Below are 284,386 nucleotides of genomic sequence, written 5' to 3' on the forward strand. Positions count from 1 at the left end.
ACAGAGAGGAGGAGAGAAAGATAGACACCTGCAGACCTGCTCCACCACCTGTGAAGCGACTCCCCTGCAGGTGGGGAGCTGGGGTTCGAATACGTCTCAATCTTAACAACATCCTCTAACCCCAGGTCTCCATCTTCATGCAAGTGGGAAAGTGATGACTGAGCGGTGGAACTGAGGCTGGACTTTCTGGACCTTGTTCGTGGCCAGAGAGTGGGAAGTGGAGGTGTTTGAATTGAGTTACACTAACAGAACCCAGGGAGAGAGCTGGCTGCCTGGTGATAGAGACTTCTGTCACAGTAAGGACAGTGCCTGGCCATGTTCAGCCATTTCAACTAGAAGCTGGGGGCGCCAGGTCAGTGCTGGTTGTCCAAGGGCATCTGAGTGTTTAGAAGCCCATCTGAGGCTGCAAAACAAGCCTGTTAAACTCTGCCAAAGGAGGGATCCAAGAACCTCATTAACAGTCATAGCCAGTGCCAGCCAACGGACCAGCATCTTCTAGGAAGGTGAGCTGATTGGGGTGAGGGTGGGGGTTTGCCGAAGAGGTGGGAATAGACCCAGAATGCAAGTGGCTTGGAGGGCTCACTGTCAGCAGAGGCTAGAACCCTGAGAAGCATCTGCTGGGGGGTTCCTTCCAGGAAGCCCCCCCTGCTGCGGCTGCCAAGAGCAGGCTGAGCTCATTGCTGAGGTAGCCCCCCAGGGACGAAGGCCCACCTGGAAAATTGAACAGGAAGCTGCAGTCCTCAAGGTTCCCTCCAGACTCTTTCAGGACTGGACAAATTGTGCTTGAGCTTGGCTCTCTGTCAAAGCTATAATTTTACATCAACTGGTCTTCATTTTTCCACAAGCATTTCCTGGAAAGTTCTGGGAGCAAAAGACTCCACTTCCTCAGTATGGATGCCTCCCAACCCCACCCCGTGTCTACATGTGTGAGAGCATTAATTAGTAAGGGCCGGAACAACCAGCCACCACCAACCCTTCCATTCCTACCACACACCCCTCCTTCTCAGCCCTGACACCTTCCTCTCACCCACCCGCCACCACCCCCAGTGCCACACCACCAGCACACAGTTGCTTGGTGCCCTCTCTGTACCAGGCACACGCAGTTCTCATCCACCCAAGGTTCCAGCCTATAACTTCCATTGCCAGAAATGCTGGAGAGAAAGAGGGATCATTACAAAACCCCTGGCCTTTCTTCTTGAAGAAGTTGGCCTGCCTCTCCTCTTTGTTCTCAGACAACTGCCAACAACTGCCAACTCACCCCAGAAGACAGACAAGCACCACAAAGGACTGCCTAAGCCCAGGACTCTAAGCTCCAGAGCCCTGGAGTCCACTGGGGGCTGGGGGTCGTGCACCTTGTAAGGTTTGTGTCTTTGCTGGGCTGTGGCTTGGGTTCAAGTCCCAGCACCTCACCAGAGATCCGTGGCTGTGGTTCTGCTTCCTCTTTGAGTCTCTCTTCCCATCTCTCTGAAATTGAAAGAATGAAAAAGGTTACCCAAGAGCAGTAAAATGTGCATGTTTGGGAGCCCCTACGCCACCAAGAACTCTGACTCCCCAGGTCCCTCAGGGGCTACTAGTGAGAGCTTCTGGCAGGAAAGCCAAGGCCCTGTTGAGAAGTCACTGCGGGTGTTACAGGAACTTGCCCCAGAGCCTGTATCTCCCATTCGCAGGCCTGGGAGTCTCCAAAGGACTGTTCAGGATGTGGTCTGAAAGAGCAGTCAGAGAAGGCCATCACAAAACCCCTGACCTTTCTTCTCAGTGGTGTTGCTTCCAAGGATTGGGTGGGATGGAACATGGAAAAAGCAGCAGGTCCGAACGGCATCATTCTGTTTGATGTCATTTTACAAAGAAGCTGAAGAGAAAATGAAATTGATTCCTAACTCAGGTCCCTGCCTGTGTTGAGTTGGTCTCTTCTCCCCAAGTCTGGTGGATTTTCTCTGGACAGTCAGTTTCCTCCCACATCCCAGACATGTGCAAGAGAGGCTCCTTTGAGTGTTCCAGTTTTCCTGTGAGTGTGTGTGCAAGTGTATGCATGTGTGTGTGTTGTGTCCTGTAATGGATGGGGGTCCTGTGTGGGGCTGGTTCCTACTTTGACCTGAGTAACTGGAAGAGGCTTCAACCACCCTTGACCCTGAACTAAATGACACATGTTGGTTGCAAGACAAGTGAGTGAGTGAATGTATGAATGAATGAATAAATGCAAATGACTGATTGCTAGAAGTATTTGTAATCTTTATTTAGATATTTTGATGATTTTTTTTTATAACCAGAAATCTTCTCTAAGGACTTCACTCATATTCTTGTCAATTGCCCATGATCAAATTGGTTTCATTAGACATGGTTTCACTTAAAGTCAAAGTTTCCAAGAACTTACAACACTAGCAGCAGACAGGCTGCCTTTGACTCTCGACACGTGGATGCTTCAGAGCATCTCCCGGGAGATTGCACCAAGTTTTGTTTTTAAACTTTCATCCTCCAGCTCCTCCTTCAGCCCACATAGCTTCTCTTTCTCTGTTCCCTGGTGTGGACATGTTTCTTTTGCACAGGCATGTTGATTGCAGGAGCTGTGTCACAGCATGTCCCTACAGTATCCCAGACATGATTGTCACATCCCAGCAACTAGCACAGAGGAGTACTGAGCAGAGTAATGATGGCACAAATACCTGTGCATTCTCCAGCTTACACCAGCAAGACACCTAGGCAGCTCCTCACTACCTGTACCCCCTCGCTGTGCAGACAAGTGACACCTCTCCTTATGCTGGTCCACGTGCGCTTAACCCGCTGTACTACCACCCGACTCCCATGGCACCTCTCCTATGGGGACTGTGCCATCCTCCCACTGGCTCCTGCAGCTCCCTCCCCCCACCCCCCAAGACCTGCCAAGACTTCATTCTAATCTCCAAACTGAATCCATGACACAATTTAGTCTTAACCTGCCTGAAGATGAGCACACCCAGTCACTTACTAATCATTGCATTTCCCCCAAATTACTTGCTCTTTAGAATAATACAAAGTTGGAGTCCAGGCTATAATTGCTCTGGTACAGACATCCTCCTTGGAGCATTTCCTATCCACCTTGCATTTCTAGGGAGCCAAGAAAGGCACATCTCCAAAGCAGTGTGGTTGTTGAAATGGCAACTTGTCCCACACCGTGTGTGTGTGTGTGTGTGTGTGTGTGTGTGTGTGTGTGTGTGTGTGTGTGTTGCCTCATCTCATTCAACATTATTTTTCTAGAGGATAAGATAGTAATGTCATTCTAGTCAGAATTATCAGACTGTGATTATAGCTATCTGAGCTTGACATCACCACAGAAGAAAAACCTCCCTAGACTTGTGAAATCAATCTGATTTGGGGGAAATTGAAACATAGAATATATATATATTAAAAAGAAGATAAGAAAATTAGCAGCAGAACTAAGGAGTAAAATAGTATCCTAATTAAGTAACGGGGGAAATTAAAGTATGAAAAATTTTAAAAATTGCTTGGGTTTTCATTCCTCTCTCTCTCCCTCACTCTTTCTTTGAAAATAGTGCTCCTGTTTATGTTTCATGATGACTGGGGTGATATACTCTTTGATTTCAGAGCAACCGAAGTCGCCAGGGTTTCATTTGTTATGTTACATTCCTGCCAATGGAAATAAATTCTGGCATCTGGGAAGAGGCCGCCTCCTCCCTGGGTGCCGCCTGGGGAATCTCGCTAGTCACATATCTCACGGGCAGGTGTGCAGAACAAATTCAGGGTAAGACACACTTTGCCCTTATCGATCACACGGCTCCTTCATTACTTCTGTGGGGCTGCAGATCAATAGGCAGGACTGCGGAAACATGATTTTTCTTTTAGGAAATCAATGCAACAGATTTTTTTTTAACAGAAGTGAGTTTACACAGTGTCATCTTTGGTGTGCTGTTTAACCTTTTCATGCAACTTCCTTCCAAGGTCTGCCTTGTGGAGACCAAATGGCCACGTCTGGTCAGTTCTGAAAGAAGAGGGCAGTCTCTGAGAACCGCAGAGCCCTGCCAGTTCAGCCCCCAAACCCTGGTGTGATGTTGCTGCCTTACTAGAAAGCCGGGACGTTGTGCATCATCCTGTGGACAAAGGGCCTGCCTCTTCTCAGGCTGAGACATGGAACTGAAACTTCTTGGAAAGCTCAGAGTGCTGTCTGCACTTCCCCATTGTGAAAGCAAAAGAAAATTCAGCAGGTTTGCCAGTGAAGTCGGACCAGGATGTGGTTATCTTGACCTGCCTATGTACACACTGTCTCTCTCCCCTAAGGAGAATGCAGAATCACAGGAGCCTCAGGGATCCTGGGATCAGGCTACATGACCGTCACAGAGGCGGCTGGAGCCTGGAGCATTGGCCCACTGGTCAACACATCTCAGTTTTTCACGTTACAGCAAGTGCCCACTGAACCAGGATCTAATGGGGGTTTGGACAGTGGGGTCACTTGCTTGTACATATCATTGGCCCCCAAACCCTGCTTCTCAGCAGCCAGAAATTGACACATACCTGCTCCCTTTGAACCAATTTCTTTCCATCTTGGCTGGATTCTGGGAGACAGCCATTAAAAATAAATTAACCTTCTACTCCTGGCAGCACTAAGAAGGACAACTGGAATTGACAAGACGACTTGGGGTGGAACCCAGCAGGACAGCCAAGCTGAAAGCACTCCAGCACCGCAGAACACAAGGCTTCCTGTGTTCCTGAGGCGACATGATAAATAACAAAGCTGTAATTCCAAAGAGGAGCCTGGTGATGACATTTAAAAAATCTCCCTTAGCTTTGTTCTTGCCGTTCATGTCATCAGTACACCAGGATGGAATCTCAGCCTGAATTTATGTCTGATTGAAAGCAGGGGGCAGGATTTAACATCACTTATACTCATCTGTCCTTGTCTTGGACATGTCATGTGGGAGTTCAGGTGCTCATAAGACCTCTCTGTCTTTACCCTTCACCCTGGGGTAGCCAGAGCTCTACCTAGAGTACCTAGACTCTTCACACCACTAATGCGCATAGTGCTTGGCTTTGAGTTGCTTGAGACTCTTCTTGTTGAGTTCTCCTCCTTAGAAAATCTGTTTGGTTTGGGGGGGGGCACTCCTCTGCGTTTGAAAGACTTCGAACTGCATCAGGAAAACAGAGTGAAACATTAGCCCCGATTCCTTCTCTAGGCCAAACAAAAGTGGGTCCGAAAGACCCCAGTGTAGTCTAGAGCAGCAGGCTAGTCTTGCCTGGGAGCAAGCCTGTGCCCAGGAATCAAGACACTGTCCCCTTTGACAGTGGGAGTCCATCTTGACTTATCCCTTTGTCTTCCAGTCACCAAAGTGAGCAGGGCTGCATGGGAACCCAAGGTTATGGGGACAATGAGCCCTGATCAGGGAAAGGAGAGCATTCAAAGGAAGTACAATGTCTGAGGGCCAGATAGAGGTTTTTCAGATCCAGTGATCAAGGTTAATTCTTGGTCTCATTCAATTTCATGGTACTTAAATTTGTCTCAGAAAATTCATCAGAGAAGCAGCGAGCTCTAAACCTTCCACATTCAGTTGTTCAGAAACTCAAGCCGGATGTCCAATAGACACTGAGTTCCATCACTGTGAGGAAGTTAAAGGAAAAACAGTATGACCCCGACAAACAATGTGGAAACAACAAGACCCCTATGTGTCATCTGTTGGGCGCTTTATTTCCTGGAGGACTGTAGCTCCAATTCTTACCTCTCAGAGGCAGACCCTAGGGGACAGTGACTTACTCAGCTCACAGAGACCTGCCATGCTCCTGGTATTCAGGCAGTGCTTAATCAATGGAAGTGTCTGCCCCTGGGGGAGAACGTGCTGTAGGTACAACAGACACTAACCCAATGCAGACAGATATGATGTGTGCCCTGTGAGAGCAGGGATTATCTGTGTTCACTCCTGAATCGCCAGCATCCAGGAAAGTGTCTGCACGAGGTTGGCCTTCTCAATAAGTGATGTTTAAGGATGGATATGCCTGGTGGTAACTAGTGATGCCCGCCCATGCACTGAAGATTACTGCCAAATAACAAAGCAGGAAGGGCCTACAGGGGCTAAATTGAAATAGCCTTGACTTTGCACAGGATCAGATGCTACAGCCCCCATGCTGCTCTTCTAGATATGACGTACAGACCACACACGCATGAATACATACAGACATACTCCTCTCCTCTGTTGCAAGACCTGGTCTCCATGAGCATTTTATATCCAAGGTGATTTTCTTCATTCCCTACCCTAGGTAACAAAATAATATATTTTGTATTATTTACAACTATTTTTTTTTGTCTCCAGGATTATTAGTGGGGCTCAGTGCCTGCACTACAAATCCACTGCTCCTGGAGTCTGTCTTTTTCCCTTTTGTTGTCTTTGTTGTTTATTGTTGTTGTTATTGTCATCATCGTTGTTGGATAGGACAGAGAGAAATCGAGAGAGGACGGGAAGACAGAAAGGGGGAGAGAAAGATGCAGACCTGCTTCACTGCCTGTGAAGCAACCCCCCTGCAGGTGGGGAGTCGGGGGCTCAAACCAGAATCCTTACACCAGTCCTTGTGCTTTGCGCCATGTGCGCTTAACCCACTGTGCTACTGCCCAGCCCCCTATAACTAGTTTTATTAGTGATTTAATACTGTTTTACAAAAACATAGATAACAAGGGTACAATTCCACCACTTTCACCACCAGTTCTGTGTCCCCATTTCTTCCATTGGAAACTGCAGTGATTCTTTCAAGGTCACAAGTAGGGGTTAACTTTTTTTTTTAATTTTTTATTTATAAAAAGGAAACATTGACAAAACCATAGGATAAGAGGAGTACAACTTCACACAGTTCCCACTACCAGACCTCCATATACCATCCCCTCCACTGATAGCTTTCCTATTCTTTAACCCTCTGGGAGTATGGACCCAATATCATTGTGGGATGCAGAAGGTTGAAGGTCTGGCTTCTGTAATTGCTTCCCCGCTGAACATGGGCTTTGACAGGTTGATCCATACTCCCAGCCTGTCTCTCTCTTTCCCTAGTGGGGAAGGGATCTGGGGAAGCAGAGCTCCAAGGCACATTGGTGGGGTTGTCTGTCCAGGGAAGTCTGGTTGCATCATGCTAACATCTGGAACCTGGTGGCTGAAAAGAGAGTTAACATACAAAGCCAAACAAATTGTTGACCAATCATGAACCTAAAGGCTGGAATAGTGCAGATGAAGTGTTGGGGGGGGGGGAGTCCTCCATTTTGTAGATAGCTAGTAGGCATATTTTAGTTATATTTCAAAGGGCCTGTAGCTATACTAGTGTTTGTTTGTTTGTTTGTTGTTTTTGCCTGAACCTAAAATCTGATATGCAGGTGGATCCAAGTTATTGTCTGGGGAGATAATGTCATGGCTGGAAAAAGGACCAGAAAGCTGGATCAGGGAAGAGAATAGCTCCCAAATATGGGAAAGGGGCATAAATATTACTGTAAACCCCATCGAATTTATATGATCTGGGGCCCATAATTAGCTTAGGAGCCTGTGTGACCCCTACATCCCTCTAGATCTGAGCTCACATTCTGTGGTCATGAGTAGGAACATTCCAAGCTGCCCCAATATCGACCCCTCTTCCTCAGGTGTAGCATAGAGTATATTGTCCAGCCTCCCTTTGGAGGATGGAACATTCTCTACCATTGTTGATTCAAGTTGAGGGCAAGGTCCTATGGAGGCCCACAAAGGGGTCTATTTTGTTGTTCTGACAGAAATGACCAGTAACAATGGAGAGAGGGATTTATTTGAGTTCTAGGCCCATCAAGTCTGTTTGGGAATCTCAGGACTCCCCAGTTAGGGCCCCAGCTGGTGGAATGGCCTGAGAGTAACTATTATTTCTATAACTATCTGTCTATCCGTATATATTCCTCTGTTTTTCTGTGGTCCTGCCTTCTCTTCAAATTTAAATCACAGATACACCTATTATTACTTTTGAATGTCTTCCCTTTTTTTCCTCTTCTCTCTCAGGGTCCTGATGAAATTGGGGGTCAGAGCTCTCTGGTTATCTTTCCCTAACATTTCTCCCCCTCTGAGAATATGGAACAAGATTCTTTTTTTTTTTTTTTGTCTCCAGGGTTATTGCTGGGGCTCAGTGCCTGCACTACAAATCCACTGCTCCTGGAGGCTATTTTTTCCCTTTTGTTGTCCTTGTTGTTTATCTTTGTTGTTACTATTGTTGTTGTTGTTGCTGCTGTCATTGTTGTTGGTTAGGACAGAGAGAAATCGAGAGAGAATGGAAATTCAGAGAGGGGGAGAGAAAGATAGACACCTGCCTGCAGACCTGCTTCACCACTTGTGAAGCAACCCTCCTGCAGGTGGGGAGCCAGGGGCTCAAACTGGGATCTTTGATACAGTCCTTGCACTTTGCACCAAGTGTGTTTAAACCGCTGCACTACAACTCGGCCCCCAGGAACAAGATTCTTTTTGGGGTGCAGAAGGTAGTAGTTCTGGCTCCTGTAATTCTCCCCTAGACATGGACATTGGCAGGTTGATCCATACCCCCAGCCTGTTACTCTCTTTCCCTAACTGGGTAGGGCTCTGCAGAGGTGAGAGGTTCCAGGACACATTGATGAGGTCATCTGCCCAGGGAGTTCAGGATGGAATTATAGTAGAATTTGCAACTTGTGGGCTGAGAGGCAGTAAGATGTAAACCAGGACAAAATGTTTAATGAACAGAAACCAAAAAGAAGAATAGAATAAATAAGAATAGGTGTTTTAGGATGTAAAGAAGCTATGGAGTCAATTTTAAGTCTGTTCCTAGGGGCCCATAACGTCACTAATTTTTTCTTGAGTTTGATACCTAAGCTGGAGGTGGACTAGAAATATTCTCTGGGGGAGTTGGGCAGTAGCACAGTGGGTTAAGCGCACATGGCACAAAGCGCAAGAACCAGCCTAAGGATCCTGGTTCGAGCCCCGACTCCCCACCTGCAGGGGGGTCTCTTCACAGGTGGTGAAGCAGGTCTGCAGGTGTCTATCTTTCTCTCCCCCGTCTGTCTTTCCCTCCTCTCTCGATTTCTCTCTGTCCTATCCAACAACGACGACATCAATAATAACTACAACAATAAAACAACAAGGGCAACAAAAGGGAATAAATAAATAAATTTTTTAAAAAAGAAATATTCTCTGGAAAGATGGCATCAGAGTTGAGAATATAACTAGAAAGCTTGATTATGGCAAAGAGTAGCTCCCAAACTTGAAGAAAATATATAAATGCTATTATTAACTGTTTACCACATCAATCTGACTCAGGGACCATGTCTATTCATATTAGCACAGGCTCTTGTGTAACCTCCGAGTCCCTACCAGTCTGAGTTTTCAGTCCATGGTCATAGCTGGGAGCATTCTAGGCTGCATTCATTTCAGGACCCGTCTTCCTCAAGTGGCAGGGTATCCTCACCCAGCTCCCTTTCGGAAAGTGAGGCAGTGCTATTTTACAGTGAGCGCAAGATCCTGGAGAGAGAGGCCCACAAAAGGGCTTCTCATGACATTCCTGATAGAAGTGACCAGTGATGGTGGACAAAGGGATCTGTTAGAAGTCTAGGCCCACCTTATCTATGGGGGATTCCTTGACTAGAGCCCCAGGTGATGGGGTGACCTGTTCATGACCAAAAAGGCCATCATTATGTGAGCCAGTCCTGCCCTTTTCCAGCTTTTGTAGCCCCTTCTTTATCTGATAAACTTAGACTTTCTCCCAACTGTTAAAGACTCGAGTGTCATTTGTATCCAAACCTCTATTAGGTTTATGGGGTCTGGCCTCATGTGAGGGAGGAAATACATGTAGGGTTTTAGTGGCATCTAAGTTAACCTCAAGTTTTACTGCATTTACTTGTTACATGATTCTAATGAAAGTTGCCACTGAGACAACAATTGGCCTTTAGTTGAAATATAAACAAAATAATGTTTTCTACCTGAGCACTGCTCAGCTCTGGCTCATGGTGGTACCAGGGATTGAACCTGGGGGATCTGAGTCTCAGGCAAGCAAATCTGTTGCATAAACCACTGTAATATCTCCCTGGCCATAACAAATTATTTTTTAATAATTGTGCTAAGCTAAATAATGTCCCTTCAATGCCCTAATCTTCAGAATCTGTGACTGTCTGTTACTTCATGTGGCAAAATGAGATCTGTAAATATGATTAAGCTAAGAATTTTGAGATGGGGGAGATTGTCCTAGACTATCCAGGTGTACCCTAAAAGTAATCACATGGGACCTTGTCAAAGGGAAGTAAGGTAGGGATCTGAGAGTAGAGGATAAACTTAGGTAAGTGTTGGAGTAATAGCAAGGGGGCATCATCACCTAGCTTGGTGGAAACCATACATCAGCAAAGACACAAGTTAGGATGGTTGGCACCTGGCTGACATAATAGCACAAAATCACCTGAAAGTCATGACCCAGCATATGTCATCAAAGATGTCTCACCCACCTCTGCCTACAGAGGGACCGGTGAATCACAAGGACTGAGCCAACCCTTGCAGATATGATTTGACCAATCACAATCAACAGGACAGAAAGGGCTAAGAAAATCATTATAAGCCCAGAATCCCCTGATCTCTATGCAGACACACTTCCTGTCCACTTGCCCTCTCTGGATACCCCTAGCTTTTTCTAATACACTTTCTCTTAATATGCTGATGGTGTTTATGCTCAGTGTGCAAGGACCCCGGTTCAAGCCCCCAATACCCACTTGCAGAAGGAAAGCTTTGTGAGTGTACGAGTATGCTTTATGCTATGTGAGGCCTTGAGTTCAACCACATGGGAGCATAAAGGATAACACCAGGAAAACTCCAGGGATGTTGGGGTGATGTGCTGGCCTCTTGTTCTCTCTCTCTCTCTCTCTCTCCCTCCCTCTCTCTATCTCTCTCTCATCCCCCTTCTCTCTCATCCTCCTCTCTCACTCTTAAAAACATAGAATTAAAACAGAATAAATTTGTTTCTTAAGAAGATTATTTAAATTTCGTATGCATTCTATGCATAAACTAAGATTTGTTCTCTCCAAACAGAAACACTTCTTGTCACAGTTCATACTATTTCACTATTTTACATTTTAAACATAAATTTAAATTATGCTTGAAATTTGAAACACAAACATGGAGTCATACAGTCAATTCTGTCTCTTTCCTGCTGCCATTGGGGCTCTCGTGGTTTCTTTCTAACCCACTGTCTAAATGTAGGAAACACAATGCCTTGGGTTTGAACACCCAAACTATACCTAAAGCCACCTGAACCAATTCCAAACCATTGAGAACTTGCTCCCCAAAGGAATGCCAAGCCCCCCCCCCCCCCCCCCCGTGCTGGGAGCCAACTGCACAAACTGAATTTTTTTTCTCCCCCTTCCCCACCCCTGCCACATATCACTGCTTGGCTCTGGCTTATGGAGAGGCTAGAGATTGAACTTGGGACCTTGGATCCTCAGCCATGAAAGTCATTTGCATAACCATTATGTTGTCTCCTCCGGCTGTTGATGTCGCAAAGTATGCAATGTCTATCCAAGCTTAAGGAATACAAACGTGCTAATTGGCAGCTTACATATTTACTACTGAAACTCAACAGTAACGGCAACTGCATAGGACTGAGACAAGCCAAAACACTGTTCAGGGACCTTGCTGGAAATCATGGGTACATTATGTTAATATAAAGCAGACCAAGCAGTGATGATGGTGTTGTTTTCAGATTTCCTTCAGATATTACCCATCCTCCTTTCTCATACAAGGAGCAGGCAGCTACCACCACCACCCTTGGCCTGTCTTCTTCACCCTCTGCCATCCCCCAAACTCCTCATGCTAGGGAACCCAGGACAGCACTCAGTCTCACAGTGGGAGCCTACAGGTAGATTCAGCAGTAAGGAATTCCCCCAAAGGATCCCAAGCCCTGGCCAAGTGTCCCACAGAAGAAGTCCCCTTCCGTGTAAGTTGGCAGCTTTCCTTAGATTCACAGCAAGGCCCAGCCTAGACAGAACTGGTGCAGACTCTAAGAGGACTAAGTGGTCCTCCCATGTCTCTGATTTTAGAAACTTTCCCCCTGGGACATCCCAGTCCCACTGAGCCTGTTTCTCCAGAGAGCCCTCCCTAGCTCTGGGAACTCTCTTGAAATGGCCTTTCTCCAGAAAGACACCCTAGACCAGGAACTCATCACAAGCTTGGCCACCAGCATAACTGCTTCCACAGCCAGGTGCCACCCTGAAAGTGATTGGTCCTATGAACAGGGGGCAGGAGGAGAGGGGGATCTGGAAGTCTTGGTGCCAGGTATGTGGAGGGATGAGATTATCAGGAAGCAGAGAAGCAACAGGAAAGGGAACCTAAACCAGTACCCCCAGTCTTTAGTACCTCCAGACCCCTCCACTTGGTCACAGCCTCCAAGATCAAGTTTGTGGTCATCACAATGCATCCCCTCTTCCACCCTGATGCCTGGTGACCTCCTCTTAGCCTGTGGATCATAGAGGCCATAAACCTGAATATAGGGGGCCAGGCAGTAGCACAGCAGGTTAAGTACACATGGCGCAAATCATAAGGACCAGCATAAAGATCCCTGTTCGAGCCCCCGGCTCCCCACCTGCAGGGGTGTTGCTTCACAAGTGGTGAAGCAGGTCTGCAGGTGTCTATCTTTCTCTTCCCCTCTGTCTTCCCCTCCTCTCTCGATTTCTCTCTGTCCTCTCCAACAACAATACTAAACAACAAGGGCAACAAAGAGAATAAGTGACCTCCAGGAGCAACGGATTCATAGTGTAGGCACCGAACCCCAGCAGTAAACCTAGACACAAAAAAAAAAAAAAAAAGAAGAAGAAGAAGAAAGAAAAAAAGCAAAAACCTGAATATAGACCCAGGTTCTCCCCGGGCTCTTTGTCCCAATGCACTCTTCCAGCTGCCAGAAGCTCAGGCAAGGTAGACTGACATGGTATGAGCAGGGTACCTGGCACATGGAGGGAGAAGGAGGCATCACCTCCCCCCTAGCCCCCACCTCCCACTCTGTGCCTGTCAAACCCTCATCAGAACACTCAGTGGTAAGGCATAAGTACAAGGCCAGGTTTCCCTTCACACCAACCTCACCCAGGCCTTCCTGGGTGCCCGGAGAGGCAGCTTTGACTGTTTTCACGGTGGTTTCTTAGGAACACCGTGATCCTTCACTACAGTGCCCAGGCTGGAGGTGCGAAAGGGCTTTGATAGCACTGGGCAGGCAGCCCCCTTCTGAGTGGGCTGGAGTGGGAAGGTGAGTGTGGAGAGAGCAGAAACAATCTGGGGAGGCAAGTTCCCACCCAGCCAGTATGCAAATCACTCTGCACAGAGATGAATGATGGCAGGGAGGCAGCCCTGTTCCCAGCGGGAGCCATTTGTCATTTCTGCTATAGTCAGCTCTGTAGGCTGGGAGCTTCCCCTTCCCGCCCTCCCAACCAGGTAGTTCAACCTGAACACAGAAGCCTTTCTCCTAAACCCATTGCCCACCCCATTTTGCACAGGAACTTGCAACCATGTTCCCTGGTGGCCAGAGGAGAGGGCACTTTGTCTCCTGGAAGGACAAAGTGAAACCACAAACCTCTTTCTCTTGGCAGTCTGCTCTCCAGCTAATTGACAAGTGCATGTCCTATGCCTGAGTTGTTATGATTTTCCATGACGTCAACGGAGCCCAACAATATCTGGGGTTCACCCAGCAGGCCTGGCACAGGGTGGTAGAGGAAGTGTGGAGCCAGGTTGCGTTCCAGTAAGGATTTGCGTAACATTTGGGCCCCTTAGGCTGGTTCATATATGAATGATGAAGGAGCAGAGCAAACTGTGGATCCTGGCATTGTCAGAATCCAATTCAAGTCTTTCACCCTTTCCATTTGGGGGGGGGGGGCACGCTCCTTGTCTTGAGAGCAAAGGCCTGAGAACATCACACTGGGCAAGATTTTGTCCTGTCTGGAAATGCATGCTTGGCAGACAGTAAGATGGTGAGGATTTGCAGCACCAGAAAAAGGCTGTTGGGCAAGAGGCTACTCTGCCAGTGCTGACAGGCTTCCGTGGCAGAATCTAGATGGTTGAGTGGACAGAGACCTGCTGTCCCCGAGCTCTGCACCTGGCCCATGGTGGAAGGTTGATCCACATGTGCTGGATGAGCTAATAAGCAACCATAGAATGAGAGAATTCCCAGGCTTCTTCTGGAAAAGAATAAAGGCCTTTGACACACTGATCCCACTCCAGTCTTTTATTCACCTGTTCCTTCACTCACGAATGCATTCACTTAGGCCATGTGTCCTGAGTACCTACTGTGTGCTCCACAGTGGGTGAGGCTAATTCTGATAAGGCCACCAAGAGCAGGATCCCCAGCAGTGGCAGGTGTGTACCCTTTGGCCCATGGCTGGTCACAGTAGGAGTTCACATGAACAGAAATCTCCAGCCCTCTGTGAGCCCAGGATATTGCTGGGCTCTGCCGACATCATGGAAAATCTTAGCTGCTCACACACAGAACACACATGTCAGTAAGTGAGCCATGATCTCACATGCCATCACACGCCAAGAGAAAATCTTGTGGTTTCAGCTTGCCCTCGCCAGAAACAACTCATCTTGGCCATTAACCAGCATCACCCTTCACAACCCTCCTACCCTAAGAGTTGGTGGTTGGGTGGGTTTCTATGCTTTCATCAGAGCTCTCCCCCCCAAGCTCTACTCACAGCTTCCAACAGCCAAAATGTGGGAAATTGAAAGTGCAGAGTTTACTCCATTCAACTAAGTGGCACATATTACAGGCCTACTATGCACGGGCCTATATTAAAAGTTACTGAAGATACATGGGTGGGGAAGATCTGGTCCCTTTTCTTCAGGTCCTGGTGATCCTGAGAAAAGCTAAAGCTCAGGCTGGTGGATGAGTGCAGGAAGAGGCTGTTCCTGCCTCGCTTCTCCAGAGCTCTACCTCACCAGGGAAAGATAGAAACAGGCTGGGGATATGGATGGACCTACTAACATCTAAGTCCAGTGGAGATGGGGAAGCAATTACAGAAGCCGGAACTCCTACCTTCTGCACCCTAAAAAACCATCTTGATCCATACTCCCAGTGGGGGAGGAGTGATAGGAGGAAGAGGATAAGAGGGCTCCATCAGGACCCACAGAGACAGGAGGAAAAAGGGAGGAATATTTGGATGTGGTAACAGCGTCATGAGTGGCTTGGGGAGGGAAGAGAGGACTGGACCTGGAAGGGGAAAAAAGGGTCAATTATGTACAAATGTAGGCAGATAGTTGTAGAGATGACAGTTAACCCATGTCTGCAGCCTTGGGAGAACTGCCGTGGTTTACAGTGGAGAGATTGAGGATTCAGAACTCTGGTGGTGGGAATGGTATGGAATTATACCCCTGTTGACATGTAATTTTGTAAATCAATATTAAATCACTAATAAAAAAAAACAGTATTAAAAAAAAAGAGGCTGTTCCTATCGGCATCTGAGCATTTTGGTCCTCAGTGTTGGGCCAACAGGGACCAATCAACAGGCTGCATTCCCTTAGCAACCCCATGGGCAGTTTGCTCATTACTGCCCTCCCCCAACACCACTTGCCCCGCCTTCACAGAAGAGGAAGTTGAGACTCAGTGGATCAAGTCATTTGCTCAAGATCATACGGCTGACTGGTGCCATAGATTTAAGATGAACTTAGCCTGGTCCATGACCCCATGTCATGGATGCAAGCAGATCAGCAGGGCAGGTGAGCCACTATGTGATGCACAAGGATGCTCTCTGACTGACAACGTGCCTGAAGCCTGCAGGAAAGGCCCAGCAAAGCCCCCTAGTGGCTGGTGGGCTAGGGGGTCACTGAGAAATCAAAGGAAGGAGAAAGAAGGGTGGAGAGCTGCTCTCAAGAACAGTGAGTTCAAGTCATGCTTTTCCCAGCAAAGGGAATGGGAGGAGGTGGTCTGGGAGGTGGTTCAGTGGATAAAGCATTGGACTCTCAAGCATGAGGTCCCAAGTACAGTCACTGGCAGCACATGTACCAGAGTGATGTCTGGTTCTTTCTCTCTCCTCCTATCTTTTTCATAAATAAATAAATAAATAAAATGTTTAAAAAGGAGAGAGAATGGGAGGAGCAGGGAGCCAGGTGGTGCACCTGGTTAAGCACCCACATTACAGTGCTTCAGGACCCAATTTAACCCCCCAGTCCCCACCTGCAGGGGGAAAGCTTCATGAGTGGTGAAGCAGGGCTGCAGGTGTCTCTCTGTTTCTCTCCCTCTCTATCTCCCCCTTCCTTCCCAATTTCTCTCTGTCTCTAATAAACTAATAAAAAATATTTTTAAAAAGAGAGTGGAGGGAGCAATGGGACAGTGGCTCAGGGAAGCTGACAAAGCAGTCACACAGGTATGGGGGTCACAGAGCATGAAGATGATGGAGAATGGGATGGAAAGAGAAATGGGCAGGGTGTTTACTCTTTCTTGGATGCAGGATCAGTAGATGGTGGAGAGCTCAGAGTGACTTACTCCAGGGCTGGGGAGCCACCAGAACACAGTGTCAGCCTGGGAATGTCCATGGGGAGACACTGCCAGGTGTCTCCTCTTCCCACTGAGGGTGGCACGAGGAAGAGCGTGGCTGGGGGGTTGGGGGAAGGAGTCTTCCCTAAGGGAGATATGGTGCATAACACCTCCAGGAGATCCAGTTTCCTTGAACTTGAGGAGCAGGATGGTTTCTTGTGCTAGGAGAAATGGAAGGATGTGGCAGGAACCATGCACTTGGGATGAAAGTGGCTAGGAAGCGGCTGGCAGAAACCTGGCTGGGGTGGGCAGTGGAGGAAGGCCAGAGTAGAGGGGACAAAGGAAGCTCAGAGTCAAAATGCCGTGACCACATCAGCTCCCTCCATGTCACCCACAGCCTGTGCAAAACTTGCAGAGCAGCACCAGGCCCTGAGCTCCACATGTACCCCAGTGGTGCACTTGTACAAGGCCACTGGTGCATCTGCAGCTGGTCCACTGCGCACCTGCTACACATCCATTATCCTCTGCAGTGTGTCCCATTGTCACCTGCCAGCATCTTGATGGTGCATGCATCCTGTGTCACATTCTGTCTGGTACTGTTCTCACCACCTGGATACAATACTGAATAACCACTGGCCTCTTGCAGTAGTCGAATGTGGTATTTTGGCAACTACAATGAAGAGAAATGAGCAGGGCTAGGGGCAGGTGATGAGCAGGGCAACGGGGATCAGGTGAGATAGAAATACATTCGGGAGGGGCTGCGTTAAGCGTACATGGCGTAAAGCCCAAGGATTGGCATAAGGATCCCAGTTCGAGTCCTTGGCACCCCACCTGCAGGGAAGACTCTTCACAGGTGGTGAAGTAGGTCTGCAGGTGTCTATCTTTCTCTCTCCCTCTCTGTCTTACCCTCTTCTCTTGATTTCTCTCTGTCCTATCTAACAACAATAGCAATAACAACAATAATAATAACAACCACAATGATAAACAACAAGAGCAACGAAAAGTGGAAAAAGTAGCCTCCAGAGCAATGGATTTGTAGTGCAGGCACAGACCCCCCCCGAGATAACCCTGGAAGGAAAAAAGAAATACATCCAGAAGGGGGCCGGGTGGTGGAACACCTGGTTGAAGGCAAATGCTTATAATACAGAAGGACTCAAGTTCAAGCCCCTGACTCCACCTGAAGGGAGACAAACTTCACAAGTGGTGCTGCAGGTTTCTCTCTCTCTCTCTTTCCCTGTCTTCTCATTCTCTCTTTTCCTCTCTCCTCTCTCCATTTCTCTCAGTCTCTATCCAATAAATAAATAAATAAGACTTTTTAAAATAATTACATTCAAGGGGGCATGCAGTGGTGCACCCAATTAAATGCACATATCACCATGCCAAGGAGCCAGGTTCAAGCCCGCACTCCTCAACTTTAGGGTATAAGCTTTACAAGCAGGGAAGCAGGTCTGCAGGTATCTGTATGTCTCTTTCCCTCTTTATCTCCCCTCCCCTCTCAATTTCTCTCTGTCCTGTGACATAAAATAGAAAGGAAAAATTGGCCACTGGGAACAGTGGGTTTGTAGTGCCAGCACCAAGCCCCAACAACAACCCTGGTGGCAGTATACATACATACATACATACATACATACATACATACATACATACATTCCAAGAGCTACAAAAAGGTTGTTCTTCCCCTAGAGGGAGGCAGCCTCAGGACAGTGCCTTTCTTGGATCTCCTGGCATGCACAGGTCAGCAAGTACACCCCTACCCTGGATAAGAGGGGAAGCAGCTCCTGGGTGTGCTCCTGCTAACTGGAGCAGACACTCAGAAAGGCCTTGGGGGAGCGAGCTTCTCATGCCTCCCTGCCCACAGCCAAGCAGCCTGTTCCCCCTGGGATTTAACAGAGCCTGGTCCTAGCAGGTGGGAGTGGACACAGCAGGTCCACCAGCATCCCACTGAGAACTCTTCTGGGATCCTGCCTCTCTGAGCCCATCTTCCACCATGGCTTTGTAAAAAAATAATAATAATAACCCCAGAAAGCCAACTTGATTTTCAGCTACTAGTTTAAAGACAGGTCATTATCCATATTATCCATATCCAATATGGAAAGTGGGGCCAGCAGGGCAGGGCCTGAAGACAGGGAACCCTCCAGTAAGACATCACCACCAGCCACCAGATGGACTGGTGCAGGCCTCAGAGAGGTCAGATAACCTGCACAGGGTCACACAACTCCAGAGCACACACCCCATGGACAGCTCACAAAGGCCACCTTTACTCCCAATAGGAGACTCAGACATCATTCTTAAACAACACAACATGCATCCAACAGGCTTCTCCTGCTATGACTAGAGCCCAGTATGGTCTGTCCTCCAGTATCAAGAGTCTCTCATCCACAGGACTGGGCTCTGAGGTGGTGGGCGTAGACAACAGAAAATGGGAGACGGCTGGGCCTTTGTTGAAAGAATATTTTCCTTTTCTTTTTTTGTTTCCTCCAGGGTTATCACTGGAACTCAGTGCCAGCACTACCAATCCACTGCTCCTGGTAGCCATTTTTTCCATTGTATTGGATAGGACAGAGAGTAATTGAGAGAGGGGGAGCTAGAAAGGGAGAGAGAGAAACAGACACCTGCAAACCTGCTTCACTGCTTGTGAAGTATCCCCCCCTGGAGGTTGGGAGCTATGGGGTCGAACCCAGATCCTTGTGCAGGTCCTTGAGCTTAGTGTTATGTGTGTTTAACTGAGTGCACCACCACCTAGCCCCAAAATGTCTTCTTATCTAAAGTCTGGAAACCAGGAGTGGGTGACTGACCCTTGGGGAATCCTAAGTACCTCCTCCCCTCCCTCCCGACCACTAGAAGAAACCTGTCCCTTCTCCACTCCCCCATTCCCCCCAGGCCTGCTTTCACCCCTGCTGTGTTGAGAGTCCTCTTCAACCCGAGATCCCCTTAGGCCTGACCTGTTGCAGGAACCAGGTGTCTGGTCTTCACCTCCACTGGAACCAAGCCATCTACCTAGGACAATCCTTGCAGCCACCATGTAGTGAGGGCCTGGCTCAGGGGAGAAGCCCAGGCTGACTGACGACAGTGCAGCAGGAGCCCTTCCCCAGCGTCTGAGTGGAGCATCTCTCTGCTAACTGGCAGGTCTCCCTCCACCTGGGACCAGACAGCCACCTAAGGCTGAGGAAGTCAGCAGCCGCGAGATGCCTTGACTCACCGAGAAGTCACTAGGCCTGGTGGCAGGCATGACCTGAAACAGGAGCTACAAAACACCACTGGGGCTCATGGGACCTGCTGTCGTTTTTTAAGATGGGGATAGAGAGGCAGAGAGAGAATGAAAGACCACAGTGTTGACGCTTCTTTCAGTGAGGTGGGGGTCAGTTTCCAATCTAGGTCATACACACGGCAGAGCCGCGCACGACCCCAGTCAGCAAATTCCCTAGCCTCTGGCATCCCATTTTACCAAAAGAAGGTTTCATGGGAGTCGGGCGGTAGCGCAGCAAGTTAAGCATACGTAGCGCAAAGTGCAGGGATTGGTGTAAGGATCCCAGTTCGAGCCCCCAGCTTCCCACCTGCAGGGGAGGTCGCTTCACAGGTGGTGAAGCAGGTCTGCAGGTGTCTGTCTTTCTCTCCCCCTCTCTGTCTTCCCCTCCTCTCTCCATTTCTCTCTGTCCTATCCAACAATGATGACATCAATAACAACAACTATGATAAGTACAATAAAACAACAAGGGCAACAAAAGGGAATAAAATAAATAAATAAAAAATAGAAAAAAAAATTTTAAAAAGAAGGTTTCATACCCAGGGCTGGAGGCCAGTATGGAGGATTCTGTGTCTCCTGTGCTCCTTGCCCTCCCCGCCTCTTTCTGAAGCAAAGGGAGAGCTTTGTAAAGACTCAAGTTCCTGCCCTGCCTCAGTTTCCCCTTTTGTTGAATAAAAAGTCTTAAGGTCCAGAATGAAAGAAGAGTTTAGAACAGATACATTCCCTTGCTCTGGGATTTGAACTTTCCCAGCCTAAACTGCCTCTGGCAGAGACATCTACCCCACCTCCCCGTTAACGGGCTCCCTCCTCCCCAGTGCCCTTTCCACCTCTTCCTTCCTCGCCTACCACCCTCCTGCCCTGGCAGCACCTGCCGGGCCCCATCCTTCACCCTGTTCAGGCGGCTTTGTTGCACATGAGCTGGCTGTGGCCCAGCTGGGTGGAGATGATAATTACTGAGTTAGCCCAGTGGCCCGAAGAAGGATTGGGGTGGGGTGGAGAGTGGACTGAGAACAAGGGGAGAGGAAGAGTCTTTATTAAATGCAGATGTTTTTAAATCACTGTAATTAGCTGGAATGGATACCGCGAATCACAGGCATAAAAACTAAATGGGTTTTTGTTTTAACTGTTTGTCATATATTTAAAAGGGTCATTGGAGAATATAGCACAGAGAGATGATGTTCTCATATTTTTCCGCTTTGCTTTGCTTTACTTTGCTTTTTGCCTGGGAAATGCAAAGCTTCCTCTGGCGTATGTTCCCTCTCTCTCTCTTTCTCTCTTTCTCTCTCTCTCTCTCTCTCTCCAAGATCAGCCTAAGCCATCTTGGTGGGGAGGAGAACCAGGTTCCCCTAGGAAGCTTTCGCAGAGGCCATGACAGAGGCCTCAGGCAGGGGACTTCTTAGCAAACTCACACACCAGCTGTATGACTTGGATCAAGTGTAGGAATCTTGCTGCCCCAATCCCTTTCTTGTCTCATAATAAAATGTAGGAGGGACACGGACACCCCCCTTTACTGTGAGACCCTCCCTTCTCCCCTCTTTTCCACCTGGATACATTATTTCCTGGAGTAGCAAGAACAAGGCCGAAGTATTTACACAGATTCCCAAACTTCCCTCTGGCCAAACACATTTCTGATCCTCCCCCACCCCCCATCCCAAATATGAACCCCAAACATCTGAGGGGTGGCAGGCCCATATCTGCCCCGGGTTCACAGAAGAGAGGGTTAACGAGACCAATGAGACAGACAGGCACTTGTCAGCAGCCAAGATAAGGGGCCCAGGGCATCTCAGGCTATCTGGACCACCCTCCCCTGCCTGAAATTGCCCCTACAGAGCTGAACCATGGTTCATCCCAATCCTTTACAGGAGAACCATCCCCATATGTCCACACAGCCAAGGCCCCACCAAGCCTCCCCATAACCACCCCTTGGCCCCACCTACTGGCACAGCTGACTCTCTGCTCTTCCACTCTCCTCCCCTTCCTACTCCAAGTCCCTCACCAAGCTGAACCAGCAGAAAGTAAAAGAAGGGTCCTGCAGGAAGGCTTGATGATGGAGACATTTCTGAAAGGTTCTGTCAGGACAAGAAGCCCGCTTCCCACTGAGTCATGTTAGGACACTGGGTTCTAAATTTGCACTAAATATTGCAATTTAGCTGCACCTGGAGTCCAGTCAGGACCCTAATCCCCTGTGAGAAAAAGAAAAAAAAGCCCAGAGGCACTTCCAGGTCCTGTGTCCTCTCCCAAAATGGACTTTAGTGTGGTCAGTGGAGAAATGCCCAGCCACATTCCAGGCAATCCCCCCATGGCACTACCCTGCCCCCTCTATCCCTCTCTGCTGCAGCATCTATCTGTCCCTCAAACAGAGCTCTCCAGGCCTCCTGGCCAAGCCTCAAATAAGAGTAGTGACAGCAGGTCAGCCCAGAAGCACACCTGCACACAGGTGTGCAAACCACTGGAACAGACTCATCATACCCAGTCTCAGCTTTGGGTGTGACTGCACACTGGTGTTTTCTTTTTGTTTTTTTAATTTTATTTTTTTAAGATTTTATTTATTTATGAGAAAGACAGGAGGAGAAAGAAAGAACCAGACATCACTCTGGTACATGTGCTGCCGGAGATCAAACTCGGGACCTCATGCTTGAGAATCCAAAGCTTTATCACTGTGCCCACACTGGTGTTTTCTGTGCTAGTTTTTTATTTCTTTAACATTTTAACTAGTCTACTGTTCACAGATCATGCCTAAATTTTATCTGATAAGTAGAACTTGCGGGTTAAAAGCTGCTGCTCTGGGACCAGGCAGTGGCGTACCTGGTTAAGCACACACACTACAATGTGCAAGGACCCAGGTTCAAGTCCCTGGTCCCCATCTGCAGGGGGAAAGCTTCATAAGTGGTGAAGTAGGGTTGCGGGTGTCTCTCTGTCTCTTTCCCTTTCTTTTTTTTAAATATTTATTTATTTATTTTGCCCTTTTTTTTTGCCCTTGTTGTTTTATTGTTGTTGTTATTGTTATTGATGTCATCGTTGTTTGATAGGACAGAGAGAAATAGAGAGAAAAGGGAAAGACAGAAAGGGGGAGAGAAAGATAGACACCTGAAGACCTGCTTCACCACCTGTGAAGCGACTCCCCTGCAGGTGGGAAGCTGGGGGCTCGAACCCCCAGGATCCTTACGCTGGTCCTTGAGCTTTGCGCCACCTGCACTTAACCTGCTGCACTACCACCTGACTCCCCTCTTCCCCTTTCTATCTCTCCCTCTCGTCTCAAAATTTTCTGTCTCTATCTAAATAAAATTAAAATTAAAAGGAATAAGCTGCTGCTCTGAATCAAGTTTTCTTAGTGAATCAAATTTTGTAAGCCCCAGCACTTCTGCAATACTGGTAAGATTGCTGTTTGGAAAACTCTTCCTCCTCTTTACACTCCCATCTCAAAGTCCAGAACACCAGGAATAGCATTCTTATCCATTCTTACCTGAGCCTTGAAATGTCATGCCATCCTTTCTTCTGGCCTCCTCTCTTGGTCACCTCCTTTTCTGGAATCACTGAGTTCTCTCCATCCATCCTCTTCCTCATGGCTTCCTACCAGTTCCCCAAACTCTTAGGCATTTGGAAAATACCACTTGGGTATCTATAATCTTGAGAGATGCTGCCCAATAAATGCAACTTATTTCCATGCAAAAGTCCATCTACACATCTAGTCAGCAAGACAAGTCAATGATCTCAGTTCTTGCAAAGAGTTTTGTAGGAAGTACAGAAGTTAGAGTTTCACTGAGTGACTACAATATGTCCAGAACTCTCCTAGAACGTATAAAGGTGTCATCTCATTCTCTACTCTCAAGAACCTTAAGAAACAAGACTTATTAACATTGTGCTCCTAGGAGACTCAGAGAGGTGAAGTCAGCTCCCCAAGGACAGGCATGGAGACCAAGGGGCGGTGCATCTTGTTCAGCACGCATACTATCATGCCCAAGGACCCAGATTCAAGCCCCCAGTCCCCACTCTCAGAAGGGAAGCTTCATGAATGGTGAAACAGTGTTGCCAGTGTCTTTCTCCCACTTTCTATTCCCCCCTCTCCTCTCAATTTCTCTCTGTTCTATCAAATAAAAGGGAGAAAATAAATGGCTACCAAGAGCAGTGGATTCATTGTGTAGACACTGGGTCTTAGCTCTGACCCCTGTGATAATTAGGGGGTGGGAGACAGGGGCTGGGCAGTGGTACACCTGGTTTTAGCACCACATTACCAAGGACAGGTGAGGTGTGTTTGGGGCTGGGGGGAGACAGAGGATAGAAAGAGTGAGGGCTGGGGGACTGACTAACTCAGGTAGGCTGGAGAGGGATGTGGATGGCAAAGCCACAGCACAGAGCCTCAAGGACAGCAAAGCCACGTATCTGCAGAGAAGCAGGCAAAGAGAAATTGATAGTGGCAAAGCAGGTATCTAGGCAAATAGAGATTGTTATACAGAATGTACACAGGCTGGTGTTTCCTCTACGGCTCTCACACACCTCCCTTCTTCCCCCGTCCCCCCCCCCCCCCACCTACCTCGCATAAATTTCCAAGTCAACTCCCTTAAAGAACTATCCAACCGGGGGTTGGGCGGTGGCGCAGTGGGTTAAGCGCATGTGGCGCAACCGGGGGTTGGGCGGTGGCGCAGCGGGTTAAGCGAATGTGGCGCAAAGCACAGGGACCGGCGTAAGGATCCCGGTTCGAGCCCCCGGCTCCCCACCTGCAGGGGAGTCGCTTCACAGGCGGTGAAGCAGATCTGCAGGTGTCTGTCTTTCTCTCCCCCCCTCTGTCTTCCCCTCCTCTGTCCATTTCTCTCTGTCCTATCCAACAACGAACATCAACAATGGCAATAATAATAACCACAACGAGGCTACAACAAAAGGGGGAAAAATGGCCTCCAGGAGCGGTGGATTCATGGTGCAGGCACCGAGCCCAGCAATAACCCTGGAGGAGGAAAAAAAAAGAACTATCCAACCAAAATTGGGAAGGAGGGAGAGAACAAAATCATACTTTTTTCTTTTTTAGATAGAGACCGAGAGGTAGAATGGGAGAGATGGAAGAGACCACAACACCGAAGTTTCCTTCAGTGTGGTGGGGGCTGGGTTTGAGCCTGTGTCACACACACTGCAAATGGCGTGCCCTCCAAGTGAGTTATTTCGCCAGCTCAAATCTTACCTTTTAATACCTTTCCCCCCTCCATGTGAAAATAAACACTTCCTTTTTTTCCCCCACATGTAGTGTTCTCAAAAGTGAAGTACTTCTTACAGCCAGTGTCCACAAAAACCTTGTCAGATAGTGGCACATCCTATAATCATGGTGAACTAGAGTAGAGGCAAGAAAGAAAGAGTTCAAGGTCATCTCTGAAGCTCACAAGGTAAGCATCTACACCCAGAGCAACTCAGCAAATAAATTCAACTTTTCTGGTTTTGTTATCAAAAGGGTTTAACATAATCTGATTATCAGACTTTTAACTACATTATGAGGAAGGAGGTTCAGGGGTTCGCCATTATATTTTTATGTGCGTTGTCTTCTGTATCTATTTTCAGATGTACGTTTCCAACAGTTTGGGGTTTTGTTTTATTAGGTCTGGTTTTCATTTCTGTTTTGTTCTGTTTTCACAGTAGCAATTAACCTAATAAACCACCTTTTCATTGCTCCAGTGGATTACCCACTTCAGAGAATCTCAGATAAACACAGTGTTTTGCATTCTTCTTGCACCTTCTGAGAGAAAGCTGCTGTTTGAGAAGCCGAGTGGAACAATGGGGGTTGTTTTAACTGTGCAATCCTAGTAATTAGAGAGAAGAGGCCCCTCAGGTAACTACTGAGAAAGGTCCTTTAATTTGACCCTGTTTCTCATCGGCCAATTTTCAATAAAATGAGGCACTTGAGCGCTGTCCCTTAGGAAATCACAGAGGAGCCCATAATCCCTGGCTCTTCCTGAGGGTTAGGCAGTGGAAAGTCCTCCCTTCTGATCTGCTAGCAGCCAGCCGGCAGCCCCGCCCCGTGCCTGGCATTTGCGGAGCCCTTGACCCGCCTCCGTGCCCTGTGGCAATGTCAGTCAAATACTGGGTTTCTTCCCCCTTCCTTCACCCCTCCTTTTTATTATTGTTGATGATTTGCTTGAACTTCTCTTTCCCCACCACTGTCACTGGAAAGCCAAAGCAGTGTTTGATGGTTTACTCATTATTTGCTTACTTATTTATTGACACAGCATTTCTACTGCAAATATATTTTTTACCAGAAGCAAAAAGAACCAATTCCAGTCCCTCATCCCTACATCTCCCCCACCCCCCAACTCTGAGAGGCAGTGTATGTTCTTGGAAACCCAAAACAGCCCAAATCCACTACACAGTGTTTTCCGGGGGGGAGGGGGGAGTTAGTGATGGGTTTGGCTGTTGTCCTCAAATTTCTCTTCTTATGGGGCCGGGCAGTAGCACACCTGGTTAAGCGCACATGGTGCAAAGCGCAAGGACCGGTGCAAGGATCCCACCCAGCTGGAGCCTCCGGCTCCTCACCTGCAAGGGGTCACTTCATAAGCAGTGAAACAGGTCTGCAGGTGTCTGTCTTTCTCCCCCCTTCTCTGTCTTCCTCTCCTCTCTCAATTTCTCTCTGTCCTATCCAACAACAATGGCAGCAATAACTACAATAACAATAACAACAACAGGGACAACAAAATGGGGAAAACAGCCTCCAGGAGCACTGGATTTGAAGTGCAGGCACTGAGCCCCAGCAATAACCCTCTAAACAGCAAGTCACAATGCCCTCCCAGGATCCACAAGGGGACGCAGTTGCTTTTTCTCCTCAACGTTAAATTGCAACTACATTGAATGCAACGAAAGCATATTAGCTGAGGACCTGCCCCCCCTTTTATAATCATATCTGTGCCCCACCCTCTGTTTTTCAAGGACACATCCAGGAACCTTGACAGATTCGAAAGAGCAAAGAAAACTGTCCAAAGGAATCTGCTTTGCTTTGCAGAACAGGCAACCCCGCATAGTAATGATGTGGTGACTTGGGTAATCTTGTGCTAATCGAACTGGTATTGTCATTGGGGTGATGATCATGACTAGGAGGAGCACACTTGGTGCTCCATACATGCGTTTTTAAAGATTTATTGATTTATTTATGGGCATGAGAGAGAAGGGGGAATATCAGAGCATTGCTCCAGCACAAGCAATGTTAAGAATGAAAGTCGGGATCTCATATATCAGAATTCAAGACTCCATTACTATGTCACCTCTCAGACTATTCCATGCATATTTATTGAAATTAACATTAAGCTGAACAGAAAAAAATAACATTCAGGGAGGCTGGGTGGTGGCGTACTTGGTTGAGTGAACATGTTACAGTGCACAAGGACCCATGTCCAAGTCCCCAGTCCCCACATGCAGGCAGAAAGCTTCAGAAGCAGTGAAGCGGTACTGCAGGTATCTCTCTCCCTCTCTATCTTCTCTTTCCCTCTCAATTTTTCTCTATGTCTATCCTAAAATAAATAAAGTGTTTTTTTTGCCTCCAGGGTTATTGCTGGGGCTCAGTGTCTGGATTTTTTTCCCTTTTTGTTGCCCTCCCCTTTTTTGTGGTTATTATTGTTGTTGTTATTGATGTTGTTGTTGGATAGGACAGAGAGAAACGGAGAGAGGAGGGGAGACAGAGAGGGAGAGAAAGATAGACACCTGCAGACCTGCTTCACAGTTTGTGAAGCGACCCCCCCTGCAGGTGGGGAGCTGGGGGCTCAAGCCAGGATCCTTATCCATTCCGTGCGCTTTACACCATGTGCGCTTAACCCACTGTGCTACCGCCCGTCCCCCAAATAAAGTACTTTAAAGAAAGTAACAATCTGGGAGTCTGGCGGTAGCACAGTGGGTTAAGTACGTGTGACCCAAAGCACAAGGACCGGTGTAAGGATCCCGGTTCGAGCCCCCAGCTCCCCACCTGCAAGGCAGTCACTTCACAGGTGGTGAAGCAGGTCTACAGGTGTCTACCTTTCTCTCCCCCTCTCTGTCTTCCCCTACTCTGTCCATTTCTCTCTGTCCTATCCAACAATGATGACATCAATAATAACTACAACAATAAAACAAGGACAACAAAAGGGAATAAATAAATAAATAAATATTTTTTAAAAAATTTTAAAGTAACAATTAGCCACTGAAGGGTCTTCCTGAGAACCTATGAATGCTAACAGGGGCTTCTATGCCCTGTCATAACCTCATGAGACCCTTTTTCAGATGTATCTAATAAAAGGTTTGCTGAGGGGCTGGGTGGTGGTGCACCTGATGGAGTACACATTTTACAGTATGCAAGGACCCAGGCTCAAGGCCCCACAAGAGGGCTTATGCTGATGTTCCTGTTGGAAGTGACCAGTGATGGTGGAGGGAGGAAACTGTTAGAGGCCTAGGCCCATCGTATCTATGAGAGAATCCAAAAATTCCCTAACTAGGGCCCCAGATGAAGGGGTGATCTGGTATTGACCAAAAAAGTCATTATTAAGTGAGCCAGTCTCTTGCCTTTATCCAGCTCTTGTAGTCCTTTCTTTATCTGGCAAGCTGAGAATTTTTTCTAGTTGTTAAAGCGTTGAGTGTCATGTGTTGTATTCAACTAGAATTAGGTTTATGGAGCATCAAGAGGCTTTTTTTTCTTTCTGTGTCAGGGTCTTATACAAATGTGAGTCCACCATTCCCAGTCCAACTTTTTTCACAATGTCTAATTGACAATGTGGCTGGGATGGTAACTCTTCTTTTTTTTTTTCTGATAATTAATGATGTTCCCACATGGCCACGCCTTCACTGTATTCTTAAATTTTTTAGATTATATTTATTTACTTATTGAATAGGGACAGCCAGAAATTGAGAGGGAAGAGGGTGATAAGGAGAAAGACAGAGAGACATTTGCAATACTGCTTCACCCTGCAGTTGGAGACCAGGAGCTCGAACCTGGGTCCTTATGCATTGTAACGTGCACTCAACCAGGTACACCACCACGCCTACAGAATTTGTTTGTCTGTTTATTTTTTAACCAGAGCTCTGCTCAGCTCTGGTTTATGTTGGTGTGGGGGAGTGAACCTGGGACCTTAGAGCCTCAGGGATTAGAGTCTCTTTGCATAACCATTATGCTGTCTACCCCTGCCCAGGCCTTCACTGTATTCTCACATTCATTCTTTTCATCTCCATCTCCCTCTCTCTGAGTGATTGTCTAATGGATCCACACAGCTGTAAAACTACGTGATTAGTGGGTGGGTGTCTACAAATCCCTCGCAGTCACCGGAGGTCCTGCCACTTGAGTAAAGCAGGTCAGAGAGGGCTGGGTAGGTGCTGCCCCACTCTAGGACACAGGAGGGCAGGGATAGCTACTAGTGAGCACTGAAACTGAGGCCCGGCACCCCCAGACGGCTCTAAGCTGCAAAGTCTGTTTACTCTTTGTGAGAAGGGATAAGAAGCAAAGGTTGAAATGGCCATTCGGAGCCTGCCAAGCACACAAAGGCTTGTGAGGAATTCATAATTAAGGTGTCAGTGGGATCACTGGATCATTCAATCACCTAGCATGTTAGTGCCCTCCCTGGCCTGTGCTGGGCACTGTGCCAGATGCCAGGAAACTGAGAGGGAGCTGGAGTGACCCCAGTTCTCCCGTGTCTCACTGCCTCTGCATAGGAGGAAAAATCCACATTCCGGAGATGGCCACATGGAGTAAGGTGCTGCTAACATGACAGAGGAGTGGGTCGGCTTCATGGGTGAGACTGTGCCATCTCGCAGAATTCCATAGACATAGTCCCTTTCCTCTGGGTTTCCACCACAGAGAGCCTTTGGAGCTGTCTCTCCCTGTGCCAGTGGCCGAGCCACAGGCCTTGCTCATCACACTCTCTGAGGGGCCAGACGGTGGCATACCTGGTTAAGCACTCACACTCTGCACACTGCAGCCCAGCACAGTACCTCTGCAGAGGCAGGACACTCACAGGGAGAGAGACTGTCTTTCTCTTCAACTGCTTCTGTATTTGATTTGCCTTGGGCCTGGGTTAGGGGCACTTTGTGGCAGCTAAGGCCCATAGATCAAGCCCTGTGAAACCTTTCAAGCTGCTAATCACTGCAGCACTTGGCACTCAAGCCCAGCCGCCTCTTTAGCACACACATACCCACACCCGTGCTGTGCCAGCCCAGGGCTGGAAGACTGTGGCCGCAGTCACTGAACAATGTGTAACAAGGTCTTCTAGCGCTAAGTACAGGATTCTCCAAAGAGATTTTGCCGGAATGTCAGACTTGACTTTTTTTTTCTTTTTTTGACATTGAAAAGCGTGTCATTGCTCCAGAATACTGTTGTCTCCTGGAAACAAACACAGAGGCCCATTGTTTACATTGCCAATTAGGAGCCATGCTTGACCCTTGCATACAAAGGGCCGGTTGTGCCCAGAAGGCTGAAGGAAGTGTCTTGGATCTTCTGACATGGGTTTTTGGACAGAGGAGCCTGAGTAGGTCATTTGTGGGGTTCTGGGGAGCTGAGCTGGCAGTGCAGCCAGGAGCTGGGGGCAGAATTTAATGCTGGTTCCCAGGGCCTCAGTCCATTGCCAACTTCATAATCCAGTTGGTCTTTGGCAAGGCCATTCCAGGGCAGCAACTTTCCTTGAGGTCATACAGCACATTCACCCTGCAGAACTGGAGAAGGAAGGCAGGTTCTGGATGGCCAGTAGGTAAACTAAGGTCACCGTGGCCTCACAACTACAGAGGAAGTTGTCTGCCTGCTTCTGACACACAGGACTCTACTGCCACTCTACAAGGGTCTTCACAGGAAATGCACTGGATGTCCGTGAACTTGAAGAAGACCCTCTTCTGGGTGGCAAAGGTTTCAAAGGCAAAGGCAAACTGCTTCAGTTTGACTTCTTAAGTAGCCAACCTGTCTCTAAGACCTTGGGAGGATTATAGTGGTTATCATTGGAAGGTTAGAGGCACAGAGCTTTGTGGTGGGAGTGGTGAGGAACTATGCCCCTAATAGTTTATAATCTGGCAAATCACCATTAAATCACTAATCATGTCTTTTTAAACAAATAGTTTGACTTCTTTTAAGAAAACCAACACAGGGCCAGAGAGATGATTCACCAGATGAAACATCTGCCTTACAACACTTGAAAGCACAGACTCAAGACCTGGCAGCATCTGGGAGTACCATGGCACCAGAGGAAGCTCCCATGAGGAGCTCTCTTTTCCTCTCTCTCCCCCCACCATTCCCTTCCTCTGACCTGGAAACAGCGAAATCAAATATCTATAAGGCCCTGACTCTTCAAAAAGAGAGAGGGAAAGAGGGAGAAGAAAACCAACCTGTTTATTTCTCCCACTTTAAAAATGAGTATTAGGGGAGGTCGGGTGGTAGCACGGTGAGTTAAGTGCACATGGCACGAAGCGCAAAGACAGTAAGGATCCTGATTCGAGCCCCTGGCTCCACACCTGCGGGGGGGGGGGGGGGCCTTCACAAACAGTGAAGCAAATCTGCAGGTGTCTATCCTTTTCTCCCTCCCCTTCTCTGTCTTCCCTTCTTCTCTTGATTTCTTTCTGTCCTATCCAACAACAATGACATCAATAACAACAATAATAATAACCACAACAACAAGAGCAACCAAAGGGGGGGAAATAGCCTCCCGGAGCAGTGGATTCATGGTGCAGGCACTGAGCCCCAGTGATAACCCTGGAAGAAAAAAAAATGAATACTAAGGTCAGGGAGGTGACTCAGCAGGTTGACTGTGTGTCTTGCCTGAGGTTCTGGGTTCAGTCTTCAACACTGCACATGAGAGGGGTGCTCTGATGCCTTCATTTGAGAGTTAATTAAAATGAAGACTAAAGGAAGTGAAGTTTTGGGGCCAGTCGGTGGTGCACTTGGTTACGCATCCATATTACAGTGTGCCAGGACCAGGGCTCCCCCGGTCCCCATCTGCAGAAGGAAAGCTTTACAAGCAGTGAAACAGATCTGCAGGTGTCTCTCTGTCTCTCTCCCTGTATATCTCTCCCTTTCTCTTGATTTCTGGCTGTCTTTATCTAGTAAAGAAAGGTAAAATTATTTTTTAACAAAGAAGTAAGAGGGGCTGGGTGGTGGCACACCTATTTGAGTGCACATGCTACAAGGCACAAGGACTCAGGTTCTAATCCCCAGTCCCCACCAGCAGGGGGAAAGCTTGACAATGCTGCAGGTGTCTCTGTCTCCCTCTCTATCAACCCCTTCTCTCTTGATTTCTGACTGTCTCTATCCAATAAATAAATAAAGATAAATTTTTTCTTTTTTTAAAATATTTATTTTATTTATTTATTCTCTTTTGTTGCCCTTGTTGTTTTATTGTTGTAGTTATTATTGTTGTCGTTGTTGGATAGGACAGAGAGAAATGGAGAGAGGAGGGGAAGACAGAGAGGGGGAGAGAAAGATAGACACCTGCAGACCTGCTTCACCACCTGTGAAGTGACTCCCCTGCAGGTGGGGAGCCGGGGTTCGAACCGGGATCCTTATGCCGATCCTTGTGCTTTGCGCCACCTGCGCTTAACCCGCTGCGCTACAGCCCGACTCCCAAGATAGTTTTTTAAAGGAATAAGGTTTTCCCAAATAAATACAGCACTTACTAAAAATGTATTTTTCTGAGGTAAATGCCAATCACTATGCAGGTGACAGAAAGCATATTTTGTAGCCCAGCAGCATGCAACCTGCAAGTACATCTTCCCTTCTGCATCGCTAGGTGCTAGGAGCGCTCCCAGGGCCAATCAGAGAAGAGGACTAGGAGCCAAGTTCCTTCCACATCTACTTGGAGATTCATTACATAAATTGTGGTAAATTCATTTGATAAAATAGGGTGCCTGCTATTAAGATGGCTTTTATGGAATGTACTGTAATAGCATGAAAAAATTATAATGTAACAAAAAGTTTTTCACTTCTAGACTAAACATGTTTTTGCTTTCCCTAGAGAGTAATTCTGAAACAATTGGTAGAGCATGAACAAGTCTGTGGATTTTTAAATGACTGTAAGATACCAGCCTGGTAGGAAACATTTAAAAAGTACACATCAGCTTCTTTGAGGCTTAGGGCGATGTGACATTTCTATCCATCTCTTTATACTTCCTATCCCCCCCCTTTTTTTTTCATAAGGAGCATGCATTGTGTTATAGTTGGAAAAAATAAAATAAGCAAAGATAAACAAGCAAATGGTTGCGATGATGAGAAAATAGGGTGGGAATTTCATTATCTTGTTCTTCCTTGTTCTAATGTCATATTATACCCATGGGCTGACAACTGGCAGCTGGGAACCCTGCCTGTTGCAAGATAAACACCCAGTACACCCTTGGCCAACTCCAGATTATGACAAATACCATATTTAGAGATTTTTACAACCTCTGGATTTCTCCAGATCTGAGCTGTCCAGTTTGAGTTGTTCTGTTATTTTTTTTTTCTTTTCACCTACTTCTGTACACACACACACACACACACACACACACACGTTTTGGTCTGTAGCTAAGGTCTCTTGCAGGGGTGGCAGTCCTACAAAAGGCAGGTATAAAGGGTACTTGGCACAGTGTCTTGGCAGGAAAATGAACTCTCTTTGGTAAATAGAATCTCAATCCTCTTCTACCTCAAGAGATATAGAGCTTGAAAGCCTCCCAATGATGAGACAGAGCCCTTCCCTAGGTCTGAAGGAAGGACAATTCCTTGGGAGGAGGGAAGCAGTTATGTTCCAGAACACAGGACATATACTACAGGCTCCAGGTAAACCAGCCATTCTGATGCCCACTGCATCCACATTTCACTGAGTGAAACCCACAGTTTGGGCAGCTAAAGTGAGCTTCTGAGTTTCTTTTGCTTCTTTGATTACTGTCCTTGTTGGTTTTAAGAAGAAGCATGGTCAAGTGCCTGAGATCATATTCCATTACCCAAACTGCCCAGAGGAATCTGCTCTGTTCTCCCACACAATGTGCAAAGACCTGTATTCAAGCCCCCACTCCTGCAGGGGGAAAAACTTCACAAGTTCTGAAGCAATGCTGCAGGTGTCTCTCTCCCTCTCTACTGCTTTCCTATTGATTTATCTGTCTCTATCAAATAAAATACTTTTTAAATTTTTATTTTAAAAAAAAGAACAGACATCACAATCATTTAAGATGAACCACTATGCCAGTAAATTAGCTCACCTACATAGTACACTAGTTTGTCATGCATGGAACCCAACTTCAAGCCCAACCCTCAAACACACTGCATTGGAGAAAGCTTCAGGGCCACTATCTCTGGAAATAAAAAGACAGCCTAGATCTAAAAAGACAGAGAGAGAGAGACAGAGAGAGAGAGAGTTTTGGCGGTAGTGCAGCGGGTTAAGCACACGTGGCAGGAAGAGCAAGGACCAGCTCAAGGATCCCGCCTGGCTCCCCACCTGTAGGGGAGTCACTTCACAGCCTGTGAAGCAGGTCTGCAGGAGTCTATCTTTCTCTCCCCCTCTCTGTCTTCCCCTCCTGTCTCCATTTCTCTCTGTCCTATCTAACAATGACGACATTGATAACAACAATAAAAGAAAAAAAACAGCAAAAGGGAAAATAAATATAAAAAAAAATAAAAGAAAGAAAGAAAGGAAGGAAGATAGAAAGAAAGAAAGAGTGGTCCGGGAGGCGGTGCAGTGGATAAAGCATTGGACTCTCAAGCATGAGGTACTGAGTTCAATCCCCGGCAGCACATGTACCAGAGTGATGTCTGGTTCTTTCTCTCTCTCCGCCTATCTTTCTCATTAATAAATAAATAAAATCTTTTTTAAAAAAAAGGAAGGAAGAAAGAAAGAAAGAAAGAAAGAAGAAAGAAAGAGAGAAAGAAAGAAAGAAAGAATGAAAGGAAGAAAGAAGCCTTCCTACTCCTGTCCCTGGTCCCTTTATTCTCTCATCACCCAGGCTCCCTATCTCTCTCTCTCTTTTTATTCCTCCAGCTTCCTGCTCTTCAATTAGCAGTCTTATTCCTATATCTTTCTCAGAAATATCTTCCTTTGTCTTCTCCTGGTCAGCATCCTACTCATCTCCACATTGCCAATGTCTCTCTTCCCTTCCTACAGCCGATGGTAACACACACATCTACAGTGTGCAAGGCTGGGACAGAGCAGCAAGGACAGGAACAAGTACTCTTGGCAGCTGCGGGAAAGAGATTACCATGGGAGAGGTGAGCATTCATGAGGACTCATATATAAATGAAAATGAGAGAGGTGATTAAACAAATGCATGGATAAACGAATGAATGAATGGCCAGCCAATAGCTGAGTCATATGATTCTTGCCCTGAGCACTCTGAGAGTGCTGCCTGCATCGGACTCGTGTCACTCCCTTGCCAAAGACTTCTAGCATAAGCCAGAGATACACGTAGCTCAGTGACAGAGCACATGCTTTGCATTAGGAGACTCTACAGTTAACTCATGTCACCAGAAAAAAAAAATACTAGTGTGTATACCACAATAGTTATGTTCTATAACTATAACTAATAGTTATAGTTCCCTACCTGGTGGCTCTCCATTCTCCAGTTTCAACCTAGCTCTCTGATTTTATTTCCTTATAATTCTCTAGGGTAGTCTTCACAACATTGGGACTACTCTTATTCTTTGCTTGGGTTGCCCATCTACAAAACTCACCTCCAGTTCTAGAGTTGAAAAGTTATTCATCTGAAAATGGAGAAATAAGTGGGATGGTGAGATTTGGTGTTGAAAAGCCAAATGTGGATCCAGCTTTCTAGCCCTTCTTCCAGCCAAAGAAAGCATCACCTCCTCAGACAACAACTTGGGTCCACCTGCATATTAGATGCCAGGCTCAGGAAAAAACCAATATAGTCATGGGTCCTTTGGAATAAAACTAAAGTAGGCCTACTAGCTATCTTCAAAAGGGAGACCCCAAATCCTCCTCTGCAATCTTCCAGCCTTTAGTTTTATGTTTAGTCAACAATTTGTTTGCCTTTGTATGTTAACTATTTTTCAGCCACCAGGTCTCAGATGCTACCACCATGCCAGTCAGACTTCCTTGGGCAGACAACCCCACCAATTTGTCCTGGAGCCCTGCTTCCCCAGAGCTCCGCCCCACTAGGGAAAGAGAGAGACAGGCTGGGAGTATGGATTGACCTGTCAACACCCAAGTTCAGCAGGGAAGCAATTACAGAAGCCAGACCTTCCACCTTCTGCATCTCATAATGACCCTGGGCCCATACTCCGAGAGGGTTAAAGACTAGGAAAGCTTTCAAGGGAGGAGATGGGATAGGGAGTTCTGGTGGTGGGAACTGTGTGGAGTTGTACCTCTCTTATCCTATGGTTTTGTCAGTGTTTCCCTTTTTTAAATAACTAAAAAAGAAAACATTTAATCTTAAAAAAAAAAAAGCCAAATCTGGAGGTGGGGTAGATAGCATGGAGTTACAATAAAAATGAAGAAGTGGGTTGTATTGCTATATGGAAAACTGAGAAATGTTATGCATGTACAGACTATTGTATTTACTATTGAATGTTAAACATTAATGCCCCAATAAAGAAATTTTTAAAAAATCAAGAAGTGGGCTGGCTGGTAAAGTGTGGGAAAGTGCATGCCTCCTATAGTGAGACTCTGGGTTCATGCTGGTTAAAAAAAAAAGAGTCAAGATGGGAGAATACAAGCATATACTCTAGAATCACCGGGGCAGCATCTAGAATACTTCAGAGCAACGGCATCTGGAAGAAGAGCTGGAGAATGAGAGTCAGGATATGAGATGGGAGGTGGGGGGTTCATTTTGCTTTAAGACTAACAATATGCAATTGACTGTTTAAACTACATACATGGGTTCAGGTTTTTCTTCTTGTTTGTCATGCCTGCAATGTTACCAGATAAAAACTAAAATAAGAACTAAAAATATTCAATGAGACAGTGTGTATAACGTGCATAGCGTAATGTCTGGACAAAAATAAGCAAAGGAGAAAGGTGATCATTACTTTCGTCTTCTCTGTGAATCCTGCCATGAGGCAGATATGGGGGAGGTAGGGGGCGTGTTTATTACCATGATATCAGGGACAGCTTCTACAACAGCTTCCTACCCAGTTCTTTCTCCCATCTTGGCCCACATTATATCCATAGAGAATCAATCCTTCTCTCTCCTTTTCTATTGTGTCAGGTCCTCATACATACAAATTGTGTTCTCTACTTCCACTTAGCTACATTTATGGCCTCTAATCTTTGTGTGTATGCTGGGGAGGTTAGTATACAAGGAAACATAATAGGAATTTTCAAATCCAAATTCTGTTTGAAGACTTTCTCAACCCTAAAGTCACAGCACCACCTGAGCCACTGAAGCTGGGTTTCTGAGTCACAGAATCTGGGAGTGCACTGGGACCTTAACAGCAGTGCCTTTGGGATAGGATAAGGGAGATGAGACTAAGGAAGGCTATGGGAATCCCCTAAACATGGCACTCACAGATTCGTTTGCCCTCTGTGCCAACACGGCAGGAAATTCAAAGGTAAAGTAGGACCTGATCTGAATTTTGCTGACCCAGGAGTTTGTTGGGAAGGAGCCTAGAGGACTTCCAGCATCTGTGTATCCTTATGGATTATTTGTCATGGAAACCAGCCTCTGGTCCCATGAGCTCCACCTCCTAGTAACCATGCCCTATCTGGTCTCCTCCCACACTGGGTCGAGGTTGGCCTGTGAGACAGTGGCAAAATACAGAAGTGAGAAGGTGCTGCTTCTGAGAGCAGATTACAGTCAAAATCTCTAAACAGATGGGATAGGCTGTAAGGCCCCCAGTGGGTACTTGAGACCACACACAGTACCAAACCCAACAGATAGTATGGTTTTTGTCATATAAATAGCTTTGACAAAGTGACTTTATAAATTAGACACAGAGGTGTATTGGTGGTGGGGGTGGCGGGGTGGGGGTGCGGGAGTGGGGGTGGGAAATGGGGTGTGGGTGGGGGGTTGGGGGGTGGTGTTAGGGGGGTGGTTGGGGGTTGTGGGTGTGTGGGAGGGGGTGTGGTTGGGGGGCTGCGGTTCTGTGGGGAAGCATGGCTGGGGAAGGGTCCTCCGAGGGTCAGGCCTACCAGCCCTGGGCCATGGGCCTCCCTCAGGCCAGGGCCGCGCCTTGCTGCACCTGCTCAGGGCTCACTGGGACAGGAGGGGATGGGGGTCGCCGCCAGGCGCAGGGCCGGGGTCAGCGCAGGAGCACGCCGCCTAGGGTGGCATGGACAGGAAGAGGCAGAGCAGGAAGCCCACCACCAGCCAGCCTACCGTGCACTCCGCAGCGGCCGCCAGGGCAGTGGCTACAGTCAGCAGTCCGCTGCTGCCTCCGCTGCCGCCACTGCCTCCTCCTCCGCAGCCGCCGCCCACCACCCGCATGCGCCGGAAGTGGAGCACATAGGCCATCGCCAGTTTCCGGTGGACAAGCAGGAAGAAGAGGCGCGACGACAGCAGGTCTGAGCTGGCTGTGCACCAACTCTGGATGCTGGAGCAGGAGGAACAGCCTCCAGCTAATCGCTCCATGGCCCCTGTGCCCGCTGCGGCCCCCTACCGGAGCTGGGACTGGGAAGGCGCACCAGGGCTGCTCCAGGTGAGGTGCCTGAATCCCTGGCGCCCAGAAAAGATGGTCTCTCGGTCCACGCGCTGCTCCAGGCCCAGCTGTGTCACCAACAAAATACAGCTTCCCTGCCCAGCCGTGTGTCCGCGAGTCTCTGTTCACCACTGCGAAGCTAACCCGCCCGGCTAGAGCTTAATAATTTTAACAACAAATGGCGCCCACGTGGACCTGACCTGCGCATCTCTCAGATAAGTAAAGACAATTTGGCTACCTATGCACTATGGCCTTCTTTTCTGCTTGTGAAGAGATCTCCAAAGGCCTCTGCTCTTTCTTCATGAGACTGTTTTGCTGTTTCTGGAACGTTTATCTCTGGACCACTCTGTGGTTTCCACTCGCTCGGGCGAACTCAGAACAGCCAGCGGGAAGAGCCAGTGGGCGGGAGGCTAGGCACTGAGCTGCTGTTTCCACCTGGTTAAACAGCCAGCCAGCTGTGCCCAGACAACCCTGCGCACTGCGCCCGCAGCCCCGCAGCCCCGCAGCCCGCAGGAGGCCTACGCCAGCACACAAAAGCCCCAGGAGCCCAATGCCAACATGCTGGAGCCCTATGCCAACACGCAAGAGCCCGAGGCCAACATGCAAGAGCCCGAGGCCATCCCACAGGAGCCGGCTCTCCACCGCGTGGCGCAGGGCACTGGACGCGTGATCCCTCCACGCTGCTCGGCCACTGCGAACAGGGCAGCAGACATGACAGGGCCATGGGGCAGGGCCGCGGCGGCCTATCATGGCCGCCACCCCTGGGCACCTAGGCCCACGCCTTCTACAAAGATGGCCTGCCTGCCCTCTTTCTATGAATTCTGGAACCATCCCGGGCCTCCCGGACCCCCGGGCTCCCTGCTGAAACTGGGCACACGAGATCTCCAGCCGCCGGTCCGGTCTGAAGGCAGACAAGCTGGAGTATGCAGAGACTTGTGCAGAGATCGCAACCTGCAATTCCTAGAAGTGGAGCTGCTCGGGAAGCCACCTCCAGATGGTGAACCCCCCCCCCCCCCCAACAACTAAGACAGTACAGATTTAAATTCGTGTTTAAAATGACATGTCTTCATAACAAAGGTTTCTCTCCTTGTGTATTAATGACCATGTTTATGTGTATGTTTAAAGTTTGGTAAACAGTAACTTTAAGGCTAAATTCTTACTAGTCAAAGTTAAATGAAAAAGGTTTTCAACGTAATTCTCATAAAGATAAAATTAACTTACATTTAAAGTCTGAGGTAAAAATTAGTTAACAATCAATATATTTTAACTAAGTTGGTCTAAACAAAAGGCTAAATAGACTTGTTGATATGTAAAACACTACCTTCTCTATTAGAAATGGTAGATTGCACTATGGCTATGCTAATTATTCTCATGCCTGAGGTTTCCTCTCAGGCCCACACCTATGGTGTGTCTCCATCTGGAATGGGTGTAACAAAAGGTTAAAAGACGTTGTTGATATGTAAAAGTCTCAAATTCCATCTCTATTAGAAACGTTAGATCGTGCAGTAGATATGCTAATAACAAGTTTTGTTTCATAGTAAGTAAGTTGCAGTCAGCTGCCTTTGGGACCATAGGCTGTTCCCCGCCCCCATGCAATTGCCCATGGAGGCAAGTAGCCCCCCAGAGGCAAGAAATGTTTTTTTTTCAGATATGGCCACCTCAGGCCTTCCCTTGGCAACATGCTGGTTTTTGTTATATATGTTTCTGTTCACCCCACACCCTTGATACTATAGTCATTTAGTTAAAAAGAAAAGGGGGAATTGTCGTATGCTTTACATTGGCTTGTTCTAGCCCTCCCCCGGCCAAGAGAATTGGATCAGGCCTGCTAATTTCGCGGGCCCGCTTGGCCCCGCCCCAAAGGAACCCCGGGAGAGGGTTCCTGAGTTCCAGAGTGCCAGAGTTCCTGAGTTAGAGAGTTTCAGGGTTACAGAGTAAGAGAGAGTGCCAGAGAGACAGAGTTCCTAAGTTCCTGAGTTCGAGAGAAAAGAGAGTTCCTGAGTTCGAGAGTTTCAGGGTTACAGAGTAAGAGAGAGTGCCAGAGAGACAGAGTTCCTGAGTTCCTGAGTTCGAGAGAAAAGAGAGTTCCTGAGTTCGAGAGTTTCAGGGTTACAGAGTAAGAGAGAGTGCCAGAGAGACAGAGTTCCTGAGTTCCTGAGTTCGAGAGTTTCAGGGTTACAGAGTAAGAGAGAGTTCCAGTGTGCCAGAGTTTCAGAGGGCTCTCAAGTATGAGAGTTCCAGAGTGACAGAGTTCCAGAGTAAGAGGGAGTGCTTCTGCCGCCGCAAAGAGACAGCAGAGTTCTGTTTGGTGATTAGTTTGTCTTAGTTTATGAATCGTTGTTCCTGAATAAAGAAATACAGCTTCCCTGCCCAAAAAAAAAATAAATAAATAAATAAATAAATAAATAAATTAGACACAGAGATTAATAACAGCAACGAATAGTTGGACAATTCTTCTAGCGTTTGCACTTCTTCCATAGCCAGTCAACAGCGTCAGGTTGAAAGCTGTCAGGAGCTGCTTGTTGCTGGCTTTGAAAGTGACTGGGATCCATGTGGATTCAGTCGGCTAGGAAGGATCCTCAGTTTCCCCAATGAATGGGTACTCACGGGATGCACCACGGGAAGGTCGATCCAATGCATCCCAGTTGGACAATATAAGAAGGACAATATAAGAAGTTAAGTGCACATGGTCTCTCCCTTTCTCTCAGAATTTCTTATTGTCCTTCATAATTTTGGATGATAGTTGACCCTGAGTAACAGAAACCATGGGAAGTGAAACCAAGGATAGCTCAGGACTGCTGTACAAAGGACTCTAGCTTCTGTCTGGTTCTCTCTCTCTCTCTGATTACTCACTTTGGGGAAGGCCATGTTGTTAAGAGTTCTTAATAACATGGATTCTTGGGCTCTCATGCAATAGAAATTGACAAGAGGCCGATGTCTCCCCAGACAAGGTTAATTGGGGCTTGTGTTGGAGCGTGTATGGGAGACGGCATAGGCAGTGAGTTCTCCCAGGTGAGTCAGCGCTTTGGTTTTACAGGGGGGAAGAACACACAGGTGGTGCCTGATTGCTCAGGAACAAGTGGCGGCTGCACAAGTTCTTGGTCTGTGCAGCCCCTCTGCAGATGCTCTTTACCTAGCACCCCCAAAATGGCAGTGTCACCCACTGTTGTCACCCTAGGAAGGTCATAGGGCAGTGAACTTGGGCTTTTATGTGCATGTGTGACTGGGAAAGAGTCTGGTGAAGTCATTAATGTCATCCTTATCTTATTTTTATCACTTTATTGGGGGTGACATGATGGTTTACAGTACAGTTGTAAAGTAATGCCGTCTTTATCTTAATCCACAGGTGTTAATGGTGGGAAGTAGGCAGCCGAGCCCCATCCCTATTCTGTTTCAACATGAGAGCAGACATATGCAGAGGACCACATGGTGAACCACTGAAGCTTCCTACTACCAGCCATGAAGTTAAGATTGGAGCAGACCCTCCAGTCTCCACTAGCTCTTGGGGATCACAGGTCATATCAGCTGACCATGACCTCATAAAAAAGAATCCTGAGGGGCTGGACGGTGGCACATCTGGTTGAGCACGCATTACAATGTTTAAGGATGTATGTTCAACCTGCTGGTCCCCACCAGAAGGGGGGAAGCTTCACACGTGGTGATGCAGGTGTGCAGGTGTCTCTTTCTCTCTCCCTATCTACCCCTTCCCTCTCAGTTTCTCTGTCACTATCAAATAAATAAATAAATAAATAAATAAATAATCCTTAGCCAGAGCCACCCAGCTAGGCTGCTCTCTGATTCCTGACTCCAGCAATTCTAAAGTATTACACATTTATGATTGTAAGCTACCAAAATTTGGAATAATTAATGATTCAGCAGCAGATAATAGTAACTTTTGTTGACTGTTCATAATCAATCATACATTTGGATTGACTTTGGAGGGGGAGAAAATTGGAAATTATAATATGTTAAAGTTCTTGCATTCTCATTTTTTCATTTGTGCTCCACAAAGGCCTGAGGAAATGACTATTGTGAATGTCAGATGTCCCAGTATTTCTGCTGTGTGTTGCCCTAAACCTACAAATAGCTCATATATATCACTAAGTAAAAGAGGAGGGGGCAGGGGTTGGTAGTATAATGGTTATGCAAAGCGACTCTTAGGCCTGAGGTTCCTAAGTCCCAGGTTCAGTCCCCCGCACCACCATGAGCAGTGCTCTAGTAAAAAAGAAAAAAAAGAAACACCTGTATAGTCACAGAGTTAAAGAAAAAAGAAAAAGAGGAGGAAGTGGGAAGGGGGGATGGAAGAAAGTAGGAATGGAGAGATAGAGGGGGAAAGGAATCTTATCCACTACACTGAACCTCAGGAAGGGGAGGAGAAAGAAGACAGTGGGGGGGGGAGAGGAAGAAAGGAGGGAAGATGAGAGGTGGCAGGGAAAGATGAAGGAGGGGAGGAGAGAGGCCTGTCTGAAAGCCATGGGCCTCTCCTTGACTAACCTTCACATACACATGTAATGTCCAGAGATGGGTTATTCCATAGTACTCTGACAACAGCTTCCTCAGAACATTTACCCTAGCCTGTCATCATTCACATATTAACCCAACAAAGAAATATTGATCGAGTACCCAGACCCAGCTCTTCAGCGGACAAGACACCAAGGTGTCCTAGCAGAGGCACTTACTTCTGCAGAAACAATAAAAAATAATACAGTAAAAATCAAGTGAGGTATCATGGAAGTGACTAATTCTTTTTTAAAATTTCTTATTAGTGATTTAATAACAATGAACAAGATTCTAAGATAACAGGGGTACAATTCCACACAGTCCCCACCACCAGAGTTCCATATCCCATCCCCTCCATTGGAAGCCTCAGTATTCTTTATCCCTCTTGGAGTATGGACCAAAATTCTTTGTGGAATGCAGAAGATGGAAGGGCTGGCTTCCATAATTGCTTCTCTGCTGGACATGCATGTTGATAGGTTGATCCATATCCCCAGCCTGTTTCTATCTTTCCCTAGTAGGGCAGGGCTCTGGAGAGATGAGGTTCTGGGACATATTGGTGGGATTGTCTGCCCAGGAAGGTCAGGATGGCATCATGGTACCGCCTGCAATTTTGTGGCTGAAAGGCAGTAAGATATAAAGCAAATTTTTCAGTAAACAGGAACTCAAAGGTAGAAATAGAACAAATGAAACTAGAGAGCAGCCCTATGCAGAGATCTTCATGTGGAAAGAAGCGAGGAAGTTGATTTTAGGTATGTTCCAAGGAGCCCAAGACTTTATAATAATTTTTGCCTGAGCTCGCTAGCTAACATGCAGGTGGACTAAAGGTATTGTCTGGGAAGATGGTGTCAGAGTTGAGAATAGGTATAGAAAGCTACACTAGGACAAAGAGTAGTTCCCAAATATGAGGAAAGTATGTAAACATCATTAACTGTTAACCCCATCAATCTGACTTAGGGCTCATATCTATTCATATTTAGCACAGGAGCCTGTGTGACCTCTGAGTCCCTGTGAGTCTAAGTTTGCAGTCCATGGTCACAGCTAGGAACATTCTAGGCTGCACTCATTTCAGGACCAGTGGAAGTGATGAATTCTATAGAAGAAAGAAAAGACCAAACAGGGAGGCAAAGTTGTCTGTATCTTTATGGTGTCTTCTTTAGGTGATCCTGGCTCAGGACAGGTGACGAGAGAGTTGGGCTATTTGCAATGCTTTGCATATGCCCAAGCTTCCAAATATTTGCTTAAATAATGCAAGGGGGAAAAGAGCTAGCCCTGGAATGAGTTCACTCAGACAGCAGATCCAGCAGTCAATCACCAGTTGCTGACACACAGCCCTGCCCCAAGATTCGCCCCAGATCTATCAGCAAATTTGAACCACAGAGAAGCCCAGCTGGGAAGTCAGCCTGGAGAGAAGCCTTAGTCCTTTCCCTACTGACACTCTTGCTATCTGACCCAGCTTCTCTCTCCCCCTAGTTCACAGGATTTTCATTTAGCAAGATCTGGATCAAAGAAACCCCAGCATACCCAAAGCTCACTGCCAGTACCCCAGGGCCCAACTAAAGCAGGTTGCTTAAGGCCCCTGACCACCTGGCCAGGACTTCATTGGTCTTCTGTGTTCTTAGATGACCCCATATGGAGTTTTCACCCTTTATCTGAAAGAAACAGACACACTAGAGAGAGAGATTGGGAAACGCCTGTCTGCTCATACAGACTTGCCTCCAAGATATCAAACATGTCACCTTAGGGTTCAGATGACATTAAAAAACCAAGGGAGAGGAAATCTGGCTCTTCTGGTGTAGATATGTGACCCCCTGCAGTGGGGGGGGGCAGTTTTGTGCTAACAGACAAAGATGCAAGAAATATACTTTCTTATTAGGCTTAATATACCACAGACAATAAATTTAAGTGCAATACAATTAACATAGACTAAAACAATAATTTGTATTCAAATAGCTATTGAATTCCAAAAAGACCAAGAAACAGAATGTTACATCTAGAAGGACCTGAGACTATTTTTTCAATTTTACCCCCACAAGGTAGGAGGGGCATGTTGTAATGTACTCCAGCTTTTGCAAACCTCCCATAATACACATGAGTAGGTACACACACACACACACACACACACACACACACACAGAGAGACATGGAATGGCTTCTGCTATTGTCTCCATTGCCTCCTGTGGTCTTAGCAGCAGAGGGGACCCCTTCTAGCCCTGCATAGAGCCTCCCCACTTCCCCAAAAGCTTTTCCCACTTGACAGTCCCTTGGAAACAGACAGACGTTTTCTTCTTTTAATATCCAACATTTTCTCTACCATTTTGGGGGGCAAGGGCACATGATCACCCACAAGTTTCTCCCTTTAAAAAGCAAAACAAAACAAACCAATGTAAACCATTTACTTGGCCTCCCACTGCCCTGGAGGCATGTTTGCCATCTCATGGTTGTGCTGATTTCCTGTGGTCTCTGTAGCAGAGCAAACACACACACACACACACACGCCTTAAGCAGCATTTTTTATTTATATTTTTATTTAATTTTATTTAATTTATTCATTGGATAGAGACAGAGAGAAATTGTGAAGGAAGGCGGAGTTAGAAAGAGAGAAGGGGGGGTCGGGCGGTAGTGCAGCAGGTGAGGCACACGTGCCACAAAGCGCAAGGATCGGCATAAGGATCCCAGTTCAAGCCCCCGGCTCCCCACCTGTAAGGGAGTTGCTTCGCAGGTGGTGAAGCAAGTCTTCAAGTGTCTATCTTTCTCTCCCCCTCTCTGTCTTCCCCTCCTCTCTCCATTTCTCTCTGTCCTATCCAACAATGAATGACATCAACAACAACAATAATAACCACAACAAGGGTATAACAAGGGCAACAAAAGAGGGGGGAGAAAGAAAGGCAGAGAGACACCTGCAGCACTACTTTACCTCTTGTGAAGCTTCCCCCCTGCAAGTGGGGGCCAGGGGTTTGAACCCAGGCCCTTGTGAATTGCAGCATGTGCACCCAATCAAGTGTACCACCACCATATCCCAAGCAGCAGGCATTTAGAATTTCCTAGTTTAGATTTTGTATTTTTTCCAGAAGGAAGGAGTCTGCAGTCCACAGCGCAACACTAAGGTGCATGATGGGGACAGGAAGGTGTTCACTAATTTGGACAGCCATGAGATGGTGCAGTCCTTGGCAAAAGCAGTGTTGAGAGCAATGAGGGGACAGGAGGGGCACAGGCTGCAGAGTTTTACCCCCAGGACTTCAGAATTTCACCTTCCTTGGAACCAGTAGTTGCAGGTATGTTCAAGTTAAGGCGAGGCCTTTGGGGTAGGCCCTGATTGATACGACTGGTGTCTTTGTAAAAATGGGGCATTTGGACACAGGCATACACACGTGGGAGATGCCATGTGAAGACAAACACAAAGATCAGGCTGATACTCCTACCAGACAAGGATCGCCACAGATCACCAGCAAGTTGCCAGGGGGAGAGGCTTGGGACCAGCCCTGCTGACACCTTGATCCCAGATTGTGGCTTCTACCATCCCTGGTAGATTTCTCTGGCCCAAGCATCTCTTCTGACTTCCAGATCTGGCCATCACCACTTCCTGCTCCCCAGTTGTCCCTAACTCCAAAGTCACCCAGATACCCAACCAGATCCACCCTTCCCTCCTCCAAAGGTCACCTAGGTCTTCTTGCCCCCACTCTGCCTCCCAAAACCTTGCCTCATCATTCAACCACCTCTCACTTAGTAAAGAAATTGATCAATATCCTTTACTATGTCCCTTCTTCACTGTATACCAATCCCCGAAGTCCATCTGGGTCTCCTGGAGTCAGAACGATCTTTAAAGGGGGTCAGGCGGTAGCGCAGCAGGTTAAGCGCAGGTGGCACAAAGCGCAAGGACCAGCGTAAGGATCCCAGTTCAAGCCCCCGGCTCCCCACATTCAGGGGAGTCGCTTCACAGGTGATGAAGCAGGTCTGCAGGTGTCTATCTTTCTCTTCCCCTCTCTGTCTTCCCCTCCTCTCTCCATTTCTCTCTGTCCTATCCAACAACAATGACATCGACATCAATAACAACAACAATAAAAAAAAAACAAGGGCAACAAAAGGGAATAAATAAATATTAAAAAAAGAACGATCTTTAAAGTTAATTCTCTCCCTTAGACCTCTATAGTCACTCTACTTACTTCCTTAAGTTCTAGTTTCCTGGTGGCCTTCTACACTGAATTCTTCTCACTACCCTCCTCCTCCTTCTCCTTCTCCTCATTCTTCTTCTTTTCCTCCACATCATGCTTCCTGGTGTGTGTCCAGTGTGAGCTTTCTCAGACACCCAACTGTAATGTTGAGAATTGTCCATTGTCTTCAGGATCAAGCCCAAACTCCTTGATGTAAGATGTGATACTCCTTATAACCTGTTTGTATCTCCTGCTTCCTCTCCTTCCCTGCTTCTATGACATAAGCTGTTCTAACCTTACTGACACATCAGATCTCTGAACGGGCCATTTACTCTTTGCACTGGCTGTTCCCTCTGTCTTCAGCACTCTTCCATCAACTTCAGACTGTTGCATCTTTCTGACTATAATTTCTCTCACAGATCTGACATTGGGGAGGCGGCTGGCTGGGAGATGCAAGGCTCCAGGTATGCTCCCCAACACAGTGCTCTCTGGTGTGCTTTCTCATTCTCTATCTCTCTCATAAAATAGCTAATTTTTTTCTTACCTCCAGGGTTATCACTGGGGCTCAGTGCCTGCACTATGAATCCACTGCTCCTGGAGGCCATTTGTTCCCTTTTTGTTGCCCTTGTTTGTTGTCATTGTTGTTATTATTGTTGTTGTTATTGCTGTCACTGTTGTTGGATAGGACAAAGAGAAATTGAGAGAGGAGGGAAAGTCAGAGAGGGGGAGAGAAAGATAGAAGACACCTGCTTCACTGCTTGTGAAGTGACCCCCTGCCGGTGGGGAGCCAGGGGCTCGAACTGGGATCTTTGTGCCAGTCTTTGCACTTCGCGCCATGTGCACTTAACCCACTGCACTGCACCACTGCCCGGCCCCCAACCAGATCTTTTTTATAAAATGCTCTAATTAGAAGTCCTCCTGAGGGGGTGGGGAAGTGTTGGGCGGTGCACACGGGGTAAAGTGCACACAGTACGAAGTACAAGTATCCCAGTTCCAGCCCTCAGCTCCCTACCTGCATAGGATCAATTCACAAGCGATAAAGCAGGTCTGCAGGTGTCTCTATGTCTCTCTCCCTATCTCCCCACCCTCTCTCCATTTCTCTCTGTACTATCCAATTAGAAAGAAAAAAATGGCCTCCAGGAGCAGTGTATTCATAGTGCAGACTCTGAGCCCCAGTGATAACCCTAGAGGCAAAAAAAAGAAGGAAAGAAAGACATCCTTCTGGGAGATCTTTTTGAGTCCTCCAGAGTGGCCTAGGTCTTTAGCCTTCCCATCTTCTATAGTAGCTTGTATGTTCCGGACTCATAAATCAGCCATGATGTTCAGCTTAAAATGCCTAGTGCCATCTCTACTGACACATTCACCGCTTCGATAAATGTTTGAAAATCCAGTGGGTTTTCTAAAGAAGTTCAAGGTGCAGAAAATTGCCTAATGCCCAACAATGAGGAATGGGTGGAACTGAGATTCAGTCTTGCTGTTGTTTCATATATTTATTTATTTATCTAGTGGGGACCAAGGGCAGTGTCTTATACATGGAGTCCACATCCTCCATCACTATCTACATCCATGGCTACATTTAAGGTGCTTCTCTCCAAACCAGTAGGCAGCCTCAGTGCAGTGCAAGAACAGTCAGGATCACTTGGGGGGGGGGGGGAAGACTGCTTAAGTCTGGAGCTTCACATGTCTCTCTAAACCTGAATGAATCTGGATTTCAATGTTTCCTTGGTGATTCTCATGAGCAAAGTTTGAGAATCTGTGTCCTGGGCCCTTCTCCAAGGTCAAGTCTGTTGCTATCTATTGGTGACAATGGAGGAGAACTGAGCTCCAGTTTCCTTTGAAAAGCAAACACTCCTGAAGCTTTTCCCTTTAAGGATCCCTCACTAGGATGCAAATTACATCTGCAGAATAGACAGAGTTAGCAGGAAGGAAGCAAGGGATTTAGGAGGAAGCAAAGCTGCCCTGTGTGGTAGGAAGTGGCAGGGAGAGGATGCTGTCAGTCAACACACACAAATAGAACTCTAAGAGAAGATGCCTTTCAACAGGCGAGATGGCACAATGGTTATGCAAAAAGACTCATGCCTGAGGCTCCCAAGTCCCAGGTTCAATCCCTAGCACCATCATAAGCCAGAGCTGAGAAGTGCTCTGGTTAAAAAACAAACAAAAATTACAGGTATTTACACCTTAAAAAAGAAGGCAAAATCATAGAAAAGGTACCTATCTTATTTGTTTTATTCACAGACTTTGACACACATCAGGATCACCTGGAGAGTTTAAGATGCAGCTACCGGGGCCCCATCCCCAGGGTTTCTGATTGTGCAGGTCTGGCAGTGGCACTCAAGAAGTGGCATCCCTAACAAGCTCCCAGATGCTGCTGCTACTGCTGGTCCAGGGACCATGCTTTGAGAGCCACCTGAGCTCTTACCACTTCTGTATTCATAGCAGTTATCTATTCTGCAATGTCATGAAGACAGAGACTATCATCCTGCATTTCTTCTTACGTTGTCTATAGCTCTTGTTACATTTCAGATTGGAACATGAATAACACTCCCATTTCTACCTTGAATAGAACCCAGTTGACTTCCAAACTTTCCACACCAGGTTCTCACAGAGCATCCCTGTGCCTGTGTATTTGTGCACAGGGGCTCTCTGACTATCTGAAGACAGTCATCCTTTCCTATCTGTCTTCTTACCTACAGCCACCTCTACTGCCATTGTTCAATCACTGTCTCCATGAGTCATTTTTAAGCTTATTAAGCTCTTTGTTCCTATAGTGTCTCAAGCTGGTTACAATAAACCATGGAGGGTCTGAATCGCTCAGAATACAACCTCTTGAATTGGATATACTTTCAATGTAGATTATACTTAAAAAAAAAAGAGAGAGAAAATATTTCACACCTTTAGTCATGCGGGCTAACACCAGAATTTTTCTTTCTTTCCTTCTGATATGAACTTGTATTCACTCAGGTCTTTTCCAGCTGTACTTCACTAGTTGAATTTTTTTTTTTTTTTTAATGAGAAAGATAGGAGGAGAGAGAGAAAGAACCAGACATCACATGTGCTGCCAGGGATTGAACTCAGGACCTCATGCTTGACAGTCTGGTCCCTTAACCACCTCCCAGACCACACTAGTTGACTTTTTAACTTAAAGGCTACTTTTAACATTTAATCCTCTTAAATGTAATTCTGCTGGGTTTTGCCCATTATTATAGATTAACTCATACCTCACTTATGAGGTATGATAAGAGAATGACAGTTCTCCAATATGCACTTACCATTTTACAACCTTGCCTGGGGTCTTTACTCATATTTTATTCAATCTGTGTAGTCACTAGTAAGTAACACTGTGTTCTGCACCCTCCACATTCCTGGCCATCCTATATCTCAACATTTCTGAGGCAACCCTAATCTCAATAATCTTTTTAAAAATATTTATTCATTGGATACAGACAGAGAGATATCAAGAGGGAAAAAGAAGATAGAGAAACACCTGCAGCACTGCTTCACTGCTCAGGAAGCTTTCCCCCTGCAGGTGGGGACTGGGGCTTAAACCTGGGTCCTCGCACATGGTAGTAGGTGCTCTCAACCAAGTACACCACTGACTGACCCCGGTTTCAAATAGTCTGTCTATGGTTATAGGTCCATTGCCAAATCATGAGTCTCATATGAGGTTCAGAAAATCTTAATATAGAAAACGAGTCTTTTATCCAGGTACTTGCTCTCTAAGATAACAGGAGACAATTATTTTGTGGGCTTAAACCAAGGAAGGGAGCTAGAAAAAGAAGCACAGGGGACCAGGTGGTGGTTTGACCTATAGAATGAAATTTAACTGGAGAGGACCCGGGTTTGAGCTCCTGGGCACAGAGGAGTACCTGCAGTGGGGGCAGTTTCATGAATGGCTGAATGGTAGAGCTGTGCTGCAGTGTCTCTAAGTCTTTCTCACTTTCTGTCTAAAAGTAGGGCGGGGGGAACAGACTGCCAGAAGCAATGGAGTTGTACAGGCACAGAGACTCAGTGATAAACCTAGTGGCAAATTAAAAAAGAAATTTAAAGGAACCAGAATAAGTTGAAAGATTATAGTCATTAATTCAAATCAAGGACAAAAGATAATGCAATTGTGATTCAATTTTCCCCAAAGTGAAGTTTGCTTATTACAATGATTGGTCCACCCGAGTACCAGGATTCCTCACGGATTTAGCAATCTACTTAGTGGCTCTGCATATTTTGAAGATGCTTTTATTTGTACTCCCTCCTGGAGCATGCCACAATACTGCTGTCTTTGAGAAATACAAATAAGACAGGTTTCTCTGGGGTCAAGAATTAATGTAAATAAAATGTTGACTAGAAAAGGCAAAACCTGACAGCTGGGAAGGCTTTAGAGGGGCTGGGGGCTTCAAATAATGGCAGGAAGAAGAAAGGGGTCCACCAGCTCAGGGGACCCTGAAGGGAAAGAAGAGCAGGGGAGTTGCTGTGTCTCTTCCATCCAGACGTTTCACAACGTGACACTCGGGGTAAGAAAATTGCGTTGCGAGAGCTGTGTGTCGTTATCTGCTTCTTCAAGAGGGACACACGTAGACAGGAATGACCTCTTCCCACGCTAACTTTCAAGCAGCACAGCTAAATTCCTACAGCATGGGGAGGAGAGCGAGCCTGCTCCCACTGCGCTTAGTGAAAATGGAGAAAATCCCTGATTGCAAGACCTTCTCGTGGCTTAAACCGAAAGTAAAAAGGGACTTCTAAAATCGCACATCGCTCTTGACCTTACCTATGATTAATGACTAATGTACATCGAAGAGAAGCGGAGGAATGAAGGACCGCCACGCGGTACCGGAGAGGAACCTGGGGAGTGAGGGCCCGAGCAGCCGGCACAGCTGCTTGCGCGGTGGGGGCGGGTGCCCACGCTCGGGCCAGGGTGGGAGGGGGAGGTTTGTTTCCCCGGGGAGCCAGCCGTCTGCAAGCGAGGCTTGTTTGGTGGCTCGTAGCAGGGCGTTCTCCGGGGACCGGCAGTGCAAAGGGGTGGGGGGCTAGCAGGGATTCTGCTATCGGGAGGCTCCGGGGCCTGGATCAGCGCGTGCACGCGTGTGTGCACGGTGGCGAGAAGCAGAGCGTGTGCACGACACGGGCAGGACGTGCGCCAGTGCGGGTGCCGCTGCGTAAAGGGCCAGCGCCGCCGGATAAAAATACCGCAGAAGACTGGGAGCCAGGCGCCGACGAGCACCAGCTGGGGGAACCTGGCGGACTTGCAGGGCCAGGTTCACGCCCCTTTGCCCAGCGTGCTAACGCTGAGCCACAGCATACTCAAGACACGAAGGAAGCCGCGCAGGTCTCCACGCAGCCGGGGAGAAGAGTGAGCCCCTGGGACCAGCACACGCCAAGGAAAGCAGGTACACAGACAAACAAGCAGAACGAGCACTGGCAAACTCTCACCCTGGCGCGCTCCCCGCGCAGTATAGAGAACTACCGCGCGGGGTGGGTATTAAGGGGTATGGAGAGGGCGTGGCCAGTTACCGACGAGCCAATGGGCCCGGGAGGGGCGTGCGGGGGCGGTACCAGATGCCGAGCGCCTATTGGTCAGCCAGCCCTCCAGTATGCAGATGTATGAGGTCACGTGTCAGGGGCCGGGACCACTTCCTGTTGGAGGCCTGCGCGGGGCGGGGAAGGGGGCGCAAGCGCCCCGTCTGGCTGGAGCGGGGGGAGGGGGGTTCTTGTCAGTTAGAGCAACAAGATGGCCGCGGTGGCAGCTCCGCACCTCAGCGCGACGGCCCGGGGAGTCGCAGCCACCCCTGCCGACCCTGCCGTCCCACAGTCCTGAGCGCCGCCCCGGCCAAACCGCCGCCCCTGACCGGGCCGTCCCAACGGCCGCCGCGCTCCTGCCGTCGCCGTCGCGGGCCCGCCCGAGTCGGAGGCGGAGGGAGCGGAGCCGGCCGAACGCCCAGCGCAGCCGCCGCAGCCGTCACCGCTCGGGAGTCCGGGCCGCGCCGCAGCAGCCGTCCCGCCCGCGGGCGCTAGAAGGAGGGCGCGTCGCGGCGTCGCCGGGGCCGGACCTGGACCTGCCGGGACGCGCCGCCGCCCACCCGCCTGCGCCGCCGCCGCCGCCGCCGCCGCCTGCTCCGGGACCTGAGCCCGCGGCGCCGGCGCTGAGCGGGCCCCCGCCGTCCGAGCGCCCCGCAGGCCCCGGGTCAGCCGTTCGAGCTGTCGTGGTCGTCGCCGCCGCCGCTAGGCCAGCGCCGCGGGAGCCCCGCCGAGGAGCCGCCGCCGCGGCCGCCGGGGACGGAGCCCAGGTGAGCGCGGGCCGCGCCGGGCCTCCGATCCGCGCCGCTCGGCCGAGCGTCCGCGGCCCCTTTGTTCGGCCGGGCCGGGAGCGCGAGGGTCCCCGGCGACCCCCCCCTCGGGCGGGGAGGGATGATGCTGCGGCGCGGGGAGCCGTGCTGGCTGCGCCGGGGAGCGCCGGCGGCCGCTGTCGGCTGTGCGGGAGCGGCGACGAGCGGGAAGCGGGGGGCTCGGGGCCGTGCCGGTCGTGCGTGCGTGCGCGTGTTTTTGTTCCACTGTCTGCGGGTCTCGGCTCCGACTTCTTCCGGGGGAGCTTGCATCCCTCCCCGAGCCTCGGCTGGCGTGTCTCGCGGCAGGCACGCACGAGCCCCGAAGGGTCTGGCCGCGGCCGAGCTGAGCCCCGAGCGTGCTCCGAGGTCGCGGGCTGCGGGCTGGGCCAGGTGCGCGGCCGCGGGGCCACGCGTGGGAGGCGCGCGACCGCACATCTGCCGGTCACCCGGCGCCTCGCTGCCACCCCTGCTCGGCGCGAGGCACCTCATGGATGAGACTTAATCGATTGAGTCCTGGCCGGCAAAAAAAAAAAAAAAGAAAAGAAAAGAAAAGAAAGGAAAAAAGTGCGCACAGACGGAAGCCCCGGGCGGCCTTTGCGCGCCGAGCCGGCGGAGGATGGTTGCTGGAGCTCCGGGATCCCGGGCGAAGACGGAGGGTCGCCGCCTGGCCGCGGCGGGGGGCGGGCGAGCAGGGGCCCCCGGGCTTGGGCACCTCTTGCTTTTTCAGGCTCTCGCCGGCCTTGGTGGTTTCCGCACCAAACGAGTGGGATTGTCTCAGACATTGGCCTCGGCCAGAACACACCTCCATTTGAGCGGTCGGCTGGGTTCTCCCCACGGCATCGGCGGCAGGTTCTGAACTCAAAATGGTGCTCTGTGTAGCTAGACATCCAACTTCAGCCGCTTTAACTGAGTCGCGAGCTGGAAGCGCCGGGCCGGTTTCATCCTGTGTGTTGCCGGAGGTTCGGGGTTTTCTCCTGCATCCCCTGGTCGTCCGATGGATGCGCCGCTGCCAGTGTTGTGGTCAGTTGGTGATGGTCACGGCTGTGGGGTCTGCCAGGGTTCCGAACGTCATTGGCCTCCGCGAATGCAAGTTATTTCCGACCTTTAGAATCGAGCAGCTTTGTGGTTGAGCAGAAACACTGGACGGATTGAACGACGAGTGTTTGAAGAGGACCGTGGTGGCCAGTTTGAAACGTGCAGGAGATGTGCTGAGAATTACCTGCCTGGTTCTCAGACTTCCTGCATCCTGCGTGAAAGAATAAAGGATGAACTTGGTTGGCAGAGGGCGCCTTGGAGAAATGCACATCATTTCAGAGCCTCAGAGGTAGTGAAGGACTTTGGACACTTTGACTGTGGCTCCCCTACGAAGCTTTGTTGGAGAACATGCTGCTAAATAAGATGTAGAATCATTACCTGAGTTAGTGCTGTTGCTGGTGTTTACAGAAAATAATGGCTGAGTACTTGTCACCTATTGCTGAAAAGGTTCCTTCTTAGAGAAAGTTTTTAATATTTGCACTTTTTTAAAAAAATATTTATTTGCTTCCTTTTTGTTGCCCTTGTTTTTATTGTCGTAGTTATTATTGTTGTTATTGATGTCGTCGTTGTTGGATAGGACAGAGAGAAATGGAGAGAGGAGGGGCAGACAGAGAGGGGGAGAGAAAGACAGACACCTGCAGACCTGCTTCACCGCCTGTGAAGCGACTCCCCTACTGGTGGGGAGCCGGGGCCTCGAACCAGGATCTTCATGCTGGTCCTTGCGCTTTGCACCACGTCGCATAACCCACTGTGCTACCGCCCGACTTCCTGATATTTGTTCTTTTAAGAGAAGTTCCTAGTATTTTTTTTTTTTTTTTGCTAACATGGAGAAATTGACAGGTCAGAAAATAGTAATAGCAAAATTAGTGGTTAAAATAAAATATGCTTAGGTGACATAGAATGATTTATTTCTCCAGCTAGCGTTTCCATGAGCAGCAGAATATATCTGCAGCATCCCAGCATAAATATTTTTATATGTTCAGTCTAGATTTCAAAGCCAGATCCGGTGTCTTTCATGCTTCTTGTCCAAACCAGAGACTTTATTGACTGGATTCTTCTGTTTTAAGGCATGAAGTTAAAAAAGGTTGACACACTGTCATAAGGCTTAATCTTAACTATTCAGATATTTCCGTAATAAAAAATTTCCTTACATTTTTCTATTATTCTCTCTTTTTTTGTAAGTGGCTGGTATTTACACCTATTTGGCTCAGAAATTTTGAAATAGTTGCATTGGAGTGCTGATTATAAAGGAAGGTAGAGTGAACTGTTTCATTTGACTTAAAAAAAATAAACCTTCGGGTGTGAAAGAAGGTAGGGGAAACTTTTAAGTTATAGTACTTCTCACCACCAACAGCTTCTTGTTCAACACCCAGTTTAACCAAGATCTGTGCTGTTCTGTACCCCATCATCTGGAGCACTTCCAAAATCAAGCTGGAGCCGGAGGTAGGGATAGAGTGGGACAGTCCTTTTCCTTAATGAAAAAACTTTCAGTTGAAAAGAAATGAAGAGAAAACTCTTGACAGTACAGAGTAGAGGTGATTGCATTACTTTCCCTGCTCCAGGTGAGAGCCATGGGATCCTTAATGTAAACTTAATCTTGCTGAATTTACGAGAGATGCTAATTTAAAAAAAGTTTCTAGGGAAAATTAGTCGATTAACCCTTTATTTGATTTGCGTATACAGCTTGCCTTTAGTCTGACTTTGCTAGCAACATTTTATGGCAAAAGAGTCACTTAAAGGCTTTAAGTCTTTTTGACCCTCCCCAGCAGGAATTAAATACTAGATTTCATGTTTATGTTTTAGATAACTGCTCACCACTCACTTAGAGATTATTGTGCATAAGTGATAGCTCCTAAAATTTTATAAGAAAATAGATTGGACAGAGAAGTCTGAGACTTTCCACATAATGGAATAGCTTATGAGATTATTAAGATTTGGGGTGGAAAAAACAAAGGTTGCTTAGAGCTACTGAAGCCTACGGGCAAAGAAAGCATGAGAAATGAAAGGTGACTTGGATGGGTTTGTAGAAGATGCTGTAAGCAAGAGGACAGGTTGGAAGCAGGAGGTGGAAACAGTACATGGAAGGTCCTAAGTGAATGAGAAAACAAAATAAAAGGGGGTAAATGTTTTTACTTTGCTCTTTTATATTGAAGTTGCATTTGCTTCTTACTCATAATTTTGAGAGTCAAATATGTCCTTTGCCTTTCATTCCAGCTTAATTTCAGAGGGTCTTCTGATGTATAGATGTTCTATACAGATTTTCTTTTTGAAAGAGTATTGGTGGTATGATTTGTACAGTAACTGGTTTTTATAGTGAGAGTGACTGTATTTTAGTTGTATAGTTAAGGAACTTAAGAACTAATTGTTTTGTTTGAAGGTGTCATAAATTTAAGATAGAGAGGGAGTCGGGCTGTAGCGCAGAGGGTTAAGCGCAGGTGGCGCAAAGCACAAGGACCGGCATAAGGATCCCGGTTCGAACCCCGGCTCCCCACCTGCAGGGGAGTCGCTTCACAGGCGGTGAAGCAGGTCTGCAGGTGTCTGTCTTTCTCTCCCCCTCTCTGTCTTCCCCATCTCTCTCCATTTCTCTCTGTCCTATCCAACAATGACAACAACAATAATAACTACAACAATAAAACAACAAGGGCAACAAAAGGGAATAAAATAAAATAAATATTAAGAAAAAAATTTTAAGATAGAGAGCAGAATATCAAATGAGAGCCACCATTTTTCGCAGGTAGACTTTGTAGATATTCTTGTCTTAGGCCAATCTAGTCAGACTACCTAAACTTAACCTTTAAAAAATGGCATTCATTTAAGCGCAGGTGGCGCAAAACACAAGAACAGCATAAGGATCCTGGTTCAAGCCCCCGGCTCCCCACCTGCAGGAGAGTCGCTTCACAGGCGGTGAAGCAGGTCTGCAGGTGTCTGTCTTTCTCTCCCCCTCTGTCTTCCCCTCCTCTCTCCTTTTCTGTCCTATCCAACAACAACATCAATAATAACAATAATAACTACAATAATAAAACAACAAGGGCAACAAATGGAAAAATTAAATTTATTTTAAAAAATGGCATTCGTGAGGAGAACATTCCTTATTTTGCAAAATGATTCTTTTAAGTAGAGTTTAGTGCAATAAATATTAGATATACAGCTAATATTAGTTTTTCAGGAGTACAATTACTTAAAAAAATACAAAGGTTACTGTGTGGAAATTGTATGTGTGACGTTAAAACCAAGATATAGATCATCCCCCAGTGAACTCATTTTGTGTAGCTTGACTATAATACTCTATACTGACACATGATAATAGCTATTGACAAATCATATATTTGAACTCGAATATTTAATGAAAGTTAAAAGATACATTTAAAAATTCTGCATCTGGGTGGGGTATGACATGGTTTAAACATGTTAAGTACCGAAAATGTATACCTTCTGTGCCCTCTTTGGAGTTTTACGAAACATGAATTCTTTTTTGGCCACAGATGCTTTCAGAGCCTGAAGAAGCCATTGCAAGGATGGAGAGCTATTTGTTAAAAATCCGTTCTTTCTCCTTAGTTCTCAAAAGACTATAGAGCTGTGTGCAGAGCTAGACAATCTGGGCACCCAGCCATAGAACATCTCGGCTGCAGCAGATAGTTGTTCGCACCCTCCTGAGCCCTTGACGGCTGTAAACCGTAACAGAAGGAGTGGTCTCGAGAAAGCAGCAGTCACTGCTAGTTTGAACTCTTGAATATTCTGCACCATTCTCTGAGTTTCAGTTATTTGGGGCATGGGTTTTCTATATAATAATGGCTAAGGATGGACAAATATGTAGGCTCTGAAATATTCCAGAGTTTGCTCTAGGAGATGATTAGCCATACTCTGTCCCATGAACCCCAGCCCCACCCATTACTTCTTTGCCACTCTGCCCAAAGACACAGGGTCACTGAGCCCAAAGAGCCCTCTCGGATCTCCCTTCCAGAGTCTGTGGGAAGATGGGTCTGTCATGACTGGAGTCCCGCCTTCCTTCCTCATAAACTTGCTTAACATTTTTGCATAAAAATATGAAAACAGAAAAGTGCACAATTACGTTCACCATTATTGTAAAATAAACTTGCAGCATTTTCTGACCTACATCAATTAGTATAAATCTAAGTGATTCCCTGGTAATTCTCTAGAAAACAAATACTGAAACAGCTCCTGTTTGTTTCTTTAGAGTCCCTGTTTTCCTTCCTTGGAGCATGTTAGAAGTTAATACCCTATTGTATTTCACAATGTCCTTTCATTAAAGGAGTAAACTGCAGGCCTCCAACACATGCTGTCGAGTCTGATTGTTCTCAGCACTTGGATAGCCCTTCTCCATGGACGGGCCTTTATGAACATGAAGGCTGGCCGGTGCCAATCACAAATTAACACCAAGGTGCTTATTGGAATTTGTGCTCTGTTGGATTTATTTTGTGTGTCCAATCTAGCTTATTAAGAATAAGGTCTCTTGCAGCTCAGATCAGTTGCTTGGGTTGATTCTGGCAAAGGTATTGTTTACTTTTTATTCCCAAAGATAATTTCTTTTTAATTACTCTTTTAATAAGCAAGGAAAACCTAAGTTAAAATAGCAACTGGGAATTAAAATCAGATCTGAAATTGGGAAATGGCTGTATAGGCACATCTTATCACCTCTTCAACCATTCGTGCTGTGAAAAGATATTAACAACAGAGTTGTGCAGAAATTACAAGGAGAGTTGCGTGTGCAGAATTACTCCTTTGATTGCATTCTGCTTCTTCACATTATATATGAAACGTGAAATGCCTAAGGGGAGGGAAAAGAGTGAATAGGAAGGGAAGTTCATAGGCTTTGTTCTTCAGGAGTCTAATGTTTTAAAGAAAGCTTCTTGGCCAGGGAGATGAGGAAAGAAGGTGATGGCCATGTGGAAATAAATATGTAAGTGTCTGGGGACACTGGAGGATTTTGTGAGGGTGGGGGTAGGAGTAGTTAGAAAGTTTTCTCTTGGGAGCGTAGCAGGTTAAACGCAGGTGGCGCAAAGCGCAAGGACCGGCTCAAGGATCCTGGTTCAAGCCTCTGGCTCCCCACCTGCAGGGAAGTAGCTTCACAAGCGGTGAAGCTGGTCTGCGCGGTGAAGCTGGTCTGCAGGTATCTTTCTCTCTCACAAGCGGTGCAGCTGGTCTGCAGGTGTCTTTCTCTCTCACAAGCGGTGAAGCTGGTCTGCGCGGTGCAGCTGGTCTGCAGGTGTCTTTCTCTCTCACAAGCGGTGCAGCTGGTCTGCAGGTGTCTTTCTCTCCCTCTCTCCATTTCTCTCTGTCCTATCCAACAGTGATGGCATCAACAATAATAACTACAGTAATAAAACAACAAGGGCAACAAAAGAGAATAAATAAATTTAAAAAAAAAAATCTTTCTCGGGAGTCAGGCGGTAGCGCAGCGGGTTAAGCACAGGTGGCACAAAGCACAAGGACCAGCGGAAGGATCCCGGTTCGAGCCCCCGGCTCCCCACCTGCAGGGGAGTCCCTTTACAGGCGGTGAAGCAGGTCTGCAGGTGTCTGTCTTTCTCTCCCCCTCTCTGTCTTGCCCTCCTCTCTCCATTTCTCTCTGTCCTATCCAACAACGATGACATCAATAATAACTACAACAACAAAACAACAAGGGCAACAAAAGGAATAAATAAATAAATAAATAAATTTTAAAAATCTTTCTCTTGGGCAACCTGCTCACCATTAAAAAAAAATTCACATATGTGCAACAAATATTTGAGCATTTCCTCTGACAGTGTGCCAAAGACATGGAATCACCTTAGTTAATTCTCACATTCTCATCATGATTGGTTTTTTTTTTAATTTTTTATTTATAAAAAGGAAACATTAACAAAACCATAGGATAAGAGAAGTAAAACTCCACACAATTCCCACCACCAGATCTCCGTATCCCATCCCCTCCCCTGATAGCTTTCCTATTCTTTAACCCTCTGGGAGTATGAACCCAAGATCATTGTAGGATGCAGAAGGTTGAAGGTCTGGCTTCTGTAATTGCTTCCCCACTGAACATGGGCGTTGACAGGTTGATCCATACTCCCAGCCTGTCTCTCTCTTTCCCTAGTAGGGTGGGGCTCTGGGGAAGTGGAGCTCCAGGACACATTGGTGGGGTTGTCTGTCCTGGGAAGTGTGGTTGGTCATCCTAGCATCAGAGAATCCTAGGTCACAAGCTGCTCAGCTTGTTGGAGCTCACGCCAGCCACTGTCTCCAAATTGCCATCCAGTGATTGGTTTTTGATTCCCATTTTACAGATGATAAAAGAGAGGTCAGAAAAAAGTAGTGTCTCTAAGATTCTGTAGTTTATTGCAGGAAGTGCCCGAATTTATACTCAGCCCTCACACCTGGATAAATAGTTTGGAATATGTATATAACATCAGGAAATGAACCTAGGGCCTCACACCTGTGTGTTATCTCTGAGTAGCCTCCTCACCCAATTGTTAATATTTTTGAGAGAGAGAGGAAAGACACGACAGTACCACTTCATCCATGGAGTTGCCCTATAATTTCCTTGCATTCTCCTGTGGTGCTAGGGCTTAAAACCAGGGTCTTGTGCAAAATGTGTGCTCGGTCAAGTGAGTTATCTCCTGAATAGCTTTTTAATTAGTCTCTTTTTCTCTTGTCTGTGTCCCACTGATCTGTCTGCTAATATTCACCAAGTGCTTTCTGGTCATTTTTTATGTATTATCGTTTCCTCAAGGCAGTTTGTCAGGTAGGTACTATGATTATGTTCATTTTCTATATGGCAAAGCTGAAGTTAAACATTCAGTAATTTGCCCAAAGTGTGTTGGAGTCTGAGCTCATTATTACCTGATTGTGCTGCCTTTGAAAACCTAAGTAAAATCACATCCTTCCTTTATTCCACAAACCCTGAATGCATCTGTATGCTGAGATGGCAAAAAAAATACATCTGTGTGCTCTGGTCACACACAGCTCAATGTCTCCCTTTCGTCTGAAGTTGTCCTGCTAGTGAGAGAAAGATACCAGGCAAGTAAATAAACTCCCCAAACCAACATAGTTGAAATAGCAATTAAATGTTGTGAGGCTCCTAAGTTAACAGTAATGGTTACTTACTATGATAAGTAGCATGGTTATATGTAATTATATGGTCCTATAACCATATCTTCCTCCCTCTTTTGAGATGCATTTTCACATACCACATTCTTGGGGAAACCTAGCAGCAAAAGAATTCCTTTATTAGATCTGTCTTTCCCCAACTTATGTGACCACCAAACTCTGTTTTCTCTTAATAGCATTCCTGGCAGTCAGTGAGATGGTCTTTAGCTCAGAGTGTGTGGAAGCAGAATGCACAGTCATCTAGAAAAGGGAGAGGGCACTGGGTTGAAGTGGTCGGGCAGGGCATCATTTGAAGCGGTCCTGGAAGGTTGATGTTTGGCTAGATGGAAGGGCTGTTCCTACTAGGAGATAAATTAGCGAACCATGTTTGGGGAACATTTTGGAACATGCCTAACATAACATCTGTGAGTCAATATTTTTGTTGAATAAATGAGCACGAAGGCCTAGTTATAAATGCAGGTTTTATGTTGGCACTAAGGCTTAGAAGGGAGTTAGATAGATAGACCCTCCATTCTTTGGCTGATTGGCTTGTTGACGGGCGTGGCATGAGCCAAGAGAGTGAAAACAACCCTTGAATCAGGATACAGTAGATCGTTGGAGAGAGAATCAAGTGTGAAAATCATGACTCTTTTTCTTTGTGTGTGTAAGGTGTTGAGAGCTTGGGCATGCATGAGGAGGGTAGGGTTAAGCTGAAAGGTCTTAGGAACAATCTGCAGAGCTCAACAATGCAGTATGATTGGTGTAGGCTGCTGGGAGCAGTCAGTCCTAAGAGGGCAGACATAGTACTCTACTCCTCCTGGAATGTGCCATAGAAACTTCAAAGTAGGGAGTCGGGTGGTAGCGCAACAGGTTAAGTGCAAAGCTCAAGGACTGGCGTTAAAGATCCTGGTTCGAGCACCCGGCTCCCCACCTGCAGGGGAGTCGCTTCACAGCTTCTCTCCCCCTCTCTGTCTTCCCTACCTCTCTCCATTTTCTGTGTCCTATCCAACAATGACAACATCAATAACAACAACAATAATAAAAAAGGGCAACAAAATGGAATAAATAATAATAATAATAATAAAGAGATTATTTTTTAAAAAAAACTTCGAAGTAGGTAAGTTTTAAAAAAGTTAAATTGTTTGACTAAATGCATAGTGAGACATCTTTAATTGCTGATGGAGAATGATGACATATAAGACAACAGTTTTAGGAGCATTTATTGTATGAGGTTCTTGGGTAGCCGTTGGATTCACAGCATAAACTCCAGTTTGTAATGAGCCATGTAATAATAGGGCTATACTGTTAATTACCGTTAATACTCTCAATGAAATAGAATTTTTTTAGTACCATACCCATTAAGAAATCCTAACTCTGAGTTTATGTAACAGTCTCTGATATTTAGTAAACATTTTGGATATGGAACATTGACAGAAGTGAAGGGGTAAAGTAAGTAAATGGGAGATTAAATTAGAGCATAAATATGAGTGCTGTTAGTACTAGGCTGTAGAAGACACTAGGACTTTGTGAAGATTAGATAAATTCAGTGCCTCAAACTTAGTAATAGTAGATTCTTTATTTAACAAAGGAACACAAAACAGAATTAATTTACAGGAAAAAAAAAACTATGGAGTGGGATATGGCAGCTTCAAGATGAACAGAAGAATGTATTTATCACATTGCACCTTTGTGTATAGATGCTATGCCCCTGTGTTTACTGATGACCATCACTTATTCTCCCTGCTTGTTTTATATTCTAAGTCTTGCATAAGCCCTTGCAGGGCTTGTTATGCAACCCCTTCATGATAACGTGTGTCTATGCTCCTGACTGCTCTGTTCCATCTTACTCAGATGTAAATAACGTTCATTTTCCTCAACCATGTGAAAGACCTTTGGGTTTCTATTTTTGATCTGTAACATCTGACCTTTTATCAACAACTAAAAAAAAAAAATTTTTTAATTGTTAATAACCTGTATCAACTTAGGTTCAGAGATCCAACTATTGGGTTGTTAGAAATGATGTATTTTTCTATGCTTTTATATGCAAAACTGCATGATGACTTTCAACAACCCCATAGCATCATTGTCAGCTCTAAGGATACATTAAGAGAAAACTGTTTTTGTTGTTATGTTTATAAGAGATGTTATATATGTTCATTTGTATTTGAAACACCCAATGACAAATTCATCCCCCCTGCCCCCACTGATTTCTGCATCTCAAATGCAGTGGGACCATGTCTGAGACAAACAGATCAGATAGATTTTTTTCCCCCTGTCATTGCAGCAGACTTCTTTTTTTTTTTTTTTTTTTTTTTTTTTTTTTGTTTAAAAGTTAGCATACTGAGGAATTTAAGCCTATTTAGAGGGATTATAGTTTTGATCAAAATTGTTGGATCAAAAGTGGGAGACTTCTGAAAATCTGTGTCACCTTGAAACCAGAATACTTTGCTTAATGAGGCAAGCTATGAGTAATCTGTGTTTCATATATGAGAGCTGCATATGAAGGGTTGGTAACTGTCTTTTATCTAATTCAAGACTTCCTGTTCAATCTCAGATCTCAGTTGGAAAGCAATTTCTCTTACTTGGCCCATTTTCCTTCTGCATTGTATTTTTCTACTAGTTCTTCAACTCAACAAGTTTGAAGGAATGGAATATTGTAAACCCATACAGACTTAAAATGAAAAGAGTCAGATACCTATTTTGAAATAAGCCTGCAATTTTCCATTTCATTATTTTTCTATCTTCTTCTAATTATACCTTCAGTCAGAAATTTTGGAGTTTCCCTTGATCTTTCCCTCCCACTCTTCTTAAACCATTCATAAAATAAGATAAGATTATTCTTTTTTTTTAATTTCTTTATTGGGGGATTAATGTTATATTCGACAGTAAGTACAATAGTTTGTACATAACATTTCTCAGTTTTCCACATAACAATACAACCCCCACATGGTCCTCTGTCATCCTTTTTGGACCTGTACTTCCCCATCCCCTCCCCTCATAGTCTTTTTTGTTTCATTTTTTTTTTTCTTTGTTGGAGAATTAATGTTTTACATTCAACAGTAAATACAATAGTTTGTACATGCATCACATTTCCCAGTTTTCCATATAACAATACAACCCCCACTAGGTCCTCTGTCACCCTTTTTGGACATGTACTCTCCACCCCACCCACCCCATAGTTTTTTACTTTGGTGCAACAATTCCACTTCAGGTTCTACTTGTGTTTTCTCTTTTGATCTTGTTTTTCAACTTCTGCCTGAGAGTGAGATCATCCCATATACGTCCTTCTGTTTCTGACTTATTTCACTTAAAATGATTTCTTCAAGCTCCATCCAAGATCGGCTGAAAACGGTGAAGTCACCATTTTTTACAGCTGAGTAGTATTCCATTGTGTATCTAGACCACAACTTGCTCAGCCACTCATCTGTTGTTGGACACCTGGGTTGCTTCCAGGTTTTGGCTATTACAAATTGTGCTGCCAAGAACATATGTGTACACAGATCTTTTTGGATGGGTGTGTTGGGTTCCTTAGGATCTATCCCCAGGAGAGGAATTGCAGGATCATAGGGTAGGTCCATTTCTAGCCTTCTGAGAGTTCTCCAGACTGTTCTCCAGAGAGGTTGGACCAATTGACATTCCCACCAGCAGTGCAGGAGGGTTCCTTTGACCCCACAACCTCTCCAGCATTTGTTGCTGCTACTTTTTCTGATGTATGACATTCTCACAGGAGTGAAGTGGTATCTTATTGTTGTCTTTATTTGCATTTCTCTGACAATCAAAGATTGGAGCATTTTTTCATGATTTTTTCATGAGCATTTTTTGGATCTCTTCTGTGGTGAATATTCTGTCCATGTCCTCCCCCCATTTTTGGATGGGGTTATTTGTTTTCTTCTTACTGAGTTTGACAAGCTGTTTATGTATTTTGGTTATTAGCCTCTTGTCTGATGTATGGCATGTAAACATCTCCCATTCTGTGAGGGGTCTCTTGGTTTGGGTAGTGGTTTCTCTTGCTGTGCAAAAGCTTTTTAATTTGGTGTAGTTCCATAGATTTGTACTTGCCTTAGTTTTCTTTGTAATTGGATTCGTTTCATTGAAGATGTCTTTAAAATTTATGCAAAAAAGACTTCTGCCAGTATTTTCCTCTAAGAATCTGATAGTTTCTGGTCTAACATCCAAGTCCTTGATCCACTTCCTCTGGCAAGCCAATAATGCGTATATTATTTCTTTTGAAGTCATCCCATAGGTTTCTGTTGTTGTTTCCAGTATCTCTTAACTCTTTGAGATATCTTACTTGTTTTTCTTTACATTTTTAAATATTTATTTATTTATTCTCCCTTTTGTTTCCCTTGTTGCTTTATTATTGTTGTTATTGACTTCATTGTTGTTGGATAGGACAGAGAAATGGAGAGAGGAGGGGAAGACAGAGAGGGAAGAGAAAGACAGACACCTGCAGACCTGCTTCACCAAGTGTGAAGCAACCCCCGTGCAGGTGGGGAGCCAGGGGCTTGAACTGGGATCCTTATGCCCCTCCTAGCACTTTACGCCACGTGCGCTTAACTCACTGTGCTACTGCCCAACTCCCCTCTTTTTTAGTTGTCTCTAATTTGTCCTCTATCTTACTAATTCTGTGTTTAGCCTCATTTATTCTAGACTCCCCTCTATTGTATTCCGTAATTCGTCTGTTTTGTTACCCTGTTCTGATACTGTTTAGCTTGTTCAGTTAGTTGTGTTCTTAGCTCAGCTATTTCAGCTTACAGCTCTCTAATAACCTTGAGATAATTAGTGAGACTTCCAGAGTCTCATTTGTTGTTTCTGCATTTCTGATGACAATTCTTTCAAACTCTTTACTTCTGTGACTATTTCCTTAGCTAGCATTTGGATGTTAACCTCACTATTTTGTGCTTCAACCTTTGGGGGGCATTTAGCTGGACGCTTGTCCTGGTTCATTTCTCCAATATTTCTTCTTGTTGGTAACCATTTTATATAGTATGTTATGAGGTCCCTCTCTCAGTACTTTTCAAATTACTGATCACTCTTACCTGGATTGAGTTGTGTCTAAGTAAGGTACTTAAACAGTTCACAGTTTAGGAAATTAACAGTTGTTTCAATATTATTTCAGTCCCTGAGTTGGAGCACAGAGGCTGCTAAAAGCCTCTTTCGTTCTTTTTCTTCCCTGTAGGCTATGGGAGCCTGAGGGCTTTCAAACTATAAGTAGGCTTCTTAGCTTAATCACTCCCTCCTGACCCAGAGATAAAGCAGGGTGGGGGAGAGATAGCACAGTGGTTATGCAAAGAGACTCTCACGCCCCAAGGATCCAAAGCTCCAGGCTCAATTTGGCTTCTCTGCCAAGCTGGGCAGCACTGCTGGGCCCTGTGAGTTTCTAAACAAGTCCTGATTATAGTCTGTAGGTTCTGAGGCAATTATTCACCATTTCTCATCAGGAGAACAATGTGGAAAGGCTACCACTATACAGCCCTACTGCTAGGCCCCCAAGGTATCAGTTCTCTGTTCCCAGATGTCCCCGCTGCTTCTCCAGCCTCTGAGAGCAGTAGCAATGGAGACTCACAGTTGCATTTAGTTGAGTCTTAGGGGAGTCCTCTCCTCCCTTCAGCCGTCTTTTTGTTGGTAAAACAGACTGGAGGTGGTGCCTCAACTGGTAAACTGCTGGACTGTTACCAGCCAGTTAATCTCTCCTTAGGCTCCTCTCTGGCCATGAGTCACACGTGTTTGCACTCAGCAGTGATTTGGTGGGTTCCTGAAGCCGTCCGTTCTAGTCCTGCCTCGTTGCTGTCCCTGGTGGTCTCCTTTGGTGTTCCTAATTTGACCCAGGAGAGGAGAGAAACACAGTTGCTGCTGCCTTGTAGCCCGCCTCCCTAAACTCCTATTCTTTTTCTTTTAAATAATAGTAATTGTTTATTTGTTTTTGAGGTAACCTTGACTAGAAAAACCTCAAGTGTTTTGGATATACATTTCCCCACCTCTTCAAATGTGTTGCCACATCTAGCCTCCCACCAAAGTCCTTGGATACCCTACTTTCTTGTAAACCACTGTCTTCATTTCAGTCCCTCTTGATATCCTCATTTGCGAATTTGAAAACCAGAGGCTTAGGGTATGGGGGTAGATAGCATAATGGTTATGCAAAGAGACTGTCATGCTTGAGGCTCCAAAGTCCCAGGTTCAAAACCCTCCATCACCACCACCACCACCATAAACCAGAGCTGAGTAGTGCTCTGGTAAAAAAAAAAAAAAAAAACAGACTTGTCCTCATTTGACTTTCCTTGTTGCCTTATTTTGTTTCTTTACATCGTCTGTAAGCCAGAGGGGAGAGCACATTATCAGTATTTGCCCTCTTCCCCCAGTGATCCATTTACTATCATTGATGAACCTACATTGATACATAAGAATCACTGAGAGACTATAGATCACATGAGGGTTCATTTGGAGTCATTGAACAGATGGATAATAGTATGAATCCATCATTACAGTATCATACAGTGTATTTTCATTGCCCTGAAAGTTCTCTTGGTACTGTTGATTCACCCTCCCAAACCATTGATCTATCACTAAAAGGTACTTCTAAATTACCCATGGATCAAAGGGGAGATCACAAATAGTTAGAAGGTATTTTCAATGAACTGAAAAAGAACATACAGGGTGCCAGGAAGTCACTCATATCTTGCACTTTACCATAAGCAGGGGCCTGAATTAGCACCACTGACCACCGCATAGGAGCAAGCATCTGTACAGAGGAAGCTTCATGTATGTAGGGTGGTTATGTGGTATCTCTTTTTTCACTGCTTCTGTCTTCCTCTAAGTGGTAAAGTTGTGTAGACATGGGACCCTAGCAGTAACCCTGGCAGCAAAAAAAAGTATAACACATCAAAATTTATGTGGTACAACTAAACTTACTGAGAGGAAATTGTATATCTATATTACGAAAGGAGAAAGTCTTAAATAAATGACATAAGCGTTTGTTCTCTGAATCCAGAAAGTGAAGAAGAACTAGAGGAACTGGGCAGTGGTCTACCCAGTTGAGAGTGCACATTACCATGTTCAACGACCTGAGTTCAAGTCCCCACGCCCCATCTGCAAGGGGGAAAACTGTACAAGTGTCGAAACAAGTCTCTCTTCCTTTCTGTCTCTCTCTGCCCTCTCAATTTCTCTCTGTCCTACCAAATAAAATAGAAAAATAAAAGGTGTGGTGGTGGCGGGGAGGAATAGCCTCTCAGAGCATTGAATTTATAGTGTGGGCACTGAACCCCAGTAATAACCCTGGTGACAATTAAAAAATAATAATAATAAACTCATAGCAAGCAAAAGGAAGGCATAAAGACTGGAATGGGAGGCCAGGGCAGTGATGCACCCAGTTGAGCACATACATTACTGTGCACAGTGAGCAGGTTCAAGTCTTGACCTACAGGGGGAAAGCTTCACAAGCAGTGAAGCAGTACTGCAGGTGTCTCTCTTGCTCTCTCCTTGCATAGGTCTCCTTCCCTCTCAATTTCTATCAAACTAAAATACTAAATAAATAACAGTTTCTGAAAGAGAGAGAAAGACAAAAGAAACACACGTGAATGGAAGTCAGTGAGATCAAAACCAAAAAACTGTACAAGAGCAATGAAATATGTGAAAAGACCAACAAAATGGATAAGCCTCTAACAGGGATTACCAAGAGAAAAACAGAAGACACAAACTAACAAAATCAAGATGAAAGTGGAGACATATGAGTATTGTTTTTTCTTAAATTAGTTAAGCACTATGGATAACTGTCAACAAATTAGACAGCGTATATGAAATGAACAAAATCCTTGAAGTAGATAAACTATCCAGATTGACTCAAGAAGAATGAAACTATGACTCAAGAATGAATGCACATTTATGAAGGAAAGAAATTGAATTCACAAATATCTTGTCACAAGGAAAAAGATCCTTGCCATCTTGACTTCACTGGTATAAAGTGTTTCAAATATACAAAGAATTAATGCTGGACTTTCACAAACATTTCCAGAAAATAAAAGAGGGAACACTTCTCAGTTACAAGACTAGTATTACCATGATATGAAAGCCAAATACAGAACACAAAAAATAATGATGAAACTACATATAAATGAGTAGAGCCTAATATCTTTCATGAATGTGAGTGCAGAAATCTTAAATCACATGTTAGGAAGCCAGGTACCATATAGAAAGGGTTATAAATGAGTTGTATCTTGGGGCTGCAAATTGGGATTAATGTCCTAAAACCCCATTTTATTGATAGAACAAAGGACAAGACTACATGATCACCTCAGTAGAGACAGAACAAAACAAAAATACCATTTGATAAAACCTAGTGTCCAATCATGATAAAAACTCAAGTTAGATATAAAAAGGAAATTCTTTTTATATTATTATTGCCTCCAGGGTTATTGCTGGGGCTCTGTTGCTTTCACTACGAATCCACTATTCCTGGAGGCCATTTTCCCCCTTTTGTTGCCCTTGTTTATTGTTGTTGTTATTGGATAAAATAGAAGTCGAGAGAGAAGGGGAAGACAGAGAAGGGGGAGAGAAAGATAGACACCTGCAGACCTGTTTCACCACTTGTGAAGCAACTCACCTGCAGGTGGGGAGCTGGGGGCTCGAACCCTGAGATCCTTACGCAGGTCCTTGTGCTTTATGCCATGTGCGTTTAACCCGCTCCGCTACCGCTGGGCCCCCCCAAAGGGAAATTCTTTAACTTAATAAAAGGTATATAGGGGGCTGGATGGTGCACCTGGTTGAGCACACATGTTTCAGTGCACAAGGACCCAGGGTCAAGTCCTCACCTGGTCCTCACCTGCAGGGGGAACACTTGGCGAGTGGTGAAGCAGGGCTGCAGGTGTCTCTCCCTCTCTACCACCCCCTTCCTCTCAATTTCTGGCTGTCTCTATCCAGTAAATAAAGATAATAAAATAAATAGAGGGTATATAGGTAAAACACAAAAATCACCAAATCAAAGCTGTAATGTTATATATAATCCTCTCTCTCTCTCTCTCTCATACACACACACACACACACACACACACACACACAATTTTTTCACCAACTCATAGGTGCATAACTGAACTTCTCCTTAGAACTGGGAGCAAGATTATTCATGTTCCGGCCTGGGAGGTGTTCGGCTCTCAAGAACAAAGTCCCAAGTTTGACTTGTGCCAGAGTGATGTTCTGGTTTTCTTTCTTACATTCTCTCTCTCAATGAGTAAATAAATATTAAAATATAATAATAATGTTCTTCACTTCAGTTCAGTATTCTACTTGAGATTCTACTCTTGCAATCTGGTTTAGAAAGAAAATAAAGGCAAGTAGATGGGAAGGAGTGTAAATGGTCCTTATCCACAGGTGATATGATTCTATGTGTAGAAAACTCAAAGATTACACAGAAGGAAAAGCTACTAGAACCAGTAAACAAGTTTACAATATACACAAATAATTTGTATTTCTACTAACAGCAAACAGTGTGAAGATGAACTTAAGAAAAAGTTTTATTCACAGTAGTATCAGAAAGAATTAAATAGGGTGGGGGAGATAACATAGTGGTTATGCAAACAGACTTTCATGCCTTAGGTTTTGAGGTCCCAGGTTCTATCCCTTGCACCACCATAAACCAGAACTGAGCTGTGCTCTGGTTAAAAAAAAAAAAAAAAAAAAAAAGAGGGAGGGAGGGAGGAAGAAGAAAAGGAAAAGAAAGAAATGCTTAAGGATAAATTTAACTGGAGATCCAGTGAGCCAACAGACAAATGAAAAAATCAGAGTCACTGATTACCAGAGAAATGCAAATAAAGACAAAAATGAGATGAGAGACCATTTTACACCAATGAGAGTGTCAGACATTAGAAAGTATAGAAACAACGAATGTTGGAGTGGATGGGCGGTTGGGGGGAAGGGAACCTTCTGCTGGTGCAAATGTAAATGGGTCTAACCAACCCCTGTGGGAAACAGTCTGGAGATTTCTCAGAACACTATAAATATACCCACTGAATGACCCAGCAGTTTCTCTCCTGGGGATTTATCCAGAGGAAACAAACACCTTTCCAGAGACACCTATATACACCTGTGTTCATAGCAGCATAACTTCTAATAGCCCAAACTTGGAAGTTGCCCTTTTTCCCCCTTTTTGCAGAATTGACAATTTGATTCTAAAATTGATATGAAAAAACAAAATAACTTGGAACAATCAAAATAAATTTGGTCAAGTTCAAGGACTTAAAAATCTCAGTGAACTGGGGAGTCGGGCGGTGGCACAGGGGGTTAAGTGCACATGGCGCAAAGCGCCAAGGACCTTCGAGTGTAAAGATCCTTTGAGGCCCTGGCTCCCCACCTGCAGGGGAGTCGCTTCACAGGTGGTGAAGCAGGTCTGCAGGTGTCTTATCTTTCTCTCCCCATCTCTGTCTTCCCCTTCTCTCTCCATTTCTCTCTGTCATATCCAACAACAACAACATCAATAACCACAACAATGTTAAACAACAAGGGCAACAAAAAGGAAAATAAATATAAAAAAATCTCAGTGTACTATAAAGTTAAAATAATTAAGATAGCATGATACTGGTGTGTAGATGGAAAATAGCTGAAACAAGACTGTGTGTTTACTGTGTTTACACCCATGTGGACTGATTTTTATAGGCAATGCCTAGGCAGATCAACGGGCAAGGAACATTCATTAAGTATGTTGGGACAGTTGGATAACCTCATGTGATGAAAAATCATTTAGACATGCCATAGACAAAAATAAACTCAAAATAGAGCATAAACTAAGATAACAAGAATTGGAATTCTATCACCATTGGGGGGGGGTGATGTAGCAACTCCCTACCTTTGGTTAGAGAGAGTTCATAGGGAGTTGGGCGGTAGCACAGCGGGTTAAGTGCAGGTGGCGCAAAGCACAAAAACTGACTCAAGGATCCCAGTTTGAGCCCCCAGCTCCCCACTTGCAAGTCTGCAGGTGTCTTATCTTTCTCTTCCCCCCTCTCTGTCTTCCCCTCCTCTCTCCATTTCTCTCTGTCCTATCCAACAATAATGACAGCAATAACAACAATAATAACTACAACAATAAAACAACAGGCAACAAAAGGGAATAAATATTTTTTTAAAAACGAAAGTTCATAAATGCAACACAAAGAGTATGATCAATCCAACAGAGATTCAACAAATTAACTTTATCAGACCTTTAGACCATGATACACTGATCTAAAAGCATCCAAATGACCATTAAGAACATGAAAAGACAACCCATAGACTGGAAGAAAATATTTACAAGTCAGATAGCTGATGAAGAACTAAATATATAAAGATGTGTATGTGTAAGTGTGTATATAGAACTCTCACGGGGGGATAGCCCAGTGCCTCAAGCATAGGAATTGCGCGCACTCTAGCATCCCCAGCACCAGGTATACCAGAGCAGTGCTCTGGTCCCCCCCACACTCCCCACATGTAAAATAACAATTTTAAAAGAATCTCTTTTTTTAAAAGAAAGCTGACTCAGAAGTAAAACCTCCAACTTATTCATAAGATCCTAAGTTCAATCCCTGGTATATCATATCCTAGAGTAATGCTATGGTTCTCTATCTCTCATTAATACATTATTTTTAAAAGGCTCTCATACCTCATTTAAAAATGGACAAAGGGTTTTAATAAATGTTTCACTATATATTTACAACTGATTAATAAGTACCCATGATGCTCAACATTATTAGAAATTCAGGAAATGAAACTTAAAACCCTGAGATGCCACTTCATATCCACTATAATAAAAACACAGTAGTAGAGATGTCCAGAAACGGCACTCTCATTGCTGGGGGGGGAGTGGCGACATAGCGACTTTGGGAAAAGAAAATATTGATATATTCTTAAGAAAGTTAAAGGTAAAATTGCCTTAGGACTCAGAAGCTTCTTATGTATCTGTCTACCCAATACAGATAAAAACATCTTCACATTAACTGGGTGGGGGCCCACTCAATTGAATACACATTACCACGTGCAAGGACCTGGGTTCAAGCCCCCAGTCCCTACCTGCACGGAGGAAGCGTCATGAGCAGTGAAGCAGTTCTGCAGGTATCTCTTCTTTCTCTCTCCCTACCTCTCCCACCTCTCAATTTCTATCTGTCCTATCAAATAAAAAGAAAGGTGGCAGGTGGGGAATGGCCACGAGTGGTGGGTTCATCATACAGGCACTGAACGCTAGTATAAACCTGATAGCAATAAATACAACTTTCACACAAAGATGATGTATATTATCTTGGAATCAGTAAGTGGAATCAGGCCAAATGTCTATCACCCATTAGTTGAATAAACAAACAATGGAATATCATTCAGCAACAAAATAATGGAATACTGATACATGGTATGATTGGATCAGTCTTAAAAAGCATTATACCAAGTGAAAGAAGTGAGATTCATTTGTATTATTATTTTATTTTTTTCAGAGAGGGTACATCTGTTGGATTCAAAAGTGGTTGTAGCAGAGTGTGAAAATAAGAATTGGCTGCAACTTGACATTAGTTAATCTTTTGAGGGTAATGAAAATATTTGAAAACTAGATTATGGTATTTTTATACAACTGTAAATGTGTTGAATCATTTTTTTTTTAAGAGATGAAGCTGTCCTTATTATCTTAAGGCTTTGGGGAGAATGCTAAAATGTATGTAGTTATTTTAGACACTTTTTTAAATTAAAAATATGTGTTTGGTTTGCTTAGGTTTAATTTGAGCTTTTACTACCTTTGCTATTTTCATATTTTTATACCGATGGTGACAATTAGTAACAACATATTATTAACCAGCATTATATCTTACATATCTCCTATGCTTTTAAGAATAATTTGTGACCAATTAAAGCTATTTAAAACTCAGAAAGTCACAGGATTGCTAGAAATGAAAACTGAGCTCCAAAGAGTTGATGTGACTTGCTTAAAATTAGGCAGTCCTGGGTTAAGACCGTGGTCTTACAGAAAACTAGTTTTATGCCTTTTAGCACAGGTAAGTGAGTAAAAGAAAGAGCAAACTGAAACAGATTAATAAGCAACTCTTTTAAATCTATCTTCTCAGTAATCAAAGAGAGGCAGAGTAAAGAAATTTTACTTAAAAAAAAAAAACTCAGTTTTCAATTTATATATAATCCTGGGACCAAGGAGATGACTCAGTGGTAGAGCACTGCTTTGCATGAATAAGGCCCTAGGTTTGATCCCCACCCCAGCACTACGTGAAATGGCTGTGCATCTGAGTGTGCGCGTGCGCGTGCGCGTGCATGTGTGTGTGTGTGTGTGTGTGTGTGTGTGTGTGCCTCACACGTGATTTCAGTGTTCTGGATCATCTTTGTTGAGAGAGGCGAGACACCATAGCACCAAATCTTTCTCTGATGCCATAGTACATCCTACCCAGTGATTTATCTCATTGGCTCCCCAAGTCACTAAACTTTGATTCACTTTGCATTCACCTGTGAAACCCTTGCTACACGCAAAGTTTAGTGATTATATATACCCCTTGAGGCTAAGTTTTGAAGTCTTTTGGTAGGAGTGAGGGACCAGCTAGTGCACTAAATGGAAAGAAGAAGCAAGATTTAAAACAAAAACCACTGTAAAGAAGGAATGATGAGAGCACTTTCCTTTATAATATTGCTTATGAAGATAGCTCCACATACCTAAAATATTTTTCATTCATGTAGGAAGGTAATTGTCTCTTTATTATTCCATCAAACCTTTCCTGTTTGGGATAAAACCTAGTCTTTTGAAAATATAGGAGAGCATTTTTAAATTTTTTTTCCTTTATTGAGGGATTAATGTTTTATATTCGACAGTAAATACAATAGTTTGTACATGCATGACATTTCCCAGTTAGGAAAGCATTATGATAGTTTCATGAGCGGTAGCAGGAACCAACTATGCGTGCCACCTTTTAGTCTTTTCACACAAGACATTGTAATGAAATCCATCATCTACTCTGGTCTTCACTGAGTAAAATTAACATTCCCATGCAGAAAAGCAAAAAGATAACATCGCAGAGAAGGCTTATAACCGGGGTGAATATGACTTTATTAAAATATTACCACACCATGGTATTTTTCTCTTTATGGAGTCATCTGTTTTCTCATCAGCCAATCTTGGGAATTGTCAATTCCAGAGTAGATTCTAAGCTACCTGCCAGCTAAAACTTAGAGGAGAGGGCAACTGTACTCATGTGTCAACAACCATTGACCCCCCCCCCCCCAATTAAAAAATGACTTAAAAAGGAAACTACTTGAAGACATTGAGAGCTATGGGGGAGAGGAAGTGGGCAGGCAGTGGCGCACCTGGTTAAGCGCACACACTGCAGTGTGCAAGGGCCTGGGTTCAAGCCCCTGGTTCACACCTGCAAGAGGAAAGCTTCACAAGTGGTGAAGCAGGGTTGCAGGTGTCTCTCTGTCTCTCTCCTTCTCTAGCTCTACCTTCCTTTCGATTTTTGGCTGTCTCTATCAAAGATAATTTTAAAAATTAGAAAAAAATGTTTAAAAAGAGAGAGAGCTACTAGGGCACTGAAGAATTTGAAGGGCTGGGATCCCCAGAGAAGGGAGTTTGTCTAAAGGGGCAGAATAAATAGTGGTGTGACATCACCACTTAGTAAGCACTTAACTGGAAAGCTGAAGCTTGTGAAGGCAAGTAATAGTGTTTAGTAGATTTGAGGCTATGGGTACAAAAACTCGTGTTCCAGGGTGACAGAGGAAGAGGGTCCTGGTAAATAGTCCAGGCAAAATGTTTTACTCTAGGAGTAATGGTGAACATAAGAATAATCCTGAAATCTGGCTCTCATTAAAGCAAAAACTTAAGTTTTGCATTGATTGAGATACAGTGATGTCGCTCACCTTATACGTCAGAAGTAAAGGTAAGTCCTCTCTGGACAAAAATAACATCAGGTAACATCTAAGAATATCCCTACAATTTTTCATATACAGTAACTAGGAATCAAGCATATGAAAACCTGAAAATGAAAAGATAAAACAGCTAGGGAGAAATGGCTTAACAGCAAGTAGCATATAAAAATATACATGCAAACATCCCAGTTCAAGCTTGGATGCTGTGTGTGCTGGAGTGGTGCTCTGACTTCTCTTTCTCCCTCTCTGTCTCATACAAAACAAATATATGAGGAGGGAGGGAAGGAGGCAAGCAGGCAGACAATAAGGAAACTCACAAAGTTAGCCATTAGGGCTGTCTGACTTCGACATTTATTATTATTATTATTATACTTTTATTTGTATTGTTTACCAGAGTACTGCTCAGTCCTGGCTTATGGTGGTGCGGGGGATTGAACCTGGGATTATGGAACCTCAGGCATGAGAATCTCTTTGCATAACCCTTATGCCATCTACCTCCACCCCTAACTTGCACATTTAAAAGATACTGAAGGGTCAGGTGGTGGTAGAGAGTTACAATGCGCAGAGATCCAGGTTTAAGCCCCCAGTTCCCTTCTGCAGGGTGGAAGCTTTAGTCAATAAAGCAGTACCACAGGGTGTGTCTTTCTCCTTCTCCCCCTCCCCCCTTCCCCCCTCCACCTTCCCCACCCCTCCCCCCTCCCCTCCCCCTTCATTTCCTCCTCCCCTCCTCCTCCCCCTCCTTCTCCCCCTCCCCCTCCCCTCTCCCCCTCCCCCTCCCCTCCCCCTCCCCTCTCCCCCTCCCTTCTCCCCTCCCCTCTCCCCCTCCCCCTCCCCCTATCCCTCTATCCCTCTCTCTACCAGAGCACTGCTCAGCTCTGGTTTATGGTGGTGCTGGGTATTAAACCTGGGACTTCAGAGCCTCAGGTAAGAGAGTCTGTTTGCATAACCATTATACTATCTACCCTCTGCCCTCTCTCTCCCTTTCAATCTTTCCCTTCCCTCTCAATTTCTTTCTCTATACAGTTTTTAAAAGATAAGTGATTAATATATTCAAAAAATTACAAATAATTTTTCAACTGAAATCCATGAAAAAATATTCAATAAAAATTCTGGAATTGAAGATTTCGGTAACAGAAGGGTTTCATAACAGATTGGTCACAGCTAAATTAGTGAACTGAACAATAAATTAAAAGAAAATATGGCTGCAGAAGCAGAGAAAAAAGTATAAAAAAAGAAAAATACAAAAAAGACATGGGATATTAATAACAGTCTAAAGTACATTTAATAGGAGCCTCAGAAGAAGCTATTGCTTCTTAGACATAATAACTGAGAATCTGCCAAGATTGATGAAAAATATCAAGCCATAGATTTAAGAAACCCTGTGAGCCTAAGCAGTATATATTTTAAAAGAAAAAGAAAAACAAAAAGTGTTGAAAACAAAAAAAACTCCTATAATTAGTTAAAAGAGGACAAAAACATTTTCCCTTCAAAGGAGCAGTGATAACAGAAGAAATGAAAATCAGAAGACAATGGAACAATAGCCCCAGTGTTTCAAGTACATAAACCGACCTAGAAATCATGTCAAGCAAAAACGAAGCTTTATAGATCTTTTTCAGACAGCCAGAAAATGTGTGAGAATTCACCAGAAGTTCCATCTAAACTCACTACAGCAAGTTTTCAAATTGATGGAAAATTATACCCTATAGAAGAATGGAGGTGTAGGAAGGAGCAAAGATTGGGGGGAAAGCTAGACGGTGACTAGATCTCGTGTGTTATTTATTAACTATAAAAAGTAACAAGAGTAGCCCCAAACTAGGAAAATGCCAAATGTTTGGATATCCCCATAAGTCATATTTTAGAAAACTGTTGTGTCGGGAATATATGTGGGTATGTGACAAATCTAGGACAGTACTTCTTCTCAGTCATGCTTAGTAAGAGAATCTAATCCTAATGACTAGGCTAGCAGCAGATAGCCCACAGGCCAAATCCAGCCTGCTCGCCTATTCTAGCAGGTAACATTTTATCAGAACACAGTCCGTGCCCAGCAGCTTATATATTGTCTGTGGCTGCCTTCATGCTGTGCCAGGACTGAGTAGCTGCAACAGAGTGCATATAGCATTACAGAGTTCACACTATTTACTGTTTGCCACCTCTGTACTAAAGCATCCTTTGTATATAATAAATTAATTTTGCATCTCTAATGACTTTACTATGTACCATCAATGGAAAAATTGAGAGAAGCAGTTACAGATGCCAGAACTCCCACCTTCTGCACCCCAAAAAGATTTTTGATTCATACTATAAGAAGAGTAAATGATAGGGGGAGAAAACCAGAGGGCTCTGTACCCCCATTCTACCAGCATCTGAAACATTTGTCACCAGGAATTTTTTAAGATATTTTTTTAAATATTTATTTCTTTTTTGTTGCCTTGTTGTTTTATTGTTGTAGTTACTGATGTCGTCATTGTTGGATAGGACAGAGAGAAACAGAGAGGAGGGGAAGATGGGGAGAGAAAGACACCTGCAGACCTGCTTCACCGCCTGTGAAGCGACTGCAATGCAGGTGGGTAGCCAGGGGCTCGAACCGGGATCCTTACACCAGTCCTTGTGCCATCTGCGCTTAACCCGCTGCGCTACCACCTGACTCCCCAGGGTGTTTTTTTTTATACCAGTATTGAAAGGGAAGCAAATCTGGAAGGCACCAGAGAAAGCCAGGCATTGTTTCTCTTATCTGAGAGAGAAGAGGAAAAAAGGAAAGACACCCAGAAGTAGTAATAGGTGTAGGTGTGACTTAGGAAGTGAAGTGAAGGAGGCTGGGGAGACAGTATAATGATTCTGCAAAAAGACTTCAATGGAGGGGGCAGGTGGTAGCTCAGCTGGTTAAGCGTACATGGCGCAAAGCGCAGGGACTGGCCTGAGGATCCTGGCTCGAGTCCCCGGCTCCCCACCTGCAGTGGGGTCGCTTCACAGGTGATGAAGCAGGTCTTCAGGTGTCTATCTTTCTCTCCCCCTGTGTCTTCCCCTCCTCTCTAGATTTCTTTCTGTCCTATCCAACAATAATGACAGCAATGACAGTAACAATAACAACAAAGATAAATAACAAGGACAACAAAAGTGAGGAAAAAAAAAAAGACTTTAATGCCTGAGGCTCTGAGGTCATGGGTTCAGTCCCCAACACCACACACCAGAGCTGAGTAATGTTCTGGAGTCTCTGTCTGTCTCTGTCTGTCTCTCTCTCATTAAAATTTTAAAAAAAAATTTCAAAAAAGAAGTGAAGGTAGGACTGTTGAAAAAATGGATATATGTATATATTTGGGGGGGGGGAGAATGAATCGGTCTATAGTAGTGACATTGGGAGAACTACTGCAGTTTCCAATGGAAGGGATAGGGACACAAAACTCTGGTGGTGGGAACTGTATGGAGTTAAACCCCTATTATCTTACAATTTTGTAAGTCAGTAACAAAAAAGAAATAAAAATGATAGTTTCTATCGTAAAAAAGAAAAGAAAAATTGAAAACAATAGTGAATCAGGTTATTTTCTACAGGGCATAATTCTCCCATGAAACTCAAGTTGAGGTAGTCTCTAAAAAGGTGGAGAATTTGTAATTGCTAAGCTAATAAAAAGAGAGCAAATGGAATGACAGACTTACTGATCCAAAAGAAGACAAGCAAGGAAGGGGTAGAAAATGTAGAATAGATGAGATTAGTAGAACAAAACAAAAAGAATAGTAAGATAATCAATTTAAAGGATCCAGAGAAGGTAAGCATTTAAGGCACTAAATAAGGAAGTTCTATAGTGAAAACTTGAAATTTGTACATGCTTAATAAAATAGCTTCAAACTATAAAAAGCAAACATAATTAAAATTTTAAAAGATTCATTATGAGTATGCCTTCTGTTAGACACAAATTAGGAAGAACAAAATATTTGTTTAATAGGGTGTAAGTTCTGGGACCAAATTTTTATATCATACTTAATGGTAACCCTCCCCTCCCCCCAGTGGTCTCACTATAATTCTACCTAATAATTTCTGCTTCTAGCCTAGTAACTTTGAGCTCGGCTAGAGTTTGACGTCACATTCCTGACAGAGAGTGCTTCTACCAGAGGGCGCAGAATAGTTCCATGGAGTTGGAATATGAAACTGCCACCCATACCATTCAGTATTCTTTATGCCACTGAACAAAGGATTACTTTACTAACTTACTCCTGATTGCTAGTTGGAAATGAGAATAATACCACACATGGAAATAGGAAAGACTAACACAGGATTCTCTGAAGTGCCTTTTCCTACCTCCATGCACAGTCCTAAAGAATAGTGAAAATGTACATTCACCTGCAAAAGGCAACTCGCTGTACAGTAGCGAAGGTTTGGGCCATTCTGTCATGTTGAGAGCCCTTACTGTCTGGACGTGTAATTAAAGACAAAGGGAATGTCGTATGGATGCTAGGGGGAAAGTATAAGATAGCATTGTGGTCCCATGACCAAGTATAGAGGTGAGAACGATAATAACTTAAGGTATTTTTTTCTTTGCTAAGTCTGTATTTTTTTTAAATTTTTTATTTATAAAAAGGAAACATTGACTAAACCATAGGATAAGAGGGATACAACTCCACACAGTTCCCTCCACCAGAGCTCAGTACCCCACCCCCTCCCCTGATAACTTTTCTTTTTCTCCTTACCCTTATTTTTATTGATTTATTCCCTTTTGTTGCCCTTGTTGTTTTATTGTTGTAGTTATTTTTTTAATATTTATTTTATTTATTTATTCCCTTTTGTTGCCCTTGTTGAAATATTTATTATATTTATTTATTCCCTTTTGTTGCCCTTGTTGTTTTATTGTTGTAGTTATTATTGTTGTTGTCGTTGTTGGGTAGGACACAGAGAAATGGAGAGGGGAGGGGAAGACAGAGAGGAGGAGAGAAAGACAGACACCTGCAGACCTGCTTCACCGCCTGTGAAGCGACTCCCCTGCAGGTGGGGAGCCGGGGTTCGAACCGGGATCCTTATGCCGGTCCTTGTGCTTTGCGCCACCTGCGCTCAACCCGCTGCGCTACAGCCCGACTCCCTATTGTTGTAGTTATTATTGTTGTTGTCATTGTCGGATAGGACAGAGAGAAATGGAGAGAGGAGGGCAAGACAGAGAGGGGGAGAGAAAGACAGACGCCTGCAGACCTGCTTCACCACCTGTGAAGCGACTCCCCTGCAGGTGGGGAGCCAGGGGCTTGAACTGGGATCCTTATGCCGGTCCTTGCGCTTTGCACCACGTGTGCTTAACCCGCTGCACTACCACCCGACTCCCTTATTTTATATAGAAAATGTTGGCAGTTAATTTGATAATTCTGTCTAAAGAACAGAATCACTGTTGTTTAGTTAATGAGATGACTCAGTGGGCAGAGTGCAGGTCTTGCATGCCTAAGGCCCTTGGATTCAATCCTTGACGCTGCAGGATATGTCAGAGAGCTGAGCTCTGGCCTTTCCTCCCCTCTTCTGTCAGTAAAACAAAACTTAAAAAGATAGAATATTAAATAGGGCTATACCTATTTTTAAGTATAGAATTTTAAGAGTAATTAATATAGCTAGTTATGGACACAGTGATTTTGAACTATAGTTACTCATTTCAAAGCAGAAGTGAGAATACCTTCATTTATGAGAAGATAGCTGTACGCATGCTACTCGATGGCAATAGTGACTGTGATGCTTACGATAAGTTCAATTATATGGCAGCCAAATGGCTGAAGGGATAGGCTGTCCCAATGTTTAATTCGCCTGTCATCTCCCGATTTCTTGTAAATTCAAATTCATCTGTGCCGGCCGCGTGGTATTAGCGCTGGGCACTCTGTAAACAGCTCCTTTTGGCTCACTGCTTTCTTGTTAGTTGTCAATAGAGGACACTGAAGAATTGTTCTAAGAAGGAAGGTGGGGACAGAGGGGCTTCCTCTCCTGGCTCCAGGGAGGGCTTTTGTTGTTGTTTGGGTGCAGGTCAGCAAATTGGCATGGGGTGAGGGGGAGTAGGTGTTTCATCTATTACCTGTAGGGAGTGTGTGTAGTTCACCAGTACTCTTGGGAAAGATGCTCTGGGACCCAGCCTTCTGTTAGATCTTTGTTGCTGACCACCTGCGTGCCCTGTAGTGACCTTGCTCTTTCCAGTGGAAACATCTCTTCTAAACTCCTAGCCTCTTCTCTGTTGATGCCTTTGAGCATCCTAAGGGAGCGAGTTTCTGTTTCCTGCATTTGTGTCTCCTCCAGACTGCTTAAAGATCTTTTTGACAGCTATGCCTCTTTGTACTAGTTAACAGCTCTTTCTGTGACATTCACCCTATTCAAATTGCTGATATGGTTTCTGACTCAAATTGCTCGCTGACTGCTAAGACTCGTTATTAACATTATTTAATATTCTCTAACATTGACCTCTAAGATCCTGACAGGCTAGTGGACTAGCTTTCTGTTGCTGTATAACAAATTACTACAAGACTTAATGATTTAAAGGAACAACCAACCAATGCTAGTTTGTGATTTACAGGACAGAAGACAGGGATGATTGGGGTCTCTGTTCAGGGCCTCCTAAGGCCGTGTTCTCCTGTGGGAAGAAGCCCTATTCCAGTTGATAATGCTCAGTTCCTCGTAGCAGAGTTAAAGTCCTTGTTCTCTTGCTGATTGCAAGTGGAAGTTGCTCACTGATCCCAGAAGCTGCCATGTTCTTACCGTATGCCCCCCAAAAGCTGTGCAATGAAGCCTTCTCATGCTCAGACTCCCGGCTTCCTCGATCTCTTGACTCTCAGACCCAGGTGTAAAGGCTGTCTACAGTGACCTGCCTGCGTAGTCTCTATATTTAAGTAAACTGATTTGGCACTTTAATTACATCTGCAAAATCCCAACATTGCCTAGAATAGTGCTCATCAAATAACTAGGAGAAGGTGTGTGTATACCAGGGGCCAGGAGTCTTGGGGACTTAATGAGAGTTTTAGAATTCTGTCTACTACAATGTAAAATACAAATAAGAAATGAGGTGGAAAAAAATAATTTTTACTCATGAATTCTATAACCAGAAACACCAAGATGATCAGCTAGAACATAATGATGTGGAGATAAGTCAGTAACCTGACTAGATAACTACCATGAGGCAATTCATAGACTATTTTATCCTACATACAATTAAAAAAATGAAAACATCATAAAATGCCTAGAAATGAAATTAACCAATATAAGAAATTAATATAACAAAATGACAGTTTCACGGGGAGAGGAGGTAGGTTTCCTCCAATCAGAAATTGAATCTTCAAGAGCTTTCAGTTGAGTTAATCTGAAGGTTTAAAGCAATTAAAAATAAATGTTTTAAACTGAGTCTGGACCTCGCACATATGCAATTACACAGCTCCTGGGCCAACTTTTTTCTTTTTCTTTATTCCAGATATAGGATGAAAAACAGAAAGGAGACACCACAGCACCTCTCCACCACTCATGAAGCTCCCTCCTGTGTATGGTGCTCCTGTGTGGGGGCTGGGGACTTGAATCTGAGTCCTTGCAAATAGTATAAAGTATACTTCTTCCTCGGTGAGCTAGCTTCCAGCCCCCCCCTAAGCTGACTTTTTCTTTCAGATAGAGAGGAGATAAGCCACACCACTGGAGAGTTATCTGGTGTGGTGTACTCCCTTGTGGTGCTGGGGCTCAAACCTGGGCCATGTGCATGGCAAGGCGTGCACCCTATCAGTGAGCGCTCTCTCTCCATCCCAGCAGTTTTGATTTAAAAAAAAAAAAAGTATTTGGGGATCAGGTGGTGGCTTACCCTGTAGAACACATACATTACCAGGTTCAAGCCCCTACCCCTAACTGCAGGGAGAAGTTTCATGATGAACAGCATTGCTGCAGGTATCTCTTTCTCCTTCCCTCTCTGTTTCTTTCAATTTCAGGGGGAAAAAAAAGAAATAGAAGGAAAGAAGGAAGGTGACTGCCAGGACCAGTAGAGTAGTATGTAGGCACTAAGCCCAAGGATAACTCTAGTGTCAAAAAACAAAAACAAACCAACAAAAAAACATATTCCTTCTGCACCATGGAAAAATAATAAATCTCATCTGGAAGGATAAAAGCATAGTTAAATAATCCTTTTATTATTTTTAACATATATTTTTTTAATTTTGTGAGAGAGAGACCAGAGTAGAGTTCAGCTCTGGCTTACAGTGGTGCCAAGGATTGAACCTGGGAAGTTAGAGCCTCAGGCAGAGAGTCTTGCATAACCATTATGCTACCTCCCCAGCCCATTAACTAATCCTTTTAAAAAGAGTAACAAGGAGAGCCAAGATGTAGCTCACCAGATGGGGTGCCTGCCGTGTCACACACAAAGTCTGGGTTCAAGTCACAGTACCAGGGGAAGCTCTCTTTCTATATGTTGCTATATTTGAATGAGAAAAAAAGTTGGTTGGCCCAGAGCAGAAAATTGCACATGGGAGAGGCTCCCACAATGCACAAGAATAAGACAGTACGCACGAACGCAGAACAAAGAGGAATCGGTGATGAAAATAGTATAAAATGGAAGCTCCTCAGTAAACATTTGGGGAATTGTTAACCATCTACAAATTAAAATTTTGTCACTAACAATAACATTTAAGCTCAGAAAGTTCCCTAACCTGCACTAAAAGGCGGTATTTAGGTGATGAGTGTAAGCTAAGATGGTGGTCAACGGTGTACCAACGGTTCAGTGCTAATTAGCAATATGTGCTATCCATCCGTCTTCACTGCATCTTCTTCCCAACATTAACATGACTTCTCTGCCCCTGCCCATCTGTGAATCTGTTCTCTTCCTGCTCTTCATTGAATCCCCAGTTAAACACTCCGTTCTCCCTCTGCTTTTTTCTTTTGTCTTGGAATATTTAGAATCCAAAAGGGGTCAGTTATTATAATTAGCTTCTTTCCACTAGATGCTACTGTCTGTATTTCAGACAGTAAAAACTTCATTGTCGAGATTTCAAAGAACACAATTTTAAAACACAGCATTTCCAGTGTTGCACTTCATTCACTGGGTACTGATGCTTAGATCTCTGTTATGGCACAAACTTTGTACTTCTGTCTGAGAGATGCAAGGATGTAGATTCAAAACTGTAAGCGTTACTTTCTGGATCATCTTCAATTTTATGTGTATTTAGTAAAGTTTTCTATAGTGTCATCTCACGAAGGCAGGGACAGTGGCACGCAGCAAGCATATCCTCAGCAAGTATGTCTGGAATGAAAGAGTGAATTACCCCTTCTTGAAAACTGTGACACTTAGCAGTGTGTGAGTTGTTGCCTTATAGCTCTGGTTCACAGCAGGGGCTACACCAAACATTAGGGACCGTTTTAGTGTTCAAAACTATTGCATGGTTGGGACCAGCCATAATGGCAGTTAGTGGGTAAGTTCTTCTGAGCTTCACCTATAGGTGCCGATGTTCCCCAAGTCTCCATCCCAACCCCCTTTTGATTACTCCTTCTCTGCCTGATTTCAGCCATGACATCCATGGCTTTGGTCTGTCACTACATTGACATCTTCCAAGATTTCCTCAAGTGTGCATCTTTTACCTGAATCCAGAACTTTACAACTAGCTGTCATCTGACCTGTCACTGTTGTGCTTCCTCATCTCAGATGCCACTTCACCTGCCTTCTCCAGAGCTCAGATGTTGAATATCTTCATATACAGAGCCACACCGGTGGGACTCCTAGGGGTTGTTCTTGAGGCCTCACTTCCCATTTACATATTCATTCATATCCGGTTATTTACCAAGTTCTTTCATTTCTCTAAATAACTCTCAAACTTTGCTTTTAATTCCCCAGCCTGCACCTGCTGTCCAAATCTAAACTAGCAAGTCTAACATCCAGTCCAAAGCAGTAGCTTTCTCACCATCTCTCTCCACTTGTCTAGTCTTACCTATTAAAATCTTTTTCTCTGGGCGTCGGCGGTAGCACAGCGGGTTAAGCACACATGGTGCAGAGCACAAGGACAGGCATTAAGGATCCCAGTTCAAGCCCCCGGCTCCCCACCTACAGGGGAGTTACTTCACAGGCAGTGAAGCAAGTCCGCAGGTGTCTGTGTTTTTCTCCCCCTCTCTGCCTTCCTCTCCTCTCTCCATTTCTCTGTGTCCTATCCAACAATGAACAATATTAATAATAACCACAACAAGGCCAACAAAAGGGGGAAAAATGGCCTCCAAAAGCAGTGGATTCATGGTACAGGCACTGAGCCCCAGCAATAACCCTGGAGGCAAAAAAAAAAAAAAATCTTTTTCTCTGTCTAGCAGCCAAAACTACCTTGTAAAAACAAATATGATTGTTCTGTTGCATAAAATTCTTCAGTGATTTCTCATTGCATGTGGATAAAGACCAAAAGTCTGTAAACTAATTTCACCTTCAGCAGACTTAATCATTAATCCCATGTTTAGGCCTTTTAGCCATCTTGCTGTTTCTCACACGTGCTGTGCTACTTCTCCTGTAGAGCTTCCATGCTGCTGTTTTCCTGACCATTTCAGGTGGTCTTCAGAATTGAGAGCTCTTCCCCTGGCTGGACTAGAACCCACCTCACTCATGAGCTTTCACCCTGTACCTCTTAGGAAGTTATATTTCATATGGTATGAAGATCTGTCTTTCCTTTAAAACTGAGATGGATTAAAAAGAAACACATACACACACCCCCTTATGAGGTGTAGGTGTGTCCTTGCTGTATTTACATTATCATCGTAAGGTGACCAAACAGCAGTTATAGTAGTTTGTCTTCATGCCACAGGGTAGATCAGTTTGGTTTGTTATTTCAGAGGCATGCTGTGTTTCTTTTGTTCATTGTTCTAATTGCTTTCGCAGTTTTGACATCTCTGAAATTGACATGTTTTATAGACTATGGTGTATTGTGGTATAATTGGTAGCATTTTCCTTTCTTAGTGGTGTGTAAAACAATGATACGTTTTATATTTGAAATAGATTAGATAAAATTTGGTATTTTGTAACATCCAGTGTGGAGGACATCCTGCAACCCATGATGCTCAGTCATTCTGTTAGAAGCATTACTAAGATTTCCCTGTAGCCGCACCATTACTAAGATGTCACTAATGTTTTTTTTTTTTGTTTTTTTTTATCTCCATCTAGAGATGGAGATAAACCCATCCATGGGTTCCAAAGACATCAGTTCTTCCCTTGGTGCTTTCTGTAGAAGTTTCATTGTACTTTCCCTGGCCTTCCTCATGTGTAGATAAGAGCCTAAGAGTAAATGCTCACTAATTTGCTATAAACAGAAAAATACCTGAACTTTTGGGATATAAGCCCAAAGGCAGATTATCTGTTCTTCCTCTTTTAGTGAATGAAAAGAACCTGGATCCTAGATGTTATGGAATAAAGTTGCCAGCCAGACTTTGTTGTGGGGAAGGCACACGTTGAGATCTCTTAGTTAGAGTGACTTTGCCTAAGAGAGTGTTTTGATTAGACCCTTCACTTTCCAAAACCTGAAGTCCATCTTATCGTCAACTGAAGCATGTGACTTTCACTGTTAGACTACAGTAAAGAATGTGTGTTCCTTGGGAACGCAGTCCAGCTCATTGTGATTCGGTCATACCTTAACTGGAAAGTCCTGTCACCTATCTGTGTCACATGGGGCTGCTCACTGAGATCCTCTGAGCTCTACATTCATCTCCTCTGAGGAGCAGGGAGTACCCATTTCAATAGGATTACTTTGCAGAGTGAATGAGATCATCTACTTAAAAGGCCTTCACTTGGTAAACAACAGCTATTGTTATCTTTACTCCTCCCCAAGACACTATAGACCCAAATACTCTGCTCCCTCAGTATGTTTTCAGCTAGACTTGTCTCTGTGGAGGACTGTTGGTTTTTCAACGTTTTATCTTTGGGTTAAGCAATGCTATCATAAATTTTCATACTTAGTAATGCTGCCTTGGCTCACCAGAGAATTGCTGAGTCTTTTCGAAGTCCCTCAGTTTCCCCATCATGCTCTTGACTGTGAGGACTTTACAGGACATGATTTCATAAAGCCTACCCTTGCTTTAGAGGATGAAAAAACTGCCCAAGGGTCAACAAGATAGCTCACCTGGGTAGTGTTCTGCTTTGTCCAGGTTCCAGCCGAGCCCCCATTGGCCTAGGGGACACTTTGATGCTGTGGTGTCTTTTCCTCTGTCATTCTGTCTCTGAAAAAAAAAAAGTCAGCTGAGACAAGTGAAGCCCTGGTAATGAACAACAGCAAAAAAAAAAAAAAAGTCCAGTTCTTCTTGGCTCTGTGTTACCTGTGTGAGGTAGCGCCCCCCCCCCCCAAAAAAAAAAATGCATTATACCTGAGTGCTAGGGAAACCACATGGTTAGTGAGAAACTGTAAGGACAGAGAGAAGAATTAAATCACAAGTTGTAACATACACTAGTAAATTGCGAATTATTGTTGCTGCCACATCATTTTTTTTCCACCTTTGATTTCATTGTAGAAATTATCTGTGTGGCAGGCGTTGCAGACTTTTATTGCTCAAAATTTAAGTGCACTCCTTTTTTCCCCTGTCCTCACATCCAAAATCTTGACTTCAAAATGTTTCTACAGCAAGGGACTGAGCAAATGGTGGTATCATTTCTTTTTATGTTTGACTTTTGCTCAGATTATCATAAAGCTATTTCTGCCCAGGTTTTGTACACTTGCCTGCTCTCTTAAATTAGATCCAACTTTGAATCAAGTTATTTGATGGCTATAGAACTTGAATCTGTAGTTTGCAGTACTTTTAATTCACAGAATACCAGGACATTTTAATAGACAGCTGCCCTGGAGGTCATCTGTTGTCCAGATCTCATAGTGATAATTGACCCAGGCCTTTGTTCATTGCTTCAGTGATGGCCTGAAGTTATGTGGTGCTTGTCCTTTCTTGTTCTTAGTCACAAAGGAATTTCTAAATTTGCCCAAAAGTTCCACAAGTTGTTTTTTTCTTTTCTTTTTTTTTTTTTTTTTTGCCTCCAGGCTTACTGGGGCTTGGTGCCTGCACCATGAGTCCACTGCTCCTGGAGGCCATTTTTCCCCCTTTTGTTGTCCTTGTAGTTGTAGCCTTGTGGTTATTGTTGTTGTTGATGTCGTTCGTTTTTGGATAGGACAGAGAGAAATGGAGAGAGGAGTGGAAGACAGAGAGGGGGAGAGAAAGATAGACATTTGCCAACCTGCTTCACCGCCTGTGAAGCAACTCCCCTGCAGGTAGGGAACCGGGAGCTCAAACCGGGATCCTTAACGCCGGTCCTTGCGCTTTGCGCCATCTGCACTTAACCCGCTGTGCTACCGCCCGACCCCCAAGTTCCACAAGTTTTAGAGCACAGAATACAAAACACAGAAGTTTTTTTGAATTTTAAAAAAAAATTACTGTGCAAGTAGTGCTACTGAAATTTAGGCAAATAGAAAATTTCTATCAGGTATGTTACTTGAGGTCTCTATTGTTAGGTTTAACTTTTGATTTTATACTTTAGTGGCACTTAGTCATCATTTAGGCACATCTGTGAATTTTATTTTGTGACAAAAAGTCTTCAGTTCATTAGTGGGTTTGAAATAGAGTCTAATCTGTTAAGAGAAAGAAACCTGTCAATAGCAGTGCAGACAGAGAAAATTGAGTGCAGGACTCACATGCATGAGGTCCCAGGTTCAATCCCTAGCAACATGTGTGCCAGAGATGTTTTGGTTGTCTGTCTGTTTCTCTCTCTCTCTCTCTATTTTTTAATGCCGGGATAGCCTGAGGGTGCTTCTTCCCGAGCTAGTGCTCTCTGGGTTGGAGAGAACTCAACTGGAGCCGATCTAGGCTGCTGCGTGGGAGAGGGATCAGGAACTCGTGCCGCACTAACTTCGCAGGAGATACACTCTGGAACTCTCGGAGCCGGAAAGCAATTTCCAAGTGTCTTTAATCAGAAGAGCAGCTGTTTTTATACTCTCCAAGTAGGGTGGAAACAGGATCTGACATAGAGAGGGTGGAGCAAAAAGTGACTGGTGGAAGATCAGGGTGTGACAAGGAGAGGATCAGGGTGTGACAAGGAGAGGGGGTGGAGCAGGTGAGAATTCTACCACTAAACCACCAATGCCCTGGAGGGAGTTTGGTGCTTTATGTAAATGTAAAAGTGATTTATGTAAATAGACCAAAGCTTTGAATGGGATCAAATCAATCCCTATATAGGCATATGGTTAAGCAGAAGCCAGAGGGAGCTGGCGTACTACCCAACATTTTAAGATAAAAAAAACCCCTGCTAATTACGCACACACACACACACACACACACAGCTAACACACTATAGAAGGTGACTGAAATAAAGAAGCATTGACTAGTCAGAAGTGAATAATCCAGGACTAGCCACTCCCTGCAAAGCTGGAGTGGATGGAGTGCTCACGTTGAACCACTCAGTTTGAGACCCAGACCTCCTTGGGGAGGGCACAGCTGTGACAGAGTGACAGAAAAGTTACTAGTAGGGGGTAACCAGAGAAATAGCTGCCAAGTTTAAGTCAGTAAGAGGACAGGCAGGGCCTGGGCTGGCTGCTGAAGATGACATTCTGCTGCTGTATCTCTCTAGTGCCCTCTGCTGAAAAGAGGTTGCCACTGCCAGCAGGCAAAGAGAAGATGTTGAAAGGTCCCACCCCAGATTCTTCACAGAACTGTGTGTGGAGCCTAGAGGAGTTAATAACGACCAGGATAGCCCCCAACTCCAGATTCCTTAGCAGGTGTGACTAGATACTGTTGGGGAAAGCAAAGAAGAGGCCTGAGTGAGACTCATCTTTCTCCTCACTGCCTCCTGTCATGACCATTAGTAAATTACTATTTTTGCTTTTTGTTGTTTTCTTTTTCACTTTTTACATCTTATACATATTAATGAAAGTTTCAGAAAATACATATGTACACACACACACACCTCCACCAGAACAATCTGAGAATGAGATTGAAGACTAATCAGTGAAAATTTTAATTTATGTGCTTCGATAATTTCATATGTTTTAGCTCTGAAATGCTAATCTAATTTGGTTCTTTTTACAGTTTCTGTGTCACTGCTACAAGCTCTTATGTTTCCAGTGTCCTTATCTACTTACCTCTTGAACTATAGTTACAACAACTCAAAGTCTCTGATCACTCTAGTACCTGGGGCATCTGGAAGTTGGTATCACTTGTTTCTTGTGCTGATAAGTTGTTCACATTTTCCTGACTGTAGACAAAGAGCGGGGAGACACCACTGTCCTACTCTACCACCCACGAAGTTCTGTTGGTGCTCCTGACTGGTGCCAGGGATCAAACTAGGGCCTCCCATATAGTAAGGGGTAGTGCACTCTGTTGCTAAGCTGTCAGCAAACCTTTTGCTGACTCTTAAAAAAAAGGTTTGTTTATTTATTTATTTGAAAGGTAGAAGGAGAGAGAGAAAGAACCAGACATCACTCTGGTACCTGTGCTGCTGGGGAATCAAATTCAGGACCTCATGATTGAGAGTCTAATGCTTTATCCACTGTGCCACCTCCCAGACCATGTGAATTATTCTGTTCTTATATATGGAATAATTTTATATTTTTATCCTGAACCTTTGTTTTGCTTTTGGTGGACATAATACATTCATTTATCTCTAAACAAATAAGGTAAACCAATTTTTTTTATTTTCCCTTTTGTTGCCCTTGTTGTTTTTATTGTTGTTGTAGTTATTATTGTTGTCATCGTTGTTAGATAGGACAGAGAGAAATGGAGAGAGGAGGGGAAGACAGAGGGGGAGAGAAAGACACCTGCAGACCTGCTTCACCACCTGTGAAGCAACTTCCCTGCAGGTGGGGAGCCGGGGGCTCAAACCAGGATCCTTATGCCGGTCCTGTGCTTTGCGCCACATGTGCTTAATCCACTGCACTACCGCCCGACTCCCTCAGATAAACCAATTTAGGGATCTGAGAGATTACAGATTCAAAGATGTCAAAAGTTTCTTCTAAGTGGAATTACATTCAGACTTTTTTCTTTTTGCATCCAGGGTTACCACTGGGGTTTGGTACCAGCACTACAAATTTAACTCTTGATGGCCATTTTATATATATATATATGTCTATTTTACTCAGTAAGACAGAAATCGGGATGGGAAGGGAAGTGGGGGGGGGAGAAAGATACCTGCAGACCTGCTTTACCACTCATGAAGTGTCCCCACTTCAGGTGGGGAGCAGAGGCTCGGATCCAGGTCCTTGTGCAGGTCCTTGGACGTAGTACTATGTGCATTTAACTGGGTGTACCACTGCCCAGCCTCCACATTCAGACTTTCTCAATGTGTTGTATATAGGCTCTGATTCCTATTAAATTTCTCTAGAACATGTTGGTTTTGTTGTTCTTTTGATTTTGTTTTAGAAGACAATCAACCTGGCTATGATCAGGCTACAAAGTCTGTCTCTCCTTCTGTGACAATTAATTGATTTTTAATTTCAGTTCAACTTTCCTGACCTTCACAACATTGCACTGAGCCTGGCCTGCCATTGCTGTTCCAGAGTTAGTGTGAGTTCTGGAATGAAGGGAGGGTTAGCTACAGTCATAGTTCCATCCTCAACATCTTGACTCTGCTGTTCTGAATCTGTTCCACACACACATGACTTGAAAGTGAGCCTGAACTGTGATCACTTATACACAGAATCTGGAGTCTCCTCCAGCTAATTCTCCTCTGGAGTCCTTCCTGCACTGTCTAGCTCACAAGAGCACTGTTTGAAAAGACAGGTTGTCTTAGTCTCAGCTTCTTATGTCATCACTGCCACAACACAGCTCTGGCACTTGGGGGATTGCCCTGGTCTCAGTAGCAACAACAAACAAGGTGCAAGAGAAGAGGGGAAATGAGAATCTTACTTCCTGCAGGAGATCTCTTATTTCAGTTCTCTCCCCCAGTGTACCTGCCTTTGTATATTTCTCATCATTTGTATTTTTGTATTTATATTATACGTTGTATAGTTTTTGTTCTAATCAGTGGTAGAGAGACTGTCATGGGTTTGTTCCACCTTGGCCAACCTCAAAAGTCTTATATCACTAAGTGTACTATATAACAAATTACCACAAAAATTATGGACCTGAAGTAATACACATAAAGCTTTAATTTCTCTGCTCCGTCCGTGCAATTGAACATGGCTTAACCAGTCCACTGCAGGCTGCAGTCAAAGCCAGGGCATGGTTTCGTATAGCGGCTTTAGATATATTTACATATTTATGTGTGGGAGAGACAGACAGACCGGAGAACCACTCAGCTCTGGCTTCTGCACTGCTGGGAATCAAACCTGGAGCCTCAGACTTACTTACAAGTCTTGTGCTCTACATCTGAGCTACCTGTCCAGCCCTATTTTTAAAGAACTGTAAAGGAAAAGAGAAACAAAGCCCAGAGTATCTCTTAGTTCTGTCATTGTGGTTCTGGAGATAAAAACCTACACTGGCCTCATGCATGCACGTTGTGTGCTTTCTTTCTGAGCTATCTCACTGACCCTCACCTCTGAGTTTGACTGGGGAAGGCTGGGGTCTGAGTTCACTCAGGTTCTTGATGGAATTCACTTTCCTTATAGCAATGAAATTTATGACAGCTGATTCTCCAAAGTCAGCACTTGAGAGGAATACTAAAGCCAGTCTGCTAGAAAGATACAGTCTTGTATAACCTAGTCAGAGAAGTGACATTCCTTCACTTTGCTGTAATCTAGTGGTGAAATAGAAGCAAGTCACTCCCACACTCAAGGGAGACACCTTAAGAGTCTCTGTTCACTTCATTTCCCTTTCAACTTCAAATTTAAACTTACCCTCTACTCTTTTTCCACCCTAGTCCTAAACGACCATTCTGGTTGGCTTAATGACTTAGCAGTTTTCTCTCTTTTTTAAAACTAGAGTACCTGTTCAGCTCTGCCTGTTGATCCAAACCTGGCAACTCTCACAACGGGCCCTGTGCACTGTCTCCTTGGCCCCAGTGGTTCTTATAGAGAGCCCACCTAGTTCTTACCTGCAGCACGTTGACCTCCTATTTTCTAGTGACATTTACTTTAGAACTTGGTCATGTAATTTGAAATCCCAAGCTTATCATCTCCACATTCTCTCAGGTATTAAGGATATTCAGGTGTTAATCCTTCACTTTCCTGCTACACCATATGTTCCTAAAGGTGTAACACTACTCCTGTCTCATCCTTCTCATGCAGCCCGCAGGATTTAGTGACTACTCCCTGCACATAACAGGTATTCAAACACATGTGGCAATGGGACAGGAGACCACTTCCTTTTCAGTTTTGCTAGGAAACACTTTGTCGTCCCTTTCTAATCTAAACATCATCAGAAAATTATAACTGAATTAACCAAACTCTGTAGATAGTGGCATATAACACCCATACATAGTATTTTTAGTGTGAATATTTTTTTTTAGAAATGATTTTCTTTTTTTAACATTTATTTATTTATTCCCTTTTGTTGCCCTTGTTTTCTTGTTGTAGTTACTATTGTTACTGATGTCGTCATAGTTGGATAGGACAGAGAGAAATGGAGAAAGGAGGAGAAGACAGAGAGGGGAAGAGAAAGATACACACCTACAGACCTGCTTCACCACCTGTGAAGCGACTCCCCTGCACGTGGGGAGTCAGGGACTCGAACCAGGATCCTTACGCTGGTCCTTGCGCTTTGTGCCATGTGCGCTTAACCCGCTGTGCTACCACCCGACTCCCTAGTGTTAATATTTTAAAGATGGTTGGATGACAAACAGATGAGAAACAAGGAAAGTGAAAATTATACTGAGTAAAAAGTGGCAAAATTGAACACATTCATATAAATCACATGTATTTACATGTACTTTTAAAGGAAAATTGTTGAAGTTTTAAATTTTAAATGAAATTCTTCCAATCTAACCATCCCTTTTCCTTATGTCCTTTGCAGCTTGTAAGTCCATCTCACAACTTTGCTACGGAGAAAAAAATGCTATTTGACTATCTGCTATATATTGGCTTTTTCCTCTTTCAGTGGGTTAAGAAACTTTCCAAATCAAAACTTATAATTTTACTAGTCCCTAAAGCATGAAACTTAATAAATAGTGCATAGTTATATGGGAAAATAAAGCTTTCACTGGAAATAAAATATACATACAGGAGATTTGTTTCATTGTGAGTGCAATTGTGTTGATCCTGCCACTATGGCCCTGAGAAATATCTTGAAGACAGCCTTGAACTCATGGTTCTTTGCAAGCCCAGAGGACAGAATTCTGCAAGCCTGCAATGCTCATTTAAACCCAAGCCATATGTTCCTTCTAACAGCAAGATGACATAAGAGGCATCAATCAGTCAGGTAGACTTAAACTCCATGCTTCTGCTGTGTTGTATGCCTCGTCCTATTGGACTAGTGATCATTTGTTTGGTTCATTTATATGAATATTCCTGAAAGCATATGAATTCTGCCTTGTTCATTACTGTTACCTCACAACACTTACTATGGGAGGGGGAAAACGTATCAACCCTCTTTTTGTGTTTGGTACCCACAGCAGTAAATCAATCAGTCTCTCCCTCACACACACAATCTCTCATGAAAATAAGTCTTTTAAAAGAAAAGAAAAGAAAATGCAGACATAAAATAAATGTCTCTATATTAAAAGCATCAGCTAAATGCTAAGCACAGATAATGGAGGAGAAACACCAAGGTACATCATAATGAAATTTCAGAGTTCTAGGGGGGATTTTAGAGGGGGAAATCACGTAATTGGCTGAAAATCAATATTAGGTTTTATTGAGTAGATACTGATTGCTAAAATACTGTGACACACCTGGAACCCCACCTCCCCAGAGCCTCCCCCACTAGGGAAAGAGAAACAGACTGGGGGTGTGGGTCAACCTGTCAACACCCATGTCCAGCAGAGAAACAATTATAGAAGCCAGACCTTCCACCTTCTGCACCTCAAAAAGAATGTTGGTCCATACTCCCAGTGAGGGAGAAATGTTAGGGGAATATGACCAGAGGGCTCTGAACCCCTGAGAGAGAAGGAGGGAAAAGGAAGGAGACCAGAAGTAGTAAGAGGTGTAGATGTGACTTAGAAAGGAAGAGAAGACAGAACCATAGAAAAATTGGGAAAAATTGTGTATGTAGTTATAGAAATAATAGTCAACCCATATCTGTGACCTGGGGGGAACTATTGCAGTTTCCAGTGGAAGGGATGAGGACACAGAACTCTGGTGGTGGGAATGGTGTGGAATTACAGCCCAGTTATAATTTTGTCAATCAGTATTAAACCACTAATAAAAAAGATGGGCAAAGATAGACAGATAGACAGATGGAGGGGCCAGGTGTTGGTGCACCTGGTTGAGCGCACATGTTACAATGTGCAAAGTCCAGGGTTCAAGCCCCCAGCCCCTACTTGTAGGGGGAAAGCTTTGTGAATGGTAAAGCAGGGTTGCAGGTGTCTGTCTCTTGCTCTCCCTATCTCCCCCTACCCTCTCAATTTCTAGCTGTCTCTATCCAATAAATAAAGATAATTAAAGAAATAAAACTCTGTTAAAATGTTTTTTTTAAAGAGATAGGTACAGATATAGTTAGTTATAGATAATAAAGTCAACCCTCATCTGTGACCATGGAAGAACTACTACAGTTTCCAATGGTGGGGCTGGGGAGACAGAACTCTGGTGGTGGGGACATTATAGAATCATACCACAGGGAGTCGGGCAGTAGCACAGCAGGCTAAGCGCACTGACTGGCATCAGGATCCTGATTCGAGCCCCTGACTCTCCACCTGCAAGGGAGTTGCTTCACAGGCAGTGAAGCAGGTCTGCAGGTGTCTTTCTCTCGCCCTCTCTGTCTTCTCTTCCTCTCTCCATTTTTCTCTGTCCTATCTAACAAACAACAACATCAATAACAACAATAATTACTACTACAACAATAAAGAACAATGGCAACAGGGAGTCGGGCGGTAGCACAGTGGGTTAAGCGCAGGATGCGCAAAGTGCAAGGACCGGCATAAGGATCCCAGTTCAAGCCCCCGGCTCCCCACCTGCAGGGGAGTCGCTTCACAGGTGGTGAAGCAGGTCTGCAGGTGTCTATCTTTCCCCCTCTCTGTCTTCCCCATCTCTCTCCATTTCTCTCTGCCATATCCAACAACAACATCAATAACTACAGCAATAAAACAAGGGCAACAAAAGGGAATAAAAAAATTCTTAAAAATGGCAAAAAAAGGGAAAATACATTAATTTTAAAAAGAATTTTACCCCAGTTCTTATAATTTTGTGAATCAGTATTAAACCACTAAAAAAATGAAGGAAGGGGAAAAAACACTGTGACACAGCCCTCAAAGTTGTAAAGAATAAACTATGATGCAAAGGTAACTGTAGACACCAGAAAGGTGTACACATATCCACCAAGCATAAGAAAAGGTACTCAGCATCCTTCATCATTAGTTAAGTGCAAATCAAGACCCTGACGAGCTATCCAGTGTAGTCAGAGTCACAGAATCAAAAAGTAGACTGGTGGGTGGGTGCGAGGTGGTAAGGGTGGGGGTGATGGGAACTCTAGTTTTAATTTTAGCTGTGCAAGATGAAGCATTCTGAACTGTATACTTTTAAATGGTTAACCTAACAAATTATGTCTATATTTTACCACAATTAAACTTTAATTGGCTATCAGAAAGTACTCCCAGCTCAGATCAACCTGGACCAAAGACTATGATAAGGACATTTGGTGTTAGAGGGGTCTCATGCAGGAAAGGGAGAGTGTAAAAGTGAACAAAAACAGAAATTTGGCAAAGATAGTTATGCAAGAGGAAAAAGACAAAATAGCAACTTTTTAGTTGAAGAGTAATATTGCATTGACTATATATGTCCCTTAACTTCTTTATCCAGTTATGTGCCAGTGGGCACTAGGCTGTAAGCATAGGGGGCTGCATGTGTCCCGTGAAAATAGTGTTCTCGGGTTCTTTGGATTTATACCTAGGAGTGGTGTTACTGGATCATAAAATATTCTTAAAGATAAACTGTTCTGTAATGGAAAAGGACTCCTCTTATGTTCTGTTATGAAGCTTTTTGTACTGCTTATGTTTTCCTTTCATAAGCACATACTACTTTCTAAAAGTAAAGATGTGGGGCCAAGTGGTGGCACACCACCTGGTTAAGCGTGTACACTGTAGTGCACAAAGACTTGGGTTCAAACCCGGGTCCTCACCTGCAGGGGTAAAGCTTCACAAATGGTGGGCAAGGCTGCAGGTGTCTGTCTGACTCTCCCCCTCTCTACCTCCCTCTCCCTTTCTCAATTTCTCTCTGTCTCTATGCACAAATAAATAAAGATCAAAATTAAAGATTTTTAACATTTATTTATTTATTTTGCCTTCAGGGTTACTGATGGGGCTCGGTGCCTGCACTACAAATCCACTGCTCCTGGAGGCTACTTTTTCCCTTTTGTTGCCCTTGTTTATCGTTGTTGTTGTATTGCTGTCGTTGTTGGATAGGACAGAGAAATCAAGAGAGGAGGAGAGAAAAACACCTGCAGATCTGCTTCACTGCCTGTGAAGCGACCCCCTTACAGGTGGGAAGCCGGGGGCTCAAACTGGGATTCTTAACACCGTTCCTTGCATTTCACACCAGGTGCACTTAACCTGCTGGGCCACTGGCCTGGCCCCCCAAATTAAAAAAAATTTTAAGTTGTGTCTATCACCAATATCAAAAGAAAAAAAAATACAAAACAAAAAAGTAAAAGTAAGAAGATGTGATCAGATGTCCATTTTCTTAAATTATTTATAAATGTGGCAGAAAGTATATATTGTAAGTTGAAGACATTGCTGTGGTGCATTTGAATTGCCATATAACATGATCTCAGGCAGGAAAGTATGCTACGTGGGCTTCTTATTGACACTTTATTTGACTGTTACAGTAAACTCTTCCCAAAGGGTTCATGGGAAGCCACAAGGTTGATGGGGAACCATCTTTCCTGTGCCACTGACTGTGGTCATCTGCAAGTGGCCTCACATATGACCTCTCCGTGTGGCAACCAGAAACAGTGGGAGAGCTCTTTCCTCTGTCTCTCCATCGGTGCCCTTTCTTCAGGAGAAGTGCTTAACGGGAACTGTTAGGACTGAAAGATAGTCCACCTGGTAGAAAGTATACCTTACCATTCAGGAGGCCCTGTCTTCAAGCTCCATCCAGCACCACATGAGTCCACCATGGACCAAGGGCAGCTCCCGCTGTGGGTGGCTCTCTCTCTGAAGTAAAAAGATGGAAAAAGTTGGCCAGTTGGGGAACTTAGTGGTACATTTGTTGACACATGGGTAGGATTCCTCATCTCCCACTATAGGTGTCTGCAAAAACTCTAATTTTCAACTTGGGTCCATTTCCATCATCATGCACCATAACCCAACACCCCCCCACCTCCTCCCTTCCTCTTCTTCCCCAGGGTCCTTTGCTTTGCTGCAGTTGCAGTACAACACACCAAGTATGAGTCTCACCGTGCATTTTCCCTTCTGTCCTTGTTTCTTAAGATTTACCTATAAGTGAGATCACCAGTACTTGTCCTTCTCTTCTTGGCTTATCTCCCCTTTGTAGATATTCCCAGGAGAGAAACTGTTGGGTCATTCAGTAGGTCCTTCTCTAGTGTATTAGGGAAACTCCAGACTGTTTTCCACAGGGGTTGGACCAAATCACATTCCTACCGGCAGTGCGCAAGGTTTCTTCTCCCCTATATGCTCTCCAGCACTTGTTGCTTCTGGCCTTTCTAATAATGTATTACATTCTCACATGTGTAAAGCAGTATCTCATGGTTGCTTTTATCTGTGCTTCTCTGACAATCAGGGGCTGTGGACATTTTTTTTTAATAGAAGTCTATTGGCCTTATAGTGAAGACTCTGTCCATGCCCTCTCTTCATTTTTCAGTGGGATTGTTTGTTTTCTTGTTCCTTAGTTTAGTGAGTTCTTTATATATTTTTGGATATTAGTCCTTTATCTGATGGATTGTGTGTAAAGATGTCCTCCCATTCGGTAGGGTGATGGTTTGGTGATGGTCCCCTTTGCTGTACAGAGCTTTTCAGTTTGATGTAGTAGTCCCATTGGTTTATTTTTGCCTTTGTTTTTCCTGCTGTTAAATTTGAGTACTTGAAGATGTTTTGAAAGCATAGACTGTGAAGTGTTCTGCCAATGTCCTTTTTTTTTTTTTAAGATTTCTTTTTGTTTTTAATTTATTTTATATATTATCTTGTTTTACTAGAGCACTGCAGAGCTCTGGTTTGTGGTGGCACGAGGACTGAATTTGGGACCTGGAGCCTCAGGCATGAGAGTCTGTTTGCATAACCATTATGCTGTCTCCCCACCCCTGCCAGTGTTTTCTTCTACACACTTAATGGCTTCTAGTTTAATGTTCATGTCTTTGATCCATTTGGAATTGACTTTTGTACACAGTGATATACAGTAGTCGAGTCCCATGCATCTACATATTTTCAGCCCAATTTTTCCAATACCATCCAATACCATTTCTCTTTTCTTTCATTTTTTGTTTGTTTGTTTGTGCCTCCAGGGTTACTGCTGAGGCTCAGTACCAGCACTAGGAACCCACTGCACCTGGCAGCCTTTTTCTCTTTTCTTTTACTTCTTTTTTGTCTCTTTTTCCCCATTTTATTGGATAGGGCAGAGAGAAATTCAGAGGGAAGGAGAAAGACAGATAGATACCTGCAGACCTGCTTTACTGCTTGTGAAGCAACCCCACCGTGGGTGGGGCGTGGGGGCTCAAACCCAGACCCTTGCACATTGTGTGCTTAAGTGGGTGCACCACCACCTGTCCCCCCACCACAGTACCATTTCTTGAAGAGACTTTCCTTTCTCCACTGATTGTTTAGGGCCCCACTGTCAAAAATTAGTTGTTCATAGATGTAAAGAATCTACAGCTTGGTAGGTTCTCCCAAGATTGTAATAATGGCCACCCTCAAGACAACAGTGAGAAATACTGGCCTCAGACTGGACTATAGAACTGTGTCTCACTCCACTTTACACCCTGGTTACCAAATATACTACTTGATACGTATCAAGAGTTTGTTCAGCAAATCTGGGCTGAATGACCAGCTGGACCACTAAAGAAGTCAGGACAACTTGTAGTGCTTGAGAAGCAGCGTACCAAATGGCGTCCAATATCCACAGCTACCACCTCTTTTCAAAGTCTTCTTTGTGTATGAAACTCTGCAGCTAAGTTTTTTCGTTCTTTTAAAGAGTGCCCCTTATACTAATACTACCTTTATTTATTTTTAGGGAGAAAGAACAAGAAACACAAAAAGAGGAACGTTTGATGGAAGAAAAGAAAAAGAAAAAGCAGGAAGAAAAGAAAAAGAAGGAAGGTGCTCAGAAAAAGGTTTGGCTAGAGCTACTGCATTGCTGTCTTGGCAGTCTTTATGCGCCTCGCTTGCGTCACATAGCCGTCGCCTCCTTCCGTGCCATTCCCTTTAAAAACTCAATGTACCGAGGAGTCGACAATGAGTTTGAAAAACAGATAATGTGCTAGCAAAAGAAGTAGAGGGCAACAGCCACCAAAGGTCTTTCTTAGGGAACTAGAAATAAGACAGCTATGTTTTAAAGAAGTCTGATTTTAGTTGGTGATACTATTTTACCTAAAATGAATTGCTCAGAACATTCATGTGTATGAAATGACGATAAATCTATTTAACTAGTTTTATTAAAAAAGCTATAATTTTTGTTCCTTTGACAAAAGTTCCTTTTACAGATCTTACTAGCAAATGTTAAAAACTAAAGATTCTATCAATTTTTAGTCATCCTTGAACTCTTTGGCATTTAATAAACCAAGTTATACCATTTGTTTTTTATTTTGCCTAATTTAATGTATCTTATAGTCTAAACTATATATGTGTACGTATACACACACACATCTATATAATTTTTTATCTGCATTGAAACATAATTAAATATATGAGATTCTAGATAGGTTTGTTTTTTTTTGCCTTTAGATCATTACTGGCATGTAAATATAGCATATGGGCAATTAAATATTTTTCCAGTAATAAGTCAAGTGGACAAGAGCTTGTTTTTTAATTCTAGTATTAAAGTCTGCTTATAAACTTTCATACAAAGGTATATCTTACACATTATTATTCCTAAAGAGTTTTTTTTTTTTTTTTCCAGGCTGCTGATCAAAAAACCAAAGGTAAGTTTATATTATTGGGGAGAGGGATATGATATCAAAAAACTTTATGATTTTTTTAATTTGATGAGTGAAAGCAAAAACTAACACTGCCTTTGAATCTTCTTCTCTTTTTTTCTATATGCAATGTGAAATTCTCCACTTATCATTGGCTTTATATCTTATCAGCATTTGCTTGATCTAAAATACCTAGAGCTTTATCTGTTAGCTTTCTAAGCCATACTTTATAAGGTTTCTTTGGTTGGATTTCCACCAAAAAAGGATTAAACTGCTATAGTTTAAGTAACAACTAAAGGATAGTGAATTTTTTGTGAGTTTCCAGTTTCTTCTTGCCAACTACTTATAGTAAGTAGAAGTGTTTTCTTTCTGTGTTCTCCCTTTGTAAGTGAAGAGGAAAACTTTTTTTAGTCAAGTTCAGAATTTGCTTGTTAATGTCATTGAATACAGGTGAAACACATGTAATTCTCACAGTAATTTAGATATAACTGATTTGCTGGAGAACAAGCAATGGAAACAACTCTCCCAGGCTTTTTATTTTGTACTTGATACACTTAGGGGCCTAGGAGACAGTGGGCTTTCAGAAAGGACACATTTTTGCATAGAAAACACATCACGACTTTGCCAACAACCCAATCTATGCCTGCTGTGTTTTATCTGAGGCAAATCACTCACTTCTTCAAGGCCTCGGGTTTCTCATATGGAAAAAAAGAGAAGTGGAACCAGTAGATGGCTCACCCTAGGAAGGAGACCTGCACTGCCTCCTAGGAAGGAGACCTGCACTCTCTGGAAGCACCATCAAACTGAGGGAACTTTATGGGTAGTGAAACAGAGCTGTGGTGTCTTTCCCCCACATAAAATACATGGAATAAACAGAATGGGAATGGCGGTAGTGCACATGCATAAGGCCCTGATACCAATTTCTAAAAAAAAAAGTGAGAAAAGAAATGAATGGTTCCCACTTCTCAAAACTTTTGTTAACTGTAGTTTACTGGTTATGTTTTTAAATTTTCTTTGTTGTTGTTGTTGTTATCACCAAACTTGGCTTCACCACTCAAAATCAGCTTTATCAGACAGAGAAACAAAGGGAGGGGCGCCAGAACTTCACCCAGAGTGACGGAGACATTCCTGTTGAGCCACCCCATCTGCACTGCTGTCTGTGTAGACACATACGCAATAAGACTCTGTGCCTTCTCAGACAGCACCGCTACTAATACTCTGCTTCTTGTTTAACATTTTATAGTTTTAAAAGTAAAGTGTATGTATTGTCTCATTTGACCTTCATAACTGAGCAGCACAGGTACTATTTACAGTGAAGAAACTGAGGCTAGCAACTGAACTTTTAAGTGGCTTATCGTGGTCAGAGGACTAAGAGTGAAATTTGAGGGCACCCTGGGTTCTGACCCAGTACAATTGGCCTTGGAGCTCCTAGGTCAGAGTCAGTGTAAGAGATGGAGATCATAAAAATGAATATAGGAAGACAGTGTGATTTTCAAAGTGACTTTCTTCTCATACTTCCATACTGTGAAGTTACATAAGACTTTTTCAGAAGGGTCCAGAGGGCTTAACTTACAGACTTTTTAAAAGATTTATTTAGTATGAGATTCATTTATTTAATGAGAAAGAGTCAAGCAGACTAGAACACACTGGCATGTTTGGTGCTAGGGCCTCACAAATGTAACCTCCTGTGTTTTACCCATTGAACCACCTCCCCAGCTGCTGAAATTTTAATCTTGAGTTTCAGAAGCAACGATTTCTGATAACTGTCCCTAAAACTTGGTGAGAACAGTGGTGATTAGCACTGGGGGCAGGGAGCACAGAAATTTGGTGGTGGGTGCGGTTTGGAACTATACGTCTGTAGTCTTATAATTTTGTAAGCCATTATTAAATCATTAATAAAAAATGTTAACAAATAAAAAGTTGTTTCTTACATAGAATTTTGTACTGTTCTGAATCATCCTCTTTTTTTTTTTTTATCATTTTGAGTTTTTTACAACCTGATCAATACCAGTTGTATTCTGTTGTCATTGTTTCTCTTCAAGTGGTAACATTGCTTATGATTTACAGTGACAATGAATTACATTGCCCTGCCCCCTTACACAGTTACTATTTTCTATTACTGTTCTGGCAAGTATTTTCATTGCTGACTCCAAACTCTACTGGATTTTTTTATATTTATTTATTTATTCCCTTTTGTTGCCCCTGTTGTTTGTTGTAGATATTATTGTTGTTGTTATTGATGTCGTCATTGTTGGATAGGACAGAGAGAAATGGAGAGAGGAGGGGAAGACAGAGGGGGATAAAAAGATAGACACCTGCAGACCTGCTTCACCGAGTGTGAAGCAACACCCTGCAGTTGGGGAGCTGAGAGCTCAAACCGGGATCCTTCTGCCAGTTCTTGTGCTTTGTACCACGTGCACTTAACCCGCTGCACTACCGCCTAATTCCATATCTTCTCCTTTTATCTTCTCTAAAATACTGCTCCTTTGGGTGCAATTTGTCAGAGTAACTTTACTAACTATAACTAGCCTTAGAACAGATTATGATAATGATTATTAAAGCCCTTCTAAACAAGGAAAAACATTGCGCTTTTTTTTTAATTATAAATAATCTCACAGTGCCTTCTAAATAATTCATTAATGGAAATTAGCAACAGCAAGGTATAAATTTTTCTCAGCAAGGTATAAATGATTTTCATCATTACAGATTCAAATCAAAATCAACAGCCTGCAAGACTGTATTTGAATTTCTGAATGGACATGTGTGTTAGCACAGACTGGGCCTGACTAAACATCTGAGGTATTTTATAGGAGTAGAACTAGTATTTATGCATAAGAGAGATGGACTTTTCTGACCTATAATTATATTTTATATATTTTATTTTATCAGAGCACTGCTAATGGTGGTACCAGGGCTTGAACCTGGGACTTTGAATCTCAGACGTGAGATTCTCTTTATATAACCATTATGCTATCTCCCCACCCTTGACCTAGTATTTTACCATGCTCTCTGTCATGAGGTTAGAGTGGCTTTGCATTTGCTTCACTACTCCTGGCCATGTGCAGTCAGTGAACCTAAGATCAGCACCCTCATTCAGTAACTTTTCTTTGCCGTATTTTTTCTAAATTTCATAAAATACAAAGATATTTTCATACAAAGTTCAGAGTTAATATCATGTATGTATGGCTAACCTCAGTAATGGCTCAGATTTTATGGTCTTGAATTGTATACTTTGAATTGTATACTTTCATAAATCATACTCTTGCTTGAAAGGACTATAAACTTTACAGTCAGGAATTCAGTTTTGTCATCCATTAAATTTGTAATGTTAATTTTAAGAAAAGTTTCATATATTTAAGTTAATGGAAATCAATTGAAACCATATTTTTTCAGTAGCCTTGGCTGAGAGATAAGGGCTTTGGTATAACATGTTCTATGTATTATGCTCTGTTATTACTAAAGCTCATTCCAAACATACACTTAAAGACTTTCTCTTAGCATGACAAGAGTAGAGAGAATGTGGCATTTTATCTGCCTACCTACAAATTAATGAACTCTTAAAAGCTGAAGTATCCTGGGAGTAGGGCGGTAGTGTAGCGAGTTAAGCACACAAGGGCGCAAAGCGCAAGAACCGGCAGAAGGATCCCAGTTCAAGCCCCTGGCTTCCCACCTGCAGGGGAGTCGCTTCACAGGCAGTGAAACAGGTCTGCAGGTGTCTTTCTCTCCCCTTGTCTGTCTTCCCCTCCTCTCTCCATTTCTCTCTTGTCCTATCCAACAACGACAACATCATTAACAACAATAACTGCAACAACAATAAAACAAGGGCAACAAAAGGGAATAAATAAATAAATATTTAGAAAAAGTGAAGAAAAAAAAGTTGAAGTATCCTTAGGGATTATCCAGTTCCTATGCTGGATACAAAATGAGATTCAGAGAGGTTAAGTGATTCATGTAGATTTTGACAGTAGATAAACTAAAACTAGAATCCTTTTCTTCTGGTTGACAATTATATGTTTTTCTGCTATTATGTAAAGAAATGAAGATAAAGGTGTATGTTTTTTGCGGTATAACTGTTTAATAAGTTATTTAGGATCTCTTCAAATAAGACTGAAAGATATTCCTTTTTTTTTTTCTGAAAGATATTCCTAAGAAAGTTACTATATAAGCTTAATGGTATGGTATCTTACTAGATTTTATTATTTCACTTCATTTTTATGCAGTACCAGGGAATTAACCTAGGGCACCATACATGCATAGTACCACTGAGCAGTCTCCCTGACAAAATGCTTACCTCTTTTTGTTTGTTTATAATTTGAGAGAGGGAAGAAGAGAGGAAAAACACCATCATATCACTCCACTGCCCGTGGGATTTCCTTGTTGCTGTGCGTGGTCCTCCCGTGTGCTGTCACTCTAGTCCAGAACATTACACACTGCTAAGTGTGTGCTGTGCTGTACTGTATGAGCAGTCTCTGGGCCCTATAATAAGATCCTAAATATTAAATATGTCTTCCTTTAGTTGTTTTCTCTGTTTAGGATAATTGTTTTACTGTTACATCTCTAGGGAAAGGAAATATAGCAAGTATATTTTTATGTTTTTCCATATGAACAAAAAGTATTAATACTGTAGAATGTAAAACACTAATTCCCCAATAAAGAAATTTAAAAAAATTTTTTTAAAGTATTATTAGTATGTGATCTGTTTCCCTCTAGTGTCTAGTCAGCTAAAAAAAAAAAAAAAAAAAAAACTTGGGGCCTGGTGGTGGTGCACCTGGTTGAGAGTATATGTTACAGTGCACAAGGACCCAGTCCCCAACTGCAGGGGGAAAGCTCTGTGAGTGGCGAAGCAGTGCTGCAGGCGTCTCTCTGTCTCTCACTGTCTCTCTCCTGACCCTCTTAATTTCCGACTGTTTCTATTCAATAAATAAATAAAGATAATTTTTAAAAACTTGCTGAAAAATAAAAACGAGTAGGTATATTTGTATAGACATGGAAGCAACCCAGGTGTTCAACAACAGATGAGTGGTTGAGCAAGTTGTGGTCTATACACAATGGAATACTGCTCAGCGGGGAGTCGGGCTGTAGCGCAGCGGGTTAAGCGCAGGTGGCGCAAAGCACAAGGACCGGCATAAGGAATACTGCTCAGCTATTAAAAATGGTGACTTCACCGTTTTCAGTCCATCTTGGATGGAGCTTGAAAAACAAAATCAAGTTAAATGAAATAAGTCAGAAACAGAAGGATGAATGTGGGATGATCTCACTGTTGAAAGACATATCAGAAGAGAAAACACTCAGCAGAACTTGGACAGGAGCTGGTGTATTGCACCAAAGTCAAAGACTCTCGGGTGGGTGGGGGGAGAGTTCAGGTCCTGGAACAGGATGGCAGAGGACCCAGTGGGGGTTGTATTGTTATGTGGAAAACTGGGAAATGTTGTGCTTGTACAAAATATTGTATTTACTGATGACTGTAAAACATTAATTCCCCCAATAAAAAATAAATTAAAAAGAAAATTACCATAAAGTAAATAAATAAATTCCTGATTGATAACAGGGAAAGCAGCACCTTGCTGCCCATTGAAAGCACCTGTAATTGCTTTTCTCAAGACTCTTCTAATGCCTCAGGTACAGTGAAAGTCTGAGTCCCTGTTTACCTGTTTAGTTATGTTTCCACTTGAACACTAAACACTAAGTCAGTTTCCCAGTTTAGAAAAAAATTAGAGCCCCAAAGAAAAATGGCAGTATGCTTTACAAAAAAAAAGAAAAAAAAAAAAGAAAAAGAAAATTTAAAAAAGTACATATATATGCATTTACCCAGGTTTGTTTTCTGTTAGCATTTTAAGTTACAATTGACATATTTAAGCAGCCTATTTAGGATGGGCACGCACACACCTGTGAAGCCATCCCTACTGAGACAGCATTCAGCCTCCTGAGAAGAACGTTCCCCCTTCCCATCCTTCCGTGGTCTGTCGCCACACACCAGTCTGTTTTCTGTCACAGAGGTTTCTTTTTCCAGACTACTATATAAATGGAGTCCTGCCATATGCACTCTTCTTTCACTCAGTGTCTATCAGTAGTAGCTCGTTCCTTTTTAGTGATGAGCAGTATTCCATTGTGTGGAAGTGTCATGATTTGTGTGTTCATTCGTCTGTTCATGGGCATTTAATTTCCAGATTTTAGCTATGAGCATTCATATACAAATCTTTCTGAATGTGTACTTCATTGTTCTTTACTAACTCTGTAGGAGAAGCATGCCTGGGTCTTATGATAGGTCTGGATTTTAACTTTTCCAAGCTGGCCGCCTACTTCACAGTTCTGCATTCTCATCAGTACTACCTTAATAGGTAGGTGTGTGGTGTACCTCATTTGTGGTTTATGAGTGCATCTCCCTAGTGGCTAATGATGTTGAACATTCTTTTTCTTTTAACTTTATTTATTTATTTATTTATTTATTTAATTTCCTTTTGTTGCCCTTGTTGAGTGTGTATGCAAATATTTTGCCATTTTTATTAAGCAATTTGAGTTCAAATTTCAGATTGGTTTCTTTTTTTAAATTTATTTATTTACTTGCTTTTGATGCCTTTGTTGTTTTATTGTTGTAGTTGTTATTGATGTCGTCGTTGTTGGATAGGACAGAGAGAAATGGAGAGAGGAGGGAAAGACAGAGGAGGAGAGAAAGACAGACACCTGCAGACCTGCTTCACCGCCTGTGAAGCGACTCCCCTGCAGGTGGGGAGCCGGGGGCTCGAACCGGGACCCTCACGCGGGTCCTTGTGCTTTGCGACACCTGCACTTAACCTGCTGCGCTACCGCCCAGCTCCCGCTCAGATTGGTTTCTAATACTAGACTGGCCTCTAAAGTTGGGCAGAAAGATTCATTATCACACCTTGGTTTTCTGCATGCTTCAGTCATTTTTTTTTTGTACTGTGTATGCAGTTATATATAATCCAGTAATCTCAGAAAACATGTACTTCCTGTTATAATCACATATCATCTAACTTTTAACATGCTGAAGACTGCATTAACAAATGAGCTATATATTAGTCATACTTTACTAGCTAGAAGTGTCATGTTAATTCATTAGCTAATTAATAGTTAATAAATACCTACCAGACAGAAGAGATAAGTTCTCTGTATTTAATGGGAAGAGCTGATGCATCTGGTGAAATGGGTGCAATGAAATGTTCTGTGTGTTGTGATTTATTTATTCTACCTCTTCTGCTATCAGGGATTTATGTTCCTTTGATCATCGTTCATCAGTGCTTAGACCTATTAGAAATGATGCCCTGTGTCTGGCAAAAAAGCTCACTTGTATCATGTTCTGTCTCTTCATGTGTGCCCCCCAGGTTCAAGCCTGGCCCCCACCACATTGAAGGTAGCTTCAATGCCCCTCCTACCCCCCACCTCTCTATGTCACTCTTTTTTTTTTTAATTTTTTTATATTTATTTATTTTCCCCTTTATTGCCCTTGCCTTTTTTATTGTTGTTGTAGTTGTTGTTAATGTCATCGTTGTCAGAACGGAGAGAAATGAAGAGAGAGGAGGGGAAGACAGAGGGGGAGAGAAAGATAGACACCTGCAGACCTGCTTCACTACCTGTGAAGCAACTCCCCTGCAGGTGGGGTGGGGATCTGGGGGGCAATGGTCCTTGCGCTTTGCGCCACATGCACTTAACCCGCTGCGCTACCACCCGGGGATTACTGCAGGGGGGGTCACTTCACAAGTGGTGAAACAGATCTGCGCTTATCTATCCTTCTCTCCCCCTCTCTGTCCTATCTATCCAACAACAATGGCATCAATAACAACAACAGTAATAACAACAACAATAAAAAAACAACAAGGACAACAAAAGGGAATAAATAAATTTTTTTTTTTTTAAATAGATATGCTTCCCACTCTAATGGAGCTTCTACGCAGAGCAAAAGAGCATGACTTTAGCTAGAATTAGAGAAGCATCCTGATGATGCTGGAATTGAGAGATGAAAGATAAGGAGATTTTCAAGAGGCGGGTTAGGGAGACTTCTTTTTTTTTTAATAATTTATTTCTTTATTGGGGAATTAATGCTTTACATTCAACAGTAAATACAATAGTTTGAACATGCATAACATTCCCAAGATTCCCATTTAACAATACAACCCCCACTATTTCATTCATCATTTTTCATGGACCTGTATTCTCCCCTCCCACCCACGCACCCCAGAGTCTTTTACTTTGGTGTAATACTCCAATTCCATTTCAGGTTCGACTTGTGTTTTCTTTTCTGGTCTTGTTTTTCAACTTAGGCCTGAGAGTGAGATCATCCCATATTCATCCTTCTGTTTATTGAACAAAATTCTAGCCAACCGGATACAGCAGTATATCAAAAAGATTGTTCATCATAAGGGAGACTCTTAAGGACTCTGATATGGAGAGGGAACAGCATTTGCAAAAACTATCTGGTTGGGGCTTGGCTTTTGCTGAGAACTAAGAAACAAAAGCCAGCAAATCCAGTGAGTCGATCCACCAGGGAGTCTCCCTCTCCCAGGAAGCAGTAAGGAGGCTTTTCAAAGATCAGTTTACTGGGGGCTGGATGACATATGCGCCCAGTCGAGTGATACATTTCCACATACAAAGACCCAAGTTCAAGTCCTTTCCACCTTCAGGAGGGATGTTGCACTGTTCACTCCCCCTACTCTCTTCTTTTCTCTCTGTGCTATCAAATAAAATAGAAAGAACAACTGCAAAATAAATGGCTGCCAGGAATGGTGTTCATAGTGCTAGCACTGAGCTCTAACAACAACCCTGGGGAGGGGCTGGGTGATGGTGCACCTGGTTGAGTGCACATGTTACCATAACCCTGGTGGCAATAAAATTTTTTTTTTTTAAATCAATGTGTTGTATGACCAATTCTCCCCACTCCTTTACCACACTTCTCTGACCAAATTGACAAGTTAACGCTGTCTCCCTCCTCTGGCAGGTTGTAGGAAAAACACCCAGAGACTTGCTATTCTACAGTTTACTGAAGAAAATATATACATACAATTTCACATGTTGCAGGAGAATACATTCAGGCATAATTTCATTAAACAGATTTTCAGTATTTCGTATAACTTAAGTTTTGCTGTTTGTTTTGAATTTGGTTTGAAAAGAGACATAGCCAGGATAAGCCTAAAGGAAGTCAGAAGCCATGTGTGCCTGGTGAGCTTCCTTCAGCCACTATGTCTACCCAGTATGTGGTCTTACTGAGGATTCACTCAGTTGGCACTGTATATTGAAAGGATCATAGAAAATCCAATATCTAATAGAATTGTATTGATTATTCGGCTTTAACATATATTATGAAGTTTTCCTATTTTAATATAGCTCAGTTTAATATTGCTTAACTTTCAGATACCTGTCTGTGTGACAAATAGTACATTTCCTTAGAGTAGAAGAATCCTAGAGCCAAAACAGAGTCATCTTTAGTGAGACGATGTGTATTGTTAGCAGTCATTAAAATAATTTCATTTTAACACTAGTCTATTAGAAGTAGTTTTTAATTTAATGCAGTGGCCTATTAGGGAGGTAACCATAATACGTTAGAATAGAAAATATCTCTGAACAGCACTTGTCATTAGTAGCAGACACTAAGTTAATGTAGTTAGTAGTTAATGAGTTTGTGTTTATTTTGAGTTGGGCTCCAAAAGTTGCCATGGTGACAGATCAGCCAGAAGCTGTCAGCAGAACAAACAGAAGGCGACTGCTTTGTGCCCACCGGGACTGCTGATAAACCCAACAGATGGACCTCATTGCTCATAGCTGTCTCATCGTGCATCTCATTGTTCTCAGGGAACTTCTCATTACACTGTTTGCTGTAGAGATTGCAAAGAAACTATAAGAATGGAAATTTTCCTAGGAATCACTGATTATTTTATCCAAGTGAATACATTTACAAACATCATATATTTGAATAGATTTAAAATTTTAATGTAGCTGAATCTTTTGATTATATATTATTAGATATGCATGATATTTTAAATATTCTCATGCTATTGTGTGCTGTGTGTTTATGGAAATTCTATGCTTTATTACACAAAAACTTTTATTTCTTAAGTTCTGAGATTCCATCAAGTACAGGACATACTGGTTTAATAGCATCCTGTTGTTGGAAATGGTGCATGAAGCAACTATTAAGTGTATGCACCAGTACTAAGATGCATATGCTTCAGAATTAGGATGTGTGGTTTTAAATGTCACTCTAGGTTAGCATTTACTTATAAAAAGTTATTTCTAAAATATACCAATGGGGGATTGCTGGAGGCATTATTTGTAGAGCACACACGTTACCATGTACAGAGACCTGGGTTCATCCAGCTCCATCAGGACCTGGAGAGAGGAGGAATAAGAGAAGGACTTCTGGATGTAGTGATAGGGGTATGTGGGACTTGAAAGGGAAGAGAGGACTGGACCTGGAAGAAAAAATGGGGCAATTATGTATAAATGTAGACAGATAGTTGTAGAGTTGACAGTTAACCCATGTCTGCAACATTAGGAGAACTGCTGTGGCTTGGGATTGGGGACTCGGAACTCTGGTGGTGAGAACGATATGGAATTATACCCCTGTTGACATGTAATTTTGTAAATCATTATTAAGTCACTAATAAAATAAAAGACCTGAGTTCAAGCCCCCAGTCTCCACCTGCAGAAGGAAAGCTTCATGAGTAGTGGCAGGTGTCGCTCCTCTCCCTCTCTCCTCTTCCTCCCTTTCTCTTTCTGTATCTCACCTTTTATGAGAGAAAGAAAGAAAAAAAAAAGAAAGTAAGATTGGCTGCTGGGAAAGTAAAAAAGGAAGAGAGGAAGAAAGGCTGCTGGGACTGGGGGCATATAAGAATGGAAGTCACAAGCCCCTGTGATAACCCGGCAAGGGGAAAATATGTGTGTACATATACACACACACACACATCATATGAATATGTGTGTACATATACACACAGACACACACACACATATGAATATGTGTGTACATATACACACAGACACACACACATCATATGAATATGTGTGTACATATACACACAGACACACACACATCATATGAATATGTGTGTACATATACACACAGACACACACACATCATATGAATATGTGTGTACATATACACACAGACACACACACATCATATGAATATGTGTGTACATATACACACAGACACACACATCATATGAATATGTGTGTACATATACACACAGACACACACACATCATATGAATATGTGTGTACATATACACACAGACACACACACATCATATGAATATGTGTGTACATATACACACACATACACACATCATATGAATATGTGTGTACATATACACACAGACACACACACATCACATGCTTGCTTATAGTTATGATGAACTATGAGATTCTGATTGAGGATACATATAAGTACATCCAGTTATATAGTATGTGCCTTTGAAGGGAACAATTGTTGAATATCTAGCTCATATCATATACTATGATAATGTCAAAGTGGAGGAAAGATTTGAATGTATTTTTTTTTTTTAAAAAAAAAAGCCTGTGCTCCTAACCAGTTTGGTTAAAACTACTGTTAGAAATAAGTTGGTACAGGGAATTAGGTGCCTACAAAATTATTTCAAAATAAGTTCTGTGCTTTATCATTTCAAGGCCAGAGAGAGGGGAATGTATTCTAGAATGAGCACCCAGAATGATTTCCCCAAGACTCCTCTAGAGCTGCTCCCTAGGAGAATCGAGAGGCCTGTCCTCCTAGTAGTGCAAAACTTGAAGAGCAGTTGTCACTGCTGCAGGAAGCTGCTGGCAGTAATCTCCTTTACTGCCACCAAGACAGTGACTGGGAACTGGGACCCCAAGTCACTTCACCGGCAGTGAAGCAGGTCTGCAGGTGTCTGTCTTTCTCTCCCCCTCTCTGTCTTCCCCTCCTTTCTCCATTTCTCTCTGTCCTATCCAACAATGACGACATCAATAACAATAACTACAACAGTAAAAAAACAACAAGGGCAACAAAAGGGAAAATAAATAAATTTTTAAAAATTCTTAGCATACATGATGGCCGAGGACCTAGTGGGGGTTGTTTCCACTGTTATGTGGAAAACTGGGAAATGTTATGCATGTATAAACTATTGTGTTTACTGGCGACTATAAGATATTAATCCCCCAATAAAGAAATTTAAAACAATTCTTTGCATATTCAAAACTTTGCTGGACCTTCCCTAAGCCCATCTAACACTTTCTTATAGAAGCCAGTTTTAGCACCAAACCTGCTGAGTTGGTTCAACCAGAACCCTGACCCTGACCCTGGATCTGATCACTTCGCTGAGTGGACTAGATTCAATAGATATGATGTCTGAGCACTGACCTGCCTTCAGTGACAATCCTGTTGGGTCAGTTTAACCAGAACTCCCATGATGTTCCCACTTAATGATTGTTCATCTGTTGCCCCTACTTTTTCCTTAGCTATAAACTTGATAGTGCCTATACTTGTTCTGAGTGGAACCCAATCTTTTCCCCACTATAGAATTTTACTGCAGTGGTCCCTGTCCCCATCTCGTGGTCCCGTCTATCCTTAACATTTAAATTTTGAATTATTTTTTTCTTTAACCAAAAGCACTTATGGTACACTTACTGTGGGCAGACACTATTCTTCACTCGTGTTAGTATTCACTCCTCAAGGAACTCTATCCACATTACATTCCCCACGTGCCCATATTTTACAAATAATACAAATGAGGGACAGAGGCAAGGTAACTGACCCAGGTCGTGAGATCCCTAAATGGCAGAGGTTTAAAGCCCAAGCCTGTCCTGGTAGCCACTGTACTGCATCTGCGTAGGAAGGATCAGCGCTAGATTGCATGTGGTGGTTAGTGCCTTGGGGAAGAGCTGGGGTGTTACACCAGAGAAGAGAGAGAGGGATTGGCTACATTTTCTTTTCAACTAGAAAGTGGAAACATGGGGGTTTGTGGATTTGGTCTTTATCCTTCTTATACTGAAGTATTTCTAAATAATGTTTGTAAGAAAAGACTGTCTTGGAAGTATGACTTGGGTAGTTAAATATAATAGAAATGTCTCAGTGCACTGGGCAGTTCATGCCCCTCTCTATTAATTCTTGTATGTGCCCAACTGATACTCTGGTGTGCTGTGTGTGTGTGTGTGTGTGTGTGTGTGTGTGTGTGTGTATCTCTGATTTTTAGTCTCTCTCTCTCTTGTCTCGGGTTCTTTGTCTCTCTCTGGTCTCCTCACCCACACACAAATAAACAGATAAATAAGTCTATCTATAAAAATAAATAAATGTGTGGCCTGGGAGGTGACGCAGTGAAAAAGCTTTGGACTCTCAAGCATGAGGTCCTGTTTCGATCCCCGGCAGCACATGTGCCAGAATGATGCCTGGTTCTTTCTCCTCCTATCTTTCTCATAAAATAAATAAACTCTTAAAAAAATAAATGCTTCCAAATATGTAAGGGTAGGTAAAGAGACTGACACATTTCATGGGAGTGGAAAGAACCACTAGCTAGGAAGGCAGAAAGAAGGCTAGTGGGAGTTGGGCGGTAGCACAGCGGGTTAAGTGCAGGTGGTGCAAAGCGCAAGGACCAGCGTTCAAGGCCCCGGCTCCCCACCTGCAGGGGAGTCACTTCACAGGCGGTGAAGCAGGTCTGCTGGTGTCTGTCTTTCTTTCCCCCTCTGTCTTCCCCTCCTCTCTCCATTTCTCTCTGTCCTATCCAACAACGACATCAATGACTACTACAATAAAAAAAAAAAAAGGGCAACAAAGGGAATAACTAAATAAATATTTAGAAAAAAGGCTAGTGACCATGGGTGATGGTGGCTGGCTGGGTGAAGGGATGCTCTCGGACATGGCAGGTCAAGTGTGAACATTTGAAAAGAAGCCCTGCAAGCAACTTGGGACTTCCTGCCCTAGCTGCAGCTGGCTGTTTTGGAAAAGTAATAGAGGGAATTTATAAACTCTTGGGCCCTATTGTGATATTGTCATCTGAAAATTTCAGCCGAAGGCAGAAAATTACTTCTTTTTCTTTTTAAAGACTTGGATTTCTGTTGTTTGTTTTGTTTTGTTTGTTTCTGTTTCTGGGACTTCACTGCTGTGAGTTGACTTTTTCAGCTAGAGGCAGAGGGGTGGGGTTGGGGTGTGGGGGAGGGAAATAGCCTACAGCATTACTCCCCTGCAGCAGGGACAGTAGCAAACTGGGAAGCAGGCCTGCAGGTATCTATCTCTCTCCCTCTTTATCTCCCCATCCCCTTTCAATTTCTCTCTGACCTAGCCAATAAAATAGAAAACATGGTCGCCAAGAGCAGTGGCCTCGTAGCCATAGTGCTGGCACCAAGCCCCAGTGATAACCCTGGAGGCAAAAAAATAAATAAATAAGTGACTCATGGATACACATAAGCACATGGGCAGAAGTGTGCAAATATACTTGAAAAATAGTTCTGATTCATACAGATGTCTGTAGCTTCCTCCTCCTCCTCACTGTACCAGTGAATTTGACTGTGGTGGAGGCCAGGCTCAAACCTGGGTTGCGCACATGGCAAAGCAGCACACTCTCCAAGTGAGCTGTTTTACTGACCCAAGACTTGCTTTATTAATGTTTTAACATCTCCCTTTTCACCAGCAGGTGTCACCCTCATTTAAATAAAAAGGGGGGGAAGTAAAAAATTTAAAGGAGAGTAACCAAATTTTTCAACTTACTGGAATTCTTTTTATTATTATTAGGAATATGAAACTTGGTTGTCATCTTAATTTTTTTTTCTAAGTAGAGCGTATGGTTTATTCATCACTCACAAATAAAAAACCAAGCAGAAATCCTCATGGTCTTCCTGTGTTCTTACAGTGTGAAAATAGTGGTGTGTAGGGCCTTTACTATTGAAGCTTGACCTTAAATGCTGGCCCGTTGAAGAAGAGAAATGTCAATCAAGTTGCTTTAAACCCCTCATTCTTTGGGATTGACCGACAAGCTTGTCAGAAACTGGCTGTTTGACTTACCTCTAAGAATAGATCCAAATTTTGATATCTTTCCTCAGTTAGCATTATATTAGTTGATTGCTAGTTTCAGAGATGAAAAATGCTGCCTCCTGAAAGAGACACAGCACACCATGCCCAGGTTCCTGGTTTCTTCTTGTTACCCTGCTCAGTGAGGCTTCCCTTCCCTCTCCCTTAGGACCCCAGGTAACACCTCCTGTGAGCACCAGCCACTGCAGTAGCAGTTTAGGCAACAAGAAATATTACCATGAGAACACCACCACCTCATGTCAGCAAAGGTGTCTGTTAACAGGGCACAGCACTTTCTTTGTACCTGGGGCCCCTGATCGCTTGTGAATTTAACTAAAACCTGGTGACACTCTGTTTGTGAGAGATGATGTGCAGTTAGAAAGGTACAGCTCCCATTTGAGAAGGCTTCTGATCTCCAATAGTGATGCTTTTAGTCTCTGTTTCAAATTCAGCCTTTATAAAAACACACGTTTAAACTGAAATGTATTTCAAGGAACATGGCCAAGCTTATTTTTTTCAAGAAGACAATACCATATCTAGACCAGTGCTATTTAGTAGAAATATTATTCAGGCCACAAATGTGAACCACATAGGTATTTTTAGATATTGCTGGTAGCAACATTTTAAAGCGAGAAACAAGTGAAATATCTATTAAAATATTTTAATTTGACATATCCCAGATGTTATTTCAGCATGAAGTCAGGATAAAAAAATTATTAGTGAGGTAGTCCATATTCTTTTCTTTTACACTAATTCTTTGAATTCTGGTGTTTTTTTTATATTTCCAGCACATGTCAATTCAGATGTCAGCTTCTCAGTTAGCTGCATGCGGCTAATGGCTGCCATATTGGGCACTGCATGATCATCTTTCCTCTCTAAGTGACTGCCTTCCAGCCAGTTCCACATGCTTCTGTATCCTTCTGTAATTCCTGCTTCCGTGATTGATTGTTGGCTCACTTAAGTGAGAAACCTTATCTCATGCTTCAATATTTTCCTACAGCAGTCAGCACTGTTCTGGGCTCAGACCCAAGGAATTCTTGTTTGACCTTTGAATTCACTCAGTGTGAAGGCTGACACCTTCCATGGAGCACTGTCCCAGTAGGCAACTGGAAAGGGGAGGCCAGATTAGAGCTATGGGAGAGTAGTGGGGTCAGGGTCTGAGTTCTGTGATAGTAACACAGAGGTGATGGTAAAATTTATCAAACTGGATAACCTCTCCGGAGACTCTAGGACAGAGGAATGAGCCCAACACTTGAAGTCTTATTGTGGCTAGCAGGCCAGTGGAGAAAATAAGAATGCCCATGTTCATCGGGGAAGCAATGACAGAAGCCAGACCTTCCACCCTCCGCAACCCACAACGACCCTGGATCCATACTCCCAGAGAGATAGAGAATAGGAAGGCTATCAGGGGAGGGGATGGGATATGGAGATTGGGTTATGGGAATTGTGCGGAACTGTACCCCTCTTATTCTGTGGTTTTGTTAATGTCTCCTTTCTTAAATAAAAAAAAGAATCCCTGAAGGAAACAGTAAGGAGGGAGGGAGGCAATTCATCCATTGTCTGCTGACAGTCAAGAGTAAATTCTGTCTTAATTGTAAGTCACTGCTGTGATATATTAAAGCACAGGAGTTTCAAAGAGAGTAGTCTAGTAATCTCTACACTGAACATAGTCCCTTTTTGTCAATAGCATTTTACTATTTCATTCATTAATTGTGAGGAAGGTGATTCTCCTAATTAGAGGAAAGACATAGAACAAAGTAAACCAGGGAAAGACCTTAAATCACCTTGTTTTATACATGAGGAAACTGGTCCAAGAGCTGTCACTCAAGGTTAGAATTGATGTATAGGAGAACTGATACTTAGCCCCAGCACTGTAGGCTTTAGTTCTACTTCTTTTTTTTTTTAATTATCTTTATTTATTTATTGGATAGAGACAGGTATAAATCGAAAGGGAACGGTAACAGAGAGGGAGAGAGACACCTGCAGCCCTGCTTCACCACTTGTGAAGCTTTCCACCTGCAGGTGGGGACCAGGGGATCGAACCTGGGTCCTTGCACATTGTAACATGTACGCTCAATCAGGTGCGCCACCACCCGGCCCCTTGGTTCTACTTCTAAAAGACCAACTTGTCCTTTCTACCCTCAATCTTTGTTATATTTCTTTGGCCTGGGTTGGTTTCAAAGAGGCATTACTAGAAGTTCTGGGCAACCAGGAGATAGCTGATGAGTATAGCTCATACTTCGCTGTGTGCAGAGCCCTAGTCCTACATAAGAGCACAAAGCACAGAGTGAATCTCCATGAGCAGTGGGGCAGCAGTGCTGTGATGTCTAGTGTGTGTGTGTGTGTGTGTGTGTGTGTGTGTGCATGCTTTAAAGTTTTTATTATCCTTATTTATTGCATAGAGACAGCTTCCTCCCTGCAGCTGGGGAGTAGGGACTTGAACCCTGGTCCTTGCACATTATAACATGTGCATTCAAGCAGATATACCACCACCCTACCCCTATCTCTGTCTCTGTCTCCCTCCCTCCCTCTCTCTACCTTTCTGAGTGAAGTTGAAAGGAAAAAAAAAAAAGTCTGTTAGGGGCTGGGGAGGACATAATGGTTATGCAAAAGACTTTTTTTTTAATTTCTTTATTGGGGGATTAATGGTTTACAGTCAACAGTAGAATACAATAATAAATTGCATATCATTTCCACACAACAGTACAACTGCTAGCTCCTCCTCTGCCATGTTTCAGGACCTGAACCCTACCCCAGAGTCTTTTACTTTGGTGCAATACATAAAGCCTGAGGCTCTGAGGTCTCTGGTTCAGTGCCCAACACCACCATAAACCAGAGCTGAGCACTGCACTGGTCAAAATAAATTAATTAATTAAACAGATAAATCTAGGAGCACTGGAATTGCATCGATGGAAGATCACGGGGGAGAAACAAACAAACAAACAAAAAAACCTTAGAGTTTGTTGGGGTTTTTTTGTCCTTTACAGTGCCAGAACCTACAAAGACCTGTTCCAGCCAGCCCCAACCTGCCAGTACCAGTACCAGTACTTCCACCAGCACTCTCTCCAGTAGCAGCAATGGCAAACGCACACCTGCCAGTGGCCAGCAGCCAGCTGCATCCCGTTACCTGCCTCGTGAGGTGCCTCCACGCTTCCGCCAGCAAGAACAGAAGCAGCTATTAAAGAGAGGTCAGCCATTGCCTACCGGGACTCTGACCAGTGTGAGCCCTACCCAGGGAGCTGGGTCCACAGGGGTGAGCCCCCCTCCCCTCCCCGGAGCTGGAGCTGGAGCTGGAGCTGGAGCACAGCAGCATCCCAGTAAGCTCCAACCAGGTAAAGCCACACTGAATGGGTGTTCTTTGCATCTGAGGACTGATGTGTTCTTTTCAGCTTGCTTGCCAGCTCATGGTTTTGGGTCCATATTTGCTACCTACATGTATTACAAATAGATGGGTAGATTTCAGTTGCATTTTAAATTTTAATGCTGTTTCTCCCTACTTATTTATATTACTTGGCATATATTTTCAGGCAGCTAAGTTGGTTTCTCATCAGGGACTAAAGATCTATATAACAGTACAAAGAAGTCAAGGCATTATAAAGCGCATGTGGCGCAAAGCGCAAGGACCAGTGTAAGTATCCTGGTTCGAGCCCCTGGCTCCCCACCTGCAGGGGAGTCCCTTCACAGGCGGTGAAGCAGGTCTGCAGGTGTCTGTCTTTCTCTCCCCCCTCTCTGTCTTCCCCATCTCTCTCCATTTCTCTCTGTCCTATCCAACAATGATGACATCAACAACAGTGACTGCAACAACAGTAAAAACAAGGGCAACAAAAAGGAAATAAATAAATATTTAAAAAAAAAAAAAAGAAATCAAGGCATTGGAACTAAAAGAAGAAAAAAAAAGCCTCAGTTTGTGTACACATACACCTTTGCAAGGAAGTGTTTGATGGGGAGTATTTCTAACTAATGTATTCAAACACTTGGTGCAAATCTAGTACCTCCCGTGCTAAGTTCAGGTTTCTGGCCCACCTGCTTCTTGTTGGCGTCCTTGCCTAAGTTAAAACAGTAGCTTTCTCTTGGCTCCCAAGGTTCCTTTGCTTCCAAGTTTCCAGAATGTTGACATACTCTCCTACCATGTTCTTGACCTTGTGGATTTTATACTTAAAATTTTTCTTAAAGTTTTAGAGATAGTGTAAATATTTAGTTGTCATGTTTCTCTGTCAAAGAATCTAGCTAGCAGTTGGCACTGTTTCTAGTATGGAAATGACATGCTGATGATAGTGAAATACATGCTTGTAACTAGAGAACCATGGAGGCTTCTGGTATTAGATTAGAATTTAAAAGAAACATGTCAGAAGTTATATTAATATTTTACTTTCCTGTGCTGCCTTTTAACAGGGAGAATAATTCTAACATGACCTAAACATTTGTATAATAGTAATTCTCAAAACTGTGGCTTTGTGATAGATTCAGAGCAAATAATTTTAAACAACTTTATCATGTCTCTTCAGATAGTCTCGGCTTTCATCTTCCAAATTCCTGGTAGATTAGATGTAGGTCAGTGATTAAAAAAAAAAAAAGAAGAAGTAGTGAACAAATATATCCCCAAATAACTCCCTCAGAGCAACTTTAACAGAGTAAGAGATTTTATAATCAGACTCAAACAACTTAGCGTAGTAATTAATTTAAGGTGCTTATTTACACAAAGAAATGTGATAGCCCTGCTTTTTTCTGGACTTATCTCAACTGTTATGATTATCTGGCAATAACTGTATTTGTGTTCTCCAATAGTATTGGTACAAGATAAATAGAAAATAATCAAGGAGTTGATTCTATAAAACTTCAGCATGAGGGAGTCGGGCAGTAGTGCAGCAGGTTAAGTGCACATGGCACAAAGCGCAAGGACCAGAATAAAGATCCCAGTTCAAGCCCCCAGCTCCCCACCTCTAGGGGAGTTGCTTCACAAGCAGTGAAGCAGGTCTGCAGGTGTCTCTCTCTCTCCCCCTCTCTGTCTTTTCCTCCTGTCTCCATTTCTCTCTGTCCTATCCAACAATGACTACAACAATAAAAAAACAAGGGCAACAAATGGGAATAAATAAATAAATATTTTTAAAAGTATTTTTTAAAAATGGCATGAAAATAATATTCTTATCTCTGTAAATATAATATCCTTCTCCAGAAAATCCTCCCTCATTCAGTATACTTTTAAAAGATATATAGGCTTACCATTTTTATATACATCTCAGCAGGCTAGTGAAACGGCGTAATTGGTTATGTAAATTTCTTGCCTGAGGCTCTGAGGTCCCAGATTTAGTCCCCAGCAACACTATAAACTGGAGCTGAGCAGTGCTCTGGTTAAGCAAAAAAGAAAGAAAAAGAGGGGAAGGAAGGAAGGAAGGATGGGAGGGAGGGAGGAGGGGAGAAAAGGAGGGGGGGAGGGAGAGATGAGAAAACCTCAGCAGATTAAACTAATCTATATAATCTCAACAAAATAAACAACTGAGTTCTGACTCCCAAAGGACTTCATTTTATACCAATTTAATCTCTCCCTCAGTAGTCTCTGATACTGTAGTCATGTGAGTCTAAGTTGTCACCTTTTGTTGATTCGGCAGCCTCTCCTGATTTCCTGGCCTGGCAAACAAGAGTTTCAGTTCTCTGCCTGTCAGAGCCTTCACAGCCATCTGATCAGCATTTTCCCTTCTCCTCCTTTCCCAGCTTCTTTTCTGATTGGGTAGTTCTCTTGGCTACCCTGTCTATCCCAGCCATGCACTTTACTGGCCCTTTCTCTCCCTCCAGATTAGGCCAAGCTTCCTCCATAAGGTCCTGAGACTCTGTCTTCATTGCTCCTCTTAAAGCTGTAAGATACTAAGCCTGCACCGAACAGCCTCACACTCGTGGAACATGGTGTCAGCGACGTTGCTAACAACTCGGTCTTTAGAAAGAGTCTCTACACCCTATTGTATTACTTCGTTTCTCATCCAAAATGCAAAATTTGACCTCGCATAACCTCTAACCTCTGAGGTCCCCACCCTTCCTAATTTTTTATGCAGACACTTCCAAAGAATGTCTTTGATCTTTCCCAGTGAAAGACATTGTCAGTGTTCAGACTGACACAGGGATTGCACGGAAGGCTGGTGGAGTCTAGCAGAGTAGTCAAGAAAAAGCTCGCGGAGCTGCAAACCTGATTCCACTTCCAAAACCGCACCTCCTGCTTTACATTTGACCTCAGCCTCTCTACTTTACGTGCCACATCTCTAAAATGAGGACATTCCACAGGGGTAGATAGCATATAGTTATGCAAAGAGACTCTCATACCTGAGGCTCCAGAGTCCCAGGTTTAGTTCCATGTATCACCATAAGTCAGAGCTGAACAGTGCTCTGGTAAAATTAACTAATTAATTAGTTAATTAATCAATTAATTAATTAAAATGACATTCTATCTTAGAAGATTTTGAAGATAAGATTTTTTTAAATATAGAGTCTTGTCATGGGTCAGTTTCAAAAATTGACTTTTTTATACTGCAGGATCTTTAGTGAATTCATATTCAGATGAAATTCTGTTACTGTATTCAGGTTTGGGGGGGTTGCTGCATTGCCATTTTTTTTTAAATTTTTTATTTAAGAAAGGATTAATGAACAAAAACATAAGGTAGGAGGGGTACAACTCCACACAATTCCCACCACCCAATCCCCATAACCCACCCCCTCCCATGATAGCTTTCCCATTCTATAGCCCTCTGGGAGCATGGACCCAGGGTCGTTGAGGGTTGCAGAAGGTAGAAGGTCTGGCTTCTGTAATTGCTTCCCCGCCATTTTTTAGATACTACTTGAAGTGAAACTTATAACTTCACTCAATGTAATACATAGATATCACTCCTATAGTCTCTTCTTCATTAAAAAGAAAACTAGAGTTTCACTGTTGATTCCATCCCTCTGTCAGTGCTATATGTACTTCGAAAGTATGACTGCAGGGAGTCGGGTGGTAGTGCAGCGGGTTAAGTGCACCTGGCGCAAAGCGCAAGGACCGGTGTAAGGATCCCGGTTCAAGCCCCCAGCTCCCCACCTGCAGGGGGGTTGCTTCACGGGCAGTGAAGCAGGTCTGCAGGTGTCTGTCTTTCTTTCCCCCCCTCTGTCTTCCCCTCCTCTCTCCATTTCTCTCTGTCCTATCCAACAACAATAACATCAATAACTACAACAACAATAAAAAAGGGCAACAAAAGGGAAAATAAATAAATAATTAATTTTAAAAAAAAGAAAGAAACTATAACTGCTGCCCGGAGGTGGCTTAACAGATAAAGCACTGGACTTGCAGGATCCAGCCCCAGGATTAATCCTCAGTGCTATATGTGCCAGAGCTGGTACTCTGTGTGTTTGTATACATCCCCCCCCCCGAATTGAGAGGAAAAAAATTTAATATAGACCAATCCCAGTGAAATTAGAAGTTATTTCAACCCAGCACATTTCATTTTTGTGTCTTTTTCAAATGTATCATCAGTGTGTGAACTTCTTTCCCCTTTGAGTGTGCTTAGTAAAGATTAAAGAAGGTGAAATATTCCTGGAAAGAACTGGTAAGAACTGGAGTCACTATAGTTGTAGCTCTCAAAAGTTGCATAGTGCAGACCTGCTGAAATGTGTGAGCATCCTGGTTTCCCCATATCTAAATGTGATGCCATTCCCCATATCTAATGTTTGCCTGCCTCCTTCACGTAGAAGGAGTGTTACAGTCCTTCCTGTAGTAAGAGAAAACTTTATTTCCACTGCAGTAAGCAGAGAGGTTACAGATAAAATGGCATCTGTGTAGAAATGGGCAAGTTTTTAAAAGAATGAGAAACTGGCTTTACAGTTTTTCTAGCTTTGTAAGTATAAACTTCATATATTTTTATGTGTGAGACAAGTAAAATATAGAGAGGACCCTCGCCTGACAATTATCTATACACCTTGTACTTCCTGAAACAATGTGAGTCAGTAGAACTGTCTGATTCCTACAGTGTTTTGTTCTGATTCACCTTGTGACTTACATTAATCTGCCAAGCCTGCTCACACAGAAAAAGTGCAATCCCAGGTTTTGCCATTACTTAGAGAAATCAGAATGCTACCTGAATACTTTTCCCATTCTTTTTCCTTTTGTTACTCCAAAAGAATAGTCAGAAAGCAGTACCATGCTGGCCTTGAAATCTCTAAGAAAGAGGTGAATATTAAACTTTCAGAATTTGTTTCTTCAAGCTTGCTTTCATCCGTTCATTCACTGAGCAAAGCATGTACTCAGTGCCTAGCGAATAGCAGATGCTGTGAGTGCTGGGATGACCAGTGAGTAGATAATATATTGGTGTTTTGATAGAAGCAAGTGTAGAGTGTGATGGACTCTAGGGTGGCTGAGGATGGGAGGATGCTGAGGACGTCTCTTCAAAAGAGGTGACATGAGCTGAGTTTTGGATTAGCGATGCAAGGCAGATTGAGAGAACAGCCCACACAAAGGTCTGCAATGATAAGGCCCTCTTGATAATGAAGGTGACTTGTGGCTGGGAGACAGAGAGAGCTAGAGAGATTGACTACTAGTTTGGGTTTTTTTGTTTTTGTTTTGTTTTTGTTGTTGTAGTTGTTATTGTTGGATGGACAGAGAGAAATGGAGAGGGTGGGGGAGAGAAAGATAGGCACCTACAGACTTGTTTCACTGCCTGTGAAGCGGCTCCCCTGCAGGTGGGGAGCTGGGGGCTCAAACCAGGATCCTTACGCTGGTCCTTGAGCTTTGCGTCACATACGCTTAACTCACTGAGCTACCACCCAACTCTCAACTACTAGTTTAATAAGTGACAGTATTCAAGCTCCCCATCCTCACCTGTAGGGGAGGAAGCCTTACAAATGGTAAGGAAGTACTGCAGGTTTGTGTCTCTCTCCCCATCTCCCTTTTCCCTCTTGATTTCTCTCTGTCTCTAACCAGTAAGCAAATAAGTAAATAGACATAACTCGCATACAAACGCACTATGATGATCAAATCCAATTAAGTTCCTTTTCAAAGATGTTCCAACAAATTGCATTTGGAACTTATTAAACTAATTTGTAAACTTTATGGGTTGGGGGAGATGGCATAATGGTTATGTAAACAGACTCTCATGACTGAGGCTCCCAGGACCCAAGTTCAAACCCCACCACCAGCATAAGTCAGAGTTGAGCGATGCTCTGGGGGAAAAAGAAAACACAACAACAACAACAAAAATTTCACATAGAAGAAAAAATACATAAATAAAATATCCAGGCCATTTTTGACAAAGAATAATGAGCTTAGGAAATGGAACTATGTTTCTCTAGTAATTAAAAGATGTGTTGCTGGGGCAGAAATCAATAGAGGTTGATGAAATACAATAGAGAGATGAGAACACGTGTATATATGGATATTTAGGTCAGTGTGAGTGTGGTCTTAAAATCACTGAGGAAAAAAACTGGTTCAAATCAATAAAGGACTACAAAATCATATACTAAACAAATAAGGGAACTACAGAAATGGCATGGAATATTTCCCAAGGGTCAACAAAATAGCTCACTTGGCTAATGTGTTGTTCGGCCATGTGCGTGACCTAGGTTCAAGCCCAGCTCCCACAGCCTTGAAGAAAACTTCAGATCTGTGACCTCTTTCACTCTCTGCTTTCTTGATCTCTATGGATGGCTGGAAGGAAGCGAAGGAAGGAAGGAGGGAAGGAGAAAAAAAGGAAGGAAAGAGGAAGAGAGGGAGGGAAATAACGAATGCTTTTCAGATTTGAGGATAAAATTTCTCTGAAGCCATGAAAAGAAAACTTGACAAAATCAAGTATAAAAGTATGTAAACACTTTTGCAATTAAAAATTGGGGAGGGATGGCCGGGTGGTGGCGCCTGGTTGAGCGCACGTGTTACAGTGCACAGGACCTGGGTCTGAGCCCCCAGGCCCCACCTGCAGGGGGAAAGCTTCATAAGTGGTGAAGCAGGGCTGCAGGTGTCTCTCTGTCTACCTCTCTATCAGCCCCTTGTCAAATTTCTGGCTGTCTTTATACAATAAGTAAATAAAGATAATAATTTAAAGAAATATTGCGGAGGGGACTGAAGAGATAGCACACTGAGTGTGACATCTACCTTGGCAGGTGTATGGCCCAGATTCAAGCCCTGGCACCACATGAGAATGCCATAGCACCAAGAGAAGGTCCAGTGCTGCCATGTCTCTCCTCTCTCTCTGTCTCTCCTTAGCTTTCTTAATGAAAAGTGGCCCAGGAGCAGTGAAATCATGTATGTGTAAAACTGCTTTGCCACACACAAAAAAGGAAAGAAATTACAGATATTTATACAAGGCCATAAGTATCCGACAGGGAAGAGAATTCATTTAGTAGAATATTGTTGGGCTTGTGGGTCTGAGGTTCTTAGTTCAGTCCCTGGTGCTCCGTGTTCCAGTAGCACTCTGCTTATTGCTTTCTCTGACTCATGTGAAGTCCTCTGTCTCATATGCAGTAAATAAAATAAATCTTGGGCAAGGGAGATAGCATGATAGTTATGCAAAGAGACACTCATGCCTGAGGCTCTAAAGTCCCAGGTTCAGTCCCCTGCCCCACATAAACCAGAGCTGAACAGTGCGCTGGCATAAAAATAGAAAAATAAAATAAATATTTTTTGAATATCATAAGTGAAATCTGAAAGGAATGCCAAGCATTTCTACATGGCTTCATTCATTCAAAAAAAAGGGGGGGGATTCAGTTCAATAGAAAAAATGGGCAAAGAATGTGGACAGGTAAATCATAAGACTACTGGAAATGAATTGTTATAAACATTAAAAAACAAAACTATTTGTAATCAGGGAAAAAATGAATAGGAATGAAAACAACAGTGATATGCCACTTTTTACTTATCAAATGCTAAGCTTTTTTAAATCCAATTTAGGGATAACAGTACAAATAGTTAACTTGTTTAGTCTTCACAGTGAGATTCCAGAACCCTCCACTGGCCTAGTGAGAGTGTGGGGCAGGGCAGCTCTCACTCAGGTAGGAATGTGTCGTGTATAAATAGATTCACTTTCTAGGGAAGGCAGTGTGCCACAATGTTTTTAAGTTTTAATAAGTTTATTTCCAGGAGGAAAGTCATTGAACATCAGGTGCAATTTGATCCACAATGACCTAACAATAGTCATAACTAATGCCAGATTTTTTTTTTCTTTTTCTATAGAGTCAGAGAGGGACAGAGTAAAAGTGGTTACTGCACCAAAGCTTCCTTCATTGTGTTAGGGGCCAGACTCAAACCTGGGTCGTCACACGGATGGTAAAGCAGTGCACTGTCCAAATGAACTATTCCATCAACCCAGTGCCAGAGTTGTATTTTTTGTTTTTTTGTTTTCTGTTTTTCTGGTTTTTGTTTTTAACTTTAGGTGATCCTTTCTCCTCTTAGCCACTGTTCCAATTGGGGAGCACAACTTTTTGTAGGGAGCATTACCCTTCTCTGTACCCAACATCTTGCTTTACCACATAGCACTAAAGAAATGTGCTCAGGCCCCCAGAGAACAGCCATTTAATTTTTGCTTCCGTGCCCTGTGGAGTTTCAGGTTCCACATCTGCTCTCACTGAGGTGACTTCTCGTGGGCCACGTGCCACCACCACATCAGCCCTGGTGGTTGTGCAGCAGTGTCTGGTTTTGAGCGTGCTGAAGTTAAATTTGTCACATTCTCGAAGGTAACCAAGTTTTCAGTGCTAGCATGCAGCTGTATTGTCTTGGTTGCTGTTTTATTTTATTTTATTATTTATTTTTGTCTTGGTTACTTTTAAGGTTCAGTAATGCTGGTGTCTAGGTGAAATATGTCTAGAAAAAAAACATGTTTTAATTTTTATTATCTTTATATTAAATATTGGATAGAGACAGCCAGAAATAGAGAGGAAGGAGGAGGTAGAGAGGGAGACAGAGACACACGTGCAGCACTGCTTCATCATTCTTGAAGCTTTCCTCCTGCAGGTGGGGACTGGGAACTTGAACCTGGGTCCTTGAGCATTGTAATGTGCATTCTACCAGGTGTGCCACCACCTAGCCCCAAAAAACCTTTTTTTTTTTAATTGGGAGCTACCAAATCTAAATAAGGACACTTTCTAGCAGTAGGATGGGTGTTTCCATTAACAGTTGATGCTATCACTTCACTTTAAATAAACCCTGTGGGCGATACCCTATGGGAAAACATGGGCTACACAGAGCAGCTCAGAAGAAAGGCCTACACTGACTGGAAAGGACCTGAGGGGCGCCCTCTGAAGAGTTTCAGGAGGAAGGGGCCTGTGTGATCATTTCAATTATAGAAAGGAGGGCTAATAAGATAGTTCAGTGGTTGCACACTAGACTTGTAAGACTGAGGCCCTCAGTTCAGTCCCCAGTACCACGATATCCCAGAGCTGAGAAATACTCTGGTTTCTTTCTCTCTCCCATAAATAATAATAATAATATAAAATCTTGGGCCAAATTGTCTCTTCTGAGAGAGAGAAGAGAGAAAAAGGGACACTCAGAAGTAGTAATACGTGTAGGTATGACATAGAAAGGAAATGAAAGCAGGGCTGTAGAAAAAATAGGCCAAAAAATATGTGTGTGTGTAGTTATTGATATAAATAGTTATAAAGTCAGCCCATATCTGTGACCTTGACAGAACTACTGCAGTTTCCAGTGGAGAGGGATGGGGACACAGAATCTGGTGGTGGAAACAGTGTGGAATTATACCCCTATTGTCGTATAATTTTGTAAATCAATATTAAATCACTAATAAAAAAATTTGGGGGGGTCGGGCAGTAGCGCACCAGGTTAAGTGCACATAGTGAGAAGGGCTAGGACTGGCATAAGGATCCCAGTTCGAGCCTCTGGCTTCCTACCTGCAGGGAGGTCACTTCACAAGTGGTGAAGCAGGTCTGCAGGCGTCTATCTTTCTCTCCCATCTCTGTCTTCCCCTCCTCTCTCCATTTCTCTCTGTCCTATCCAACAATGACAACATCAGTAACAACTATAATAACTACAACAATAAAACAAGGGCAACAAAAGGGAATAAATAAATAGAAAAAAAAAAAAGAAACAGTTATGAAAAGACTGTTGTGAGAACCAGCCCAGTGACTCTCGGCCCCTGTGGAGAGTAAAGGCGGAGGAGTGGGTAGAAACACTAAGCAGTGGGCTGCTCTCTCGGGAGAGCAGCACAGGCAGCACCAGGAGACGTCATCTCCACTCACCAGTGGTAGAAGGAAGGGATAGACCAGATTCTTCTCAACCCCAACTCCACATTCTTTCTTTAGATAAGAGCTGCCTGTCCTGAAAAGAGCTACTGATGTTATTGCAAATAAGACATTGGCATTCTAATAAAAGGGCTTAGGGGGAATGGACATTTTAGTTCATGTATTGATTTGGAGGGGAGCTTTTAGCCAGGTTTTTTTTTTTCTAGTGGGGTGCTGGTATGATAAGTGTTAGTATTTAAATATAGTAGTTCCCCTATTAAGGTCCTAGAAGCATGTCATCTTATGTTACTGTTGATTTGGACTGTTTTTTTTTTTTTTTTTTTTTTGCAAAAGTGAAGCTTAACTTCAGCTTGGAACGTTTAAGAGCTTTTATCTTTTTAAAAAAATGTTTTTGTTGTGCTAGAAGCAGAACAATGTGTTGTTTGGAGGGGCTCCTTCATAAACAGAGGCTTTGATTATTATGCAGCAGTGGTTGCTACTTAGAGCTTTTTTAGATAGAAGCAGGAAAGTAATTAAGAAGTTGGACACCTGCCAGTTTACATATGGGACTCATTTAGGGTATTATAGCTGGTGTTGGTGTGCCAAGTGTTTAGGGGTGCTTAGAAAAAGACAGGAAGACGGAGGAATAGAAGACAAAGGCAATACAGAAGAGCAGCCGTTTATTGAATGCAGCCAAGAGGCAATATGCTGTTATTCTTGTTGGCTGACTTTCAAAAACACAGAAGAAAAGTGGCTCTGGAGCTCAGTGGAACTGGGTCCCAAAGTGAAAATGGTCCCAACAATTGAAGGAATGTAAAGAGGAGGGAAGATCGGTTTAGTGTCAGCTACAATTAGATAATCAAAGCTTTCAAATCCTATCCACCCTTGTGTGCGTCTACGGCCATACCACCCTGAACACGCCTGATCTCAAATCCTATCCACCCATGCCTCCACCCTGGTCAAAGGGGCTGAATTGGATACCTCTTGGAGTGGAAAGGGCCAACTCTTACCCCGTGGCGCCTGCAGGTTGCCTGGACCCGGATTCTCTGGGCAGCACCACGGCACGAGGCTCTCACCGTGCAAGGCTGACACAGTGGCACTGAGAGCCCAGACCACCCTAGACGCAGGCATCCAGGCAGCTCGCTGGCAAGGTAGCGTCTCGGGGGGGGGGGGGGGGTTGGGTGGCACCTTTCTGCAGGTCTGACAACCCTGGGCAGCACAAGAGAAGCCAAACAGACCCACAGCAAACAGGTCTGCTTCTCCTGAGTCAGTTATGACCTGCCATCCAGAGGACGAGTGTCAGTTCTGAGCCTTGGGCTCTTGGCTGCAGTTCAGACTTGAGAAAATGGCGTATTGGCAGAGAGCTCTTGCTAAAGATCTGCTGCTGCGAACAAACTGGAACACGGCATTCCCGCTGAGCTTTTCCGCTGCTTTGTTAGCATTCGGTGGACTCTCCCAAATTATGGGGCAAGCTCATTTTGCCCCATTTTATTCTTGTTCTAACAGGTTCTGAACCTGGAAGATGAAGTCTCATTCTACCACTATTTGAGAAGTTCAAAAGGACAATAACTTTATTCTTTCAGACACTTTCATTATTACTTGCAAACACCTTTACTCTCGTTCGGCATTTCCTAGTTCCTTCCATTTGTACATGATAACAAAGGAAATGTTTGAGATTCTACTTACTGTTGGAATTCTGAACTCTAAATACTTGATCCACTACATTTTCACAGCAGTGAAAGTGGTGGAGGCAGCCTTGTCTTTGGCTCTCAAAAGAAAGAAATAGTTGTAACATTTTATGCTTGAAAACCAAGTGGCAAGGGCATTTGTGTTGTCATTAAGCACTTGCAAACATCTGTTCTCAACTGTGGAGAACGTCTGGAATTATTTTTCTATAGTATATACTTTATTGTTTTGTGATTTTGTAAGTTATAAGGACTGTGGCGATACAGAATGAATCATGTACTGTTTGTCAGGGCTAGCTAGTACTAATTACACATTCTGCACACTTGCAAGTATATCTTGTCCACACTTCTACCTGATTAATTTGATACCTAATTACAAAACTGCTTTACTATGTCTTTTAAAAGCTCTTTGTTCAGTACTTTTCCTTGAAACGTGTATATTTATCAGGTAACATTTAGGAATATAAAAATAAAAGGAAGGCTTTTCTCTTTAAACCATGCCATTGTATAATCCTTTTAAATGTAATCACTTAAGACAGTTATGTTACTCAGATTTCTATAGAGACAGCTATTTTTAGAATATGTAAATCATTTGAAGACCAGAAGAAAGGAGACTTTAACATTATGCACAAACTTCATTTCTTTTTTTCTTTTTAGAGGAAAGTATTTTGACAGTTGGGTAATATGGCAGAAAGAATGCTAGAATTTCATTCTGAAAATGCCAATTTCAATTCAGACATTACTTCTTAGAAACCTTTTCAAAGTTTGAGTGCGGTGAACCTCAGTTTGCCTGTATGTACAGTGGACATAATTTCTGACATTCAGTGAAATCAGTATTTATGGAAATACTTGGAACTACAAAGAGCTGTGAAGGATGTGATGTCTTATAGAAATGCTCATTTTTCTTTTTCTTCTTCTTTTTCTTTTTCTTTTTTTTTAATTGCCACCAGGGTTTTTGCTGGGGCTCAATGCCTGCACGATGAATCCAGCACTTCTGGAAGCCATTTTTTCCTTTTTCCTTTTTTTTTTTTTTTTTAATTTAACTTAATTTGCATTAGATAGGACAAAGAGAAATTGAGAGAGGGAGATAAAGGAAAATACCTGCATACAACTTCACCAAACATGAAGCTTCATCCCTGCAGATGCAGAGTGCAGGCTCAGACCCAAGTCCTTGCACGTGGTAATGTGTGCACGTAACCCCATGCACCACTGCCTGGCCCCAGAAACAGACTCATAACTCTTGGGTCTTGCTGTATGGCAGATCCATGGATTTCAGCCCTCAGAAATTCTTGGGCTATACAGAAAAGTTTAGAATACCTAAAAAGAAATCCTCTGGTTCATTTTAGAACTTTTATTCTTTTTTAAGTGTCTGCTCTCAGAAATCAGTTTTTTGTTGTTTTTTTTTTAAGGAGTCTGTGTTAGATAGAGAGAAAAAGAGAGAGAGAGAGGACAAACCATAGTAGCACTATGGCATATGTGTTGCCAAGGATCTAACCTAGGACCTCATATATGCAAGTCTGGCACTCTGACAGCTTCACAACCTCCCAGACCACAGAACTGAGTCATTTCACAAATTTTTTTCAGAGTTCCACTTGTTTAGATTAATTAAGATCTATGAATTGATAGCATAGTCAGGAGTCTTTGGTATCTTTTTTTATTTTTATTTTTTTATTTTCCCTTTTGTTGCCTTTGTTGTCTTTGTTTATTGTTGTTGTAGTTATTATTGTTACTGATGTCCTTGTTGGTGGATAGGACAGAAAGAAATGGAGAGAGGAGGGGAAGACAGGGAGAGAAAGATAGACACCTGCAGACCTGCTTCACTGCCTGTGAAGTAACTCCCCTGCAGGTGGGGGAGTCAGAGGTTCGAACCAGGACCCTTCTGCCTGTCCTTGAACTTTGTGCCACGTGTGCTTAACCCACTGAGCTACCGCCTGACTCCCCAGTCTTAGGTTTCTAAAACGCATGTTACTCAAATGCTTTTGAAGCTATAAAGTTCTTTTTTTTTATTTATTTAAGAAAGGATTAATTAACAAAACCATAGGGTAGGAGGGGTACAACTCCACACAATTCCCACCACCCAATCTCCATATCCCATCCCCTCTCCTGATAGCTTTCCCATTCTCTATCCCTCTGGGAGCATGGACCCAGGGTCATTGTGGGTTGCAGAAGGTAGAAGGTCTGGCTTCTGTAATTGCTTCCCCGAAGCTATAAAGTTCTAACAACGTTATGCTATAAATATTTTTTCATTGTCATTTTAGAATAAATTCTAGTGTCAAGAGGTTAAGCACAGGTGGCAAAGCACAAGAACCAGGACTGGAATAAGGATCCCGGTTCGAGCCCCCAGCTCCCCACCTGCAGGGGAGTCACTTCACAGGCGGTGAAGCAGGTCTGCAGGTGTCTATCTTTCTCTCTTCCTCTCTCCATTTCTCTCTGTCCTGTGTAACAACGATGACATCAATAACAACAATAATTACAAGAACAATAAAAAAAAGGGCAACAAAAGGGTAAATGAATAAATATTTTTTTAAAAATTAAAAAAAAAGAATAAATACTAAAAATAATAATGGTCTAAGAGGTAAATTCACAAGTATGAGGTCCTGAGTTCTATCCCTGGCATCCTGTGTACCTGAGTGACGCTCTGACCCCCCATATTAATGAAGAAATAAAATCTCTGGAGTTGGGCTGTAGCACAGTGGGTTAAGTGCAGGTGGTGCAAAGCGCAAGGACCAGAGTAAGGATCCAGGTTCAAGCCCCCAGCTCCCCACTCGCAGGGGAGTTGCAAAAAAAAAAAAAAAAAAATTCTAGTGTCAAAATATATGGTGATATGTGGTGATAGTAGACTGGTGGTGGTAAGGAGGACAAGGCACATTTAGGGATTACCCAGAACACATCTGTTCAAACTGCTCCTAAGAGGCATAAGATTTTATAGAAAAGTCTAAGTGGGGAAAAGTATGGTAATGAATGGGTTAAGCCTAATTTTTCCCAAGTGAGTTTCAGTTGAACACCTTTACATGCTGGAATTATAGATTCTGCTGTTTGGTTTTAGTTCTTGTTTTGTTTGTGTTTTTGTTTAACTACCTCACAGAGAGGGTGGCAAATGGTGTTTTCAAATAAACAAGTCTGTGTTTGAAAAACAGATACTAAAACCACTTTTGTTTCTTATTTTCAAGGCCTTTCTATAGAGTTTTTTAATCCATCTTCCATCCAAACCATTATATTTTTATTCATTTATTTTTGTCATCACCGGGACTTGAGTCATTTTCCCAGCCTCTCCTTTTAGTTGTCACCTGGAGTTTAAGCTATTTTAAAATCATAAGGAGCATAATTCTAAATTCAGTACAACTTAAATCAGGCAGTGAAAATGTTTTGTTTTCTATTAAGGTTGAAGTTAGTGTTAGCATTTCTTTCTAGTGACAGTGATAACTTTTTAACACTTTTTTCTTTATCCCCCCCACCCTTCCTTCAGAGCACTGCTCAGCTCTGGTTTATGGGTAGTGCTAGGGATTAAACCTGGGACCTCCACCTGCAGGGGAGTCACTTAATAGGGAGTGCAGCAGGTCTGTAGGTTTCTATCTTCCTCTCCCCCTCTCTGTCTTCCCCTCTCTCCATTTCTCTCTGTCCTATCCAACGACGATGATATCATTAACAACAATAACTACAACAACAATAAGAAAACAACAAGGACAACAAAAGAGGGTAAAAAAAGAACTGATTTAAAAAAATAAAGTTCTTTAAAAAAAAAAAAGTTACTCACATGATCATTATTCTATCTCCCAAGCCCTTTCCCTTTACCACCATCAAATTTCAGTTTTTTTTTCCTTTGGAAAACCAGTTTTATTGTCCACCAGAAAGGTTTCTCTTGCTAAAGAAAATTTGAAGAGAAAACAATAGTTACAAAGGTCTAACAGAAGAAATATTTTTTACTGTAGGTATTCATATATTGGGTTGTCAGAAAAGTCATGATGTATTTTTCTGGTTTTTTTCTATGCAAAAATGTATAATGACTTTTCCAACAACCCAGTATTATTTAGAGAAACTATTAGAATTGTGTGAGTTTGTTGTATGTACAGATGAAATTGATTTCTTCACATTTTATTTTTGAGTGATACATATTTCAAATAAAGCCTAAAGAGGTCATCAGAATATAAATTTGGTTGCAGTGTTAGAAATGCATAGTTAGGGAGTAGGCAGTAGTGCAGCGGGTTAAGTGCTTGTGGAGCGAAACTCTACGACCAGTGTAAGGATCCTGGTTTGAGCCCCTGGCACCCTACCTGCAGGGGAGTCGCTTCACAGGTGGTGAAGCAGGTCTGCAGGTGTCTGTCTTTTCTTCCCCACTGTCTCCCCCTCCTCTCTCCATTTCTCTCTGCCCTATCTAACAACAATGACATCAATAACAACAATAACTACAACAACAATGAAAAACATCAAGGGCAACAAAAAGGAAAATAAATATTTTTTAAAAATTTTTAAAAAAGAAATGCATAGTTAGGAAACCATAGATGATAAAGATATAGATCCTAAATACAATTCTTTAGACAATTATAATAGCAAACTTACACAAAATTATAGGAAGATATTAGATAAAGTTACTCTAGGGATCTCAGACAAAAAGACTAGAATTTTAAGAAATACAAAACGGGAGTCGGGAGGTAGCACCGCCAGTTAACCACACGTGGCGCAAAGTGCAAGGACAGGCAGAAGGATCCTGGTTTGAGCCTCTGGCTCCCCACCTGCAGGGGAGTTGCTTCACAGGCGGTGAAGCAGGTCTGCAGCTTTCTCTTCCTCTCTCTGTCTTCCCCTCCTCTCTCCATTTCTCTCTGTCCTATCCAACAACGACAACATCAATAACAACCACCACAACAATAAAAAACAACAAGGGCAAAAAAAGGGGGAAATACTTAATTTAAAAAAAAAGAAATACAAAACAAGTGTTGATGGGGCCCTCAGAAAATCAAGAAGATGTCAATGTAGGGCAGAAAATATTTGTATTAATTCCCAGGAAACAATGACAGTTGACATCAGGTAAAGTCATAAAAATGTAATTAAATCTCTCTAGCCCACAGTACTTTTGATCATGTAAATTAGCTTTTTTTTTTTTTTTTTGCCTCCAAGGTTATTGCCGGGGCTCGGTGCCTGCACCACAGATCCACTGCTCCTGGAGACTATTTTACCCCCTTTTTGTTGCCCTTGTTGTTTTAGCATTGTTGTGGTTATTATTGTTATTGTTGCTGTCGTTGCTGTTGTTGGATAGGACAGAGAGAAATGGAGAGAGGAGGAGAAGACAGGGGGAGAGAAAGATAGACACCTGCAGACCTGCTGCACTGCCTGTGAAGCGACTCCCCTGCAGGTGGGGAGCCGGGGGCTGAACCGTGATCCTTAAGCCAGTCCTTGCGCTTCGCACCATGTGCGCTTAACCCTCTGTGCTACCGCCCGACTCCCCACATTCTTTTAAAGTATATATCTTTCTATTTAATTAAATAGAGATGAAGAGAAAAAAGAGACACCTGCAGCACTACTTTACCACTTTTCCCCTCTGCAGGTGGAGACCGGGGACTTGAACCTGTGCCCTTGTGCATGATAATGTGTGCACTTAACCAGATGTGCTGCTGCCTGGCCCCTAAATTAGCATTCTTGAATACTACTATCTTCTTTCCCTACTGCCCACCCCCAAAATACAGGTTTACTTTTTAAAATATTTACTTAAGAGAGGGAGGGGGGAGGAGAGGAAGCCAGAGCATCACTCTAGCACATGTGAGGATGGGGGTTGAATTTGGGGGCTCATGCTTGAGAGTCCAATAGTCTCCACTTCACCAGCTCCTCGACTCAAATATTGTTAATAACTCTGTGATGCATTTACTGTTCTTTTGTGTTAAAAGAGCTGTGTAGCTGCTATATTATATTGCCACTCTAAATAAAAATTGTAGTGAGAACTTCAGACTGTATTCAAGAATCCATGTGAACTTCATGTTGACACCAGTATGTCCCAAAGAGCCTGAGAATTTGTAGGTTTTGCATAGTTGCATGAATTTCAGAAGTGCTACACTCTTGTTAAGCAGCTTTCCTTATTACGAATGCTTTCAGAGATATGCACGTGCTGATATTCATTGTGAATTTTCTCAGGGAGGGATAGTAGTAGGGAATGGTGGTAATAATTAATATAATTTGGGGGTCGGGCGGTAGTGCCATGGGTTAAGCATAGGTGGCACAAAGCGTGAGGACCGGTGTAAGGATCCTGGTTCGAGGCCCCGGCTCCCCACCTGCAGGGGAGTCATTCACAAGCAGTGAAGCAGGTCTACAAGTGTCTGTCTTTCTGTCCCCTTCTGTGTCTTCCCTTCCTCTCTCCATTTCTCCCTGTCCTATCTAACAATGATGACATCAGTAACAACAATAATAATAACTACAACAATAAAACAAGGGCAGCAAAAGGGAATAAATAAATATTTAAAAAATGCTTAAAAAAAGAATTAATATAATTTGAGAAACACCAACCCTTAGTAAATGGGAGCTAATAAGAAGATAAGTAACTTTTTTGGTTTAAGTTTTTTTTTGTTTTTTTATTTATTTTTTATTTTTTTAAATATTTATTTATTTATTCCCTTTTGTTGCCCTTGTTGTTTTATTGTTGTAGTTATTATTGTTGTTGTCGTTGTTGGATAGGACAGAGAGAAATGGAGAGAGGAGGGGAAGACAGAGAGGAGGAGAAAAAGATAGACACCTGCAGACCTGCTTCACCGCCTGTGAAGCGACTCCCCTGCAGGTGGGGAGCCGGGGTTCGAACCGGGATCCTTATGCCGGTCCTTGTGCTTTGCGCCACCTGCGCTTAACCCGCTGCACTACAGCCTGACTCCCTGGTTTAAGTTTTTTAGCACTTTGCATTCAGAATTTAGAGTTTTCCCCAAGACAAGCTAGAAGTTGATTCATTGATTGACTAGGAAGAAAATCTCATTTTGAAATTGTTTCATCTTTTTCAGATCTCACTCACGGTGGATTGGCAGATCATTATGAGAATCCCCACTGGGGACAGCAGCCCAATTACAGAAGCGAAGCCAACTGCTGCTGGGATAAAGTGATAATAGACAGGACTGATAAAGAGGCGTGGCCTTCCATCACAGGAACAGAGACTGAATCTGCCTCAGAATGTACTACAGACACTGACTCTGCCTCCAACTGTGGCTCAGAGAACAGTAGCATGGCTACAGGGAGTGCCCAGGGCAACTTCACTGGACATACCAAGAAGACTAATGGCAATAATGGCACCAATGGCGCACTCGTCCAAAGCCCTTCTAATCCGAGTGCCCTTGGAGCAGGGGGAGCAAACGGGAATGGAAACGCAGCCAGAGTGTGGGGTGTAGCTGCAGGTTCCAGCTCCGGCCTCACCCACTGCTCTCTTGGTGGTGGGGATGGGAAAATGGACAATATGATTGGAGATGGAAGAAGTCAGAATTGCTGGGGTGCTTCCAACTCCAATGCTGGCATTAATCTTAACCTTAACCCTAATGCCAACCCAGCTGCCTGGCCTGTACTTGGACATGAAGGAACTGTGGCAACAGGCAACCCTTCCAGTATTTGCAGTCCAGTCAGTGCCATCGGCCAAAATCTGGGCAACCAGAATGGGAACCCAGCAGGTACTTTAGGTGCCTGGGGAAACTTGCTACCGCAAGAGAGCACAGAACCACAGACATCCACTTCTCAGAATGTGTCTTTCAGCGTACAACCTCAGAACCTTAACACTGATGGACCAAATAACACTAACCCCATGAACTCTTCACCAAACCCTATCAATGCAATGCAGACAAATGGACTGCCAAACTGGGGCATGGCTGTTGGTATGGGAGCCATCATCCCACCCCACCTGCAAGGCCTTCCTGGTGCTAAGGGATCATCAGTTTCCCAAGTCAGTGGGGGTGGTGGTGAAGGAATCAGCAATTCTGTGTGGGGACTGTCCCCAGGTAACCCTGCCACAGGAAATAACAATTCTGGGTTCAATCAGGGGAATGGAGACACTGTGAACTCAGCATTAAGTGCTAAACAAAATGGATCCAGCAGTGCTGTACAAAAAGAAGGAAATGGAGGAAACGTTTGGGATTCCGGACCTCCTGCTGGTCCCGGAATACTCACTTGGGGGAGGGGCAGTGGCAACAGTGGTGTTAGTAATATCCATGCGGGAGCTTGGGGCCACCCCAGCCGAAGCACCTCCTCTAATGGTGTGAATGGGGAGTGGGGAAAGCCCCCCAACCAGCATTCCAATAGTGACATCAATGGGAAAGGATCAACAGGGTGGGACAGTCCTGGTATGAGCAGCCAGAACCCTGCCATGCAGCCTGGTAGTGAACACATGAACTCCTGGGCCAAAGCTGCGTCTTCTGGCACTACAGCAAGTGAAGGAAGTGGCGATGGTTCTGGCAGTCACAATGAAGGAAGCACTGGGAGGGAAGGAGTAGAAGGACGAAGGCGAGAGAAGGGGATTTTAGACCAAGGGCACATCCAATTGCCAAGGAATGATCTTGACCCAAGAGTTCTGTCTAATACTGGTTGGGGACAGACTCCAGTAAAGCAAAACACTGCCTGGGAATTTGAAGAATCCCCTAGGTCTGAGAGGAAAAATGACAATGGGACAGAGGCCTGGGGTTGTGCAGCTACTCAGCCTTCCAACTCAAGCGGGAAGAACGATGGGTCCATCATGGACAGTACAAATACCTCTTCAGTATCTGGGTGGGCCAGCTCCCCGACAGCTGCTGTGCCAGCGAACACAGGTTGGGGAGACAGCAGCAACAAAGCGCCAAATGGCCCAGGGGTTTGGGGGGACTCAATAAGCTCTACTGCTGTTAATAATGCTGCTGCTGCCAAGAGCGGCCACACTTGGAGTGGGACCGTAAATCAGGAGGACAAGTCACCCACCTGGGGTGAGCCTCAGAAACCCAAATCTCAAAACTGGGGAGATGGACAGAAGTCTAATCCAGCCTGGAGTGCAGGAGGGGGAGACTGGGCAGATTCATCTGTCATTGGACACTTGGGGGATGGGACAAAAAATGGCTCTGGATGGGATGCTGACAGTAATCGATCAGGGTCTGGTTGGAATGATACTACAAGGTCTGGGACCAGTGGCTGGGGCAATGGCACAAATGCCAAGGTGAATCCAGGTACAAACTGGGGAGAGTCTTTAAAACCTGGCCCCCAACAGAACTGGGCCAACAAACCCTCAGACAACAATGTGAGTAACTGGGGAGGAGCTGCTTCTGTTAAACAGACAGGTACAGGGTGGGTCGGGGGCCCGGTCCCTGTCAAGCAGAAGGACAGCAGGGAAGCCACAGGCTGGGAAGAGCCTTCTCCACCATCCATTCGACGCAAAATGGAAATTGATGATGGTACCTCAGCTTGGGGTGACCCGAGCCATTACAACAATAAAACTGTAAACATGTGGGACAGAAACAACCCAGGCATCCAGAACAGTACCACAGCCAACACCACCACCACCACCACCACCAGTAACAGCACGAGCTCGGGTGAAGCACCGCCAGTACACCCAGCCAGCACCCAGCTGACTCGGTCACCGCTGCTTGGCCCAGGTAGGAAAGTCATTTCAGTTACTTGCACAATAAAACAAACAGCTTATTGCCAGTATGTTGTGGTTTTGTAGCAAATGACATTAAAGTAAGTTAAGTGACCTTCACCTTAGAGTGTTGTACTTAAATAGCACCCAAAGGGAACAAAGGGTTCACTTAAAACTTCCCCTCCAAGACAAAAAAAAAAAATTAACCACTTTCAAGAGAAAGGAAAATTCTACATACCTCCTTCAGGAAATTCTGGGGACAAATATTAATTTGTATTTGCTTATAAATATCTTCATTTCCTAACCAGATGGACCAGCGTTTCTGGACCTGTTAGAATACTTGAGGGCTCAGGGACCCAGGGGAGGGCAGCCCATTCACCGGGAGTCTGCAGCACTCCATGGGTAGTTTCAGTGCATAGCGAACACTGAAGTGAAGCTGTTTTCACAAAGTGTGATGTTATACAAGTCACATTTTTATTTCAACTAAAAGAAAAAGGCTGGTGTTAGACTAGAACTGGTGTTGAGTTCCTGCTTGGTATAAAGCACTCTACTAGATCTTGTGGTGGGAAAGATGACAAAATGATGTCGGCTTAGAGCATGACCAAAGGGAGTTTGAATTGTGACAGGGAGTAAGAGGCAGCATGGATCATGAGGATGATATGGGTCAGATTCACCTGGGCTTTGTAGTTGAAACCCTAGCATTTGCCACACATTTCAGACTAAGGAAGTCCATGGTATCACTGCGCTACAGGCATGGAATATGCCCAAGCAGTGGTGAGAACAGGGCTCACCACAAAACAGAGCCCAAAGCAAAGCAGGAACTGGAAAGAGCTTATCATCCCATTTAGGGCCTTCAATCCAAGGCTTTTCCTCTTCCACACAGTCGCCAAGCATCTAGAATCCTCTGCAGAATGGCCTCCACCCCAGCTTACTGTTCTTCTTGCCACTCTGTTAACATCCATCTTCAACCAAGTCTCTTGGTCAACCACCCTCTGATTTCTGTCATTACTCCTATAGTTTTCTACTCTGGAACAATGCATGCCCACCTACATTAATGCTTCTAGAACTAGTACTTTTTTTTTTAATATTTATTTTATTTATTTTTTCCCTTTTGTTGCCCTTGTTGTTTTATTGTTGTAGTTATTATTGTTGTTGTTGTTGTTGGATAGGGCAGAGAGAAATGGAGAGAGGAGGGGAAGACAGAGAGGAGGAGAGAAAGATAGACACCTGCAGACCTGCTTCACCGCCTGTGAAGCGACTCCCCTGCAGGTGGGGAGCCGGGGTTCGAACCGGGATCCTTATGCTGGTCCTTGTGCTTTGCGCCACCTGCGCTTAACCCGCTGCGCTACAGCCCGACTCCCTAGAACTAGTACTTTTATCTTTTTACATGCTTTTGCACTGTTAGATATATGATGTACAGCACGTAGGTGCTCAAGCTACAGCAGGGTACAAGTAGGAGCTCTGTCCTCCTTGACTCTCTAGTTGGACAGAAAGATAAAACACTTAGATGGTTGGAAGATGGCGCCAAATAGTCTTGGCTAGGAAAACAGCATCTAAGGTGGCAGTCAACCAAAGCTTAGTTTCTGAGGTGCCTAGGGTGAGGTGACCTTGAATAATAAATTGTACTAAGTGTTTCAGGTAGGACTAGCATAAAAGGCTGAAGACCAAATCAGAGGTGGCATATCTGGGGAACAGAGAGAGAGTTCAGAATGGCTGATGCTTGGACTAAGTGTTGGAGGTGAGCTAAGAAGCTGGAGGGCGGGGTGGAGGGGCAAAGCAAGGTCAGACAGAGTCCTGTAGACCAGATAAAGAAGCTGCCACTGACACAGAGTCATTACACTGAATCTGTTATTCTGGCCCTAATTTGCTTGTGCTTACCGAGTTTTGGTCCTGACCCAAGCATTGTTTCACAATGAGAACAGAGCTCATTACTTTCAGGAACATAGGCGATGATCTGGCCTACCAACTTCCTAGCCCATTACCTCAATCCATGCTTTGAGCAAATAAAAGTAACTGTCACCCCTTCACTCCACTTCCCCTCATAGCAGTGACAGTACACTGGTTCTACTTAGTCCATTCCATTCATTATCAGGAATAGAAACCCATGGTCCTCCTCTCATGGGCTGTAATCCAGGTAGTCCAGAACAATAGTGAAAGCAGCAGCAGTATCAGAATGACAGGCTGTGGTTATCTCGTGTCTTCAGAACTTCTAAGGTTGGCTTTCATATATCAACTGGTATTCTCTACTCTAAACAAAACTATACCCTCATGGCTGTCTGGTGAAGCCTCTGCTGATTATGAATTGGATGATTTTGCTTTATACCTCTGCTAATTATATAAAATCTGTATTTGTGTTGTACTTTGAGCTGTTTTAAGTCATTGATCGTTACCAATGATCTCTGCCTTACAAACTATGTTGTTTTGAATACATTTTGTTTGTTTTTTACTGAGAATGTCTCAGTGGTGTAATGAATGCTCCATATGTACAGTATCCTGGGCTTAAACCCATCCCACCCCCCAAAAAAACCAAGCACTTTTTTTTATTATTGTTATAGTTATTGTTGTTGTTGATGTCGTTGTCATTGTTGGATAGGACAGAGAGAAATGGAGAGAGATGGGGAAGACAGAGAGGGGGAGAAAAAGATAGACACCTGCAGACCTGCTTCACCGCTTGTGAAGCGATTCCCCTGCAGGTGGGGTGCTGGGGACTTGAACCGGGATGCTTACACTGGTTCTTACGCTTTGTGCCACACAAGCACATGTTTTTATATCCACATTTATAGAATTAAATGCTATATATTTGTCTAGTTCTTACTATACTGATGTTGGCTTTTTGGTGAGCTTAAGAAAAATTGGTAATAATTTAGAAAATTCAGGATAGCTTTGCAAACTGGATTATTTGGACCTGGTTCAACCCTTTTCTGCATGTGGAGCACAGTGACAGCCTAGAGAAATGTCCTTGTGTTTATCTTCTGGTCAGCAACTGTCAACTGCCCGAGAAAGACTTCAGAGGTTGTTGACTTAACACAGGCGTCCAGGAGCGCAAGCTAGCACAGTACAGCCCCTCGCCATTGGGGACTAGTGTGACTGAGCGTGCAGGCAGCACCTGCTGTCTTGGGCCACGCTGTGGTGAAGAGCTGTTGATCGTGTGAGAATCTGTCTGTCGTTTTGACAGCTCATGAGACATAGCCAGAAATGGGGACGTGCAAGCATAGTATTTACTTATACTCCTGAGAAACTGAAGACACTTAGCGCCCTGATTAGAAATCAAAGTTCTGGGGTCCTAGAGGTAATGCAGTGGGTAAGGAAAAGACTTTCAAGCATGAGAGCCTGAGTCCAATCCCAGCATCCCAACTGCCAGAGTGATGCTCTGACTCATTCTCTCTCTCTCTCTCTCTCTCTCTCTCTCTCTCTCTCCCTCTCCCTCTCCCTCTCCCTCTCCCTCTCCCTCTCCCTCCCTTCCTCCCCCCTCTCTCTCCCTCCCTCCCTCTCTCTCTCCCTCCCTCCCTCCCTCTCTCTCTCTCTCTCTCTCTCTATCTCTCCTCTCATTAATAAATCTCTTTAAAAATACAGTTGGGCGAGTTGGGTAGTTGCACAGCGGGTTAAGCACACATGGCGTAAAGCGCAAGGACCGGCATAAGGATCCCGGTTCAAGACCCCTGGCTCCCCACCTGCAGGGGAGTTGCTTCACAGGCGGTGAAGCAGGTCTGCAGGTGTCTGTCTTTCTCTCCTCCTCTCTGTCTTCCCTTCCTCTGTCCATTTCTCTCTGTCCTATCCAACAACAACATCAATAACAACAATAATAAAACAACAAGGGCAACAAAAGGGAATAAATAAATATTTAAAAAAGTTAAAAATACAGTTAGGGTGAGGGAGGAACTCGAAAGGACTTATTTATAAATATATTTTAAGAGATATACAATCTATATTAAGCACAGATCCAAGTTAGCATTGTTCACTTTAGTAAGCATAAATCAGAACTATCAGTATTTGTTATCTCCCAAGCACAGTAAAGGATGTTTCCACATATGGCAGCAAACCCCTTCACTCACAGAGGGTATATCTCCACATGAGGCGTATATCCAAATCCCTGTTTAAAACTTGAGGGGAGTGAACTAAAGACAGAGGCAGTAGATTAGCATGTTTGCTTCATGTCTGTGTTTTCTAGCTTAGCCACAGCCAAAGGCAAAGGTTATGTGAGCTAGTTGTAGGAGAGGCATATGACCACTCAGTAGAATAAAACTTGGAAAAAACTGGATTGGAGACCTGCCCCTCTGTAGGTAAAATATTAAGTTCTGCCGCTAAGGAAATAGCTCAACTGGTAGAGCACTGGACTTGCATACCTGAGTTTCCTGGTTCAGTCCCCAGCATTGCTTATACCAGTGCAAAGTGTGTGTGTGTGTGTGTGTGTGTGTGTGTGTGTGTGTGTGTGTGTGTGTGTGTGTGTGTTACTTAAGAGCAAAAATTGGGGAATGTTTTTTTTTTTTTTCAGTTAACCTCCCTTCCTAGGAACTTACCTGCTCCTTTATTATCCTTTGTGGAAGAATCATACCAAAAAGGAGAGTCACTGCAGAGGGAGTGAATCAGCATGATGCTATTAAGCTCAACTCTTTCCACACCATAACTGCAGAAATAGATCTTACTGACTTCTCTAGCCAAAGCATGGCTATTTTAAGTACCATGCAGTAGTTATAAAAGCAGCAGTGATCTGAGCCATCACACTATTGTGGATAGGGGATTTCCTCTGGGCTTGGGTTTGAGAGGGTTGGTAAGAAAGAATGGAGTTGGAGGAGAGAAATAGGGTTTGAAAGTCCCTAAAGTTGTAGGAGAAAAGCCCCTTAGCCCAAGAACCAAGGATAAAGCCAGCAATTCATATACATGAAGATTTTTGCCCAAAACATGTCCAACTTAAAATAAACTTTTAAAGTAATACTGTTAAAAATATAGTCCCTGGAGTTGGTGTATTGCACCCAAGTAAAAGACTCTGGGGTAGGTGGGGAGGAGAGTTCAGGTCCTGGAACGTGATGGCAGAGGACCTAGTGGAGGTTGTATTGTTATTTGGAAATCTGGGAAATGTTATGCATGTACAAACTATTGTATTTACTGTCGGCTGTAAAAACAATCACCCAATAAAAAATTAATTAAAAAAATACTGTCCCCCACCACATGTCATTATCACAGACCACATTTAAATTCTGTCAGTGCAGCCACTGAAGTGACTTAGTGAGTAAAATATAGAACTTGCTTGCAAAAAACTCTAGGTTCAATCCTCCTACCATATAAAACACGCTCTAAAAATTCCAATTAAATAAATTATTCCAATATATTCCAATTAAATAAATTCTGTATTAATGTACTGAAATAAGAGCTCCTTATTTTCTAACTTTCACCCTTTGTGATGACCAAAGAGGCAGATAGAGGAAGCTCTTCTGTGAGGCTAATAAATAGCCTGAAGCCACATGGCCAGCTTCTGTAGAAGATTCCTTATCTGTAAACTCAAATTGAGTCCCCAAAATCTGGAGCAGAAGTGTCAGATAGTTGCCTAGGAAAAAAAGCCTTCTGAGGAGCAAGAGACTTTGCTATCAACTGAGCAAATTCTTCTGCTTAAACATTCAGTATATAAATACTATTTTAGTTTCACACATGACAAATTAATTTTAATGAAATTCTGCTGCAACTACCAGTTTCTGCCATGTCCCTCCATGGGCCAGCATCCAACCAAGCATTCTAATAAATTGACATTTAGTTTGAAAACCATCAATGTAAGCAAAATTCCATCTCAATATCCAAGTCAGTATGTACATATGCTTAGTTATTTTTTTTATTTATAAAGTGGGAACACTGACAAGACCATAGGATAAGAGGGGTACAGCTCTATGCAGTTCCCACCACCAGAACTCCATATCCCATTCCCTCCCCTGATAGCTTTCCTATTTTTTTAATTTAAAGATTTTTATTTATTTATTTATTCCCTTTTATTGCCCTTGTTTTATTGCTGTAGTTATTGTTGTCATCGTTGTTGGATAGAACAGAGAGAAATGGAGAGAGGAGGGGAAGACAGAGGGGGAGAGAAAGACAGACACCTGCAGACCTGCTTCACCTTCACCTCCTGTGAAGCGACTCCCCTGCAGGTGGGGAGCCGGGGGCTGGAACCGGGATCCTTACACAGGTCCTTGCTCTTTGCGCCACGTGCGCTTAACCCGCTGTGCTATCGCCCGACTCCCTCCTAATTTTTTTTTGTTTGCCTCCAGAGTTATTGCTGGGGCTGGTGCCTGCACCAAAATCCACTGCTCCTGGAGGCTATTTTTCCTTTTGTTGCCCTTGTTGTTTTTTATCATTGTTGTGGTTTTATTGTTGCTATTGATGTCGTTGTTGTTGGATAGGACAGAGAGAAATCAAGAGAGCAGGGGGAAAGATAAGACACCTGCAAACCTGCCTCACTGCTTGTGAAGCGACCCCCCCTGCAGGTGGGGTGCTGGGGGCTCGAACCAGGATCCTTCAGCCAGTCCTTGTGCTTTGGGCCACATGCACTTAACCTGCTGCGCTACTGCCCGACCCCCAGCTTTCCTATTTTTTAACCCTCTGGGAGTATGGACCCAGGGTCATTATGGGGCGCAGAAGGTAGGAAGGTCTTGCTTCCCCGATGAACATGGACATTGACAGGTCGATCCATACTCCAAGCCTCTCTCTCTCTTTTTCCCTAGTGGGGAAAGCTCTGGGTCTGTAATACCAATGTTTTAAATGTATGAGAAAAATTTGCCCTGCCTCTTATGGATAATTACAATTCTTTTTACTTTAAAAGAATCTGTATAAAATTAACAAGAATACGAAATTCAATCTAGTAATAAACACTGAACAATGAAGATTATTTTAGTAGTATTTATTTAACATACTCTTTTATTTATCCATTTTTTAATTGGGAGGATTGATAAATACACCTGTGGATACATGTGTAAAATTTCTCAGTTCTATGCATAATACTCTCACCCCCTAACTTCTCTAGCCAGAGCATTGCTATTTTAAGCAACATGCAGTAGTTATAAAAACAGCAGTGATCTAAGCCATCACACTGTTTGTGGATAACCCAGTTCCTCCTCCACCATCCTGTACTAAGACATGAAAGCCCCACCCGTCCTATACTTTGGTGCAATACGCCAAACCCAGTCCAAGTCCTGCTCTGTGTCTCCCCCTTTCTGTTTTTATTTCTCAACTTCTGTCCATGAGATCATCCCATATTCACCATTCTCTTTCTGGCTTATTTCACTTAACATAGTTCCTTCAAGTTCCATCCAAGATGAAGTGAACAAAGTGAATTTATTATTCTTAATAGTAGTATTCCATTGTGTGTATATGTACCACAACTTAGCCACTCATCTGTGTTGGACACCTAGGTTGCTTCTAAGTTTTTGGCTATCACAAATTGTGCTGCTTCGAACATAAATGTACACAGAATTTAAATGGGTGTGTTTGATTACTTTGGATATTTCCCTAGGAGAGGGATTTCCAGGTCAGAGGTTAGATCCATTTCTATATATCTGAAAATATATTTCTATATTCTGAGAGTTCTCCAGACTGCTCTCCACAGGGGTTAGGGGACATTCCCACCAGCAGTTCAGGAAGGTTCCTTTGCTCCAGCATTTATTTACTATCCTTTCTGATATATGACATTCTCACAGGATGAAGTGTTGTCTCATTGTTAGCTTTATTTGCATTTCTCTGGCAATGAATGACGTGGAACGTTTTTCATGTCTGTTGGCTTTTTGTAGCTCTTCAGTAAATATTCTGTCCCCATTTTTGGATGGGGTCATTTGTTTTGTTGTTGTTGTTGCTGCTGAGTTTTGTGAGATATATATATCTGCATGTAAAGATCTTCTTCCATTCTGTAAAGAGTCTTTGTTTGGGTGGTGGTTTCTTTTGCTATGCAGTAGCTCATCAATTTGATGTAGTCCCATTGGTTTATTTTTATTTTTGTCTTCTTTGAAGTTGGACTTGTGTCATTAAAGATACCTATAAAACTTAGATGGAAAAAAATTCTGCTGATATTTTCCTCTAAGTATTTTAGAGTTTCTGGTCTAACATGCAGTCCTTGATCCATTTGAAGTTCACATTTGTGTGTGGTGTAGTGGTTCCGCTTCATTCTTCTCCACGTTTCAACCCATTTTCCTGGCATTGTTTGTTGAAAAGACTCTAAATTCTCCATTTAATATTTTGGACCCCCTTGCCAAAAATTACATGTCCACAGGTGTAGGGGTATTTAACATATTATATCAACTGCAGATACTTGATTTGCCTCAAAGTACCCTTTCAGTTTCTCTCTGAAAATATCTAAAATAAAAATAAACTGTTTCTTGGGGTTGGGCGGTAGTGCAGTGGGTTAAGCACGCGTGGCAGAAAGCGCAAGGACCAGAGTAAGGATCCCGGTTCAAGCCCCTGGCTCCCCACCTGCAGGGGAATCGCTTCACAGGCGGTGAAGCAGGTCTGCAAGTGTCTATCTTTCTCTCCCCCTCTCTGTCTTCCCCTCCTCTCTCCATTTCTCTCTGTCCTATCCAACAACAAATGACATCAACAACAACAGTAATGACCACAACAAGGTTACAACAACAAGGGCAACAAAAGGGGGGGAAAATGGCCTTCATGAGCAATGGATTCAAGGTGCAGGCACTGAACTCCAGCAATAACCCTGGAGGCAAAAAAAAAAAAAAAAAAAACCTGTTTCTGCACACTTTTACTTTCTTTGAAATAAAGTTTGCACACCTAGAAAGGTTGTTTTAAAAATAACTAGCTATAATTAACATCGTCTCAGTAGTAGCACTTAGTTTTGACATAGTTGAATAATTTGTAACATTGCCTTTCAAAGAGTTGAAAATAAAAGAATGACAAAACCAATTTTAGGTGGGTTTTTTTAATTCCCTGAGGTAAATGAGTACTTTTTATAGCTGGTTAGTCCTTAGCAATATCTAGATAATTTTATCATCCCAAACATCCATTATTTCTTTTTTATTATTTATTTATAAAATGGAAATATCAGCAAGACCATCTTGGATAAAGGGGTACAATTTCACACAGTTCCCACCCATCCCTTGAAAGCTTTCCTATTCTTTATTCCTCTGAGACATCCGTTATTTCTATCAGCTATACCAATTCTTCTACCTTTGTTCCTTCAGTTTGTAAAACTACTCCCGATATACATCATTGTTTTCTGTGTAATTGTAGACAGCACTAGAGTTAGAAGTGACTTATAATAACTGATCAGGAGGCACTTCCCTGTTGTTGATAATAACCTACATTATATATTGCTCAGCATGGATTGATTCATAAATTACATTTTGGCTACAGAACCTGCTGTATTTAGTCATAAAATTAGTAAGTGTCCATGTCCCTGTTGACATGGTAATATCCATATTGTGATCAAATAATTTAAATTTCATGGTTCACTATGTGCATCGTATGCTTTGGTTAGAATTTTAAACACTCACATTTTTATCTCTGAAAAACTGTCTGTGTAACTTAACGGGCACAAACCATTAACATGCATGGTGTCAAGTGAGCTGATGAGCAGAAAGTAAATGATCAGAATTGTTTTTCATCTTTTTTCTTTATTGGGGGATTGTTTTACACTCGACAGTAAATACAGTCATTTTTACAAGTATAATATTTCTCTGTTTTCCACATAACAATACAACCCCCACTAGGTCCTCTGTCATCCTTTTCCAAGACCTACACTCTCCCCCTCCCACACACACACCCCAGAGTCTTAATACTTTGGTGCAATACACCAATAATGATCAGAATTTTGACTGAAGTTCCCATATATAACAAGTTTTTTTTTTTTCTCACCAGAGCAATGCATAGGAAGCCTGTGCCAGTTACCTCTTCTGTGTTTGTGTGCCACCACATTCACGCACCAGTCCTGACCAGAACTCTGTGGTGTCAGCACTAGACAAAGGAGCCAAGGAATATTTCCTAAACAACCCCAGGAATCAGTGTGCTAGAATAGTCTCTAATTCCTCCACTCTTTTCCCATCATTTAAGACAATACCTGCCTCAGCTCTTTCTCCGCTCACTGAGGGGTGCCTGGAAACACCTGCCTTGTCTTCTCACTTGATCTGACTGAGGTTCACAGTTCACACTTAACTCTGACACAGGATTAATTTTTTTTTAATTAATCCTTGGGATTGATGTACTCACCAAATAGAGCACATGCCTTGCCGCATGCACCACCCAGGTCTGAGCCGTTGACACTAGGCGGGACAGCTGTGCATGTGGGAAGCTCTGGTGCTGTGGGATCTCTCTCTATCTGAAGTTAAAAGCATGAGAAGAGTTGACCCAGGAGTGGTGAGACCACATGTGCCGGAGACCCTGGCCCCACAGAAATCAGTAAATACTTCCTGCTAAGTGACAAATACAGTGAATTTAATTGTCCTTAATACTTAGTAAACTTTCAGTTTAAGTGGACATAAGTTGGAAGTGAGAAAATTACACATTTAAAAGCTGAATAGATCTGCTTAGAGTTGATGTCATCTCCTTTTTTTACTTTCTGCTGAAGAGTCATTGTAAAGACAGTGTCTCGGAATTATTCCAAACTTGAAATTACCATTGTTACTTCTCTGATTTACTTTTAAAATTTTTTCTCTCATCCTTGGTGCCCTTTTCAGTGTCCTCAGGCTGGGGAGAAATGCCTAATGTTCATTCAAAGGCTGAAAACTCTTGGGGAGAACCATCCTCCCCGTCTTCCTTGGTTGATAATGGCACAGCAGCATGGGGCAAGCCACCCAGCAGTGGCAGCGGCTGGGGAGATCAGCCTCCAGAACCAGCAGTGACATTTGGAAGAGTTGGCGCTCCTGCTACTGCCCCAGCCCTATGCAAACCAGGTAAGTCTCTGGTCCACCTGCCCTGGCTTCACAGTGTAGGAGTCAATCAGAGGATTTGATCTAGAGAGCTACTATTTTTTTTTTCTTCACTTCTTGTGTGTGATTAATAACAGGCTACAGAATTGTAAGATTCCAATGTGTAGTTCCATACCACACGTACCAGGAAATCTGTATCCCCACCCTCTCACCTCCCAAAGATAACCACCATAGTTTAGAGAGCTACTTTTGATTGAATATCAGGAGTTAGTTCTTAGGACAATGTCCTCATTTTATTTGCACTTTAACTAACATTAAATCTAATTACTTTTTTTTTTTACTGTGTCTAATGGTAGACTACAAAGAAGCTTTTAGCAGAAGCTTATGAACTCTCCTTTAAAAAGTACAAAAATCTGCCGTAAGGATCCTGGTTCAAGCCCCTGGCTCCCCACCTGTAGGGGAGTCACTTCACAAGTGGTGAAGCAGGTCTGTAGGTGTCTATCTTTCTCTCCCCCTCTCTCTCTTCCCCTTCTCTCTCCATTTCTCTCTGTCCTATCCAACAATGACAACATCAATAACAACAACATTAATAACTACAACAATAAAACAACAAGGACAACAAAAGGGAATAAATAAATATTTTTTAAACAATACAAAAGTCTAAGTAATATAGCCTATCTGCCGGATACTGTTACTAGCAGCCACTCCTCACTGCGCAGTGTTGCTGTGCGCGCTGCCTTCAGTGGTCTGAGTTGCTGTCGCACCGAGCAGAGTCAAGCCTGCCATTCTCCTTCCTGCTTAGGCTCTGAAGACATTTATTACTTCATAGCAGTCTGGTGCTTCTCGCCTTGTAAACACACTCTACTTTGGGTTCTCTGGATTTGTGCTTTGTCTTTTTAAAAGAAAAACTGTACTACATCTTCCTCCCATTGTCTAAAAGTGTAGTAAGTTTGCATGTAAAACACACATTCTTTTTATTTTTATTTTACATGGAGCCAGGGCCTCATGCATGCACAATGCTGCTGAACAGCCTTCAACTCAATTTTTTTTAAGTCTTTAATTTAGAGAGAAAAAGGGCAGAAGAAGGAAGGAGAGGAAGAAACATAAAAACCCAGAGATGTTCCACCATCCATGGAGTTGGTTTAGGTGCAGCTCATGATGCCTCCCATATAATGAATGGCAGGGTTTGAACCCAGAACCTTATTACATTAAGATATGTCTTCTGGGAGTCAGGCAGTAGCACAGTGGGTTAAGCGCACATGGCACAAAGCGCAAGGACTGGCATAAGGATCCTGGTTTGAGCCCCCGGCTCCCCACACGCAGGGGAGTCGCTTCACAGGTGGTGAACCAGGTCTGCAGGTGTCTATCTTTCTCTCCCTCTGTCTGTCTTTCCCTCCTCTCTCCGTTTCTCTCAGTCCTGTCCAACAACAATGACATCATCAACAACAATAATAACTACAACAATAAAACAACAAGGGCAACAAAAGGGAAAATAAATAAATGTGTAAAAAAAAAAATCTGCTAAAAAAAATTTTTTTTTAAATGTCGGGGGTCGGGTGGTGGTGCAGTGGGTAAAGCGCATGTGGCACAAAGCGCAGGGACCGGCGTAAGGATCCCGGTTCGAGCCCCTGGCTCCCTACCTGCAGGGGAGTCGCTTCACAGGCCAGGCAGTGAAGCAGGTCTGCAGGTGTCTTTCTCTCCCCCTCTCTGTCTTCCCCTCCTCTCTCCATTTCTCTCTGTCCTATCCAACAATGAACAACATCAACAATGACAATAATAATAACCACAACAAGGCTACAACAACAAGGGCAACAAAAAGGGGGAAAAAATGGCCTCCAGGAGCAGTGGATTCATGGTGCAGGCACCGAGCCCAGCAATAACCCTGGAGGGAAAAAAAAAATGTCTTCTACCTACTAAAATATATATTCCTATAAATATCCAGATCTTATTTACTAAGAGGAATTTTGTAATATTCAGATATATAATACTTATATTAGCATAAATATAACATTGCTCAAGTCTGATATTAAAAATGTTAAATTTTGACTGTAGTAAATTCATGTTTTCTTTGGCTGTCACTGGATATCCTAGTCTTTGCACATGGCAAAGTGTATGCTCAAGCAGGTGCGCTACCACCCAGCCCCTGTGTCTTATGTCTTAAATGTAATTTTATTAGTTTTGTGTTTTCTTAACTGTGTTAACACTGGATTATATACTCCCAATATCTACCATTCTACTGGATTATTTAATCAGTTCTTCATACATTTTGTTAAAAATCCAAAGGGTCAGAGAGATTCTAGGTATTTAGAGTCTTTTCCCAGTTTGAAGAAATACATTGTTTTTATCATTTGTCATTGGCAGCCCAATTATGTGTCTGTCCATGTTGTATAAGCATCCTGTTTTCATCATCCAACAGCCTCCAGCTCATTGTGCTGCCACCTAGCTCTGGTCTTCCTCAAGTTCTCCCAGGAATTGAAAGTTTAAAGTAAATGTCATACCAAAAATAATCTTGTATTTGAATAAAAGAGAAAAAAAACAGCCTCCTAAAAATCAAAACTCAGTATTTCACCTATAGTTTCCTTTGCTAACGCCTCAGTCATCTGTGTCCCATTGCCTTGGGAGATTAACAGGCCCAGCCACCAACCTGCACTATTTCTTGTGATCCCTGCTGAGTCACATGAGGTCATGTTGGGGGGGCCACTGATTCATGTGACTTTTCTGCAGGTTTGGATTAAGCAGTGACTAAAACCACAGGAAGGACTGACATTTCTGGCTTTACATTATACTAGCCATCTTTGCCATGTAAAGAGCACCACTTTTTCCTTGGGCCTCCTAGATTTCACTTTAGATTGTACATACTTCAGCATGGTCTAGAAAACATTAAAGGAATTTGGAACAGCACAGACTACAAGTAGATGGAGTGGGGGAAATTCACATACATATAAGTATGCATTGGGTATGTAACGGGGAAGTGGAGTAATGAACTCGATTACCGCCCACCTCTTTTTTTAAATTTTTTAAAATTTATTCCCTTTTGTTGCCCTTATTGTTTTATTGTTGTACTTATTGTTGTTGTTGTTGTTATTGATGTCATCATGGTTGGATAGGACAGAGAGAAATGGAGAGAGGAGGGGAAGGCAGAGAGGGGGAGAGAAAGATAGACACCTGCAGACCTGCTTCACCGCCTGTGCAGCGACTCCCCTGCAGGTGGGGAGCCGGGGGCTCGAACCAGGATCCTTATGCCAGTCCTTGCGCTTTGTGCCATGTGCACTTAACCCACTGCGCTACCACCTGACTCCCAGCCCACTTCTTTTGTCCTTCCTCCCCTATATGACATGAGTGTAACAGTATTTGCTTTAGGGAAAGTGGAATTGGTAACTCTATTCACTCTCTTTCCAGCTTCAAAATCTATGCAAGAAGGCTGGGGCAGTGGTGGGGATGACATGAACCTCGGTACCAGTCAGTGGGAAGATGAAGAAGGGGGCATGTGGAACAATGTTGCCTCCCAGGACAGCACCTCCTCCTGCAGCTCCTGGGGGAATGCCCCCAAGAAAGGACTCCAAAAGGTGGGTGCTACACAGCCCCTACAATCCAGAGGTGCTTAGAAGCACATTCATGTGTGGTCCAGGAAGTGGCACAGTGAATAAGACCTTAGACTTTCAAGCATGAGGTCCCGAGTTCAGTCCCCGGTAGCACATGTACCAGAGTGGTGTCTGGTTCCTTCTCTCTCTCTCTCCTATCATTTCTCATGAATAAATTAAAGAAGAAGAAGAAGAAGCACACTCATTTACTGGTGGTATCACTAATTAATGGTAAAAGTAACTCTCCAGATGCTCTGAGGACCCTGTGACATTCCAAGGACACTTTAGGGGATTCTTGAGGTCAAAGCTTCTTCATTATGAGAAGATTTAATCTCTTCCACATGTGCTCTCTCTCCTAAACCTAGGGTAGAAATTTACCAAAACTGCAGACTGTTGTCATCACAACAAAGCAAATGCAGAGAGAGACAAGAGATACCAGCTGCTTCTGTTAGGGCAGAAAAACAAAAGATTTGCAAACATGTACAATGCAGGTCTTCTCACAATAATAAATAAATAAAAACTTTGGAAGATGTATTCTGGAGCCTGAGAGATAGCTTACTTGGTAGGGTGTGCACCTTGCCATCCCCATAGGCTGAAGTCCTGGCACCAGTGGGAGGTAATGTGGTGCTGAGGGAAAGCTCTAGTGCTGTGGTGTCTCTCCTCTCTGTGTGTCTATTTGAATGAAAAAGCAGCTTGGGAGCAGTGAAATCCACATGAATGAGGCCCTAACTCTGCAAAAATAAATCAAGACTGTTGATAAGGAAGAGACGCGATTACAGGCATTCAAGAGAGAGGTCTTTTAGTTAGCAGTTGGTCTGGCAAGTAATCCAATGAGTCATGGGACCAGAAATACCAAACTGGTAAATTAAGCAGCTGAGCAGTGGTGAAGTAGCCCCCTCCCTACCCCTAGAAGACTGTTTCCTGAAGGAAAGAAAGGAGAGAAAGCCTGTTAAGCAGTGTCACTCCATACTCTATTCATGGCAGGCTGAGTTCCTGTTTATAAGATTTCATTTTATGCTGTAGAGATCAGTGTGCTACTTGGCCATATGCAGTGCCAGGAATTGGGCCTCAGCCACATGACATCCACTGTACTACTGAGCACCTCCCAGCTGCAGACAGTCTCAGCTTTAACAGTACTGTTAAGAACATGGGCCAGGGGCGGGGGTGTTATGTGAATGCATCGCTAGAGTTCTTGTAGTGACCTCCTCCTCAGTTACGCTTGCTGTCTTTTTGTAGCTGACCTCTCTCCTTTTCTCCTCACCTTTTCCCTCATCAACTTTTTCCCATTTCTTTCCTTCTAGGCTATAACAATGCATACTTAATACAATTTTGTTCCTTGTTTCATTTTCATTTTGTCGGAACTAACATCTTACATTTTGTCATCTTTTAGAATAAAGCATATAAACAGGGAACAAAACGTAATTTTTAGTAAATGTCACCTAGTATTAGCACAAGGCCCAAAGGGATCATTTGTTGTGATTATTTGGTAGTGGAGGTACTACATAATTCGGTAGTGGAAGTACCACATATTTGTGATGAACTAAATTCATTCTTTGGGAAAGAGAAGAAATTTGTCTTGTATTTTATGTTTTGTTTTTTGGCAAGTCTTGCCCATGTAATTTCACTGCTCACAGGCCAGCTTTTTCACTCAGATAGGGAGAAAGAAGGAAAGATTTTACAACATTGGGCATCCTCCAGTGCCATGGCACCTTTCCTGGACAAACTGCATGGCAAGGCATGTAAACTGCTGTACTATCTCCCTGGCCCTTATCTTGATTTTTGAAGTCCATAAATTATACACATGACACAACCTACAGAGACACCCTGAAGCAGGCATTGCTTTTGCTACAGAATAATATTGCCAGGGACTTTGTGAGGCATAGCATATTCAACATCCAGTATGGAAAGCTGTCACCACGAGTGTAGGCATATTCCATTGCTGCAAGAAGTGAATTAACAGTGTGACTCATGAACTGTCCCCTTTGTCTACATTTTATTCTAGGGCATGAAAACGTCTGGCAAACAGGATGAGGCCTGGATCATGAACCGGTTGATCAAACAACTCACAGACATGGGCTTCCCGGTAACTAGTGTTTTTTTTTACTGCTCCCCACATGTACCCTCCAGTGTATGGCCTAACCATACTTTATCCATATTTGTATGTGTAATGAAAGAAAACGTTTTTGACGTATGCAAGTTTATTCAATTTTGAGGACCCAGGACCTTATACATGTGCAATTTTACCACTCCTGTGCCACTTTTTCATTAAGACAGAGATTGAAAGAGAGAGAGAGAGAGCGAGAAGAGGAGACATCACAGTACTGGCACTTCCCCCAGTCTTTGCCACTCTCGTGGGATACCAGGGCTTGAAGCTGGTCTCGTACATGAAAAGCCAAGCACCCCTCCCACCCCCCATGAGCTGTCTCTGGCCCTTATGTGTACAAATTTTAAAAGTAAATTTAAAATATAAGTAAAGCCCCTCTACACTCTGTATTTAAGGGTTTGTGTTTTTGGAAGGAAAACTTTTTATGTAAATTCCTTCATTTAATGGTGTGAACCCTCTCCCTCAACCCCCCATCCCCACACACACACCAGAGTCTTACTTTGGTGCAGTACACCAACTTCAGTCAAGTAGGGAAACTTCCTTGTGTTTGACTGTAATTAATTAAATGGATAGAAACAAAGAAAGTGAAAGAGAAGGGGAAGATGGAGAGGAAGAGACCCAGAGAGACATCTGCATCCCTGCTTGACCTATTGTGAAGCGCTCCCCCTGCAGGTGGGGACCGGGGGCTTGGACATGGGTCCTTTGGCATGGTAATGTGTGCTGACCCACCTGGCCTCAATGGGAAAACTTTTGAGGGATGAGATTGTTAATGAATCCTGACTCTCAGATCCCCCTTTTACCTAAGCACTTCTTGTTTGGGATTGAACTATGGCCAAGATACACAGCATTTCTAGCAAGAAAGGTGTAAGACCCATTCTCTGAAATGAAAAATGCTGAGCATTTTTAAAATTTTCATTGATTTCCACATGGTTGTATATTTGCTTCTTACTTATAATTAAATTCTTACTGGTTTATACATCAGTTGACAAAGATGACAAGAGAAAACTTGGTATGAAGTACTAGAGTTGATATTCAAAAAAAGAATTCTAACCAAACCTATCGGTAGTTTCAGATAATGTGTAGAGATACTGCTCTCAAAATGTATAGCAGTCACTTTAATGCCTAAGAACAAATAGTGAGAGTTTAGATAGTGAGGGATATAATGTCTGTATCTACCATGTGTTCCTATCTTTATTCAAATCTGTTTGTATTTTTATCACTGTGGGTGTCATTGCAAATAAATCAGAATGACCCCAGCCTAAAAAAGGCACCTGTACCTCCCAGTGGGCACAGACCTCTGACAAATGGCAGAGCAGGTATCTAGTGACCAGTCTCCTCTGTGGGAGACCCAATTAGGATGACAAAGAGGCCTACCAGGGAGTCCGGATTACAGTGTTGCCATTGAACAGTTATTTCTGTCTTCTGTTGGGACTAGTTTGGTCCCATCATAGAAATAATTATCACCATGAACCTGTTCTGTTTGTTTGTATTAAAATCCGTGGTGAAAAAAAAAAAAAAATGACTGAGAGCAGAGCCTGTCCTTGAAGTAGATAGGGAAACTCTATGCCCTAACTCCTCCTATGACTGTCTTGAAGTGACTCACACAAGAGTGGCCGGGTGGAGATGTAACTTCTTAGAACAGGAGTCTAGCCTTCCTTCTTGCCACCTGTGTCTCTAGCACCCCCCCCCATACTAAGGAAGAGTTCGTCCTTGCTCAGCTGTTGCCCCATTGCTGCACAGAAATGACGACAGGATGCTACAGCATCAGACATTTTCTATTTGATGTGTTAAATGGAGTACTTTCCTCTAAACATCAATTCGATTTTATCACAAGTACTTTTTCAGTTAGAAAGCCATCTATCTACGACCTCAGTCATGAAGGAAAATATTTTGTTTCTGAAACTTACTAATACAAGGTTAATAATAACCACTACTCTAAGTTGATAGGGATAAAACGCTCAGACCTTTCCTTTTGGTAGCACACCATTCTAATGAAAATTCTGTTTTCCTTCCCAGAGAGAGCCAGCTGAAGAGGCCTTGAAGAGTAATAATATGAATCTTGATCAGGCCATGAGTAAGTAAGATAATACACTTACAAAATACTTTCTTTAAAGAGCCCAATTTGTGAGATTCTGATTCCAGAAGCATTTTATTGCAGCCATGAGTTAAGGGAACTAGACCCACATGCCGGGTTTTACTCCATACCCATCAGACACTCGGGTCTTGACCAAAACAGGCTTGCTCGAGCCAGCAGAAGCATTACCATGGTAGCTGAGTACTCATTCTTTGAATTTGTTTTTCTTTCTCTCTTTTTCTTCCTTCCTTCCTTTTTCTTTCTTTCTTTCTCTCATTCTCTTCTTTAATTTTTTATTCCTGAGAGAGAGGTCAGAGTATTGTTATGTCATGTGTAGCTCCAACAATCCAACACCTGGCCACACATAAAAGCTTGACTGCACAGCCACCTGTCCAGCCTTGAGCACTTCTTATCAAGGAGCAAGCAACCCTTTTTGGAGCTCCTTTGAAAATACTATCAACTATGTTATCTCCATATAAGATACGGCCGCTTGCTGTTACTCGTGCTACTCATGATTTATAAAGTCACCATAAACACTGAATAGTAAATGCTGAGCCATTGGTCCTGGGGCGGGGGGGAATAAGAGTTAGGTAATGTGGCTATAAATTTCTTTGGCTTGTAGTCAGGTGCTAAGTGCTGTCAGCTTCACTGTCTTTTAATAATTAGCCATCTTTTTGTGAATCCACAAATTCACACTGATACTAAAGAAGTTGCTTGGCACTTCTAAGTGGTCTTACAAACAGAATCATCACTTCTCACATCCTTTCCACTTTCTTTTTTCTTCTTTTTTAAAATTATTTATTTATTTATTCCCTTTGTGAAGGGACCCCCCTGCAGGTGGGGATTCGGGGGCTGAAACCGGGATCCTTACGCCAGTCCTTGCACTTTGCACCACCTGTGCTTAACCCGCTGCGCTACCGCCTGACTCCCCACTTTCTTTTTTCATAGTGTTGACTCATTCACATTGAACTCATGGCCACTGTCTGTCAATACTAAACTCATGACTGAACAACATGTGTGTCTGGCATGTTTCTCTATAAGACACATCAGCCTTCTGCACTCAGGAATGCTTGAGAGCACTAGGCCTACATAGCATTTTGAACAAGGAAGGCACAAAAAAATACACTATGAGAAGACAGTCTTTTGCTATGTGAAAGCTGGAGTAAGAAGCCCAGCATTACCTTGTTTGACTTGAGCTAGGTATATATGTATCAGGCAGCTTCCATTTTCACCACTGGACATGTGTTCACAAAAGTGCCATGGTTCTGATTCAAATAAATTTTTATCAAGCACTTGTGAAGTGAATTCACAAGTTCAGAATCCACAAATAACATGGACCAATTTTATAATCATGTACATGTATGAAGACAGGTAGTGTAAGTTTCCAGGACAGAGAAGAGAGCTGGAAGGTAATTCTGACTCCTTAAAGTTGGAAAATAAAACAGTTAAAGTGAGCCAAACAATTCAGGTCACTAGACCGAAAGGCCCTGAGACAAAAGCTCTCTGTCGTCACTGTGCTGTATCACAGCATCCAGAAGAGTCCTTGCTCCTAATGAACTCAGTGACTCAACAGTCATGATTGTGGTGTAGGACAGAGGAGCTGGCTTAGGCAGGGCTTCCATGGTCAGTCTCTCCAAGAAAATGACTATTGAAATGTGTGTATAGAAAGGGATGTCCCTGGGGGGAAGACAGGCTGAGGGAGGGGAGGCCAGAGGAGGCCGTTGTGCCATTGTACTGGGAAGTACAGTTCTGGGGGGCTAAGGATGAGACGTAGCCTTATCCGGAACTGTCAGGACCCACAGCAGTGAGCTAAGCAGGGGCTGAGCATCTTGTTTTCTGAGAGTTAATGATTACTTCACCCTCCCTGAGGTCTGTTGACCATCTTATGCCCCACACTCAGAGCTAGTGCTCCCAGCATGTGTCCTGAGTGCTCTGTGTCCTGTGCTGCAGGTGCTCTGCTGGAAAAGAAGGTGGACATGGACAAGCGAGGCCTGGGAGTTTCTGACTACAATGGAATGGTCACCAAACCCCTTGGCTGCCGTCCACCAATCTCCAAAGAGTCTTCCGTGGACCGCCCCACCTTTCTTGACAAGGTATGAATTAAAGGAGTTTTGTGTTCATTTCTTAACGGGAGATATTTCTCATTTTACCTGTGTCATTAATGTAAGCCAGACTTAAAACATGCAGAACTGCAATGTTGAAGCAGCTTTTACCCGTAACATAATATAATGCACAGTAGTCCTCCCTTACCTGTGGGGACCCTGGGCAGATCCCTGTAACAAAGTCCTATATGTGGTTTCTTCTTGCATATACATACCTATGACCGAGTTTTATAAATTAGGGCAAGGATAGATAGATAGCATGATTGTTGTGCAAAGAGACTCTCATGCCTGAAGCTCTGAAATCCCAGGTTCAGTCCCCCATAAGCCAAAGCTGAACACTGCTCTGTTAAAAAAAGAAAAAAAACTTTTATAAAATAGACACAATAAGAAATTAACAATAGGGAGTCGGACGGTAGTGTAGCGGGTTAAGCATACTTGGTGCAAAGCGCAAGGACTGGAATAAGGATCCCACTCAAGCCTCTGACTCCCCACCTGCAGAGGAGTCACTTCACAGGCAGTGAAGCAGGTCTGCAGGTATCTGTCTTTCTTTCCCCCTCTGTCTTCCCCTCCTCTTTCCATTTCTCTCTGTCCTATCCAACAACAACATCATCAATAACAATAGTAACTACAACAATAAAACAACAAAGGCAACAAAAGGGAATAAATAAATATTTAAAAAAGAAAGAAATTAAGTTAACAGTAATACAAAATAATTGCAGTGTCATAGATATTATGTAAATGTGGCCTGCCTTTTAAAATACTTTATTGTGCCTAATATTTTCAGACCATACTTGACCCCAAGTAGCTGAAACCACCAAAAGTGAACCTCCAGTTAAGAAGAGACTAATGTATATGAATACTGAACTCAAAGAGACAGTATTATATTTTATATGGTGTGACTAAACATAAAAACTATTGAGTAAATTGAAAACCATCTTCATTTTATAGAATGAGCCTGGCTTGGTTATCTCCCTCAATTTTGTCCAATAAGCAAAAGGCATCAAATTTTTGCTTGACTGTGTTAATAATATAGGCACAGTTCCTCCCACTGGAAGTTAAGTGTCACATACTTAATGTCAGCAGTAGGGACCAGACTGGGTGGGTGTGGGTTCATGTCTAGAGTTCCAGGTTGGTCAGGCCACTTCAGAGATTTCTGCAGGTATCTGAAAGCCTCTAGGCCATTGGACCAGTCCCTTTATCTGCTTGGTCCTCGTCATATTTTCATGCATTAGTGCCCTGATTTCAAATCCAATCAGACTGATGAACCTGGGAAATAAAATTGGTTTAAGAAAGGACACGGGAGTCGGGCGGCAGCGCAGCGGGTTAAGCACAGGTGATGCAAAGTGCAAGGACCGGCGTAAGGATCCCTGTTCGAGCCCCCGGCTCCCCATCTGCAGGGGAGTCGCTTCACAGGCAGTGAAGCAGGTCTGCAGGTGTCTGTCTTTCTCTCCCCCTCTCTGTCTTCCCTCCTCTCTCCATTTCTCTCTGTCCTATCCAACAACAATAATAACTACAATAATGATAAACAAAAACAACAAGGGCAACAAAAGGGAATAAATAAATTTAAAATAATAATAATAATAATAAACAAGGGCAACAAAAGGGAATAGATAAATAATTTTTAAAAAGGACATGCACTAAAAGAACAGAGTTATGCAGATAACACTGGGCCTTGGCCTCTGTCCTCAGGAGTAAAGCATCTTCCACATCCTCCACTGAAGCTCAGGGGACCAGCCCGGAGGGAGGCTCAAACCTTCTACTCTGCACCAGATGGCAAAGTTAAATCCAAGATGCCCAGTTAATTGGAATTGCACATAAGCAGTGACTCATTTCTGGAGTATATATATTCTAGAATATTTCCAGCTTAACTCAGCATCCTGTATTTTTATTTGCTAAATCTGGCAACCCCAAGTGTGGGACCCGGAATTATTGCTTTGTTTTTAAAATGTGGAATAATGTTTCAGGATTGTGGATTAGATGAGATAAATTTTCTAAGAATCTTGCATATACTGTGACTTCAATATTTTTTAATTAATAGGACTGTGTTATATAAGTTATCCTATTACTGAGTTATCCTGTATGAAGCAACTATGTTGGTAGGTTAAAATCAGTTGAATGTCAGCAGAATTCAACCTAATGTATACAAGCCTTGGTAATAACTTATCAAAACGAACCGATTTATTTGAAAATAGTAGGTAGTTTTGCAAAGACTTTTGCCAGTATTCCCGTTTGTCTGCTGACTCCTACCCCTAGGCAGGATTACTGTGTATAAGAAGACTATTAGCTAATATATGTGTTTATAAACTCCTTTTATAAATGAAAACAGCATCTTAATCCTGTTTCTCTTTTTTCTTTTTCTCCCTCTTCTCTTTGCCCATGTCCTCCATTCTCTTATTCACACTTTTTTGATCTTTTAATTCTTTATTCATCCATATCCCTTTATATTTCCTTGGGAAACTGTTTTGTGCTTTGTCTGCTGATGGACACTGCACACAGCTCACCCTTTCTTTCTCCAATCAGGATGGCGGCCTAGTGGAAGAGCCCACGACTTCACCATTTTTGCCTTCACCAAGCCTGAAGCTCCCCCTTTCAAACAGTGCACTCCCTAATCAGGCCCTGGGTGGGGTTGCCTCAGGGCTGGGCATGCAAAACTTGAATTCTTCTCGACAGGTAAGGTTGTTGGGAGAGAGCTAGTGTGGTCTCTGTTTTACCTGCCATAAACATGTGTTTGAGACATAGACTTTCTTATTTCTAATGAATACTTAGAGTAAAATAAACTAAAAGTTAAATGTACAGAGGTAGTGGAACTACTAATAAGGAATTTACTGGTTCAAGAGTTGAATCCAGCTCTTGAAAATTAATCACGTTTTAGGAAATGCTTCAAAGTTAATATTTATTCTTACATGTAAAATTAAAACTGGTTGAATTAATATCTATGGTGCTAATTACTATTTGTCTTCAGATGCTAGATCCATTCATTAACCCAGATCATGTAGCCTTTCTTTTGACAAGTGAAATCTGATAGACACAGATCTGCAAGAAACCGCTGTGTTCCCTTCTTCCCCCAGAAATAGAGTTGACAGCTTTGGCAAAGTCCTCCATTTTCAGAGAGTCACTTTGGCTTTTTTTTTTTTTTTCTGCCTTTGACTCTCTCGGGGAAGATGAGAGTCAGCCAGATATTGCCCAAGGGAGCCACTGGGGATCTTGTTTGTCACTCCCTGTCAGTTGCCATGTTAGATGACATGGTATAAAATAGCGAGCGAGAACCTGTGCTTTCAGAGGAACCTCCCCTTTCACTGGTTTCACTGTGGCTAAGACAGACACAAGACTGTTGGGCCACCCCACTTGTCACAGCATCTGCTTGGGGAGACTTCTCTCTCCCACAGCTGACCTTAGCAGAGAGGGATGGTAGGTAGTTCAGTAGGAGTGTCGTCTGGGACTGAGTTCAGTGCTAGGTGACTCGTTCTCATAGAGCAAGAAGCACAACCGAAATCACCATTTGTCAAATCTTGTTGAATGGTTCTACTTCCTTTTTGAGAATGCTGCTGTTCTCTCAGGTTAATAATGCCCACACATTTCAGTACTCCTTAACTCATTTGGAAATGTGAACTTGCCAAATAGCAACATGGATTGCATTTGTTTGTGGCACTAAACTACTATCTTTTCAATGATTTTGATGTCCTTGGAACACTTTGAAACTGTTGTGTGACCTTTGTCATTGGAAAGCAGGCAGTGTCCTGGGTGGATTCCCCACTACCTAACCAATTTAACAGCATTTAATAAAAGCTCACGGTGGTACAAAGTGACAGTGTTAAGGAGACAAGGGCCTCTGCATTCATAATTAGAAAACGAGTTGTATCGCCCCTGCAAACAGTGTTCTGTAGCTCCCGCCCTGCGTCCCCATAGATCCCGAGTGGCAATCTGGGCATGTTTGGCAGCAGTGGAGCAGCACAAGCCAGGACAATGCAGCAGCCGCCGCAGCCCCCCGCGCCGCCTCTGAACTCCTCCCAGCCCAGCCTCCGCGCTCAAGTGCCTCAGTTTCTAACCCCTCAGGTCAGTCCTATGTCCAGCATATACCAGAAAGAGCTTCTATGGATGGCTTGCATTAGAACCTTCTGAAACACCTCCCTGTTAAGGCTTTCATGGTCAAATGTGTAAAGACCCAGGTTCAAAGCCCCCGTCCCCACCTTCAAAGGAAGAACAAGGGCAACAAAATGGGAAAAATGGCCTCCAGGAGTTGGATTCGTAGGGCAGCCACTGAGCCCCAGTGATAACCCTGGAGGCAAAAAAAAAAAAAAAAGTAGTAGCTATGCATAGCCTTCCCTGCCAGTCGGGAGAAAGGAGAGCCCAGGCAGCACCTAAATGTGTGCCAAGCCCTTGGAATCACTCAGGCCACTACCACTTATGACCCTGCCCAACCCAGGAGCTTTCTGTCTGTGCCTGAAGAGCAGAAAATACAGGCCCCTGGGTACAGGCAGCAGTCCCCGTCCCCACTCAGAAAACCAGTAGGCCCTCGGTGGTAGCCGTCTGTGTGCTCACTGTCTTCGTGTTGCTGCGTTGTACCATCAATTTTTTTTAATTGACTTAGCTTTTAGTTTAAATTCATTCTTTAAAAGAAAAAGCTTTACATAGGAAAATCAACTAAGTAACTAGTTTGTAATTCCTAGTAGCCATTAGAGCACATTAAAATAAGAAAATGTTCATCCATGTTTTAACCTAAAAACAATTTTCATAAATACTCTGCATAACTCATGTTATAAAGCATAGAAATAGCTGGTATATGGGCTGGGTGGTAGCGCAGCGGGTTAAATGCACGTGACACGAAGCGCAAGGACCTGTGCAAGGATCCAGATTCAAGCTCCCAGCTCCCCACCTACAGGGGAGTCGCTTCACAGGCGGTGAAGCAGGTCTGCAGGTGTCTGTCTTTCTCTCCACCTCTCTGTCTCTCCTTTCTGCATTTCTCTCTGTCCTATCCAACAACGACGACATCAGTAACAACAATAATAACTACAACAAGAAAACAAGGGCAACAAAAAGGAATAAATAAATAAATAAATATTTTTTAAAAGACGAAGAAAAAGAAATAGCTGGTGTCTGTCCTCTGCTTGGTTTAGGGCCTCAGGGCCTGAACCCACAGCTGAAGAGTTACCTGAATGGGAAAGCTATTGATAGTCAAGGTCAGGACTGGCAGAGCCACAGTGGATTTATATGTCTGCTTCCCGAAGATGGAACCATGAGAAGGGGCATGGTGTCCTACATGGAGTTTCTATGGGGACTGAGTCAAATACCTGAGGGAAGTACCTGGCTTCCACTGGTAAGACTCAAGCCAAAGGAGCATTACTTCTTTCCTAAGACTCCCTTCGCTATCTCCAGACCTTAAATTATGTCTTTCCATGTTGGCAGAGTATCATATCCATTACTAATAGTGACCCAGAGTCTTAGAAAGTTAATTTATGGGTGTCAGGCGGTAGCGCAGCGGGTTAAGCGCACGTGGCACAAAGTGCAAGGACTGGCTTAAAGATCCCCATTCGAGCCTCCGGCTCCCCACCTGCAGGAAAGTCGCTTCACAGGCAGTGAAGCAGGTCTGCAGGTGTCTATCTTTCTCTCTCCCCTCGCTTGTCTTCCCCTCCTCTCTCTATTTCTCTCTGTCCTATCCAACAATAACTACAACAATAAAACAAGGTCAACAAAAGGGAAAATAAATAAATAAATAAAATTTTTAAGTTAATTTATTGGAACTCAGATAGTGGGAATTTTGTGTGGAATTGTACCCCTCTTATCCTATGGTCTTGTCAGTATTTTTTATTATATAAATAATTTTTTTTTTAAAAAAAGTTAATTTATGGGACCAGGCAGTGTTTCCGTTCCCAAGGACCCATGTTCAAGCCCCTGCCCCACCTGCAGAGGGATAGTTTCACAAGTGGTAAAGCAGGGCTGCAGGTGTCTGTCTCTTTCCTTCTGTATCTCCCTCTCCCCTCTTAATTTTTCTATATCTAATAAAATAAATATAAATATAAATATTAAAGTTAATTTATGACAAAAATATTCAGAAGAAGAAAACTCTTGGGGCTGGAGAAACAGCATAATGGTTATGCAAAAGACTTTCAGGCCTAAGGCCCTGAAAAGAAAAAAAGAGAGCAACAAAAAAGAGATCTCTTACTTTCCCTCATTTCTTCCTGTTGACTATTAAAACACCCTCAATTTTTTATTTACGTTTTTAAATTTATTTATTTTTAAAAGGAGACATTAACAAACCCATAGGATAGAGGGGTACAACTACACACAATTCCCACCACCAGATCCCCATATCCCATCCCCTCCCTTGATAGCTTTCTTATTCTTTAACCCTCTGGGAGCATGGACCCAAGGTCATTGTGGGGTGCAGAAGGTGGAAGGTCTGGCTTCTGTAATTGCTTTCCCGCTGAACATGGACGTTGACAGGTCGATCCATCCTCCCAGCCTGCCTCTCTCTCTCCCTAGTGGGGAAGGACTCTGGGGAAGTGGAGCTCCAGGACACATTGGTGGGGTCATCTGTCCAGGGAAGTCTGGTCAGCATCATGCTGGCATCTGGAACCTGGTGGCTGAAAAGAGTTAACATACAAAGCCAAACAAATTGTTGAACAATTTTTTTAATTTACTTTTAAACTGTCATGATTTGAGTTTTTAATTGTCATGAGACAAGTATGTGTCATCTAATTAATTGATTTTGGATATCAAAAAACTTCTCAGAGTGCCTAATGGTTTACTTTGTGTTAAAACAGGTTCAAGCACAGCTTTTGCAGTTTGCAGCAAAAAACATTGGTCTCAACCCTGCACTATTAACCTCGCCAATTAATCCTCAGCATATGACGATGTTGAACCAGCTCTATCAGCTGCAGCTGGTGAGTGGATGCGTCTGTTCAGGTTCTCAGCAAAGGAACGTACTCTCACACAGATCTGTCAGCAGCGTCCCTATTTATGATCCAAGTTGCCTCGAGAGTGTGTTTTTTATGTCAGAGAATGTTGTTGAGACATGAAGTTTTTTAACTACTGAAAGATTAGGATTTTTTTTTTACTTCATTTTGTTTTAACTCAAATTTGTCAATTATTTGACCCCCTCTTGTTCAGGGTCTCCCAGATATCACCATCAGGTATATATATATATGGCTTCAGGATTGTCTCTGGGGCTCGATGCCTGCACTGCAAATCCACTGCTCCTGGTGGCCATTTTTGCCATTTTTTGTTGGATAGGACGGAGAGAAATCGGGGGGGGGGGGGGGGGAGAAAGATAGACACCTGAAGACCTGCTTCACCGCTTTTGAAGCTGTCACCCCCCCCACCCCCAGCTGGGATCATTGTACAGGTCCTTGCACTTCGTACTGTGTGCGCTTAACCCAGCACACCACTGCCCAGTCCCCCTTTCCCCCCTCCGTCAGGTATATTTTTAACTTGAGCTTTCAGCCCACCTTTCTCATCCAGCTTCTTATCTGAACCGTAGAATACAAGAATCATTTGAGTGACTAATTCTTTCAAGTGTAAATTCTTTCAAGGATAATATTCATAATACTGTCATAGATAATATTCATAATAATATTCATAATACTGTCATAGAATCAAAAGAGAGAAGTTACTTCATTGTATATAGCATATTCATAATACTGTCATAGAATATTCATAATAATATTCATAATACTGTCATAGAATCAAAAGAGAGAAGTTACTTCATTGTATATAGCAGATGCCTTAATTCCATCTCAGAATTCCTGTCAATAAAAAATTGTTGCAGGAGTCGGGCTGTAGCGCAGCGGGTTAAGCGCAGGTGGCGCAAAGCACAAGGACCGGCATAAGGATCCCGGTTTGAACCCCGGCTCCCCACCTGCAGGGGAGTCGCTTCACAGGCGGTGAAGCAGGTCTGCAGGTGTCTATCTTTCTCTCCCCGTCTTCCCCTCCTCTCTCCGTTTCTCTCTGTCCTATCCAACAACGACGACAACAACAATAATAACTACAACAATAAAACAACAAGGGCAACAAAAGGGAATAAATAAATAAAATATATTTTTTTAAAAAGTATAAAAAAAATTGTTGCAGCCTACTAGTCCTTGAGGATTTGTAACTTTACATATCTTGACTTTTTAATTTTCAACAATCTTACAGCTTTTACCGAAAAAAGTGCCATGATAGTGTATCCCTAGATACACACTAAATGTGTGTACATGAAAACATCAAGTTCATTCTTTACTGTGGTGCTCTGATTTATTTAGAAATCTTATTCAGCAGATATACCTCCTTAAAAATTATCAGAAATCATGAAGGGATGGGGAAAGACTTTAATAGACAAAACCACTGATGTCAAACCTTTACAGGAGAGTCCTTGGTTAATAATATTATATATATGTGTGTGTGTGTGTAGATATATATATATATATATATATATATATATATATATATATATATATATATATCACTGTATATTGTTTTATATTTTGTTCAGGAAAACTCATGAAGTAAAGTTATCCTAAGCTTAAGTTTTTGAATCTATAAGGATTTGCTTAATTTAGATGTTTTATTCTCTCCTGAATTGTAGATTAATAAGATATTTATATTTGTATGTTTTTTTTTGTTATTTGGATTCCATTTTAACAAATAACTTGTCAAAAACTGTTATAAGAAAAAGTTATGATATTCAACCAACACTTTGAAGCAATCAGATGGTCAAACCTTTGGTATACCCAAAAATCTCATAGCTGTTTAGCGAGCTTTGTAGCAGAGAATCTACAGTACAGGAGACCTCCCCTAGCTCCATGTTGATGTAACTCTTGGAAGTTCAGAGTCCCTTAATAAGTAGTATCCTGGCATTGTCATCTAGGACTACTCATCACCATGGTTCTGCCACTTGCAGCCATTCTGGACAACTTTCATCTATAGCAATGCATTTTTTTTAATTTACCCCCTTTTTACTTTTAGTTCATAAAAAAAAAAAAGCAGAAGAATTTTGTGGTTTGGGGTTTTGTTTCTCTCTCCCTACTGCCCCCCTCTTTTTCTCTCTTTCTTGTTTTAGCCAGAACACTACTCTCAGCTCTGGCTTATGGTATTTTTAGGGATTGAACCTGGGATCTCAAAGCCTCAGGCATGAAAGTTGTTGTGTAACCATTATGCTACCTACCCAATCCTGTTTTGCTTTATTTTATTCTTTTAATTTCTAAAATGAATTCTTTAACTTTTTATTGTTTTAACTTTGGTTTATAGTAGTACATTTTTTAAAATTTTATATTAGAGTTTCACATGAGAGAGAGAGGCCAGAGCACTGCAATAGTGAGGCTGTAACCAGGAAACTCAGACTTGTAAATCCCTGACTCTACCAGTTGAGCTACTCTTTGGCCACTAAAGTATAAGATTTTAGGTTTATTTATTTATAATCATCACAAGGACTTCACTGCTCCAGGCTGACCTTTTCAGAGAGAAAGACAGAGTAGTTGTGGAAAGGGGGTACAGACTGCAACAGTGCAGCAGATTACAGAGCTTCTCCCAGTGCTACAGGGGACAAGCTTGAACCTATGGGTCATGTGTGTGGCAAAGCAGTTTACTATCAAGTGAGCTATTTACTGGCCCAGTGTTTTAGGATGACAGAACCCTTCATGCTTGGCAATGTACTTAAGCCACAGTATGATAAGAGGACCAACTAACTTGGTTTTTTTTTTTTTTCTATTTTTACTTTTCACTGAATATACAAAAGTTGAGCCATTTGCTGATGACATTTTACTTTTTTCTTTCTGCCGACAGGCATACCAACGTTTACAAATCCAGCAGCAGATGCTACAGGCCCAGCGTAATGTTTCCGGACCCATGAGACAACAGGAGCAGCAAGTAGGTGTCATCCAATCGGGTTTTAGCTATTGTCTTCCCCAATGAAGTCCTACATTTCATTGATTTTTAAAATTTTTCCCTTGATAAACCTCTACTTTTAGAAGTCTTTGAGCCAGGGAATAGCTCATCTGGTAGAGCGCATGCTTTGCTGTACACAAGGACCATGGGAAAGCTCCACAAATGGAAGAGTAGTGCTGTGGTGTTTCTCTCCCTGTCTCTCTCTCTCTCTCTTTTTTTTTTTCCTTGTCATTACCAGGGCTTCACTACTCCAAGCTGACTTTTTTCAGATAGAAATAGATAGGAATAAGTGAGAAGAGAAAAAGCCATCAGAACACCAAAGGCCCCTCCAGTATGGCAGGGACCAGGCTTGAACCTGGGTCTTGCATATGACAGTGCTGGCACACTGTCCAAACAAGCTTTCTTGCTCTCTTGTCTCTCTGTTAGAAATTAAAGGGGGAGGAGGATATCTATCAGAGCATTAGGGTCATGTATGCAAGAAAGTCTGACAGGTTTGGTGAGAGTTGGCCCAGCCACTCACAACCCAGGTATAAAACTGGTGGAGAGTGAATGCACTTGGTCCGCAGACATGTGCTGGGTGTCCCTTCCAGCCTGCTCAAGTGTACTTGTCTCCCATCAGGTTGCACGCACAATCACTAACCTGCAGCAGCAGATCCAACAGCACCAGCGCCAGCTGGCCCAGGCCCTGCTCGTGAAGCCACCACCCCCGCCGCACCTGTCTCTGCACCCCTCTGCAGGCAAATCGGCCATGGACAGCTTCCCCCCTCACCCCCAGACCCCCGGCCTACCTGACCTGCAGACCAAAGAGCAGCAGTCTTCACCCAACACCTTTGCTCCTTACCCTCTTGGTGAGTCTCCACTAAGTGGCCATACTGGCTAAAGGGAGTGTTCAGTTCATGTGTGACCGCCAGGGCTGCACTCAGTGTCAGAAACATCAGGAAGAAAGCACAGTTCCAGTCAGTCACAGACTGAACAGCATTCTTGAGCTCTTGAGAGAGTTTAAAAGCAGGCTTATAAAGTGAGTCTGCTAAAGGTCACCTGCTACAGAGGTGAAAGTCGTCAGAGTGCTTCAGAATACTAGTCTGGCATCAATCACTTAGTAACGGGAAGGACTTAGAGAAAAATGTTGCTGGGTGTCTTCCTCATGTACAGATTTCTTTTTTTATATACTTTTTTTTTATTTCTTTATTCGGGAATTAGTTTTACACTCGACAGTAAATACAATAGTTTCTACATGCATAACATTTGCCAGCTTTCCATATAACAATACAACCCCCCATGTGCAGATTTCTTAGAGTGTCATTACACAAGCCTAGATGGTGGGACCCACTGCACACCTAGGATATGGGGGGAGAGGTGCTAGTCTATATGCAGTTCATCCCTGACAAGAATATTGTTAAGTAGCACAGGACTGTAATTAAAACTGAAGGGGTGTCTAGTCTGGTGAGTTTCTATGAAATATCTGAAGGCCAGAAAAGATTTTGCTAATTCTTTGGACTCAAGAAATTTAGGCAGCCTGGGCTAGGGAGACAGCATAGTGGTTCTGCAGAAGACTTAATTGTCTGAGGTTCTGAAGTCCCAAGTTTAGTCCCTGGCAGCTCATATACCAGAGTCATATCTGGTTCTTTCTCTCCTCCTATCATTTTTCATAAACAAAGAGAAACTGTGAATACTGTTTACAAAAAAGAGTCACTGGTCTCACTTAATAAAAGGCTATTATCATTTCATCTTATTTCAGGAATACTATTCCTAGAACGTGTTATTAAGAAGAACGTGTTATTAAGTTGGGGGCGGATAGCTAGCATAATGGTTATGCAAAGAAACTCTCATGCCTGAGGCTCCAAAGTCCCAGTTTCTATACCCTGCACCACCATAAACCAGAACTGAGCAGTGCTTTGTTTAAAAAAAAGGAGAAGACGACAGGGCCAGGCAGTAGTGCTGCGGGTTAAGTGCACATGGCGTGAAACACTAGGATCTGTGCAAGGATCCCATTCAAGCCCCTGACTCCCCACCTGCAGAGGGGTCACTTCACAAGTGGTGAAGCAAGTATGCAGGTATCTTATCTTTCTCTTCCCCTCTCTGTCTTCCCCTCCTCTCTCAATTTCTCTGTCCTATCCAACAACAACAATAGCTATAACAACAATAACAATAACAACCACAACAAGGGCAACAAAATGGGAAAAATAGCCTCCAGGAGTTTCATAGTGCAGGCACTGAACCCAGTGTACATGTTCCAATGCACAAGAACCCAAGTTCGAGCCCCCAGCCCCCACCTATAGGAGGAAAGCTTTGAGAGTGGTGAAGCAGTGCTGCAGGTGTCTTTCTGTCTATCACCTCCTTCCCTCCATTTCTGTTTCTTTTTTTTTCCTTTTTTAATTTTTTAAAATTTTATTTTATATTTATTTATTTATTCCCTTTCGTTGCCCTTGTTGTTTTATTGTTGTAGTTATTGATGTTGTCGTTGTTGGATAGGACAGAGAGAAATGGAGAGAGGAGGGGAAGACAGAGAGGGGGAGAGAAAGATAGACACCTGCAGACCTGCTTCACCGCTTGTGAAGCGACTCCCCTGCACGTGGGGAGCCAGGGCTCGAACCGGGATCCTTATGCCGGTCCTTGTGCTTTGTGCCACCTGCACTTAACCCGCTGAGCTACAGCCCGACTCCCTCTAACTGTTTCTAACTCTCAGGCCGAAGTTGAAAAACAAGATCAGAAAAGAAAACACAAGTAGAACCTGTAATGGAATTGGCGTATCGCACCAAAGTAAAAGACTCTGGGGTGGGTGGGTGGGGAGAATACAGGTCCAAGAAGGATGACAGAGGACCTAGTGGGGGTTGTATTGTTATATGGGAAACTGGGGAATGTTATGCATGTAAAAACTAGTGTACTTACTGTTGAATGTAAAACATTAATTCCCCAATAAAAAAAAAATCAGAAAAGAAAAGAAAAAAAAGATAATTTCTTTGTAGGTGGTTATGCAAAGAGACTCTCATGCCTGAGGCTCGAAGTCCCAGGTTCAATCCCCCGCACCACAATAAGCCTGAGCTGTGCAGGGCTCCGGTGTTTCTCTCTGTGTCTTTCTCTCTCTGCATCTCTTCCAAAAATAAAGTAAATAAAATACTTTTAAAAATGTTTTTAAAAAATATAATCTCAGGACAAAAGTTTTTTTTTTTTTTTTTCTTTTCCTCCAATCAACATTAAAAGTTCCATTATGGAGGCTGGGCAGTGCTACCCTCTTGAGCACTCACATTACCATTGATAAGGACCCAGGTTCAAGCCCCCCATCTACAGGGGAAAAGCTTCGCAAGCAGTGTGCCTCTTCTTCCCTCTCTATCTCCTTTCCCCTCTCAATCTGTCTTTGTCCTATTAAATAAAGAAAATTGCTGCCCAGAGTGGTAGATTCACCGTACAGATCACATAAATATTCTAGTTAAGATACCTGGCCATGAATTTAGACTGAGGTTGGGTGCCAGAGATAGCTCAGCCACAAGAGTGGGTGCCTTACTATGGGCAAGCACCCAGATTTAGACCCTGGCACCACAAACTGGGGTAAGCTCCATGGATGGTGTTGTCTCTTCTGTCTAAATTTTTTAAATAATGAAAAAATTAGCTCAAGAGTGATAGGATTGCACGTGTGTGAAGCCAAACACTGTGGGGGTGGGGCGGAAGAGTGAGATTGAGTCTCTAGAAGAATTCCAGAACGTCATCGCTCAGACAAAGGCGAAGCATATCCTGACAGTGCCTTCATTTTCAGCTGGACTGAACCCGAACATGAATGTCAGCAGTATGGACATGACTGGTGGTTTGTCAGTGAAGGACCCATCCCAGTCCCAGTCGCGCCTCCCTCAGTGGACACACCCCAACCCAATGGATAACTTGCCCGGTGCTGCTTCTCCTCTTGATCAGAACCCTAGTAAGCATGGTAGGTCCCAACTAAAAACTCGTCTTTCTAAAGATTCAAATGACAGAGAGTAGAATTGAAAAGGTGTGTAGAGGGAACTGGCTGGTGGCACACCTGGCTAAGTGCACATATTACCATATGCAAGGACCTGGGTTCTAGCCCCTGTGCCCAACTTGTAGGGGGGACACTTCATGAGCAGTGAATCTTCACCCTCTATCTCTTCCTCCTTGCTCAGTTTCTCTCTGTCCTATCTAATAAAATGGGGAGTGGGGAAGGAAGGCCACCGGGAGCAGTGGATTCATAGAGCCAGCACTGAGCCCCAGCAATAACTCTGGTGGCAATTGTTAAAGGGAGGAGGGGACCAGGACATGGCACACCTGGTTAAGTGCACACAATAAAGTTTGCAAGGACCCAGGTTCAACCCCCTGGTCCCCACCTGCAGGGAGAAAGCTTCCCAAGTGGTAAGGCAAGGCTGCAGGTGTCTCTTTTTCCTTCTCTATGCCCTCCTCTCTCAATTTTGCTCTGTCTCTATCCAATAATAAGTAAATAAAAATATTTTTTTTTAAGTATGTAGGCTTCTTAGTCAATGATCAAAGTTCTTGAAACCTCAAACAGTAGGTATAAGCTACAAATCCAGAAGTTCTTGAAAATGCAACAAATGTAGGTAATAGCCTAGATATTAACACTTTTCATTTTTTCCATATTCTTCAACAACAACAAAACAGTGAGTCTATTGAAAGGAAATTTTTCTATGAAATAATAAAGAATTTAGAAAAGAGGAAGAAACAGGCTGGGAGAGAATTCACCTGCTAGAGCCTGTACCTTACCATGCACGGAGCCTTGGGTTTAAGCCTTGTCACCACTTGGCATCACCGTGGGCAGCACTGGGAGTGATGCACCATGACAGTGGAGTGGAGCTATAGCATCTCCCTGTTCCTCTGCCTGAAAAAGTTGGCCCGGGAACAGTCAGATCACACAGACATGAGCCCTCACACCCACACAAAAGGAGGAAGAAGGAGAAGAAGAAACAAAAGTGCTAATGGAAGCTATAGGAAGTAACCTCACTATTAAACAGTAAACTTGGTTTTAAATCTCCTGGCAGCATAAACTAGCAAAGTAACTTTAATACTTACGTACATAATTCTCTTAATATAAAGCACTTTGCAAAGAAAATGTCCATTTCTCCAAGAAAACCATCACATTCTCTAGGCATGTTCCTTGACAGAGAGAGAGCACAGTCATTCATACGCAGTTTGGGATCTTAGTTGATACCTATGCTTCCATTCACCTAGCTTGTCCTTCCAGAGTAAGGGCAGCAGAGGGTGGGTAGGATACAGAGAGCAGGTAGCTGGGCGGTAGCGCAGCGGGTTAAACACAGGTGGCACAAACCGCAAGGACCTGTTCAAGTCCCCAGCTCAAGTTCAAGTCCCCAGCTCCCCACCTGCGGGGGGGGGGGTCACTTCACAAGCGGTGAAGCAGGTCTGCAGGTGTCTGTCTTCCTCCTCCTGTCTTCCCCTCCCTCTCCATTTCTCTCTGTCCTATCCGGCAACATCAGTAACAACAACAACTACAACAATGATAAAAAAATACAACTAGGGCAACAAAAAGGAAAATAAATAAATAAAAAAATTTTTTTAAGTTTGGGCTAACTGAAATTCACTTGTTCTCAGAGAATGTGGGACAATCCAAGACTGATGGTTTTTGTATCTCTGCAGAGGACATGTTCTAGCGCCTGAGTGAGGGTCTCAGCATGTGCCCTATTCCCTCAGCTTTATCTTCTGCTTCCCTGCAGGTGCTGTCCCTGGAGGTCTAAGCATTGGGCCTCCAGCTAAGTCCTCCATTGATGACTCCTATGGCCGGTACGATTTAATCCAGAACAGTGAGTCACCAGCCAGTCCTCCTGTAGCTGTTCCCCATAGCTGGTCACGTGCCAAATCTGACAGCGATAAAATCTCAAATGGCTCCAGCATCAGTTGGCCCCCAGGTAAGACTATGCAGCACTACTGTGCTACACAGACCAGAAAGTGCCCCAGGTCTGAGAGCAGTTAAGCTCCGAGAAACCACAATCTGAGCTTGGAAACTAGAAACTGCAATCCCGGTTTCTAGCTTTTTCATTGGAAATCAGTTTATCAGAAAACTTGGGGTGTGGTTGGTGCTACAATTTTTTTCTTTTTTCATATCAAAACCCCTGGGTTCATAGAGGAAGTAGGAGGAGATGTCAAGGCTGTTTTAAGCCTTTTATCACACCATCTGCAACGGTCTTAATGCAGTAGCTATAATACCTGGTTCTGGTTTGTTCTAGAGGACTGATGATACACTACACGTCTAAATGTCCCTGCTGGGGAGCCAGGCGGTGGCCACCTGGTTGAACACACATATGCGGGTTCAAGCCCTCTTTAACACCTGCAGCAGAGACGTTTCACGAGCAGTGAAGCAGGTCTACAGGTGTCTCTCTTTCTTTCTCTTTTGCTCTATCACCCCCTCCCATCTCAATTTTTCTCTGTCCTACAAAATAAAATGGAAAGAAAAAAGGAAAAAGGAGGCCAGGTGGTAGCACAGTGGGTTAAGCGCACATGGTGCCAAGTGCAAGGACCAGTGAAAGGATCCTGGTTTGAGCCACGGCTCCCCACCTGCAGGGGGGTATCTTCACAAGTGGTGAAGCAGACCTGCAGGTATCTATCTTTCTCTTCCCCATCTCTGTCTTCCCATCCTCTCTCTCGATTTCTCTCTGTCCTATCCAACAACAACAACAGCAATAACAACAACAATGAAAAACAAAAAGGGCAACAAAAGGGAAAAAATAGCCTCCGGGAGCAGTGGATTCATAGTGCAGGCACCGAACCCCAGCAGTAACCCCGGATACAAAAAAATAAAAAGGAAAAATAACTGGTGGCAACAGTAGTGCCAACACCCAGCCCCAGCAATAACCCTGGTGGCAATAAAAGTAAAAAAATAAGTAGTCCTTCTTAATATAACAGATTATAAAAGTTCCCATAAACTATTGTGAAGTAACATTGAAAGCACTCTAATGTGTGACTTTGTATTTTGAGTTGAATTTTTTTTAATATTTCAGAATTCCATCCTGGAGTTCCATGGAAAGGGCTTCAGAATATAGATCCTGAGAATGACCCTGATGTCACTCCTGGAAGTGTCCCCACGGGGCCTACTATCAATACCACCATACAGGATGTCAACCGCTACCTCCTCAAGAGTGGAGGTGAGGAGGGGCCTGCCTTTCGAGGTGCCCAGGGTGATGGTCTGAACTGGGATGGTGTAATACAGGAACATTTGAGAGGCACCTTCTTAGCCATAGGATACAGCATGAAAAGAAGTCAGGTAGTTCTTACCAGGGAAATTGAGACTGATCTGGGCTGTAGTTAAGGGAATATATTATAAGATCACAGCATCACTCACCACACTTTGAAGTGAAAAGATTTCCATTTTCAAGGAAGTCTCTTTATCCTGAACTGGAAAAGAGTTGGCCCTTTATCCATCCATGTCATATTCCTTTTCATAAGAAGCCTGGTAAGAAGACGGAAACTGTCTCCAGGGCTTTCTTCCTTGCACAATCTCATGATGCTAAATTTGGCACACCCTGTGTCAGGCTCCAGATCCAGTAGGAGGAAGTGGTAAGCTGAGCTGTGAAGTTACAACACAGAGACAGAAATTTCAAATATGCAGCCGAGGAGGGCAGTTGGCACACCTGCCCCTACAGCATGCGGTGGAAAGTTCTATGAGTGCTGTGACTGAAGAGTCCGCCAGCCTAATATGGTCACTGTGCACACGCATGAGCAGGGGCATATCTTGATGCAGAAGTCTTGCTCAGACAGTGTCGGGCTACAGGAGCCTGAATCCCTTGCTGCTTCCTACCCCTCCGTCTCCTTGGCCCCTGCTTTTGCTGCTTTCCAGGGATCTAACACAAAAGGTCATGTTATTGAGTGGCCAGCTTCATTCAAAGCACAGACAAAGAAAAAGGAAAAATACTAAGGAAACCAGAAAGAAAATGATGAGAAATAGTCACTGACTTTTTGATATTGGCTTACTTGATTTATAAGATGATTTTCTACATTCTTCGACAGACTGTGGTAGGTTTTTGTTTGTTTTGTTTTCTTATGATAGAAGGAGAGAGAAAAGTGAGTACTATTCCAGCATTCATGAAATTCTCACTGCTTTCATGGTGTAGCAGAATTTAAGCCTAGGGCCTTGTGCATAGACAGGTGCTTTACTGATAAGTTACCTCCTGCTCCTGCTGGGGCTTTTAATATTCTTTTATCTACTGAAACTGGAATTGAATTCTGATTTCATATTAAAATTTTCATTGCCCAATTTGTGTATGTTACTTGAAGTTTAAATACTTCTGCATTGACTGTTAACCAGAATGACAAAATGCTAACACTTAATCTAGAAAGAAAATTAAACTATAACTCATGGAACAGATCCCTCTCTTGAAACTAAAATCTTAAAAACTACAAGAGTATTAAAATCTATTTATTTTTATTATTTTTATATTTATTTATTCCCTCTTGTTGTCCTTGTTGTTTTATTGTTGTAGTTATTATTGATGTCGTCGTCGTTGGATAGGAAAGAGAGAAATGGAGAGAGGAGGGGAAGACAGAGGGGAAGAGAAAGATAGATACCTGCAGGCCTGCTTCACCGCCTGTGAAGCGACTCCCCTGCAGGTGGGGAGCCGGGGCTCGAACCGGGATCCTTACGACAGTCCTGTGCTTTGCACCACATGCGCTTAACCCACTGTGCTACAGCCCGACTCCCTAAAATCTATTATAACCAGAGTTTACAAGTTACTGGAATAGAAGTCTCATCATCATCCCTGTATTACAAAAGAATTACAAATGAGAGGGGACTCAGAAACGGTAGATGAAAGTGGGGAAAGAAAAGCATAGCTAGAAGTTTGGGGTTTTGTTTCATTTTACCTTTTAATTTTGTGCATATAGGGCTGGGGAGATGGAAATCTGAGGTGTAACATGAGGAAGGTTTCTCTGTATTAACTTTTTTAAAAAGTCTTAATTCAAAGGAAAAATTCATGTGCTCCTATTAGTCTCTGATGTATTTTAAACATTCTAATAATGGAAATTCTCTCCTCTCGTGCCTCTAACCCCATCTTAGAAATTCATGGAATTTTCTGGTTTTACCTCCCTGGCCTCTGAGTGGAACAGGGACCCAGAGAAAGAGATATCCAGTGTCTTCCCTGTCCATGATCTTGACTATATCATGCTTTGATTTTTTCATCATCTATCCAAAATGGCAGCTTTGATTGCATTCTTGGTTCTTAGGACCCTCGCATGCCAAGTTAGAGGGCTGACCCAGCACGCCTGCTGCCCTCTTTCTTAGTGCCGTGTCTGGTTCTGCAGGGTCTTCCCCACCATCATCTCAGAATGCCACGCTGCCTTCCTCGAGTGCCTGGCCGCTCAGTGCCTCCGGCTACAGTCGCTCTTTCAGCAGCCTTGCGCCCGCACCTAGTATTACAGGTATGCACCTGGCCTCTCAACTCACAGGTAGCTTTTTCATTCTTTCTCCAAACAAAATGGATTGGCCAGATTTTCCCATGTTTGGTTAACTCCCTGAGCTGAGCTGGGAGGCATCTGAAGTGCTGGAGAGCGGGCTGGCCTTCCTGGCATGGGTGCTCTGCCCAGGGCACTATGCCTAGAATCCACTTAAACTCGGGGACTCTCCTCCTTCCCTTCACCTGTGGCTACAGAACAGCAGGTGAACAAGGTAGGAAAGACATGGTGGTAGTAACGACTCAAGAGTTTGCGGCTACTGAGGTTCACCGTCAGAAATGAAGGGGACTTGAGCAAACCACACGGCTAACTCCCAGTGCCCAAAGCATCCCATTAGCGGGTAACTGTGGTACTTGCATTGTTTCTGTATTATCATAGGTTATACAAATCTTTCAAGTAAGAAATTTCTGTCATAAAAACATAAGAGGAATTTGAATCTGAAAAGAATATAAAGAAATGTGGACAAAGTATATAGCAAATTTGTAAATAGAGAACTTAAATTAGGAGTGTTGTTCACAAGTCTCATCACATGTATTTATGTATCCTGTTAACCTCACTCAGACTTGTTAAGTGGTCTAAGCGTGCTATGCAGCATGTGCTCTAGGAAACCTTGCAATACCACTGTTAGAGTAGAAAGTAATTCTACTCAGTGCGCCCAGTCAGTGACTTCTCTCTAAAGCAGTCACAAAGACCACAGGCTGTAAGGTGCTAAGAGAGAGAGGGAAGAGAGAAGGATCTTCTAGACTGTTCTCATTCCTTTTAATACTTATTCTTCCTAATATTTACAAAGGAAATATATGTAGACTTATAATACTTTCAAAATCATGTAGCTAAAGAGAAGATAAAGCTATCTTCTCTTTTGTTTTATAATATATATATATATATAATTTATTTATGATATAGAGTGAGATAGAGGGGGAAGGGGGAGATAGACACCTTGCAGCACTGCTTCACTCTTTCTCCCTACAAGTGGGAACCAGGGGGGCTTAAACCCAGGTAGGCGCACCACCACCTGGCCCCCAAACCATCTTTTCTTTATATGATGCAATCTTTCGTGGTGTTTCTCTGATATGTGTGACACTGTTACTAGACTAGCACTTATTCCACGTGTAGTTAGTGCTGATGGCCAGGGTTGAAGTAGAACCCCACCCCACCCCCCGCCCCCGCCTCCATGGAGTCTATCAGCCTATTCACAGAGTGCTGCTCCAGGAACTCAGCCAGACCCTCTGTGCCCTGGGCTGCCGGTGCAGGCCTGACAGCCTCTGGAGCCCTGGGCATGTGGGGACTGAGGTGATGGTCATGTCATCTCCTAAGGAACCATACAACACACTTTGCCCAACCATTGTGCTGAGGTGAACCATCGGCCCCCCTTCCTATAGAGCACAGAGGGTCTGTCTAAAAGCTACAAAAGATTATGCTGGTGGTCGGTATGGGTACAAGTGGGTTATATTAGAAGGAGCTTTTTTTCTCTGAACAGGGACCAATACTTAAAGAAATCACATAGAGTCTATATACATTAGACTTTGTATATCACAGTAAAAAGTATGTTTGAAGTTAACTTTAAAGTTGAACTACAGAAAGGTTGTTTCCTTGGTGGTAAGCTCATGTCTGGTACACATTACAAATGGACTAAAGTGTGAGAAATATGGACCAGGTCTATACTGGGCACAGGCAGGCTGTGTGTCTTAGCAGAAATTCAGGAGAGAGAACACACCGTGGTTCTGGTGAGAGAGCTCTTTACTTGGTGTTTCCTTGTATCAAGCAGTCTGCTGGTGCCAGAGCACTTGGTAAAGTCGCCCAGACACTGCAGTGACTCTGCTCTCTTTGCTCCATTTCTCTGCTCTCCAGGTAAGCTGTCAGACATTAAATCAACGTGGTCCTCTGGCCCTGCCTCCCACACGCAAGCCTCTCTATCTCACGAGCTGTGGAAGGTGCCCAGAAACACTACTGCACCCACCAGGCCACCTCCAGGGTTAACCAATCCCAAGCCTTCCTCCACCTGGGGAGCCAGCCCCCTCGGCTGGACCAGCTCTTACTCCTCAGGTGCACACCAGTCCTCCTATTTGGGGGCCTGAGGGGGGGGGGGTGGAGGGGTGGGAGGGCCTGTTTTGTTTACCTTTTAGGGAATATGCTATTGGTTTACCCTTCAGCTCCTCTATAAGGACTCCAGTACCTTGAAAATGGGTAGGAGGGGGCCAAGGGGTCCTCATTCAGCTCACTAACAGCCCAGTGCTACAGCCCAGTGTTCTTAGCATCAGCCCAGTGTTTAAGCCCTTCCCATGTTGCTCTGAGCTTAAAGGTCCGTCCCCACAGTCCCACTTCCCCTCAAGGAACCACATTGGATCCTGAGAGGAGGCCGGTTCAGCCCCTCAACCAGCACAAGGGCCCGTTACTTTGATACTTGTTTTTTCCTTTTGTCACTGGTACTTAGGGCCTTGCAGGACAAAAGCCCACCAGAGTGCAGATTGCTTCCTCTTGGGCCCCTGCCCTGAACTGATGGTGAGAGAATGCAGTGCAGACTTAAGAAACTGAGCTGCACCTACTACAGACGAACTGAAAAGAGTTGCTATGGCCTTTTAATAAGCAACCCTAGGGTGGGGATAGATAGCATAATGATTATGCAAAGAGACTCACACCTGAGGCTCCAAAGTTCCAAGTTCAATCCCCCGCACCGCTATAAGCCAGAGCTGAGTAGTGCTCTAGTAAAAAAAAAAAAAAAAAAAAAAAAAAACCTTATAGTGTGTGTATTTTAATTATTAAAAGTACAATGTTAGAATGTTACTTGTAAGCAAGGGGTAAAATTCTGAAGTAGAGCCCAGAACTTCCCTTCCTTAGTCATGTATCTGCCTACCCCCAGGAGGGTCTGTAACTGTGAGATTGATGTTTATGAAACAAAAAGATGATGTGGGTTTTCAAAGGTTTCTAAGCAGCCCTAGTGTCTGTGCTGACATTCAGCGTGGCAAGATGAGAGAGACGTGGGAAAGAGCTGTGTGGCTGTGGCATGACCTTGTTAACTGAGCTCTCCCTGGGCTTACACAGGTTCTGCTTGGAGCACTGACACCTCAGGAAGAGCAAGCAGCTGGCTCGTTCTTCGGAACCTCACACCCCAGGTATGAGTTGGGGGGGGGGTACTGCACAGTATCCTCACTAAGTCTGAGCATTTTGTCTAAGACCCCAAAGGAGTCCCCACCTTCCCGCAATCACATGGGTCTCTGAGCTGGGTCTCCTTGTTCAGGCATCAAAAGCTGTTGTTGTTTTTGTTGTTGGATAGGACTGAGAGAAATCGAGAGAGAAAGGGAAGATAGGGGGAGAGAAAAATGGACACCTAGAGGGATAAAAAAAGCATACCCACTCACTGACTTGTGTTCCCACTTCCCAGTTACCCGTGCTCCCCTTCCCCAAGCCTGGTAACTGCAGCCTCCTCTCTGGGGTTCTCTGATGACAGAGTTCAGGCCCAGAGTAAAGATAGTTCAACTGCTATGCATCAGAGTTGAATGCCTGAGGTCCTCGGTTCTGTCCCCTGTGTTGCATGTAATAGAGTCATGCTCTGCCATATCTGTCTGTCTCTATTTTCTGTCTCATGTGAATCGCCTTCTCTCATATATAATAAAGTAAAAGAAATTTAATGAAATAAAGAACAGAGAAAGTCACCCAGCAGCAGTGGTGTAGTGCATATATGAGGCCCTCAGCTATCCCTGTGCAATGCACAGGCCAGGAGACAGTGCACCCAGTGATGTGCGTGCCCTGCTGTGCTGCATGACAGCCTGAGTTCAGAGCCCCAGCTGCACATGAGAGCTCCATGGATGGCACTGGGGAGGCTCCATGTTGATGGAGCAGTGCTTGGTACCCGCCCCCCCCCCGCCCTGATCCCTCAGAAAGATAATAAATGAAAAAAGTGGACCCTGGAAGGCTTCTCATAGTCATGCATACCTGAGGCCCTGGGCTTACTGCCCAGGATCACATTTTAAAATTAAGTCACTAAGATGGGGCCACCCTCTCTGAAATGTTAATCTCACATAGTAAGTAAACCCTTTAAGAACAAACGTTCCCCCAGTGCTAGTGCCCCCAACTTCCTCTTGTTTTTTTTAAATTATTTATAAAAAAGGAAACATTGACATAAACATAGGATAAGAGGGGTACAGCTTTGCACAATTCCTACCACCAGAGCTCCGCATCCCACCCCCTCCCCTGATAGCTTCCCATTCTATCCCTCTGGGAGCATGGACCCAGGGTCATTGTGGGGTGCAGAAGGTGCAAGGTCCGGCTTCTGTAACTGCTTCCCTGCTGAACATGGGCGTTGGCAGGTGGATCCATACTCCCAGCCTGTCTCTCTCTTTCCCTAGTGGGGAAGGGCTCTGGGGAAGCGGGGCTCTAGGACACATTGGTGGGGTTGTCTGTCCAGGGAAGTCTGGTCAGCATCATGCCAGCATCTAGAAACTGGTGGTTGAAAAGAGAGTTAACATACAAAGCCAAACAAATTGTTGAGCTCTTAAATGTCCTTGTTTTCTTAAATGTCCTCTGCATCTTCCCCCCAGATTGATGGCTCCACCCTCCGGACGCTGTGTTTGCAGCATGGTCCTCTCATCACATTCCACCTGAACCTGACACAAGGCAACGCCGTGGTCCGGTACAGCTCCAAGGAGGAGGCTGCCAAGGCCCAGAAGTCCCTACACATGTATGTCTCCACTGCTGCTCAGGAGCTCTGGGCTGGGGGTGGCTTAACAGTGTCCAGACCTTAAACAGCACCACAGGCGCAGACTGTGCTCATCTCAAGGTCCTGGAGGCACGTGGCAGCAGGGTCAGTCTCTCAAGACCTCGCCTCCACTTGCAGACAGCTGCCTCCTCCTTGTCCTCACAGCACAGCTTCAGTCTGTGTCCTAACTTGAAAGACCCTTCTGTTCATAAACAGATGCATCCTGAGGGGCCAGGAGTTGTAGTTCCATACCACAGTGCTGCTCCGTCATCCGCTGGAGCTCCACTCTTCCGCTAGTGACGCCCATGGTGCTTTCAGGCAGACCCAGGCCTCATGGGAAGTTGTGACTACTCAGTGAGCTATCTCGTGGCCCTAGATGCCTTTTATTTCTTATTTGTTTATCTTGCTAGGCTGCTCTGGCTAAGACTCACAGTATCATGTTGAACAAGAGTAGTGAGAGTGGGCACCCTTGTCTTCTTGATTTTGAAGTAAAAGCTCTCAGCCTCACTGTGAGTGCTTTGTGATGTGTGGGCTTTGTGTTCCTGAGGTACGCTCCTCATATGCTCTGTATTTATTGAAGGCTGCTTACTATGAAACAGTGCTGTGCTTTGTCAAGTGCCTTTTCTGCATAATCATCCATTGAGATGATTGTGCCATTTATTTTGTAGTCATCTTCAGGGCCTCACCACTCTGGGCCGGCTTTTTTCAGATATAAGAGACAAAGAGGCAGAGAGAGAAACCACACCACCAAAGCTGCTTTCAATGCTGTAGGGACAGGGCTTGAAACAGGGTCACACGCACAGCAAAGCAGTGCGCTATCCAAGTGAACTCTTTGGCTGGGCTAATTATGTATTTTTATCTTTAATTATGTTAGCACGGTATATAGCACATTTAATGATTTGTGAATGAATATTATTAGACCATCCTTGCATTCCAGGCATAAGTCTGTGAGATGGGAACAGATCCCTAGGAACATCTGACTTATTTGACCATGTTTATGATCCTTTTCTATGCTTGTGCGCTGAGATTGCTAACATTTTGTTAATAGTTCTGCATCTGTGTTCATCAGGGATATTGGTCTATAGTTTTCTTCATTGAGTGGATTTGGTTTCGTGGCAATGCCGGCCTCTTACATGAATATGGAAGTATACCCTCCATCAGGTTTATTCTGAAGTTTGAGAGTTAGTGTTAATTCTTCTGTAAATGCTGATAAAATTCATGGGTAGTCATCTGGTGCTGAACTTGTCTTTGCTAAGGCTTTGACCAATCAGTCTCCTTACACATTACTAGTCTCCTCAACTTGTCCTTCGTGAATCATCCTAGATAAGTCATACATTTCTAGGGATTTGCTCACATCTTCCAGAATATCCGAACTGTTGATATATAAATGTTTATAGTAGTTTCTTACTGTCCTGTATGGTGCCCAAGAAACCAGCTCTTAGTTTCACTGCTGCCTTGATCTTTTAGGTGTGTTCTGGGAAACACTACCATCCTGGCCGAGTTTGCTGGTGAAGAAGAAGTGAATCGTTTCTTAGCCCAAGGCCAACCGCTGCCACCCACCTCCAGCTGGCAGTCCAGCTCTGGGACCAACCAGACTCGACTGGGCACCTCAGGCAGTTCCCATGGCCTGGTGCGGAGCGATGCGGGCCACTGGAATGCAGCAGCGTGCCTGGCCAGCAAAGGGAGCAGCGACTTGCTGTGGGGTGGGGTTCCCCAGTACTCAAGCAGCCTGTGGGGTCCACCCAGCACCGATGATGGCAGGGTGATCGGAAGCCCCACCCCACTGAATACTCTGCTTCCTGGTGACCTCCTCAGTGGGGAGTCCATCTAGGCCTGAGAGGACCCCTGGGCACCACAGTCATCAGCACTAGGAGGAAAAGCTGACCCTTCCCAGTCTGGGCGGCGCCGAGGACCCCGCTTGACCCACGCAGCCCAGCAGCCCTTCCGAGTACCTCTGTCCAGAACTGAAGACAAACCTTCGCCGCGGCTCTTGAGAACTGTTCCCGAGACAGTGCGGGCTGCGCTTGGGCAGTGTCACATGCTAATGACAGGTTGTTTCTCATAGCTTTTTATTTTGTGTTGTCTTATGTTTGTATGGTGTGTTGTCATTTTGATTTTTTTAAGTATAAAAGCTGCTTAGAATAGTTCTATCATGAAGGGCACTTTTCAGATTGTGGGCTGGAAAGGGTTATTTTATCGAGGGGGGAGGGAGGGAGGGAGAGACAAGAAAGCCTATTTTAAAACGAGCCTGTGACGATTATGCACATTACCAGAGGCGGCCATCTTGGGGAGCTAGCTGGTGGTCATCACTGGCCCGCAGTGCGGGCTCGAACGGCAGCCCTGACGGCCGGGCCAATGGGCCGAGAGGAGGGACCAATCTGCGTCCTGTCCTCTGTCCCCACAGGGCCGCCTATGCACATTTCCCTTGTTTCATTACTTCTCCATGTCATTTTTTATCCCAAAAAAATATTTTTAAAAGCTAAAAAAAAAAAAAAGAAAAAGAAAAAAGAAAAAAAAAAAGACATATCAAACATGCAAATACTTGAATCCAGCAGGCCAATAATGAAATGTGAACACTTTCTAAGTCTAATTTCACTTCCAGGTTGACATCAGTACGCAGAAACAGGCTTTAGGAAAATTTTCTAAGTTCATAGCCTATGTGTGTGTGTGTGTGTGTGTGTGTGTGTATGTGAGAGAGAGAGAGAGAGTGTGAGTGTGTGTGTCTCCAAACAAGTATGTGCACACCCGTGCATGTGTGCGTGTGCCTGTGTACACAGTACACACTTGGTGTTGTGCGCTGAGTATGTGAGGAATTTAACTGTGGGTTTTTCCCCTTTTATTCAGTATATGCTTTTTTTTTTTTTTTGGCGCATTGGTCAAATGTTTGTTATTAGCTTCTAACTTTGCACTGAGTGTCTCTGCCCTTCCTTTAGCTAATGCTACATGTTAAAGAGAATTGATAGGACAGGGCTGGTGACAATTCATGTGTAAATGTTTACTCAAGGACTCTGTTATTGCGTTTAAAAATTACAATGTATATCTCTGGAGAAATAATATGTATACCTACCTTAGCAGCTTTTTATTGTGGACTAATGCAAGAAAATGATTACCAGAGTATTGCACCATTTTTCCATTTGGAATATAAAAATTAAAGAGAAAAAAACTGTTGTTGAACTGTGGCCATAGATACTTGTGGAGAGTGGACGTTCCGCAGAGGAACAGGAGCGAGCACTTGGACTGGGTGGTGATGCTCTCGGAGGGGCCCCTGCTCAGGGTGCCCACCTGTTTACAGACCTTTTTTTCTCCTTCAGACTTTAAAATAAGTAAAAAAAAAAAAAAAAAATTAAAAATTTAAAAAAATTTTTTAAAGGAACTTAAAAAAAAAAAAAAGACTTCCGTCGTAAAGAAACCTATTTTCAGAACGCAGATACGCTACTTCAGAGCTCTGGGATTGAACAGTGTTGTCCCCTCCGGCCATCGTCATGGACTGTCGGTTGTCCCCTTCGTTGAGGTGACGAGACGTCGTGGTCACTGTCTTGCACATGCGGATGCGCTCTCAGGAAAGCCAGGGTTCCCGAGGGGCAGCTCCACACCATTTCATGTATTTTTAAAACCGAACTCCTAGCACTGAAGATGTTATTTGAAAAAAAAAAAAATGAAAAAGAAAAAATGAAAAAAAAATGAAGAAAAATACCTAATCTCTAATGTGTAGCAGTTACATATTTACCAAATAATGGACTCAAAAGAAATAGATGTTTGAAGAGTGCTTTATATATTAAAAAAAATTGCTTTATGTTTTAAAAATGATCAATGTTTTGATTGTTTTGCAAGAAAGAAAGACAATGGAGTAACATACCCTCAAGTATGTTTAAAAAAATATATGAACATTGTGCTCCCTGCCTGCTTGATCAGGAAACTTGTGCATTACATTTTTTTTAATTAGCTTTTTAATGGTTTTATCAAAAGGAAAAAAACAAAAAAAATTAAAAACAAAAAATAAGCAAACAAAAAAAAAAACTTTTTAAAAAGATCCTGCACAGCTGCAGATCAACAGAAGCTGGTTTTCTAGAGGATCATGAACTATGCACAAACTGGGTTCAAGACTTTTGTTCTCAAGTTCAGTAGTGTATTTAGCTAAACGAATCTTCCTCAGAGTAACTGCATCTCATTGCCATTACGTGCATCTATATATTTGATGTAGATAAACTCACATATGTACATCAAATATACGTGCATGTGTGTGTGCGCGTGCGTGCTTGTGCTCGTGCCGAGACACAGCTTCCCATGCTGCCGTTAGCATCCAGTTGTAGAGAAACTCCTGATATTTTAAAACTGGGGATGGAAGTAAAAAAAAGAAAAAAAAATCTGTGTTTTTGTTTTGTTGTTGGATTTATTTTTTGACCTTTTATTTTGAATTAAAGATGTCTGTAACTCTGAGATTTAAAAAAAAAAAAAAAAAAAAGACGTTTGTGGCTTTTAAATGTTTTTCCTCATAGAATGTGATTGTTGAAGAACATGCACCGAAAGTTGCTTTCAAAAGTACAACGCTTTGTTGAATCTTAATAAATTGCAATTTTTTTCTTGGCTGTTCAAATAAATGTGGTTTTTTTTTCAAAGATGGATATCATTGGTTTTCCCTTTGTATGTATTGAAAGAGAGTTGTCTTGATGTATGTAACAAATACCTTATCTCTTTATGATATCCTTAGTTTCCACATGTAATCAGGTAAACTCAGTTTGTGTTGCATGTCTTACAACTTTCTTAGTTTTGTGGCGTTTAAATATTAATAATCACTGAGATGTGCAATATTGTTTAAGAACTCCCCTGAACCTTCTACATCTAGCCGCCATTACAGTCCAGGACAGGAGCGGGACATGATCAGGCCGGTCCATTGAGAGCCCCAGCTAAGAATCACTGCTCATTTGCCTGTGACAAGTTAGGGCATCAGAAATACTTGGAGAGAAGAGACTAATTAATGAAGGTCTAGTGTTTCCTGGACACTCTGTTATAGAGCATTTTGTCCAGCGAGGTGGGACTTCCAGTGCTGGCTAAAGAACAGTGCTTCTCGGGCAGTAAGTTCAGGGTCATCAGCATCATAAAGCTAGTTTCTTGACAAACCAAGATACCCTATGGTCTCTTGATCACAAAGCAACAAAGTGTCCATTCGGTCCATTTCCTATGGGCCAAGTCCACCTTTTGTCAGAAGCACAGGACCCAGCTTGAACCCCTTGGACAAAGCAAGACTTACAAACTACTGGCTTCTCTGGTGAATGAGAAGGAGCACACTGCAGACCGGGAAGGTGACTGAGGCAGTGGTGTGCAGAATTTATGTGGGATGCTGAGCCCCCAGTATAGTATATGTCAGAGCACTGCCCCAGGGTCTCTCTTATAAATTATTATTATTTTTTAAAATATTTATTTTATTTATTCCCTTTTGTTGCCCTTGTTGTTTTATTGTTGTAGTTATTATTGTTGTTGTCGTTGTTGGATAGGACAGAGAAATGGAGAGAGGAGGGGAAGACAGAGAGGAGGAGAGAAAGACAGACACCTGCAGACCTGCTTCACCGCCTGTGAAGCGACTCCCCTGCAGGTGGGGAGCCAGGGTTCGAACCGGGATCCTTATGCCGGTCCTTGTGCTTTGCGCCACCTGCGCTTAACCCACTGCACTACAGCCCGACTCCCATAAATTATTTTTTAAGAAAGAGCAGCCCAGTAGGTGGCCCGATGGCTAGAGCACTGTCCTCTCAAGAATGAGAGGTCCTGAATTCAGTTACTGCTATCACGTGTGGTTCTTTCTCCTCCTCTTATAAACAAACATCAATAAATAAGAGGAAAATAATGCATTGTATGGATCACAAGGGGAGAGATAAAAGACAGGAGGATGAGGTAAAGGACATCCTAAACTAGGATCCTGGAGGCAGCAGCCTATGTGTTTCTTTGTGCAGCAAAACAGCTTTTAGCCATCATTGCTTTGAGCCCTCTGGGCCCAGAATCAGCAAACTGTCAGCACCTGCCTTGTAGGGGAGCAAATTCAGCACCCTGGGAATCTCCATGGGATGAGGCAAGCACCCTGGAGAATGCAGCATTACCATGGGCCTGGGGAGCCCACCTGGATCATGCTAAACAGGAAGTGATCATGCCAAACATGTGGCAAGGACTGTATGCATCAAAGTCCCAAGCGACTACCCTCAAGACTGGAGGTAGCAGAGGCGTTCCTGCATCCATGGGTGAGGAGACAAGGGGTCTAGAAGCAAGAAAAAGGCAGGATCAGAGTGGCCCCTTTTGAAATTGTTGTGTCAGCACCACAGAGAATGGCAAAATACTGAGGTCAGGGAAGATGTGGCTCATCAAGAAAATGCCAGAACAGGGAGAAGAGACACTGTGGTAGCGTCAGCACGAGTGACAAAAGACAAGGCCTGGGCTACCAAGGGCTGAAACGGGCTCTTTCAAAAGACCCTGTTCAGGAACAGCACTTCGGGAGTGATTGAACCCACTTGAGAATCGCCACCTGCTGGGATCTGCCTGGACAAGTCCTGGCGTCTCCGTCAGCGGGGGTCCAAGTGCCCAGTGCAGAAGTTGACTCTGGGTGACCTCTGGATGGTAGCAGCATCTCTCCCTGACCACACTCCAAGACGAAAGCAGGCCCCTAGGACTGTGGTGGGGTCTCCATTGCCCCAGATAGACCCCAGCTGTGCTGTTCCTGTTCCTCTCTCCCAGGCTCCCCTCTGAATGAGGATGGAGAACATCACTACTCTCTAGTCTCTCTTTTCTTTTTAATTATTTATTTCCCCTTTTGTTGCCCTTGTTTTTTATTGTTATTGTTGTTATTGATGTCATCATTGTTGGATAGGACAGAGAAATAGAGAGGAGGGGAAGACAGACACCTGCAGACTTGCTTCACCACCTGTGAAGCAACACCCCTGCAGGTGGGGAGCCGGGGGCTCGAACCAGGATCCTTACACAGGTCCTTGCGCTTCGCGCCACGTGTACTTAACCTGGTGCACTACCGCCCGGCCCCCTCTAGTCACTTTTTTAAGAAAGAGGCCCGGCCAACTTCACACACTGGTGCTGTGACAGCCTTGGCCCCTTCCTTTGCTCCCTGCCTCACAGACTGAGCACTGCATGAGCCCCTCAAACAGCCCAGCCCAATTTTATAGTCACACACACACACAAACACACACACACACACACACACACACACACACGCACACACATTCACATACTGGGGCTGTGACAGCCTTGGCCCCTTCCTTTGCTCCCTGCCACGCACATACCCAGCAGTTACATTATCTCATATACCAAGCCCTCTGTCCTGCCCTGGGTGCTGGCTACCCCTCCTCTCCCCACAGCTCTGAAACATTGCCCCTCTCATCCATCCCTACACTTGCCTTTCACCCGCCACACCAGGATCTATCATGACATCCCACCAACAGCTTCATCACCCTGGACACACCCTGGCTGCTCCTGCCTCAGTGGCCAGCACTGAACCAAGCCCAGCCACCGGCGCCTGAGGGGCGACATCAAGCACAGCCTTGTCCACTTCTGCCACCTAAGACCAGGCCAGCAGGGGGCGCCCATGTCCACATCAAATCCCCATCATCTGTCAAGTGGTGACAGCTGCAGGGAAACCCAAGCACCTAGTGACACCTGGGGCATAAACTCCCAAGGGCGGCCCATCTTGTAAAACATGTTTAATCAAAATAAATAGAACCCCAGGCAGGGGAGAATCCACTGGTAGCATTGGCCCCACTCACCCACCCTCTACCTGCACCCTCCGTAAGTCTGAGGGGAGTCACCCACAGGGGTTACACCATGGTGCCTTTTCAGCTGTGCTCAGTGTTGCCCTCAGGGAGCCAGTGTTGCCCTCAGGGGCCTGGGCAGCACAGGGAGCAGGTGCAGGGCCAAGCCAGTCGCTGTCATACCAGGCATCCAGGTCATCTGGGGGGGGGGGGCACTTAGGTGGCCTCAGTTCTGGTCCTGCTGTTTGTCCTGGTTGCAAAGCTTCCCAAGGAGAAACCCCGAAGGGCAACTGCAACAGTTCTCTGCCACGTCCGTCACAGGAGGCGCCTGGGAGAATCAGAGGGACCCCGTAAGTCAGGCAGGAGAGGAGCAAAGCAAGGTACAGGCATAGACATGGAGGTCACCACAGGCAGTGACTCAAACTGTGCCCTGGCAGTTGCTTTTATTCTGTTTTCTCACCCTTCAGGTTGCTGGTGGACCTGAATGAGAACCCTCAGGAAACTTCGGTCACTGCAGCTTTAAACTGGACTCTCCAGCTTAAGATCCCTAGTTCAATCCCCAGCAATACGTGTGCCAGAGTGATGCTCTGGTTTGCTCTCTCCTAGCACAAATATTTTTCAAAAACTAGAAATTTTACTATTCAGAAAAGAAATTGCAACTTTACAATCCCTTGGGGCATGTCACAGCCCAACCCATAACAGTTTTTTTTATTATTTATTTTCCTTTTTGTTGCCCTTGTTGTTTTTCATTATTGTTGTAGTTACTGTTGTTGTTGATGTTGTCGTTGTTGGATAGGAAAGAGAGAAATGGAGAGAGGAGGGGAAGACAGAGAGGAGGAGAGAAAGACAGACACCTGCAGACCTGCTTCACCGCCTGTGAAGCGACTCCCCTACAGGTGGGGAGCCGGGGGCTTGAACCAGGATCCTTACGCCAGTCCTGGCACTTAGCGCCACGTGCACTTAACCCGCTGCCCTACTGCCCGACTCCCGTTGCCCTTGTTTCTTATTGTTGTTGTAGTTATTGTTGTTATTGATACCATCATTGTTAAATAGGACAGAGAGAAATGGAGAGAGGAGGGGAAGACAGAGGGGGAGAGAAAGATAGACACCTGCAGACCTGCTTCACCACCTGTGAAGCGACTCCCCTGCAAGTGGGGAGCCAGGGGCTCGAATCAGGATCCCCACACCGGTCTTTGCGCTTCAAGCCATATGCGCTTAACCCACTGCATTACGGCCCGACAGTTTTTTTTTTCCAGTGAGTTTTTTAATTGGGATGTTAATGTTTCACAGTAAATACAGTTGTTGATACATGTATAAAATTTATCAGTTTTCTGCAAAACACGCTCACCACCACCCCACCCCCACCCTGGGTCCTCCTCCACCATCATGCACCAGGACCTAAAAGCCCCAACCCCATTCCTGCCCCCAGAGTCCTTTGCTTTGGTGCATCACACCAAAACCAGTCCAAGATGTACTTTGTGGTTTCCCCTTCTGTTGTTCTCGACTTCTGTCCATGAATGAGATCATCCCATATTCATCCTTTTCTTTCCGGCTGATCTCACTTCACATGGTTCCTTGAAGCTAGTGAGTGGTTTTGAAAACTTCCCACCCTGGGTGACCTTATCACTTGCTAGTGAGTGAAATGTCTGATGTCAAAGTCCAAAGCCCTTCTAGGCTTGCTCTGTCCCCCCAACACTGCCAGAGGGGCAGCAGCACAAGGCTGTCTCAGTCAGCCCTCCCACCCCTTGGGGGTCTGCCCCCCACCTACCCCTTGTGCACAGCTCCCTCATTTCTGTTCTTTCTCAGCCAACTGAATACCTTCCCTACTATCACACCCCCTGCTTGTCCACACAGCAGAGGACAGGGGAGTTCTCAGAGGCCAAGAGATGCCCAGGGAGGCCACGGATATCCCAGGGGAGGCCTGGCAGCCTGGCCCCTGCTCTCTCTCTCTCTACTCAGCTCCCCTTAACGCAGAGTCCCACACACCCCCAGCCCTTCCTCACCTGCTCCTCTCCTTCTTCTCATAAACGGAGTGAAGCTTGTTGATTAAGAAGATTTTGTCCTCCCCCTCCTAGGAAGGCCAGAATATGAACAGTAAGAGAACAGAAGTGGTCCACACTGCCATCCAGAATCCCCCCCTGCCCCAGACTGCTTGTAAGGGAGCTCGCAGGAGCAATGAATCACAAGTGCAAAACATGTTTGTTTTTTACCAGAGCACTGCTCAGCTCTGACGTATGATGGTGCCAGGAATTGAACCTGGGACTTCAAAGTTTCAGGCTGGTGCACTACCAGTACCACATCCTAAAGCTCTGAAGTCCCAGGGTAAAGCGGGACCAAACCAAGGACAAGGGAGAACCTCAGAGCCAAAATGATGGACATATGGAGAGCTCTCAGCTTCCTGGCAGCCGAGGTAAAAAGAGAAATTTGACAAGTCACGCACTGAAGACTGCAGAGCCAGCCAGATCGAATTTAAAACTCTTCCTGCCTCTTACTGACTCTGTCCCCAGAGGGGAGGGCACGGGGCGCAGATGGGCACTCACATTGCTGATCTGCTCCTTGAGGAGGGAGATGACGGTGCGCTGGCCTTTCACCACCTGGATGTTGAGGTAAATCACAGCCCTGCCGGGAGATGGGGGTCATATACACCTGGGGGAGACAGAGTGGGGGACCCCCAGGCTGGCCTCCCTGCACTCACACCAGCAACGCAGACACCAGGTAGATGGGGAAGGTGTTCTCCACCAGGTTCCGGTGGACCCAGGGCAGCCAGGACACGCCGGGGCCCGCCGCCTCCAGGTGGCGCACCCAGATCCTGCCCGCCTCATACATGGTGTCCAGGGTGCGGAAGGGGCCACAGGTACTGGAGGGCTTCACCCTGAGAAGGCAGTGACCCGAAAGGTCACATCACCCCGCACCCCAGTCCCCAAGAGCCCCCAGGCATAACCCAGGTGCCCACCCCAGGCAGCCGCGTGTCCTCCACCCCTCTGGCTCGGCCCTGGACCGAGTGCACTCACTGCCAGATGGCGTAGCAGAGGAAGACCGCGGCGCCCAGGAAGGAGGGGAAGCAGAGCAGTGAGATGAAGACAGTGCTCATGTGCGATGCCAGCCAGGGTCTGCTCGGAGCGCGGCAGTTGGCCATCAGGCTCCTCTGGAAACAAAGGTTCCACTGGGCCACCGCTACTGCCCCAGGTCTCCCACCTACATCCCCTGAGCTGAGGGCAGAGACCCGGGCAGGCAGGCTGTCGCTGACTGAGCACAGGTCTGGGAGCACTGAGTTCCTGGCTGAGAGGGGAGACCCAGGCCCTGTGGGCCAGCCCATGCTAGGTGCTCAGATGTGGAAGGACTGACATTCATAGCCACCTCCAGGGGCCAGGGGTCCCTGCTGGGGCTCTGCCACCTCCAACAGTGACACAGGGCCCATCCCAGTGCACATCAAGGGGACAGAGGACCAGGGAGAAAGCTGGTTTGTAGTAGAGGCACTCCCACCCGAGGACAAGAGACCACAGGGGAGGCTCAGGGTGCTACCCAGTTCCCCAGCCCAGTGCACACTGGCATCCAGAAATGGTCTGTGGTGCTGGGGGGAGGTGGGGTGGAGGGTCAGCACTGACCCCAGAGGGTGGTCCTAAACAGCCAGCTCTACTCTACTCAGACCATGGATGGGATTCCCCAGTCCCAAGTTCCTGGATTGACATTCTGTGCACCCCCTCCCAGACACACTCTTACCTTCTTAATGTAGAAAAAGAGTAACAGTTTGAGGATCTGCAGGGCAGGAAGGAGGGGTGAGAAGAGCACCCCCAGCCTAGGGACAGGAGAAAGGGGGGAAGGGAGGAAGAGGGGGGACTGCAGTCTGGAAGCTGGTGTCACAACCCCTGCACTGCCCACTGGGGCTAGAAAGGCCACCTGGGCCTGGCTCAGCGCCCTCCCCTCTGGTCCCAAGGCCAGGCTAGGCTCAGGAGTGGCCACAAAGTGGGGCCACTAGAGGGGTTGGGGGGAGGCCCCGGTCACTCAGGAAATGTCAAGGCTGCAGGAGGCAGGTACAGGGTCCCCAGAAACAAAGTCATCAGACGGAGGCAAGTGGGAGATACTTACCAGGTCAGGGTCTGCCCATAAATCAGCTCCAGGACATTCCGGGCAATGTCAAACTCAGGCTTCCCCCTCTTAAGCTTCTTCTCAGACAAGAGCCTAGGCAGAGGACCATGGGGATCATAGGCAGGGCCAGTTCCCACCCCCGAAAGCAGGAACCCAGATAGATCGTGTCTCGACGACTCCTGGGGTCCTGGCCCGTTCTGAGGCAGGTGGACACCCAGCGTCCCCTGCCTGAGGGGCTGAGGGCTGCAGCTGGCTTCTTCCTGCTCGTTTCTGGGCAGCTGTGCATGGCTCTGAACTGGCACAGCAGCTTCCTAAATGGTACCACTTTGCAAAAAAAAGTCAGACTCATGGTCTAGGAGTTGGCACAGTGGATAAAGCATTAGACTCCCAAGTGTGAGGTCCTGAGTTCAGTCCCCGGCAGCACATGTACCAGAGTGATATCTGGTTCTTTCTCTCTCCTATCTTTCTCATGAATAAATACAATCTTTAAAAAAAAAAAGTTGGGAGTCGGGCGGTAGCGCAGCGGGTTAAGCGCACATGGCGCAAAGCTCAAGGACCGGCATAAGGATCCCGGTTCAAGCTCCCGGCTCCCCACCTGCAGGGGAGTCACTTCACAAGTGGTGAAGCAGATCTGCAGGTGTCTGTCTTTCTCTCCCTCTCTCTGTCTTCCCCTCCTCTCTCCATTTCTCTCTGTCCTATCTAACAATGATGACATCAACTGCAACAACAATAATAATAACTACAACAACAATAAAAAAAAAAAAGGGCAACAAAAGGGGAAATATATATATATATATACATAAAAGGAGAAGCTGTATAAATGGTAGAACAATGTTGTGGTGTCTCTCCGTCACATTCTGATCTTTGGCTCCCCCCACCAGGGTTACTGCATAGCTCCATTCCTGGAGGCCTTGCTTCCCCACTGCAGGCAGAGACCAGGAGTGTGTGTGCTCGAATGCGTGAGCCACCATTTACCACCCACACCACCTGCCCCCACCACTACCTTTCTCTTTCTTTCTTTCTTTCTTTCTTCCTTTCTTTCCTTTCTTTCTTTCTTTCTTTTTTTTCCTCCAGAGTTATCACTAGGTCTCGAGCCTGCACTATGAATCCATTGCTCCTGGAAGCAGTTTTTTCCCTTTTGTTGCCCTTGTCCTTTACCATTGTTATTATTGCTGTCGTTGTTGTTGGATAGGACAGAGAGAAATGGAGAGAGGAGGGGAAGACAGAGGGGGGGAGAAAGACAGACACCTGCAGACCTGCTTCACCGCCTGAGAAGCGACCCCCTGCAGGTGGGGAGCCGGGGGCTCAAACCGGGATCCTAACTATGGTCCTTGCGCTTTGCGCCACGTGCGCTTAACCCACTGCGCTACCACCTGGCCCCCTTTCTTATTTTTTAACCAGAGCACTGCTCAGTTCTGGCTTATGACAGTGCTGAGAATTAAACCTGGGGCCTCTGAGCCTCAGGCATGAAAGTCTGTTGCACAAACTCTGCGCTACCCTCAATCGTTGTTATTATTATTACTATTATTTTTTTTGTCTCCAGGGTTATTGCTGGGGCCCAGTGCCTGCACTATGAATCCACTACTCCTGAAGGCCATTTTTTCCATTGTTGTTTTTATTGTTGTTGTTGCTGTGTTGTTATTGTTGCTGCTGCTGTTGTTGGACAGAACAGAGAGAAAATGAGAGAGGAGGCGAAGACAGAGCAGGGGAGAGAAAGACAGACACCTGCAGACTTGTTTCACTGCTTATGAAGTGACCCCTGCAGGTGGGGAGCTGGGAGCTTGAACCCAGATCTTTGTGCCACCACCCAGACCCCAGTTACTATTTTTAAATTTACATGTTCTCAAAACAGACCTGCAGGGCCAATGAGCATGGCCCGCTCCTCCCAGCCACCCCTCCTCCCCTCCACTGTGCCTCCTTCCTGCCCTTTGCTCTTTGCACAAGACTGAGCAGTGCACAGGATGTTGAAGCCTGTCTTCCTTTTTGATCTAAAGGTCACATCCTGTCTCACAAGAATTCTGCTCGAGCTAAGGAAGTTTCACAAAAGAGCGGGGTGGGTGAAAAGTAAAGGTCCCACCCAATGGGAGTTCAAGTGTCTCCCTGTCACACAGCTGAGGGCAGGGGGAACCCGGGTGCCCCCCAGCCTCACCTCCACACCAGCTCTCCAAACACCGTGTCCAGCAACGTGAAGATGAAGTCCATCACCATGAGCCGGTACAGCTCCTGACCCACAAAGTCCTCCCAGCACTGAAAAGGCAGAGCTCAGCCCAGGTGCCCCTAGCCTGCCCTGGGGATCCCCAGTCAGCCTGTAGGCCAAGCTAGTCACACCCTCCTGAGGGCTTGGGGGACTCCCACCTCCCCAGCAGCCTGGCTCCTCACCTGACCCCCCAGGGTGTTCACCCTGCGGCCCAGCCAGTGGTAGCAGAGGATGCCCAGGATGACCATCTTGAGAATGAGGTTTCTGAGAGGCGGGGGGCACAGAGGCTGAGGGAAGAGGGCCTGGCAAACAGAGGGGGAGTCCCAGCAGGCCCCCACCTGCCTGCCAGCCACGCACCTGCAGATGGCCACATACACCTCCAGCACTGGGGAGTCATGCCGCTCCAGGGAGGCCAGGCAGCGGTACAGGTAGGGGGCCCCCAAGTTGAGGAGGCAGACCACCAAGGGCAGGACCAGTAGCGACCCCTCTCGCTCAGCAGACATGGGGCTCTGATAGGGGGCAGGGGGGAGGGTAGTGGTCAGTGCAGGTAACCATCAACAAGGCCAGTCCCCTGAGGGGTGGTGGCTCCTGGCAGCAGTGGGGGTTCCGGGCAGTCCAGCTAGGAAGGGGGCAGTAAAGGGGGCTGGTGCTGTGGGGCAGGGTCCCAGGAAGTGAGGGGGTGCTGGGAGGAGTCCAGGGTAGCAAGTAAAGCAAAGCCGGCCCCACCCCACCCCCAAGACCAGTCCCACCCCGGAGTCAAACCACACTGGCAAGAGGAGGGCGTCACAGGCAGCAGGGAAGAAAAAAGATGAGAAAAAACAAACACAAGGAGCTTGAGACTGGCGTCATGAAAGGTCACACGGCGGTGTGAAAAGTCCGATGGAAGGGGCACCAGACCCTCAGGAGGAAGCCCAGTCACTGCACCCTGTTCTCCCGAAGAGGATCCCTGTAGCCCCCTGGCCCCGCACCTCTGTCATGAACTCGGAGAAGGTGTAGACGGCCACGGTGCAGCCCAGTGTGATGCCCAAGCACAGCAGCCACACCAGGCCCAGCACCGCCACCTGCCGCAGACGCCCGCACACACTCCGGGGTCGCTGTCGCAGCTGCCACTCGGCCAGTAGCTCCTGGACAACAGAGAGCCGGTATGCAGGTCCACAAGGGAACAGGGACTGAATCACCTCCTGCCTGCCCCCAGGGCTGCCAGTGTCCTTCCCCCTGCTCCAGGGACTCAGTCACCATGAACCCTTATCCTTCCCCACTAGCCCTACTGCCGTGGGCATGAGGGGCACCTCATGGACCAGGAGCCCCCCCCCAGGGTCTCACTGAGGTCAAAGCTGGGAGTCCACACACACACACACACATAAATCCTGCAACCCAAACCCACAGAATGGCAAAGAACTGGGGGCCGGGTGGTGGTGCACCTGGTTGAGTTCACATGTTACAATGTGCAAGGACCCAGGTTCAAGCCCCCGGTCCCCTCTGCAGGGGGAAAGCTTCATGACTGGTGAAGCAGTGTCTCTCTCTCTCTCTCTCCCTATCTCCCTCTCCCCTTCTCAACTTCTGATTTTCTCTATCAAATAAATAATTTAAATTTGGTTTTGTGTTTTTTTTTTTATGGCAAAGAACCTTCCCCAAGGCCCAGCTCGGCCATCTGCCAGCCCTGTGGTCATGGGAAGGGACAATATCTCAGTTGCCTCCCTTGTAACACAGGAGCTAACAGTCATGGAGACCCTGGACTGTGGTGTAGTTTTCCAATGGCTTGTGGAAAACAAGCCCTGGGCGCCCACCAGCACAAGCAGCCCAGGGGTGGCTCAAGCAAGGGGAGGAATGGGGGATGGGGGTTGGGCGGTTAGTGCAACAGGTCAAGTGCGCATGTGGCACAAAGCGCAAGGACCGGCTCAAAGATCCCCATTCGAGCCCCTGGCTCCCCACCTGCAGGGGAGTCGCTTCACAGGCGGTGCAGCAGGTCTGCAGGTGTCTATCTTTCTCTCCCCCTCTGTCTTCCCCTCCTCTCTTAATTTCTCTGTTTTATCCAACAAGGACAGCAATGACAATAACAATCACAATAGCAACAATAAACAAGGGCAACAAAAGGGGAAAAATAGCCTCCAGGAGCAGTGGATTCAGCCCCAGCGATAACCCTGGAAGCAAAATTTAAAAAAAATAAAAAAAAGGGGGCGGGGGGAGGACCGTCCGGGATGTGCCATGCTGCTCAGCCTTGTCGCTGGAGCCCAGAAGCATCCACCTCACAGCCCCCAGGCCCTTTATGAGCAGGTGCACTTCCCCCACCTGATCAGGGGGGCCCCTGGGCCCCCAAGCAGCCCACCTTGAGGTGAGTCCGGATGTTGTCCTGCTGGAGGCGGGAGGCCCACTTCTGAGTCACCTTGTAGTCCCAGGAGCAGAAAACAGTGATGGCATGGACACCCAAGGTGCTGCCCACCCGATAGCTCTCTCCAAAAGAGTGGGACATGCTGGAGAGGACAGAGGAGGAAGATGAACAAGGAGGATCAGGGAACACGGAGCCTCAGAGCAGAAGGCAGACAGCCAACCCTCGTCCCCCTTCCACAGGGCCCCAGCTCGCACTCCTGGCCCCTGGTGGGAGCAGCTGGCCGCTCCAGATGAGGGTCTCCAAGGTGGAACCTGCCAGCTACAGGTGGACTGGAAGAGGCCTCACGGTCCCCTCCCCACTAGCCTGGCCTGCACCTCCCACCCAGACATGGGTGCCTGCCTGTCTGACCACCACAACCCCCTACCCAGCCTTCATCCAGCCTCCATTCATCCAGCATCGTTCTCCTGGGCAGCCAGCCTGTGCCTCTCTCATGAGCCAACCTGAGCCTCCTCCTGTGCTCCCTAACACCTGGATCCACACCTCGAGGGCCCCTGGACTTTCCAGCTGCCTCAGCAGCCTGCTCCCCCAGAGAGCAAGGTTCTCAAGGCAGGCCAGGCTCATCTACCTCACAGCCAGTGTCTGTGGGAGGGGTGGATGATGATGGGAGGAAAGAAGAATGGAAAGAATAAGTGAAGAAATGAAGGATCCATGGAGGGGCCAGGTGGTGGTGCACCTGGTTAAGCGCACATATTACAGTGTGCAAGGACCCAGGTTCAAACCCCTGGTCCCCACCCGCAGGGGAGGGGGAAAGCTTCCTGAGTGGTGAAGCAGGGCTGCAGGTGTCTCTCTGTTTCTTTCCCTCTCAGTTTCTGTCTCTATCCAAGAATAAACATCAAGATATTTTTCAAAATATAAGATTTTTTTTAAAAAGATCCACGGATGGGTAGAAGGATAAGTGGTTGACTGAAGGAAGGAATGAGGGAGAGAAGGAAGGGAGGGCTGGGAGGTGGAAGGCAAGGACCCGTGCAAGGATGCAAACCCCCGCTCCCCTCCTGCAGGGGAAAGCTTCATGGGTGGCAAAACGGGTTTGCAAGTGTCTACCTTTCTCTCTCCATCTTCCCCTCCTCTCTCAATCTCTCTCTGTCCTATCCACTAAAATGAAAAAAAAAAAAAAAAAAAAAAAAGTTCACTAGGAGAAGTGGATTTGTAGTACAGGCAGTGAGCCCCATCGATAACCCTGGAGGTTAAAAAAGAAAGAAGCGGACGGGGGTATATAGCATAGTGGTTATGCAAAGAGACTGTCATGCCTGAGACCCGAAGTCCCAGGTTCAATCCCCCGAATTGAACCACCATAAGCCAGAGCTGAGCAGTGCTTTGGTGCTTCTCTGTGTCTTTCTCTCTCTGCATCTCTCTCAAAAATGAATAAAACACTTTTTAAAAAAAGAGAGAGTGAGAGAGAGAGAAGGGGAAGCTGGGCGATAGTGCAGCAGGTTAAGCACAGGTGGCGCAAAGTGCAAGGACCAGCATAAGGATCCCAGTTCAAGCTCCCAGCTCCCCACCTGTAGGGGGGGTCACTTCACGAGTGGTGAAGCAGGTCTGTAGGTGTCTATCTTTCCCTCCTCTCTCCATTTCTCTCTGTCCCATCCAACAATAACAACAACAACTATGACAACAATAACAACTACAACAAGGGCAACAAAATGGGGAAAATGGCCTCCAGGAGTGGTGGATTCATAGTGCAGGTACTGAGCCCCAGCAATAAGCCTGGAGGCAAAAAAAAAAAAGAGAGAGAGAGAGAAGGAAGGAAGAAGGATCTTTGAAGAAAGGAGAAGTGGGTGGGTATGCAGAGGCCAACAGACAGATGAGTGGTTAGGTGGGTAGGTGGGGTGTGGACAGATGAAAGGGTGTACAGTGGGTGGGTGGATCAGGATACCAAAACCATGTCCTATGAGGGAGGGCCACTCGCTACCTGTACACCAGCGTGATGCAGGTGATGAAGAAGGCGACCCCAATGGTGAAGAGGTACGCCAGAGGCATGTTGTAGGGCAGGCCTCGCGCCCCAGAGCTGCACGGGGCCCCCTCAGGTAAGGAAGCACAGGGCTGGTTCAGTGTGGTGTTGCTGTAGTAGCCGTAGTACATAACAGTGTAGGTGAAGCGGCCCTGCGAATGGGGCCCAGACAGTCAGAGACACCCCCCCTCACCCAGCCCAGGCTCCCAGAGATAGAGGGGGGCACCCCAGGGGGCACGGTCACAGGGTCAGGGGACGCTGGCCGTCAGCAGTGCTTAGCTGGACAGAAGGTGGCCCCAGCAGCCTCACCCCGCCTGTGAGCAGCTCCAGGCCCGTGAAGGTGGGCAGGGGGCCTGGTGGGTCGGGTGGGAAGGCAGCCTGCACAGCCACAATGAAGGCCAGCAGTGGCACCAGCAGGAGGGCATTGAAGGCCAGCAGAGTCTTGAGGAAGAGGAAGTAGGACAGCACGCTGGAGCCGAACTGGCCGCCGATCCTCTTCAGGGCGTAGCGCCACGGGGTCAGCAAGTGCAGACCCTCCATCTGCCCCAGCCCCAGGGTGCGTGAGGCCTGGGGGAGCAGAGGAGGTTCTGTGGGCAAGGCCTGGGGTGGGGTGGGCATGAGGGGCGCTGGAGGACAGGAACGCAGTCCTGAGGCAGTACCCCAGTCACCATGTTTGGGGGTACAGACCCTGTGATATTGCTACTGAGGAGGAGGGAAAGGGAGACACTTTCAGAGATGCGGGTGGAAAAAGAAGAGCCCGGGATAAGTGGAAAGGGAGGGAGGTGGGGAAGAAGAGTGGATGAGATAGAGGGTGGAAGGGGAGAAGAACCACCCCCAACCCGTGGCTGCCCCAACCCAGACCCACGGGTCCTACCAGGATGCAGGCTTCCCGGAGGCAGCTGCAGCAGGAGGAATGCCCAGGCCGGGTCTGGCGGACTCTCTGCTTCCCCAGGGGGGGCAGGGTCTCCTCTCTGGGGACAGAGAGGCCATCAGTGCCCAGACCAGGAAGGAGAGGTGGGAGGGAGCAGGATGGTCCCCTGCAAGCTCAGGGCTCTTCTGACTGACCACTCAACCCAGCCCAAGAAAGGGGTCACTACCACGTAGGTATGGGGGGTAGGGAAGGGCGCACTGACCGCAGGTAGCGCTTCTCAGCCAAGCTCAGAGGCATCCCCCGGAGCATGTGCTCTCGCTGGGCTAGCGTCAGACCCTGCAGCTCCTTCACCAGGAGTTTCCGCTTCTCTGTGGGAGCATGGGAGGGAGGTGGTCAGTTTCCCGTCCCTACCACCTTCCACTGGCATGGCCACCCTGCTTGTCTGCACGCTGTGAGTCATAGCCTCTGCCCAGCTCGCCAGCCCCTCTCCACCTGTCCAGCTGTACCTCTCCATCACATTCCCAGCACAATGTCCCAGCCAATGTCCCTGTGCTCCCTGCTCTGAACCCCTCTGCATCTGCACTCTTGCGTCAAGGTCTTCTCCCCAACCCTCCCCCTTCCCACTGTTACTGGATTCTCAGGCAGAGAGACGGGACACACGGAGGCTTTCGTGTAGGCAGCCGTGTTTATTATGCCGGCAGACGCAGCCGGACTCGTGTCCACAAGAGACCAGGCCCCCAGCACAATGGCGTGGCCCTTTCATAGTTCGCAACTCCCCATAGCCACTCACAGCAACGAGCTTAACAGGTGACTTTTTCTTTTTTTAAATATTTATTTTCTTCTTGTTGCCCCTGTTTTTATTGTTGTAGTTCTTATTGTTGTTGTTAATTGATGTCATCAATGTCATTTGAGAGAGGAGGGGAAGACAGAGAGGGGGAGAGAAAGACAGACACCTGCAGACCAACTTCACTGCTTGTGAAGCGACCCCCTTGCAGGTGGGGAGCCGGGGGCTCAAACCAGGATCCTCCCACCGGTCCTTGCGCTTTGTGCCACGTGCGCTTAACCCACTGCGCTACCGCCTGACTCCCAGGTTACTTTTTCTTTTGTGTATACAAAGTACGACTTGGATAGGGGAGGCTCTAAGGTCCCAGGTTCAATCCCCACCCCTACTGCCACCCCCCCACCACCACCATTATAAGCCAGAACTGAGTAGTGCTCTGATAAAAAATAAAAATAAATAAAAGGGGGGGGGAGGGGGAAACCAGTGCAGCTTGTTTGAGTAACTAGTAGGCTCTTGGGCAGAAGTAGCAAATTCTTAAAGCCATTATGATGACAGCAATAGAAAGTCCTGTTTATGATAAAAGGGGGAAGGAAGACTGCCACTAACTGCATTTTTCTTTAAGTTAACCCTTGTTTATCTCACCACCAGCTAGCATCCTTCCTGTCCTCTTTCATCTTCACACCATCCTGGGAGGAAGTGCTATCTCAACCCCAGTTTTACTGTACAAAACGATGCCAAGAAAGTTACTGACAGCCCAGGGGGTGGCGCGGTGGATTAAAACGGTGGGCTTACAAGATGGCGGCGAGAATTTGATCCCTGGTATCAAATGTGCCAGGGGGATGCTGTGATGTCCTCTCCCTCTCCCCTTGCCCTGCTCCCTCCTCATAGATATAGCTCATTTAAATAGTGTGCTGTTCTGCCTTGTGTGAAACCCAGGTTCAAGCCCAGCCTCCAATGCACAGGATGAAGCCTTGGTGCCATGGTTTCTCTCCTCCCCTCTCTATCTCTCTGTCTCAATATGAAAAAGTCAGCCTGGAGCAGAGATTACCAAAAATAAACAAATATAACTAAGTCTTGGAGGAAGCGGGGAGGAAAGAATGAAGAAAGAAAGAAAGAAAGAAAGAAAGAAAGAAAGAAAGAAAGAAAGTTAGCTAATACCAAGTCAGGGTTGCAGACACACCCTCTGACCCCAGAGCTGGGAGCCTTGGATCAACTGGGAGAGTGAGATGGAGACAGGACCCCAAGAACATGCCCAGGGCCTGCAAAGAGAAGTCAGAGTTCAAAGGAAATGGGCAGGCGGGGGCGGGGGGGCGGGTTTCAGGGGCTCCATTCCCTGACCCCCAACCTCCCCACACTGCCTCACACTGTCCAGGCCATCCGGACAGCCCCTATCAAACAGATATTTGCTCTAGCGTTACTTCCTCCAGGAAGGCTCACTGGATCCCTCTAGACTAGAAGGCTCTCGCTAGTAGTGATCTGGGAGAGCCCTCATCTGAGCTTCAAGCATCTGGTCATCCTTTGGTTCAGTTCCTCTCTCTGATCTGTTTCACTGATGGACAAGTGTATGAGAGCCAGAGGGGCCCAGTTTCTACCATCAAATCCCGAAGTCCAGGTGATAAAAGGCTGGGCCAAACCCTTAGCAAACAAGTCCCCACTGCTCTCTTCCAGGGACCAGGACCCAAGTCTGTCCCCTGCCTCTCTAGAGGGGCACCCCATTTCTCCTCATCCCAGAAGAGCTCCAGCCCCCCTTTACCTACCCTCCTCCTCGCGGGCCATGGGGTCCAGCTCCAGGTCATACATGCGGAGGCTGGGCCGAGCAGACCGGCCCACATCGCCTAGCTGGGGGCGGCTGGCCCAGCGCCGCAGCTTCACTGTGCGGTCATAGTACTGGGAGATGATGGCGCCACGGCTGCGGCCTGTGGAGGCAACTGGTCAGACAGGATAGGGCACCCGGGATTACCCTCTCTCAGGACTGGCCCTCAGCCCTTCCCAGGACCCAGCTACGTCTCTCTAAGAGATCTCAAGCTCTCTGAGTTCCCAAGAGCCTATTTTTTTATTGTTGTTGTTATTATTGTTGTTATTGCTATTGTTGTTGTTCGATAGGACAGAGAGAAATAGAGAGAGGAGGGGAAGACAGAGAGGGGGAGAGAAAGATAGACACCTACAGACCTGCTTCACCGCCTGTGAAGCGACTCCCCTGCAGGTGAGAAGCCGGGGGCTAGAACCAGGATCCTTATGCGGGTCCTTGGGCTTTGCGCCACATGCGCTTAACCCACTGTGCTACCACCCGACTCCCCCAAGAACCTATTTTTACCCACATGAGGACTGCGGTGTATTGTGGAGCCCCATGAGGCGGCCAAGGCTGGGCTGGGCCTCCCTGGGCCGGGGTAAGATGAGGGTCAGAGGGCAGCAGGCAGACTCCCCCTGAAGCCAGGGCTGCCACTCACCGATGGTGCGACTGGGCATGGAGGCCAAGATGCGGAGAGTGGCCGAGCTGAAGTCAGGGGCACCCTCAGGCTCTAGGAGGGGCTGCTGGTCACTGCCTGTGAAACAGAAAGCCACCATGCGGGTCCCCAGCTGATGCTGGCTGCTTCTGCCCACTCACTTGCGCCCCAGGCCTGCTTGAGACGGCCAGGTGCCCGGGGTCAGGGAGCAGGGGAAGGCTCACCTGAGGGGTGCTGGCTCCTCTCCTGCAGTTCTACCCCCTCCTCCGATGCCCACTGGCTCTGCTCCTGGATGAGCTGGTGGAAGGAGTCATGCACCTCGCTCTCATCATAGGGGCTGAGTTCCTGGCTTCCGGGTGAGAAGTGGGGTGGATAAGGGGCTATTCAGGCTTTGCCCAAGAAGAGAAAGAACCCTTTCCACAAGGCTAGAATCCAGGCCTCTTCTCCTCGGTGGGTGAAACATCTTAATTCCCCAGCCTGGGTACTTACTCTTGGTCCTCTGGGGTCCCGGGGACATTGAGGACAAAGGCAAGAGGCTGGGCCATGTCTGCAGCTCCCACCCGGCCTGCCGGCAGACCTAGAGTAGCTCAGCGCCCAGACACAGAGTCTGAAGTCTCCAGCTGGCCATCTGAGGAGACAGGAGCATGGCACCAAAGCTGGCTTTCAATGCCAGGCACCCAGCCAAGCCACACACTCCCTTGGGGACCGTGGGAGCAGCCACTCACAGCCCAGGCTGCCTGAGCTCCTGCCCTGCCCCCACCCACAGCCAAGCACATGGTCCGGAGTAACCCAAACAATCAGCAAATCAGCCTGGATTAGGGGAAGCCCCTTCCAGGCTGGGGGGAGGGGGAGGGAAGAAGGAAGGGGGTGGGGTCTGGGAGGCTCCCCATCAGCTTCCTCTAATGCTATCACTCCCTCCCACAGTGACGGTGGGTGGTAGGAGGACTCAGCCCCAAGGGACACTACCTTCAGGGTGGGAAAGGTCAAAACAGCTGACCCCTCCCCTGCCCTCGGGTAACCCCAAGGCACTTCCTCTCAAGACCAGCAGTGGACCGGAGCCCGGAGCCTTCACCCCACCCCTAGGCGGGGCAATACCTTCTACAACTTTGGAACCCCCAACACACACCACAGCAGTCGCTTCATGCTGTGCTCCAAAGCCAGCAGCTCTCAGGAGACCCTCTCCCCTTACCCAGAGTTTGGGCTAGGGCGGTGGGGGCGGAGGTGAGGGGGAAGGGCTGGATGTCTGGAACAGGCTGCCTTTGTTTAATGAGGCACTGCCGTCACTGGGACAGCTGGACCAGGGCGTCCTTGTCTGGGGCTCTGTCCCCTGTGGGGGTAGGGTGGAGACCAAAGCTCCTTCCACCAGCTGCCTCCCACACGACCTCCCCATGCTCAATGCAGGGCTGGCAGAGCGCGGAAACCTGGCTCAGTTTCAGAGGATACTTGGGTGCCCAAACGGGTCCCACTGGAGCAGTGCTCACCCTTACGGTCCTCTCAAGTGTCCATCCACAGAACTCCAGGCAACTCCCACATCCCCCACACCTCCACACCCCTAGTCCGCCCCACCCCTCCTTCAGCAGGAGACAGGGTAGGGGTAGCAGAGATGTGCCCCCCCTCCCCCAGCAGCCAGCCTGAAACCACAGTCATCCTGGAAGGTGTGTCGTAGCCCAGGCCCCAGAGCTAACTCCTTCCCTCCTCCACAGGCAGACCCTCTGGAGCCCAGATCCACCTGCTTGCTGGGGGGCCCCCATGGGAAGAGAAAGGAAGGGAGGCGCTCGGAGGCCAAAGACCTAGAACCCCACCTGTCTGCCCAGTTTCAGGGCTTACCTGGACACTGCCACAAACTTTGGCCTGCTCACAGCAAGCCTACTCACAGCAAGACAGATCCTGTGCATTTCCGGGGTGCACCATTACTGAGCCCCGGGCCAGGTAGAGAAGGCCTGGGAGGGGCCTTTTCCAGGAACCTCACCCCAGCTGCCTGAAGACCTCAGGGAACCCCTGCTGCCTCAGAGCCCTGCAGCTTTGCCTGGGTGCCCGGAGACGACCACAAAGTCCAGAGCCCCTTGATTTCTGTCAGATCCTTCTCCCAATCACCCCTTTGTGGCCAGTGGTAGCAGCCTCCCTGCCCCTTCTCATCCCAACCCAGCCCAGCCCAGCCCAGCCCAGACTCTCTCCGCTGCCCTGTGATGGGTCCAGGCCAGAGGAGTGGGCAGCAGGGCTGCAGTGCCCCACCTCCCCTGGCCCTCCAGGGCCCCAGACCTGCACTGAGCAGGGCTCTGAGGGCCAAGGTACCCCACCCTGCAGACAAGACTGCAGTCCCGCCCAGAATGGTACTTCATCCCAGCTGCTCACCTGTCCCTAGACAGGGCTGCAGCACCTGGGGGAGGGGCAGAGGGACCCACCAGCTCCAGGTGGCTGGAGGGCAGCCAGTCCTCCCACAGAGGCAGTGGCACTCTGAGGGTGTCATGTGACCTGGCTCTGTCAAGGCACCACGCCCACCCCTGCTATTTCTCACCACTCCCTGCCTCCTACCCCAGGGTCTGAGTAGGAGGAGGCCTCTAGAGTCTGGGTCTATTCCAGTCGCTGTGCAATTCTGTTTCTTCAAGTACCAAATGAAGGCAATTCCAGACCAGCCCAATTCCTAGGGCTGGACCCAGAATAACAGGCACTACAAAGTTCTAGTGGACAGCAAGCAGTAACCAGCAACACACACACACACATACACACCACACACACACCACACACACACACACATACACACACCACACACACACACACACATACACATACACACACACTCACACACACACACACACACACACACACACACACACACACACACACACACACACACATATACCCCACAGGGAACATGTCTCCCCTCCTGACCTGGGGATGGCTCACAGGATTTCCTGACTTCAGTGGAGAACAGGAGGAAAGACAACCTGGCTTTCTTACTACCCAGTTCTCAGATAGAAAACTGAGTGGTCCGGGAGGTGGTGCAATGGATAAAGCACTGGACTCTCAAGCACGAGGTCCCAAGTTCGATCCCCAGCAGAAAAAGAAAACTGACACTGACAGGTTAATCACCCTCAGCAGTCATGAGTCCGGCTGAGTCTCAGACACTGTATCCAGAAACTCCACTTTGAAAGTAAGCAAGGGAGCTGGGGAGAAAACAGCACAGCAGTTCTGCAAACTGACCTTCATGCTTGAGGCTCTGAGCTCTCAGGTTCAGTCCCCAGCACCATCCTGAGCCAGAGATGAGCAGTGCTCTGGTAAAAGGACAGAACAGGCTGGGGGTAGATAGCATACTGGTTATGTAAAGAGACTCTCATGCCTGAGGCTCCAAAGTCCCAGGTTCAATCCCCAGCACTACCATGAGCCAGAGCTAATCAGTGCTCCAGTTTAAAAAGAGAGAGAGAGAGAGAGAAAAAAGGTAGGCCAGGAAGGTAGCTCAGTCTGGCAGAGCACCAAACTTTCATGCCTGAGACCCCAGAAGTTATAGGTTGAATCCCTAAGCATCACCTTATGCCAGAGCTGAGCATAAGCTCTGGCCTCTTTCCATGCAACCTCATTATGTGTGTGTGACAAAACAAATAAATCTTTAATTAAAAAAAAAAATTCCCAGAAGATGTCTCAGTGGCTAGAGTATTGTACTTAAAAACATGAAGTCTGGAGTTCAGTCCCTGGCACTGTATGTACTGAGGTGAGGTGATGAATGAGGCTTTGGTTCTCTGTTGCCCTTTATCTGTGTGTGTGTATGTGTGTGCATTATGTTAATAAGTAACTAATGAAACTGTGGTCAGAGACACCTTGCAGAGAGGCCAGGGAGGTGGCTCTGTGGCAAAGTGCAGGACTTCCATCTATATATGGTGTGTGTAAGGTACATAGTTCAAATCCCAAAAACTGTATATGCCAGAGTGGTGTTCTGGTTCTCTCTCTCTCAACATTGTTTTTTCTAAACTTACAAAGTTTAGCTCCTTGAGCCTTTCTAACTTAAAGACCTCTTTAAAAAAAAAAAAAAAGTAGGGAGTCGGGTGGTAGTGCAGTGGGTTAAGTGCATGTAGCGCGAAGCACAAGGACCGGCATAAGGATCCCAGTTCGAGCCCGAGGCTCCCTACCTGGAGGGGAGTCACTTCACAAGAGGTGAAGCAGGTCTGCAGGTGTCTTTCTTTCCCCCTCTGCCTTCCCCTCCTATCTTCATTTCTCTCTGTCCTATCCAACAACAACATCAATAACAACAACAATAATAACTACAACAATAAAACAAGGGCAACTAAAGGGAATAAATAAATAAATAAATAATAAAGATTTAAAAAAAAAAAAAGTAGGCAGAGAGACCCCAGGGGGCTTGAGAAAACAACCGGATGGGGTAGGGAGCTGTTGGAAGAATTCTAGAGAGACAGTGGTGAGAAAGGGGACAGAGGCCAGAAAAAGGAGGCCCCTCCCCTCCCACACACAGCACACACACAAGCTTAACTGGAGAGACCAGGTGGCCAGGGCTTGGGGCCTACACTGAGACAGAGGGAGGGGCTAGCGTTGGGCTTTTCTGAAGTTCTCAGGGACCTCCAGGCTGTATCTGTCACCAGCCCAGGGCCTTTCCTTTCACTGCTCTGCTTCTCCCCCCACTTCCACCCCAACAGCTGCGGCCCAGTCCCTTTATACACCCACCCACCCCACCCCACCCCCACACAACTTGAAGGTCACCTCCTCTGGGTAGCCCTCCTGGAATAAGCACTTTGGAGCACTTGCCCCTTCCTACTGCCATGTGCGTGTGGCCGCTACTGGTTCAGCCCCAACTAGGGATCTGGCTTAGAGCAGGGGCTGGGGGGCGCAGGTAGGCGGAGAGGCAGAAAAGTCACTGGGGGGGCTCGGCTGTGAGCTGTGGGAGGACCCAAAGATAGTAAGGAGGGAGCAAGAAGGAAGAGCAGGATGCTGGGGTCTCCCGGGACAGGGAACTAACCCAGCCGCTGTAAACGCGGATTTGAGAGGGGCGTGCACCGAGCCGCTTCTGGGGCGCTTGCATCCAGGCCGCAGAGAGAGGCGGGAAGTTGAGAAAGGGGCCCGGCTGCAGCGGGATGCCAAGCGGCCACCCGAGAGTCCCTATCCAACTCTGGCAGCCCAGCGGGCCATCCTGCCATCAGGAGATAAGGGACCGGACAGCTGAGCCCCTCCACGCCGGCCCGCAGCCCTGAAGCCCCACCCAGGTCAAGCCCTGGGGGGCCAGGCTCAGGTTCCCCAAGTTGTAGAAGGCACCCACGCTGTGGGCTCAGGGTGAGGATTCAGGGCAGCCCGCCCCCCATCAGCCCGGAGACTCCACCGTGCGCACCCGGGAGGCGGAAGGCGGCAGCTGCAGGAACCTCGGCTCCCACGCCGCCCAGCGCCGGGAGGGGCCAGCTCAACTCCCGCCCAGCCCGCACGCCACTCGGGGCCCGCGGGGAGGTCGACCCGCCCCCAGCCTCTCTCTCACCTGCGCGCCTGCCCCGCACCCAGGGCCCCGCAGGAAGTGCTGGCCTCGGAAGAGGGGAGGAAACTGCCAGAGGAGGGGGAGGAGGTGAGGGAGGAGGTGCGGGAGGACGCGGCGGGGAGCTGGGGTTCCTGTCATGTGACCCCCCCCCCGGGGCCCCGCCTGGCCCGGTGGGAGTCGGCCGGAGGAGGGGGCTCCTCCTGGACTTTGTCCCTTGGAGGCAGGTAAGCTGGGCGCAGGGTGGGAGTAAGGAACACAGTGTGGGGTGCAAGAGGGAACCGGAGCGGGGGATCTTCTGGGGCCCTGGGAGGGGTGTGAGGTGGGCAGCCCTGCGCGAGCTGTAGGGCCATTCCCTTGGCAGGAGCTGTAGCCACGCCTCCTGCACAGAGGTCTTGAAGAGAGGGGGGTCCCCACACTGGAGATGCCGAGTGGCTCTCGGGGTTCAGGGCACTGCTTCCCAAAGGGAGAAGCAGCACGTGGAGAAGACAGCGGGAAGAGACGGAGACGAAAGGGTCAGCGGGAAGGCCTGGCCACAGGGGGGCGGTGGGGGAGGGGGCGTGAGCGCAGACCTGGGGGCGCCCCTCTGCTTCTCTCAGACCAGATCTGGCTTTGACTCTGTCCGGGATGGGTTGACCCCATCTTTCCCAGCACTTTGGATATTTCTGTCTTTTTCCTAGACAGGCAAAAAGAGGCCTCTGACCCTGTGCTGGGGGAGGGGGGTGCTGGGATTGGGACCCGAACCCAGGCCTCCTCAACGCAGTGCTTCCTCGCTCTTTAGGGGCACGGCAGACCGAGACCTTGAGCCTCACCCAGCAGATCCCCCCACATCCTTCCGGGACGGTGAGGTCGCCCCCCAGCCTCGCACAGAGATGCTGCGGCAGCCGTCGGGGCAGGCGCCGGGGGAGCCGGCACCTGCCGGGGAGGAGCTGTGGGCGGAGGAGATGGAGCGGCTGTGTGCGTCCCGCTCGCCTGTGCGCGAGCTGCCCTACTCCATGGAGGACCGGCGCCTCATCCGGTGGGTGCGGGGTGGGTGCGGGCAGGCGGGGCAGGGCAGGGGCTTCTGTGGGGACGCCTGCTGAAAGGGAGGTGGGAAGCGTCCAGCAGTGGGAAAGCGCCTCTCCCCAGCCTGTGTGGATGACTCGGGGTGCCCCCATCACCTACCTCCCTCTTGCAGGCGGCTGCGGGAGCCCGAGGGGGTGAAGACCTCGTGCTGGCAGCGGTGGCGGCGCAGGAGGCTGGTGGCGGGACGGCGCCTGCGGGAGGCGGCGCAGCGGCTGGCCCGGGGCTTCGGGCTCTGGGAGGGGGCGCTCTACGAGATCGGGGGTAGGACCTGCACCTCCCGCCTCCCCTCTGGAGTCTCCAAGTGCACCTTACAAGCTGGAGAAATACTAGGGTGGGGGTAGAAAACATAATGGTTATGCAAAGAGAATCTCATGCCTGAGGCTCCGAAGTCCCAGGTTCTATCCCCCACACACACACCACCTAAGGCAGAGCTGATTGGTGCTCTGGTTAAAAAAAAAAGGGGGGGAGGGTAGCGTAGCGGGTTAAGCGCCCAAGGCGCAAAGCACAAGGACCGGTTTAAGGACCGGTTCGAGCCCCCCCCCCCCACCTCCTCACCTGCAGGAGGTCGCTTCACTAGCAGTGAAGCAGCCCTACAGATGTCTATCTTTCTCTTCCCCTCTCTGTCTTCCTGTCCTCTCTCGACTTCTTCCTGTCCTATCCAACAACAATGATAGCAATAAAAACAACAACGACAAACAAGGGCAACAAAGGAAAAAAAAAATAGCTTCCAGGAGCAATGGATTCCTAGTGCAGGCACTGAGCTCCAGCAATAACCCCGGAGGCCAAAAAAAAAAAAAAAAAAAGGTAGGGAAGGAAGGAAGGATGAGAAACTGGAGGAGGACGTCATCTGCCATGTCTTTGCCCTCTCCTCCGCCTGTCAACCCCCAGGCTTCACACCCCCCCCACCCCTAGAGCTGGCCTTGCAAACTTACATGGGTGACAGCACCCCCTGGCGGCTGTCGGAGGTATCTCCAGGAAGACCTGATCACGGCTATTCAATCCAGGTCCCAGGAGGCGGGTTAAAACTGGTCAGTCAGCCCTCACTTGTCCCAACACTGGGATTCTGAGAGCCACCTGATCCTCCCCCTGTAGGACTCTTTGGCACAGGAATCCAATCCTACTTCACCTTCCTTCGATTCCTATTGCTGCTCAACCTGCTGACCTTGCTTCTGATTGGCAGCTTCGTACTGCTGCCCCTGCTCTGGCTCCGCCCACCGGATCCAGGCCCCACCTTTAACTTCAGTAAGTGCCTGAGGGCTCACCCTGCCCCACCCCACCCCCAGGGAGCAGCGTCCTAAGCCCACCTGCATCCTGGGAACCAGTCCAGGGCGCCATGACTGCACCCCAGGCATCTTCCTGCTGGAGGTGCAGCCCCGATGGCCCCTGGCCTTTCCTTGAGCAGAGCAGAGCCTTAGCCTCTCTGAGTTGGGGAGGGGGACAGTGGAAGTCTTCTGCCTTGGGGACCCCTCCCTATAGACTCCTTCTTCCTACCGGACAGCTCTCCAGTGTCCTAGCAGCCATCAGTCCCAGCCTGGCTCTCCAACATTCCACAATCAACTTTGGAATGTTCTCACTGGCAAGGTGAGTAGATCCTGTGCCCAGGAGCTGGGACACCAAGGGAACTGGGCTCAGGGGACTCCAGTCTAACAGGATGCCCCCCCCCCAAGGACATTGTGGTGTTTTTTTTTTCATTTTTTTAAATTTTTGATTAATAGTAGGTTACAAGATTGTAAGATCACAGTGTTTAGTTCTACACCACACCCATCACCAAAGTTCTGTGGCCTGCATCTTTTTTATTATTATTTTCCCACCAGAGTTATGATGGGATGATTCCACCACTCCTTGTGGGATTTTTTTTTTTTTTTTTTTTTTTTTACCAGAGCACTGTTCAGCTCTGGTTTATAAAGATGTGAGAGGTTGAACCTGGGCCTTCAGAACATAAGGGATAAGACTTTCTTTGCATAACCATTATGCTATCTACCCCCTCCACACACATCTTTTTTTTTTAGATAGAGAAGGAGAGCAAGATAGACAGAAGGAAGACATCTACAATACTTGTGAGACTTCCCCCTGCAGTGAAGGGAGAACCAGGAACTTGAAGCCTGGTCCTCATACATGACAATGTGTGTACTGTGCCAAGTGAGCCTTATGTTTGTTTTCAAGTTTTATTTGTTGGGACAGGGCAGTGGTGCACCCAGTTGAGCACACAGTGTCGTGCAGGGACCCGGGTTTGAGCCCCTATTCCCCACCTGGGGGGGGGGGGTCGCTTCATGAGCAGTGAAGCAGATCTGCATGAGTCTTTCTCCGCCTCCTCTCTCAATTTCTCTCTGTCCCCTCATAATACAAGGAAAAAAGAAAAGAAAAAAATTGGTCACCGCCAGGAGGGTGGATTCATAGTGCCAGCACCAAGTCCCAGCTAAAACCCTGGCAATAAAAATAAATAAATAAATAATTTATTTATTTATTGGGGGTGCCAGGGATCAAATTCAGGACCTCATGCTTGAAAATACACTTTATTCACTGTGCCACCCACCTGGTCATTTGGTTTTTATTTTTATTTTGAAGCTTTATGTATTTATTTATTATGAGAGAGGAGGGTGAGTGAGAGCAGAGTCCTTCTCAGCTCTGGCACGTAATGGTGCTGGGGGCTGAACCTGCACCCTCTAGGACCTTAGGCCTGCAAATTGGTGTTCTAACAAGCAGAGCCGTCTGCCCAGCCTGACATTTCAGCTTTTAAAGGGGACAGTCTCAGGCTAATGGTGGGGAGATGGGTCAGAGTGAAGCTGAACCCACCCAGCAGAGCCTCGGCATATGACCTTTGGAACACAGCTGAAGTGGGGTGCAAGGTGTAAGAGCAGCCTGTCTAGCCTCAGGGATAAACCACTCCAATCCCATCCCTGGAAGGCACCAATGATCCAAGTCCTGGTTCCTCGCCAAAGCTGTATGACTTTGGGCACGTTTCCTTAACCCCTCTGAGCCTCCATGAAATGGGGGTACTCTCAAGCCCCCCATCCCCCCCCACGAGAGTTAAAGAACCGTACGTGGCAGCTATGAAGTCACAACCTGGTGAGAACTTACACTATGTCCATCCCCAGGCTTTCAACAACACCTATCTCTTCTACGGAGCGTACCGGGCTGGCCCCGAGAGCATCTCAGCCTATAGCACCCGCCTGGCCTACCTCCTCAGCCCACTGGCCTGCCTGCTGCTCTGCTTCTGTGGGATTCTACAACGGTGAGAACCAAGTCTCTGCCTTCCCTTTTTTTTTTCAGGGAGTCTTCACCAATCATTCCCTCCCTTGGCATGTTGCCCCTTGAGTGTGCAGGAAGAATCAGCCCTTGTTCACTAAGGCTCCAGGTTCCAAACTATCTACAATTGCAGACCTTGAAGGCAGATTTCACAGACCCTGTATCTCTGCCCAGACCAAGGTCAAAGCCTGCACTTGAGCCTCAAAGCCTGGGAGATGGGGCTTCGCCCCACATACAACTCCCCACCCTGAGCCACCATGAGGCTAGTAGGCAGCAGGAAATGACATCCACACACATTCCCTGGATCCCTGGCTTCATCCCTCCAGGATGGTGAAAGGGCTTCCTCAAAAGCTCTTCCTGGGCCAGGACTACAGGTCGCCACTCAGTGCCAAGATCTTCTCCTCCTGGGATTTCTGTATCCGCGGGCGGGAAGCCACCACCATCAAGAAGCATGAGATCAGCAACGAGTTCAAGGTGTGCGCCATCACCAGTAGAGGCAGGGTCTAGACAAAGCCCGGCCGACGTCACCCCCTAGCTTGCTCAGGTCCTGGCCACCTGTAACCCCCTCCCCGTGCCTGAATAGTCACCCTCCACTTCCCCGCAGGTGGCCCTGGAGGAGGCACGGCGCTCCTTGCTAGTGCAGCAGCTGTCCAGGGCCCAGAAGGCACGCCACCTGTTCAGCTACCTATGGGTCAACATCTTCATCGGGCTCCTGGTGGCCGCCGCCATCACTGCCATCTTCTGGGCCACCAAGTACTCACAGGACTACAAGGAGGTGACGGGAGACTGGCCTGATTTCATTTCATCCTGGCTAGAACTGGGGGGAGGAGATGGGGTGGGCCTATGTGGTGGATCAGAGATGAAGCCCATGTCACAGTCCATGTCACAGCTGGTGCAGACCTGCACTGCCCCCACTCCCACTGCTGTGCGGTCCATGGGAGATAGTCCCCGGGCTTACGGATTTCAAAGTGCACTTTAGGGGACCCTGAGGGTCAGGGGGCTGCTGGGGATCTTCCCCAGGCTCCACTCACCTGCTTGTCCCCACAGGAGTCTCTGTTTGTGCTGCTCCAGTACCTGCCCCCAGGGGTCATCGCCCTGGTTAACTTCCTGGGTCCCCTGCTGTTTGTGTTCCTGGTCCAGTTAGGGAACTACCCCCCAAACACCGAGGTCAACCTCGCCCTTCTCTGGTGAGTGCCACCCTGGGGGGTGACAGTGGGACAGCCTGTGGAGGGCCAGCACCACATAGGGCCTGCCTGCTCCCTGTCCTGGGTCTCACCTGGCATTAAGGGTCCCGAGCAAGGGAAGGCAGGCTGGGCATTTCCAGAGCACAAGGTCTCAGGGGCCCCAGTTCCCTAGTTCCCTCTGTCAGAGCAAGCCAGCAGTCTGGACCAGGACCAGCCACTGCTTTGCCAGAGAGGTGCACCTGCTATTCACGTGCGTGTCTGTCACAGGGCCGCTCACATGCATTGTTTCACTGTTCCAAGCCGACTTTTTTCAGACAGAAGGAGAGAGAGACACTGCACCAACAGAGCTTCCCCTGAGGCCATGGCACTTTCATGTGGTGTTGGGGCTTAAGCCCAGACCAGAAATACAGCAAGGCAGGCACCCAGCTAGATGAACCATCTCTCCAACCCCTGCCTGGGAGTCCTAGTACTCCCAGGGGCTCTGAGGGGACAGATACTGGAGAAGCAGGAGGGACTCAGACTGAACTCTGCATTAGTGGGGGCTGAGCCCAGGAAAGGGGGCCCTCCAGGTAGAGCCCCCCACCACAACACAGTTCCCACCCTCAACCTCCCTCAGGTGTGTGGTGCTGAAGCTGGCCAGCCTGGGGATATTCTCCTTCTCCCTGGGTCAGACCATGCTGTGCATCGGCAGAAACAAGACCAGCTGTGAGTTCTATGGCTATGACGTCTGTGACTATCAGGTGACTGGGGGCTCCCTCAGGCCCTGTCCCTCCTGTCCAACTCCACACCGCTCCACCTCAGACCCCACCAAGCCCCACTCTCCCTTCCATCTCCCTGTCACCCTGTGAGGTGCTGTGAGCAGTCTCCCTTTCCATATCCGTTCTATGTGAGGTACAGCCTAGGCTGGGGGCAGGCGGCCACAACCCATCTCCTCCTCTCCAGTATAACTTAGCTACTGCAGCTGACTCCAGGTGGGCCTCCTGCACCAGAGAAACCCCCAGGAGGTGGGTGGGATGGGGTGGGATGGGGAGAACACCAGGGATCATGAGTAGTAACCCCCCCTTCCTGCTGCAGTGCTGGGAGAACTCTGTGGGGGAAGAGCTTTACAAACTGAGCACCTTCAACTTCCTCCTCACCGTGGCCTTCACCTTCCTGGTCACCCTGCCTAGGAGGTGAGCCGTCGGGTGGGTGTCACGGGCCACAGTGAAGCCCACGCAGTTCTCTGCACGGGTGGCCACGTGGGTGAGGGTCTGTGGCCATGGCCGACGTGACCCCCTTCCACCTCCAGGCTGCTGGTGGAGCGGTTCTCAGGCCGGTTCTGGGTCTGGCTGGACCGAGAGGAGTTCCTGGTGCCCACGAACGTGCTGGACATTGTGGCAGGACAGACGGTCACATGGATGGGCCTCTTCTACTGCCCCCTGCTGCCTCTGTTCAATAGCGTCTTCATCTTCCTCACCTTCTACCTGAAGAAGGTGAGTTTCCGGGGCTGGGAAGCCTGAGTCCCCATCAGCAGAGCTGATCCTGCCGCCCTCCAGGTGCCCTTCCCTGGGCACCACCCACATGCTGAGCACCCCGTCGTCTTGCCCGCTCCCCAGTACACCCTCCTGCGCAACTCCAGAGCGTCTGCAAGGCGGTTCCGTGCGTCCAGCTCCACCTTCTTCTTCCAGCTGGTGCTCCTCCTTGGCCTGCTCCTGGCCGCTGTTCCCCTGGGCTACGTGGTCAGCCGGTGAGACACTGGTGGGGGCAGGAGGGAGGCCAGCTCTCACCCTGGGCCTGACACCCGCTCCCTCTGGCCATGTCTCCTTAGCATCCATTCTTCCTGGAACTGTGGCCTCTTCACCAACTACTCAGCACCCTGGGAGGTGGTCCCGGAGCTGGTGGCCCTGCGACTCCCGCCTACTGGCCAGCGTGTCCTGCATTACCTCGGTTCCCATGCTTTCAGCTTCCCCCTCCTCATCCTGCTCAGGTGCCTCTCAAGGACGGGTCCTTCCTCCCACGGGCAGCCCCCCAGTTAGCTCTCGGGATCTAGGGGTCCCGCAAGGAGAGCATTAGGAGGCAAGGGCCAGGGGTGAGAACGTGTCCTCAGGGTTCCTCCCTGCTAGCTAGCACCTTACCTGAGCAGATTCCGGGCGCAGGTGCCCTCCCAACCCAATCCCCACAGCTGGTCATTGCTCTAGTTGTCATGTAGGGAAGGGAGGGGTCTCGGGGCCATGGAAGGAGGAGGAGAAGGAGAGAGAAAAGCCATCTGCTGGCACAGACTGACAGGGAGCTGGAGGGAGGTGTTACAGCCTGGATTTTTCCTGGGCTTTCATACCTGAGCAATTCCACCACTGCAGATAGACTATTTTATTTTATTTAAAGTTTTTTTATTATATTTATTTGTTAGATAGGGACATCCAGAAATTGAGAGGGGAGGGAGATAGAGAGGAAGACAGAAAGACACCTGCAACATCGCTTCACCACTTGTAGAGATTTCCCCTCTGCAGGTCGGGACTGGGGCTCAAACCCAGGTCCTTGCATGTTGTAATATGTGCGCTCGACCAGGACTGCCACCACCTGACCCCGGCCAGACTCTTTATTTTAGATAGAGTGTAAGAGAAGGAGAGGGAGAGAGACAAAGAGACCAAGAGGAGAGACACCACAGCACTACACTACCACTCATGAAGCTTCACTGTGCAGCTCCCCCTGTGTGGGCCAGGGGCTCTAGCCCAGGTCCTCGAGCATAATAAACTGTGCGCTCTCCTGGCCCCTCCTGAGGCCTGTTTTTTTTTTTGTCTCCAGGGTTATTGCTGGGGCTCAGTGACTGCATCATGAATCCATTGCTCTTGGAGGCTATTTTTCTCCCTTTCGTTGCCCTTGTTATTGTAGCTTTGTTGTGGTCATTACTGTTGTTGTTGATGTCATTTGCTGGAGAGAGGAGGGGAAGACAGAGAGGAGGAGAGAAAGATAGACACCTGCAGACCTGCTTCACCGCCTGTGAAGCGACTCCCCTGCAGGTGGGGAGCCGGGGGCTCGAACCGAGATCTTTACTCTGGTCCTTGCGCTTTGCACCAGGTGCGCCCAACCCGCTGCACTACCGCCCGACCCCCCTGAGACCTGTTTTTTAAGAAGAAAGGTCTGGACCAAAGATAGCTCTCCTGGACAGTCGGCTGCTTTACCGTGGCACAAGGCCTGGTCCCCACTACGTTGGAAGAAGCATTGTGCTATGTCCTCTCTTTCTCTCTCTCTCTTTCCCTGCCTCTTTGCCTTTTCTGTCTCTCTAGAAAAATAAAGAAGGGGGGCACACCATAGCGCACCAGGTTAAGTGCACATAGAACAAAGTACAAGGATCCAGGTTCGAGCCCCAGCTACCCACCTGCAGAGGAATCACTTCACAAGTGGTGAAGCAGGACTGCAGGTGTCTGACTTTCTCTCCCCTTCTTCCCCTCTCTGTTTCCCCCTCCTCTCTCAATTTCTCTTTGTCCTAGCCCCAAAAATAGAAAAAAAAAAAAATGGCTGCAGGAGCAGTGGATTCCTAGTGCAGGCACTGAGCCCCAGAGATAACTCTGAAGGAGAAAAAAAAAAAGAAAGAAAGAAAAAAAGAAAGAAAGAGGAAAAGAGAGGAAGTAAGGGGGAGAGAGAAGGGAAAGGTGTTATGTGTACCAGAGTGGTCTCCTGACACTCTCCCACTCTCGTATGACATTTTCACATATAAAATAAATATAGCAGGCCAGGGAGATAGCATAACGGTTATGCAAAGAGACTCTGATGCCTGAGGCTCCTGAAGTCCCAGGGTCAATCTCCCTCACCATCATAAGCCAGAACTGAGCAGTGCTGTGGTAAAACAGAGAGAGAGAAAGAGGTATCATTAAAGAAAAGAAAGTGGAACTTGAGTGTTGTAGCCTGGGAGATGGTGCAATGACTAGAGCACTAGACTTAAACATAAGGTCCCTTGGCATCACATAGGCCAGATGATGCTCTGGTATTCTCTCTTGCTCTCTCACTCTCAATTTCTCTTTCCCCCCATGTTAAAAAAAAAAACAAACTGGGAGTTGGGCGGTAGCGCAGCGGGTTAAGTGCATGTGGCGCGAAGCGAAAGGACCAGTGTAAGGATCCCAGTTCGAGCCCCCAGCTCCCCACCTGCAGGGGAGTCACTTCACAAGTGGTGAAGTAGGTCTGCAGGTGTCTGTCTTTCTCTCCTTCTCTGTCTTCTCCTCTCTCCATTTCTCTCTGTCCTATCTAACAATGACGACAACTATAATAACTACAACAACAATAAGACAACAAGGGCAACAAAAGGGAAAATAAATAAATAAATAAAATTTTAACCTCATTTATATAAAAAAAGAATTCTTCTATTAAAAAAACTAAAAAATAATAAAAGAAGAAAGAAAGAAAAGAAAGATATAGCAGTGCAAGGACAGGAAGATAGCATAAAAATAGTGCACAGAATTTGCATTCCAAAGGTCCCAGGTTGGATCCTCAGCACCACCAGTAGCCAGAGTTGAACAGTGCTCTGTTCAAAGAAAACAAAACCCAAAACAACTGGGTTTTGCAGACTGGGGAGATAGCTCAGCACGTAGAGCAAAGACATGTAAGTGCCTGTGTCCTATCCCTACCTCCGTGCATCTGATGGAGCTATGCTATGGTCTCTCTCTCATAAAAACAAATCTTTATTTTTTTAAAATTATTTATTGGACAGAGACAGCCAGAAGTTGAGAGGAAAGGGGGAGATAGAGAGGGAGAGACAGAGAGACACCTACAGCCCTGCTTCACCACTCGTGGAGCTTTTCCTCTGCAGATGGGGACCCGGGGCTCGAACCCCAGTCCTTGCACACTAAGTGGCGTGTGTAGGGAAGAACTAAGAACCTGGCTACTGCCACTCAAGAAGTGACAGCCCAGTGCCCCTGTCCATCCACAGCCTTGTCCTGACGGTGTGTGTCTCGCAGTCCCAGGCCAACACCAGGGCCATCCAGGGGCTCCGGAAGCAGCTGCTGTGGGTGAGTGTCTGCTGTGCCGGGGAGATAGAGGCCTGGAGCCACACTCACAAAAAGGGGTTGAACCTGGAGACAGGCTCTTAAGAGGACTGTGACTCTTGGCTGATGGCAGGGACTCTGAAGGGGAAGAGAGCCAAGGAGGTGGGGCTCAGCACCTTCGAGCCACCCCCACTAGACTGGCTGCTGTCTCTAGGGTCCACTTGCCTGTAACCCACCTCTGATGTCCCTTGCAGCAGGTCCAGGAGAAGTGGCATCTAGTGGAAGACCTGTCACGGTTGCTGCCTGAACCGTTTGCTGGTGGTTCTGTTGGGTCAGAGTCCCCTCGCTCCAGAGCTTCTCGACCGAGATCCTTCTGCCCCGGATTCCCATGTCCAGGCTCCCCAGGCCCCAGGCCCCCCAGGCCTCCACACTCCCTTACAGAGCCCCCTGAACTGTACTCTCCCAGCCTCGGTCAACGTGAAACCCCAGGCCCAACCTGCAGATTCCGATTTCCCAGTGAGTCTGAGCCGTAACACCCACACCCACTGCCTCCACCCAGAGTCTCTCCAGGGCCCCCTTACTCCTTCCTGTTCCCTGGGGACCACCATTCCTCTCAATGGTGACTTCAGCAGGGTCACCAAATGAGGATACACACACCCAGGGGCAACAGGGAGAAAATACGGGAATATGGGACTGTGTATTTATATTTTTTATCTCATTTCTTTAATATTTGTATTTCTTTTTAGTGTCATAGAAGATGTGTGCTATATTGGTGTAGTACATTAGAATGTGTCTGCAATTGTTACTACACACCCCTTGGGAGTTCTCAGAAACATTCGCTGTGGGATAGTGCTATTGTAACATTTTTTTGTTTGTTGGTCGGTTGTTTTTTGTTTTTGTTTTTAACCAGAACACTGCTGGACTCTGACTTATGGTGGTGTGAAGAATTGAACCTGTGACTTCGGAGACTCAGGCATAAGAGTCTCTTTGCATAACCATTATGCTATCCACCCCCACCCTCATCATAACATTGAAGCCTGGCCACCATCAGGGCTGGTTCTGACTGCACAGCACCCCACTTCATGTCCATACCACCTCCCATTGTTCCTTACAGAGAGCAATACGGAGGTTGTCAGCAAGTGGGAGAATTAGAGGTCTAACCCAGGGACGCTGGCTCTGAGTCCTGCTGCCCCAACTGTGGGACTTACTAGCCATTCCTGGCCCTGACCTCAGGGGTCACTTGAGTCTGAGTGACAGCGTCATTTGTCCACCTCTTCATGCAGGATTCCTTAAAGCCTCATATTTCAACCCAGCAACCCCACATGAACCAAGGGGACACCCGCCATCCCATAATAGAGAAAAATTCCCACCGCTCAGAAATCCAGGGAAACCTGTGTCGCCAGCCCTGCCACACCCATGTCATCCTTCTCCTTCACTGGGTTGACCTTAAGGAATCTTGAACGTGAAGGGTGAAGATCCATCCCCACAAAGGCCATGAAGCCAGGGTAGGTAGCACCTGGGGCTGGGGAGACTAATGCTCATACAAGATGGCTTGCCTGCCTGAGGCACAAGAGATCCCAGCAGTAAGCCAGAGCTAAGTTGTGGTCTGGTTAAAAATAAATAAATAGGGAGTTGGGCAGTAGCGCAGCAGGTTAAGCGCAGGTGGCGCAAAGCACAAGAACCTGGCTAAGGATCCCTGTTCAAACCCCCGGCTACCCACCTGCAGGGGAGTCACTTCACAAGCGGTGAAGTAGGTCTGCAAGGTGTCTATCTGTCTCTCCTCCTCTCTGTCTTCCCTGCCTCTCGCCATTTCTCTCTGTCCTATGCAACAATAATAATTACAACAATAAAATGACAAGGGCAACAAAAGGTAATAAATTTTAAGGGGGTCGGGCGGTGGCGCAGTGGGTTAAGCGCACGTGGCGCAAAGCGCAGGGACCGGCGTAAGGATCCCGGTTTGAGCCCCCGGCTCCCCACCTGCAGGGGAGTCGCTTCACGGGCGGTGAAGCAGGTCTGCAGGTGTCTGTCTTTCTCTCCCCCTCTCTCTCTGTCTTCCCCTCCTCTCTCACTTTCTCTCTGTCCTATCCAACAACAAAGCAACGTCAACAATGGCAATAATAACCGCAACGAGGCTGCAACAACTAGGGCAACAAAAAGGGGGAAAAATGGCCTCCAGGAGCAGTGGATTCATGGTGCAGGCACCGAGCCCAGCAATAACCCTGAAAGGAAAAAATAAATAAATAAATAAATTTTAAAATAAATAAGTAAAGGTGGGAGAGATAGCATAATGGTTATGTAAAAAGATTCTCATGCCCTAGACTCCAATGTCCCAGGTTCAGTCCCCTTGCACCATAAGCTGGCAGTGCTCTGATGAAAAATATAATAAATAAAGGGGCTGGGTGGTTGAGCACCTGGTTGAGAGCACATGTTACAGTGTGCAAGGACAAAGGTTCAAGACCCCTGTCTCCACCTGCAGAGGGAATGCTTCATGAGCAGCAAAGCAGAGCTGCAGGTATCTTTCTCCTCTCTCTCCCCCTTCTAGATTTCTAGCTATCTCTATCAAATAAATAAAAATACTTTTTAAAAAAATAAATAAGGGGAGTCTGGCGGTAGCGCAGTGGGTTAAGCACACATAGCACAAAGTGCAAGGGCCGGCTTAAGGATCCTGGTTCGAGCCTCCAGCTCCCCACCTGCAGGGGAGTCCCTTCACAGGCAGTGAAGCAGGTCTGCAGGTGTCTATCTTTCTCTTCCCCTCTCTGTCTTCCCCTCCTCTTTCCATTTATCTCTGTCCTATCTAACAATGATGACATCAATAACAACAACAATAAAGAAACAACAAGGGCAACAAAAGGGGAAAATAAATAGAGGGTCGGTCGGTAGCGCAGCAGGTTAACTGCACGTGGCACAAAATGCAAGGACTGGTGTAAGGATCCCAGTTCAACCCCCCCCCCCCGGCTTCCCACCTACAGGGGAGTCATTTCACAGGTGGTGAAGCAGGTCTGCAGGTATCTGTCTTTGCCTCCCTGTCTCTGTCTTCCCCTCCTCTCTCCATTTCTCTGTCCTATCCAATAACAATAACAGTAATAACTACAACAACAAAAACAAGGGCAACAAAGGGGAAAGTAAATATTTTTTAATTTAAAAATAAATAAATAAAATGTCCCTAGCCTGTTAAAGACTCCCTTCCAGGGTGCTGTGCCTTAGAACCCATCCTCCCAGTGGTTGAGAAAGTTCACCTAGGCCTGTGCCAGCAAGTCTGATGGATCCATCTAGGTGCAGCCAGCAGCCAGGCAGCGGCACTGTCTGGAGATCTCATGTGACTCCCTGGCAGCCCAGAGTGAGAGCTGTCAGTTGAGAAGGTCAGGAGGCTCCCCAGGACTCTGGAAGCTCTGATACACTCTAGGCTGGGGGCTTCATATGGCCATTAGAGGCTTGGCTGCCTCCTCCAGAGAAGGGGGGGGGAGCAGCAGGTGGTGGCACACCTGACTTAAGTGCACACATCACTGTGCACAAGGATGCAGGTTCCGGGGGTCGGGCGGTAGCAAAGTGGGTTAAGCACACGTGGTACAAAGCTGAAGGGCCAGCTTAAGGATCCCGGTTTGAGCCCCCGGCTCTCCACCTGCAGGGGAATCGCTTCACAAGCGGTGAAGCAGGTCTGCAGGTGTCTGTCTTTCTCTCCCTGTCTTTGTCTTCCCCTCCTCTCTCCATTTCTCTCTGTCCTATTCAACAACAACAATGAAAAACAACAAGGGCAACAAAGAAAATAAGTATTTCTTTTTTTTAAAAAAAAAAAAGGATGCAGGTTCAATCTCGTGGTCTCCACCTGCAGGGGGAAAGCTTCATGAGTGGTCAAATAGGGCCGCAGGTGTCTCTCTGTCTCCCTTTCTCTTTTTTTAAATGTATATTTTATTCTATTTTTATATTTTTTATTATCTTTTTTTTCTTGGGCACCTGGATTGCTTCCAGGTACCTTTGACCATTTTTACCCCATTCTACTATCTACTTCTGCCTTTGATAGACAGGTCTTAATTCTTTTCTAAAATTTCATATTTCGTTTTGTTTTTGATTCCACATGTAAATGATGCCATACAATTAAAATGTATTTTTTTTTGCTTTTTTATATTTTATAGGAAAAAGGAATTGAGAGGGGAGAGAAGGGGTAGATAGAGAGGGAGAGAGAAAGAGAGATGCTTCATAGCTTCATAGCACAGCTTCATAGCTCACAAAACTGTCCCCTGAAGGTGGGGACTGGGAGCTTGAACCTGGGCACTTGCACAGGGTAACAGGATATCTACCCTCCGCCCTATTATCTTATTTATTAGCTAGAGACGGCCAGAGATCAAGAAGGATTGGAGAGGGAGTTAGAGACAGATACCTGCAACCAGGATCCTTGTGCACTGTAACATGTGCACTCAACCAGATGTACCACCGCCTGGCTTCTCTGTCTGCCTCTCTGCTTCCCTCTCCCATCTCAATTTCTCTCTGTCTCCATCCAATAATAAATAAATAAATAAAAATGCTTTTTTAAAAGGGAGAAGTAGGGGCCCGGTGGTGGCGCACATGGTTGAGCACATGTGTTACAATGCGCAAGGACCCAGGTTCAAGCTCCCGGTCCCCACCTGCAGGGGGAAAGCTTTGCGAGTGATGAAGTAGTGCTGCAGGTATCTCTCTGTCTCTCTCTCTCTCTCTATCACCCTCTTGATTTCTGGCTGTCTCTATCTAATAAATAAAGATGATAGAAAAAAAAAAGGGAGAAGTAGGTGGGTACCCAGGTGCATCCTCAGAAGATGAGTCAGAATAGTCAGTGACAAGGGTGGGGGTAGATAGTATATGGTTATGCAAAGTCTCTCATGCCTGAGGCTCCGAAGTCCCAGGTTCGATCTACCACACCACCATAAGCCAGAGCTGAGCAGTGTTCTGGTGTTAAAAAGAAAATTTAAATAATAAGAAGAATAGTCAGTGACAAGAGCTGGTTCTTATCCCCTGGGGAGGAAGGGGACTCCCTAAAGTGGCTGAGAGCTCGTCTCCAGGAGAGTCCAGGGTGCAGCACCCTGACATTGTCCCCTTCTGTCCTTCCCGATGCTTCATTCAAGCAGGGCCACCCATCCAGACCAGCACTCAAAGCCTCAGCAGTACCCCCCACCCCATGAGTACGTGCTCGACCTTCCTTGGCAGGTGCCCACACTAAGCTGCTGGGAGGCAGGAGTGTGTGGGCCTAGCAGCTCCCACTGTGTCTGGTGGTTACCTGGGAGGATAGCAGCCTGAAGAGGCACTTCCTGCACAAACTGAACTTGGCCTGAAAAGGGCAGCTGACAGCCCCAAGCCTTGGCCTGAGTGTAAGACCCAGCTGCCCCCAGGCAGGCAGGAGTCCAGGGCATTGCAGGCTGGCTTGGGTCCTCGACCCATTCGTACTATTCCAGGCACTGTCTTCAGTCTCCTCCCTGACCCAGCCTTAGTGCTTACTTGGGCTTCTACAAGTCCTGTGCTCTGTCAGTTGAGCTGTTTCCCCCAGGGCCACCTCCTTGGTTTCTACGCTACTGGCTCCCACCCTTCTCTCCAGGTTGGGCTGAGTTCCTGCTCACTATGTCACGTGACTTCCTGGTGGTTTAGCTGGTATCGGTCCAAGCCCCTGCAGACCCACAGACTTCCCCCCGGGACCTGAGGAAGAGCCTCTCCCACTTCTGAGCTCCAGGCCACAGTGTCTTCCAGCACTGTCACAGTGACCAGAGGCCTCATCCAGTCGGAGGCTCAGTTTGGGGCTGTGTGGGCAGTCTAGGAGGCATCTAGGGGAAGTCTCCTCTTGACCCTGCTTCTCTAACAGAGGGCCAGACTTCCAGTTCTCCCTTGGGCTCAGAATCCCCCAAGGAGCTTCAGAAAGACCCCTCATGATCATGTCTAGCCCACGCAGTCATCCAGGATAATCCCCCATCTCAAAGCCATCAGGCCCACAACCTGCCCTGCCCTGCCCTTGCTATGCAACGTAACAGATGCCAGGGCAGGATGGGGCATGCACCCAGTGAGTCTGGGCTCCTACGGCCCAGTGACAGATGAGCTTGAGCCTTGGTTCAGCCCCAGGGCTCAGACACCTTCAAATTCCCTGGGTGGGTAGAGGGGGATATGGGGAAACTTGCAGTCCTGGGCTAGGTCTGCCCTGCCCTGTGCTGGGGCCCTGTGGCCTCCAGGTTATCAGCCAGTTGCAGGCTGCTGCCCAGGGTGCATTCAAGGGGCCCCAGGGTGGAGGTGACTGAGAGCGCTCTCTTGAGTGTGGCCAGAGAAGACCACACCAGCAGAGGGATGAGATTCCTGTCACTGCTTCTCTCAGCCATGCTGGGTGAGCCACTGGGGACCTCGTGGGAGGGGGTGGCTGCCAGGACCAAAGGAGGGTGCTGGGGAGAGTAGGCAGGGTAGGTCCAGAAGCACAGAGCAGAGAAGGGATAATGGGCCTGAGTCAAGGCCAGCCCTTTGACTGCTTCACCCTGGACCCACTATTTCTTTTTATTTTTTTTTTAAATTTATTTATTTATTTTTATTGCCACCAGAGTTAGCACTGGGGCTTGGTGCAGGCAGGCACTGTGAATTGACCATTCCCAGCAGCCATTTTTGTTGTTGTTCTTCTTTTTTCTTAAGATTTTTTAAAAATTTTTATTTATTTATTTTCCCTTTTGTTGCCCTTGTTGTCTTTTTTATTGTTGTTGTAATTATTATTGTTGTTGTTATTGATGTGGTTGTTGTTGGATAGGACAGAGAGAAATGGAGAGAGGAGGGGAAGACAGAGAGGAGGAGAGAAAGACAGACCCCTGCAGACCTGCTTTACCGTTTACTTGAAGCGACTCCCCTGCAGGTGGGGAGCCAGGGGCTGGAACCCGGATCCTTATGCCGGTCCTTGCGCTTTGCGCCACCTGCGCTTAACCCACTGCGCTACCGCCCAACTCCCTCTTCTTCTTTTTTCTATTTTACTGGATAAGACAGAGAGAAATTGGGGGTCAGGTGGTAGCACAGTGGGTTAAGCACACATGGCGCAAACTGCAAGGACCGGCGTAAGGATCCCAGTTCGAGCCCCTGGCTCCCCACCTGCAGGGTGGTCACTTCAAGTAAACGGTAAAGCAGGTCTGCAGGTGTCTTTCTCTCCTCTCCCCCTCTCTGTCCTCCCCATCTCTCTTGATTTCTCTCTGTTCTGTCCAACAGCAATAACAATAATAACAACAATGATAAACAACAAGGGCAACAAAAGGGAAAAATAGTCTCCAGGGGCAGTAGATTTGTAGTGCAGGCACTGAGTCCCAGCAATAACCCCAGAGGCAAAAAAAAAAAAAAGAGAGAGAGAGAAATTGAGAGAGGAGGGGGAGATAGAGAGGGAGATAGATAGATAGATAGATAGAGACCTGCAGACCTGCTTCACTGGTGAAGCATCACCCCTGCAGGTGGGGAGTGGGGGTTCAAACCCAGGTCTTTGCACATGGTGATGTGAGTGCTTAACTGCTTGCCCTTTAACATTTTATTTTATTTTATTTTATTTTATTTTATTTTTTGCCTCCAGGTTTATTGCACCATGAATCCACTGCTCCTGGAGGTCATTCTTTCCCCCCTTTGTTGCCCTTGTTGTTGTAGCCTTGTTGTGGTTATTATTGTTGTTGTTGATGTCATTCATTGTTGGATGGGACAGAGAGAAATGGAGAGAGGAGGGGAAGACAGAGGGGGAGAGAAAGATAGACACCTGCAGACCTGCTTCACTGCCTGTGAAGTGACTCCCCTGCAGGTGGGGACATGGGGACTCGAACCGGGATTCTTACGCTGGTCCTTGCGCTTTGCGCCCCATGCGCCCAACCCCCCATTTTATTTTATTTTATTTTATTTTATTTTATTTTAATGAAAGAGACATCAGAGCACTGCTCAGCTCTGGTGGTGCTAGGGATTTTTTAAAAATATTTTTATTGTGGTCCAGGAGGTGGCGTAGTGGATAAAATGTTGGTCTCTCAAGCATAAGGTCCTGAGTTCAATCCCTGGCAGCACATGTACCAGAGTGATGTCTGGCTCTTTCTCCTATCCCTCTCATTAATAAATAAAATATTTTTAAAATTTTTATTTATTTATTAATGGATAGAGACAGAGAAATTGAGAGGAGAGGAGAGATAAGATAGGGAGAGAGACAGAGACACCTGCAACCCTGCTTCACCACTCTGTGAAGCTTTCCCCCAGCAGGTGGGGACCGGGGGCTTGAACCTGGGTCCTTGTGCACTGTACTGTGAATGCTAAACCAGGTGCGCCACTGCCTGGCCCGGTGCTAGGAAATGAACCTGAGACCTCAAAGCCTCTCCAGCCCTTTGTGTAATTTGTTTCAAGAGGGAAGGGGAGACCAAAAGGCCAAAGCATCACTCTGGCACATGTGACGCCAGAGATCTAACTCAGGACTTGATGCTTGAGAGCCAGTGTTTTACCTACTGTGCCACCTCCAGGTCACAGACAGCCTGTTTATTCATCTGAAAAAATAGCCCAGTAGGGTTCCATGGTGTTCCACATAGGGTTTCTGGACTCTGAAAAATAGCTCAACAGTACTAAATGCGGTGCCTCCAGAGACTGGTGGTGATGGAGATGCTGGCTGAGTCCGGGGACTCTCTGGGGCCTCCCCTCCACCCTGGACTCACCACCTTCCCACCCTCTCCTCTCTTACAGCCACCGGAGGCTTCTCCACAGAGGAGAAGAAAATAGGTGAGTAGCCCAACCAGCTGGAGGGACAGAGGAGGCGGCCGGGTACCTGGAGTCAGAGCCCCCATCTATAGTGGGCGCCTTGGCTGGGGGCAGGTTGCAGAGGAGGATGCTGATGGTGATGTGGTGACTACTGGTGGAAGCCAGGCGAGTCTGGACCTGACCTCAACCCCCGTGTGTGGATGGGTGGGGGTGGGGGCACAGAGACAGGTAGAGCAGGTCAGGGGATGAGCAAGGCCCTCTGCCTCCTCTGCTGGGGGCCGGGCAGCGGGCAGTGGGGGGGGCAGGATTCGTGCCATAATTTCTCAAGTGGGTGTGACGGGGTGAGGGGTGCATTCTGGTGGGTTTTTTGCCCAGCAGGGATGTAGGAATGGGGAAGTAGAGGTTCCCCAAGAATCTAACCTCCAGCTGAGTCTGCCTTTCTCTCAGACACCACTGGAGGGCGTGAGGGCCTCTGAGAGAGATGGAGAGTATGTGTGGTGAGTGTGTGGTGTATGTGCGTGTGTCTCTGTGTGTGTGGTGTGTGTGTGTGTCTTTCTCAGTGTGGTGTGTGTGTTGTATGTGGTATGTGTGTGTGTGTCTTTCTCCGTGTGTGTGGTATGTGTGTCTTTCTCCGTGTGTGTGTGTGTGTGTGTGTGTGTGTGTGTGTGTGTCTTTCTCTCTCTCCCTGTGTGTATGTGTCTTTCTCTCCGTGTGTGTGTGTTTGTGTGTGTGGTCTATGTGGTGTGTGTGTATGTGTCTTTCTCTCCATTCCAAGCTCTCCATCAGTTGCCCAGTGTTCCTCTCTCTCTCTCTCCATCCGAGCCTCTCCGCCAGCTGCCCAGGGTGTGTGTATGCCTGTGCTTGTGTCTACTCTTACCTCTTCTCCCAAGGTTTCAGCCCCTCTCTCAAACCCCCCTCCCCACCCCTTTCTAGCACTGCATCCTGCCAGGTAGAGATGGCCAGTACCTCCTCTCCCATCTCCAAGACAGGGTTTCCTCCCTTTTCCTGTCCCTACTGCTAAAATAGCCTTCCTGGCCTGTCCCCGGGGTCACCAGGTCCCATCTGCCTCTATTCCACTGAAGGGTGGGTCTCACTTGAATGCGGCACAGGCTGAAATATCATTTCCTCATTTGCTTTAGAAACAAACACATGGTGTTTCTGCTTGGGGGCAGTGGAGGATGCCACAGGGGTGGGACAGAATCTCTGTCTCCAGAAACACCTCCTCCCTCTCAGCCCCACTTCTGCTCAGACCCTTGCTGAGCAAGTCATACCACCTACACTTTTTATTTTTTAAGAGTTGTTTATTATGGGGGTCAGGCAGTAGTGCAGCGGGATAAGCGCAAGTGGCATGAAACACAAGGACTGGAGTAAGGATCCCAGTTCGAGCCCCAGCTCCCCACTTGCAGAGGAGTCGCTTCACAGGCGGTGAATCGGGTGTGTAGGTGTCTATCTTTCTCTCCCCCTCTCTGTCTTCCCCTCCTCTCTCCACTTATCTCTGTCCTACCCAATAACAATGACAACAATAAGTACAACAATAATAATTACAACAATAGTAAAAAACAAGGGCGACAAAAGGGAAAATAAATATTTAAAAATATATATCTATAAAAAAATATCTGTGGGAGTCGGGTGGCAGCGCAGTGAGTTAAGCGCACATGGTGCAAAGCACAAGGATCGTCGTAAGGATCCAGGTTCGAGCCCCTGGCTCCCTACCTGCAGGGGAGTTGCTTCACAGGTGGTGAAGCAGGTCTGCAGGTGTCTATCTTTCTCTCCTCCTCTCTGTCTTCCCCTCCTCTCTCCATTTCTCTCTGTCCTATCCAACAATAACAACATCAATAATAACTACAACAGTAAGACAACAAGGGCAACAAGAGGGAATAAGTAAATTAATATTTTTAAAAAATATTTATTTAGTGAGAAGGAAAAGAAGGTAGAGAAAAAAGTATAGCATAGGCACTGCCTAGGGTTAAACTTGCAACCTCACAGTTGAGAGCCCAGCATTTTACCCACTGTGCCACCTCCCAAGCCATACTATCTAAACTCTTAGGAGACTGACCTGACAAATCATTCATTCACTCAGCAAATACTACTGCATGTCTATTCAGTCCCTGGCCTGATTTTTGGCCCTGGAAATGGATACATAAAGTGGAAAAACAAGACGCTGGGAAAGAGTCCACCCAGTAGAGCACATACTTTGCCACAATGAGGACCCAGATCCAAGCCCCCAGCTAACACTACGCAGAGAGCAAGCTTCCTGAGCTGTGGAGCAGTGCTGTGGTGTCACTCTTCTCTCTCTCTTTCTCTCTCTCTCTTTTTCTATCTCTCTTGAATCCTCTACCTGAAGAACAAACAAGCGAGTAAAAAATAGTCTGCTTAGGGGGTCGGGTGGTAGCGCAACAGGTTAAGCGCACATGGCACAATGCGCAAGGACCAGCATAAGGATCCTGATTCAAGCCCCTGGCTCCCCACCTGCAGGGGAGTCACTTCACGAGCAGTGAAGCAGGTCTGCAGGTGTCTATCTTTCTCTCCCCCTCTCTGTCTTCCCCTTCTCTCTCCATTTCTCTCTGTCCTATCCAACAACAATGACATCAACAACAACAATAATAATAACCACATCAATGATAAAAAAACAACAAGGGCAACAAAAGGGAAAAAATAGCCCCCAGGGGCAGTGGATTCACGGTGCAGGGATCTGCCGGGCTAGCTTAGCGGGCAGGAGAGAGATGACCAGGAACTCATGGCTGAGCAGGAATGCAATACCATACTGGCTTTATTCATCTGCATTTAAAACTTCCGAGGCGGAAGTGGTAGGTCAGAAAAGGATATACGCAGGAGAGTGGGTGGAGAGAAGGAAAGCATCTAACCAGTGGGGATTCAACCAATGCCTTGCAGGCAGAGCAGGTCTCAGACAAAACAGTGATTATGCAAATAGACCACAGCGTTAAGCAATGCAGGGGACCTGGCGTAATAATCAACAGGGACCAAGTCCCAGCAATAGCCCTGGAAGCAAAAAAAAAAAAAAAAAAAAAAAGTCTCTAGTCTCTTGTAAGTTGTGGAATCTTGTAGGCACAAAGCCCCAGTGAAATCCTGGCAGCAAGGGAAAAAAATACATAACAAAGATCCTTCTGGAAGAGCTTCTGTTTGTGTGTGTGTGTTCGGGGGATAGTGATAAAAATCAGCACAATCGGGAGTCGGGTGGTAAGTGGGTTAAGTGCATATGGTGCAAAGTGCAAGGTCCGATGTAAGGAGCCTGGTTCAAGCCCCCCATCATTTCCCCACCTGCAGGGGAGTCACTTCACAGGCGGTGAAGCAGGTCTGCAGCTGTCTGTCTTTCTCTCTCCCTCTCTGTCTTCCCCTCCTATCTCCATTTCTCTCTGTCTTGTCCAACAACGACATCAACAACAATAACTATAACAACAATGAAAAATTACAAGGGCAACAAAAAAGGGTAAGTAAATAAATATTTTTAAAAAATCAGCACAATCTTTTTTTTTAGATAAGCAGAGAGAGAGAGGTTAAGAAACCACAGCACCCAAGGGATGGAGGCTGGGTTTAAGGGAGTCGGGTGGTAGCGTAGCGGGTTAAGCACACGTGGCGCAAAACACAAGGACCCAGTGTAAGGATCCCTGTTTGAGCCCCCAGCTCTCCACCTGTAAGGGAGTCATTCCACAGGCAGTGAAGCAGGTCTGCAAGTGTCTTTCTCTCTCCCTCTCTGTCATCCCCTTCTCTCTCCATTTCTTTCTGTCCTATCCAACCATGACTACAACAGTAAAATAAGGGCAACAAAAGGGAATAAATAAATATAAAAAAATTTTCAAAAAACAAATAAATCAAAAAGGAGGCTGGGTTTAAACCTGGGTCATGCACATGGCAAAGGAACACACTACCCAAGTGAGCTATCTTGCCAGCCCCCAAATAAGCACAATCTACAGCAGGTAGGGCCTGGGGGGCGGAAATAAGCAGAAAAGAGAGAAGTGAGTATTTTGTGGGGGTGAGGAGGGAGGCTGTGGCTGGGAGGTCAGCATTGACGAGGGGATATCCAAGCAAGGACACGAGGATGTGGTGACACAGGACGTGTCTGGACAGGGCCCTGTGTAGCCCGAGAGAGGGAGAGAAGGTTGAGCAGGAAGCCCCTGTGAGCACAGCTGGGATGACTTGCCCCATGTGTGGCTGCTGAGTTGTGAATTAACTGGTGTGTGTGTGTGTGTGTGTGTGTGTGTGTGTGTGTGTGTGTGTTTGCAGGAAACCATTAGACTGTCCCCAGGGTCCAGAGGAGAGCTTGGGTTTCAACAACCAGCATGACCAGGAGGAGTGGTCAAGGCTAACCTATCAGGTGCTGCTGGATGGGATGACATGTGAAGAGAAACACAGGTTATCCCAAGGTTGGTTAAAAAAAAAAAAAAGTGCAGCTTTGGGCCGCCAAGACAGCTCATTTAGATAGCGAGTTGCTTCGCTGTGTGTGGCCCAGGTTCAAGCCCAGCTCCCACTGCATTGAAGGAAGCTTTGGTGCTGTGGTGTCTCTGTCTCTTTCTCTCTCCCCTATGCCTCCCTCGGCCTCTATCTAAAAAGGGAGGAGCAGGGGTAGGTAGCATAATGGTTATGCAAAGAGACTCTCATGCCTGAGACTCCAAAGTCCCAGGTTCAGTCCCCTGCACCATAAGCCAGAGCTGATCGGTGATTGGTAAAATAAATAAATAAACAAACAGCCTTACAATGAAATACAACACAGATAAAACCGCTTCAATGGGAGAATGGGAGTAAGGAGCCAGAATACTGGGATAATTACCACCTCTCTGTGTTGTTTTTTTTTTTTTTTAAATATTTTATTGATTTATTTATTTATTTATGAGTGATAGGAGAGAGGGAAAGAATCAGATATCCCTCTGGTTCTTGTACTGCCAGGGACTGAACTCAGGACCTCATGCTTGAGAGTCCAACATTGTATTTACTGTGCCACCTCCCGGATCACCCTCTGTGTGTTCTGAAGCCCCTAAGAGTTATGGCAGGTATGCTATTGACAGTGGTATGGAAGCGGAGGCAGGAATCCAGAAATCTTCAAGCGATGACATAAGCTTCTAGATGACCATTCCGCAGAGGGGCAGGGTGTTATGTGTCTGAAGACATGGACTTCCAGGCTGGCATCAGGGAGGCAGGAAAGACAATGGCACAGTGGATGGTAGCACCATGCAGGCCGTGGGGATCGCCAGCATTTGACCCTCCACTGGTGCGTCATGCCCTGGTGTCTGCCAGGTGTCAGAGCACTCAGGGTGCCACCCAACCTGTGTCCCAGAAGGCACTGTAGAAAGATTTCATGATTGACAAGTAGGGGGTGTGGGGAAGGATAGAGATGGTGGAGCCTGAAAGTTGGGGGGAACAATAGGAAGATGGGGTGACCTGAGAACTGGGGAATCTCATCGGAGGAGATTATCTAGTTGAAGGACAGATTCAGAAAGTCCTTGGTAGATTGTCTTTGGTTCTCTCCTAAAGCCTGCTTGGGATTCATCTAATTCTAGAACATTTCCTATGACATGACAGGAGAGGTTGGATATACAGCAGTGATTATTTATTTATTTATTATTTATTTCTTTATTTTACCTGAGCACTGCTCAGCTCTGGCTTATGGTGGTGCAGGGGCTTGAACCTGGGACTTTGGAACCTCAGGCATGAGAGCCTCTTTGCATGACCATTATGCTATCTACCACTGCCCAGCATAGTGATTATCACAAAAAGACTTTCATACCTGAAGCACCAGAGTTCCTAGTTCCAATTTCTAGCACCACCATAAGCTAGAGCTGAGCAATACCCTGCTTATGAAAATAAATAAATAAAAATTTAAAAATAATAATAAAGAGTGGCCTGGGAGGTGGCACAGTGATAAAGCACTGGACTCTCAAGCATGAGGTCCTGAGTTCAATCCCAGGCAGCACATGTACCAGAGTGATGTCTGGTTCTTTCTCTATCTCTCCTCCTATCTTGCTCATAAATACATAAATAAAACCTTTTAAAAAATAGTAAAGAAGGGAGTCAGGTGGTGGCACAGCAGGTTAAGCGCACGTGGCGCAAAGCACAAGAACCGACATAAGGATCCCGGTTGGAGCCCCCAGCTCCCCACCTGCTGGGGAGTCGCTTCACAGGCAGTGAAGCAGGTCTGCAGGTGTTTTTCTCTCCCCCTCTCTCCATTTCTCTCTGTCCTATCCAACAACGACAACATCATCAACAACAATAATAACTACAACAATAAAATAACAAGGGCAACAAAAAGGAATAAATAAATAAAATTTCTGTCTCTAATAACAAATAAATAAATAAACTTTAAAAAATAGAAAGTAGGGAGTCGGGCGGTAGCGCAGCGGGTTAAGTGCAAGGACCGGCGTAAGGATCCTGGTTCAAGCCCCGGGCTACCCAGCTGCAGGGGAGTCGCTTCCCAGGCGATGAAGCAGGTCTGCAGGTGTCTCTCTTTCTCTCTCCCTCTATAACAACAATAAAAAGACAACAAGGGCAACAAAAGGGAAAATAAATAAATAAAATTAAAATAATATTTAAAAAATACAAATTAGAAAAATAGAGGGAGGAAAGGGAGGGGAGGAGTGGGGAGAGACTCTGAATCTCTAGACCCACATACTGCAGTGAACAGCACAGATTCCCTTCCAGTTCTGAAAGCCAGATGTCTGAAATCAGGTCTAATGATGGCTCCCTGGGAGGGGGCCCCAGTCTCCATGCTTCTGGGTATCAGAGAGACAGGTCTGGAGAGAGGCAGGGCAGCCGGAGCCAGCCTAAGGCCACGCAGGGCAGCAGCTCCCTGCCTGAACCCTCAGCTCCTGCCTTCTTTCTTTAGTTACACAAATCACCTGCTTTCAGGAAGAGGCCCTGCACCAACACCCAGTCATCCCCGCCTGGCCTGGGCATGAGTTTAGTTTTGTGTGCCAGCCACCAGCATTTAGATGTTCTGCTACAGTTGATGAGTTTCAGGTTAACTGGACGAGACCCCCTCCGGCTGTCTGCATAAACCCACAGACCTGAAGAGACTAAAAAGCTCCAACCCTAAAGCTTATGTAAATCAAGCTGCTATTAATGGCCACTGAAAGGGAAATGAAGACAAGCTTTCTTTCTTTCTTTCTTTCTTTCTTTCTTTCTTTCTTTCTTTCTTTCTTTCTCTCTCTCTCTCTCTCTCTCTCTCTCTCTCTCTCTCTTTCTTTCTTTCTTTCTTTTTTTCACCAGAGCACTGCTCAGCTCTGGCTTATGGTGGTGTGGAGAATTGAACCTGGGACTCTGGAGTCTCACGTGTGAGAGTTTCTTTGCATAACCATTTATCTACCCCCGTCCTCCTCGTCCTCCTCCTCTTCTTTTTTAAAAATATTTTTTATTTTATTTTTTGCCTCCAGGTTTATTGCTGGGGCTTGGTGCCTGTGCTACAAATCCACTGCTCCTGTGGCCTTTTTTTTTTTTTTTCTTGATAGGACAGAGAGAAATTGAAAGGGGAAGGAAGGTAGAGAGGAAGAGAGAGAGATACCTGCAACCCTGCTTCACCGCTTGTGAAGCAACCCCCTGTAGCTGGGGAGCCAGGGGCTCCTAACCAGGATCCTTGTACTACGTGTGCTTAACCACCACCTGACCCTCCCTTTTCTTCTTCTTCTTTTGTTTTTTGCCTCCAGAGTTATTGCTGGGGCTCAGTGCCTGCACCATGAGTCCACTGCTTCTGGAGGCCACTTTTTTCCCTTTTGTTTTATCATTGTTGTGGTTATTATTATTGTTGTTGTTAATGTCGTTGTTGTTGGACGGGACAGAGAGAAACTGAGAGAGGAGGGGAAGACAGAGACAGGGAGAGAAAGATAGACACCTGCAGACCTGCTTCACTGCTTATGAGGTGACCCCCCTGCAGGTGGGGAGCCTGGGGCTCAAACCAGGATGCTTATACTATTCCTAGCACTTTGCACCATGTGCACTTAACCTGCTGCGCTACCACCCGATCCCCATTTTTCTTCTTTTTTAACCAGAGCACTGATCAGCTCTAGTTTTTGGTAGTGTTGGAGATTGAATATCGGACCTTAGAGTCTCAGGCATGAAAGTCTTTTGAATAACCATTATACTGTCTTCCTAGCCCTCTTCTTGTAGAAAAAAACATGCTCTTATTTTATTTCTGTATGTATTTATTGGATAGAGGCTGAGAGAACAGGGGAGAACCACTGGCAGTGCCGTGCACTCAATCAGGTGTACAACCACATCAATAAATGTTAAAAAAAAAAAAAAAAAAAAAGGAAAACCCCCACACTATTCAGCAGTGGGGCCTCTTAACTGCTTCTTGTCATTTTGGATTTCCCTAGCCTGGACTTTTTTTCCTCTTTTTCTTTCATTTTCTTGGAGGGGGTTAATGCTTTCCAGCACAGTCACCGGCATATGAGTGCGATTCATTATGCACCAGGACCCCAGAGTTCTCTTCCACCCTTCTTCCCCCTCCTTTCCCAGAGTCCTTGGCTTTGATGCACTACAATGGACTTTTCATATGAATAGAATCATACGATATTTGTCTTTCTTCTCTGACATTTCATTTAGCATGCTTTTTGTTTGGGTAAACTCATTTTACTTATTTCATATGTAGTAGAGAGACATTCATATGAGAGAAACCAGAACACCACTCCAGTACATCCTGCACCAACGATCAAACCAGCAGCATCAGATACACAAGTCCTATGTGAGCCCAGCTGAGTTCTTTCTCCAGCTTCTTAAAAAATTTGTTGGGCCCCACCAATGTGTCCTGGAGCTCAGCTTCCCCAGAGACCCACCCTACTAGGGAAAGAGAGAGACAGACTGGGAGTATGGACCGACCAGTCAACGCCCATGTTCAGCGGGGAAGCAATTACAGAAGCCAGACCTTCTACCTTCTGCAACCCTCAACGACCCTGGGTCCATGCTCCCAGAGGGCTAGAGAATGGGAAGGCTATCATGGGAGGGGGTGGGTTATGGGGATTGGGTGGTGGGAATTGTGTGGAGTTGTACCCCTCCTACCTTATGCTTTTGTTCACTAATCCTTTCTTAAATAAAAAATTTAAAAATAAAAAAATAAAAATTTTGTTGGGGGGTCCAGCGATAGCGCAGCGGGTTAAGCGCATATGGCGCAAGGACTGGAGTGAGGATCCCGGTTTGAGTCCCCAGCTCCCCACCTGCAGGGGAGTTGCTTCACAGACGGTGAAGCAGGCCTGCAGGTGTCTCTCTCTCTCTCCCCCTCTCTGTCTCCCCTCCTCTCTCCACTTCTCTCTGCCCTATCCAACAACAACATCAATGGCAACAGTAACAACAAGGGCAACAAAATGGAAAAAAATGGCCTCCAGGAGCAGTGGATTCGTGGTGCAGGCACCGAGCCCCAGCAATAACCCTGGAGGCAAAAAAAGAAAAAGAAAAATTTTCATGTTCTCCAGGTTCACCCATGATGTCTTATGTCGAGGTGCTTCATTCCTCTTTTAACTGAACAAGACTCCTGCAGTCCTGATATGGATCTTCTCCTCTCTTTCTCTCTCTCACCAGAGTACTGCTCAACTCTGGTTTAGGGTGGTACAGGGGATTGAACCTGAGACTTTGGAGCCTCAGATGTGAAAGTCTCTTTGTATAACCATTATGCTATCTACCCCTTGCCCCTGTGTTTATTTCTCCATTCAGCCACATAGACATGTGGGTAGCTCCCACCTTTTGGCTTCTGTGAATAGTGCTACTGTGAATACACATGCATGTACATCTGTCAGAGTTCCTGTTTCCAATTCTTTGGTGTCTATCTAGAAGTAGAGTAGAACTACTGAGTCTAATGGTAACTATTTAACTTGCTTTGTAATAAAATATTTAGTTTTGTGGTCCAAGAGGTGGCACAGTAGATAAAGCATTGGACTCTCAAGCATGAAGTCCCAAGTTCGATCCCCAGCCTCACATGCACCAGAGTGATGTCTGGTTATTTCTTTCTCTCCTCCTATCTTTCTCATTAATAAATAAATGAAATATAAAAAATTTGGGGAGTCAGGCGGTAGTGCAGCAGGTAAAGCACAGGCGGTGGTGCAAAGCGCAAGGACCAGAGTAAGGATCCCAGTTCGAGCCCCCGGCTCCCCTCCTACAGGGGAGTCACTTCACAGGCGGTGAAGCAGGTCTGCAGGTGTCTTTCTCTCTCCCTCTGTCCCTCTGTCTTCCCCATCTCTCTCCATTTCTCTCTGTCCTATCCAACAATGATGATAAAAATAAAACAACAAGGGCAACAAAAGGGAATAAATAAATAAAATAAATAATTTAAATATATATATATATATAATTTAAAAAATAAAAACAATAGGGGCCTGGCGGTGATGCACCTGGTTGAGCGCACATGTTACAATGCTCAAGGACCCAGGTTCGAGCCCCCGGTCCCCACCTGCAAGGGAAAAGTTTTGTGAGTGGTGAAACAGGGCTGCAGGTGTCTCTCTCTGTCTCTCTCCCTGTCATGTCCTTCCTGTCACACCCTTCCTTCTCAATTCTCTATCCAATAAATAAATAAATAAAAATAGTAATAATAATAATAACAATAAAATATTTAGCTTTTTTCATTTTTTATTATCTTTATTTATTTATTTGATAGAGGCAGCCAGATATCAAAAGGGAAGGGGAAAACAGAGGACGGAGATACCTGCAGACTTGCTTCACCACTGGTGAAACATTCTGCCTGCAGGTGGGGGCTGGGTGCTTGAACCTGGGTCTTTCAGCATTATAACATGCACTCAGCCAGGTACACCACCACCCAGCCCCTTATTATTTTTCAAAAGAGAAAGATGTACACAGAGAGAGAGAGACACACCAAAGCACTGCTCAGCTCTAACTTATGGTGGTGAGGGGGATTGAACCTGGGACTTTGGAGCGTTAAGTATGAAAATCTTTTTGTATAACCATTATGCTGTCTCCCCCACCCAAGATTTATTTATAATAGAACACCAGAGCATCATTCTGCCACACGTGATTCTGAACACTGAACTTAGGACCTCATGCTTGAGAGTCCAATACTTTATCTACTGTGCCACCTCTACAGACACATTCTTTAACTTTGCTTTTTTTTTTTTGACCTCTAAGGTTATCGCTGGGGGTTGGTGCCTGCACCAGGAATCCACTGCTCCTGGAGGCTACTTTTTCCCTTTTATTGCCCTTGTTGTTTATCATTGTTGTTGTTGCTGTCATTGTTGTTGGACAGGGCAGAGAAAAATCAAGAGGAGAGGAAGACAGAGAGGAGGAGAGAAAGATAGATACCTGCAGACCTGCTTCCCCAGCAGTGAAGCAGACCCCCCACACACACACCGCAGGTGGGGAGTCGAGGGCTCAAGAACTGGGATCCTTATGCCAGTCCTTGCACTTCTCGCCATGTGCTCAACCTGCTGTGCTACTGCCAGGGCCCTTGCTTTTTTTTTTTTTTCCCCTTGCTTTCAGGGTTATCACTGGGTCTCAGTGCCAGCAGTACAAATCCACTGCTCCTGGTGACCTTTTTTCTTTTTTTTTTTCTCTTCTATTTTATTCAGTAGGACAGAGAGAAATTGAGAGGGGAAAGAGAGATAGAGAGTGAGAGAGAAAAAGGAGGAAGCACAAGGATCCCAGTTAGATCCAGCCCCTGCCCCCTTCCAACTCCCAACCTGCAGGGGGGCCATTTCACAAGTGGTGAAGCAAGTCTACAGCTGTCTTATCTTTCTCTCCCCCTCTCTAACTTCCCCCTCCTCTCTCTATTTCTCTCTGTCCTATACTATGAGGAAAAGAGAGGGGTAGAGGGTAGATAGCATAATGGTTATGCAAACAGACTCTCATGCCTGAGGCTCCAAATCCCAGGTTCAATCCTCCGCACCAACAGAAGCCAGAGCTGAATAGTGCTCTGGTAAAATAATAATAATAATAATATATATATATATATAATAAAAAAGTTTAAAAATAAAGTGAGAGAGAAAGACAGCTGCAGCCCTATTTCACTGCTCATAAAGTATACCCACTGCAGGTCAAGGACAGAGGCTCAAAGCTGGGTTCTTGTGCATGGTACTATGTGTGTGTTTAGCCAGGTACACTAATATCTGGCCCCCCACACCATTCTTTAACTTTCTTTCTTTTGCTTTTTTTTTTAAAAAAAAAATATTTTATTTATTTAGGAAGCAGGCAGTAGCGCACCAGGTTAAGCGCATATGGTGCAAAGCACAAGGACCGGCATAAGGATCACGGTTCCAGTCCCTGGCTCCCCACCTGCAGGGGAGTCGCTTCACAAGTGGTGAAGCAGGTCTGCAGGCATCTTTCTCTTTCTCTCTATGTCTTCCCCTCCTCTCTCGATTTCTCTGTCCTATCCAACAACAACAATGGTAACAACAACAAGGGCAACAAAATGGGGAAAATGGCCTCCAGGAGCAGTGGATTCATAGTGCAGGCACCGAGCCCCAGCGATAACCCTGGAGGCAAAAAAAAAAAAAAAAATTATTTACTCATGAGAGAGAAAGAACCAGACATCACTCTGGTATGTGTGCTGCCAGGGATTGAACTCGGGGCCTCCTGCTTGAGAGTCTAGTCTTTATCCACTGAGCGACCTTCGGATTACCCATTCTTTAACTTTCTAAGGATTTGCCAAACCAGCATTTTTGTAACTTGCTTGAGAAACAGTTTCTCTCTTCCTCCCACAGCTGTCCACCTCCTGGAGGACACCCCTGAGGTCATCATTGCCTACAAAGTCCTGGAGGTTTTCTCTAAAAGCCGCAGAGTTCTCCTAACCTGCCACTCACCTCAGAAGCCCCCACCAGTCACGTACTCCCTCTGGGGGGGTAGGGACATTGAGGTCGCAAAGAAAGTGGTGAGGACCAGAGCCCCGGCCTCCTTCAACATCAGCATCACTCTCAAGTCCAGGCCAGACCTGCTGACCTACTCCTGCCAGGCAGCCTTCCCCACGGGCGAGCGCAAGGCCAGCTCCACACTGCAGATGTACTGGGAGCTGTGGGCCAGTGAGTGCTTGCTGGGAGGCCAGCCTGGGAGACAGTGGGGAGGGGGGCCTGGGAAATAAATGGGGGTGTGAGGTCGTGGCAATCTTGGGGTCTAGCCAGGGAAGACTGAAGGGTGGAGACAGGGCAAGATGCCACTGCAAGGGCCACTCCCAGTCCCTTGGGACCTGGTGTGATTTCTAGCTGGGCCCCCAGGGCATATTCTCCATGTAGAATTGGGGGGTGGGGGTGGGGGGGGAAGGAGATAAGGAGAATGTGAGAGAGCCAGACGGTGGAAGTGTGCCCAGGGCCTCTTGTGCTGTGCCAGACCACAAGCTGATAAAGTGAGCCTTGGTGCTTTATCTTGCTTAATCTTCAACTGTAGGGCGAGGTTTGGATTCCTACAGAAGCAGAATTGGAAGCTTTGAAGATTAAGAATATGGTCCCGGCAGCCAGGGAGATAGTTCATTCAGTGTGTTAAGAGCATAGAACTTGCGTATCTGGTGTCTGCGGCCCCGGAGCTGCCATTTCCATGCTCAAAGACTGGGGTTCAAGCCCCAGGCTCCACCTGCAGGAGGAAAGCTTCACAAGTGGTCTCTAGTGTCTCTCCTTATTCTCATTTCCGTCTCAGTTTCTCTGTTTCCATAAAAAGAAAGAGAGAGAGAAAAGGAGGGGGGAACGGGGGTGGTGAAACTGGTTAAGTGCACATAGTACTATTCACAAAGAATTGTGTGAGAAGCCAGGTTCCAGCCCAGACTCCCCACCTGCAGTGAGGACGCTTTATAAGCGGTGAAGCAGGTCTGCAGGTGTCTATCTTTCTCCCCCTCTCTGTCTCCCCTCCCCTCAGTTTCTCTCTGCCCTGTGAAATAAAGAAGGAGAAAAAAAGGAAAAATGAAAATAAATTTAAAAAGAAAGAAAAGAAAAGAAAAAAAGAAAAATGGCCATTGGAAGAGGTGGGTTTGTAGTGCCTGCACCAAGCCCAGTGATAACCATGGTGGGAGAGAGAGAGAGAGAGAGATAGAGAGAGAGAGAGAGAGAAAGAGTCAAGACTGCAGGAACATAATACATAGGGTTGCCAGATGAATTCTGCTAGAACGTAAGATATAATCATTCACGATCTGAAATTCACATTTAACTTGGCATCCTGTATTTCCACCTGCTAAATCTGACAGCCCTTAAAAAAGCAGGCAGGAATAAAATCAGGTGTACAATTGTGTGATATACAGGAAGGTAGACTGGATGGCCAGGCAGAGACTGCCTGGAGGAAGTGGCACTCCCAATTAAGCTCCAGGCTCAGTGGTCACACAAAGAGGGACATTGCTGGGGACAGGGCAATGCGGGCCCCCAGTCACGCTTGTAACATCCTCTCCCACCCTGCCAGAGCCCATATCCCAGCTGCAAGCTGTCTTCACCCTGGTAGACAGCAGCTCAGGCCCAAGGATGGAGCTGTCCTGCAAGGTGTCTTCGGGCAGCCCCCCTATCACCTACAGCCTGGTCGGGAGGGATGGGCATGTCCACCTGCAGCAGAGACCAGCCTACGGGCTGCCAGCCAACTTCTCCTTCCCACTCAGCCATGTGTCCAATTGGTTTCAGTGCCAGGCCAAGAATAACATCAGCATCCAGGCCAGCCCCCTCACATTGGTGCCCCCAGGTGAGAGCTCTAGCCTCTGTGTCCAGAGGGACACCTGGCTTTCGGGTGAGTGGGCCGGCAGGTCCTCACTCTGTGTCAAGAAGCCCAGCCCTGCTGCTCTGCTCCCCACAGGCCAGCTGCCTCGAGGGCCCATCTTTGTGCTGGTGGGCAGCCTTGCCACCATCATAGCCGTTACCTCTGGGATGCTGGGCCAGACTATGTGGACCAGGTAAGAAACAGGGACCCAGGCTGGAGACATGCAGGGCAGGGCCACCAGGGCAAAGGAAAAGCTGAACTGCTTGTGCGGGACTTTGCAAAGGCTTATCAAGGATTTATTGTGCCTGCTAAGGAGTTAAAAATCCGGGAGTCGGGCTGTAGCGCAGTGGGTTAAGCGCAGGTGGCGCAAAGCACAAGGACCGGCATAAGGATCCCGGTTCGAACCCCGGCTCCCCACCTGCAGGGGAGTCGCTTCACAGGCGGTGAAGCAGGTCTGCAGGTGTCTATCTTTATCTCCTCCTCTCTGTCTTCCCCTCCTCTCTCCATTTCTCTCTGTCCTATCCAACAACGACAACAACAATAATAACTACAACAATAAAACAACAAAAGGGAATAAATAAAATAAATATTAAAGAAAAAAAAAAGAAAAAAAGGACTTAAAAATCCATGCCTTTATGTGCCCAGGAGGTTCCCTGCAGTGGGTCGGTGGCCTCTGGGGTCACAGAGAGCATGCTTCTATGTTCCTTACAGCCTGGGAAGACAGTGCTGGATAGTAGTGTTATTTTCCAGGGAACCAAGTCAGGCGTGGTTTCTGTGCTTCTCAGCCTTGCTTTCTGGTTACAGGAGACAGGCACTCCTAAGGACTTTTATTATTTATTTTATAGCATATTGTTGAATTAATTTATTAGTTTTATCAGAGCACTGCTCAGCTCTGGCTTATGGTCATGCTCAGGATTGAACCTGGTATGTCAGAACCTCAGGCATGAGCTTTGTGCATAACCACTATGCTATTATTTTTTGAAAACTTTACAAATCCTGTCTGGACCCCCCCCCCCCCAGTGCCTTAGAAGAAGCTTTTGTGCTATGGTGTCTCCTACCTCCTCTCTCTGATTTTTTGCCATCAGTGTTATCACTAGGGTTGTGTGCCTGCACAATAAATCTACCACTGCTGGCAACTATTTTCATTTTTTCCTTTCTTCCTTTCTCTCTCTCTCTCTCTCCTTTCAGACTCATGTGTTTGTGTCCCTGCTATAAAATGAGGTGTAGAGACCTGGTTCCCATTTGCCAAGTGACTAGGGCCAGCGTTTGCCCTCTGGTGACTCAGTGCTCCCCTTCATTTAATGGGAGTGACTAAGCTTCCCCTCCTCTCCTGCCTGGGACATACACTTACCTTCTTCCCCATCAAGTCCCTGGAGGCATTGGGTGGGGTGGCTGGGAGGTGTGTCTACCTAACCCACAATCTGAACTACTTTGTCATCAAGGTTGTGAGCAGAAAATGCAGCTTGGCAGTGGCCCCAGGAGAGCCCAGATTCCTGACCCCTTCAGAACGACAGCTCCCTCACCTGCCCTCTTATTTGAGTGAAGAGAAAGCCTGCCTGCCTGATTCTTGGGACCCTGGTGTCCTGTTTGCAGGTTTTCCTGTGGATTCTGGCTGGTGGGAGGGGGTGGGTGTCTGCCAACACCCATCAAAAAGTCTGCCATGGGCCGTGTCTCTGCGGGAGGGAAGAATCGGGGTAGACAGTGGAAAGGCACCACTGCACCAACTGCAAGATCTCCTGCTCCTTCTGCACCCTCTTCCCTGCAGTGTCCACCCAGCTCTTCGTGCCCCGCCCACTCAGCTCACCTGATAGACATTGTTTAATTAACCCTGTTAATCCTTGCCTGCAACTCCCAAATGCTGTCTGGTGCTGCCTCCTGCCCAGTCATAAGCAGTTCCAGCCTTTCCTGGTCAGAAGCTGTGAACCTTTTCCCGTAATGAACAAGAATAAACTCTGCCCCCTGTCGGCCACCTTGGAACTTCTCTGTCTCTGCACCATCCACCTGTCAGTGGGGAGCTAGGAACTGTCACTGCCACAGGTGAACTAGCCTGGAAAGAACGGGGCGGGGGGGGGGGCAGGCCCCACACTAGGCTTGGTTCCAGAGAAGAACAAAGAGGAACCTGTTGACAGTGAAGGGAACCAGGCCTTAGGGGTTAGAGTGAAGCGGGAGGAGAAGGGAGAAGTGCTGTTTATTTATTTATTTATTTATTTATTTATTTATTTATTGGCTAGAGACAGCCATAAATTGAGAGGAGGGAGGGGGTTAGAGAGGGAGAGAGACAGAGAGACACCTGCAGCCCTGCTTTCACCACTTGTGAAGCTTTCCCCCTTCAGGTGGGGACCAGGGATTCAAACCTGGCTCTTTGAACACTGTAACATGTGCACTCAACCAGGTGTACCACCACCCAGCCCCCCTGTTGTTGTTTTTTAAGAGACTTATTTTGTGTCATTTATTTAATTTAAAATCCTTTCCCCTTTAGTTGCCCTTGTTGTTTATTGTTGTTATTATTGTTGTTGTTATTGATGCTGTCGTTGTTGGATAGGACAGAGAGAAATGGAGAGCGGAGGGGAAGACAGAGGGGGGGAGAGAAAGATAGACACCGGCAGACCTGCTTCAATGCTTGTGAAACTACTCCCCTTGCAGGTGGGGAGTCCGGGGCTCGAACCCGGATCCTTAAGCTGGTCCTTGAGCTTTGCGCCACGTGTACTTAGCCATCTGCGCTACCGCCCTGACTCCCTAGGATTTATTTACTAACAAAAGAGAACCAGGAAGGGAGACATAGCATAGTGGTTATGCAAAAAGACTCTCAAGCCTGAGGCGTCAAGGTCCCAGGTTCAGTCCTCCCCACCTCCCAGAGCTGAGCATCACTCTGGTACACGCCACCCCGGGCATCAAACTGGGGACTTCACGCCATTAGGTCCAAGGCTCCAGCCACTGCGCCACCTCCCAAACCGCGGGAGTGTTTCGATCTGGGAGTTTGAACAGGTGAGGAAGCCCAGGGAAGAGAGAGCATCTGGACGGCTTCCTGGAGGAGAAGGCGGAGGCCAGGGCCCCAGGGTGGGCGGGGACATAGTAGCACTTGCTCCCCCGGGGAGCGGCGGGGAATGTCTCCTCCTTTTAGGTCCCGCCGCGAGCCTACGTGCCTTGGCAAGAGACGCAGGTGACCCGGCAGCCGCACGCCTCTCGCCGCGGGTCGCACTTTGCCCTTGATCCCTGGGCCCCGCGCTGGCCACTCCCCGGGGCGTGAGTGGGCGGGGCTCCGGGTTGGCTCCTTAGTGGTCCGCGGGGCGGCAGCGGCGGCGACTGGCGACGACGACATGGAGAGCGGGGCTTACGGCGCGGCCAAGGCGGGCGGCTCCTTCGACCTGTGGCGCTTCGTGACGCAGCCACAGGTGGTGGCGCGCGCCGTGTGCTTGGTGAGTCCGCGGGGACCCCCCGCTCCCCCGCCGGCGGGCCGGGAGCCCAGGAGCGCGACAGGTGCCGGCGGCCTTGGCCCAGCGGGGGCGGCGTCCTCTGCGCGGGGCCCGGCCGCCCTGCTGGCAGTGGGCGGGGCCTTGCGTTGCGGGGACAGGTGGCGGCGCGACCCACCTGCGTGCTGGTCCTCTGGGCAGCCGCGTGCGGGCCGGGGGCGGCGGGGGAGGGAACGGGAGGGGAGGGACGCGGGGAGGTCTGGCCCCGACGCAGCGTCTCCGGGCCCCACGGGCCCCAGCGGCGCGTCTGCTCCCCCGGCCCGGGCAGCCCCTCCCGGGACCTGACACCCCGCGCCCCGAGCTGCAGAAGGTGCGGGGGCTGCACCTCTTCCCGCCGCGCCCCCCCCCGCCCGGAGGTGCCCCGCTGGGGTCTGACTCGGGGAGCAGATGCCCGGGGTGCGGGTGGCAGTGCCAGGAGTCGCCGGCTCCCGGAGTTCCGGCTTCGCCCGGGGAGGGGCCTGTGTGTGCAGGCCGGGGGGAGCTGCTGGGGCTGGGCAGGGAAGAGGCCCCGGCCGCCGGGGGAGCCAGGTGACGCCTGAACAGAAGGTGGGGTGCGCCTGCTGCAGGGAGTGGGGATGGACAGAGCCCTCCGACTCGGGGAGGGGGGGCGACAGGGGGCACGAGGCTGCGCCCTAGAGGATGAGCCTCTCCAGGGGTCTGGCTGGAGGACCCCCCCACACACACACACACACAGGGTTTTGGCTGGAGGACCCACCCACACACACACAAAGGGTTCTGGCTGGAGGGACCCCCCCCCCCCACACACACAGGGTTCTGGCTGGAGGACCCCCCCCCACACACACAGGGTTCTGGCTGGAGGGACCCCACACACACACACACACACAGGGTTCTGGCTGGAGGGACCCCCCCACACACACACACACACAGGGTTCTGGCTGGAGGGACCCCCCCACACACACACAGGGTTCTGGCTGGAGGGACCCCCACACACACACACACACACAGGGTTCTGGCTGGAGGGACCCCCCCCCCCACACACACACAGGGTTCTGGCTGGAGGGACCCCCCCCACATACACAGGGTTCTGGCTGGAGGGACCCCCCCACACACACACACAGGGTTCTGGCTGGAGGGACCCCCCCACACACACACACAGGGTTCTGGCTGGAGGATCCCCCCACACACACACACAGGGTTCTGGCTGGAGGGACCCCCCCCACACACACACACACAAGGTTCTGGCTGGAGGACCCCCCCACACACACACACACAGGGTTCTGGCTGGAGGACCCCACACACACACAGGGTTCTGGCTGGAGGACCCCACACACACACAGTCATCCGCAGACTGTGCACCTCCCCCAGCCCCCAGCCAGCCAGGGACCCCCTGTGTGGTCAAGACTCCACTGAGGTTCCTTTGGAGGGGAGCTGTGAGGACTCTAGAGACAGGTAGTCCAGGCAGAAAGAAAGCTGGTCAGACTGGGGAGGCCCTAGCCTAGAGTAGGGAAGTTTCTTTTTGTGTGTTTTTTGGGGGAGGGTTGGGGGGTCTAGGAGGTGTCACCTCTGGGCCAAGGGCTTCTGCTTACTCTAGTATGGTTGTTCTGAGGTGTGATGCTCAGATAGGTGAGGTGATCGGGTGGGTGGGGCTAGACATCCTAGTCAGGTTTCTGTGACTTTGTGAGCTGTCCTGCATAAAACCTGTAACGGAATCGGATGGTAGCACAGTGGGTTAAGTGCATATGGCATGAAGCGCAAGGACTGGAATAAGGATCCCGGTTTGAGCGCCCGGCTCTCCACCTTCAGGGGAGTAGCTTCACAGGTCTGCAGGTGTCTATCTTTCCACCTGTCTTTCCCTCCTCTCTCCATTTCTCTCAGTCCTATCCAACAATGATGACATCATTAACAACAACAATAACTACAACAATAAAAAAGTGCAACAAAAGGGAATAAATAAATAAAATAATAAAAAATAAAAATAAAACTTATAAGAAAGTAGGGGTGGGGGAGCTGGGTAATGGCAGTGGTGCACCGGGTTAAGTGCACATAGTATGAAGTGCCAGGTCCTGCACAAGGATCCTGGTTCTAGTCCCCGACTCCTTGCCTGTGGGGGTGGGGGACCTGCTTCACACAGGTGTCTTTCTTTCCCCTTCTCTGTCTTCCCCTCTTCTCTCCATTTCTCTCTGTCCTAGCTTATGACATCAATAACAACAACAACAATAACTACAACAATAAAAAACAAGGGAAATAAAAGGGAAAATAAATATTTAAAAAATAAATTAAAAAAAGAAGAAATGGTTGCCAGGAGCTGTGGATTCCTAGTGCCAGCACCCAGCCCCAGCAATAACCCTGAAGGCAAAAAAAAAAAAAAAAAAAGTAGGGGTGGATAGATTGGCCTTAATCCGTCATGTGCCTAAACTTGTAAGGGTCTCTTTAAAAAAAAATTACTTCTTAGAAAGGGAGTAAGGACCAGAGTGTCACTGCGGCACATGAGTGCCAGAGATCAGCCACAGGACCTCACACAGGAGGGTGCGATGCTTTTGGTCACTGCACCACCTCTTGGGCAGTATGTACCTAAACTTGATGACGCCTCAGAAGTCAGGTCATTAGCCCCTGGGAAGTCCCCTTTTAGGAGATCCCCCACACCCTTCCCAGCCACCCCCTTCGTAAGTCCAAGAATCCCCTGCCACACCGCTGTGGGCCACCGTAGTGTCTGGTATCTGAACTGCCTGGGAGCAGGAGGTGGGGTGTACCAGGAAACAGTTTAATTATCAACCACATCTCAGGTTCAGAAGGGGCTGCAGAGCCTGGCCTCTGCAAGGATAGCAGCAATGCAGAGGGCAGGGTCCGACCTCCTGCAGGCCCCCACATGTTCTCCGCTCGCCCCACCTCAGGTCTTCTCCCTGATCGTGTTCTCCTGCATCTTCGGCGAGGGCTACAGCAACACCCACGATGTCAAACAGCTGTCCTGCGTGTTCAACCGCAATGAGGACGCTTGCCGCTACAGCAGTGCCATTGGGGTGCTGGCCTTCCTGGCTTCAGCCTTCTTCCTTGTGATCGACGCCTATTTCCCCCAGATCAGCAATGTCACTGACCGGAAGTACCTGGTCATCAGCGACCTGCTCTTCTCGGGTATCTGCCAGCCCCACCTCCATCTGATCTCCAGAAACAACAGTAGCAGGCTTGTTCCCCAGACCTCTGGGTTCCATGGCTGTGGGACCCCAACGTTCTCTGGAGAGACCAGGGACATCCCAGGGTCCCTAGTGCTGTCCCTTTCATGTTTTTTAAAAAATATTTTTATTTATTACTGAATAGAGACAGAAAGAAGTTGAGAGGGAGGAGGATATAGAAAGGGAGACACCTACAGCCCTGCTCCCCTAGTTGTGAAGCTTTCCCCCTGCAGGTGGGGACCAGGGGCTTGAACCTGGGTCCTTCCACACTTTAATGTGAGCACTGAAGCAGGTGCCCCATCTGTCCCTTTCATACCCCAGCTACACACAAGGCTTTTTGCCCATCTCCTGAAACCCCTGGGCTTCCGAGCCTGGTTTCCCACATGCCTCACCCTAGCTTCACATTCCTGGAGCTTCCTGAGACCTGAGCCTGGGAAACCCCTGGCTCCTGCATGGGAGTTACCCTGCCCTCCCCTCCTTCTCCCCAGCTCTCTGGACCTTCCTGTGGTTCGTTGGTTTCTGCTTCCTCACCAACCAGTGGGCAGCTACCAACCTGGACGATGTGCTGGTCGGCGCCAATTCTGCCCGGGCAGCCATTGCCTTCAGCTTCTTTTCCATCTTCTCCTGGGTAGGTGGCCGGGGCTGGGGGTGAGGGCCCCGGTGTCTTTGCCGAGAGGCGGTGGTGAGCTGAGGAACTCAATCTTGGCTTCCCACAGGGGTTGCTGGCCTTCCTGGCCTACCAGCGCTACAAGGCTGGAGTGGATGACTTCATCCAGAACTACGTGGACCCCACCCCGGACCCCAACACAGCGTATGCCTCCTACCCCGGTGCATCTGTGGATAACTACCAACAGCCGCCCTTCACCCAGAATGCTGAGAGCCCCGAGGGCTACCAGCCACCCCCTGTGTACTGAGCCCCAGCAGGGACCTGGGGTCCCCCCTTCCCTCCTGGACTCCTCCCAGTAGGCTTGCCTCCTGGAGCTTCTGGCCCCCCTCCACCTGCCCACGGCACAGGCTATAGACACCCCCTGGCTTGCCCAACACCGACTGCCTCTCAGCTTGTGCCCCAAGTGCCTTTGTCCACACTCCTCCAGGGCATTTTTAAAAATGGTTTTTAGTGTTTTGTTTGCTTTTATGGTCTCAGCCAGTCCCCCCAAGTGCCTGACTTACTATTTTAAGTGCCTCAGTTTCTCCCAGCCCCACGGGGCAGGCCCAAGTGCTGGTCTTCTGCCAAAGATGAGGCTGGAGGCCCTCGACCCACTCTGCTGCAGGTGCTACCCCGGGCTGGGCCCCCATCACTCAGGGTTGCTCTTACTCCGTGCCCCCAGCCCCTGCCTGCAGGAAGGCCTTGCCCACCACCATTCCCTCTGCTTGCTCATGCACCTTGATCACCTGGTGCTAGTGCTTCTGGGCTACCTCCTGGTCATCCAGGAGAGCAGGGCACCATGTTCCTCTTGCTCCCAGTCTGGGCAGCAGGGAGGGGTCTTGCCTGAACACAACACCCAGCTTTACGATGTATATATTCTGCCTGTTAGAAGTGTACCCCCCCAAGATGCTCTGAATGTGTTAAAAAGCCTGGGGGTAAAGTTATACTGAATTGAAGATGTAATAAAAGTTTGTTTTTTTTTTCTCATTCATAATTTTTATTGTCATGGGTTGGGCCTCAGCAGAAGGGATAGGAAGAGAAAATTCCGGTCTGGGGTCAGCACTTGTGAGAAGGCGCGTGAAGGGCTTAGATTCTGAGCAAAGGTAGGCAGGCAGCCTGCCCTTCCCACCCCACCCCCAGCCTGGGGTCTCATTCCTCATGCCACCCTCCATCCATGTCCTAAAATAGCAACTGTGCTCAGCTTGTAAACAAGACTGTCTCTGGACTGCCTGGCTAGGGTCCTGCTGCTGGGGCTGAGCACGTGGGAACTGCCCCTCCGAATGCCCCTTCTCTAGAAGCCCCTTTCCACCAGCCAGTCTTACAGAATGATGCCCACCTACCCTGGGGGGGCGGGTGTGTGGCGGCGCTAAGTCCTCTACTTCCCAGATGGGACTCAGCATGCCCTAGGTGTCCCACCCACCCCAGAGATCCTGTATGTGGTTGGGGAGGCAAAGGGCTCCAAGGGCAAATCCTGGCATCCCCTCTTCTAGCAGTGACATGAAGTGACCCCAAGTTCTAAAATCCCAAGCAGAAAGCAACAGGGACCTGTGAGTTACAGCTCACTGCTGTCTACCTCTTGCAGTCGTGTAGGAATCACTAGCAAATGGCAGCAAAGGGGAGAGGGAGGCCACCCACGAGCCCCCAGCCTTTTCTGCACCAGGTGTTGCCACAGCCCTCGCTCCCCCACACATGCACTTCCACCCCGGCTGACACCTGCCTCCACGTGAGCCAAGCTGCTGACGGCCCACTTTCCGAGGCACAGCTGAGCTAGTCCCTTTGGCTCTCAACCTGTCAAGTGTCTGTTTCACAAACACAACTTGATCTCACTAGCAGGACTGACCTAGCCTCCGCTTTGCAGCCTGAGCTCCAGGACCCTGTGTCCCCCCCCCCCTTCTGAAACTTGTCCCAACTGAGGGGCCTGCGGATGTTCCTCTTAGGACACACTTGACGATCATTTCTCAGTTTAAAAGGGTTGTGGCTAAGAGATAAGTAGTTCCAGGAAAGCTCAGGGGAAAAAAAAATCACCTAAATCACAGCAGAGTGGTCTACTTCGTGACTGGGGAATCCCACACAGTTAAAAGAGAAATGTTTTTTTTTTCATATATATATATATATATATTAGTTAATACCTTGACACTACAACAGATACCATGGGCCTTGCCCTCCAACTCTCACACACACACACACACACACACACACACACACACGAGCTGAGCTCCTGGGAAGTGTTACCCTATGAAAGAAGTCATGGTTTTAGAGAGGATGATCTCTGGAGCAGGGAGGGCTTTCAGCCCAGGGGAAGAGAAAGCACCAGACCAGCCTTCTCTGAGCAGGGGGAGCTGCCGTGCGCACAGCCAGAAGGTCATTTTACATGGAGGCAGCTTAGTGCTATGCCAGATGTGCCGGTGCACGGACATCCCAGTGAGAACAGAAACTCACAGCGAAAGCCACAAATGGGGAAGAAGCCAGCGACACTGATGTCACAACTGCCTGTGGCTCTACCCCTCACCCCAGGGGGGAAGGGATGTAAGCAGTAGCCAGGCCCACTGCCACAGAGCAGGGCCTGTGCCTACCAGGGTGAGTGGTGAGCAGATGACTGCTGGGAAGGGCACCCGAGAGGCTGGTGAGCAGGCGAGACAGGGAGTGGCTACAGGCACATGTCAGCAGGGCGCGTCTGGCTGCCAGTGAAACTTCTTCCCCAGGACTTCCTCTTCTGAAAAGGTGGCAGGTGCCCACAAGAGGGTGACAGCAGGAAAGGCAGCAGGTCACCCAGCACTTGAGGACCCCTGGAACCTCAGTTGGCAGAGCTGCACTGCCGGATCTGATGAGGGGCAAACAACTTCCGGACTCCCGTGGCCTCTCCAGGTCTCACCAGTGCTGGGCAGTTCTCTTTATTGTCCATATTGTCAGCACCTGTGGGCTGCGTCTTCTTGAAGTAACAGAGGCGGCACACAGAGTGGTATTTGTCTGCCCCTCCAATCACCTCAACCTGACCAAAGGGACACAAAGAAGGGCCTAGATTGAGCTGGGCTCTAGGGCTCTGTACCCTAGCCATACCCTTGCCCCCCACAGAAAGGCGTGACAGCTACCTCTTTCTCCACGCCCAGCCTCTTGGTGTAGGCAGCTTCCCGGAAGCACTCCATGCACACCGCTGTCAGCTTCACCACACTTTCGGCCAAGGGCACAAGGTTCAAGATGTTCCCAAAGGCCTACACGCCCAGGGGGAAGGTGGCAGGTGTGAACATGCACTCCGGCAGGTGGGTTTCTCTTTGAGGCCCTCTGACTCAAGCACTGAAGCCAGGACACACTACTTGGACCTTGCCTCCCCGAGAATGCCACCTCCCCCAGCAGAGGGCATCTGTTCAGGACAGACTCACTCCCAGGCAAAGCAGAGGGCTGGAACTGGCTCACTTCCTAAGTGCCTGTCTGGGTGTATGAGTCTGGTCTGATGTGAGCAGCTTGCTGTGTCCCCAAGTCCAACCCTGGTCATCCAGGGAGCATGGGGTGCAGATGGAGAAGGGGCACTGGTCTGGCAATCTCTGCATGGCTCCGTGTACACCAAGGCTCCCTCCTCCCTGCTGCTGCCCACCCAAGACCCAGAGGAGATATTTTACCTTCCTCTGGAAGGTGCCATCCAGTGCGGCCACAATCACGGTCTTCCCAGTATTGGCCATGGCCTCGCTGAACTCCACGATATCAGGGAACTATGAAGAGAGAGACTGAGTTTCCATCAAACAGCAGCTTGTGGGACCAGACACAGCTCGGGTCACCAGATCACTCTGGAGTGAGAACAGGGGGACTCTGATCTTTCAACTGCCCCCCCAGACTGGGAGTCAAGCCTTTCTGCATTTGCTCCCCACTTAACATAGCATCAGGTCTGCCTCAGGGCCATGCTGGCCAGCTGAGGAACTGGGGGTGTCTAATAACATAGTGTCCAACAGCTGGGGTTTGAACCCTATTGGCCGGATCACTAGCTGGGTCACCTTGGCAATGACCTCATGTTTCTGAGTCTCTTCCTTCACCTGAGAAATGGCAAGGGAGGGCTGGGGTAGACAGCATAATGGTTATGCAGAGAGACTCTCATGCCTGAGGCTCTAATATCCTAGTTTCAGTCCCCTGTACCACCATAAACCAGAGCTGAACAGTGCTCTAGTTAAAAAAAAATAAAAAGGCAAGGCAGACTGCGGGTGTTGTTAGCAATTAAAGGCATGCTAAAACAAGCAGGACGTGTGCCCTGTGATGCCTCAGGAGTCCCACTAAGGCACAGCACCTCCTTCTAGGGACAGGACTTGAAGAAGAGCTTTTGCTTAGACCCTATAGAGCAACTGCCTTCCATGTGTGAGGTCTGGAGTTTGGTCCCTGAAACTGGATGACAGCAAGCACCAAAGACAAAGCCAAGTGCAACTTCAGGGATACTGGAGCTGTGTTTGTGTCTCTTCCTCCCACCCCTTTCTCTGTTCCTCTTAAAAATACATGAATAAAAATTGGGTTGGGGGGGCAGCGGTTCAGCAATACAGCACACACCCAGGGCCCTGAGTTCCACCTCTGGTGACACATAAGAAAAAAAAAAAAAACAAAAAAAAAAACGGGAGAGCAGCAGGTTAAGTGCAGGTGGTGCAAAGTGCAAGGACCAGCGTAAAGATCCCGGTTCGAACCCCCCATCATCCTCCCCACCTGCAGGGGAGTCACTTCACAGGCGGTGAAGCAGGTCTGCAGGTGTCTTATCTTTCTCTCCCCCTCTCCATTTCTCTCTGTCCTATCAAACAACAACATAGGAAAAATAATAATTACAATAAAAAACAAGGGCAACAAAAGGGAAAATAAATAAATAAAAATTAAAAGAAAAGAAAAAAAGGGGGCCGGGCAGTAGCACAGTGGTTTAAGCACACATGGTTCCAGTTCAAGCCCCTGGCTCCCCACCTGCAGGGGAGTTGCTTCACAAGCAGTGAAGCAGGTCTGCAGGTGTCTGTCTTTCTCCCGTCTCTGTCTTCCCCATCTCTCTCCATTTCTCTCTGTCCTATCCAACAACAACATCAATAACAACAACAATAATAACTATAATAATAAAACAAGGGCAACAAAAGGGAATCAAATAATTTTTTTTTGAATTTATTTATTCATGAGAGACAGGAGAGAAAGAACCAGACATCACTCTGGTACACGTGCTACTGGGGATTGAATTTAGGACCTCATGGTTGAGAATCCAATGCTTAATCCAATGCTTTATCCACTGCGCCACCCCCCAGACCACAAGGGAATAAAATAAATTAAAAAATATATATACACAGATTGATGTCATTCTGGCATGGAAGGCAAAGGCCACAGAATAGGAAGAGAAGAATATGAGAGTCAAACAGTCCCCCACGGAAGAAAATGCACAGAATTCAGAGGCCAAATAATGGGGGGCGACGGGAAGGGTGCTCATAGACCTGCACAGCCTGTGAAAAGGAGCACCTCAAATCACCTAGGAGATAAACAAAGAGCAGAAGCCCTTACAAGGTATTTTACAAAAAAAGGAAACTTTCAGAGAAGTAGCCAATGAACAGAGAAAAAAATGTCAGCTGTGGCAACCACCAAAGAGAAAGTCAAATTGGTGGAGCAGAGAAATCAGGTGGGTCCTTGGCTATGGAAAAGAAAACAGAAAAAAGCCACATAATAGGGCTAACTTAAATTAGCTACAGTATCTTCGTAAGAATGGATCTAGGGGGCCAGGCAGTTGTGTACCTGGTTGAGCACACGTTACAATGCACAAGGACCCAGGTTCAAGCCCCTGGTTAAGCAGGGCTGCAGGTCTCCCTTTCTCCTTATCCCTGCTACCAGTTCCTGGCTGTCTCTATCCAATATATAAATACAGATAGTAAAAGTTTCAGGGGTAGATAGCATAATGGTTATGCAAAGAGGTTCTCATGCCAGAGGCTCCAAAGTCCCAGGTTCAATCTCCTGCACCACCATAAGCCAGAGCTGAGCAGTGCTCTGGTTAAAAAAAAAAAAAAAAAGTGGTGGGTGGGTGGTAGCACACAGTGCAAATCCAAGGACCCATACAAAGATCCTGGTTTGAGTTTCTGGTTCCCCTCCTGCAGGGGGGGCACTTCACTAGCGATGAAACATGTCTGCAGGTGTCTTTCTTTCTCTCCCCCTCTGTCTTCCCCATCTCTCTCAATTTCTCTGTCCTATCCAACAACAATGGAAATATATATATATGTGGGCTCTAGGAGCAGTGGATTCATAGTGTAGGCACTAAGCCCCAGTGATAACCCTGGAGGTTAAAAAAAAAAAAAAAAGGATTTTTGTGGACATGGAAGATTAATCATAGCACGTGACTCTATAAAGTCCAGCATATCAAGAAAACATATCTTATGGACAGAATAGATGGATGTAGACCAGTGTCACAGGGTTTCAAACCAACTAGTTTTTGTGGATGGTAAAAAAAAAAAAAAAAAAAAAAAGGTCAGCCCCCAGAGCAGGAGCTGGCCTGGTTGCACTACCAGGCCTCAGTGCCATCCTACTGTCCACTTCATACGGAGGAAGGCCAGGTCAGGCTACTTCATGACGCGATGGATCAAGACTCCAGCTAGAACCTCCCTGATCCCAGACAGAAAGTGAACACTGTCTAGGCCACAGTGCCCTCTCTCCTGGCGCCTGGTGGGTGACAGCTGCCGCCTTACTATTCAGGTCCCCCCAAATAAAGCTTAAGACATGGATCACAGAACTATTCCCCTTGACTGCCACCATACTTTCTCGTCCTCTCCCCCCATCTGAGCTCTCACTGAGATTCCCTGCGGCAGGCACCTCAAGTTTCCAACTCTGGCCCCTTCTGGTACTGTGGGCTACTTTCTGCCTCACACCCTCTAGGGGCAAAAAAGCAAGAAAAGAGCCCATTGGGGCCAGTAGAACCATCCCAGAGTGGAGGGCCAGCAAAGTCCTGGTGGCAAGCAAAAAGCCAAGCACCTGAGCATCAGGAAGGGATGGACACAGTGAGGAGAGCTAGCAGACACAGGAAGCCACAGGGAGCTGGGCGCCCCTCCCCACAGGGACACACCAAAGACCTACCAAATCAAGCTTGGGGCTGTGATTTATTTTTCTTTCTTTCTTTCTTTCTTTCTTTCTTTCTTTCTTTCTTTCTTTCCCCTTTTGTTGCCCTTGTTTTTTATTGTTGTAGTTATCATTGTTATTGCTGTCATCATTGTTAGATAAGACAGAGAAATGTGGGGTCAAAGGAACCCTCCTACACTGCTGGTGGGAATGTCAATGGGTCCAACCTCTGTGGAGAACAGTCTGGAGAACTCTCAGAAGGCTAGAAATGGACCTACCCTATGATCCTGCAATTCCTCTCCTGGGGATATAACCTAAGGAACCCAACACATCCATCCAAAAAGATCTGTGTACACATATGTTCTTGGCAGCACAATTTGTAATAGCCAAAACCTGGAAGCAACCCAGGTGTCCAACAACAGATGAGTGGCTGAGCAAGTTGTGGTCTATATACACAATGGAATACTACTCAGCTGTAAAAAATGGTGACTTCACCGTTTTCAGCCGATCTTGGATGGACCTTGAAAAATTCATGTTAAGTGAAATAAGTCAGAAACAGAAGGATGAATATGGGATGATCTCACTCTCAGGCAGAAGTTGAAAAACAAGATCAGAAAAGAAAACACAAGTAGAACCTGAACTGGAATTGGCATATGGCACCAAAGTAAAAGACTCTGGGGTGGGTGGGATGGGAGAATACAGGTGCATGAAGGATGATAGAGGACCTAATGGGGGTTGTACTGTTATATGGAAAACTGGGAAATGTTATGCATGTACAAACTATTGTATTTACTGTTGAATATAAAACATTAATTCCCCAATAAAGAAATTAAAAAAAAAAAAAGAGAAATGGAGAGAGGAGGGGAAGACAGAGAGGGAGAGAGAAAGATAGACACCTGCAGACCTTCTTCACCGCCTGTGAAGTGAACTCCCTGTGGGTGGGGAGCCAGTGGCTCCAACCAGGATCCTTACACCGGTCCTTGCGCTTTGTGCCACGTGCGCTTAACCCGCTGCGCTACCACCTGACTCCCAGGGCTGTGATTTCTACAGGACAAGGACCCAGGACAAAACCAACTTACAAACTGGCCTTCGTCAATGCCTATGACAGCTACCGCCAGAGCTTCCTGGGCCACGTCCCGGAGCTGGCAGGCAGGCAGAGCTTCCATGGTGTTCCTGAGGAGAGAAAGCCAGAGTATAAGCGAGGCCCAGGAGACCACAGAGACCGGAAGCCAGGAGGCAGGGGAACAGTTCTCATGAGCACCCCATAAGCAAAGCAGGAAGTAATGTTTTTGAGAGCTTTTAAGATGTTGGGGCCTGCGGGTGGAAAGGCATCTATCTGGGTGGAACAAAGGCCCTTGTTCAGAAAACCAGTTATTCCACAGAAGCCATTTCACTCGGTGCTTTTGACTGGAAACCAACAAGGCTAGACAGAAAGTTCTGTTAAGATTCAAAAGTGTTTTTGTGCTGTTCTGTGGGTGGGCTTAACAGGTCTAGCACTCGGTGTCCATAGTCCCCATAGGGCTCAACAAAATGTTTTAATTTCTTTTAACAATTAGAATAAGCAAATATATATCCGAGCCTACAGTATATCTATACATCACTACAGCCATATTATATATACATATAATTATATATATATATATATATATTTTTTTTTTTCTATTGCCATGGAAGAAAGGGCTCATGGGATTCCCAAAACAGCCCTGGGTCAACCGTGACCATCAACTCCAAGTTAGGAGGCTGAGTGTCCAGCAGAGATAAGCCGAGAACTCTAAGCAGCTACTGTGTGACCTAGAATTCCCCCCATTCAGCTCCTCTGGCACATTCAAGGATTCCTCCAAGATCACAGAGCCAGATCTAAGTCATGCTGCCGGCCCCTGTGTTCTGTGAGGATTCTGACGCAGCAGTCTGAAAATGAAAGCCTGAGCGCTAGAATATTCTTGGGACATTAAAGCGGAATGTCACTTGGTGTATTATCTTTCTAAATCGTTTCTGGTTTTGTTTTTTGTTTTTTTTTGCCTCCAGGGTTATTGCTGGGGCTCAGTGCCTGCACCATGAATCCACTGCTCCTGGAGGCCATTTTCCCCCCTTTGTTGCCCTTGTTGTAGCCTTCTTGTGGTTATTATTGCTGTTGTTGATGTCGTTCGTTATTGAATAGGACAGAGAGAAATCGAGAGAGGAGGGGAAGAGAAAGACAGACACTTGCAGAAGCAACTCCCCTGCAGGTGGGGAGCCGGGGGCTCAAACCAGGATCTTCACACCGGTCCTTGCGCTTTGCACCACGTGCGCCTAACCCACTACGCTACCGTCCGCCCCCCTCCCCTCCCGTTTCTGGTTTCTTTAGTTTCCCTCAGGACTAGCTTCGTTGGATCTGAGAGCTACCTGGAGGCTCAATGGTTTGCAGCTGCAGTACAGTCTGTTAATACACACATACACTCACTCCCACATTACCACTGTGGTTTAATTATGTTATAATCCCACCCCAGGATCTGGGAAGAATGCAAAACAGCAATTCATGGATGTCAAAATCCCTCTTCCTAGCCCAGTGAGACAGCTCACTTGGACAGTGTTGTCACCGTTTTACTACATAATATGACTCAGTTTGAGCCCAGCCCCCACTGCACTGAAGGAAGCTTCAGTCTTTTATTCTGTTTCTGTATAAAATAAGAGTAGTAATCCCTTTTCCCTCCTTAAAGAGAGAAAACTGGAAAGCAGGCAGGCAGCAAGTCTGTTCTCGTCTGAGCAAGTGATCACTGCCAAGGGCTGGGTCACTGCAGTAGCCAGCCCATCCGCCTTGCCAGTCAGTCCCTGTTATCAGATGGATGACACGGGTGGAGCCTGGTCTTAACTCAGATCTCACAGCCTTTTCTGCTTTACTTGCTCTGATGCTGCCCTAGTCTACACCCCGCCTGTGTAGGCACTTTCAGGGCACAGGGCACAAAATGAAAAACACAGAACACCTGACAATGAACTCCAAGTCTAGGGTCCTCCTTGCCCAGCCATCTGCCTGGCTTCAGAAGCCCCTCTCACCTTACCCTGCCGCAGGCACAGCACGACCGTTTTTGCTGCCAGGACTCAGTTAGACTGAAGGGGAAAAAAAAAGTGTCCTAGACTCAGAAATACCAGGCCTCAGTTTCAATTTACTGCCCCCACCTCAGCTTGCAGACTCAAATGGTCACAGGGAGGTACACAGGACTGCACACTGGCCAGGGAGGTGGTACAGTGGCTAGCGTTTTGGACTTAGAAGCATGAGATCCTGAGTTTGATGCCCAGCATCTGGTTATTTTTGTCCTCTGTTAAAAGAAAGAAAGAAAAGCACAGAGATGCCTGAATATCACAGGACACAACACAGAAGTGGTGAGAACGAGGCAGCCAAATATTAAGTAAAATCTATGTGAAATCTTTGTGTTAAGTGTGGAGCCTGGAACAGGACTTCTCAGCCTTGGCTGCTGTCCTGAGCAGAATAGGTTAGCAGCATTCCAGACATGTACCACCCATTAGATGTCAGCCACATCTGCCCCACTTCAGTTGTGAACATCAAAATTATTCTAGATGGAAGGTCCGGCGGCAGCAGAGCAGCAGGTTAAGCGCACGTGGTGTGAAGCACAAGGACCAGCGTAAGGATCCCGGTTGGAGACCCAACTCCCCACCTGCGAGGGGGGGGGGGAGTGGGGGGGTTTTGCTTCACAAGCGGTGAAGCAGGTCTGCAGGTGTCTATCTTTCTCCCCACCCCCCCCGTCTTCCACTCCTCTCTCCATTTCTCTTTGTTCTATCCAACAACAATGACATCAATAACAACAAAAATAATAACCACAACAATGGCAACAAAGGGGGAAAAATAGCCTCCAGGAGCAGTGGATTCGTGGGGCAGGCACTGAGCCTCAGAAATAACCCTAGAGGCAAAAAATATATATATTGCCAGTAGACTCTGGGGTGGGGGACACTGCCCTGACTAAGAACCACTGGGCACCTGGAGAGATGGCTCAACAGGTAGATTGTCAGACTTGCATGCCTGAGGTTCCTAGTTTGATCCCCAGCACTGCATGTACTGGAGCAGTGCTCTGGCTTGCCTTTTTCTCTGCCTGTGAAACTCTCTCATATATAATAAATAAAATAATTCTTAAAAAGAATAGATCTGGAGTCATCACACTCGCAGATCTCAAACTGTATTATAGGGCCATTGTCATCAAAACTGCTTGGTACTGGAACATGAATAGACACACTGACCAGTGGAATAGAATTGAGAGCCCAGAAGTGAGGCCCCACACGTATGGACATCTAATCTTTGACAAAGGGGCCCAGACTATTACACGGGGAAAGCAGAGTCTCTTCAACAAATGGTGTTGGAAACAATGGGTTGAAACATGCAGAAGAATGAAACTGAACCACTGTATTTCACCAAATACAAAAGTAAATTCCAAGTGGATCAGGACTTGGATGTTAGACCAGAAACTATCAGATACTTAGAGAAAAATATTGGCAGAACTCTTTTCCACATAAATTTTAAAGACATTTTCAATGAAACGAATCCAATTACAAGGAAGACTAAGGCAAGCATAAACCTATGGGACTACATCAAATTAAAAAGCTTCTGCACAGCTAAAGAAACCACTACCCAAACCAAGAGACCCCTCACAGAATGGGAGAAGATCTTTACATGCCATACATCAGATAAGAGTTTAATAACCAACATATATAAAGAGCTTGCCAGACTCAACAACAAGTAAACAAATAACCCCATCCAAAAATGGGGGGAGGACTTGGACAGAATATTCACCACAGAAGAGATCCAGAAGGCCAAGAAACACATGAAAAAATGCTCCAAGTCTCTGATTGTCAGAGAAATGCAAATCAAGACAACAATGAGATGCCACTTCACTCCTGTGAGAATGTCATACATCAGAAAAGGTAACAGCAGCAAATGCTGGAGAGGGTGTGGGGTCAAAGGAACCCTCCTGCACTGCTGGTGGGAATGTCAATTGGTCCAACCTCTGTGGAGAACAGTCTGGAGAACTCTCAGAAGGCTAGAAATGGACCTACCCTATGACCCTGCAATTCCCCTCCTGGGGATACATCCTAAGGAACCCAACACATCCATCCAAAAAGATCTGTGTACACATATGTTCTTGGCAGCACAATTTGTAATAGCCAAAACCTGGAAGCAACCCAGGTGTCCAACAACAGATGAGTGGCTGAGCAAGTTGTGGTCTAGATACACAATGGAATACTACTCAGCTGTAAAAAATGGTGACTTCACTGTTTTCAGCCCATCTTGGATGGGCCTTGAAAAATTCATGTTGAGTGAAATAAGTCAGAAACAGAAGGATGAATATGGGATGATCTCACTCTCAGGCAGAAGTTGAAAAACAAGATCAGAAAAGAAAACACAAGTAGAACCTGAACTGGAATTGGCGTATCGCACCAAAGTAATACAGATCCAAGAAGGATGACAGAGGACCTAGTGGGGGTTGTATTGTTATATAGAAAACTGGGAAATGTTATGCATGTACAAACTATTATATTTACTGTTGAATGTAAAACATTAATCCCCCAATAAAGAAATTTAAAAAAAAAAGAAACATTGAGGGGCCAGGTGGTGGTGCACCTGGTTGAGCACACATATTACAATGTGCAAGGACCTGGGTTCAAGCGCCCAGTCCCCACCTGCAGAGGGAAAGCTTTGCAAGTGGTGAAGCAGTGCTGCAAGTATCTATCTCTCCTCTTTCAATTTCTGGCTGTCTATCCAACAACTAAAGATCATTTCTAAAAAAATAAAAATAAAAAGTGGCCACAGGAAGCAATGGATTCGTAGTGCAGGCACCAGCCCAGAGATAACCCTGATGGGGATAAAACAAAAAAAAGCCTCTTACCATTTATTTTATACCACTGGCCTTCTCAGAAGAGGTATGGGGACAGGGCATAGGGGGACTTACCGGTCATGTGTGGAGAAATTGGTGCTGTACCGCGTATCTTTGGCATATTTAATTACCAAGCACTTGTACTGGGCGATCTGGAAGCGGCGGACTCTTCTCATCAGCTCTGTGCTGCAAGAATGGACAAGGAAGACCCAACCCATCAGCACACGGCCGTCGGTGGTATCCAGCTCAAGACCACCAGGGGGCAGTGTGAAGATCGGAGGAAAAGCAGTGCCCAGCCCAAGAGTTGAAGCAAAATAATAAAGGATTAGGCGAGAAGTCTTGGGGGAGTGGGATGGGGGGGGTGTTGGTCCACAGTTCAGGGCTGGATGGAAATTCTTAGGAATAAGGAGGGACAAACAGGGGGGTAAAGCCACCCGTGAGAGAAAAGGATCCAGATGTCATCTCATCCTAGAGTCTGAATTAACTCCATTACTTTTGACAAAGAAAGCACTCTGCCTTTGGATCCGAGAACTTAGCCCGAATCTTCCCAGGGTGGGCTAGGGAGTGAGCTGCAGGGATGCCAAGGTCTCTGAGGGAAAGCGTGGAGATTCATCCAAGGATCTCACTCTAGCCTCATCTCCGCCCGGGGAGTGGTCCCCTCATATGGCAGGAGGGGGATTCTGATGCACCCCGAGAGTGGGGTGGGGGGAGCTGCTGGGAGCACAGAAGCCCCGCAGTGCACACAGGTTTGGAGGATGAGAAGGGCTCCACTTCAGGCAGCTGTGACCAGCTCCGGGAAGGAGCGCAGGAAAGGCAGGGACAAGAGGAGCCCTCCCAGGGCGGGATTCCAGGGAAAATGCCTCGGGCGGGAAGCTGGGAGCAGGCCGTACCGGCTGTTGCAGAGCCGGGCTGAGTGGACTGGCGGGGCGCCCGGGGCGGACAGGGTCTCCCCGAGGAAGGAAGACGCGGTTTGGGGCGGGGGTAGATATCATAATGGTTATGCAAAGAGACTCTCAAAAGGCTCCAAAGTCTCAGGTTCAATCCCCCGCACCGCCATAAACCAGAGTTGAGTAGTGCTCTGGTAAACTAGCCAATTAAACATATATGTATATATTTTTTTAAAAGATGGGTTCGAGGCAGAGGGGAAAGGTTCCCAGCTCTTTCCGCACCACTTTTACCTTTTCCCTGAGAACATGGGTCCGAGGATCACCTAGAAGAGAAGAGAAGATCACTGTGGATACGCTGCGCACAGATAACGGACCCCAGGCCCAGACCCTCTCACACAAGGACCCCGCCTCAGCAACTGCACCTGAATTTGACCCCGGGTCTTGCTGGGGGAGCCCGGCAGCACGGAAGGGAGGTTGATGCAGCTCATGGCGCCCCTGAGAAGCTGTCTGGCGGTCACCGCGCTCCGGTTTAGGATTCCCGCGCCGCGGGGCTTTAAACCGGGCGCGCTGGCCAATCGGGAGCCGGCGCCGCCCCCCAGAGTCTATCTCTAGGCTCCCGCGGGAGCGGCGGGAGATTCGCTGCAGCCCGCCCCCTCGTGGGCGGGGCCAGAGCCCTCGCGCCCAAGACATGGGGGCGGGGCGTTCCGGGGGCGGGGCGTTCCGGGGCGGGGCCTCGGCGGAGACCCGCCCCGCCCCTCCCTCCTGGCCTAACTGGGTGTTGGTGCTTAGTACAAGATGGAGCTACCCAGCTGTGTACGTGAGGGAGAGGCTCCCTGGAAGAAGATGTCTAAAGAGGTAGGCCGGTTGCAGATAGGGGCTGGAGGTGAGGAATGGAGTTCAGATTTTAGACTATCTTTTTTTATATATTTATTTTATTTATTTATTCCCTTTTGTTGCCCTTGTTTTATTGTTATATTTATTATTGTTGTCCTTGTTGTTGGATAGGACAGAGAGAAATGGAGAGAGGAGGGGGAAGACAGAGAGGGAGAAAGACAGACACCTGCAGACCTGCTTCACCGCTTATGAAGCGACTCCCCTGCAGGTGGGGAGCCAGGGCTTGAACCGGGATCCTTATGCCGGTCCTTGTGCTTTGCGCCACCTGCGCTTAACCCGCTGCGCTACAGCCCGACTCCCTAGACAATCTTTTTTTAAATTTAATTAATTTACTTTTTTGTAAAAAAAAATTATTTATTCATTAATGAGAAAGATAGGAGGAGAGAAAGAACTAGATTATCACTCTGGCACATGTGCTACCAGAACTCAGGACGTCACACTTGAGAGCCCATGATTTTTCCACTGTGCCACCTCCTGGACCACTTTATTTACTTTCCAGATAGATAAAGAGAGATGACAGCACCAAAGATGCCTTACATATGGCGGGGGCCTGGCTTGAACCTGGACTGCATACATGGCAAATCAGTGCACTTAGTGAGCTGTTTCACAGGCCATTAAATTCTTCTCTAAGGAGGAAACTTAGAAGTCCTCTAAACCCCTCCTGTGAGCTTTGTTGAACCCTTATTATACACTAACTTCTGAAAAGTTTAACACAAAGGCATTTATTTTCTTCTGAAGACAGGCTTCTATTCAACCAGATTCTTCTCCTAGTCCTCCTTCTCACCCCTTATAGTCCCTTTATTTATTTGTTTGTTTGTTTGTTTGTTTATTGTCACCACTGAGAATTTACTGTTGTAGGCTAACCTCTCCGCACCCCAAGATGAAGACAGAGAAAGAAAGACATCACAACACTAAAACTTCCTGCTAGCCTGATGATATGGGCTGAGAACATGGAAGTCCTGCTTTTGTTAATATCGATATACACAAGAGATTTGAGCAAATTTCCTAACCTCAGTCTGAGATTACCCAATATGTTTGTGCTGGTTTCTGAAGGATGCAGGATTGTGACATTCCTTGGGCCCAAGATGTAGCACAATGGTAGAAGACATGTTTTTTATGTGGGAGGCCTTGGGTTAAATCTCCAGCATCAAAACAGACAAAAATAGTCATGCAACGCATTTGTTAAGATTATAATTTCCTAATTGATTTTCCTCTATTTTAGGTAGTGGTCATAGACCTAGCTGAGAATCTGATGAAAGTTAAGGATATTGTCCCCAACAACTCCCATTCTCTGTTTCTGTGTCACTGTTGCATATATATATGCAAGAGATGTTTCAGAAACCCATTGTATCATCATCCTCATAGATAACAGCAAAACAAACAAACTAAAAACAGTAGTAGCTTGGGAATGTACAGATTCTAAAGATCCCTAGTCCAAGAACCCAACCAACAGGACTAGGCAGTAACCTACATTTGAGTGGTGAACTTTACGATGGCATTCAACCAACTGATTACAGACCATGGTCTTTCTGTGAAGCTGCCCCATCTTCACATTCCCCAGAATGAAGGTTAGAAATAGAGCTTGGTGGGGGTCGGGCGGTGGCGCAGTGGGTTAAGCGCATGTAGCGCAAAGCGCAGGGACCGGTGTAAGGATCCTGGTTCGAGCCCCCGGCTCCCCACCTGCAGGGGAGTCGCTTCACAGGCGGTGAAGCAGGTCTGCAGGTGTCTATCTTTCTCTCCCCTTCTCTGTCTTCCCCTCCTCTCTCCATTTCTCTCTGTCCTATCTAACAACGAATTGCATCAACAAGGGCAATAATAATAACCACAGCGAAGCTACAACAAGGGCAACAAAAGGGGGGAAAAATGGCCTCCAGGAGCGGTGGATTCATGGTGCAGGCACCGAGCCCAGCAATAACCCTGGCGGAGGAAAAAAAATAAAAATAAAAATAAAAAAAGAAATAAAGCTTGGTGGTACAACATCTATTTTGCATGTATGAGGTCTGGTTTGATCTCTAGCACATTTGAAAAGTCAAATTCCCCAGTCCAGCCTTCATCTGTTCTCCTTTGCCTTTGAGCTCTTTCCCTAAAACTTAGTTCCTTGTTATTTTTACATCAAGTCCAAACATCTTGGCCAGATACTTGAGGGCCTTCACCTTCTAGCTCCACCTTCCCAGCTTCACATCTTGTGCGTTAGCTACACTGTCAGCATTTCCAAAGTGACCTTTGATTTCTTTTGCCTCCCCCATGTTTTGATTTTGTTGTGCTCTACAGTTGGCATTGCCCACGTTCAGGAAAGATGTGCTTTGAACTACCTTCCAGTGGCCACCAGTTTCATGGCCTTTTAAGTTCTTAGCTGCTATAGGTTGGAGCCTATGCAAGTATTTCCTGGATACGTTTGAAATCCGGTTCAGTTACTTCATTTGTATGCCTGTAGAACAAGGGTGGGGAACATCTGGCCTCTGCCAAGGCAATTGCAGTCAGGACCCAAAATCCATAAATCTAGAAGCTTTTTCATAACAACATTAACTGCTATTTTCTTAATTTTTATTTATTTATTTATTTTTTTATTTTTTGCGACTGGGGTTTGGTGTCTGCACAACTCTAACTGTTCCCAGTGGATATTTCTTTTCTTTATGTTTCTTTTCACTCTCACTCTCTCTCCTCTCTCTCTCTTTCTCTCTCTCTCTTTCTCTAACAGAAATAGAGAGGGAGAGAAAGACACCTGCAGAACTGTTCTCCCAATCATGAGGCTTTTCCCCTGCAGGTGGGAGGTCAAGGGCTTGAGGCCAGGTCCTCATATGGTAATATGTGTGCTTTACCCTTTAAGTGCTATTTTATTTTATTTTAACTTAATGAGACACAGAGAGAGAAAGACCAGAGCAGTGCTCAGCTCTGTCTTATAGTGGTCTGGAGACTGAACCTGGGACTCTGGAGTCTCAGGCATAGAAGTATTTTTCTATAAATACCATTATTCTGTTCCCCAGCCATTGCTAATTTAAAAAAAAACATGGTATATATTTTTAAATTTTTTACTTATTTAAAAAAATTTTTTCCTTTTTGTTGCCCTTGTTGTTTATCATTGTTGTTGTTGTTATTGCTGTCGTTATTGTTGGATAGGACAGAGAGAAATGGAGAAAAGAGGGGAAGACTGAGAGGGGGAGAGAAAGACAGGTACCTGAAGACCTGCTTCACAGCCTGTGTGTGAAGCGACTCCCCTGCAGGTGGGGAGCCAGGGACTTGAACTGGGACCCTTACACCAGTCCTTGCCCTTACGCCATGTGTGCTTAACCCACTGCACCATCACCCGGCTCCCCAGCCATTGCTAATTTTTAAGTTGATAGTTTTATATGACCCTCAAATGATGTTATAAATAGCCAAATGACCCTTGGCAGACAAAAGGATTCCCCACCCACCCCTGCTGTAGACCAGGGATCTGAGAGTCCGTGGTGCATCTAAAGCCCTTGGACTAGCAGGAGGTGGGCAGCAGTTTGGAGAACGGAGACTAGCAAGAGTGAAGCTGAGAGCATCTGTGAGCTTCTGAGCCAGTAGAGAGGGTGTTCTCTGGGCAGAGAGGAGCCCCTGAATGTGAGGGGCTGGGGGCACACACACTGTTGAAAACTAAGTCCTTTGTGTCTCTGTTCCCTAGGAGCTGCAGACCCAGTACAGCCCCAGCAAATGGGCCATCCACCGAGAAGCAGAGGAGACCCTGAAGACCTTTTCACAGATAGGAGAGCAGGGTATGGGGGGGAGGAGTGGTACTATGATCACTGTGGGTGGACTTTAGCACATAGCAGTGGTTCAGATTGCTGCATTGCCCAGATTCCTGGGGAAATGCCAGTCCTAGGTACTACTTGGGGCCAGGGGCCTTCCTGCTGGAAGTAGGAGTGGCCAGTACCTTTTGTTCCTGATGCTGTCCTGCTCAGTGAGCTATGCCAAGGCCTCCAGGCCACGGTGGTGCAGGGAGGAAGAGTGAAAAGGATAGGTCTCCCACTTGACTGCTAAAGCTGGAATCTTCCTTATCATAAAAGGCTACAAAGTGTGCCTACTTTGATTGTGCTCAATAAGATTTGGATCTGGCCTCTGATTTTTGTTTGTGTGTGTGTGTGTGTGTGTGTGTACACCTGCAGACCTACTTCATTGCCTCTAAAGTGACTCCCCTTCAGGTGGTGAGATGGGGGTTCTAACCTGGATCCTTAAGCCAGTCCTTGGGCTTTGTGCCATGTGCGCTTAACCCACTGTGCTACCGCCCGACTCTCTGGCCTCTGATTTTTGGTGGAAGTTTTGGTGCTGTGGTGTCTTTCTTTGTGTCTTTGTCTCCCTCTTTCTATTTGAAAAAGACAGCCTAGATCAGTGAAACTCTGGTGATGACAACATAAAAATATTGTGGGGGGAGTCGGGCGGTAGCTCAGTGGGTTAAGCGCACATGGTGCAAAGTGCAAGGACTGGTGTAAAGATCTTGTTCGAGCCCCCGGCTCCCCATCTGCAGGGGAGTCGCTTCACAGGCGGTGAAGCAGGTCTGTAGGTGTCTATCTTTCTCTCCCCCTCTCTGTCTTCCCCTCCTCTCTCCATTTCTCTCTGTCCTATCCAACAACGATGACATCATCAACAACAACAATAATAACTACAACAATAAAACAACAAAAGGGAAAATAAATAAAAATAAATAAATAAATAAATAAAATACTGTGGGGCCGGGTAGTGGCACACCTGGTTGAGCGCACACCTTACACTGCACAAGCCCAGGGTCAAGCCCCCCAGTCCACGCCTACAGGGGGAAAGCTTTGTGAGTGGTGAAGCAGGGGTGCAGGTTGCTCTCTGTCTCTCCTCCTCTCTATCTCCCCCTCCCCTCTCAATTTCTGGCTGTCTTTAGCCAATCAATAAATAAAGAAAATACAAAACATAAAAATAATAAATAAATGAAAGCTATTTAAAAATAGTGTTATATATAGAGAGAGCATATATATATATATATATATATATATTTCTTTCAAGAAATCAGGTCTAGTTGGGAGAGATAACATAATAGTTGTGCAAATATTTTTTCATGCCTGAGACTCTGAAGTCTCAGGTTCAACCTCCTGTACACCATAAGCCACTACTGTGGTAGGTGCTTTACATGTGTGAAGCTCTGGGTTCAATCGCCAGCACCAAGAAATATTGCAGAACCAAAGCTGTCCCCCTACTGTGTACCTGAAGGACACAGCACATTGCATAGCTGTCCTCTAAATCATGGATGTCTGTCCACAAACCAGAGAAACTTGCAGCGTCATTTTTACATGCCAGTCCATCCTAAACCCACCAGTTATTTGGGTCCCAGCTGTATATGGTTGCAGATTGCCTCTATCCTGAGGGAAAATAAAAACTCTCACTTCTTTTTTTATTTTTTAATACTTTTTTATTTTTTATTTTATTTTCCCTTTTGTTGCGCTTGTTTTTTTTTATTGTTGTTGTAGTTTTTACTGTTGTTGTTATTGTTATTGATGTTGTTGTTGTTGGATAGGACAGAGAAATGGAGAGAGGAGGGGAAGACAAAGGGGTAGAGAAAAACACCTGTTGACCTGCTTCACTGCCTGTGAAGTGACTCCCCTGCAGGTAGGGAGCTGAGGGCTGGAACCAGGATCTTTATGTTGGTGGTTGCACTTTGCGCCACATATGCTTAACTTGCTACACTACCGCCCGACTCCCAACTCCTGCTTTTTAAGGACATGAGGTAGTTTTGTGATTTGAAATCAGGTGCCTGCTTTCCATAAAATGTGAGAGTGAGAAGATAGGGGCTATTTCTTTTATACTTGTATTAAAAAGAGATGGCTTTGTTGACCTTGAGGAAAAAAAGATCCCTAGGTTGTAAAGCTGGCAGGAGGTTTGTTTAGTTTTTTTATTATTTTATAATTTATTTCTTTATTGGGGAATTAATGTTTTACATTCAACAGCAAATACAATAGTTTGTACATGCATAACATTCCCCAGATTCCCATTTAACAATACAACCCCCACTATGTCATTCATCATCATTCATGGACCTGTATTCTCCCCACCCACCCACCCACCCCAGAGTCTTTTACTTGGGTGCAATACGCCAATTCCATTTCAGGTTCTACTTGTGTTTTCTTTTCTAATCTTGTTTTTCAACTTCGGCCTGAGAGTGAGATCATCCCATATTCATCCTTCTGTTTCTGACTTATTTCACTCAACATGATTTTTTCAAGGTCCATCCAAGATCGGCTGAAAACGGTGAAGTCACCATTTTTTACAGCTGAGTAGTATTCCATTGTGTATCTATACCACAACTTGCTCAGCCACTCATCTGTTGTTGGACACCTGGGTTGCTTCCAGGTTTTGGCTATTACAAATTGTGCTGCCAAGAACATATGTGTACACAGATCTCTTTGGATGGATGTGTTGGGTTCCTTAGGATATATCCCCAGGAGAGGAATTGCAGGGTCATAGGGTAGGTCCATTTCTAGCCTTCTGAGAGTTCTCCAGACTGTTCTCCACAGAGGTTGGACCAATTGACATTCCCACCAGCAGTGCAGGAGGGTTCCTTTGACCCCACACCCTCTCCAGCATTTGCTGCTGTTACCTTTTCTGATGTATGACATTCTCACAGGAGTGAAGTGATATCTCATTGTTGTCTTGATTTGCATTTCTCTGACAATCAGAGACTTGGAGCATTTTTTCATGTGTTTCTCGGCCTTTTGGATCTCTTCTGTGGTGAATATTCTGTCCAAGTCCTCCCCCCATTTTTGGATGGGGTTATTTGTTGACTTGTTGTTGAGTCTGGCAAGCTCTTTATATATGTTGGTTATTAAACTCTTATCTGATGTATGGCATGTAAAGGTCTTCTCCCATTCTGTGAGGGGTCTCTTGGTTTGGGTAGTGGTTTCTTTTACTGTGAAGAAGCTTTTTAATTTGATGTAGTCCCATAGGTTTATGCTTGCCTTAGTCTTCCTTGTAATTGGATTCGTTTCATTGAAAATGTCTTTAAAATTTATGCGGAAAAAAGTTCTGCCAATATTTTCCTCTAAGTATCTGATAGTTGCTGGTCTAACATCCAAGTCCTTGATCCACTTGGAATTTACTTTTGCATTTGGTGAAATACAGTGGTTCAGTTTCATTCTTCTGCATGTTTCAACCCATTGTTTCCAACACCATTTGTTGAAGAGACTCTGCTTTCCCCATTGAATAGTCTGAGCCCCTTTGTCAAAGATTAGATGTCCATAGGTATGGGGCCTCATTTCTGGGCTCTCAATTCTATTCCACTGGTCAGTGTGTCTGTTCATGTTCCAGTACCAAGCAGTTTTGATGACAATGGCCCTATAATACAGTTTGAAATCTGGGAGTGTGATGCCTCTGGTTCTGTTCTTTTTTCTCAAGATTGTTTTGGCAATTCTAGGTCTTTTCTGGTTCCAGATAAACATTTGTAGCATTTTTCTATTCTCCTAAAAAATGTGCTTGGGATCTTGATGGGGATAGCATTAAATTTGTAGATGGCTCTGGGTAATATATTCATTTTGATGATGTTAATTCTACCAACCCATGAACATGGAATATCTTTCCACTTCTTTGTGTCTTTTTCAATTTCTTTGAGTAGTGACTCATAATTTTCAGTATACAAGTCTTTCACTTCTTTGGTTAGGTTTACTCCTAGATATTTTATAGTTTTTGTTGCTATAGAAAAAGGAACTGATTTCTGGATTTCAGTTTCTTCTAACTTAGTGTTTGCATAGAGGAATGCCACTGACTTTTGAATGTTAATTTTATAGCCTGACACATTACTGTATTGCCTGATGATTTCCAAAAGCTTCTTGCTGGATTCCTTAGGTTTTTCCATGTATACTATCATGTCATCTGCAAATAAGGAGAGTTTGACTTCTTCTCTTCCAATCTGTATGCCTTTAATTCCTTGCTCCTGCCTGATTGCTATGGCAAGAACTTCCAACACTATGTTGAATAGTAATGGTGATAGTGGGCAGCCCTGTCTAGTACCTGATCTGAGGGGAAATGCTTCCAGTTTTTCACCATTGAGTATGATGTTGGTTGTAGGTTTGCTATATATAGACTCCACTATCTTCAGGAGTTTTCCATCTATTCCCATTTTTTGTAGTGTTTTGATCATAAAGGCATGTTGTATTTTGTCAAAGGCTTTCTCTGCATCTATTGATATGACCATGTTGTTTTTGGTCTTGCTTTTGTTGATGTGGTGGATCACATTGATTGACTTACGTATATTAAACCAACCTTGCATGCCTGGGATAAACCCCAGTTGGTCATGATGAACAATCTTTTTGATATACTGCTGTATCCGGTTGGCTAGAATTTTGTTCAATATTTTCGCATCTATGTTCATCAGAGATATTGGTCTGTAGTTTTCTTTTTTGGTTGTGTCCCTGTCTGCTTTTGGAATCAGGGTGATGTTGGCTTCATAGAAGCTGGCAGGGAGTATTCCAGTGTCTTCAATCTTCTGGAAGACTTTTAAAAGTAGAGGTATTAGTTCTTCTTTGACCGTTTTATAGAATTCATTTGTAAAACCATCTGGTCCAGGACTTTTATTTTTGGGAAGATTTTTGATAACTGTTTCAGTTTCATTAGCTGTGATGGGCCTGTTCATGTTATCCACTTCCTCTTTACTTAGTTTTGGAAGTTGGTAGGTATCTAGGAAATCATTCATTTATTCCAGGTTCTCTAGCTTGGTGGCATATAGTTGTTCATAGAAGCCTCGCATGATATGTTGAATTTCTGCAGTGTCTGTTGTGATATCTCCTCTTTCATTTACTATCTGATTTATTTGGGTCTTCTCCCTTTTTTGTTTTGTGAGTCTGGCTAAAGGTTTGTCGATTTTGTTCACTCTTTCGAAGAACCAACATTTACTTTCATTGATCTTTTGTATGGTTTTCCTATTCTCAATGTTATTTATTTCTGCCCTAACTTTAGTGATTTCTGTCCTTCTGGTTGGTTTAGGATTCCTTTGTTGTTCTTCTTCTAGGTCTTTAAGATGTGCAATGAGGCTGTTTATTTGTGCCTTTTCTTGTTTCCTAATGTGTGCTTGTATAGCTATGAACTTCCCTCTTAGGACTGCTTTAGCTGTGTCCCAAATATTTTGATAGCTTGTGTCTTCATTTTCATTGAACTCTCGAAACATTTTGATTTCTTTCTTGATTTCCTCTTTGACCCAGAAGTTGTTAAGAAGTGTACTGTTGAGCTTCCACATTTTGGGACTGTTACTAATCTTTTGTTGATTGTTAAGTGTTAGTTTAATTCCACTGTGGTCTGAGAAGATGCTTGGGATGATTTCAGTGCTCTTGAATTGGCTGATGCTGTCTTTGTGGCCTATCCTTGAGAATGATCCATGTGGATTTGAATAAAATGTGTATTCCAGTTTCTTGGGATGAATGACTCTGAAAATGTCCAATAGTTCTAGTTTATCTATCTCTTCATTTAGCTCCCTTATGTCTTTATTGATTTTCTTCCTGGATGATCTGTCAAGTTGAGATAGTGGGGTGTTGAAGTCCCCTACTATGATTGTGTTACTGTTAATATATTGCTGTAGCTCTTTCAGTAGAAGTTTGATGTATTTAGATGGCTTCTCATTGGGTGCATAGATGTTAATAATTGTTAAGTCCTCTTGATTGACTGATCCTCTGAGCATTAAGTAGTGTCCATTCCTATCTTTTTTAATCTTATCTATTTTCAAGTCTATCATGTCAGATATGAGAATAGCTGTTCCTGCCCTTTTTTGTGGGCCATTGGCTTGTATGATAGTTTTCCATCCTTTCACTTTAAGTCTGTGTTTGTCTTGTTGAGTTAGGTGAGTTTCCTGTAGACAACATATTGTTGGGTTGTGTTTTCTGATCCATCTTCCTACTCTGTGTCTTTTAATAATTCAGGCCATTGACATTTATTGATATCAAAGATTGAAGATATTTTAACGCCATTCTTGAAGAGTTTTAGAGTGTTTTGATATATGTCCTATTTGTGGTGGTCTGGTTGTTTATAGGAGACCTTTCAGAACTTCTTTCAGGGCAGGCTTGGTGATGGTTGCTTCCTTCAACTGTTGCTTGTCTGAGAAGGTTTTGATGCTTCCATCTAGTCTGAATGACAGTCTAGCAGGATATAGTATTCTTGGCTGAAAGCCTTTCTCATTGAGCACTCGATAGATATCTTGCCATTCTCTTCTGGCCTGTAGTGTTTGTATGGAGAAGTCTGCTGCTAATCTTATGGGTTTTCCTTTGTAGGTGACTCTTTGTTTTTCTCTTGAAGCCTTGAGGATCCTTTCTTTATCCTTATTCCTTTCCATTCTAAGTATGACATGTCTTGGTGTCTTTAGGTCTGGGTTAATTCTGTTTGGGACCCTCTGGGCTTCTTGAATCTTTATGTCTTTGGTGTTGTCTACACTAGAGAAATTTTCAGCTATTATGGCCTGGAGAATGCTTTCTTCCTCTCCTTCTCTTTCTTCCTCTGGTAAGCCAATAATGCGTATATTGTTTCTTTTGAAGTCATCCCATAGGACTCTGTTGTTGTTTTCAGCATCTCTTAATCTCTTTTTGAGATCTCTTACTTCTTTTTTAGTTGTCTCTAATTCATCCTCAATCTTGCTAATTCTGTCTTCAGCCTCATAGATTCTATTCTTTCTGTCCTCTACTGCTTTCTGGAGTTCATCTATTTTGTTGCCCTGCTCTGATACTGTTTTAGCTTGTTCAGCTAGTTGCCTTCTTAGCTCAGCGATTTCAGCTTTCAGCTCTCTAGTAACCATGAGATAATTAGAATTTTCTTCCATATTCTCATTTGTTGTTCCTGCATTTCTGATTACAATTTTTTCAAATTCTTTACTCACTCCTGTTATTATTTTCTTAGCTAATGTTTGGATGTTGAACTCATTATTTTGTGCTTCACCCTCTGGAGGACTTTTAGCTGGACTCTTGTCCTGGTTCGAGTCTCCAATATTTTTCTTGTTGTTTTAACCATTTTATATATTATGTTATGAGTTCCCTTTATCAGTACTTTTCAAATTATTGATCACTATTGCCTGGATTGACTTGTGTCTAAGTAATTTAATTAAAGGGTTTACCGTGGTGGAAGTTAACAGTTTTTTCAATCCCTGAGTTGGAGCTCAGTGGTGTAAAAGCCTCTTTTTTTTTTCTTCCCTGTAGGCTATGGGAGACTGAGGGCTTTTAACCTATCAATAGGCTTCTTAGCTTAATCACTGACTCCTGACCAAGAGATAAAGCAGAGTGTGGCAGAGATAACCCAGTGGTTATGCAAAGAGACTTTCACAGCCCCTCAGCTATGCCACCAAGGTATAGGTCTTCTCCTGAGTTTCCCAGTTAGACCTCTGTCCCCTGGTGTCCCTCCCTGTTGCTGCTCCAGATTCTGAGGGTAGTAGCAATGGAGACTCAGAGTTGTACTTGGTGAGTCTCTGGGGAGTCCTTTCCTCCCTTCAGCTGTCCCCTTGTTGTGGAGCAGACTGGAGGTGGTGTCTCCACTGATAAACTGCTGAACTGTTAGCAGTCACTTAATCTCTCCTTAGGTCCCTCTCTCCTCTCTGTCACCAGCCACGCGTGTTTGTACTCACGGGTGATTTACTGAGTTCCTGTGGTCATTCTAGTCCTGTCTTGTTTCGGTCCGGGTGGTCTCCTTTGGTATTCCTAGTTGATCCGGGAAAGGAGAGGAGAGGAGAGGAGAGAAGAGGAGAGGAGAGGAGAGGAGAGGAGAGGAGAGGAGAGGAGAGGAGAGGAGAGAAAGCGATCTGCTGCTCGTAGCTCCGCCTCTGGAACAGGAAGTCCCCACTTTCATTTTTTAAGAGAAAAAAATTATTATATTTATTTATGGGATAAAGCCAGAAATTGAGAGGTAAGGGAGAAACAGAGAGAGACAGACAGACACCTGCAGCCTTGCTTCACCACTCACAGTTTTCCCCCTGCAGGTGGGGACCAAGGTCTCAAAACCAGGTCCTTGTGCATTGTAACATGTGTGCTCAACCACCACCACCTGGCCTCTCTGTCATTCCTCTCTTTCTTTCTTTCTTTCTTTCTTTCTTTCTTTCTTTCTTTCTTTCTTTCTTTCTTTCTTCCTTTCTTTCTTTCTTTCTTCCTTTTTCTTAAGATACATATATATATTTTTTTCCTTTTGTTGCCCTTGTTTTATTGTTGTATTTATTGTCGTCATTGTTGGATAGGACAGAGAGAAATGGAGAGAGGAGGGGAAGACAGAGAGGGGGAGAGAAGGATGGACACCTGCAGACTTGCTTTACCGCCTGTGAAGCGACTCCCCTGCAGGTGGGGAGCCGGGGGCTCGAACCTGGATCCTTCCACAGGTCCTTGAGCTTGGTTGGTGCCACGTGTGCTTAACTTGCTGTGCTCCGGCCAGGCTCCCCTTAAGCTATATTTTATTTAACTTTAATGAGAGAGAGAGAGATCAGAGCACTGCTCAGCTCTGGCTTTTAGTGGTTCTAGGGATTGAACCTGGGACTTTGAGGCCTCAGGCACAAAAAATCTTTTTGCACAGTCGTTATGCTACCTACCTCCTCTCTCTCTCTCTCTCTCTCTCTCTCTCTCTCTCCCTCCCTCCCTCCCTCCCCCCTCTTTGTCAGCACCTTGTACATGCATGAATTCACCACTCCCAGAGCCAACTTTTCATTCTTTTTATTTCAGAGAGAGAGATGGGGGGAGCTCCTCCAGGTTCTATGACCCTGCTGTGGTACCAGGGTACCAGGGTACCAGGCCATATGCAGCGGGCAAAGCAGGTGCAGGGCAATTCCTCCCATAGGTCACATTGACAGTGGAGCGGATCCTCTCAGAGGGACATTCAAAGCAGTTTCTTTCTTTTTTTCTTTTTTTCCTTCAGGGTTATTGCTGGGGCTCGTTGCCTGCACCATGAATCCACTGCTCCTGGAGGCCATTTCAGCCCCCTTTTTTATTGCCCATATTGTTTTATCATTGTTGTGGCTATTATTATCCTTGTCATTAATGTCATTGTTGTTGGATAGAACAGAGAGAAATGGAGAGAGGAGGGGAAGACGGGGTGGGGGGGAGAAAGATAGACACCTGCAGACCTGCTTCAAGGCTTCTGAAGTGACCCCCCTCCTGCAGGGGGGAAGCCGGGGTCTTGAACCAGGAACCTTATGCCGGTCCTTGAGTTTCATGCCGTGTGAGCTTAACCCACTGTGCCTCTGCCCAACCCCCCCTTTAAAATAAAAAACATTATTTATTTATTTATTATTGGATAGAGACAGCCAGAAATTGAGAGGGGAGGAAGAGAGACAGAGAGAGGGAAAGAGAGAGAAAGAGACACCTGCAGCCCTTCTTGAGCACTTGTGAAGTTTTCCCCCTGCAGATCAGGACCAGGGGCTTGAACCCAGGTCCTTGTGCAATGTAATATGTGCACTTAACCAGGTGTGGCACCACCTGGCCCCCAGTGGCAGTTTCTTAGGGAAATAACACAGACATTGCTGCTTCCTGGGCTTGTGCTGACAGTGACTTGTTTTTGAGACAGCCACCAAGAAGGCCCGGGCTAGCAGGAAGAACCTGCTGGGGGTGGCCTATGGAGACCATGAAGCGGAGAAGCTGGACATCTACTTTCCCATGGGAGAGTCTGAAGGTGAGCCCAGGGCCCTGAGGACCCCTAGGGCTGGGTGCTGCCTCCACTTCGTGTGTACACATGGTCTTGTCTTACAGTCTGGCCTCTCTTTATGTTTATCCATGGAGGATACTGGCAGAGTGGCAGGTGAGTCCTTGAATTTGAGTTTCCTTGGGGTGCCATAGCAAACTCACATGAATTTAACAATAAGAGGGTGTCCTCTCCCCCAGGTTTGGAAGTGAGGGGTATTGAAATCCAGGTGTTAGTGGGTGGCGCTCCTGCTGGGTGGGCGGGGTCCAGGTCTCCTTTGGTTTATGGCCACATCACTCCAATCTCAGCCTTTGACTTCACGTGGGCTACTGTTTCTGTGTCTCAGGCCTTCGTCTCCTTTCTATCTCATTCTTTTTTATTTATTGCTTTAGATTTTTTTAAAAAAAGATTTTTAAATTTATTAATGGGAAAGAAAGAGAACCAAAGCATCACTCTGGCACATGTGATTCCAGGGATTAAACTCTAGCAGGTGTAAGAGGATTTCTCATTGTGGTTTGGGCTAGCAATTCCCAAGTAGTGGTGAGCATCTCTCCATGTGCCTGTTGAACATCTACCAAAAAAATAAACAAAAACCTGTTCAGATCCTTTGTCCTTTTTATTTTTTTTTAATTTCTTTATTGGAGGGATTAATGGTTTATAGTTGACAGTAAAATACAATAGTTTGTACATGCATAACATTTCCACATAACAATACAACCCCCACTAGGTCCTCCTCTGCCATCATGTTCCAGGACCAGAACCCTCCCCGCCCCCACCCCAGAGTCTTTTACTTTGGTGCAATACACCAACTTCAGTCCAAGTTCTGCTTTGTGTTTTCCTTTCTGATCTTGTTTTTCAACTTCTGCCTGTGAGTGAGATCATCTCATATTCATCCTTTTGTTTCTGACTTATCTCACTTAACATGATTTCTTCAAGCTCCAT

The 284,386-nt window shown here is 45.9% G+C and overlaps 7 protein-coding genes and 1 pseudogene across 24 annotated transcripts in view; 6 read left to right on the forward strand and 2 right to left on the reverse strand.

Annotated features, from left to right (window-relative positions):
- Positions 1-52,406: 52,406 nt before the first annotated feature.
- On the forward strand, positions 52,407-188,336 carry TNRC6C (trinucleotide repeat containing adaptor 6C). 6 transcript variants are annotated; one of them, XM_060202831.1, is made up of 23 exons: positions 52,967-53,115; positions 101,299-101,398; positions 102,184-102,205; positions 120,173-120,517; positions 139,015-141,609; positions 152,249-152,464; positions 155,840-156,006; positions 158,024-158,104; positions 160,142-160,199; positions 162,150-162,292; positions 164,798-164,971; positions 166,208-166,354; positions 169,063-169,182; positions 172,061-172,144; positions 172,782-173,010; positions 175,914-176,081; positions 177,853-178,044; positions 179,134-179,277; positions 181,430-181,546; positions 183,428-183,622; positions 184,619-184,689; positions 186,115-186,254; positions 187,740-188,336. In XM_060202831.1, exons 2-23 carry the CDS (start codon positions 101,336-101,338, stop codon positions 188,101-188,103), a joined length of 5,835 nt encoding a protein of 1,944 aa, XP_060058814.1. In that variant the 5' UTR covers positions 52,967-53,115; positions 101,299-101,335; the 3' UTR covers positions 188,104-188,336. The 6 variants fall into 6 exon arrangements, with proteins under 6 accessions (XP_060058811.1, XP_060058812.1, XP_060058809.1 ...); XM_060202826.1 differs by lacking the exon at positions 102,184-102,205 and having other exon boundaries at positions 52,410-53,115; XM_060202830.1 differs by lacking the exon at positions 102,184-102,205 and having other exon boundaries at positions 52,410-53,115; positions 120,173-120,373.
- A 195-nt stretch (positions 188,337-188,531) lies between these two features.
- LOC132541856 (uncharacterized) lies at positions 188,532-190,853 on the forward strand (annotated as a pseudogene).
- Positions 190,854-193,948: 3,095 nt separating this feature from the next.
- TMC6 (transmembrane channel like 6) lies at positions 193,949-214,319 on the reverse strand. 4 transcript variants are annotated; one of them, XM_060202833.1, is made up of 21 exons: positions 210,555-210,949; positions 209,217-209,355; positions 208,952-209,072; positions 208,731-208,826; positions 208,041-208,199; positions 205,765-205,870; positions 205,506-205,602; positions 204,941-205,198; positions 204,590-204,783; positions 202,621-202,765; positions 201,263-201,418; positions 200,652-200,803; positions 200,477-200,558; positions 200,247-200,344; positions 198,098-198,190; positions 197,732-197,807; positions 197,023-197,156; positions 196,707-196,883; positions 196,552-196,630; positions 196,015-196,082; positions 193,949-194,339 (listed from the first exon to the last, which is right to left on the reverse strand). In XM_060202833.1, the coding sequence occupies exons 1-21, from the start codon at positions 210,620-210,622 to the stop codon at positions 194,327-194,329; spliced, it is 2,511 nt and encodes an 836-aa protein (XP_060058816.1). In that variant the 5' UTR covers positions 210,623-210,949; the 3' UTR covers positions 193,949-194,326. The 4 variants fall into 4 exon arrangements, with proteins under 4 accessions (XP_060058816.1, XP_060058817.1, XP_060058815.1 ...); XM_060202834.1 differs by having other exon boundaries at positions 193,949-194,356; positions 196,013-196,082; XM_060202832.1 differs by lacking the exon at positions 193,949-194,339 and adding an exon at positions 195,433-195,592 and having other exon boundaries at positions 204,593-204,783.
- On the forward strand, positions 214,286-225,490 carry TMC8 (transmembrane channel like 8). 4 transcript variants are annotated; one of them, XM_060202836.1, is made up of 17 exons: positions 214,286-214,418; positions 214,658-214,706; positions 214,973-215,209; positions 215,369-215,517; positions 216,349-216,498; positions 216,755-216,837; positions 218,352-218,488; positions 218,829-218,976; positions 219,107-219,277; positions 219,550-219,689; positions 220,303-220,426; positions 220,761-220,858; positions 220,975-221,158; positions 221,282-221,412; positions 221,494-221,652; positions 224,587-224,665; positions 224,896-225,490. In XM_060202836.1, the coding sequence occupies exons 3-17, from the start codon at positions 215,064-215,066 to the stop codon at positions 225,172-225,174; spliced, it is 2,178 nt and encodes a 725-aa protein (XP_060058819.1). In that variant the 5' UTR covers positions 214,286-214,418; positions 214,658-214,706; positions 214,973-215,063; the 3' UTR covers positions 225,175-225,490. The 4 variants fall into 4 exon arrangements, with proteins under 4 accessions (XP_060058819.1, XP_060058822.1, XP_060058820.1 ...); XM_060202839.1 differs by having other exon boundaries at positions 221,354-221,412; XM_060202838.1 differs by having other exon boundaries at positions 214,314-214,418; positions 214,641-214,706.
- Positions 225,491-230,854: 5,364 nt separating this feature from the next.
- Positions 230,855-249,896, forward strand: C12H17orf99 (chromosome 12 C17orf99 homolog). Of its 3 annotated transcripts, XM_060202840.1 has the most exons (6): positions 230,857-230,972; positions 233,312-233,347; positions 245,971-246,285; positions 247,643-247,912; positions 248,024-248,120; positions 249,370-249,896. In XM_060202840.1, exons 1-6 carry the CDS (start codon positions 230,936-230,938, stop codon positions 249,374-249,376), a joined length of 762 nt encoding a protein of 253 aa, XP_060058823.1. In that variant the 5' UTR covers positions 230,857-230,935; the 3' UTR covers positions 249,377-249,896. The 3 variants fall into 3 exon arrangements, with proteins under 3 accessions (XP_060058824.1, XP_060058823.1, XP_060058825.1); XM_060202841.1 differs by lacking the exon at positions 249,370-249,896 and having other exon boundaries at positions 230,855-230,972; positions 248,024-248,124; XM_060202842.1 differs by lacking the exon at positions 233,312-233,347 and having other exon boundaries at positions 230,880-230,972.
- Positions 249,897-251,108: 1,212 nt separating this feature from the next.
- SYNGR2 (synaptogyrin 2) lies at positions 251,109-256,158 on the forward strand. 3 transcript variants are annotated; one of them, XM_060202844.1, is made up of 4 exons: positions 251,109-251,343; positions 254,250-254,487; positions 254,923-255,153; positions 255,242-255,437. In XM_060202844.1, the coding sequence occupies exons 1-4, from the start codon at positions 251,245-251,247 to the stop codon at positions 255,289-255,291; spliced, it is 618 nt and encodes a 205-aa protein (XP_060058827.1). In that variant the 5' UTR covers positions 251,109-251,244; the 3' UTR covers positions 255,292-255,437. The 3 variants fall into 3 exon arrangements, with proteins under 3 accessions (XP_060058827.1, XP_016049115.1, XP_007535633.1); XM_007535571.3 differs by having other exon boundaries at positions 251,156-251,343; positions 255,014-255,153; positions 255,242-256,158; XM_016193629.2 differs by lacking the exon at positions 254,923-255,153 and having other exon boundaries at positions 251,154-251,343.
- Positions 256,159-257,891: 1,733 nt separating this feature from the next.
- On the reverse strand, positions 257,892-269,518 carry TK1 (thymidine kinase 1). Of its 2 annotated transcripts, XM_007535570.2 has the most exons (7): positions 269,371-269,517; positions 269,240-269,271; positions 268,137-268,247; positions 263,283-263,376; positions 258,786-258,875; positions 258,261-258,380; positions 257,893-258,160 (listed from the first exon to the last, which is right to left on the reverse strand). In XM_007535570.2, exons 1-7 carry the CDS (start codon positions 269,434-269,436, stop codon positions 257,966-257,968), a joined length of 708 nt encoding a protein of 235 aa, XP_007535632.1. In that variant the 5' UTR covers positions 269,437-269,517; the 3' UTR covers positions 257,893-257,965. The 2 variants fall into 2 exon arrangements, with proteins under 2 accessions (XP_060058826.1, XP_007535632.1); XM_060202843.1 differs by lacking the exon at positions 258,261-258,380 and having other exon boundaries at positions 257,892-258,160; positions 269,371-269,518.
- Positions 269,519-269,715: 197 nt separating this feature from the next.
- The window catches only part of AFMID (arylformamidase), a 24,660-nt gene continuing 9,989 nt past the window's right edge, over positions 269,716-284,386 (forward strand). Inside the window, exons 1-4 of one of the 2 annotated variants that reach the window (XM_007535569.3) lie at positions 269,716-269,803; positions 273,489-273,579; positions 283,331-283,435; positions 283,513-283,561. In XM_007535569.3, coding sequence (XP_007535631.1) covers positions 269,744-269,803; positions 273,489-273,579; positions 283,331-283,435; positions 283,513-283,561 — 305 coding nt within the window. In that variant the 5' untranslated portion in view covers positions 269,716-269,743. The remainder of the gene's footprint in view (positions 269,804-273,488; positions 273,580-283,330; positions 283,436-283,512; positions 283,562-284,386) is intronic. The other variant, XM_060202845.1, reaches the window with a different exon arrangement.

The sequence above is a fragment of the Erinaceus europaeus genome, chromosome 12, assembly GCF_950295315.1.
Source record: "Erinaceus europaeus chromosome 12, mEriEur2.1, whole genome shotgun sequence".
Lineage (NCBI taxonomy): Eukaryota > Metazoa > Chordata > Mammalia > Eulipotyphla > Erinaceidae > Erinaceus > Erinaceus europaeus.

Coding starts and splice junctions, on each gene's coding strand:
- C12H17orf99 (XM_060202840.1), top strand. CDS start 230,936: ATGAGATTCCTGTCACTGCTTCTCTCAGCCATGCTGG. Junction 233,348..245,970: donor CACAGAGGAGAAGAAAATAG/GTGAGTAGCCCA, acceptor TTCCTCCCACAG/CTGTCCACCTCCTGGAGGAC. Junction 246,286..247,642: donor GTACTGGGAGCTGTGGGCCA/GTGAGTGCTTGC, acceptor CCACCCTGCCAG/AGCCCATATCCCAGCTGCAA.
- TK1 (XM_007535570.2), bottom strand. CDS start 269,436: ATGAGCTGCATCAACCTCCCTTCCGTGCTGCCGGGCTCCCCCAGCAAG. Junction 269,272..269,370: donor AGACCCGGGGTCAAATTCAG/GTGCAGTTGCTG, acceptor CTTCTCTTCTAG/GTGATCCTCGGACCCATGTT. Junction 258,876..263,282: donor GCATTGACGAAGGCCAGTTT/GTAAGTTGGTTT, acceptor CTCTCTTCATAG/TTCCCTGATATCGTGGAGTT.
- TMC8 (XM_060202836.1), top strand. CDS start 215,064: ATGCTGCGGCAGCCGTCGGGGCAGGCGCCGGGGGAGCCGGCACCTGCC. Junction 215,518..216,348: donor GGCGCTCTACGAGATCGGGG/GTAGGACCTGCA, acceptor CTCCCCCTGTAG/GACTCTTTGGCACAGGAATC. Junction 221,653..224,586: donor CCCCTCCTCATCCTGCTCAG/GTGCCTCTCAAG, acceptor GTCCATCCACAG/CCTTGTCCTGACGGTGTGTG.
- TNRC6C (XM_060202826.1), top strand. CDS start 52,423: ATGCAGATGTATGAGGTCACGTGTCAGGGGCCGGGACCACTTCCTGTT. Junction 120,518..139,014: donor TCCCAGTAAGCTCCAACCAG/GTAAAGCCACAC, acceptor CATCTTTTTCAG/ATCTCACTCACGGTGGATTG. Junction 173,011..175,913: donor CTTTGCTCCTTACCCTCTTG/GTGAGTCTCCAC, acceptor CTTCATTTTCAG/CTGGACTGAACCCGAACATG.
- SYNGR2 (XM_007535571.3), top strand. CDS start 251,245: ATGGAGAGCGGGGCTTACGGCGCGGCCAAGGCGGGCGGCTCCTTCGAC. Junction 254,488..255,013: donor CAGCGACCTGCTCTTCTCGG/GTATCTGCCAGC, acceptor CCTTCTCCCCAG/CTCTCTGGACCTTCCTGTGG. Junction 255,154..255,241: donor TCTTTTCCATCTTCTCCTGG/GTAGGTGGCCGG, acceptor GGCTTCCCACAG/GGGTTGCTGGCCTTCCTGGC.
- TMC6 (XM_060202832.1), bottom strand. CDS start 210,622: ATGCACAGGATCTGTCTTGCTGTGAGTAGGCTTGCTGTGAGCAGGCCA. Junction 197,808..198,097: donor TATGGGCAGACCCTGACCTG/GTAAGTATCTCC, acceptor TCCTGTCCCTAG/GCTGGGGGTGCTCTTCTCAC. Junction 195,593..196,014: donor GAGAAGAAGGAGAGGAGCAG/GTGAGGAAGGGC, acceptor ACCACTCACTAG/CTTCAAGGAACCATGTGAAG.